The sequence below is a fragment of the Meriones unguiculatus genome, chromosome 8 (assembly GCF_030254825.1).
Source record: "Meriones unguiculatus strain TT.TT164.6M chromosome 8, Bangor_MerUng_6.1, whole genome shotgun sequence".
In the NCBI taxonomy this organism is placed as follows: Eukaryota; Metazoa; Chordata; class Mammalia; order Rodentia; family Muridae; genus Meriones; species Meriones unguiculatus.
Window position 1 is genome coordinate 19,834,822 of NC_083356.1, and position 285,275 is coordinate 20,120,096.

General features: G+C 47.6%; 6 protein-coding genes, 1 long non-coding RNA gene and 1 other non-coding gene across 15 annotated transcripts; 2 read left to right on the plus strand and 6 right to left on the minus strand.

Moving 5' to 3' along the window:
• Positions 1 to 3,186: 3,186 nt before the first annotated feature.
• Positions 3,187 to 28,274, minus strand: Tef (TEF transcription factor, PAR bZIP family member). 4 transcript variants are annotated; one of them, XM_021646522.2, is made up of 4 exons: positions 28,075 to 28,274; positions 14,732 to 15,049; positions 8,767 to 8,987; positions 3,187 to 6,649 (listed from the first exon to the last, which is right to left on the minus strand). In XM_021646522.2, the coding sequence occupies exons 1-4, from the start codon at positions 28,139 to 28,141 to the stop codon at positions 6,434 to 6,436; spliced, it is 822 nt and encodes a 273-aa protein (XP_021502197.1). In that variant the 5' UTR covers positions 28,142 to 28,274; the 3' UTR covers positions 3,187 to 6,433. The 4 variants fall into 4 exon arrangements, with proteins under 4 accessions (XP_021502197.1, XP_021502196.1, XP_060244975.1 ...); XM_021646521.2 differs by lacking the exon at positions 28,075 to 28,274 and adding an exon at positions 18,426 to 18,673; XM_060388992.1 differs by lacking the exon at positions 28,075 to 28,274 and adding an exon at positions 17,940 to 18,317.
• Positions 28,275 to 35,170: 6,896 nt separating this feature from the next.
• Zc3h7b (zinc finger CCCH-type containing 7B) lies at positions 35,171 to 79,709 on the minus strand. Of its 2 annotated transcripts, XM_060388993.1 has the most exons (23): positions 79,485 to 79,708; positions 62,643 to 62,701; positions 61,618 to 61,651; positions 61,304 to 61,501; positions 59,684 to 59,842; positions 58,308 to 58,388; positions 57,481 to 57,537; positions 54,367 to 54,409; positions 53,753 to 53,946; positions 53,137 to 53,458; positions 52,305 to 52,363; positions 51,549 to 51,648; positions 51,036 to 51,197; positions 49,720 to 49,925; positions 48,247 to 48,347; positions 47,129 to 47,310; positions 44,539 to 44,624; positions 39,354 to 39,487; positions 39,092 to 39,197; positions 38,863 to 38,971; positions 38,515 to 38,648; positions 38,245 to 38,408; positions 35,171 to 37,934 (listed from the first exon to the last, which is right to left on the minus strand). In XM_060388993.1, the coding sequence occupies exons 2-23, from the start codon at positions 62,693 to 62,695 to the stop codon at positions 37,667 to 37,669; spliced, it is 2,952 nt and encodes a 983-aa protein (XP_060244976.1). In that variant the 5' UTR covers positions 62,696 to 62,701; positions 79,485 to 79,708; the 3' UTR covers positions 35,171 to 37,666. The 2 variants fall into 2 exon arrangements, with proteins under 2 accessions (XP_060244976.1, XP_060244977.1); XM_060388994.1 differs by lacking the exon at positions 57,481 to 57,537 and having other exon boundaries at positions 79,485 to 79,709.
• An 11,137-nt stretch (positions 79,710 to 90,846) lies between these two features.
• On the plus strand, positions 90,847 to 115,299 carry Rangap1 (Ran GTPase activating protein 1). Of its 2 annotated transcripts, none has more exons than XM_021646532.2 (16): positions 90,847 to 90,985; positions 95,569 to 95,708; positions 100,554 to 100,681; positions 101,871 to 101,930; positions 103,562 to 103,741; positions 105,744 to 105,878; positions 108,195 to 108,353; positions 109,286 to 109,399; positions 109,713 to 109,812; positions 109,891 to 109,975; positions 110,875 to 111,037; positions 111,972 to 112,091; positions 113,190 to 113,292; positions 113,960 to 114,048; positions 114,134 to 114,255; positions 114,446 to 115,299. In XM_021646532.2, the coding sequence occupies exons 2-16, from the start codon at positions 95,597 to 95,599 to the stop codon at positions 114,513 to 114,515; spliced, it is 1,740 nt and encodes a 579-aa protein (XP_021502207.2). In that variant the 5' UTR covers positions 90,847 to 90,985; positions 95,569 to 95,596; the 3' UTR covers positions 114,516 to 115,299. The 2 variants fall into 2 exon arrangements, with proteins under 2 accessions (XP_021502207.2, XP_021502206.2); XM_021646531.2 differs by having other exon boundaries at positions 90,852 to 90,985; positions 95,562 to 95,708.
• Positions 115,300 to 120,070: 4,771 nt separating this feature from the next.
• On the minus strand, positions 120,071 to 123,861 carry LOC132655792 (uncharacterized). 2 transcript variants are annotated; one of them, XR_009593638.1, is made up of 3 exons: positions 123,767 to 123,861; positions 122,126 to 122,346; positions 120,071 to 120,328 (listed from the first exon to the last, which is right to left on the minus strand). It is a non-coding gene; the product is annotated as an uncharacterized LOC132655792 (long non-coding RNA). The 2 variants fall into 2 exon arrangements; XR_009593639.1 differs by lacking the exon at positions 120,071 to 120,328 and adding an exon at positions 121,704 to 122,033.
• Chadl (chondroadherin like) lies at positions 121,556 to 127,967 on the plus strand. Its single transcript, XM_021646527.2, has 6 exons — positions 121,556 to 121,711; positions 122,978 to 123,155; positions 123,692 to 125,392; positions 125,784 to 125,950; positions 127,426 to 127,618; positions 127,717 to 127,967. Exons 1-6 carry the CDS (start codon positions 121,566 to 121,568, stop codon positions 127,729 to 127,731), a joined length of 2,400 nt encoding a protein of 799 aa, XP_021502202.2. The 5' UTR covers positions 121,556 to 121,565; the 3' UTR covers positions 127,732 to 127,967.
• A 4,689-nt stretch (positions 127,968 to 132,656) lies between these two features.
• L3mbtl2 (L3MBTL histone methyl-lysine binding protein 2) lies at positions 132,657 to 153,878 on the minus strand. 2 transcript variants are annotated; one of them, XM_021646526.2, is made up of 17 exons: positions 153,747 to 153,878; positions 151,264 to 151,501; positions 150,144 to 150,277; positions 148,443 to 148,566; positions 147,538 to 147,617; positions 142,625 to 142,742; positions 142,290 to 142,424; positions 141,628 to 141,716; positions 138,967 to 139,198; positions 138,490 to 138,566; positions 138,067 to 138,171; positions 137,119 to 137,266; positions 136,757 to 136,839; positions 136,175 to 136,409; positions 135,662 to 135,727; positions 134,724 to 134,834; positions 132,657 to 134,039 (listed from the first exon to the last, which is right to left on the minus strand). In XM_021646526.2, exons 1-17 carry the CDS (start codon positions 153,768 to 153,770, stop codon positions 133,891 to 133,893), a joined length of 2,148 nt encoding a protein of 715 aa, XP_021502201.1. In that variant the 5' UTR covers positions 153,771 to 153,878; the 3' UTR covers positions 132,657 to 133,890. The 2 variants fall into 2 exon arrangements, with proteins under 2 accessions (XP_021502201.1, XP_021502200.1); XM_021646525.2 differs by having other exon boundaries at positions 132,657 to 134,091.
• Positions 153,879 to 159,705: 5,827 nt separating this feature from the next.
• On the minus strand, positions 159,706 to 227,757 carry Ep300 (E1A binding protein p300). The gene is made up of 31 exons (XM_021646489.2): positions 227,193 to 227,757; positions 213,060 to 213,703; positions 204,827 to 205,003; positions 202,330 to 202,591; positions 201,369 to 201,482; positions 199,959 to 200,204; positions 198,332 to 198,425; positions 197,691 to 197,828; positions 195,160 to 195,277; positions 193,927 to 194,101; positions 191,902 to 191,979; positions 190,838 to 190,947; positions 186,681 to 186,818; positions 184,735 to 185,166; positions 183,975 to 184,154; positions 183,697 to 183,841; positions 181,974 to 182,092; positions 180,183 to 180,422; positions 179,446 to 179,534; positions 177,691 to 177,771; positions 175,270 to 175,326; positions 174,638 to 174,715; positions 172,289 to 172,356; positions 171,395 to 171,545; positions 171,147 to 171,293; positions 170,766 to 170,879; positions 169,433 to 169,598; positions 168,113 to 168,277; positions 165,441 to 165,602; positions 163,200 to 163,481; positions 159,706 to 163,033 (listed from the first exon to the last, which is right to left on the minus strand). The coding sequence occupies exons 1-31, from the start codon at positions 227,284 to 227,286 to the stop codon at positions 160,829 to 160,831; spliced, it is 7,269 nt and encodes a 2,422-aa protein (XP_021502164.2). The 5' UTR covers positions 227,287 to 227,757; the 3' UTR covers positions 159,706 to 160,828.
• Positions 222,064 to 222,170, minus strand: LOC132656185 (U6 spliceosomal RNA). The gene has a single exon (XR_009594108.1). It is a non-coding gene; the product is annotated as a U6 spliceosomal RNA (small nuclear RNA).
• Positions 227,758 to 285,275: the final 57,518 nt, after the last annotated feature.

Below are 285,275 nucleotides of genomic sequence, written 5' to 3' on the forward strand. Positions count from 1 at the left end.
TATGGTTGAAGAGATGGCCCAGTGGTTAGGAGCCTGAGCTGTAAAGAATAAAGTGACAACACACGGTGATCTCTTAAAAAGTTAACACTTCAGCCAGGCAGAGGTAGCGCACACCTTCAGTTCCAGCGCTCTGGGATTTCTGTGAGTTCAAGGCCAGCCTGGTCTACAAATGGAGTCCAGAACAGCCAAGGCTTCACAGAAAAACCGTCTCAAAAACAAAATGATACAAAACAGAACAAACAGGATCTCTCCGTGCTCTTGCAGAGGACCTGAGTGCTGTTCCCCGCAGCCAGGTCAGGCGGCACGCGACCACTTGTAACTGCAGCTGCAAAGGATCCGAAGCCTGTAGGGGCCGCCACGGGTCCCTGCTCTCATCTGTATAAACACTCTCTCTCACACACAGTTAGAAATTATATACTTACATACCCCAACTCTTATTAATCCCAGTACACAGAAGGGTGACGCAGGAGGATTGTGTGTTTCTCAGTGTTTAGTTTGCAGAATGGCTTTTTTGTTGTTGTTTTTCCAGGCAGGGTTTCTCTGTAGCCCTGGCTGTCCTGGAACTCACCCTGTAGACAAGGCTGGCCTTAACTCAGAGATCTGCCTCGTCTGCCTCTGAAGCACGGGATGAAAGGTGTGTACCACCGCCACTGCTGGACAGACTGCAGAGCCATTCTCCGAACTACGGGTACCTCTTTCTTGTTTACAAGCGAAATTACAAATGGTTTCTGGTCCTTCAAACCACAGGGATCCCAAGTATTACCAATGTTGACAGTAAAATCGAGGGAGGGGACAGGCTTTGCTGAGGAAGCAGGAGCTGCTGAAAAGAATGGAGGTGAAAGGGTTTGGAGGGTGTGCTAGAGGAGACTGGAAGGAGACTGTTTTGTTTTCTTTTTTTTTTTGAGATAGGGTTTCTAAAATCTGTAGACCATGTTGGCCATGAGCTCACAGAGATCCAGCTGTCTCCCTAGTGCTGGGATTAAAGGTGTGGGCCACCACTGCCCAACTGGGAAAGGGGACTCACTTCAGGCACTGCTGAGAGTGTCACACCCACCCTGAGTAACTCATGTCCTGGGAGAGAGCTCCTGAGTAACTCAGGTCAGCTTGACGGCAGACCCAGAGGCGACAGAGCAGAGCTAACAATACGCGGTGACAGGGCTGGTACCTTGAGTGTCTGCAGCCTTGCTTACGAAACTTGTCTTTTGCTATAAGCACTATTGCTCCTGCAGAGGACCAGAGTTCACTTCTCGGCATCCATGTGGTGGCTTTCAACTGCCTGTAACTGCAATGTGGGGGTTTGATGCCCTCTTCTGGCTTCTACAGGCACCTGCATGCACACACACACACATACACACACACACACACACACACACACACACACACTCACTCACACGCGCATGTACCTTCTCTTTCCTCTTTTCTCACAAAACCCTAAAGCTTGTCATTTGCTTGTGAAAATCTCAGGAACACAGAAAACTTGGGGAAGGGAAAGCCAGAACATTCTGACTTCTAGTGAGGACTCAACATTTCCTTTTCTGGTGTGTATTTCCCTGAGAGACAAATGTAGCCGTGTACCCACGGAGATCAGAACTGTGTTGCCCAGGCTAGCTTCTAATTTACGATCTTCAAATGCCAGCAGTATAGCCATGTGTCACACCACAAGTGGCTTCCCCCAAAATGTATTTATCCTTTTTGTATGCTCTTGTGTGTGTGCTCATGTATGACCCGGTGCGAGTGCACACAGATCTGAGGACGGCCTTGGTGCCCTACCTCATCTTGAGGCAGCACTCTCTGCTCTGCGTGCACACTCCCCCTCACCTCCCTGTGCACAGAGAGAGCACGTCACCCACTCACCTATCTTCCCTGCTCCTCCTTTCATCTCTATTTACATTTATTTATTTTTGTGTGTCTCTGCAGGTCTGCGGAGAACTTCCAGTATTTGGTTCTCTTTCTGCCATGTGGGTTCTGGTGACAGAACGACCTGCTGAGCCATCCTGTCAGCCTCCATTAATTTTCGGATTTTTATTTTGCTTTTGACATGGCCTTTCTGTCTGTGTTGCCCTGGAACTATGTAGGCCAGGCTGGCCTTGAATTCACAGAGATCCACCTGTGTCTGCCTCCTGAGTGATGGGATTGAAAGCATTAACTTGAAATGTTGTATTGGTGTTATGGTGCATGTGTGAGAATACAGATGGCGCACACCGCAGCATGCGCGTGGGGGGGGGGGGAGACGACACTAGTCAGTTTTCACCTCTCAGCTGCCTGGAGAAGGGTCTCTCATTTCTGCTGGCTTAACTAACCTGCTGGCTTAGCAGAGTGCTATGATTACCCACAAGAGCCACCACACTTGGCTTTGTTATGTTTCAAGTTTTACGACAGCATTTACTTACTTGTGTGTGCATGTGTGCGTGTACGCGTGCGTGTGTAAGGGCAAAACCAGAACAGCTCCCCAGGGGCTGGAGTTACAGATGTTCTAAGCTGAAACAGGTGTTGGGAACCAACCTTGTGCTTTGTTTTTCAAGACAGGGTTTCTCTGTGTAGCCCTGGCTGTCCTAGAACTCACTCTGTAGACCAGGCTGGCCTCAAATTCAGAGATCTCACCACCAAAGTTCTGGGATTAAAGGAGTGTGCCACCACCAACTGGCTTGAATTTGTACTCTCAATCCATCCTTTTTTTTTTTCCTAAAGATTTATTTATTTATTATGTATACGATGTTCTGTTTCAATGTATGCCTGCATACCAGAAGAGGGTACCAGATCTCATTAGAGCTGGTAATGAGCCACCATGTGGGTACTGGGAATTGAACTCAGGACCTTCGGAAGGGTTGCCAGTGCTCTTAATTGCTGAGCCATCTCTCTGACCCCCACATCTTTTTTAAAAAACATAGTTGCTAGCAGGTAATTAAGTTCCTGGCCTTTTTGCTGGTTGTGTCACAGTCTGTTCAAATTCCTGTTCTGATATGTGTCCTCCTTTCTTGAGAAAGAACAACAGGGCAGGCATTACTTTGACTGACAGGTGAAGAAGCTGAGGCACAGAAGACTTAGGCCACTTGGCCAGGGGTAGCTGGCTGGTGTTGACGGAGCTGTTGCCTGCAATTCCAGAGATGAAGCTTTTTGGCTTGGCTCTCAGGCCAACACAGAAAGAGGAAATAAAGGAAGGAATAATATAAAAGACCACTGCCAAACTCTCGTCTCAAAATATTTAATTCTGTTTGAAAAGGATACATTCCCAACTTCCCTCCCTACCACATCACTCTGGCCCACTAGCAGTGGCACACTCGCACAGGCACACACACACATAAGGCCAATGGGCTGCTGTCTGCTTCCACCTCTGCAGCTGGGACAAAGGGGTTTTCTCCTGGCCTCTTTCTCCCAAGAAAGGTAGGGAGAGGGGTCGCTGGAATGCGGCTCCCAGGGAGGATGCAGAGCCCCACACACTCTACCAATCACATGCACTTAGAAAAATAAAACCAAGTGGTGTTCTGGCATCCCAACATCAAAAGACAGCAATCTCTACCTGGAAATCATCTTTGCCTTTTTCTAGAAAAATTTATTGCACTTAATCAACAGATGTTAAAGAAGCTGTGGGTGGGGCTGTGCCCTGGAAGCCAGGAGCCCCACGGCCCCTCTTACACGGAGCATACCTCTTAGGGCCCCTGGAGAGCTTCACATCTTCCCCCAGGCTGGAGGACTGGAGGAGCTGCCTGAGTGGAAAGCAGACCACAGCACCCTCTCACAGGGAGTGTGGACTGGGGGTCAGGTTCACTGCCTAGTGCTGTCCCCAACCAAAGGAGTCAGACCTACAAAGCTCAGCCTCTGGGACGAGGATAAGGTGACTCAGGCAGGTCCTCCGCAGGGTGGTTCTCTCCAAACGTATATAGTTCTTTATCTAGACATCTCTTGAATGTACATTCCTGCAGCATTCTGGCTCATTCATGCGTCTTTCTGAGGTTGCAATGAGGCTGCCACAGCTGAGGACAGCACATTTAGGAAGTGACAGCACGTCTCATCCCAAGGCAAATCAAATCCATGGAAAGCCAAACAGAAGCTGGCTTCTTGAGCCTGTCACTCTTTAGGAGAATTCAAAGATCTGAGTACAGGAGCTTCAGGATTCAACTGTCAGCTCCTAGAAGGGCTCAGGGGACTTTCATGGCAAGACAAACAACAGAGATCAACTCTTTCTGTGCAGCCTTGGGTCCCGAGGCCAACAGAGGAGCCAAGCTTATGTGAACTCTTTTTTCCTCCAAGATGTCAACATCCAGGCATGCTCCTTCTGGTCCCTGCCGCTTTTCATTCAAAAGACTCCTCCAAGAAGGAAGCAGCCACACTGTTTCCAAGTAAGCACTTGAGGAGGAGCCAGACCACTGCCCTTGACTTCTGGAAGGAAAGGAGGGCACCACAAGGCAGAAGGTGGGGCCAAGGGGAGACAGTAAGCCCCACCTCACCCACTGGGGTCAGAACACAGATGGCATCCAAAGATAAGTATCCATTCCTTAAAACTAAAACTTAAAAAACACAAACCTTACATTTTCTAGCCGAAGAAAACGAAGAGCTTTTTAGCTCAAGGCTTGTCCACCAATCACGAAATGAGAACTGCCTCTGGGTGAACAGCCAGCCCAGAGAAAGTACCGGGTGGGTAGGAGGCAGGCAGCCTGGGCAGGACACTGACATGCTGGGTGCAACTGCCCTTTGTGGTTACAACAAGAGTGACAAAGTGTGCACATGGTTCCTATAGAACCACAAAGTCAAAGTCAGGGACCTAGTAAGAGAGAGACCTCCCTTGGCCTCAGGGACCTTTGTCAAGTTCCCCTAAAAGTGGTATGCAGGTCCCAGGAGGAGCAGGGCATCGCCTGGCTGCAGTCCATGGCCAGTAGGCAGTTTGCCCTGGTCTTAACATCATTATGAAAAGTCTTGAAAGATTGGGGCCCCATTTAAACTAAGCCACCATTTAAAATAAAGCCAGTGTTAAGTATGAGAAAGCACCCTCACCACCTCTGTCTCCTTCCGTAGGCTGCCAGCCCTGAGCAAATAAACACACCCTCCTGGAAGGTGCCCTAACTGACCCACGTGAGCAGAGGGTTCCACGATTTCCTCTGTCAATCCTCTGGGCAGAGCAAGAGGACAAGTTTAGCCAAACAGAAGAGAAAGGTGCAGCTGTGACGCAGAGGGAGCCAAAGCTGTAAGAACCACTCCACTCCTGGTCAGACCTATGTGAGCAGCCCTTGACTCCTGAGGGACCGCAGGCCGGTGTAAGTGTCTTCAGCGCCAGCTGTCCCATGAGAACTGTACTGTGACTTCGGCAAGTATAGCTCCTAGGTGGCGCCCTGCTGACACTCATAGGAGGGGTTCTAATCTGCAAAGTGAGAGGCCCTCTTCTGCCTCAGGGAGACTGGATTCTGGCCTGGGGTACACTGGTAAGCCACAGTAAAGAACCCATGGAGCTCCCCAAGAGACAAGCCTCACTCTGCCCACAACAGGAGGCTGCGGAGGTCAGTTCCCTGAACACCATGCAGAAGTGCTATACTGGGGCCAGGAGGGTCAAGAGTCCTAGGTGATGGGGTTCCTTTTTAAACATAAGATCTGAGAAAGGTTACTGGGTGAAAATAACCACAGGCTAGGCTAGTGGAGATCAGGAGCCTCTAGAATGGCCTGGAGATATGAAGGCCTCCCTAGGTGCTGGCAATTAAGAGCCCAGAGACAGCCATCCTGAAATTTTTCTTCCATACCAAGTGGGATGTACAGGGAGCTGATCTCAGGGCTGCTTCAGGCCTGAGAGCCACAAGATAAAAGAGATGTAGGAGCTAAGAATGGTTGGATGCACTTCTACGGCAAGCCCCAAACCCCACCCCAATTCCAGGCTATGCAGAGATCCCACTCCTATGTCCACCACCTGCATACACCAACAGGAGTATTAACGTGTCCAGGCTCCGAGACAGATGGGAATGAATGTTTCTCTTAAAGATTTTTCTGGGGAGGGTGAGGTGCATGACGGACACACCCCAAGTGGAAATGCACCTGCTACCTGAGACGACATTAGGATGACAATAATCATGACTCATTCTGTAGACAGCCCTTGTCAGTCCAGACTAGAGACTGAGGGAAGGCTAGGAAAGCCTGAGCACTCTGTAAAAGAGAAACCTGGACTCCGGAGGTCCCCTTCTGATTCAGCTTGTACATCCAAGAAGAGAAACTTGGGCCGTTTACCCGTCTACGTAGATTTGCTCATGTCCCCATCAGAGGACCCTGGTCCCCTGGGGAAGTCCCCACGTGTGCTGGCCGTGTTATAATGAAGCTGAGACGTGAGTGCTCCTAGAGCAGGTACGCCACCATGTGCCCATGAAGAGTCCTAAGTCTCCACACGAGTGCGGGGTCCAGGAAGCCCCAGGCAGAGGTCTGAGGTACAGGCAGTGCCCTGCGGGGCAAGGGGCACAGGTTACAAGGGCCCGTACTTGGTCTCGTACTTGGACACGATGGTCTTGCACTTGCCCACCTCCTTGCGAAGCTCAGCGACCTCCGTCCGCAGGGCTGTGTTCTCCTTCTCCAGGAAGGCTGCCCGGATAGTGATCTGGTTCTCCTTCAGGCGCCTGGCATCCCGAGAGCGCTTGGCTGCCACGTTGTTCTTCTTACGTCTTGTCCAATACTTTTCGTCCTATGGGAAAGGGCCCTCTGTGGGTGTCTGGTGGTTTCCAAGGGAACCCAATCTCTCCTTCCCACCCCCAATCCTATCCTCTGACACACACAGTTCAGTGCTGTGGTAAGAACTAGAGCCTGCACCCTACAGCAGGAACACTGTGGGACACTACCTGTCTTCAGAGGGGCAGGCTGTATGGAGGAGGCAAGAGCCTACCCTCCTTGCCTCCTTTAGACATAATGGTGGTTAACATCTCTTTCTCTCTTTTGAAACAGGTTCTTTTTCTCTCTCCTTCTAAGACAGGTTTTCTCTGTGTAGCCCTGGCTGTCCTAGAACTCACTCTGCAGACCAGACTGGTCTCGAACTCAGAGATTCACCTGCCTCTGCCTCCCAATTGCTGAGATTAAAGATGTGTGCCACCGCACCATGCTTAGTGTTGGTTAAAAGCCAACGACCTAGATGCGGTTTAGTTCCCTGAAGTGAAACCTAACCTTACAAGGCCATGCAAGGGGGTGGGGAGAAAGGGGAGAGGGAGAGGAGGTGTGTGCCGTCATCAGAGGATAACTTTGGGTGCTGGCCCTAGGTGTCCATCTTGTTTGAGACTGGGTCCCTTTGTTGTTCACTGTTGTGTTTGACAGGATAGGTGGCCCAGAATTCCCAGCAATTCTCTTCCCGCTGCCTCCCTGTTCTTATCGTCTGATGAGAACAGTGGAATTACAGCAGCTCACTGCCTGTCAAGGCATGCTACAGACTTTCACATGGCTTCTTAGGATTTGAACACAGGGCCTCATGCTTTACCCACAAAGCCAGTATTTCTCAACCTGTGGATCATGACCCCTTCTTTGAGAAACAAATGACCATTTCACAGAGGCCTTCTAAGACCATCTGAAAACAGGTATTTACATTATGATTCATCCAGGCACAGTGATGCACACCTGTAATCCCAGCACTCACAGGGGCAGAGGCAGGCAGAGCTCTGTGAGTTTGAGGCCAGTGTGGTCTACAAAGTGACTCTAGGACAGCTAAGGTTACACAGAAAAACCCTGTCTCAAAAAACCAAAAACCCTAAAAAACCAAAAAAGAATCTTATAGTTGGGGTCACCACAACATGAGTATTAGAGGGTCACAGCATTAGGAAGGCTGAGAACTGCTGCTCTATGCCTTCTCCCCAGCCTACAAGGTATCTTTTGTCCTTAAGATTGTTCAACCTAAGTTTCTATGGTCTAGTGACTTTTTTTTTAAAGATTTATTTATTTATACAATATGCTGCCTGCATGCCAGAAGAGAGCACCAGATCTCACTATAGATGGTTGTGAGCCACCATGTGATTGTTGGGAATGGAACTCAGGACCTTTGGAAGAATAGCCAGTGCTCCTGACCTCTGAGTTATCTCTCCAGCCCATCTAGTGACTTCTTTTCCCAATGGCTGCACTAACACAGGGAGATGGAACGGTAGAACACCCAGAAGCCCTGGGAAGAAGGGAACTGTTGGAGTGATCGGGACCAAGCCACACCTGACCATTTCTTCCCATCAAATTGCTGCTGCTGTGGCTCCACATACAGAACTCCTGACTTTTGTTCATTAGTTTGTTTTGTTTTTGTGTTTTGTTTTGTTTTGTTTCTTTGAGACAGGGTTTCTCTGTGTAGCCTTGGCTGTCTGGAACTTGTTCTGTAGATCAGGCTGGCCTCCAACTCACAGAGAACTACCTGCCTCTGTCTCCCAAGTGCTGGGATAAAAGGTGTGTGCCACCACCGCTGGGCTCAGAACTCCTGTCTTTCTAAGTGGTAGTAGGGAGGATTCTCCATATAAAAATCACGTATGAGAAAGCACAGTCCCTACACTGGTTTTATTTCCATCTCTTTCTATTTGGTTTTATGAGACAGTTTCTGTGTAGCCCTGGAACTCACTCTGTAGACTAAGCTGTCCTGAAATTCAGAGATCTGCCTGCATCTGCATCCCAAGTCTGGGATTAAAGGTGTGTAATGCATGCTCAGCTTCTTTCTCTTTGAAATGCTAGAGATGGAGCTCTGGGCCTCATGTGTACATGGCAAGCACTGCACTGCTGAGCTATACCATAGCTGCCCTAGACTCTAACACCACTGCTGTGCCTCTAATAAAGGACACTGGGTGTTACCTTCTGCTCATCAGGGACAAAGACTTTCTTGGCTTTTTTGATCATGGGCTGGGGCTTCAGGTCTTCCTCTGCAAACTTGTGCTTCCGAGGGTTGAAAAGCTCCCCACCTGGCACACTAGAGAGGACCAGGTCAGCAGGGTCAGGATTGAAGTTCACGTCGACCTCCACACAGTTGGGGTCGATGGGACTTGGAGTTTCCCTCTCCTTTTCCAAGGATGATTCTGAAAGACAGAGGCAGAAGATCTAGAAGCACCTCACCGGACAGAGAAAATACATGTCACCCTACCACACAACTTGGAGGCAGCACAGACCACTGCCACTTGGAAGAAAACCACACCACCAGCCCTAAAGGCAGGCAGGCAGGCACTCGTGGTTCATCCCTAAGATGACTCTGCCCTTTCTTGTGTGCTACGGATCAAACCCAGGGCTCCGCACATGCTAAGCATGTGCTCAACCACTGAATCGCCTCCAGCCTGCAAATTCTTCTGTTTAGGAACAGAATATGCCAAAGGAAACAGAGGCCTTCAAAATGGTAAGTAAAACATTAAATCATTATATGCCTCGACTTCCTGTGTCTCAGGTTCTCTGAAAACCAGCTGAGTCTCTCTATGACGACAATGGTGAGGACACAGGCTGAGAGGACAGCGCTGGCTCACAAGGAGCCCCAAGTCAGTGGCTGTGCTCATTCCTTCCGTCTCATAACTCTGGAAGGAGATGAGTGTTAACTCCTACTTTACAGAAAAGGATTCCAAGGTTCAGATAAATGTAATGGGCTTTCCAGATCCCTGAAGGTAAATAACTGAACTGAACTGTGAGTCTTGGTCTGGCGGACTCTGACCCCTAGTTCTTCCTGCTCTGTATGGAGGGCTGCTTTGTAGTAAACATTGCATTAATGTCAATTTTGGAGTTCAAAGGTTGTATGTTGAGATAAGATTTGTGTTAAAACAAAACCAAACCTCTGGCCTACATATTCAATGATACCAATAAGAGTACACTAGATATTCAGCCAATAGATAGTTACTCAATACAAACTATATCCCTGGTACTGCCCTAGCAGACCAGGGCAGAGAAATTAAAACCATGATTTTTAACAAGAGACGATTTTGCCCAGCAGGAGATGTCTGGCTACAACAGGACTCCAGGGTACAACTAGCATAATGTGTGTAGAAGCCTGAAGGCTGCTATATACCTTGTAATACAAAAGAGGTCAAAATTAAAATCAAAGATATCCACCCCACCCACCAATTATCTGCCCTGATATAGGCTTTTCTCTTGAAATGAGAAGTCACTGGAATGCTCATGGCCCAGTGTAGCATGATCGAATTTAGGCTTTTAACTGGATCAGGTTGGGTATGGTGGTATAGGCTACGTAAGACCCTGCGTCATCTTCTTCCCTCCCAAAAAAAAAAAAAAAAAAAAAGTGTGTCTATGTGGTATACATGTTTGTGAATTCTGGAGCTCAGTGTCTTAAGAATACCCACTACTCTTGCAGAAGAGCTGGGTTCAGTTTCTATCATCCACAGGGCAGCTCACGGTTGCCTGTGACTCAAGTTCCAGGGGATCCAACACCCTCCTCTGGCCTCTGTGGGCACGTTATATACATGTGACACATACACAGGCAAACACTCATCCACATAATAAAATCAAGTAAATAATGCTGACATGGTGGCTCACAACCATTAATCCCAGCACCAGAGAGGCAGAGGCAGGTGGATCTCTGTGAGGCCAGCCTGGTCTACACAGTGAATTCCAGGGCAGCCACGGTTACATAGAAAATCCAGTCTCGGAAGCCAGGTGTGGTGGCACTCGACTGTAATCCCAGCACTCTGGGAGGCAGAGGTAGGTGGATCTCTGCGTTCGAGGGCAGCCTGGTCTACAAAGGGAGTCCAAGGCTTTACAGAGAAACCCTGTTTGGAAAAACAAAACAAAAACAAAAACAAAAGAAAAGGCAATCATTCATGTCCAACAGTCTATTCCTAAGTAAGTGCCCAAGACAAATGCAAGTGTCGACCAGGAGAGAGGCACACAAACGTTCACAGCAGCGCTGTTCAGAACTTCAACCAGACTACACAGTGAGCTCCGCTGTCCTTCGGCTGCAGAATGGCTCCACTCTGTGTGCTCAAATGGTATTATTCACCGATGGAAACAAACCTTCCCCACAGTGACAAGACGACCTTCACAAAACGCTGCATAAAGGTCAGACACGAAAGCACACACACTACCGATGCCTTCTCTACAAAATGACTGGAAAACTAAAGGAGTCTGCTTTCATATCTACCTTTCATGGCAATCCATGGTACAGGTCAAGATGCCCAGCTTCCATCCAGTATGTTCTGTGAAACGACTTCAGTTTTTGAGACAGGGTCTCACTATTATGCAGCTCTGGTGTCCTAGAACTTGCTCTGTATACCAGGGGCCTCAAACTTTTGCCTCTCAAGTGCTGGAATTAAAGCTATGTGCCACTATGTCAGCATATTTTGTTAACATAGAAATATCCACACAATCAATTGTGTTATAGAATTCTATAAAGTTAAACACTTAAGAGTAGTAATGCAATGAACTTAAGAGTTATTATTACTGTGTGAGTGAGTATGGTACTGGGAATAAAACCTGGGACTCCCACCTGCAAGTCAAACACTTGCCTACTGCATTGTGTCCTCTGCTCAGCTCTTTTTGCACATTTATTTGTGTGTGTGTGTGTGTGCGCGTGCGCGCGCAAATACCTGTGTGCACACATGCCGCTGTAAAAGAATGGAGGTCAGAGGACACTTTGTGTAAGTCAGTTCCCTCCTACAAGGTCTTCAGGCTTGATGGCAAGTGCCCTTATTGGTGAGCCACTTTGCCAACTCTGTCAATTTTTTATTTTTATTTATTTTGTTAAAGATTTATTTATTACGTATACAGTGTTCCTCCTGCACGTACACCTGCACAATGGATCTCATTATAGATGGTTGTGAGTCACCATGTGGTTGCTGGGAATTGAACTCAGGACCTCTGGAAGAGCAGCCAGTGCTCTTAACCTCTGGGCCACCTCTCCAGCCCCTTTATTAATTTGTTTATTTTTTGAGAGCAGTTCTCTCTATAATATAACTCTATGTGGCTCTCCTGGAAGAAACTATGTAGCCCAGGCTGGCCTAGGACTCATTTTATAAACCAGACTGGATTCAAAGTTGTGGTAATTCTCTCTCTCTGCTTCCTGACTGTTGGGAGCCCACATGATATTTAAAAATAAAACAGAGGACAATTCTATTGCTCAGCTACTAGCAAATGTAACCTCTGGTGAGAGAATCAAATGGGGCACCTTGGAGAAGCCAACCGCCCATGGTCATACGCATTTCATGGGTGCTCACACAGCTCCCTCTCGGAATCCGGGCAGCAGCGAAGTGGGAGGCCTCACCTCCTGAGGGTGCGCCGGGCTGTGCACACGCACACACATGCTACTTCTCAGGCTGGTGCGGCGCCACACGCCTTTACTCCCAGATCTCAGGTGGCAGGGGCAGGCAGATCTGTGATTCACTGTCAATTCCACATGTAAATTATTTAAAAATTTTTAATATGTGATTTACATGTGTGGACATATGTATACGTGTGTGCACGTACATGTCAAAGCCGGAGGTTAATGCAAGGTGTCTCTCTCAATCACTCCACCTTTTCATTTAGCTTAATTCCTCTTATTTATTTGTACGTCTGTGCCTCTATGTGCCTATCACACGGCACGAGCAGAGGTCAGAGGACGATTTACAGAGTTGGCTCTCTCCTACTTCCATGTGGGTCCTGGGGTTCATTTGTTGTTTCCACACATATAGTGCTCCCAAGTTTGATTCCCAGCACCCCCTAGACTTCATGGAAAATCCCTTTTTCTGCCTAGCCACCTTGCCAGTTCACTCTTCCTGGAGGACGCTGGCTTGTCTCGGCAGGCTGGTGGACTGCCAGTATCTGACCCAGCACTGCACGCCCTCATGTGCTGGGGGTCTGCACCGTTCCCAGGATCGATTTACTGACTAAGCCATCTGCCTGTTTTTTCTTTTTTAGGTTTATTTACTTTATGTGTGTGAATGTTTTACTTGCATGCACATATGTTTGCCATGTGCATGACAGTTGGCTCCCTTGGTGTTATGAACGACTGTGAGCTATGATGTGGGTATTGGGAACCAAACTCAGGTCCTCTGCATGAACACTCCATGATCTTAGTGGCTGAGCTATCTCTTCAACCCATTTTCTGTCTTAATTTTTATTTAGTTAATTAAAACTTACTTTGCAGTGCTAAGAAACCCAACTAAGGCTTTTAAAAAACACTTACGTGCATGCATGTTTGTCTGTATACCACATGCATACCTGGTACCCACAGAGGCCCAAATCCCCTGGGACTGGAGTTATAGATGGCTGTGAACCACTATGTGGGTACTGGGAATCAAACTTGCGTCCTCTGGAAGAGCAACTAACACTCCTAATTGCTGAGCCATCTTTCCAGTCTGGAACCCAAGGTTTTCTGCATACAAGCACTCTACCACAGAGCCACATCTCTGGCCTCTCTTTTTCCTTTTTGGTTTTTCAAAACAGGGTTTCTCTGTGTAGCCTCAGCTGCCCTGGACTCAATTTGTAGAACAGGTTGGTCTCAAACTCACAGCAATGTGCCTGCCTCTGCCTCCCAGAGTGCCGGGACTCCATGCCCAGCTTCTTTTTTCATTTTTTGAGATGCGGTCTCACTATGTTATCTAGACTAGCTTTAAACTTGTGATCCTCCTGCCCAGTGTTCTGCATAACAAGGACTACAAGCATATAACACTGCATCTGCTTTTTTTTTAAGATTTATTTATTTATTACATATACAATGTTCTTTCTGCATGTGGGCCTGCACGCCAGAAGAGGGCACCAGATCTCATTAGAGATGGCTGTGAGCCTCCATGTGGTTGGTGGGGATTGAACTCAGGACCTCTGGAAGAGCAGACAGTGCTCTTAACCTCTGAGCCATTTCTCCAGCCCTCACTTTTATTTATTTATTTATTTGTTTATTTAAAGTTGGGGCTGCAGAGATAAGTGGCTAAGACCACGTGCTATAAGCTAGAGAGATGGTTCAGAGATTAAGAGCATGGGCTGCTCTCCCAGGCATCCTGAGTTCAATTCCCAGCACCCATATGACGGCTCACAACCGTGTGATCTGATACTCTCTACTGTCATAGGCATACATGCAAATAGAACATGTCATGTATAAATAAGAAGATCTTAAAAAGAAACACAGCGCGAGAGCTTCATTGTGTGGGTCCCAGGAGACAACTGCCATCATGTCTGAGGCTACAGAAACTTTACATGGCTTCTGAGGACACAGCTTCTCTGGTGGGTTCAAGTTCAGATATGAAAACAAACAAACCCAAAGCACCAACCCCCAAGCCAAAACAGTAAACGATGTCTTTACATGCTGAAGAATTTTTTTTAGAGCAGTGGGAATGTCATTTGTGCTAGTGCCTAAGGAGTCCATGCCTATGCAGACAAGGATGCGGGTTCAAATGCTACTTTAGTACCTACCAGCTGGTGGCTTGGGCAAGTTTCTTTCTTTCTCTGTGCCTCAGTTTCCCATCTACAAAATAGGGATAATAGTACAACTAATCCTGGAAGACTGTTCTGATGACTTTTTGTTAAAGCCTAGCATAGAATAAATCCTAGGTAAATCTTAGCACTTACAGTCAGAATGGCAGGAACAGTGGTGTTTAATACTATTGCCTAAACTTCCCAAGAATCTGTGGCTAAAATAAAAGAACAGCATCAAATGCAGAGTGGAATCAGCTCTTCTGCAGAGCTGCAGCCCGGGAGCGCATTCCACCATCTTGAGCATGTGTGGTACCCTGACAGAGGAAGACGACTGCTGCTGGTGTAACTACTGTGTTATCCCCCGCCTTATAAAGCAGAACTCAGTGGGGAGTGGCCCCCTAGATGAGACGGGGGGGCCTGGCCAAGGGCTGTCACCCACCTGTGCTGGACACGGTTTCCGAGGGCTGAAAGACAGCAGTAGAAGAGGATGGCGGAGATGCTGTGGAAGGGCTGGCAGACTCCTTCCCTTCAAGCTCTGCCACAGGCAGCAGCAGGTTCTGGGCCAGGTGGGTGGGGCTGGCAGGGATGCCATTCTCCAGCAGGAACTCATCCAGGTCCATGTACTCTAGGTGGAAGGACTCGCCATCATAGGGGATGGTCTTGTCCCAGATGGGCGGCATAAGGGAGGCAGACACGGCCATGGTGCTGGCTGCTGCAGACTCGTCTTCCTCCAGCTTTTCCTTCCCCTTTTCCTTATCTGCAAACAAAATCTATAATGAGACATCACGCAAGGGAGTAACACATCCCAGGAGGTGGGCAGTGAGCCTTAGAGAAGACCCATCTTTCACAGAGGCCTGTTTCCATCAACACCCCATAGACACATTTTAAGAGCATGTCCTGTCTTCCCATTGTGACCTGGTGCTTGAGCCAGGTGGGCTGGTCTCTTCTGAGGGCAACAACACATTCTCTTCTGTGTCTGGCCTTTCTGGAATGGCTGCATGCTCAAGAGGCTTGTGGTAGTCCCAGAGTTAATGTAGACTAGGCTGCTGGCAGGCATCTATCGGAGAGGCTATGAGGAAGGAAGTGGTGTTTCTGACCTTTCCTGATATCTTAGTATGGATAAGGCTGAGGTTCCCTAGCCAATATTGGGTTCCCCTGTTCTGTTCCCTCCAGTTATGTTTCTCCATACCAACCCAGGGCTGCTACACACTAGCTATGGGACATGTGACCTAATCCATGTCACTTAATCCGAGCCCTGGTGTGTTTCACTGTCACAAGCCACTTTTGTGAAGAACAGACATATAACATATAAAAATGACTACTACTGAGTATATGGTACACAGTACACAGTCTCTACCGCTGTGAGCTCACTGAGGGCAGGAACTGAGTCAGATTCAGCTCTAGATTTCAGGGACCAACAAAGAGGCTAAGCAGTGGCTATGGGAACCTTTACAGTGCCTGGAGAGTGCAGGATTTTCAGACAGATTGCCTTTGGGTGTATTGCAATGAGATGACCTGGAACTCTTTTCAGAGAAATGTTCATGAGGGAGACAACCTTGAACTCTGGATTTAGAAGTGAAAAAAATTTTGCATGCTTTTCTTGCCCCTACCCCTATGGCCTGCCTTTAGATGTACCGTTTTTGTTTTTGTTTTGTTTTGTTTTTTTCAAGACAGGGTATCTCTGTGTAACCTTGGCTGTTCTGGACTTGTAAACCAGGCTGACCTCGAACTCACAGAGAGTCATCTGCCTCTGTCTCCCAAACACCGGGATTAGAGGTGTACACCACAACACTGGGCAAGAAATCGAAAGTGTTGGGAAAAAAAAAAAAAAAAAAAAAAAGACCAGACCCAGCGAGGTGGAGGTTCTCACGAACACATCTTGCTCATAGCTTCTAATATGATTTAACTTGCATTCCTACAACTGTCTTTTAATTAATTAATTAATTATTTTTAGACCAGGCTTTGATTTAAAAGCAACTGGGAAACAACAACAATCCCAGGCTGTGGGCTGGGTGGGCCAGATGGCTTCCCTGCTCATCTCTCTGACTCCACATTCTGTTCAGAAATGACTGGCCCAGTCAGGTGGGGGTCACTTGGGATCAAAAGAGGTAAGAAAAAGGAGGAGATAAAAAAGCAACCTTGGGCTGGAGAGATGGTGCAGAGGTTAAGAGCACTGGCTGCTCTTCCAGAGGGCCTGGGTTCAATTCCCAGCACCCATGTGCCAGCTCACAGCTATCTTTAATTCCAGTTCCAGAGAATCGGACACCCACATACATACATGTAGGCAAAACATAAAAATAAATGTGTTAGTAAAGCATTATTAAAAAAAAAAAAAAGCAGCCTGGCGGGCGGTGATACACTCCTTTAATCTCAGTACTCAGAAAGGTGGAGGCAGGTAGATTGATGTGAGTTTGAAACCAGCCTGGTCTACAAATAGCCAAGACTACACAGAGAAACTGTGTCTTGAAAACAAACAAACAAATAGCCTCCTTACAGGACAAGCAACAGTGAGTTTCACATTTTGCTTGCCCGAAGCAATTAAAACGATCTTTTCTAGTTTTCTGGGATAGGGTCTTATGAAGCTCAGAGTGACTTGAAATTTGATGTGCATCTGAATATGACCTTGAACTAGGGATCCCCCTGTTGCTACCTCTCCAGGGCTGGGATTACAAGCAGGCACCACTACAATCAGTCAGGCTAATTCAATTCGTGTTTGTAATGTTAAGTTTTAAATTAATTTCAAAAGGTACATGACTGACATGTCCAGCACTTAAGTCACAGGGACGGACCGACATCAGTGATTGTCAGTTTGACAGCATAGAGAGACACCAAACCAAGAGCCAGAGGCCCACCCATGTGACCTTGAGAAAGCATCTACACCTCTCCAAAGTCTCAACTTTCCTCACCTGCAAGGTGGAGATAATACCGCAAACAAGATAAGACTATGTCAGAATGCCTTGTGAGCATGTGCAGATATAAGGCAAAAAGAGTCACCATATGGGTGGACTGCTATTCTCTGGTAAGCCTAAGCAAGAGCCGCCAGATGTGAGCACCAGCATCATCTGGGGCGAAGCTTCATCTTCAAACAAAGGGTTTGTGCACATGAGGTCCTGAGGCAGGAGGAGAGAACCTAGCCTCACCTGAGTGGAAGCTATTTATAACCCGACAGTGACAACTGTAAGCACAGCAGCCCCGGAACACACCCAGGAGAAGAGGAGAAATGGCATTTTAGAAAGGGAAGTGAGTTCCCCAGTACAGGCAATCCGCAAAACGCCTATTCCTTCCCAAACACCCTAATTACACTGAGCTCTTGAAAATCCGACGGTCTCAGGCTTGAAAGCGCACCTCAATGAACCCAAACCCCCACCATAGGTGGCAGTCCTGCTGCTCTTCCAGGCCAAATACCCAGGCCGAGCCTCCTTTCCATACAAGGCTCCGGGGACCCTTGTGGCCTGGGCAACACCTGCTACTGTGGTTCCAAACAGGGGCAGGGCCTCAGTGGCCGCATCCTAAGCCTCATCACAACCCTACTTTACCCATCCTTCATCCCCTCAAAGACGCTACCGAACCTCATTTCAAACCGCCTCCTCCACCTGCACCTCAGCAGTCACCCCGGGACACATTTCCAGTAAAGCACCGCGGTGGACCTGCTCAACGTCCACTCCCAGGGAGGAAGAAGCGTCCTTCTCCAGGATGGGCCGAAGACGCAAAGACCATCTGCTACAGCGATAAGGGCTTCTCAAACTTTGGTGGTGAACTCTGCACCCCCGGGGGTGCGGTGGAGTGCTCCTGGGATCCGCAGACTGGGCGAGGCCCAGGTTCCCGCATTTGAGGCCAGCAGCATCCTAGGGCTCTGGATGCAGGCTGCCTCGCGGGAGCCCCATCTAAGCGCCTGCTTCCTCGCAAAGTTCCATCATCGACCCGTCCTTTCCAGGTCGCCCCCTGACTTTCTCTCTCCGCCAGAGGCCTAGTCCGGCAGGCCCCTCGTCATCTCCGCTCCTGCATAGGCACCCCCCCATCCGCTGGACCGCTTCACCCTGACCTCTGACCGGACCCGCCCCGCCCCCACAAGGCCCCGCCCTTACAGAAACCCCGCCCCCAGATACGCGCGAGCCGGGGGGCCCCCCCCTCACCAAGGCGCGTCTCGCGCGGGGGGTTCTCCATCAGCTTCTTCAGGACCAGAGGGAAGGAGCCCGACAGGCCCCGTTCCCCAGCAGCACGTCCCGGGCCCGGCCCCGCCTGAGGCTCCACAGGCGGCTTCTTCCCGCCGCCCGCGTCGGACATCGTGCCCCGCGCCCGACTCGTGCGCCTCGCCTCCCCCGCCCGCACCCCGAGATGGGCCGGAGCGGCTCGACCCGCCGCAGCCGCTGACACGGGCAGCACTGCGCAGACGCGCTGCCTCACCCCCGCCTCCCTCCGTCCGCACCCCGCCCGCGGCCGGGTTCCGCCTCATTCATTATTCATGAGGCCAGGCTGGCGGTCCCGGAGCGTGGCTCCCGATTGGTGCGTTCCACGTGGGGGCGGGCCCAGCTCCTCGAGCCGGGATTGGCTGCGGAGGCCAAAGGGGCGAGACACGTGCAGAGCCAGGTGAGGAGCTCCGCCTCGCCCGCCGGGAGCATCGTGGCCTTGTGCGGGGCAGCCCGCTTTGTCCTGGTCAGTCGCGTCCTCCCACGCCACCACCTTCGTGGTGGACTAGCCAGTCCGCCGCGGCCCTCTCTGCCTCCTTCCCTCAGAGAAGCCACCCCAGAGGAAGGCGGAGCTGGGCGCCGCGGCCCAACCCCGGGGGTCACGTGGAGCGGCAGCCGAGGGGAACCGCGAGGGGCGGGACAGCGAGGGGAAGACGCGCGGCAGCCAATGAGAGGAGAGGGCGGGGCCGGCGCGCTTGCACGAGGCTCTGCACGTGCGGCTGCGGAGGGGAGGGGCGGGGCGAGGAGGGGCGGGGCCTGGCCTGAGCCTGGCCTGGCCTGGCCTGTTCTGCTGTTTAGCGGACTTTGCCCGGGGTCCGCCGCTGACTGGGACGGGCACCCGCGGAGCCGGGCCAGCGCTCCTCCCACGCTACCCCTGAGGTTAACGGAGGGCAGGCGGCCTCCAGGCTCGGCCGCTCGAGCGGGTGTCAAGTTGCCCACTGATCTGGGGATTGGGAGCTGGCCTCGCTGCGGGATAAACACCAGCATAGGGAGCGCGTTCTTGAGACCTATCCACGAACCCGGGTCGGGACGTACTTCCGTACTATTATCTGCTCAAGCTTGTGACCTTGGGAATATCCAGTTGCTCCATTGGAGCGCATTTCCTCGGTCTCAAAATTCAACATTCCACAGTCCCGGACGCCTCCCAATTCTCTTTCTTTTACAGGATTTCCCTTTTTTTTAAAGCTAAAAAAACAAAACAGAAACTACTAATCTTGCATTTTGTGGGAGACCCATCTCTTAAAAAAAATATCTATGCTTCCTGGGTTCCCTAGGATACCTGTGAGCCCTTGATGGGGTGCACAGACCTTCAAGACAGGACTTTGTATCTCTTTGCAGAACAAGTCATACTCGGCTTCAAGCCCAGACAATACTAGACGCTCTGGGATTAAGCTCCCAGAGGGGCAGGGACTTGGCTTGTTTGTGCTCTGTCCCTCCCATGGCTCCCTGCCTCCGGAGGAGGAGCTGGAGTTTGGCAGAATGGCTGCCTGTGGTTCATGTATTAGGCGCAGGACACCGCAGCAGCTGAAAGCGCATGGAATGAGAACGTTGCTACGACTTGAGGAAAAAGAAATAGAGTAGCTGAGTAGGTCTAAGGGAAGAGACTGAGGACTTTGCATAGTCATAGGGACAGGATGATGGACTGCGGATCCAAAATTCAAGTTTCTGGGATGTTGATCACGAGAATCTGATGCCTCCAACCCATTGTTACATTTCCCTGTGCTGTTCTTCCTATGTCAAATGGGGACAGTGCAGGATTTAGCCTACGGTGTTCCCATGCAAATGCTTTTCCTAATCTAATCAAAACTGATGGATATAAATCCAGCGTGGAAAAGGAAACTGTGCACAGAAAACACATGTGCTGCAGAATTATTAGGAATTCTGAGTATGTCTAGGGTATCTAGGAGAAACTGACCTAGAGGTTTTTAGAAACAAATTTAACAGCAACTCCAAGAAAATGAAGCAACATATGAAACACTAGAAAAGAAAAGCTGGGTGAGTAAGATGGCTCGTGGGGTAAAGATGACTACTGCCAAGTGTGACAACCAGAGTTCAATCCCTGGGTACCATATGATGGCAAGAGGGACTCACAAACGTTGTCTCCAGACCTCGGTGAGCACAATTCTTCTGTACATACACTAAAATGTAACATAATATCTTTAAAAGAAATACAAATCTCCAGCTAGTTTGGTTATGTAGGAACTTGCTAGACTAGATCAAATGTGTATTTTCATAGCTAAATTTTACATTATTGAGAAGGGAAAACAATTCCTCACGTGGTAGAGGAGGGTTAATATGGTGAGAGTGGCAAGTCATCTATCCGTAACAGAGATGGCATGTAGGGAGGAGATTTCCACTCCTGCTCTCATCCTCTCTCCCTCCGCCACTCTTTGGAGCTATGGGTACCCCCAAATGGATGGATGGATCAGCCAACCTAGAGCAGCTCACCTGTTAGGCAAGCAGCTGAAATGCAGGAAGGTAACAGTCTGAGGCTTCAAAAAACTGATGTAGCTTTGATGCTCTTCTCTACTGACACTTGAGGGAGGCGTTTCCCCTGGGTAACCAAAAGGTGGATATTCAGGATCCGAAAGGACCATTGCAGGCACGTTCCCTCTGGTGCTTCCCTGCAAGCTGTGGGGGATTGCAGCAATCAGCACTGTCCTGAAAGCAGGGACATTGCTTTCTCTTCCCTCTCCAGCTGACCTTAGAAGAACCCCAGCTGCCTTTCTCTACTGCTGTCTCTTGTCATTGCTATGGTGATGGCCGTGACCTTGTCTCTGCTCACAGTAGAGGAGTGTTATGGGAAGCAATTTGCTAACTGCCATAGTGTGTGAACCCTATAAAGAAATAGACTCCTGCCAGGTGCGCTGGCCGCACCTGTGATCCCAGCACAGGCGGATCTCTGTGAGTTCAAGCCCAGCCTGGTCTACAAAAGCGAGTCCAGGTCAGCCAAGGCTACACAGAGAAACCCTACCTCAGGAAGGAAAGAAAAAAAAAAAAAAAAGACTCCCTAAGAGAACATGTTAGTACCTGGTTAAACTTTAAAAGTATGTGGCAGCTGGGCGTGGTGGCGCACACCTTTGATCCCAGCACTTGGGAAACAGAGGCAAGTGGATCTCTGTGAGTTCCTGGCCAGCATGGTCTACAGAGTGAGTTCCAGGCCAGCCAGGGCTACATAGTAAGACCCCATCTTTAAAAGAAAGAAAAGGAAAAGTGTGCTATGGTATCACATTATTTTGTATCAATAGATTCTTGAATTTGTGTGTGTTTGAGATAGGTTCTCATAGATAATGAGGTATGGTCCTCCTGCCATCAACTCCTGTGTCTTCCTGCTGCTACCTCCTGCATGCTGGGATTATAGGCATGCACTGCCACCACCAATTTATGGAGTCCAGAAGGTCAAACCCAGGTTTGTGCATGCTAGGCAGACACTCTACTAACTGAGCTACATTCCTAGTCTCTAATGATAGTTTTTTTAAATTAATCATTTAGTGCATGTGTGTGTGTGTGTGTGTGCGTGCGTGCGTGCGTGCGTGCGCGCGAGCACCAGAGGCTAGAGTACAACTTTTGGGGATGGGTTCTCCTTTTACCATGGTTCCAGGGAATAAAACTTAGACTATCAAACCTTGTGGCAAGTGCTTTGTCCCACTGAGCCATCTTATTATAGGTTTTTTGTTGTTGTGTTTTTAATGGGGGTGGATTTGAGACAGAACCTCACTGTGTAGCTCTGCCCTGGCCTGGAATCCACTATTTGTAGACCAGGCTATCCTCAGACTCACAGAGATCCACCGTGCCTGGCCAATGACTCGTTCTCAGTGCAAGGCCTACCTCAGAGCATCTGCAGAGCAGTGACTTCAGGCTTGAGAGCAGACCTGAGGAGACTCTCCTCTGAGCCATGACCTGCTTATAGCACTGTGCAAATGGCTTCTAAGCCTCAGTCATTTTCCTCTAGGAAGCAGATGGAGAATGCTGCCAGTTAGGGGGTTGTGAAGATTAGCTGTGATAAGCACTGGCAGGTACCCATCTACAAGAGTAATTTGTGAGACGGATGGGTGGGCATCCACCAGCCCTTCCCTTCCACTCAGAATGTGTTGGCTTAGGAGTTGTTCTGCTATGAGATTAGGATAGGTTGTAGAGTCTAAACCAGAGCCAGTCTGAGAAGTGTTATTTGCCAGAACAGGAAGAGTTTTAGATTCTGCTCTTTCCAGCTAGAAACCTGCTGACCAACCCAAGTTAGGAAGTCTATTTAGGTGCGGTGTCACACACCTGTAATCCCAGCACTCAGGGAGGCAGAGGCAGGCAGATCTCTGTGAGTTGAGAGGTCAGCCTGGTCTACAAAGCAAGTCCAGGATAGCCAAGGCTACACAGAGAAACCCTGTCTTGAAAAACCAAAAAATGAAAGTCTATAGAAGGAAGCATGTGCCGAGCAAGTGCTTTCCATTAGCCCCACAATGATCTTGACCACTGACCGTCTAGAAGGACTGACAGATGGCACAGGGACCTGAGCTGTGCAAAAGCATGCTGATGGTAAGGTTTCCATCAGGTTCTAGAAAGCCGGGACTTGATGTCCCAATACTAAAGGCTGGCAAGCACAGTGCTTTGTTCAGAGTAGTAATACATACTTGTTAGCTTGTGTTCTTTGCTTGGTATTGGTAAGAACATTAAAACTTTTTAGAGCCAAGTGTTATACATTTAGAGTGTTATTAATATGAAATAAGTCATGTGTTTGATTTACGATGGAATCTGGAAGAGCAAGCACGAGCCATTCTTTTGGCAAGTCCCTGGCACCAGCCTTGCCAGCAGCTCCCTTTTGTAGCCACATACCTGTGGCTGGGAAACTGTGGGTCTGTGCTTTGTACTTTGGTCTTGATGTGCTCTAGGGTAGAAGTGGTGGGTGGAGTCTCTTTGTAAATTCTTGCCTTTCCCTCCAGAACTCTCAAGAGCCTAGTTTCCTATTTGGCTTGTATTTTGCACACACCCCGGGTTTGGATAACAGATGAGCCGCCCCAAGAGAAGCACAACCATGGAGAAAAACCTCTGTCCCCTCCCCCCGCAAGCCGCCTGTGCGGTATTTGAACAGCCACCCCCTGACAGCCTTGTTTCCCTATTGAAGTAAGTCCTGTTGGTGATACAGTAGGGGCAGGCTGTAGGGCCCAGCTACCGAGGTCTTATCCCTGGGATCCCTCCAACCACACTCTATACTCCCTCCACCTTTTCTCACCTTCTGTGGCACCACTGACTTTTTCTTCTGCAGACAAAGGGAGGGTCTTTAAGGTGCTCTCCCCAGAGCCTGAAAGTTTTTCACAGAGTTAGCTTGGCCGCACTTCTAGGTCTTAGCTTAATTGTCACCCCTTGGAAAGGCCAGTTGGACCCACGATTGTTGTCTTTCCTTCCTGGGTTACCAGCTCTAGTTGAGCAAGGACAGTGTTTAGCTCATCCATGCCTGAGCTACAAGCATAGAGAATGCTCACTAAGCTAATAATGAACAACTGGATGACCAAGAAATACTGCATGTTTTCAGAGACCAGGGAATTCTGTGGATAGGCATGAGGCTGGAGGCAGGAGCTGGGTGACCTCATTGACAAGTGTGTGGCCTCCCATCCAGGAGCATCAGTGTTCTAACTGGGAAATGAAAAACCAGGCTCCCTTGCAGTGCTGCTGCACATAGCGGTGGAGGAGTGGGTGGCTCATGCTCTTTCGACTGGCTGAGGGACTCAGGTCGTCCCTTCAGCAGCCTTCCTTGCGGTCCGGCCAGATTCAAAGCCACCTGGAAGGAGTGCCTCCTGACCCTACCATTAGTGTCTGGCACCTGATGAAAATGAGTTTTCATGTTTCTAATGGTGATAGGGTGGAGCAGAGAACAAGGCCCTGGCTTTCTCAGGTAGAAGGGAAGGAAAAAGACCACTCTACCTATTTGCCCTCAAGTGACCAAGCTCTCAGAATTCATTTTTCACTAAAAGAATGGGGAAGATATACCACTTAGCAGGCTGAAATGAGGAGTAGATTACTTAATATGTCCATCTTGTAGGAGGCCCTGTATCATTTCCTCCCTCCAGAGCAAACATCAAGCTTTCTCTGGTTTCCCAGGCCTAGTGAGTGCTCTAGTAAGACCAAGTGTGGGTCAGGCCAGGCTGCATGGAGTCCACCCTAACCCTGTTTTCTTCAGTTCACCAAGAACACTGGAGGAAGCTCCTGCCCCTGTACCCTTGTGTTGTACCCCAGCAAGTACCCCTAAGATTCTGTCTATTGTACGATAGCAGGGTTGTTCTGTTTGGTGCAGGGTTGGTGGCATCATGGCCCAGGAGTTTCACTCAGACTTCCAAGGAAACAGCCCTGTGTATGTGTACAGCCTCATAACATCCAGTTAATTAAAGAGAGGTGAAAGTAAGAAAATGAGGGTCAGATTGCCAGTGAAAGGAGGAAGGCAATGAGGGTGCAATTACAGGTGGAAAGAGCGACCTCCAAAACACATTGCCCTTGTCTGTTCAGAGCAAACAGCATGGCATGTCACAGTTGGAAACATGGTCCATGTGGACAGCTCACTTAGCTCTGGCAAGGAGCCTGTGGCATAGACAGTCTTCGTACTTTTTAAAAGACCAGGCTGCTTTTTGAGAGCAGAATCAAGGATCGTATCCTGATGCTGATTGTAAGCCTTTGCTTCTTCCTACCTAGTTTGACTTTAAAGCATGTCAGGCTCCTGTAAATGGAGGCCTAGGTAAGTGGAGATGACAGAAAGATGGATGGGGTGTCACTGAGCACAGTGAAGCCCTATGGATGAGGGGAGTGGGCAGTCAAAGCCAGGTGCAGTGGTACACTCCTATGATCCCAGCACTCTGGAAGGCAGAGGCTGGCAAATCTCTGAGTTCAAGGCCAGCCTGGTCTATAAATTGAGGCTAGTCTAGCCAAGTCTACCCAGAGAAACCCTGCCTTGAAAAAACAAAACAAAAAAACCCTAAAGGTAACCAGATGATTTAGGGATTCCAGATCTTTCAAGAAGCTGAAGAAGAATAAAGCAGGAGAAGAGTGAGCACTGAAAAGTTGAGAGCAGAGACAGGAAGTGTGATTTTATAGGTTCAGAGACAGAGGCGAGAAACTTGAGTCAGACAGAGACTGGAGGATGGATCGTCCTTTTGCTCATGGATTCCTCCGACTGTAGGGAAGCTGGGAAGCCAAGGGAGTCTCAAGTCTGGTCAGTACTGATCAGGATTCTACCTGCTTGGGGACCAGAGAGAGGCAGAAGTCTGTGCAGGCTGCAGCAGACCCTGGAGCTGCCAGAGCGGCTGCATGTGGATCTTGGGAAGCGTCTTTGAACTAGAAAACAGAGTGGTGGGGAGAGCATTCCTGAGGGCGCACCTGGAATTTCTCATGCTCTGCCTTGCTCTCTTCCGAAATTCCTTCCCACTGGAACTTAGCTACGCCCTGCATGTGACCTGGCTGTGCCGCAGTGTCTGGGCTAGCGGAAGACAAGAGAAAGTGAGGGTTCTGAAGTCTTCCAGGAGAAACCCACCCCTGCACGGAGAATGAAGGGCACAGTACTGCCTGTGCCGACTCCCACAGAGGCCAAAGCACAGTGGTGGGAGATGGGGAGAGACGGCCACAACAGGAACTTGTGGAGTACTTGACACAGAATTGCTGAGTCTTCTGGCTCAGTGTGGCGGGTAGCACTTGTTCAGGCAGACACTGAAGTGGGGTTGGAAGGTCTGGGAGCTTTGGGGAGTAGTGACTGTGGGGAGGGAATAGTAGTATGAGGTGGGGAGCTTTGTGACATATTTGGCCCCTCCACCTCTTTACCTTCAATTTTTTTTTTCCCAGTTAGCCGCAAGCTGCTGTCCTGTGGGATGACGCGTTCTGACTTGCCACGAAGTGCCACATTAAGTGACAGGAGGGGGTCCAAGACTCAGGCCTAACACCTGGCTATCACTGGACTAACTAGTCTTCAGGCAGAACTTACCCGATTTTGGCAAAGCTGTGCCCGAAACCTTGGGCAAGTCCCCTAAATGACTGCCTGGGAGGGGTGGGGAATTTTCAGCTTTTCCAGGGCTGTGCATATCAGCCAAGAGCCCGTGACCAGCAGTTGCTACCACACTTCAAAGGCATGGTTAGTCTCATGCACAGAGCAGTGCCCGGAGTCAAGCCCTTCAAATATGGAGCTGCCCCTGTCTGCAGGGCGGTAGGCATCTTGGCAGCTGGGTGGGGTCATGAGGATGCTGCATCATCTGTCCTCCGTACTTGCAGGAAGGGCTCTGCTCTACATTTTGGAATGTCTTCCCCTCCCAGGTGGCAGAAAGCTGTCTATGGCCTGTTTGCAGAGGGGCCCTAGCTGAGGCTCATCCTTCTGTCCAGGGACTTTTCCAGGGATGTGGGGACATGGGCTCCTCCTGGTCAGCAGCTGGTGTCCTTTGTGCCATTGGCTGCGGGAACGCCTTCTCTGGTGCCTGCCAGGGGGGCATCTTTTAAATGCCTAGACGTTAAAAACCCTAGGCTGTGGTCTAACGGGCCTGGGTCCTAAGATCCATAAGAACCCTCTGCGGACCCTGCCATGAGCATGGGGAAACCCTTTCCCTTAACAGCATTCTCAGAACCAAAGCCTGGTGTCCTGCCTTCCCAGAGTTAACAAAATGAAGCTCATTCCTGCCTGGCCCCAGAGGGTAAAAGGAACCCAGGGGCCATCCTTTGTCTCCAGAGTTTGGAGAGCCCTGCAAGAAGTCCTGTGGGGGTATCAGAGCAATGAGGTGTGTTAGATGCTAGCACAGAATGAGGCAGATGCCTGGAAAGGGCTCCAAGAGAGAACCCCGACCTCCTGTCACCCCTGTCTCCTCTAAAAACAGTGAGCAGGGGCTGGTGGCACAGCTCTGTAGCAAAGCTTGTGCTTAACATTCTAAAGGCATGGGTTTGATCCCCAGTATTGTGGGAAATTTTTTTTTGATAAATGTAGTAAGAACCTGGGGTGAGGCTGAGAGATTTGGCAACATAAACACCAGAGTACCCCAAATAGGTTCCCCCAAATCCCCAAAGCACTTAACTTTCCCAGGAAAGACTTGTAAGGTACCTGGTACTGGCTGCCCAAGCCACCCCTCTCCACATCCTCCGCCACTCACTCTGCTCTTCTGCTTGTCCCTAGCCCTGGGGTTGCCTGTGGTATCCTAGGAACGCGGGGCTTGTGGTTCTGTTACATAACCAGCTTCCATCCCATCCATGAGTTGAGCCCTCCAGCAATGAGCAAGTGGCGGGCAGAAAGCCTCTCCTCCAGACACAGCTGCTGCCCAAATCTACTGGCTCTGTCACTCCTCTGCTCACCCCCAGCGTGCAGCGGGAGGGAGCTTAAGAAGCAATCAGCTTCTGGCTGGATTCCTTCAGGCCCTCTAGTGCTGTCCTTGTCCCACGTGAGCACAGCACCTGTCCTTATCTGTGCGCTGGCTATAGTGCCGAAAGCCAGCAGGCACAGGGGCAGCCCCAGAGCTGTGTGACACCCACATACCTCCTGGGGTCCTCTGCATTGCAGCCCTTCTTCACCAATCCTGCCACTGTCCCTGTGCCTGTTCCCACCCCTTGGGCACTTAGGCACCTTGCCAGTATAGACCACCTGTGTTCCTACCTGCCCTCTTCTCTGGCCAAGGCAAAGAATGCTCCAACAGGGACTTGAGGACCTCAGGCATGTCCATGGCAGGGGCCACTCCGATCTGGTTGCAGCTCGACACAGCCCAGCAGGAGGTGCTTGCTCCGGAGTTTAGAAGCAGCTGGAGAGGCAGGGGCTGCTGGGGAGCCACAGGCTAGGGAGGCAGGCGGGTGTGAGCCTGAGGCAGCCAATGGGCAGCCCTAGCCCCAGCCCGCCTGTCCACCCCCAGCTCGGCCACCTGCCAGCTCCGGCTGCAGCCAGGCCTTCCCTTCCCGCTGCTTGGCAGGGCGGACCTGGCCCTGTGCCAGCTGCAGCACGTGGAGCCACAGCGCCAATCCTCTGACAGAGAACCTGGCCTGTTATCTAACTTTGCAAAGGGAAGTTCTCCCCCAGTCTGGGAACCATAACCAGGGCTGACAGATGAGAACGGTGAGCAGAGCTCCACGCCCACGGCAAGCACAGGCACATACAAGGAGCTGAGGGTTGGGGGAGGCCTAGTGGCCCAGGTTCAGCAGAGAGCAGGGCACACCACGCAGATCAACCCCGGGCTGGGATCAGAAGTGGCAGGGAGAAAGAAGGATGAGAGACTAGACCAGCATCGCAGGCAGCTGAGCGCTGTAGTGGCACCATGCATTCTTACGGGAGCTTTGGAGCCCCAAGGGGTTGCAAACATTTGGATGTACATGTGCTGTGCGCGTGACCTGTGCAAGGCATGTGCGTGTGCATATGGGGTGTGTAACTGGGGTTTTATACTGTCTGGTGAACTTGATGCCTGCTCTCCAAGTCTCTGGTCTCTCAGAAAGGGAAGAAGAGGAAGGTATGTCCACAGGGTAGTTGCCAGGGTGGGCACTCCTGAAAGGGACAAGCCCTGCCAACCTGGCTCCAGGCTTGTCCTGAGTGACCAGCCTTGCTTCTTTGACCATCACCGGCCCTTCCTTTCCCCACAGGTGCACTGTGATCCCAGCACATTGTGTGAGTGAAGTCAAGGATGTCCTCATCCTTCCAAGAGTGATGCCGGAGAGGTCAGATTTAGGCAGAAGTGCCAGGCTGTGATGTCTACAACAAGCCAGAAAGTGATTTTGGGGGCTCAACTCCAAAACTGAACACAGTAACCTCTGCAGTAGCTTCTGCAGTTCCGACACCACCCGGGGGCAGATGCTAAGCCCTTGGTTTTCTGTCCTGTGCCTCATCTCCACAGAGATCCACGGCTGGTTCTCAAATCACATCTTACACAGAGTTGGAAATGCTCCCTGTGCCTCTTCTGGCTTCTGCCTCAAGTCTTTAGCGTACTCTTTTTTTGTGTGTGTGTGTGTGGGGGGGGGGGGTGTTCAAGACAGGGTTTCTCTGTGGAACAGAGCCCTGGCTGTCCTGGACTTGCTTTGTAAACCAGGCTGGCCTCAAACTTACAAAGATCTATCTGCCTCTGCCTCCCTGAGTGCTGGGATTAAAGGTATGCACCACCACGCCCACGTGATTTTTTTTTTTTTTTTTTTTTTTTTTTTTTTTTTTATGGCTAGAGAGTTGGCTCAGCAGTTAAGAGCACTTCTTGTTCTTGCAAAAGATCCAGGTATATTTCCCAGAGCCTACGTGGTGGCGCACAACCATCCTAACTACACTTCCAGGTGATCCAGCTCCCTCTCCTGGTCCCTGCAGGCACCAGGCACAAACATGGCGCACATACATGCATCCAGGCAAACCACTCATACGCGTGGAAAAGTGACTTCTTTACTGCTGCATTCATTTATTCATTTTGCGTGCGTATGAATAGATGCACACACCATGGCATGTGGGTGTGACTGGTGACAGGACACTTTGCAAGTTTGTTTTGTCCTCCTACCTTGTGAGTCCCTGTAGTGAGAGTTTTGGTTTCTTTAAAAACTCAGTTATGTTGGGAATATGTTTTCTTTCAGTCCCAGGTGTGGGAAGTGGGGCTGCTTCTGATTGACTACAGCAGGTGGCTATGATTTGTCTCATGCTCTGGGAAGGGCGTGATTTTGACAGCTAAAGATAGCTTATGTTTGAAATTCTGGGAACTCTGCAGAGGATATAGCAATGCCAGAGCCCCCCCCAAAAAAGGGGGTGGCTACTGCTCTCCTGCTGTTGCTGCTGCTGTTTGCTGGTTGAAGATATTCTGATGAAGAAGATCAAACTTGCCCCATGGAGCTCAATGCCCCTAGTCAGTCGGAAGTAGACTAATGAGATCAACACCAATTTCCCCTCTAGTCTTCTTTCTCCCTTACCTAGGGTTAGGAGGTTGGAAGGGATTGGGGTGGAAAACAGTGGTAGGAAAAAGAACGCAATTAAGAAGCCAAAATCCCGGCTACCAGTTCCAGAAATGGAACTCAGGTTATCATGCTTGGCAGGAGGTGCCTCTACCCCAAGCCAGATCACCAGCCACAGTCTTGAATTTGATCCTCCTTCTGTGGCCTCCCAAGTGATGGGATCAATCACAGATTTGCATCGCCATGCCTGGCTACTTCTAGCTATGATTTTTACATATGTATTTGGTGTGTGTATTTGTACGGGCACACACATGCCATGGTACACATGTGCAGGTCAGAAGACAACTGGGAGTCGGTTGCCTCCTTGCACTGTGCATATCCCAGGGAGCAAACTGAGGCTGGCTGTTTGGCTCCAAGCGCCTTAACCGGCTGAGCCCTCTCGTCTGCCCTACTTTTACTTATGTATAGAAACCTCAGTACAGCGGGGCCCGGTAGTGACACCTGAAATCCCAGCACTCTGGGAGGCAGATGCTGGCGGATCTCCGCCAGCCTAGTCTGTAAATCAAGTCCAGGACAGCCAAGGCTACAACAACAACAAAAAAGCCAAAAAAGCCTCCGTACATGAATCAAAGCTCAAAACCTTGGAAAAGATACACTTTAAATTAATTTCTTTATTTTCATTTATTCGCGTGAAAGTAACTTTTATTCGCCTGGTTCAGTTGTTGTCTCTGACGGTTATTGCTTCCGACTGTTAACCTAGGCCTAGTCCTGGAAGCTTCTAGCCTCCGCGCAGTCTAACCTAGGCCAGAGCAGCCATGTTCTGAATTAAAATTCCTCTCCCTATGTGAATCTGTGCATGTGGCTGCAGAGGCCGGAAGAGGGTGCTGGGTCTACTAGAGCTGGAGTTACAGGCAACCGAGAGCTGCCCCACGTAGCTGCTATGAACTGAACTGGGATCTTCTGCAAGAGTAGTGTATTGTAATTCTCTGGAGGAGAAGAACTGATAGAACAAAATATATCCAGGCCTTACTAGAGTGGCCCACAGGCTGTCACCTGGCTAGCTTAGCAGTCAGTGGCAGTCTCAGGACAGAAAAGCCAAAGATCGGACGGTTGTTCAGTCCTGAGAGATTGGCTGTCTCAGCAGTTTTGGTCTGATGCTGGAATCCTGAAGGATTCCTAGAGACCTGCTGAAATCCAGAAGGAGCAGGTTCTCATACCATTGAAGGGAAGCCCCAGCAGCAGGGTCAGTGAACTTGCCAGCACAAGCAAGGGCAAGCAGGCAAAAAGCCACCAGAAGGTGTGGCCCAGATTTAGGGTGGGCCTTCCCACTTCAGATGATCCAGCCAAGAAAGTCTCTCACAGGTGTGTCCAGCTGCTTGCATTTTAGTCGTTTCTAGACGTAGGCAAGCTGACAGCCCCTTACAGTCCTACCTCAGCACTGTCGTTTCTCTCCCTGAGCCATTTCCCTTGTTCCTTCTCATAATGCATTTAGTTTCTTATTTAACCTTCTAGTGTTTCCTTCTCCAAATGTGTACTTGTAAAATTTCAGTTACATTATTATTATTTTGAACAGCTGTATGTTTCAGTCAGTAGAGGCTATCTGGTAAGCACAAAGGGAGCAGTCCTGCTCTTTTTGCCAGCAGGAGTCCTGGCCAATCCCTTGTGTTCTGTAACTGAGGTGAGAGTGAGGTGAGGGCTTGGGTTCAGGCTTGGGTCTCACGGAGATTGCTGCCAGGGACTGACTCAGGCTGGGCTGGTACAAAACTGGCTTAACACAGAGATAGAGGACAGGCATGGTGGTTGCTGTCTGCCTTTAATCCCAGCACTTAGGAAGCGAGGCCAGCCTGGTCTATGCATCGAGTTCCAAGAAAGTCAGGGTTACATAGAATGACCGTATTCCCCCTGCCCCAAGATAGGGTTTCTCTGTGCTGGCTGTCCTGGAACTTGCTTTATAGACCAGGCTGGCTTCGAACTCACAGAGAGCCGCCTTCCTCTGTTTTGATAGTGCTGCTGGGATTAAAAGGTACGCCACCACATCCCATCAAGAGACCCTGTCTTAAAAAACAAAGAGAGAGAGGAAGATGGATTTGCACTAGCAAGCTTGTACTGCCTCCTTTGCTATGTAAGTAAGCTTCCATCCTTTACAAGTTTTCTGGTCCCAGGCATCCTGAACACAACAGGCAATCGATTAAGACACCATGTTCGTGGCGCCAGACTAGACCTTACAGAGAGTTCAGAGCTAAATGACAGAGCCAGTGAAGCCTTACCCTAGAGAATTACTACGTTGCTCAAAGTCCACGCCAACACCCTCTCCTTGCAAGCAAGGGGTTCAGTTGATGGGATCACCAGTGATCAGGCAGAGTGGCTGGGGATGGCAGCAGTTGGGGAAAAATGGCTGGATGTGTACCTGAAGATAACTTGGAGGGGCTGTGGCAGGGTTAGGATTGTCTGCATGTTCAGTCTATGGACTGAGGGGTCCAAGCCCTCTCTGAGGATGGCCTAGGTCTGTTGGTTTTTAAATGTCCTGACACAACCCCTGTACTTTACCCTTCATTTTTTCACTGATTGTATTTGTTCACAGTTGACTAACAAGATTTTTTTTAATGTGAAAATAGCTCCATCTCTTCGGAGGCAAATAAAAGGAAACCATTGGAGTTCCTTAAGACCTTGGATAGGGCTTTCTTCTCTTGCTTATCTCTTTCTGCATATCCTCTTCTCTCCTCCCCCCTACCCCTGTATGGTGGCAGAGAACTGCTTCCAATAAACTACATTTATATACTTAAAAAAACCCAAAAAAACTTTGGTCTTCTTTTCTCTCCTTGGCCAGCAGCATATATTTAACTTCCAGGTGCCAAACCAATGTCAGAAGGGGCCAATTGTTGGGGTGATCGTTATTATTCAAATGTTCTGAACCAGCAGAGATTTGATTACTGGCCTGACTTTGGTATTATTATTCTTTGGCTGCATCATATTTTGTAAACACTCCCTCCAACAGCTTCTGATGAGTTTAATGACAAGCTGACCGGGCCAGTGGCAAAGACAGGACTTCCAGGCAGAGGTAGGAACTCCGAGAAAGAATCAGGGAAGATTCACCAGCTGAACTTGGAGGAAGAGAGAGGGCACTGGTCTGAGAGACTGAGGAGGGGTAACAACCACGAAGCAGAATGAAAGTTAGTATGTAAGTGGGACAGTTTAAGCTAAGTGCTAGCTGGGAAACCAACCTAAGCTAAGGCCAAGCTTTAATAATAAAGATAAAAGATCTCCATGGCATTACTGGGAGCTGGTGGTCCAAGAAAGTCCTGTTACAGTTGACATCCAAACAGTTATAATAGGAGATACAAATTTCCTGCTCGTTATTCAGGTGCAGTTGCTCAGGCCCTTTTCCTGAGGCCTGGGTGTTTCCCTAGGAGGCTGCACAGGCTCCCCTGGGTGAGGACTATTAGGTATTTTGGCCGAACCCTCAAAGGTCTTCACTGGAGAAGCACAGGCTGCCTCAAGGTCCTTGGCAGGTCCTGAACTGCCCCGAGAAGCAACCAGAGCGTGCAGGAGCTGGGCCTCTGCAGTATCACACAGGCCACAGCCAGAAGACCCGTGTTTCGTCAGGGCCATCCTCACATCTGAGGATAACTGAACATCTGTTTCACTGGAATACAGAATTGCAGAATTGCTTGTGTTTTATATCTTGTTTCTCCAGACAGGGTTTCTCTGTGTAGCCCTAGCTGTCCTGAACTCACTCTGTATATGAGGCTGTCTTGGAACTCAGAGATCTGCCTGTCTCTGCCTCCCGAGTGCTGGGACTAAGTCTCCCTTTTTTCGTGCCATCATTTGTTAGTTTGAGTACCTCCTGAATACCTGGTCCAAACAATTCCTGTCTTCAGGGACTAGAACCTTTGTTCCCAGTCCACTCTATCCTGCATCTTAAAGCCAACTGGCAAGCCAGGCATGGTGGGTACACTTAAACTCTCAGCACTCTGCAGGCACAGACAGGATGATCCATGCAGGTTTGAGTCTAGCCTGGTCTACAAAGCAAAATCTAAGACAGCCAGGGCGATACTGAAAAACTTCCTGTGTGTGTTGGGGGCGGGGGGGAGCAGTGAAGAATTCCAGGCCAGCCAGGGCTCTATAGTGAGACTGTCTGATGAACACTCAGTGTAGACTGAGCACACTTAAGGAAACTTGAAAAACACCCCCATGAGATTGGACAGATGCCCAGTCTTCCTTGAAAATCGAGGAAACTGTGGGGTGTGGTAACAAAGGCTATGACCCCAGCATTCAGGAAAGCAAAGGCAGGGACAAACACTCAAGGCTGGTACTATCCACTACATATTAAGACTATCTTGAAGTGCTTTAAAAAAAAAAGTTGACGAAACTTTCCTGTATAACCTTGGGTCTTCCTTGGCCTCTGGGGATCAGGGTTGCAGTCTGGATCACATTGTAAAGCCTGGCATGACCCCTTACCTCCCTGGACAGGCCGCACCCAAAAAGGGCACAGAATCCAGAGTGGCACATGATGGCAAAAGCAAGAGGCACGGGCAGTCCCACAGGAAGGTCTGTAAGCAGGTAGGCTGGCAAGGGCGGCTCCTACGGCCACTTGTCCAGAGCACAGCTTGTCCTTGCTACTGAGGTGCTGCTGAGCTGGGTCAGCTGGGTCTCCATGTGTACACAGGGACACTGCCCCTCACCCCATGGAATGTCTGCCCCAGGCACAGCCAGCTGCCACCAGCTCTATCCCAGGAGTCCTAGGCAGCCCTTGCCCTTTGAGTTCATGCAGGAGTTAGGGAGGAACGGGTGACACCTGGGGGACAAAAGTCAAAGTGCACACGAATATTTTCCACAACAAAGGCTAAAGGAAGCAAGTTTCTCTCTCATTTTATTTTAAGAAGGACAAAAATTGTTATTAAAACATCTACATTATTATCAAGATACTAGACCTTATGATATTTAATATTAAAGTGTGGTATTCTTAAAGTTTAATACAGACGTTTTTAAAAGACCATTAGATTGATTACTGCCCGGCGGAGAAATGCAGCATCCCTTCCCACTGCCCCATTCATCTAATGTGCCGTCTCGTTCTTGCCTCTTAGGCCCTGCTTCAGCCCTGAGCCTTCCAGCCAGAGGTCCCAGAGGGAATCACATCTGATTAACTATAATCACCATTTAAAGTGTTTCACCGTCTCCCACCCCAGATTCTCCCATCTTCTTTCTCTTCTCTTCTCCAGGTCTAGAAGGTAAGGAAGCCCAGACCTCAGGAACCCCTGGGCAAATGAACAACAAGACAACTGTGGGCTCATCCTTCTCTAGTGGGAACCAAACACTAGTCACTCCCTTCTCCCGAGCACACTGGTACTCCTTTCTAGACATGGGTTTGTGGGGAACTAGCGGGCAGGGCAGGTTGGGCCACCCTGCCCTTTCTGCCCAAATCATCTCTGAGCCATGGCTCCCATCCCAGCTCCCTAGCCAGATGACCCCATAAGCATTCCAAAACTCACAAGGATGTCTGCATTTTTTTTTTTTGCCAAATTCTTTATCTTTAGCCACCATTAGAAGAGATTCCTTGGATACCACACACATATATAATATTATATAGAGCGATATATTTAATACCTGTGTATATATGCATCACAGGGGCGACATATATACACACTAAAAACAAGGCTGGTGACAACAGACTGCAACACCACAGGTCAGGAGAACAGTATCATCAACATTCACAGCCATGGCCCCCACCCTGGATGTGGTCTCACCTCCCCTCCAGCCACACTGCCAGCACCCAAACTCTGCAGTGCTGGCCAGCTGGGGGTGGGGGTAGGGGGCAGGGGGGAGGAAAAGGTGCATGCCATGGTTACTGGGAGAAGGCTTGGCAGTGGCAGCATGAGGAATGGGTTTTGCCCCAGGTGCCTAGCATTATGCCCTGGAGCCCTACCAACCCTGGCTGGAGGAAAACTAGGAGTGTCTGTTCTTTCTGTCTCACTCCTCCATAGCCTTAGTTTCTGGTTCCTTCCGGGGGGCCCCACTTTTGTGCCAATGGTGTGGAGCATTCTGGAATGTCTGGGGGAGCCAGGGAAGGCTGTGTCTACCATGGGAGGTAGGATGAAAGGGTCTACATACTTCAGACAATGAAAGAGGCCTTGGTAGGTGGGAGCACGGGCTGGGAGTCAGCTAGGGTCCTAGGCATCTGGCAGAGCTGGGCATGGCGGTGGGGGCTGGGGGCTGGGATAGATGGTCATAAGAGTATATCTGGGTCTTTTGGAGAGGGCTACCAAGGGCTCCAGGAAAGGGAGGCTGTGGCCCATAGTGGCCTATGGAGCCCAGGTCACCTCCCTGCTCTTATTAGTTGGCCCCTCCTCATGCTTTGTACCTGGTGAAGAACCAGAACTTATGGTGCCCTGTGTCCTGTCGCTTCTCTGTGAAAGCTCTTGGGGATCTAACCTCTGCTGCTTACCCCAACAGCCTCCCCCACAGGGTGCTAACAAAACCAGCTCGTCTTAGCAGCTCTTCCCCGGGTCCTGGGGATGTTGCACGGGACTGAGGAGCTCAGAGGCTCCAGCTGCTAATGGGTGGGGCCTCTTGATCAATGTTTACACCCCAGATCTGCACCAAACAGAGGGCTGGAGACCCTGGGCAAATCACTCCCCCTGCTAGACCTCAGTTTTCATTTCTGCAAAATGGGGTTTGGGCTGCTGTTGACTCCAAGGCTGAGGCACTGTCTACGATCGTGGCTCACAAAGGAAAGGGCTGGTTGTCAGGAGCACCTATACTCCTAGTCTAGCTTCAGTATCATCTGCCTTAGCCCTTGCCCGTTTCACAAAGCAGGAAACTGAGGCCCCCAGTGCTAAGTGACCAGTACGTTGTTCCCAACTTCATCTCGTGACTACTACGGTAAGCTAATCAGGGCCTCCTGCCTCTGCTGTGTCCTGCTCTGCCCCCAGAGAAAGGGAGAAGGGGAAGGTGGAGAGGGAAAAGGACTCTCCTGCTGCAGATACAAGTGGGGACCCCAGGCTCCCCAGCCATGAGCGTTGGATCCCCTTCAGGAGCAGACAGAATTTAAAGCTGTAGGCTGAAGCTGGCCAGGCCCCTCTATCTCCAACCGGGAGAGCTAGAATCAGGGAGGGGCTGCCCCCATTTTGACAGGACAAGGATCCTGGGACCACTTGGGTCTGCAGTACATGACCTGGGTATACACACCTGGGGTTTTGGGGGTGGAAAGGATGGACAGGGACCCAGAGGCCTGGGGGCTGCCTGATAGGGTGGTCCCCTGCCCCAACCAGCCTGCCTTGGCCATTCCATCAGGCTTTCTGTCCCCAACCCACCCCCGACCCCAGGACTTTGCCCACAGCTGAGACCTGGCCCTACTCCCCAGTGGTGGTGGTGGTGGCAGCAGTAGCAGTTGCAGCAATGGGGGCTTCTAGGGTGGCACCAGTGGTGTCCCCATCCTCTTGCAGCAGGAAGTTGTATTTGCCGAAGTCATCATCCCTTGGACACAGAAGCATGTCCTTGCGGGCCTTGGCAAGCTTTTGCTTCAGCACCTCACGCCGGTCCAGCCACTCGCTGAGTTCCTCTTGGCCGTGGGCATAGCGGCACTTGTCCCCGTCTGGGCAGGCCTTGCCCTTCTGGAGCCTGCGGGTGGCAGAAGGCTCACTGCCCAAGCTCTGTGCCTTCCCACCTGGAGCCATTCAACCTCCCTAAAACGTGCCTCCCCCAGAAAGTCAGTGCCAGCCCAGGGAACCTCTGACACGGCGGCGCTCTCTAGGAGCTGATCCCATGTTGTGAAGGAAGGCTAGAGAAAGGCACGAGCCCACCCCTCCATCCTTCCCACCCCAGCACTGAACGCATCTCTAAGACACGCCGTCCTCAGGCCCACCTGCGACCTGCCCTCCCCGCACTCCCTCCCTCCCTCCCCGAGCTCTGGTCCCGCCGCCCTCGGCACCTGTCGCAGAGTCGGAACTCGCCCATGGGGAAGCGGTAGGCCCAGCCGCTGGCGTCACTGTCGGAAGTGAAAACCTTCTCCTTGTGCTTCTCGGACTGGATGTGCTGCTGCCACTGCTTCTTGCTGTTGCTGTTCTTGCCGCACAGCCAGCAGTGGTAGCCCATCTAGGAGCACAGTTCTGTGGGTGCCTGCTTCCGCGCCTCTGCCTGCCCCAGCCCCTCCAGGCCGCCCTCCCAGCCGGCCCTGGCTCAGCATGTGGGCGGGGCTTACCATGATGTCGGCATAGTCTGTGGGCATCTGGATCTGCTTCTCTCCCTCCCGAGAGCTGATGGGTGTCCCTTCTCCCGGCTTCCCTGGGTTGTGTTTCTTCAGCCACATGTCATAGGTCTGCTGCATATCCAGGACTGGGCAGGGGACAGAGTACTGGGTGAGGGGGCTTCCCCATCCATTCTATCCATAATCCCTGCCGGACTTGGGAGGTACAAGCATTTAGCCTCTGCTGCTGTGCAGCCTGGCCGGAGGGGCTGATCACTCACAGGAAGCTGAGTCTGGGGAAGCGCCCCGCAGGTACTCAAGAGGAGTTAGCAGTAAGGGGATGAAGGACAAGTCTCCACTCACTCTTGTTCTCCTTCATGAAGGTCCACATGTCCCTCTCCTCAGGGCTGTGTGCGAAGGAGCAGTTCCCCACATACTGGCATTTGCGGCCATTCTGGGCATGGATGCAAAGCTGTGGGTGGGCAAAAGGAAGCCGGCTGAGACCCACAGGGCTGTGTCACTGTGTCGGGCAGTTCAAAGCCTTTCAGGGCCCACAGCCTCCTATATTCTCCCCTCCCCAACAAGCGCTCACATCATATTGCTGTGGAAAGTTTCGAATGGAGGGAAGAGGCCTCACGGACACCCATTTCCTCTTGGCCTTGGACATCACCAGAAGGACCCGCCTCTCCTTGGTCCAGCTGTAGGGCAGAGATGGGGAGAGTCTGAGAGGAAGCCTCAGGGTTATGAGACTGTCTTTCCTCTCTCAGAGCCCAGGTCTCCCAGGTTGGGCCCCTCCCTTTCAGTGCTCTGGCAATGCCCCATCTTGCCCAAGCATCTGCCCCCTGCCTGCTCACCAATGCCGGGCCTTGGCACTGCAGTACTTGAGGTCCTTGTCTGGTTCCACCACCTGCCCATTCCTCCAGCACTGACCACATACAAACTTCATCTGCAAGTCAAAGGTGCTGGGCCCGTGTGTCCTTGGGGCACCCTAGTGGAAGATGGGGGTGGGGTTGGTGAAGTTGGAGCAACCAGGCCTTAGGCCTCTGGAAGTCCTAGGACCACTAAGTCTTAATTTTCAATACAGAGTTTCTCTGTGTAGCCTTGACCATCCTGGCCTCAAACTCACAGAGATCTACCTGCCTCTGTCTTCCTTTAGAAGCCTGGTTTATGTAATCACTGTATAGACTAGCTTTTCTTTTTAAAGACTTATTTTAAATTTATTATACTTCATTTTTTAGACAGGGTCTCACTATGTTCCCTGGCTATAACTTGCTATAGAGACAAAGCTGGTCCTAAACTCACAGAGATCTATCTGTCAGCCTCTGTTTCTTGAATGTCGGGATTCAAGGCACATGCTACCATCCCAGCCGATTTTATTCTTAAATTAACTCTATATATGTGCACGTGTGTGTGTGTGTGTGTGTGTGTGTGTGTGTGTGTATGTGTGCGAGGCCAGAGGCATTGGTTAGATAGCCCTGGAGCTAAATTACAGGCAGTTGTAGGCTGCTGACATCAGTGCTGGGAACCAAACTCAGGTCCTTTGCAAGAGCAGTATGTGCTCTTAATTTCTATAGCCCCTTAAACTGTGGTCACAACCCATAAGGGTCAGATCATTGAACTCGGGAGCTCTGGGAAACCTGGTGATAGTGAACCCTTTCATAAACCTTCTGAATTCACAACCACCAGAAGTTAATTCAGCAACAAAGAATGCAAGACGTGCCTGGCGGCACTTACCCATGATGCAGCACGCCACCTGACCAAACCCTTAGTTCTAAGTACCTCGTGTGCACACGTCACCCCGAAGACGGAGACACACTGCCTGACCTTGGCTCAGATTCCAGACCGTTGTATGTTATGAACTGAAGTGTTCTTACTGTACGCCCAGACTTCCTGCTCTTTAGAACAATAACGGTCCACAGAAAACAAAGGAGCTAAAGAGACGCTCAGCGGCTGAGAGCACGGTTCTCGGGGCAGACAGGGCTCTCTCAGCACCAGTGGCTGACAGCCATCCCTAACTCGGGATCTGGTCTCTTGACCTCTGTGGCAACAGGCGTTCCCGCGATGTCCATATGTGCACACCTTTGGGAGTTGGTTTGCACCAGGTATACACAGGTGCACAGGGAGGCCAGCGGACACTCGGAACCAAACCTGGGTTGTCTGCAGAAGTGGCCAGTGCTCATTTGCTGTTGTTTCTCGACAGAAGGTTTCTCTGTGTAGCCCTGGCTGCTCTGGAACTCGCTCTATAAACCAGGCTGGCCTGGAATCCTGAGAGCCGCCCGCCTCTACCTCCTTAGCGTTGCCACTCCACCTGGCTCAGCAGGCGCTCCTCACGCCCGAGTCGTTCGAGTTTCCAGCCCTCACCTGTGACTTTTAAGAATTAGTAAGTGAATTTTGGTATGGGGTTAGTATTGAATCTCCAACAAGGTTTAAACATTCTTCTGCCATTTTGTACTCCACAGTTACGCACAGTGGCATTCTAGGCATTGACAACTCTAAACAGAAAATACCGAGAAGTCTTGTCTCTACATCCTGTAGTTTCAATTATTCAGGCAAGACTTTAAGTATTTTTTTTGGGAGGGGGGGGACAGGGTTTCTCTGTGTAGCCTTGGCTATCCTGTACTCCCTTTGTAGACCAGGCTAGCTTCAAAATCAGAGATCTGCCTCCCAAGTGCTGGGATTAAAGGTGTGTGCCACCATGCCCAGCTCAATTTAATTCTTTACTCTCATTTATCTCATTCATATTTTCCATCAATGTAATAAATAAAATGATATGTATACCAAAAAAAATGTTTACAAAAATGTCCTTCATTAGCAAATGTTTGATTTTTAAGTAGATGTGGTAATTGGTAATCCCGTCACTTAGAAAGATGAGGCAGGAGAATTGCCACAAGAGACCAGTATGGGTTACAAGGTAAATCTCAGGGAATCCTGGGCTGAGCAGTGAGAACCTATCTCCAAATAACAAAGAACATTTTTACACGCCCATCTTATATACCTACATATCTGTGCTGCATAAAAACTGCTCCGGTGACAACAAACCAAAAGTGGAGCAAGCGTAGCGGGCCTGTCTAGGGCACAGCAGGCTGTTCTCTCTACCTGGAACGCCTGTCCTCTATTCTTCCTGTAACTTATTCTAAAAAAATGTCTTTCAAAAGTCAGCTCAAGGGCTGGAGAGATGGCTCAGTGCGTAAGAGTGCTTGCTTCGTAAGCATGGAGGCCACAGTTTAGATCCCAGCACCGAGCTAAGATCTAGGTGTGGACCTGCACTGATCGGGGCAGAGACAGGACATTGCTGGAACTAGCCTAGCCAGAAAGTGCAAGCTGTAGAGTCAGCAAGAGATGACACCTCCAAAGGAGAAAAGGCGGAGTGGAGGATTCCTAGTACTTCCTCTGGCCTGCACATACAGGCATGCTCACGCACACGTGTGTGCATATCATACACACCCAGCTCAGGTTGCAGGGACCCTCCTGGAGCTCTCCTGTGACAAAGCCAACCCCCGTGGTTAGAGTACCACTGTCTGAGTAACTAGTTTTGAGGGCCTGGTCTTTAGAGAGCAGTAGTTCAAAGATGGGAAGTTGGCCTTGGGTAGCAGGACAGACAGCCTTGGATTCTAGATCCTCCCCCGGGGCGATGGGCAGCTAGTCTCTGGGGCTCCTTTCCCACGGCTCTTCCGTATCTTTAGCCTTTATTTTGCAGGCAGGAGAGCTGCTCGTCTGTGTCCAGGACAGAGTGGGGAGTGGGAGGTGACCTTGCCTAACTTGTTCTAGTTGTCTTCCTCCACCTCTGTTCCTAGCCTCCCCATCTGCCCGTGGGCTGTGGGTGTGGGACTGCCTGTCGGGGGGCTCGTGGCTTCTCCAGGCCAGCAGGTGCATGTGTCTCCTGCTAGCGCCCCGACAACTGTGACCAGCACTGCCCAGTCCAGAGAGCATTCCCGTCTAATGAACAGAATCAGCTCAGTGCTTCTAGGGATGGTAAGCCATAGGAGCTGGAACCAAGCAGTGTCTGCCCTAGCAGCCCCTGACTTCACAGATGTCCTGATTTTACTCTCTAGGTGGTAAGCACGCAGGAGCTCCATGCTTGGGCCAGTTGAGCTGGACACAGGTGTCCTGCGCCTGAATCAGGCCTGGTGGGCAGGGGAGGGATGAAGCACTGTCAGCCAGAAAGGCATACATACATCTTGGCCCTCGGTGTCCCTGGAAGGACCATGGGTCAGGAGAGTCATGTGGGAAGATAGAGGAAGCCAGGACTCAGTGCTCTCTTTAGAACCTTTGCTACTCACAAGGGTCCACCTGACCCGCTTACAGTGTCCCCGCTGCTTCCTGGCCAGAAGCAAAAGGAATCAGAGGGAAGCAGGGAGACAGTAAGAGAAAGAAAACCAGGCAGCCGAGTATAGCGCTGCGTGTCTGTAATCCCCACACGAGATGCTGAGGCAAGTGGGTTCTGAGTTCAAGACCCATCTCAAAGAAATAAAAACGAGAGGGGTGAAGGAAGGAGGGAGAGACAAAGGAGAAGAGGACAACACTAGAAAGGGAAGGCCCAGGGAGCAAGTAGCACTAATGGCTTCCTTCCCTTAGCTTCGATCCACCTCCAAACCCCACACCATCCTGGCCCTGTAAGGAGTTCAGAAGCCCAGCTTTCCTTTAAGTTGGCAATAGGCAATAGGCTGACCTGGGACACAGGGTCATTCCTCACTGGTGTGCTGCAGAGACCTCACCTCACTGTCTTCTCATCATCTACAGTTACAGTGATCTTGAAGCCCAAGGTGCTGTGACCCCCAGGGGGATGCAGGTCTAACACACAGCAGAGACTCAGCATGCTGACTAGGGCCAGCTCCTGTAAGCCTCACACCCGTGGTGGGAATGGTGGGCAGGGCTTTATGATGAACCAAGGGAGACTGGATGGTAGGAATGGTGTAGGTGGGGCACACACTCGGTACCACGCCAGGGACCTGGGATTTCCCCTGGGGCAGTTTCAAGTGAAGGCCCCGATGTTGTGGCTCACGCAGTCAGACCACAGTGAAGGACAGGAGAGAGGTGACAGTACCATCAGGGGGTACCACAAAGGGTGGGGCGGCAGGTGAAATAGTTTCTCACATAGCCCACGCTAGCTTCCAACTCCCTAAGTAGCTGAGGCTGACCTTCAATTCCTAACTCCCCTGCCTCACCTTCCAAGTGCTGGGATGGGAGGCATGTGCCATCATGCCCCACTGATCCAGAAGGCCTTACCAATTACAGCGGAGCCCCCTCAGTCAAGCTGTCAGTCACATGGGATAACCCGAGGTGACATTCCTCCTGATGTGTAAGTTGAGCCCGTGGCTTTGCCTCTGCAGCAGGAGGAAACAGGCACCCCCACCCCACAGGGAGGGATTGTGTACAAAAACAGAGGCTTCAGAAATGTCAGTCACACAGGCAACGGCTGATGAAGGAGCAATTCTCAATGAAAAGGGACGAAAACCACACGCCCATGACCAGTGAATCTGAATGGTAGTACTATGTGGGTACTGTGGCTATATGAAAGTGCCCTCACTGCAAACACATTCTAATTATTGTTTTTTGTGCATGGGTGTTTTGCCTGCATGTGCGTCCGTGCACCGTGTGTGAGTTCAGTGCCCACAGAGGCCAGAAGACGGTCCTAGATTCCCTGGGACTAGAGTTGGGAACACTGTGGGCCGCCATGTGGGTGCTGGTAATCAAACATGGGTCCCTTGGAAGAGCAGCCAGTGCTCTTGACTGCTGAGCCGTCTCTCAGCCCCAGGCTGTCCTTTTAAGTGGCCAGAGGTGAAACCAGTCTGCAGCTCACTCGAAGATGGTTCAAAACATAACCCCCCCAAAAAAAACCCTGCATATTTATGTATAAATGTATACCTGCACATAGAAAAAAGACACATGCACACACACTCTTACTGTTAACAAAGCAAGTAGAAAAATGTGAACTCCAGGAATACAGGAAAGCGTGCAACTTGTCGGATCATATGTCACCGTAAAAGGAAATGGACACCTGTGGTGATCACCTGTCCCCCAAGCCAATCTGGGCCTTACCAAGCTGCTGCTAGCCTTCCCTGCATGGGCTTCCATCTGTTGCCAGTATTTCTTGGATTCCTGAACGATGTCTTCATGGGTCATGCCTGAGGAGGGGGTAGAAAACATGGAGCTTGGCAAAGGCTGAGACACAGCACCCGTGGGATGAGCTGAGGTGTCCCACCAGGCCAGCCCTGGCCACAGTTAAGACTTGGTACCAGGAATGCACTTATCCTCTCCAGGCCTGTTTGTCGTTCTGTAACACAGCAAGAAAGCTCCATGACTCCCAAGCCAGCGTCCCATTTCTCCTTGGGGACTCAAGCAGAATCCTGCTGGGCATCCCCAAGGGTAAATGTCCCAGCATGATGGCCCCAAAGCACCAATCAGATCCTTTCTTCCTTCCAGGTCCTGCTCATCATGTATTCTGGAAGCTTCCCCTCCCCCCTGCAGCTCTTTTCTTTCTAGAGCCCCAACAGTCAGCTGTCTGGATGTTCTATGGCTGTTGTTCTGCTGTGGCTACTCTCCATTCATTGCTTCCCCAGGCCACATAACTTCCTTAATATCAGATTCTTTTAAAAAAAAAAATGTATTTATTATGTATACAATGTTCTGTCTGCATGTACACTTGCATGCCAGAAGAGGGCACCAGATCTCATTATAGATGGTTGTGAGCCAGCATGTGGTTGCTGGGAATTGAACTCAGGCCCTTTGGAAGAGCAGTCAGTGCTCTTAACCTCTGAGCTGTCTCTCCAGCCCCCAATATCATTCTTGAGGATGATCCCCAAATAGAGGTCCAGAGCCCACATCTCCCTTTGGACTTATAGCCTGCCACATCTGGGCGCCCACTCAACATTTCTATTTGAAGCTCAAGAGACAGTTTGAAACCCACATTCCACACAGAATGCTGATATTAGCCCCTCAAACATGCTTATGTCATGGTCTTCTTGGTACATGGAAGCTTATTCTAACTTGGCACCCTGACTTCAGCACTGGCCTCGCAATAACCTTTGGTTTGATACCCTACATCTGGTCTCTCAAATCTTGCTGGTTCCACCATCAAAGCACACCCGAATGGGACCACCTCTGCCACCTCTCCTACCCCCACTGGTGTGAGCTACAGCCCTCTGGTGACACTCTGCTGCCCTCCGTCCTGTTTCCCACCCAGCAGCCATCACGGCTTGGAAACTGCTGGTCAGACTCTGAAACTGCATTTCAGCTAAAACTCCTCCTGGCGTTGCACAGCAGGGTTAGGATAACGCCAGCTGTGGCCACACATCATAGAAACGGGCCTCTGTTCTGAGATGCACAGTATTTTAAGAGGCTGGAGACAGAAGGATGCTGCTGCTGCCAGCATCACAGGGCAAGCTTTTAAAAACTGCGTTCTTACTGTGTTTATTTATTTCATGTGTATGTGGCACGGGTGGGTGTGTGGTGATTGAAGGACACCCTCAGGAGTTGGTTTTCTCTTTCTACCATGTGGGGCTTGGGGACTGCACTCAGGTCAGACCTGGTGGCAAGTACCGGCTACAGGGTCAGCATTTTATTTTAATTTAATTTAAACTAGGAATACACTCTAACGATGAAGGTGCAGTGTAGCAAATCCACAGCAAGCAACGGCGCTGTCCATTCATTATAACTCACTGCACGTTTCAACAACTACATTGTATTGTTGGACCACTGTTCTTTGGCCACGATTGACTAAAACATCACTGTTGCAGCAAGTGACTGTATTTCTATTTAAGGGCAAGAGACTCACACACTGGGATGCCTGAAGACTCTATCCCACCTCCATTACTGATTTAAACCCAGGAAGAATCTTCTGCTTCAAATCTTTCGCTGCCTGGGGCATTCTCTGCCCTTCTCTAGACAGGCCAGTTCTCACCTAACTGGAAATGTTCTCCTGGGCCCCTCTCCATTGCTCTGCTTCCACAGTGATGCACAACTGAAGTTAAAATACCGTTGACTCTAAGTGGACGCTGACTGTCATACGGCATATTACGAAAGCACCAAATAATGCTGATAAGATCCCAATGGGCGATGAAGAAGAATGTGCATCCCTGGTCAGATGGAACCTAGGATTTACCTCTTGCTTGCACACTGCCTGTCTTTCTCCACTAAGTCCTCGAGAGTGAAGGCCTTGATTAGTTCAAGGCTGGATGCCTTGATCCAGAGAGGGTGCTCAGTAAAGCAGTTACATGGATGAATGTGTGAACATCTGTCCATCCACTTCCTGGACGAACAAAAGGAGGCTCAGGGAAAGATGCCTTATTGGCCATTACCCACAAGTGTATGTAGAGTTGCTGGGGCAAGGTGAGGGCTCAGGGCCTGAGTCTACCAGGCTGAGCCTGACTCCTTCTTGCTTTCCCATCCATATCTTGGTGTATTCCCTAGGCAAGGTCGAGACAGGGAGAGACCCAGATTCTCTAGCAGCACCCTGTGAGAAGAGTTCTGTCTCCTCTGTGATGAACATGGTTACTAACTCCTCCAGAAAGCTCCCATGATCCACCTGCTGCAGAACTCACCTGAGGCCCTGTTTGTTGGCCATGAGGCCCTGGCCTGTTCATCCCCAGCCAATCCCAAGCCCACTTCACTTGTTCTGCCTGCTCCTCACCTGAGTACTGCTGCAGCAGCCAGACCTTGAGCTCAATGAAACTATGGGCGAAGTGGCAGCTGTCCTCTCGCAGGCAGCCATAGCGCACCTCATGGCGGCACACATCAAACTGGAAGTGCTCCTGGAACTGACGGATCTTGGAGTACTTGAGAGAGGTGGAGCGGACAATGTGCACCAGGCACCTGGAGGGAGACGGGACGTGCGTGACGCTCAGAGTCCCCACGCCGCCTGTCCTCCATCTCTCCCGCACGGGGCTACCTTTCCAGTGCCAAGCAGGTCTCCTGGACACCTCCTGTCCTGTTAGCCCATCTCAGAATGTGGCTGGCCTAAGAGGTACGAGGACCCTACACTCAAGACTTTTAGACCCAGCTCTGTTTTACTTGTGCCAAATCACAGACCTCTGGGGCCAGCTCAGTTTGCAACCATTCTCAAGGACAGGCATCAGACCCCACCTATCGCCAGGTCGGAAAAAGGGCGTGCCCATGAGTAGAAGGGGGTCTCCTCCAGCATCGTGCTCCGGGGCTGGTCTCATATGCAGGGGGATGGTAATGAAGCACTTTCTCTGGGAGGGGAAGCTCAGTGGCCTTCAGTGAACCCCAGTAAGATGGGAACATCGCTGCTCTCAGACAGGAGGAAACGCAAGGCCGCAGTGGCTGGTGCTCCAACCGACAACCAGCCGTAGCCAGGCTGGGGTATGGACCCAGGGCTGCCTAACTCCCGGGCCTGAATCCATCACTAACGATGGGGCAGGACAAACAAAGGCAATGGTGTCCTCCTGACCCAGTGCCTCCCAATCCTTGTTTGACACTGAAACCATGACAACAGAAGGTACTGTTTGGACTCAACAAACAGCAGGCCCCATCTGCCTGCTGACCATGCTGTTCCCAGGCGTCGGCTTTCTTTTCTACACAAGGGAAGCAGTAACTCCCTCTCTAGAGGGCTGCTGAGACCATCAAGTACCCAAGACAATGATTGGAAGGCAGTAAGTTCCTATCCTTTCTAGGTGGATGTCTCAGTGTTCTCTGTCCCTCTTTGGTCTAGGCCTTTCCTCATCTGACATGCTGCCCTCGAGGAACCTCTCCATCCTTGTGTCGCCCACTGCCCAGCGCAGGACTCACTTGTTGTTGTAGAAGCTGTGCTTGGCAGCCAGGTTGGAGCAGACAGACGGAGAGTCCTTGGTGCCTTTGCTGATGATCCGGGGCTTACTGTCGAAGCAGATCTGTCCGGGGAGGGAATGGGCTGGGACCTTCACAAGGCCACCTGGGGAGGGGATGGGCTAGAACCCCACATGGCCACCCAGGGAAAGACAGCTGGTCCCCGTAACCATAACCCCTGCCTTAGTAAGGGCGAGCGTGGAAGAGACCCAGGTCATCAGGCCACAGATGACCCTGGGCCTCAGCTCTCATGTCTTCATCTCTCTGACCACAAAACTCCAGTGCTTGGGGCAGGAGTTAATCCATGTCCCTAAGCCTCAGTCTCCCCAACTTTAAACTGTAGATAATTAAGCTACTTCATCTCACAGATTCAATATGCAGGTCTAAGAGCTAAGAGTGAGTTGAAGAGCTCTTGCCTCATGGCCGTGAGCTATGATTGCCAAGCCAACTCCTTCCTAAGGGAAGCCAGCACGCATTCATCTGCTCTAAAGGTAGCAGATTAGGGTGGGCTGGGCCCCAACCCCAGCCCTGCCCACCAAGCCTTTTCTCCTCAGACAGGAACGTGACACTTTTCCCACCTTCAACAAGCTAAAGAGCCAAATGTCCTCTCAAGACTGGGAAAGGCTGGTGACCACGGCAATGCACACCTTTAATCCCAAGTGCTTGGAAGCAGAGACAGATGGAGCTCTCTGCGTTCAATGCCAACCTAGTCTACAGAGCAAATTCCAGGCCAGCCAGGATGAAACAGTGAGACCCTCCCTGTCTCAACACCCCCTCAAACAAACAAACAAACCTCAACACTGGCAAAGCTCAGTTTAGCTGCTCGGGATCACAGCTAGCCTGAGAAAAAAGAAGAAACTTGGACAGACACTGTGGGATGGCACAGCTGGGTCACAGGCAGGAATCGGAGCAGGGACAGCCAGGCTGCAACAGCAAGTGTGAGGGGGCTGGCCATGGCCACCTTGCTCTAGACAGCTGAGCTGGGCTAAGTTCACCATACTCACAATACAGAATTTGGGGACAACCTGGACAAGATTCTAGGTCTGCCTGGGCCCAGGAAGCATGGTCCTAAAGCGCACCCGTGGCGACTGGTACTGGGAGGTGGGCCTGGGCTCTGGGGCTTGGAGCTCAGGCTGATGCGAGGCTCTACTTCTCAACCCCCAGACCACCAGTAAATGAGGACAGTCTCTGTGTGCTGCAGTCACCCACAAAGTATGGATAAAGATCCAAATCCTGGCACATCACAGGTTTCCAGGGAAGAACACGATTACTGTTTCCTCCTGGCCTCAGTTAGGCCTAACTTTCTGACAGTCTTCAGATTACTGATTCTCTGGCCATACCTCACCACACCCACAGCTCCCATGATGGCCACTGAAGGGCAGCCCCAGTGTGTCTGGGACCACGGGGGACTGGTAAAATGGCTGAGCAGGAGGGTACCTCACAGAGGAAGGTGAAGATGCCCTGGTGCTCCTTGAGGAGCTTGGCAATGGTCAGGCTGCCACGCTTGACACCCCCTAGAGGGTCAAAGAGCAGGTCGCGGTTGAGGGTGCCCTTCCGCTCCTCTGTCCACACGTCGATCTCCTCCTGATGGTAGGCGAAGGTGCAGTTATCCCCGTACTTACAGTCTTGCTTGTTAATCATGTCTGCAAAGAGCAACAGGACACACGTTCTGCCCGGTGGGGGAGGCAGCCCACAGCACCCCGAGATCTCACTGTGGGCAGCAGGGCTCGCATCCAGCAGGACAGAGCGCTGGCAGCTGCTGACCTCCCAGAGGGATGCTCTTCCAAATGCCGGGCCCAGCACGGAAGGCTCAACACCTTCCAGCGCCCGCCCCACCTAGCAGTCCCTCTCTTGGTCCCCTGTGTCCATGCAGGTCAAGCAAGGCCAAACGGTCAAAGGCCTTTGTAGACTATACACGTCTGCAGAAGGAGGAGCAGTTTTTAGGATTATTCACCAGGGAAGTGAGTAACTGCATGATTAGGATCAGGAATGTGGGCCATAGATCTGGAGATGCAGGCTACATCCTCAGCTGTAGAGGGGTAGGGAAGTGGCAGAGGGAAGGGCTTCCAAGACCGGGGCCATCAGGCTCAAAGGGCGGAGTGTGTGATGGAGTGGGGGAGAGACTGCTTAAGGACCGTGAGGGTGGGGACGTGGATGTGGGCACGCACTGGGCTCCATCTCACCAGCTATGGGCTCCAGGGAGGAGACTGCTGGTCTGGAAGGCCAGTGTGGGTGGTTGCTGTGAGAGGGCAAAGGCAGAGCCTGGGGTGGACACTGACGGTTGGTGTTGAATGCAAAAGGGTTGTATACAGATGTTTGGGGGGGAAGTGCAAAAAAGAGCTGAAGTACAGATGTGCTGTAAGCTCATGACTGTTCAGGGAGTCTGAAGAAAACCATCGGATTCTGTTTGGTACTGACCAAATTTCTGAGCCAGAGTGAGAGCAAGGAAAACAACGTAATCATTAAAAACAACTGATATCTGCAAGCCTTTCCTATGAACTTTCCACGGACCCTTCCCATCCCTTGGGATCCTGCAGGGCATGAACCTGGCTGTCTATAGACTGTGGGGCTCTCACATGTGAAGGTACAGGCCACCACATGGCTCCAGTTCCTTGGGATATCCTGAATGACCTCTGTCTTTGGACAAGGTCAAGAGAGGAGATGCTTGGGCTCCTGTGGGGCTCAGGCTTTATCTGAGCCCTCTCATCTCTCCTCTGATCCCTCTGCTGCAGGCCCCACTATGGTCCACCCACCTTTGCACAGGTAGTAGGAGCCCACAAAACTGGTTTTGGTGGGCCGGGGCCGGATGCGCTTCCAGGTCTGGTCCTCAGAGCTCCGGAGTCGGCCGAGGAGGACATCCCTTTTGCACTTGTGTTCGAGGCCCTCGCGGTAGGTATAGTCACCAGCCCTGGGGCCTGCAGACAGGGTACACAGCGATGCAACTCTGGGAAAACCCACATGCCCTCATCGGGGTCTCTGCAGCTCTCACTGTACCTCCCCTGGTATGTGCTTGCTGGGGAAAGAGAGGACCTGGAAATCCCTCCAAGGAAACCAACGCATGACTGCCCTGACAGGCCTGGGCCTAACGGTTAGTCTGTCCATCTCAGTGTCTCTAGAATTGTGGGCCCACCCCTTCCTTTTGTGCAGGGGAGGGCCTTGTCTTCCTCCATCAATCTCCCACTGACACACAGGAATGTGGCATCCACATTCCTGAGATTCCCAGACCCTCCAGGGCGGACGGATGCCGCATGTATCTATGTGAGTACCTGTTTTGGGGTAGCATAGCTGGCAGGCCTGCTTGAACTCGTGGGTGGCAGCCAGAGGGTTCTTGATGAGCAAGGCGGTGTTGGGCATGGAGGGTTCCGGCTGTAATGGGGGAATGTTGGTCATCTCGGGGCCTGAGGGGTACCTGGGACCCCCAGGGCCGCACATGCAGTGGGAATAGGTATCGTTTTTGACACCCTCCTCCAATCTATCCTACCAGGATCAGAACAGTAGCCTAGGACCCTCTTCTATATCTTCTGAGGCCTTGTATTGTGGTACAAGAGCCCAGAACACCAGGACCGGCCTCGGAAGCCCCTGGGCTAATGGGGGACAATGAGTAGAAGCCATCACGGCATCCCAGACATCAACAGACAGGACAAAAGACCTGGGAGAGCCAGTGATTTTCCAGGGCCCACACAGTTAGCATCTAAGCTGAAGTCGGTGTGTATGCTGTTCACTCATGGTTTGGTGCGCTCTTGAACCCAGAGTAGGCTGAGCCTGGAGACCAGAGGCACGACATTGCTTATGGCTGCTGAGCCTTGTTCTAAGACAAGACAGAAGGAGTGCCCTATGTATGCTCTCCAGCATAAGGCTGGAGGAAGGGCCAGGGAATCGCCTGGGGCTGGTCCATTCCAAGGGTGCTCTTCTTGAAGGATGCAACAGTTCACCAACACAGAGAGCTCATCCTACCCCCACGTGGGGCTCATAACCCCGGGACAAATAAGGTCTGGTCTGGGAGCCCCACTTAAGGTACTCACTGAGGGGGCTGGCTTCTGAGTGCTGCTTGGGGGACGGTGGTCCTGTGAGCTGGTTTCTTCTAAGAAAGAACACAGAAGAGTCACGTACCATGGCCCAGAGGGCAGGAGGGGCCTTTACGGGATGCCCCTGTAATTTCTACCTCAGAGAAGCTCCATGGCTCTACCCTCCTCTTTTCATGGCTACAACTCTGGAGCAAAGAGGCTCCACCCTTGCTCATGCCTTCGGAGTCTTCCTGTTGTCCATGAGAGAAATTCCAGACTTGTAGCTTGGCTCACAGTAAGACCATGGCTCACCCACATTCCCCTGGAAACCCCTGCTCTGGCTATCCTAACAGCCAGACCCTGGTCCTCCACCATATGGATCCTCTATCTCCAAGCCATCAGGTCTTTCAGAAGGAAATCCTGGCTCCTCTCCCTCTGACATCCCACCCGTCCCTCAGTCTTGAGTGTCCTAGACTATCTCTGACCTCTAAAAGCCAACTCCATCAATGCCTGGTTGGTTTCCTACAACCCTGGCTCCCAGCCCAGAGGAGGGCAAAGGGAGCTCATGACCTTGCACCCCAAACTTGCATCAGGGTCACCTCCATGGGACCAGGATCTGGAGGGCTGCGCAGAACACCAGACGATGTCACTAACAGGCCCTACTGTGTGGTCTAGACACCCAGGCCACGGCTCAGGCTCCAGCAGTACCGCACACAGCAGAGATAAGACACTACCTTCTGTCCTGGACTATGATGGGGACAAGGGCTTGTGCTACGGAGGTGCAGTGCATCGGAGACAGAGCAGCACTGTTGAGGGAGTAGAGGGAGAAAAGTTCCCACCAAGGCCTCACCTAAGAAGGAGTCAGGCTTGTCCAGGGAGCCTCGGGTTGACCCAAAACTGTCAAGAGTATCCAGCCGAGCCTCAGAGTACGGTAACAGATCCAGGGGGTCCAGCGTGGGCCCTGGAGGGTCAAGGGCGTCCAGCACAGAAGCAGCCAGCTTCCTGGAGGGGTCCATGACAAGGCCAAAGGAGGCAGGAGGCAGTGGGCTGGACACGGGGATGGAGCCACCCACCACAGGTGGCAACAGTGGGGTCCCACCAGGGAACACAGGGATCAGCTGAGGCAACTCACTAGGCATACCACTGCCAGGCAGGCCACCCTGGACCAGAGACTGCAAAGTGGGGACAGAGCCAGGGGTCAGAAGAGAACACGACCATCCAGCCCTGTGTGAGTGTGGCACTCCAGTTTTAACTCCATGGCCTTAAAGGCTCCTGAAAGGAACCTTGGCTCTGCGTAATCCCTCCTGGGATCTGTTCTAAAGACTCCGGCAAGACCCTCCCAAGGCCCTCTAGCTTCCCAACTATGATGTGAACATGGGGCCCTGCCCTTCCCCTCTTCAGGGGACTGTGGGATTCTAAATAAGAGGCTTAGAGGGACAGAACAACAAGTCAGCAGCATGGCTCACCAGAGAGTCCAGGAGGGTGTCCAGTTCTGGACCAAACACATCCCCATCTGAGAAGTCATCCAGGCCCTCAGTGCCGGGGAGCGTCCTGCTGCTGCCGTCCAGGGGGCCCAGGAGGTCCAGAACATGAGGGAACAGGGGCATTGTGGGAGTGGAGGGGAGCAGAGCCGGGGAGCCTCGTAGGTCCACGTAGCAGTCTGTGGAGGGGGTGGGCTCAGTAGCTGAAAGGGCCCTGTGTGGTGGGAGTGTTGCCTAGCCACTAAGCCAACACCTTCCCTCTTCCCCTGTTCCACAGCGACCTGCTTTTTTTATTCCCTGTCCCGGCAGGGCTCAGAGGTAGTCAAGGAAGCAAGGCGGTCTGGAACTGGGGGTCCCTGAGTCACCTGGCTCTGGGGTGAGCAGTGCCTTCTTCAGGCACCTGTTACATATACCTGGAAGCCCACGGACAGAGGAAAGGACGCGAGGACTCTGAAATGTGCTCAACAGGGCAGGTATGGATGGAGGACAGGGACGAGCTGAGGAACATTTCACCCGCTTCTCAAGCGAGCGACAGTGTACTTCCTGTCCTGCCTCAGGGAAGCCCCTCAGGTGTCCCACTCTAACAGCTGCCACAGTACCTGTTTCGATGTCATCGATTGATCCCAATCCGTTAGAGGTTCCCTGTAGAGAGGAAGGTCGGGTGAGAGGGCAGGATGGACCGGGCTCAGGGCCCAGTGCATTTCCACGTGGCTAAGCCAGGGCCGCTCACCGAGGAAAGAACACCTGTCACGCATGGAGGCTGGTTTTTCAGCCAGGGCCTGGGCAGCTGTGGGCTGGGAGAGGCGTGACATAAACCAGCCAAGAAGGTGTACTTCGGGGGAGCATGGTCCCAGGGAAGACGCACCTCTGCGTCTTGGTTTCCTCACCCGCAGAAGGGTAGAGTCCTATTCATACCATGAAGTAAGGGTTTTGGGTTATTTTGGTTTTGCTTTTGAGACAGGGTCTTAAGAATAGCCCTGGCTGTCCTGCAATTCACTATGTAGACGGCTGGCCTTGAACTCAAGAGGTCTACCTGCCTCTGCCTCCCAATTGCTGGGATTAGAGGCTGTGACAAGGATTTTTACCAAGCCGTCTACATCACAGATGGTTTTTTTATACCCTCCCCCAGGCTCAGCCCTCAGCCTCACAGGACACTTCCCTCTCTCCAAGGAGAACGGTGGGGTCCATCCCCACTGCAGAGACGGAACAGAATTCACAGGTCAGGCAGCAACCTGGCCTGTAGTCAGACATTCCCTAGACCACAGGCCCAGTTCCAACTCAGAGGGTTCTGCAGAGTCTGAACTTTGCAGCTGCATGAGCTGAGGTCAGGTTGTTCTGGGAGAGCACTGTCCGGGTTCAGGGAAAGGCTGGAGCTTGCTCTCTGGTCTGGCCAATCTGTCAGCCTATCTGGACTTGTTTCCTTGTTTGTAAAGTAAGGACACACTGTCACACTGCCTGGAACTATTACGGAGACAAATCACCTCAGAAGAGTGCCTGGCACGCTCTGTTCTCATGTGTGTAACGTGTGCTGCCAGGAGGTTGGCTCGCAATGTCACTTCCCCAGCCTTCCTTCTTGGTACCCAGTGAACTCCTCTGCCTTGTTTCAGCTGTAAGGGACACAAGTCATTCCTCTACCCTGAATGCACTCCCTCTTTTTCCTGATGTTCCTGTGGTGGAAAAGGCCCAGACACTCACCATTAGCCACCCCCCCGCCCCTCAGAGGTCAGCAGTAGCAACAATTGCAGCACAATCCATCCAGACCTGCCTCACCTACCTTGCTTAGCCAGCATTCTGTGAGATGCTCCACAGCCCAAATACTGGTCAAGGCTGTCATTGCTGGGTCAGACTAGGACTGTCCGACTGAGGCCTGCCCTGGCCCTGTCTGTTCTGCCCTTTCCTTGGGACCAGGTACTTTTCCAGCCCCGCTCATGAGCCTGTCCACACCTGTCCCTCAGATAAGTTGCAAAGACCGAGGCCACCGTGCTGATCACGGAGCTGCTTTTCTCCGTGTAACACAGAAAGGAGGTAGTGGCACACGCCTTTAATCCCAGAACGTGGAAGGCAGAGGCAGCTGAATCTAGGTCAGCCCCGTCTACAGAGTGAGTTCCAGGATAGCCAGAGCTACACAGAGAAACCCTGCCTGGAAAAACAAAACGGTGAGGGGAAGACAAAGGAGGCCCCCAGAGGAGGCCCCACGAAAGCGTCTAAGGACAGCAGTGATGTACGATGAGTGAGGACTGCCCAGCCCTCCTGCTGCCCACACTTGCCACGCTACTCTTTCTCTGCCCTTTCGAACAGAACCTAATAACATCCTCTTAGCAATAAAAGGCCTAAGAAAGCCAAAGCCCTGAGGGAAAGGTTGGCCACCTCAGGCGCTCTCAGGATCTGAGCCCCAACACAAGCAGCTGCCAAGCACATACTCAACTGAACCCTGAGGAGGAACTATAGCAGTGGTCTAATGAATGTCTCTTCCTCTCCTGACTACAGGCCCCAGCTCAGGTTGCTCCCTGGCCTGCTTGTGAATCCTGTTCCCTTTTATTGGAAGGACCCTGCTGTTTGAGGTTGCAGTTCTCCCAGTCCAGACAACCATTCTGAGCTCAGCATTAAAGTGCAGGACTCCCTCTCCCCAGCAGGGCCTGCTGCTCTCTGCCTGACCTCATCTGAAAAGTGTCTTTAGAGAGATGCCCCTAAACACATCTGCTTTATGGCCTTTGACACAGTGCCCTGCTAGCTCTCCTCTCCAGGCACCTATAGGATAATAAGGTATTGTTTTCCCATTCATACGATGCTGTTTAATGTAAATCAAGCATCCTTGAAGTGCCTAGTTCTAACCAATTATGCACACCTACCCTTGGAGCCCCCTGCCCGCTACCCAAGGGGTATATAACCTTTGTTCTCTGGAATTAAAGTTGAACTAGCTCCCTGCACTGGTTCCCGGAGTGTGTGATCTCCACACAGTGCTCACCAGCCATTCCAGCCTTGTGCTTCATCTCCTGCCCCTCCTGACTTCATGGGCTAGTGGGAGACAGCCCCAGAGGCAGGAGGAGAACCTTACCCTTTCTAACTAGCTTAAGCTATACCCCCTCCCCAGACATGAAAACGCTTCCCAAAGAGGCTGCCTTGGGCTCCTGCTCCATCAGCTCACAGCTTCCTTCGTCTTGCCCACTAAGCTCAAGAGGACTTTGTCCTGTAAACTCTGAGAACTGCTTTCGAGAACAGCCTAGGCCACTCAGTTCTAGGCGCTAACACACATGGAGTGACCAACTGGCCAGAAAAAAAGACTCCTGTGCTGGAAGCCTTTGGGGAATGCAGCAACTAAATCTCACGTGTGATTGTCACCTACACTATACTGCCTATCCTATAGATTCAACAGGACGCCAGGGGCTCGGCCTACCACACCACCTGGTGCTTGCCTCTACCTTCTCAGATGTTTCCTGGACTGAGGCAGGCTTGGCCTTGTCGTCTCCACTCTGCTTGGGCTTCTCACAGACCTCCATAATGGATGGACCTCTGTGGATGTGGTTAGGTGTACCAGTAAGGAGGCAACGTTTGGCAAAAGGCGTGATAAGGGGCCTTGTGCCACGCATGGTAATATTTGTGGTTCACTGCCTGGCATCACCCTGACAGGTGAATCCAAAGCTCTTGAGAATGGATGAAGAGAGACAGGTTGGTATGAAGTTGGAGAACATCTGGGGTCCTGGGCCCCATCCTACCTGATCTATCACGCCAGCCAGGGTGCCATTACTAAGCAGAGAAAACGTTTCCAATTCCTGCCAGAGATTGGGGAGATGTGGACAGAGATTAAAACTGTGGAAAGAGGCAAGGCATCCCACTAGCCAGAACAGCAAGAAACCCTGACGCCTGACTCTGGGGTCATCAGTGCTACCTACCTAGGGCTTCCTACCCCCAAGACTACCGTCGCCACTTGCCCTGGCTCGCAGGGTTACAGTGGGTTTTTTGTTTGTTTTTGTTTTTTGTCTTCCAATGGTGACCTGGGCAGAGGATCTAACCGTACACATTCCTGTGACGTGCCAGGCACCATGCTCTCATTTTGGTCCTCCGGTGAGCCTGCTGAGGTGACGTAATTATCTGTCTTCCAGATGCAGAAACTAGTGAAAACATGCACTAACCCGGTCAAGGTCAGGCCAGAGAAACTTAAGCCATGCGTTCTGCTGCATGCAGCTTCCAGACACACAGCAGGTGATGATATGTGAGTGTGAACGAGCCCAGCAGATACTAATATTCACACAGGCACCATGAAGGGGGCGTCTGAGAACACAAAACTTTAGGGCACCAGGGTCAACTTGGGTCATCTTCAAAGTGGGCATCGGAGGGGCGTGTCTTAACAGCTAGGAGCATTCGCTGGTCCCTCCTTTTCCCCAAGGTCCTGCAACTCATTCCAGGGCTTTCAGCCAACAGGGAGGAAGGTCACCTGCTGTCATCCCCTCTGTCCTTACCAGGCTCTGGCTACCTTGCTCAGGGTCCCGACAGTGCCTAGGCCCGTCCCTTCACCCCTCTTCTTTATCCCAGATCCACTCACCTGGGGTCTCTTATATGCCTTCCGAACCCGAAGCCCGAGCTTCTGAGCCAGCTCCTGACCCAGCTGAGTGACATTTTCATCCTAGAGAAGGCAGGACACAGGCTTAGATACCCCTGGTGGGTAAGGTTGCCCGGGGGCACAGAGCTGTGCTCCTGGACATCTGTGTGGCCCTGGGAGGCGACACTGGCTTTCGAAGTCACATGCTGTGTACAGCAGGAATGATTTGTTTTTGTCTTTTTTTCTATCTTATCTCTAAGACTCCCTTTGTTGCTCTGGCTGGCCTTGAGTTCCTGGGATTATGGGTACACCCTACTGTACCAGGCTGTTTCTAATTTTTATTTATTTCTAGTGATGCTGGGGCTCAAACTATGTTGTTTTCCGTTTTAATACCAACAAGGTCTCTGTGTAGCCCTGGCTGTCTTAGAACTCTCTTTGTAGACCAGGCTGGCCTCCGGCTCACAGAGATCCGCCTGCCTCTGCCTCCTGAGTGCTAGGATTAAAGACCTTTGCTACCACGACTGACTAACACTTTCTCTTTATTAACCTCTTTTCTTTACAGTGTTGGGGAAGAAGCCCAGGGGCCTGCACATCCTAAGAAGCCACACCCCCACGGGCCACACCCCCAGCCCTTAACTATTTTACTTCTGGAACCCAGCGAGTGCTGGCGTCAGTGAGCACAGCCACTCCTTGACTGCTCACTGTCACCTCTGTCCCTCCTCAGAGGGAGCCATGCTGTTGGTCTGGTGTTTTCCTCCAGATCTTTCTAGAAAGGTCAGCGTTGTAAAGAAGAGGACAGGAGTCCCCGCACAGCCCCTAGCCCAGAGATAAAGCAGGAAGGACCTTTCATGGATGTGAGCTGATGTGTGAAAAGGGAAGCACTTTGTTCAAGGCCACACTGCTGGGGGAGGCAGGATGGTGTCAGACCTAAACCCGGGGCTGTTTCGGTTAGCCACCAGAGGGCTGTGACTCCTGATGTGTGCCTATGAGGGTGGCATACAGTAAATGCTTATAAAGTGAACAGAGGCAGTGGAGGGCCTATGGCAGTTTTAGTGAGGAAACGTCTGTGGTGGTGGGAACCACATAGGCAAGTCAAGCAAGCTCTCCGGTGGTCATTTCCCACTGTCTTTTCCCCACCCTGTGAAAGCCCTAACACCGACACCTCCACATGTGTCTCTGCATCTTGAAGATGAGGCTGAGAACACCAACCTCCCAGCACAGGGCTGCTCAAGGGTGACGCGCGTCACATACCTACGGCGCAGTTTTAGCAACGCCAGCTGGCAAACTGTGACCACATCAGCATCCCCAACCTCCTACGGTGGAGGAGGAAGCAGGGACCACGGGAGGGCCAGTCCGGATGTGTGGGAGACAGGACTCACGTGGGGAAGCGCGAGGGAGCACCGGCTGCTGCATTCATAGGCCTCTTTGTGGCGCCCCAGCTCGTTGAGGGCACGCGCCTTGCGGAACAGTGCCCGGATACTCTCGCCATCCAGGCCCAACGCCTTCTCGCTGTCCTCCAGCGCCTTCTCATACAGGCCCTACAGGAGACAATCAGACAATCGGGTCAGGACCTCTGACCTTTGGAGTGGAAAGCAGCCTTACTTCCCTGCGGAGGAACAGCATGGGCTCGGGCTCAGGGACCCGGCTGAAGAGCTCCTGGCCAGCTCAGGGAGAGAGGGCGTGACTGACTCTGATGGTGTGTGGTGGTGTGAACATGACTCCCACAGACTCATGTGTGTGAATGCCTGGCCCATGGCTGTGGCACTATTAGGAGGTGTGGCTTTGTTGGAGGAAGTGTGTCACTGTGGCTGAGGGCTCTGAGGTCTCATACATGCTCAAGCTATGCCCAGTCTGACACACAGTCTCCATCTGCTGCCTCTGGATGCAATACTGTCTGCTGCACGCAGCCACGCTTCCCACCATGATGATAACGGACTGAACCTCTGAAGCTGTCAGCCGGCTCCAGTTCAATGTTTTCCTTTATAGGAGTTGCCTTGGTCACGGTGCCTCATCACAGCAGTAAAACCTCGACTAACGCAGAGCCGCACAGCGTAGGGATGATGGGTGGTGGCGGGTACTGGGAGGACGCTAGGGGCGTGTTCTGTAGCAGGGGGTCTACTCGGTGACAGATCTGCCGGCTTGTCTGCCCTTGGCTCGGGACATCATGAGCTGGGAGCGTCAGGAACACCTCACGGAGAGAGGGTCACCCTGAAATTCTAGCTCAGTTCATCTGAGGTGGGGCTCAGATGAACTAGAACTCTCTTTGTGGCTAGTATGTTTTTCTGACGCTGTGGCTATGAATGTTCGTAGGAACGTACGCCCAGCTGGGTTCATGGAGGAGCCAGAGGCCTCCATCTTGTTTTCTGAGACACAGACTTCTCACTGGACCTGGCTTCACCGATTGGATAAATGCCTAGACAATGAGCTCCAACGGATGTTATATATACGGGGAAGGGTGTGAGGGGGTGAATGTGTGTGTATGTGTGTGCGTAGGTGTGAGTGTGTCCATATGAATACGTATGTTTGTGGATATATGAGTGTGTCTGTAAATGTGTGTGCATTACGAATGTATGTGCATGTGTGAGGGTGTGTGTACTCTGAGAATCAAACATCAAACTCAGCTCCCTTGTGCTTGCAAAGCAATAAGGCAAGCACTTTACTGAGCTGCCTCCACAGATTCCAGGCGCCGGCGTGGTGCACAGATACAAATGCGGGGAAAACACCCATGCAAGTAAAATAGAAGTTAGTATGAAAAAACTCAAACCAGGCACAGCGATGCAGGCCTTTAATCCGAGCACTGAGGAGGTGGAGGCAAGTGTAGGTAGCCCTGTGAGTTGTAGGCTAACCTGGTCTACAGAGAGCTCCAGGATAGCCGGGGCTACAGAAGGAGACACTGTCTTTTGAAACTGGAGAGCGGGACATAGGAAGGCTGTGGAGGAGGCAAGCCCAGGTGAGGGCGCACAGGGGCACGGTGAGCGCAGGGGAGGGCCCAGGCTCACCATGGTGAAGTAGCAGGCTGCCCTGTTGACATACAGCTTGCACAGCAGCTCCCGGGGCAGGGCCACCTGGTCGGAGGCGGCGTAGTCGGCCACGTTCAGCCCTTCCATGTACTGCACCAGAGCCTGCTTGTAGTCTTTTTCCCGGAACAGGTCATTGCCCTCGGCAAACAGGTTCTGCACAAGCTTGAGCAGGAAGGCCTGTGCAGGGCAGGCATGAGGAGGCTAAGCAGGTCCCCATCCGGCTGGGCTCAGGCACAGCCCTCTACCCTGAGGCAGCAGCCCTCCCCTGCATCCACCATCAGGGTGGCACTCACCTCATACTCTTCTTGCTTTAGGGGTAGGGTTGACCTGGCAGGAAAAGAGAGACACAGGACTGGGTGAGCCCATGGCCTGTGGGGGCCCAGGGCTAGCACTTCAGGCCTGGGGTGGTACAGGAGGAGGCTTCTCCCACTGAGACCTCGGTCAGCTGTGGCTGAGGCAAGAGTGAGAGGACTGCATGAAGGTCACCCAGTTCTGATGGGAGGACTGCGTTTTCCCCCAGGCTCTCCCAGAGGCAGAGGCTGAGCAAGATCTGCCCAGCAGCAGTTGTCCTCTACCTATGAGCTCAGCCCTCTCCCAAGGAAAGCAAAACCCCAGGCAGTGGAGGTTGGCTGGGTTTAGGAAGGGCCCAGGCCTGGGAAAGGCCAAGAGCAGAACAGTCAGACTCTGGCCAAGACAAAGCAGAGGGTGACTTGAATGGGGACAGGACTGCCTCTAGGAAACTGATACCTACTCCGGAACAGCGACCTCGTCAAACCAAATCTATACCGTAGGCGCATGGGTCGAGTCACGGAGGATCCACCTCAGGTGCCCTCAGTCTAGGAGGCTTTGCCCTCCTCCTGAGCTAACCCAAATATCACTGAGCCAGTGCCAGGCTCACTGACAGCAGCCAAGCCCTCAGCTAGACACCAACAAGTCACTCAGGGTCAATGGCTACACATCCTATCCTCTCCTGTGGCTAAAACCACAGCTCCTGTGAAAGACAGCATTGGCTCAGGAGAGCCTGCATGTCTGTCAGGCTGGAAGAAGGGCGGGGCTTGTCTCCTGGTCCCTCAGGGAGAGCATAACCGATGCTCGCTGGGGCAGAAGATGCAGAGGGTAATGGCAGGATGATCCGCTGGATAACCCAGGGACAGGCAGGCTCAGGCAGTACAGGCACATGTACTTGAGGCGTTCACGGCCTCTGCCTTGTCAGCCCCTTTCCCAGCTCATCGCAGCTCTCCGCGTCCCAGTGCACAGGGAGCAGGGCTCAGCCTGGAGGGAGACGAAAGCAGGACCCACCTGCCCACTGCCCACTTACTGAATGAACTGCAGCCCCTTCTCGATGTCGGCCTTCCGTTTCTGCCTCTCCATCAGTGTCTGCAGGGCAAGCACAGTCCATCAATCAGAGAGCATGTGTGTGCCGGGTGGGAGAGTTTGGGGTTGATGCGCAGCTGCTATCCCCACCGACCCTGCAGCTGTCAGAAGGCCTCTTTCTCTCCCACCCATCGCATGAAGGTTCGAAGGAGTCTTTAGAGTAACCATCTCAGGGATCATGCTTGCAGAACCACTGGACTCATTTGTGTGGTGAACCTGAAGGGCCAGGGTTATGTGGGGCCACCTGCCCTTCACCACACAATGGCCTGGGCATCGGTAGTTCCTGGGACATCTCAAGTTCAAAGGAAAAACCTTGTTTTGCTACTAAACTTGGTCATCTGCCCTACCAGGGACCAGAAACATAGGAGTACCAGGGAGAAGGAACATGGCCAAATGCAAACAATAGCCAATGACTGGACAGATGAGGGGCACCTGCCACAGGTCCTGCATTTAGTGTCCTTAGGCTCCTTTCACTCAGCAGCAAGAGGTGGGAGCCCACATACCCCCACCCACACCAGGGGAACCTCAGCTGGGGTCATAAGCTGGCAGGCCGCTGAGCCTACACTTGAACCCATGGTGTGCTTTCTTTCACTTCCACCAGCGGCCCCTTTGGGTCACTAATGGGCCCCGGTGGTGGCTGCCTAGGAAGAGTGCCAAACAGATGGCTGTGGGTGTCCCTGGCCTGCGCCTGGGTCAGGGCGTGGAGCTCGGCCCAGGAAGGCCCTCGGGAGTCTGTCTGCTTCCCTCTTTCTCCACAGCAAACCTGCAGGAGCTACATCTTTATCAGACAGTGAGGTGGGTGTGGGGCTGTCTAAGCTGAGGGGGACACAATGGGCACCCCGGGGAGCCCTCCATATGCAGAGAAACCAATGTGTGTATTCAAGGGCACTGACGCGTGCCCACCACCAATCAGGCCTCAAGGGACTGTGGAGAAGGCTCCTGGTCTGAGGCCAGTATTCACATTTGCTATGACTCTGGGCCTCAGTGTTCCATGGGGAGGATGGGCTGACGGCAGATCGCGTCACACCAGCTATCATGACGGCGACAGGGGGGTGACGGGTGCACAGTGCCTGCCACAGATGGCAGTCCAAACATCACAGGAACATGCATGATCCCACACTGCTCCTCCCTCTGGCGAGACACCGTACATGCGCTGCTTGGGGCAGACCCCTGGCTGTAATCCAGTGCCGAGGTGGGAAGCCAGCCATGACAGTTCCGGCTTCTCACTCAGTCTCTGTCCTCAGCTTGTCTGCCTGCAGAACGAGCCCCGAGTTCCTGCACACGACTCTGCCCCCTTGTCACGCCACCCTGCACCCGCGCTCACGGTTCCCTATACTTCCTGGGCTCACAGCAAAGGCTTTCCTCATGCACCAGTCTCTTTCCGTCTAGTTGGCCAGGAGCTGGGTCAGAGCCAGGCTCGTCCTGGAAGTACAGTTCAGTGGGGCACACAAGGCGATGCCAGTTACCATTCAGCGGAACCTGTGAGTTCAGGCCACCCACAAGCACCACATGGCATGGCCACATCTGCTGAGACCCCAGTGTTCGGACCTTGTCTAGCAATTCCATGGGTGTTGTGGCACTCACCTATAATCCCAGCGTTGGAAGCAGAGGCAGGAGGATCAGGAGTTCAAGGCCAGACTCAACTACTACAGAGTTTGTTCATCTGGGTCTAGGCTGGACTACGATTAGAGATCTTGTCTCATTAAACACACAAAACCACCAGCAGCAACAACCACCACAACAAAACAAGCATGGGGTTGAGGGCTGGAGCGATGGCTCAGCGCTTGAGGGCGCTGGCTGCTCTTCCAGAGGAGCCAGCTTCAAGCTCAGAAAGGTCCACCTGTGTCTGCCTCGCCAAGTGCTGGGATGACAGGCACGCACCACCAGGCCTAAACTGTGCTAGCCTCTTGAAGATCTCAGCGGGCCTGTACACGGCACAGAGTAAGTTAATGAATAAATGAATGAACATCAACTCGTTCAACCCAGCTATTTCACAGGTAAGAATGAGTAAATACCAAGTAAGTAAAAGAAAACCTACACCAAAAGAAATTAACACTCACATGCTGGGCATGGTAGCAAATGCCTGTAATCCCAGCGCTCCGGGAGGCAGAGGCAGGCAGATCTCTGTGAGTTCGAGGCCAGCCTGGTCTAAAGGGAGTTCAGGAGAGCCAAGGCTACACAGAGAAACCCTGTCTTGAAACACCAAAAAAAAGAAAGAAAGAAACAAACAAACAAACACTCACAACAGTGTTTCACACCTGCTGAGTGGTTACAATATGGCTGTCATGACCACCCCACTTTTACTTCCTTAAAGCTCCACAACAGCTTTAGAAAAATGGACACTGTTGACAGTCCCCATTTTGCAGAGGAAGTTGGGGGTACAGAAAACTAGCTGCCTCACCCACAGTGACAGAGTTGGTATATATGGATTTCCAACCCCAGCAGCCTGGCCCTAGAGCCTACCCGCATCACCTCTGCTGTCAAGCGAGCAGACCTGGCCATCCAGCCTCATGCTCAAGCCTTCCCTGCCTCACAGTAACTGCTGCTGCTTCTGATTACCTCAGGCACAGGCCCTGATGCCCCTCCCCCGGCCTTGACTGCAGTTAAAGCAAGAGTTGACTACACACTCAACTCCCTAACACAGAGTTTTTTTGTTGTTGTTTTGTTTTTTTTTTTTTTTTATTTTACTCGCCTCTTCCTGGACTCCAGGCTGTATCTGCAGCATCCTCCCACCTCTAGGATCCTTTCTGATGTCTCTGCTGTGGGCTCTTCTTTGCCCAGGCCTCAAGACCAGCGTTCCTGATTTCCCGTGGAAGGGACAGTGCTCCTGTTCTTTATGCCGTCCCCAGATGAGCTCCTGCATTTCATGATCTCATGAGTCACACTGGTGACTCACGACTCCACCTCCTGCCAAGTGTACCCCCCTCCTCAGCATTTCAGATTTTCACCTTCTGGGTAGTGGCGCCTGAATGTCCACTGCCAGGCTGGCCATGGCCTCCAGGTTTTTCCTAATCTTGGGGCCTCTAACCAAAACCCCGCTACCCATACCCAGAAAATTCCTATTCCTCTTTTAAGACCCCATGCCTGTGAGCTGGAGAGATGGCTCAGCGGTTAAGAGCACACTAACTGCTCTCCCAGAGGACCCAGGTTCAATTCCCAGCGCCCACAAGACATCTCTCAACTGTCTGTTACTCTGAGAGCTGATACCCTGACACAGACATACATGCAGGCTAAACACCAATGCACATAAAAAAAAAAAAAATGAGTAAGTTATTTTAAAGAATGTGGGGCGAGAGAGATGTCTCAGCAGATATGAGCACTGGCCGCTCTGCCAATGGACCAGTTTCAGTTCCCAGCACCCATGCGGTGGTTCCTCTGGCCACGTGGTGCACAGATCTACATACAGGCAAAGCACTCCTACACACAAAATAAAACCAGTATTTAAAAAGGCCTACTTCTTTCTGGTCAAGGCCGGCCTCGTCTACAGAGCAAGTTCCAGGACAGCCAAGGCTCCCCAGCAAAACCCTTTCTGAAAAAATAAACTACTTCTCTGTCCAAAAAGTCTTCTCTGATGCCCATCCCGGCTGAACACTGAACACATTCCTCCCACTGAGCACATTCCATACTGGACACAGTGTTGTTCCCTCCCCTCACCCTCTGCCTCAGCCAGAGCTCTGACCGTCATCTGGTCGCAGTTAGCCCCCAGTTCCTGCCACCTCTAACCTCCTAAGCATCTCTTGATGTGTGGAGAGACTCTCCACAGCTTCTCTCTCCAACTACAGGTCTCTCACAGACTGTCATCACGTCTTAACCACGAAACCCCTGAGGCTGGGGAGATGGCTCAGTGGTTGGAGCACTGGCTGCTCACCCAGAGGACCTGGATTTAATTTCCAGTAGCCACACGGCAGCTCACAACTATCTATAACTCCTGTTCCAGGGGATCCAACACTCCCACACATACACACAGACAAAACACCAATGTACATAAAATAAAATAAATAAAAACAACAAATGAACAAGCCAGGTGCAGTGACACAGGCCTATAGTCCCAGCACTCACGGAAGCAGAGGCAGGCTGATTTCTGTGAGTTCAAGGCCACTTTGCAGTCCACAAAATGAGTCCAGGACAGCCAAAGCTATACAAAGAAACCCTGTCTCAAACCCCACCCCCCCAAAAAAATAAAATAAAATAAAACAAAAAAGAACACAAACCAATCCAAACAAAAACAATGAACCCCTATAATTTGTCCCTACTCTAGGGACCAGAGCCATCTAATACCTACAGAAATATCATTCTCTTTCTCAAAACCTCTCAAAAGTGTGTACGCGTGTTGTACACACACACACGTACACACACACACACACAAAGTCTAAAAAAAAAACCACAGTGAAACCTGAATAAGCTGTCTAGTCTGGTAATGTACCAAGGCTGGTTCTCTGGTTTTAATAATATACATCAGCTACACAAGATGCCACTGTGAGGGGAAGCTGGGCGAAGGGGATTCTTGGTATAATTTTTGCAACTTCTTGTGAATAAAACGTTAAGACAAACAAACCTTCCTGTGACACCACGACCAAGAGGACAAAGTCCACATTGTTTTGCTGGGTACGCCTGGCCTCCCCTGATCCCGTGGCAAAGCCCAGAAGGTCACGCACCAGCAACGATGGACCATCAGGTTGCCTCCTCCATACCCAACACTTCTTTAAAGCTCAACGGTGATGTCTCCCCTGCCAGGAAGCTTTCTCCCCACTCCACCCAAGCTCGGGGCTCTATGCCCGTGAGGGCCTCCATGCTTGTGCTAGCTGATTGCAGTTATGTGCATGTCCCTAACTCCCCAGGTATCGCTCCTGAAGGCAGAGGCTGTGTGTAATTCATCCTTGAGAGCCCGAGAAACAGTACTTAGGAATGGATGGTCAGGAGGGGACTAGAGTGAGGAGGCTTTCCCAGCACAGGAAGCCTGAAACCTTAGCCTCTGATACTCTGAGAGAAGAGGCAATTACCCAGATGAGAAAACGGAGGCACAGCGAAGCGGCCGGCCAGGCTCCCATTGTGAGAAAGGACAGAGCCCCGGCAGTCGGCCCTGGGGCCCCCCTCAACACGGCCCTCCCCACACCCTGACTTCACCCTTCGCGCATGGCCTCAGGTTTAACTAGAGCCAGAATGCAGGCCGGCTACATACCGTGTCCTCGCCACCCGAGCTTCCGTCAAGCCTGAGGAGACTTGGCTTCCCCAGTCAGAGCAGGAAAGGTTTCACTGCACCATCCTCAACCCTGGCCAGCAACCTGGGTCGGCACTCTCTCTTCCCCAGAGCCCGTCAAGTATGCCTGCCCATCCTGGGCTCCCTGTTCTACCGACACCGGGGAGGGTCATGCTTCATTTCCACAGATCATCTGCAACCTGTTAACTCTGAGCCGACAGGGGCCATGAAGGGAGATGAGGAAAGGCCCTCCTGAGAGCTAGCACTCCCTCCAACGCTGAACAGGCGCACACTGCAGTCCTGTCCCACACCGCGGCATGCCCTTCTTATCGCGCCTCAAAGACTGCAGATTAGTAAAGAGCTCCTGCTTATCGCAGCTTCGGAATTACAGTAGCTACACCTTGTTGAATGAACTAATGAAGATGTCCAGGGCTGGGCAGAGAGCTTGGTCAGTAGAGTGCTTTCCTTATACGCACAAGAACCCGAGTCTGATCCTCAGAACCATGAAAAAAAGAGTTGGGCCTACTGGCACATGCTTATAATCCCAATGGTGGGCAAGCAGGGACGGGCAGATTCCCTGTGAGCTCCAGACCGAGACCTTATCTCAGAGAACAAATGGAGAGAAGAAATGGCTCAGGGGCTAAGGGCACTCGCCTCTCTGGGAGAGGACCCTGAGTCAGCTCCCCCAACCCGAGTGGCAGCTCACAATGATCCGTAACTGTTTCTGGGGGATCCGACACCCTTTTCTGGCCTCTGTGGTCACCAGGCACGTGCACGGTACGTAAATATACATACATGCAGGCAAACACTCATACACGTAAGATAAAAATAAATCTTAAAAAAAAAGGAAAAGAAAAGGAGATGGCTCCCAAGGAATGTCACCTGAGGTTTTCCCTGACCTCCACATGTACACAGGAACTCTATACATGCACATCAACACACATGTACAAACACACACTACCCACGTGCATCCATCCATCCATCAACACAAACATACGCAAGTCCACCGGGAGGACAGAACCGTTTCTCCTTGCAATCCCATCTATTTAACTCGGTGCATTTCCATACAGCGATCCGAGAAGGGACTGAAACAAAGGGCTCTGTCCTAAAGAACCACTTGTGTCCACTATCATATCAAAAGTATGATTTATCACCCCATTGTTCACAGAACAGTGAGGCTTAGACTGGACAGGGCAGGCCCAAGGCCACACTATCGCTGAGGAAGGCTAACCGCTGGGCCTACCAGAAGAGTTGGTTAAGAGGGGAGTGTGAAATAAATTGCCCACTGGCCTCGGCAACCTGCAGTTTGCTTTCTTTGAAATTGGCCATCTTTTTTTATTTTTTATTTTTTTGAGACGGGATCTCTCTGTGCAGTCCTAGCTGTCCTGGTGCTCACTATGTAGACCAGGCTGGCCTCAAACTCCCAGAGATCTGCCTCCCAAGTGCTGGGATTTATGGAGTGTGCCACCATGCCTGACAACTCATTATTTTTTGAATCCTTGTTTTTATTATTTTTAAGTGTATGTGTCGGCACATGGGTATGTGCAGGTGAGTTCAGCTGCCTGACGAGGCCAAAGGCTGCACATCTCCTGGTGCTGGAGTTACAGATGGCTATGAACCCCTCGACTGACCTTGGTGTTAAAAACCAAACTTGGGTCTTCTGGAAAATCATCAGTGCTCTCCAGCCCCTGACAACTTAATCCCAGCACACAGGAGGCAGAGGCAGGAGGATCTCTGTGAGTTTGAAGCCACCCTGGTCCACAGAGTGAGTTCCAGGACAGCCAAGGCTACACAGAAAAACTTGTCTTAAAAAACCAAATAAACAAAAAATGCATAGGACGAGGAAGGCAGAGCTAAGAGTGAGGCACAGAAGGAGAGAGGACAAGTGTCACCCAGCAGAAGCCAGAGAACAAACAGCAATGGGCCTGAGCTAGGAGCAAGCTGAGCAGGTTGAAGGAAAACATGGGTCAAGGGGCAAATAAGGTGCAGGGAGCAGGCTGTGGCTTGATCAGAGAGCTACAAATCCTCTGTGATTGGATAAATGAGGCTGGGCTGTGCCTGTATCCAGAAAGTTCTAGAAGGCTTCCAGCAGGAGTGACAGGGTCTCACTTAAGTCTCAAGAAGCTCCCTTTGGCTGCTGCATGTAAAATGACAAGGATTCGAGAAGACAAGAAGGCTTACTACAATAGTCCAGGCTGGGTGGAGGCAGAGAATGGAGAGGACTCAGGAACATCCTGGATGTTACAAAGGACGCTTGACATTACCTCACACTAGATGGTCTTTACAGCTGTCTAAATCGATCCCTGGACCTCCACACCAAACAGGTAGGGGTGTGTGTGTGTGTGTGTGAGAGAGAGACAGAGAGAGAGAGAGAGAATGTTACTGGACCACAGAAACAGAGACAGCGTTTTCTAAATCCGTCCCTGGACTTTTATAACACATGGGGGGGGGGGTGTTTGCAAATGTTACTGGACCACAGAAAGGAAGACAGAGGCCAAGAACGGTGGTATACTTGTGTGCGTGCTGGCAGTGTGTCTGCTGCTAGGGCTGGGAATGAAAAGCAGGATTCTGAGTGTTCCCCCCTGCTCTGTGTCCCTCCGCCTGTGTAGGGGCAGAGCATCATAGGAAGGAACAAGAGAACAGCTGCTCCAGGGCAATCTCTGAAACCCCCAGGAGGGGTGGTCACAGCCTGGACCGTCACTGTGGGGCTCACGGGCAGGGAATGGCTCCTGCCCGATACTGGCGCCTCAGAAACTCAGGCTGGCTGGAGGATGCAGCTGTTGGCCTCAGAGAACGGGACACCCTGATCTCTTTCAGAGCCACAGTTCAGGCACAAGAGGCTCAGGAGGTAAAGAAAACGTCTCCATTTTCTCCCGAGTATCAGGCACACGTCTTCTTTTGACAGGCTGCCAGGAAATTATTGACTGTAGCACAAGCATGATACTGCGAGTGATAGGATATCACACCCTATTGTAAATAAATTAATAAATGACTAAAGAAAGGCTGGGGATAGAAAATGTTACCGTCCAGACAGACAGGAGATGAACTGGGCTGGGCAGGTGAGGTGGCTCATACTGCAATGGGGAAGACGAGCAAGAGGGGTACAAAGAATGTGAGGCCAATCTGGGCTACTTGGTGAGTCTAGGCTAGCCTGGGCTATAGTATGTACTCCTGCCTTAAAAAAACAAAAACCAAAACGAAAAAGGGGGCTGAGTGATGGTGGCACATGCCTTTAATCCCAGCACTGGGGAGGCAAAGGCAGACAAGGTCTTTGTGAGTTCAAGGCTGGAAAAAAACTGGACTGGGAATTGGGGATACAGCTCAGTGTGATACATATACCTGCAACCTCAGCTCTTGACTGGCTGCCAAAAAGCCCCGGGGATCCTTTTATCCGAAGGGCTGGGATTACAAGGGTGCATCCCTGAACCCAGCTTTTTAGATGTGCGTGTGTGCGCGTGCAAATGTGTGCGCACGCACTTGTCTTTCACTCTCTGCTTCTTTGAGGCAGGGTCTCTCTCTAAACCCGAGGCTCACGCTTTCGTGGCTAAGCTGGAAGCCACTGAGCACCAGTGACTCTCCTGTGCGCACCCTCCTCAGACCTGGGGTTACAGGAGTTTGTAAGGACGACACTTGTTACATGAATGCCGGGATCCAAACTCATCATCACTGCCTAAGTGTTTTGGGTTTTTTTGTTGTTGTTGTTTTGTTTTGTTTTTCGAGACTGGGTTTCTCTGTGCAGCCTTGGCTGTCCTGGACTCCCTTTGCAGACCGGCCTCATGGGTCCAGCTGCAACAAGTGTTCTTAATTCCTGCTCTCTGTCCAACCGCTGAACCCAGCTGTTTTAATGTGGGTGCAGGGGATCAAACTCAGAACCTCTGGCCTGTGTAGCAAGCACTCTACCGGTCATCTCCTCAGCACCTGAGACGGAGGGAGGCATGGGAAGTAGGAGTTTAAGTCTGACCTCAGCCACACAGTGAGTCTGGTTTACACAAGACCCTACAAAACCCCTTGGAGTCCCACACGCTTGCCTCTGACTCCATCTGTACGACAGCTACATGGCTGTGGAAAGTGTTCCTGGCCTCTCTGAGCCTCAGGCTAATCATCTGCAAAATGCGGCTGATAATAGTAATAACTGTTTTGCTTCAGGGAGTGATTAGCTGGATCTGATATACAGGACACAGAAGGTGCCAAGCAGCATGTAAATATGTGGTAGCTGCTGTCCTTATTTCCACCTCGACTTCTGATATGAGGCTCAGGAACTGTTCCTGAAGAAGTCACCTGGGTGGTTCTGAAGAAAGGATGGTTTCTGGAGGCAGGAATGCTGTACGCCTTCCCCAAGGGGGCTCTCAGCCTGCTGAGGAGGCTGTGCTAAGGGGCACCTGCAGAGACCAGCATGATGCCTGCACAGAAGCAAACCCACAGAATGGGAGAGAGTTCCGGGGCTGGGGCTGGGGCTACCAGAGCGGGGGGCAGGGGGATATGAACCTGTTTGCTGTTGACCATTAAGGAGATGAAGGAAGCTGGCTTCTGTGCTGGTTCTGGAGTTGACATTGCAGTCACTTCGGCCATGCAGTCTCCAGCGGCGCGCTGCAGCCAGCTCCCCACCTTCTGTGCTCTCAGGTCTGCCCTGCTGGCCCCACCAGCCCCTCCACTCACCCTTTACGGTCCCTTCTGTAGACACACTCAGTGGGCTTTCCAGCCTTTCCAAAAACAGAGCCTTCTAACCTCTGCGTCTGACCTCTCTTCTGTTATCAGTAAAATGGGAGTAACAAGGCAATACCTATAGGATGATTTGGGGATTCAATAAACTGATCATCTGGGTTTGGCCACAGGGGAATTACTGGGTGGTTTTTGCTAAATTAGTAAAAGTTTTTCAAGTTCCCTCTAGCTTCTTCTTTTTTTTTTTTTTAAGGCTTATTTTACTTGGGGGCTGGAGAGATAGCTAATTGTTGAAAAACGCTGGCTGCTCTTCCAGAGGCCCTGAGTTTGGTTCCCAGTACCCACATGGCAGCTCACGACCACCTGCAATTCCAGTTCCTGGGGATCCAGTGCCCCCACACAGACATGCGTGCAGACAAAACACCAACACATATTAAAAATAAGTAACTAAATCTTTAAAAGACCAATTTTAAGACGGGCATGATGGTGCACACCTTTAATCCCAGCACTCAGGAAGGCAGACGCAGGCAAATCACTATGAGCTCAAGGCCATCCTGGCCTTCAAAGTGAGTCCAGGACAGCCAAGGCTACACGGAGAAATCCAGTCGGGGGGGGGGGGTAATTTTATTTCTAAGTGTGTGTGTGTGTGTGTGTGTGTGTGTGTGTGTGTGTGAAGGCTGTGTATATGAGTGCACGTCCCTGAAGAGGGCACTGGATCCTGGGGCTGGAGTTACAGGGTGGAGTTGCAAGCCACTTGACATGAGTGGTGCAATCTGAACTCAGGTCCTTTGGGAGAGTAATACATGCTCTTGATCACCTAGCCACCTCTCCCCTCCACTTAAAAAAACAAACAAGCAAACCCCCAAAAAACAAACAACAAAGAGAGTCTTCCTCTGTAGACCAGGGTGAAATCTTCCCGCTTCTGCCTCCAAAATGCTGGGATTGAAAATATATGCTACTATACCTGGTACCCTCTCTCTCTCTCTAGCTTTTTAAGACACGGTCTCTCCGTATAGCCCTGGCTGTCCTGGAACTCCCTCTGTAGAGCAGGCTGGCCTCAAATCACAGAGATCTACCTGTCTCTGCCTCCTGAGTGCTGGGACTAAAGGCGTGCGCCACCACCGCCCAGCTGCTTTTTCTTCATTTTTTTAAAGTTTTATTTTAAATTATATGTACGTGTGTTTGTATGTGGGTATGTGCACCTGGGCACTGGTGTCCAAGAAGGCCAGAAGAGGACATTGATCCCCTGGAACTGGAGTTACGATGCGGTTGTGAGGCACCCAACAGGGGTGCTAGGATCCTCTAGAGGGGCCGCATACCAGCTGAGGCATCTCTCAAGCCCTGACCCTCAGCTCTTTCACTGAGCTCTCTTGGATTATTATCAAACCCCATCAGACCTTAGGACTCCTCAGAACGTGCTGGTGCACGCCTGCAATCCCAACACTCGAGGTAGGGGCGGACGGCCACTGCATAACGGATGCCAACTTGGTTGCTACAGCCAGTTCCCAGGCTACTCTGTGAGACCCCCTCCCCCGTCTCAAAATTCACAATGTGAGTAATAATAATTGTAATAAAATTTAAATTTAAAAGAAAAACAAATGCTCTCGGGGCTCATTTCCAGAAACGGAAACTCAAGTACAGAAAGTCAAAGGGCAGGCAGCAACAGAGCCAGACTTGAGCTGAAACGCCCAGCTGCCCCCCACTCTGTGGCTGTCCCAGGTGATTCATTCCTCTGGCTTTACCTGTCCCTGCCTCTGTCCTCGCTCTCCGCTTGGAATGGCCTCTGTTCTGGCCTCTCTGATCCCATCTTTCAAGCATTCGCCTAGAAATTCCTCAAGAAAGACCTTCCACCCCAGGCAACATAAGCCTGCCTCCTCCACACTGGGGTGTAATTCAATTTGACAACATAATGGCTGAATGTGGCCTCCCAGCACGTCCGCCCTGGCTGGAGGCAGAAGCAGAAGCGGAATGGAAGCCAGTTCCTGTCCCTGGCTCAGGTTAATGATCCATATCTGCCCTGTGCCCAAGCTCTACCCAGGGTGTTCATGGAGGCCCCCAGCTGCCCCTAAGGAGTGGAATTACTTAATTCTGCAGTCAGGACTATGCTCTCTCTACAGCCATTCTGCTTTTTCTCTGGGGTGTGGGCACTCAGATACCCCAGTCCAGCTTTGGGCTTGCGGTGCCTGCTAATCTCTCCTAGCGAACCCTTATGGCTTTGGCATTTGACAACTTCAACTTCCCTGACCTTTGCTCCAGTCTCCTAACAGTGGAGATGAAGTGGGCAGGTGCACACTCAAGGGTCAGAAAGGCTCAGGTCCAGATACAGGAAGGCGACTTTGGGGGAGGCGACCACATGAACCTTGAGTCCTCCAGTATCTTCTCCAGTAAAATGGAGCCACGGGTGCCCGCCCTTCACAAAATATAATTAGACAAAATGGAAGTAAAAAATAATAATTTTTAGAACTGGGCGGTGGTGGCCTTTCATGCATGCCTTTAATCCCAGAACTTGGGAGTTTGAGGCCAGCCTGGTTTACTGAGTAAGTGTCAGGACAGTCAGGGACACAAAGAGAAACTGTCAAAACAAAACAACAAAACAAAAGCAAGAAAACAAGAAAGAAAAAAGTATGTGTATGTGTATATGTATAGTGCTTTTTGGTTAGTTTATAACCAAAGGCATTTCACAGATGTGGTGTCATCTGTCCTTCCTAGAAATTTTATCAGGCAGACCTTTTCTTTTCTCCCTCTCCCCTTCCCCTCTCTTAACAGGGTAATAGACCAGGCTTGGTCTTTAACTCACAGAGATCCGACCGCCCATGCGTGCCTCTGCCCCCCAAGTGCTGGAATCATAGGCATGCACCACCCAGCCTGGCGTGGGGGGCATTTTTTAATACTTCTTTTCCAGGTAAAGAATGTAAGGCTTAATGTGTGTCTTGCTAGAAATGTACACAGCAGAGCTAGGCCTTTGGAATAGTTTTCTGTCTCTGGATGTTCACCCTGTCCCAGAGTCCTGTGTGACCTAACAAGTTAAAAGGTCCTCTGGTAAGCTACTGTGAGGCAGGTCTTGGACCGAGCTCCTTATTATGGTCTGGCTGGAAACAGGAAGGTAAATTCAGTAAGAAAGCATGGGCTTACAGAGGTGGTCCGACGGCTAGGAGTCCAGCCCATACATGAGGGTCAGGTTCAGGAAGAGACCCTGCCTTTTCTGGAGTCTGTGCTTGCACACAGGTGCAGGCATCCACACACGTGTTCGTGTATGGACACACGCCATTAGCCTTTTGAAAATGAAACTGAGCTCGGTGCAGTGGCGTACACCTGGAATCCCACCACTCAGAGATGCAGAGGCAGGTGGATCTCTTTGAGTTTGAAGCCAGCCTGGTCTACAAACAAGTCTAGGACAGCCAGGGCTACACAGAGAAGCCCTGTTTCAAAAAAAAAAAAAAAAAAAAGAAAGAAAGAAAAGAAAAGAAACTGAGAACTTATGAAGAAAGAAAAGAGCTCACTGGTCTGTGCAGGACAGAAGGCAAGGTGGCCGTGGAAATGTGTAGGAGAGTTTCCTGTAGGAGGTGGAGCTTAGGATGAAAGAGCAGGATGCTTGCCCAAGGCAGAGGACAAGGAAGACTATCTTGGGTTAACTTCTATTACTGACTGACATTTTAATATTTTAAAAATTATCATCATTAGGTATATTTTTGGTTTGTTTTTTTGTTTTTGTTTTTGTTTTTTCGAGGCAGAAGGTTTCTCTGTAACAACCTTGGCTGTTCTGGAACTAATTCTGTAGACCAGGCTGGCCGTCAGCTCACAGAGACTCTCCTGCCTCTGCCTCCCCAGTGCTGGGATTAAAGTCGTACATCATGCCTGGCTAAGATTTTATTTTTTAAATCATGTGTGTGCACGTGAGTGCAAGTGCAGGTGGCGGCAGAAAGGGTGTCATATCCCCTGGAGCTGGAGTTACAGGCAGTTGTGAGCTGCTTGACAGAGGTACTGGGAACTGAACTCCTCTGCAAGAGCAGTTAGCCGCTGAGCCACCTTGCCAGCCACCACCACCCCTCCTTTTTTCCTTTAAAACAAGGTCTCCAGTCAGGCATGCTAGGCAGGCCTCTGAGTTTGAGGCCAGCCTGGTCTACAAAGTGAGTTTCAGAACAGCCAGAGCTATCCAGAAAAATGTAGAGGAATTGTAATTCAGAACATGGCTGTCCTGGCAAGAGATCACATCCAAAGATGTTCTAGGTCTGTGTGATCCAGCTGGAATACAAACATGCTTTAATCCAGGAGACAGAGGCAAGCAGATCTGAGTTCAAGGCCAACCTGATAGAGAGCAAGTTTCAGGTAAAGAAAAGCTAAGCTTAGATCCAGGACTGCTGGCACACACCTTTAATCCCAACGAAGGTAAGGTTGCTTTGTAAAAGGAAGCACTCATGTTTGAAAGTGATATTTAATTGATGGCAGAAAAAGTAACAAATCAGAGAAAGACTTGACAGAATAGGATATGCCCAACTCTCAGGAGAAGAGGGAGGAAAGGGAAGCTGCTTAAGGGAGCAACACAGAGAAGGAGAGAGAGGGGGCAGTTTTACCTGGACAGTAATAGGGAAACGGGTTGCAGACAAAGAACACAGGTGAACATGGAATGAGCAGAGAAGGAGCCAGAAGATTAGCAAAGGTTGTTTGGAGTTAGTTTGAGGTCAAGCAGAGCAATTCAGAGACTTAGAGAAGCCAGACTGAATAGGTCAACTTGGAGAGGTGTTTGAGCCAGAACAGCAGAGTTGAACCAGCTGGCCCAGAGCTCAGTAAGAACAACAAGGGGTGAGCTTATTCAGCTGTACGTGTCAGAGACTGAAAACATTCTAGGCCTAGATAAGATTGTATGAAGGCTAGAAGCATCCAGGAATAGACCTAGGTTAACTGACGGAGGCAATAATCCTCTGAGACAACTGAAATAAGCGAATAATAGCTATGCAGGTATTGTCATTTTAAGAGTCTCAAACCCACTATATTTGTACTGGGTTTGAGAAGATTGTGCTGTCCCATACCTAAGAATCAAGAGACAAGCTCATAAAATTGAACTCAGCATCCAAAAAAATTCAACAAGTAGCTAAGCTTGGTGGTACATGCCTGTAAATCCCAGCACTCAGGGAGGCAGAGGCAGGTGGATAACTGAGTTAGAGGCCAGCCTGGTCCACAAAGAGAGTCTAAAACAGCCAAAGCTACACAGAGAAACCCTGTCTAAAAACAACAACAAAAGAACAAACAAAAATTCAACAAGCCACACTGCTACATTCTGAACTGTCCTACCTAAACTGGTTATAGCTCACAGTAACCATTAAACAGACATTATGGAACCACAAATCCACTCTCTCACCCTCAGGGCTCCCTCCCAGAATCGGAGATTTGGAGTCTGGTAACTAGTTAGGAATCCTTGCTCTCTTGTGTAAATTTCCAGCATGATACCCAATTCTCTACACCTTCAAGTTCCTCATCTGGAAAACACGGATGGAAAATGTCTACGGTAACGGCCATGAAGGGCAGATGAGCCCATGTATGTCCAGCTCAGGATGGATGGACACACATACACACACACACACACTCCCCCTTCAAGAACCTGCTTCACCCAGCTTTGGGTCTGTCTTGGGAGTAGAGGAAAAGATTCTGCTGGAATTTCATGTCCAACATAGTTGCTATAATTATCGCATTTGTGTAAAAATTCAAGGCTCTGCATTCCACTATTTTCATCAAATTGGATGAACTGCTGGCACTAGGGAAAATGGCAAGAAGTTGGGGGGGGGGGGCGAGGACCTCAGTCCTGACTAACAACCTGGAAAAAAATGAAATCCCCCACGCTGTGGGCCCCCAGTCCCCGGACTTGAAGCCCAGACCCCTCCAGGTCCGTTCCCCCATCAATGTCCTGTTGGCACCTCAGCCATCCTGTTCTGTCAAGAATGAACTCTTTCTACACGATTCCTTCCCACTCCTGGGGCGTGTTGGGTGGAGGGGGGGGCTTTTGTCTTTGGGAAGGGCCCCAACCCAGGAACTTAACCAACACCTGAACCTGAGGGTCCTCTAAGCAGGAAAGAAAGAGTTGAGTCGCAGAGGGGAGCGTCCGTCCGCTGAGGGCCCTGGTGGGGGTCGGCTCTGCTTCTCCAGGGACCCCAGCCCTGCCAGGGCACCCCTCAATCGCCAGAGTCCCGGCACCCAGCAGCCCCCGTGCATCCCCCGCCTGGTTACTGCCCACCCGTGGCGGATGCCACGACCGGAAATGCCCTTCTGCTCAGCAGACCCAGACCGCGCCCCCCTTTCCTGCCGCCCCCTCCCCCAGGGCTGGGCCCGCAGGCCCCGGATCCCCGGACTCGCGTGGCCGCCGTAACCGACTCGGGCAACCCATCAGCCGGCCATTGTCCCTGGCCTTCGCCGCGGCCCCTCCACCTCTAGGCACTGCAGATCCAAAGCGAATACAAAAGGAGAGGGGGGATCCCCTACTGTCAGACTCGGACCACCCCCTTGCAGCGGGATCCGCAAAGCATCCGTGCAGCCCCGAAGCTCTAGACCCCGGGGGGAGACTGCTCCCCCCCACCGCCACCACGGAAGAAAACCCCAAGACATCCCCTGGGGGGCTGCACTGCAGATTCGATCTCCCAGGTGGCAGGTGCCCCGGCACACAATAACTTTGAAACTTTGGGGCAGGGGTACGGGGATCTGCAGAGAGGTCCCCCCACCAAAAAAAAGCAGTTCACGGTAAACGGGGAGCTATTGCATTATTCCTGCAAAGCCGCCTTTCCAGGTGGCCTGGCCCCGGCTTCCCGCGCCGCCTCCGCGCACGGCCCTGCCCCGGCCCCTGCCCGAGCGCCCCGGCCCCGCGCGCCCCAACCTCGCGCGCCGCTGGGGACGCGGTTGGCCGGGCCTCTGCCCCGCGGGGCTCGGCCGCGCCAAAGCACTCACCTCGGCCGGGCTGCGCTCCCCGCGGGCCTGCGCCGAGCCCGATAAATGGTATGCTATGACTAGAGGTATGATTACGTTATTATTATTAGTAATAATAAGAGTAAATGCTATTTAATTACGGGCGGCCGCATCCTGCTCCCGGCGCCGCCGCCCGGGCAGCTCGGTCCATGTGGCTCCGGAGCGCTTCACTTTCATTTCCAGCCCCCTCGGCCGGCCGCTCGCGGCAGCGCCCGCTGGAAGCTCCGTCTCCTTGCAGCTCTCCCTCCTCGGGTCCTAGAGAGCGCAGCTCCTCCTCGCCCCAGTCGCGCCCGGGGTGGGCGGCGCGGGCTGCGCACCTTGAGGGGGGTGGGGAGGGAGGAGGGAGTCTGGAAGCCCCCCTTCCCGGTGGACGGTTTATGCCTGGAATTCACCTTGATTTTCTTTTAAAAGTGCCCTTCCTTTTCTGGGCTTTTCTTCTGGCGGTTGTGCATTTCTGGGCGGATGCTGGACCAACCTCTGTTTTCCCCTCACCACCAACACCACCACCTCCAAACCCAGCAAAAAGCCACGCTTGGCTTTCCAGGTATTTTGCTGAAGGAAGACATCTTCAAGCCCCTGCTCGGGTTGTGCCCTTTTCGTTAAGAAGGACTGAATCAGGATCTCATTTGGCTGGCGTTGGTAGGAAGTTAAAAAAAAAAAAAATCAATGACTCTTGTTTAAGAAGGCCTGGCTGATTTTATTCAAGGAAGGGCCATCATGGTGGGTTTAGGGACCACTGCAGAGGGCTTTTGCAGTGATGCAGAGACACTGGGCTCAGCCCTGAATTCAGCATAACATGAACTGGCAAGGAGCAGGGCAGGGTCAGCGGCCAGGAAGGTAAGGATAAAATGTGAGCAAGCCCCACCCAACAGGCTTCTTTTCAAGTGTTTTTAAAGTCGGGTTTTTTGTTTGTTTGTTTTTGGGTTTTTTTTGTGTGTGTGCTGGTGTTTTGGCTGTTGGTATGTGTGTGCATGGTGGCCAAAGGAGGGCATCAGAGCTCCTGAAACTGGAGTCTCAGATGGTTGTGAGCCGTTGTCTGGGTACTGGGAACTTAACATGGGTCCTCTAGAAGAGCAGCTGGTGCCTTTAATGGCTAAGCCATCCTCTCTTAAAGATGGGTCATGTGCTGCTACATCACTTTGGGGGAATAAGTAGAGGAAGAGGATCCCAGGTTGATATTGATGCTGTGCAAAGGCGGGAGGTAGGGGCTTGGGGTTGAACAAACTTAGCAGGATTCTTGCTAAAATTTGGACAATTAGGTCAGGCTTGTCAGAGAACAATTTGAGGCAGAGGCAGGCCAGATCTCTGTGAGTTCGAGGCCAGTCTGTTCTAAACAGCAAGCTGCAGGACAGCCAGGACTACAGAGAGAAACACTATCTCAAAAATAATGATAATGAATAAAATTTAAAAGTAAAATTCAGAGAATCTAGAAATAAATACACAAGCCTAAAAGTCTAGGCCTATTTGAAAAGCTCAGGGGAGCCTTGGTAGAATTCTATCATAGAAAGCCTCTTTGTTGGGGGTCTTTCTAGAAGGGGCTTAAGGTTGCTAAGAGGACCGAGATAAAAGAGAGGCTAACCAAACAGATGATTTGTAAGCAGTCACGGTATAGCCTCAGAAATGGTTATAGACAGGCAGGATCCAGATCTATTGATTCCAAATAGTGTTTGCCCTACACAATAGGCACCGCCCTCTTGATTCCTGGAACCCGATCCCAGGAAGCAGTGTCCCGCTCTCCTCTTCATTTTGTGCACGTGTGTGTATGTGTATTTAATTTATGGCAGATCAGCTGTGAGCCTGGCAGGCTTCATCTCTACAAATGTTATCTCTTTGACAAACACTTGTGCCAGACATACCCTTGGGAGTTAGGGCTATAACAGGGAGACGAATTTTAAACAGTTAAATATGCTATAGCAGGTGCCTAGAAAGAACAAGAATCTAGGGCTCTGTTGGCTTATTCACAAAAAGAATCCTGGAAAACGGGTTTTAGCATGCCCATTTCACAGGTGGGTAACTGACGCTCAGAGATTAAGCTGTCCAAGGGGCAGCTTTGACTCCAGAGTCTCTGTGTCGTACATGACCTCTGGAAGTTTCTAGTAACTCTTTTTTTCAGGGCACGTTGGAAAGGGAACAAATGCTCATATGTTTCTCTCTCTCTCTCCCTCCTTCTTTTTACCTTGTTGTTGCTGCTGTTACTGTTTTTTGAGACAGGGTTTCACTGTGTAGCCCTGGATGTCCTGAAACTCACTCTGTAGACTAGGCTAACCTCACAGAGATCGGCCTGCCTCTGCCTCCTCGTGCTGGGACTAAAGGTGTGTTACCAGGCCCTGCCTGCTTCTGCCCTTGCAAAAGTTCTTCAGCTCTTTCCAGGATGTGGCTGCCTCCTTCCTCTTCACTACCCTGAGATTAGCAAGCACAAAACCAGGCCCTGGGATGATGAGAGGGGACAATCTCAGAAGCAGAAGCAGAATGCAGTGGCTCTCAGATGTCACTGGTGTTTATGTGGAAACAAGCCTTGGGTGACTTGGGATGGACTCAAGATGATGGGCTCAGGGTGGAGACAGCCTGAGCATGGCGACTTAAGTGTGGGCATGTTGGGCGAGGGCTTCTGGGTAATATGGTGAGAATCCGTAGGCTAACACTAGGAATACTTAAGATTCCTTGCTTTGGCATTTGTTGACTGTCTGACACACACCCCCCTAAAGCAAACCAAGCAATCTTAGAGTATCGGTTACCTCCTATCTCAAATCAAGAGTAAAACAAACAAACCATTGAGCCAGCTAGGCATTGGGGCATACACCTGTTATGGAGGCAGGAAGCAGGAGAATCAGACATTTAAGGCCAGCCTCAGCTAGCCCAAATTCTAGAAGACTGAACGATACCGGTGCCCAAACCTCATGTGCTCTCTGCCGAAGTGTCCCTGGCAGCTTACCACATCAGGCATCGCTGTTAGTAGCGTTCATTTCGGGGGTCAGGCTACTGAAGGCAGCTGGATTATTACACCCCGCCTCAGATGAATTAGCTGGCGAGAGGCCCGAAGATTCTGCCATCCCGAGCTGCTGGTGAAATGCAGATATCCTTCCAAGAGGAATGTCTGCTAATTAAGGGAGATTTGGCAGGATGCTGGCGTCTAAGGTTTTCAATATGGCATCAGTTTGTTAAGCTGGACTGTCAGAGATGTCCCAGCCAGAGGTGAGGTGCTTTGTTGGAGATGAGTACCAAGAATCTCATACCAGTAGACTGTTTTTGGAGGAGTCCTAATATTCAGCTGTGAGCTCCTGTGTCCTCACAGCAAAGCTGAAAGAGCATTAACAGCCCCTACCTATTTATCCTGAGCAAAGGTATGCTTTTTTTTTATTAAGTCTCTTTTTTAAATTTATTTATCTAATATGCATTGGTGGTGGTGGTGGTGGTGTGTGATCCCCTGGAACAGGAGTTACAGTCAGTTATGAGTTGTCATGTGGGTGCTGGGATTGAATCCTGATCCTTTGGAAGAATGGCCAGTCCTCTTAACTGCTGAGCCCTCTCTCCAGCCCCAATATAGTAAGTTTCTTACCATCTTAAAAGCCCTAAAAAGGTAGGGGTCATTTTTTATCTACTTTCAGGTGAAGAACAGACCCAAGCAGTTAGCGACTAGGTCAAGGTCACACATCTAAGGAAGAGACAGGGGCATGATTCAGTCTCAGACTTGCTGGCTATCCCACAAGCCATAACCACTGTTCCTCAGGGGGAACATCTCAATTCTGGATCTGTCATTCGTTACCCCCAAGGACTTGTCACGTGGGTGAGCCACTGGAGAAGGGAATCCGGGGCACATGCTCTGGACCTTGAGGAATTGATAAGGATATCATGTATGTATCCTTTCAGTGTGAACCTTCCGCACCAGGCGTAGACTGTTATCTCCAAGGAGAGCCTGAGCACGTGGCAACCTCAGTTGTCGAAGTCACGTTTGGGTTCATCTTCTCATTCCAGAAACATTCGTTGCGTTCATTGCCCAGTCCCAAGTTTTCACAGCTCTCGCACAGTGCCAGGTCTGTGACAAGATTTTAACTTGGTAACGCTCAGGGAAGGACCCAGGATGCATTCATAGCTCTAGTCTTAAGTTCCTTCTTCCTCATCTGTAAATTGGGTTCGTGGCAGAGCGAATGTGTCCCCACTAGAGGCATGTATTGAAACCCTCAATCCTCAGTGTAATGCTTGTATGATGTGAGACCTTCTGGTGATAGTCAGACCACGTGGGTGGGGTTCACGTGACTAGGACTAGTGCCCTTGTAAGAAGAGACACCAGAGAGGGTTGCAGGTGAAGGTACGTCAAAGGGCGGCCATCTGTAAACCAGGAAGAGGGCTGTCTGTATGCAGCCTGACTGTGCTGGGATCCTGGACTCCAGACGTTCCAGACCTGACTAAACGCTCTGTGTCACTAAAGTCCCCCGGCCTGTGGTACTTGTTAATACAACCTGGGGTAACACGGAGGAAATCGCAAGATGATGCACAGTCACACACTGACTGGCAATGGGAACGAGCTTTGAAAAATACATCAGTAGGTGATTTTTATCACTGTGCAAACACTGTAGAGTATACTTGCACAAACCTGGATGAGACCCTACCTGGGCTACATGCTTGCTGTCATATATGTTGTTCTTTGTTATTGGAAACCTCATTGTGGTGATTGTTCTTATCCTATAGGTTTTGTGATGATTATTTTATTTTATTTTTGAGACAGGGTCACACTTATATAACCCTGGCTAGCCTTGAACTCAGAGATCTGGTTGCCCCTACCCCTAAGGGCTGCAAATTAAAGCACATACCTCCACCCCTGGCCTGATTACTTTCATTATTTGTATATTTTATTGCTGTTTCCAAACAAAACACAGTAACGCACACACTACCACTGAACTAAATTCTCAGTCCCCCTGATGGTGGATTTTACGTGTAACGCGAGGGTGTCTAGACTACAAATAATGCCAACCGTTATTCCAGGCATCTCAGTGAGGACGTTTAGCATTTAAATTGGCAAGCGGAGTAAAATAGACCACCCTGTGTAAGGGAGGGGGGCCTCAGCCAGTCAGTGGGAGGAGCGCATCCTCTGCCTTCAGGCTGGGACAGTAGGTTTCGCTTTGTGCCTTCGGCCTCCATTTGAAACATTACTTCTTCCCTGAGCTAACCCTCCAGACTGGAAATAATATCATCAACTTTCTTGAGTCTCCAATTTGGTAAATACAAATCTTAGGACTTGTCACAGGGTTGGGCACAGAGCTTAAAGTAGAACCCTTGGAGGGCCCTGGGCTTGCTCCCGATCAGACCATGGAGGACAGCGTGGGGACTGTCAGTCGCCACTCTCCTGTGTAAACAAGTCTATCCATCCAGCCATTCAATTAGTTCTGTTTCACTGGAGAACCCTGAAGCTGGGTCACTGGATAAGTAAATCATGCAAAGCTTTGATATCTATCTATCCATCTATCTATCTATCTATCTAACATTTATGGGTGTCCTGGACTCACTTTGTAGAACAAGCTGGCCTCGAACTCACGGAGATCTGCCTGCCTCTGTCTCCTTGAGTGCTGGGATTGTGCGTCGCCATGCCCAGCTGCATCTGTGTAAATGTTAATTTAAAAATAAGAGGATGGGGGTGGGGGAGGCTGGGGAGATGGCTCAGCAGTTAAGAACGCTGACTGCTCTTCCAGAGGACCCAGGTTCAATTCCCAGCACATCAAATTAAAATTAGAATAAAACAATAAGAGAATGGAGGCATAGTGGCCCCAGCACTAGAGAGGCAGAGACAGGCAGATCACTGTTTAGTGAATGTGATAGTATTTGAATCCTTAGTACCCTATTGGTGGTGGCACTGTGCTTCCTGGGGAGGTGTTGGGGGTGTGGTCTTGCTGAAGAAAATACATCATTGGGGCTGGGGCTGGTGGCACATGCCTTTATTAATTAATTTATTTATTTCTCAGTGTAGCATTGGCTGTCCTAGACTTGCTTTGTAGACCAGGCTGGCCTGGAACTCACAGGGGTCCACCTGCCTCTGCCTCCCAGTGCTGGGATCACAGGTGTGCACCACCACGCCCAGCAACTTTTGGTGTCTTTAAAAACTCAGTTAGGTTATTGTAAACATGTTTTTGTTTTAATCCCAGGTGTGGGATATGGGGGTCTGAGAGGGGCCCTTTGCCAGCTGCAGATAGGAGGACACTGAGAGGGAGTAAGTGCCAGAGCCCAGAGAGTGCTCAGGCTCCATGGAAGAAGAAGGAAGAAGGCTGCTGCTCCTCCTCCCAGCTGCTCCGGGTTGCTGTGGTTGCAGTTTGATGAGAAGAAGCTTGAGATATCCTGAAACAAAGATTGGACTTGCCCCAAGCAACCAGCCTAAACAGCAGGAAGCAGCAAAAGAGAACTATGGTCCCTCTCCCTACTAACCTTCTTTCTCCCCTACCTGGTGTTGGAAGGGATTGGAGTGGAGAAGGGAGGTAGGGGCAAAAGAATCCAAAATAAAATAGGGTTCAAGACCAGCGCTGCACCTACCTCTCAAACTACAAGCCCAAATAAACTCTTTTTCTTTAAGTTTCTTTGGTCATGGTGTTTTATCACCATGACAGAAAAGTCGTTACTACAGGGGTTGGTACCAGAGAGTGGGCTATCGCTCTGGAGAACCTGGCCGGATTGCTTCCTGAATGAGCGTGGAAGACTTTGGAACGCTGGACTAGAGAAATGGTTGAATGTTGTAAGCAGAGCTTTAGTGGTGTGCGGTAGTAGAACCTGGAGGTCTAGTGTCGAGAACAATGTGGACTGTGGGGGGCAGGCTCAGAGCTTTCAGAAAAAATTACTAGCTAGCAATGGGACTGGAGGCCATTCCTGTGTTTTGGCTGCTTTTTGCCATTGACCTGAGAATTTGCTTTAAAAGGATGGATTCATTCTTTGGGCCGAGACGATTTCAAGACTGTTATACGGGTCTACAGTGAAAAAGAATAAACTCAGCAGAAAGAACACAAAATTCACAATTGAAGAAGAAAAAGCACCACTAAATAGGACGTTGCAGCCAAGGCTGGTGCTGAAAGACATGAGATCAGCACTGTTAATGGAGAGGCTGGCTGCTCTAAAATGGACTAAATGGAAGGGTGCCCTCAGGGGTACCTCACCCTGCTAAGTTTCCAGTTTGTGAAAGGAAAAGACCTGAAGGTTTTTTGATCCTAGAAAGCAACTGCAAACAAAAGCTGCTGCTAATGTAGTTCAAGGGGTTCATTCCAGGCTGTTGGCGGATCTTGGCAGTGACGCCCACATGGTACTGCCTTCAGACACAGGAAGGATACAAAAAAAAAGGTGTTATAGATCTTCCTCTGTGGTTTCAGAGAGCCACCAAAGCCAAGCAGCATGTGACAGAGGAGTTCCTGACCCTGAGAAGGCAGGAAGTCCCCGAAGGCCATTGAATGAAGCTGTGAAAGTGAAGCCTGGGTTGCCTTGGAGACCCCAAGATGTTGCAGAGGCTAGAGCCATGGGATATCTGTCAAGAAGACATGCACACAGGAAGTAGAACTAGCTGAGAGAGAGAGAGAGAGAGAAAGAGAGTTATGTTGCAAGTGTCAAAGCTAAAAGGACAGAGTTATCTAAAACCTTCAGAACTGAGGTTTCAGATATCAGGGCTGGAGAGATGGCTCAGCAGTTAAGAGCACTTGCTGCTCTTGCAGAGGACCCTGGTTCAATTCCTAGCAACCACTCCATCGTTGACTCCAGTTCCAGGGGATCTGTAAAACCTGGACCCTGTTGGCACCAGGCATGCACATGGTATGCATACAAACATTCAGGCAAAATACTTGTACATATAAAATATAAATAAATAAATAAGAAAATTATTAAAAAAAAAAAAAAAGCCCTAAACATCAAGAATGGAGCTATAAGTTTGGGCCTTGCGCTGCTGGTTTTCAGTCTTGCTTTGGTCCAGTAATTCCTTTCCTGCCTTTTGAAATGGTGATGTAAACCAAGTGGTAGTGTTGGGGTATGCACGCCTTTAATTCCTGCACCCTTATCCTTCTGGAACCATAAACCCAAAAGAACTGGTTCTTCTGTAAGTTGCCTTGCGCATTTTTTTTTTTTTAAAATCATAGCAACAGAAAGGTAACTAATACAGGGAGACCTTATCTCAAATAAATGAATTACTATATCAGGCATGATGGGGCACGTCTGTAATTCCAATACTTGAGGATGGGGGGCAGGAGGTTTAGGAGTTCAAAGCTGTGGTGGTTTGAATGGGTAAGCCCCCCCCATAGACTGATGTGTTTGAATGCTTGGCCCATAGGGAGTGTCACTATTAGGTGTGGCCTTGTAGGAGGAAGTGTGTCACTGTGGGGGCTGAGGTCTCCTATGCCCAAGCTCCGCCCAGAGTGGTACACAGTCTCCTGCTTCCTTAGATCAAAATGTAGAACTCTCAGCACCCTGTCTGCCTGCACTCTGCAATGCTTCCTACCATAATGATAAAGGACTCAACCTCTGAAACTGTAAGCCCAGCTCAATTAAGTACTTTCTTTTATAGGAGTTGCCTTGGTCATAGTGTCTCTTCACAGCAAAACAAAACAAAACAAAACAAAAAACCTGCTAACACAGAAAGCATCCTTGAATTGAATTCAGATTCTCAAGTGTGACAGTGATACTAAAAAACAAAAAACAGAAACGAAAAAAAACCCCCAACACTGAAGAAGGCCATCAAGATGGGTCACCAGAAAAGGTCCCTACTGCCATGCCTGTGGCACTTCCACACACACAAATAAACAAGTGTAAAATGGTTTTCCTCATTTGAGGTAGTGGGGGATGGTGGAGAGAAGGCTCAGAGATTCAGAGCACTGGATGCTCCTCCAGAGGATCTGGGTTCAATTTCTAGCACCCATATGGTGGTCTACAACTGTCTGTAGCCTCCAGGGGCACTGGCACCCTCTCTGGTCTCCACAGGTACAAGGTACACAAAGAGAGCATAGATGTACGTGCAAGCAAAGCACTAATATACATAAAACAATTCAATTAAAAATTCTTGAAGGGGCTGAATATATTGCCCAGCAGTTAAGGGAAATTGCTGCTCCTCCGGAGAGAGGAGAGACCAGGGTTCAATTCCCAGCACCCACATGGCAGCTCACAGCAATCTGTAACTCTAGCTCCAGAGGATCTGACACCTCTAGGTGCACTACACAAACACGGTGCACAGACATACCAGCAGCCAAAACACCCACACACATCAAATAACCTTTTTAAAAGAGGATCATGAGCCTCAAGCATAAGGTCAACTAGTGACAGACAACAACAAGCAAATAAATAAAATGCAGGCATTAACCGTGGTTTCAGTTGTTCTCAATGTATTATTATGATCATCCCTGCACTTGGGAACCTGAGTCAAGAGGTCATAAGTTCTAGGCCAGCTTGGGTTATTTGGTAAGTCTGACCCTATCCAAAAGTAAATAAATAAATGCAAAAGTTACATAAAACAAAACAAAACAAAACAAAAAACCCCTCATACAGGGCTGGAGAGACAGCTCTGAGGTCAAGAGCAGGCACTGCTCCTAGAGAGGCCCTGAAGCATTGATATCAAACATATTATTTACATAATGGTAAGAAAGGTGGCCTGGCAGTGGTGGTACACACCTTTAATCCCAGTACCGGGGGTAAGGAGGATCGCAGGCAGGTGTACCTCTGAGTTCAAAACCAGCCTGATCTACAAGTGCTTTCCAGAAGAGCCAGGGCTACAAAGGGAAACCTTGCCTCCAAAACCCAAAACCAACCGAACAAAATTTACTAGTTTTTTAAAAAAGGTATATAGATGTTTTTGCCTGTAAGTATGTTTGTGTACCACATATGTGCAATGCATACAGAGGCCAGAAGGTGGCTTTGGATCCCTTGGAACTGTAGTTACCATCTACTCTGAGACACCATGTCGGTGCTGGGAATTGAACCTGAGTCTTCCGGATGGGCATCTGGAGTGATTATCTGCTGAATCATCTCTCCAGCCCTACCCCCAACCCCACCACACACACACATTTTTTTGTTTATATTCTTTGAGAGTAAGTTGCAGACATCATGCTCCTTTATCTCTAATCACTTCAGCAGTTTTCTTCAAGAAGACTGTCTTACTCTGAAAATATAGAGGAAAATACAGTTCCCTCCAATCTCTCGTTCAAAAGTTAGCACAGGCTACTGATGGGGTTCCGTTCAGAGTTTTTTCCCGACACACCCAACATACAGTTACTTATTCGTAGCAATGGTTAGGTGTCCTCTTAGGACTTGTGCCATGATGAGGGTAAAAAGACTGCTACTGTTATTTTCTTTCCCATCATACCTACCCCACAGTACCATCAAAAGAATAAACTTAATGTCTGATACTAGCATTTAGTATACAGGCAAGTTTTGCTAATCATTTTAGTATTGTCCTTTATAGCAAACCTCTGTTGTCCAGTGAAAGATGAAATCAAGGCCCAGGTATTTCATGTGGCAAATATGGCTTTTTCATATTTATGTATTTATTTTTCAGTGCTAGAAATGAACCCAGAGCCTTGTGCATACACTTACCACTGAGCTATGCCCACAGAGCAACCACCTTCTCTGTACTGAAGTCAGTAACATTCTTCAATCTGCATGGCACACAACATTTTGGAACAATACAAACCAATTATTCTAGAAGATGGACTTGGTTTTATTTCTTTTTCTTTTTTTTTCATGATTTTGTTAATTTTATATAAAGAATGCGCGGCGATGCTGTGTCTTCGATATGCCACCATATGAGGCTATGAAGATGGGTGTTTGTTCTGTTATTGATGTTAATATGAACCACTTGGCTAAGGCGATGCCTGCAGGTTATCCCTCCTACAAAAATGACCGTTTTCCAATTTTTAAAATTATCGATGAATTCTTGGAGTTTCCTTTTAATTTCGTGGGAATTAAAAGAAAAAAAAAAGAGAGAGAGAGATCCATGCCTTTGACAGCAGCGACTTTATCAATAAAGTTGCATAAATGAGAGCGCAAAGCTCTACGTGAGGGTGAGGCTGCTTTGCCGCATGGTCTACCGGAATTTGTAGTCTGCGGGCGCTCCCAACACCAGAAGCCCGAGAGGGCGGGCGAAGAAGAGGGTAGCAAACTCTGAGCGTGGTGCTTCATGGGAGTTGTAGTTCGTGATGTGCGTCCAGTCAGGCCCGCGAGGGAGGACAGGACTTCCCTTCCCAGTAGGCTCCGCGCGCGGGCCCGGCAAAACCCTGCTCCGGCTTGAACAAATCAAATCGAAGGAAAGAAACTGCCGGCTTTCAAAAATCCTCCTCCGCCGCCATAATCGCTGGGGATCGTGGAGCAGGTGGTGTGCACAAGCTACAAGAGCAATCGCTGCAGCAAGGACAGGCTAGCGGACCGGTTCCTGGGACCGTACGGAGGCGCGGCGACCGGATCGGTTCTCACGCGGGCTCTCTTTCAAGCAGTCACCGACGCGCGCGTTCCGTGGTCCCACGCGGCGGCGCCGCCTGAAAGCGGTGAGTCGGGGCCCTCACGCTGTTCCTGTCACCTGCCTGGGCCACCAGGGCCTGGGTGGGGCGAAGCGATCGCTTCTTGCCTATGGTGGCCGGGGCGTTGGGGGTGGGGCGCTGGGCGGCGCTGTTCCTTTCACATTTGGGGAAACTGAGGCCTAGAATGGACACTAGCCCCAGCTGCCTCCCTCGGCGCTGCTGCCCGCGGTGGCGTCTCATGTTGGCATCCATCTCACCTGGAGGCGGTGCGAGGCCGCCTGGCATTCCGGGTGGGGCCCCGCTGTCCATCGCCGCCTCCCCTTGTCAGCCCACGTCCGCGCGGGAAGCCTGGCATGAGTCACTGCTGACGCCTTGCGGGGTCGATAGATGGATGTGCACCTGAGGACGTCTCCCACGCGGCCGCCCAGGAGCAGAGGGCGTTTGTGTATTGATTGATTGTGTGTGCTCCCTCGCAGGCCATCTGTTGACCTTGGATAGAGCAATTCCATCCCTCTGTGCTTTGGTTAGTCCTTCTTTAAAGTGAGCGGGGGAGGGCCTGTGTGTCTGTGTGTCCTCAGTCCCGTGGACTGAGAATGTGCCTCCTTTCCACCTGGAGCCCTACCACCCCCACCACATTGTCCCATCTTAGAACTGTAAGAGGCGGCTGAGTTCCAGATAGATTTTTTTTAGTCATCTTCGTGTTGTCATTCTTTCAGCCCCTCAATATGAGACCTTAATATCAGGACACTGTTCCTGTCAGAACAGCTTCATGCACTTTTATCTGCTAGAAACCCTACAGGAACCTTCCTGGTCCCTCATACTGATACACAGTGTTTCAAATATTCTTTGTGTCTTGGGTCTCTTGTTAACTATCTTTTCTTCTCTAACAGTTCCATTTTTTTTCATCTCTCTGCTCTAGCCATAGTCCCAGTTCCTCCTCTTCTCCCACAAACCTTTGCATATTCTATTCCCTTCATAAGAATGCTCTTCCATTCGTCTCCCCCCGCCCCATGGCTCAATCTGTGATATCTTTAGTTTCTTTACAGATGACACCTTTAGTCATTCTACAATAAACTGCACCCCCCCAAAAAAAAAAAAAAAGAAATCCAACAAAAACACAAACCACCTTCTTCCTTGCCTTTCCTGGTTGATTTGTGTGGCTTTGTATTATCCAGACTAGGTCTCATGTAGTCCAGGCTGGCCTCAACTCTCTTAGTAGCTGAGAGTAGCCTTCAACTCTTGATCCTCCTGCTTCACTTCCCAAATATTAGAGCATAGGTGTGCCCCACCACCGGCCTTTTTTATTATTTTACTTTTTTGTGGTGATAGAGATTGAAACCAGGTCCTCACAAATACTAGGCAAGAGTTCTACCACAGAACTGCCCCTTCCACAAACTTTTTCATTAACATGTAAAATATAGAATATAAGAATATAGAATATTTTGTTGAATATAAGCTTCAAGGGGTATGTGATTTACTGCAGCTCACCTGGCATTCAGAACAGAATCCAATACACAGTGTTTTCTCAATGTTTCTCCACATTGTCCTGAGTAGTAATTTATGCTTATTGATAAACTAATTAGGGTAGTTGTGTAAATTAAGGAAAAGTGATGGGAGGCTGCCTGAGCCCAGAGGGAAGCCTGGTATGGGACAGGGGTTTTAGGGGCTTTTAGTTAATACCTCCTAGATTTTTGCAGAGGAATCAGGCTCTGACCTTCTGACCTTTAGTAGGGTCACTATCTGCAGATGGCCTGGCATTCAGAAGGTGCTCAAAGAATGACTTGACAGTTCCCTGGGTTTTAGTCAGTGTTCTGTTGCTGTACAGAGGCACCATGACCAAGGCCTCTATTATAAAAGAAAGTATTTAAGGGGGGGGGCTTGCTTATAGTTTCTCGGGTTTATTTGTTATTGTGTCAGGAAGCATGGTGGCATGCATGGCACTGGAGCAGTGGCAGAGAGCTACAACCCAATCTGAAAACAGAGAGAGAGAATTCAAACATACGAGCCTCTGGGGGCCATTCTTATTCAAACCACTGCATTCTCTTTGGGATCATGGGATTATCCATTCTCTCTTCTCTGTAGTAATGCTGGGCATACAGCTTCCTGCATGCTAGACAGTTCCTCTTAGCTATACCCCAGCCCAACTATTCCAATCTGTTAAGCTTCCAGCTGTGGGTAACTTTGTCTCCAGTGGTAAGATTATTAAATACGTATTTGGCTACAGACCTGCTTTCTGCCATAGAAAGCTCCTGTTCTCCTAAGCAGTGATGGCATACACCTTTAATCTCAGCACTTGGTCGGCAGAGGCAGGAAGATCTTTGTGGGTTTGTGAGTTCCTGGACAGCCTGGTCTACAGAGTGAGTTCCAGGACAGCCACAGCCAAAACAGAAGCCCTGTCTGGAAAAACAAAAAGAAAAGAAAGAAAACTCCTAGTGCCGACTGCTGGCGCACAATCCCTTAGGTGGCACTGGGATAGGTGGAGGTAGTCATTAGAACAGATTTATCAGCACCTGCGATTTCACCAATCATGCTTATGTAACAGTCTATAAATCTCCAAGAGGACAGGGCTTGGAAGGCTTCCAGGTGTCTGAACACAGGAGATTCTTGGGAGGATGGTGGGACTTCTTGTGCATGGATGCTCTGGCTTCTTTTCTCATTCTTTTTCTATGCATTCTTTATCTGGCTGCTCATTTGTGTTCTTTAAAAAAAAAAAAACCTTTGTTTGCTGGCATGGTGGTGCACACCTTTAACCCCAGCCCTGGGGAGGCAGACGCAGGCAGGTATCTTGACTTTGAGGCCTTCTTGGTCTATGGGTTGAGTTCAAACCAGCCAGAGATGCACATTGAGACCCTCTCTCTAAAGAAATGTAAATGAATGAATGAATAAGTCATGTGTTGAGGGGGGAGGTCTGAGGTACCATTCCCCCAGACCTCACACACCCACCTTTTATAATCAACCAGTAGATACGTGTTTTCTGTAAGTTCTGCAAGCTGTTCTAGCAAATTGACCCCAAGGGAAGGGTCATGGCAACCCTAGTTCACAGCCAGTAGACGAGAAGCACAGGTAAACACTGAGGTTCATGACAGCATCATGTGTAGCGCAGCCTTGTAGACTGAGCTTTCATCTCTTGGGATCTGAGCGTGCTGGGAGTGAATCAGAGGACAGCCCGCAGCTAGCGCCCTGGGTGGCTGCTTGTTTGATGTGTTCAGTCTTAGAAATGTGTCATGAAGCAGAATGGGGAGGCTGAGTTTGTTTTCCACACACTGACCTATTGTGATGGCAGCCCTTGTGATGTAGATACCTCTGGTCTCCTAGGAACCTCAGGGGCTACTGTGGCATGCACAGTCTCCTGGCCAGGGCAGAAACCAGACATGCAGTGGCCTTAGCCTTGTGTGCCATCACAAAGTCATGCCAGCATGGGCAGTGGGACATTCCCTGGAATGGATGACCTGGATCCCATAGCTATCTATGTCCTGTTTGAGGAATGGGATCCTGAGACACAGTGCTGCCAAGATGATCAGGCAGGTGTGTGATTCCCGAAGCAGTTGTTGCTTTCAGGTTTGACTGCCCTACACTGGGTGTCTTTGCTGGGGCAGTTTGGAGAGGGGCTTTGGGAGTCGATCTCTCTTCTGCCTTTCCAGACTTATTTTTCTAATGCTGTATTCATTTCTCTTGGTGGCTTAGCTTGTGGATTCTCCGTGGCAGGAAGTGGGCTTTTATACCCCCTCTGACTAGAGATTTCAAGGGACCTCCCTTTACACTTTGGGGTTATGCTTGGGATCATACCTAGGGTCTTAAGTTTCCCAGAAGAATCCTTTTCACAACGTTGTAGGTGTTTTGTTTTGTGAGACAGGGTTGAACATGTCGTCCGGGGTGTCCTGGAACTCGCTATGTAGACCAGGCTGGCATCAAACTCAAAGAAAGCGACCTGCCTTTGCCTCCTGTGTGCTGGCATGAAAGGCATCCACCACTCTGCCCAGCTTGGTTTTGGGGTTTTGAAGTGTTGGGTACGTTGCCTGCATATACGTGCAACATTTATCTACAGCGCCCACAGAGGCCCTAGGTAGAGGCCCTAGCTACAGTACAGATCTAGGAACTGAACTCCAGTTCTCTGGAAGAGCAGCCTCTTAACCATTGAGCCGCCTCTCTTGACCCTTTAAAAAATGCTAAAAATTTAAATTCACAGTAGTGTGTGTGTGTGTGTGTTTAATATGTATGTGTGAGTGTGAGTATATGCATGTGAATTCAGGTCCCCTTAGAGGTCAGAGGTGTCTGATCTGGAGCTGAACTTAACAGGTGGTTGTGAACTGCCCAGTGTGAGTGATGGGAATCAAATATGAGTTCTCTTTAAGAGAAGCAAGTACTCAAAACTGATGATCCATCTCTCCAGTCCTCCCAAGACTGTTTTTTGTTTGTTTGTTTGGTTTTTTGGTTTTGTTTCAAGAAAGGGTTGTGTAGCCATGGTTGTCCTGGACTTGCTTTGTAAACCAGGCTGGCCTCGAACTCACAGAGATCCTCTGCCTCCCCGAGTGCTGGGATTACAGGCACAAACCGCCGCTGTGCCTGGCTCCAAGATTCTTTTTTAACGTAGTTTCATCATCAGTTTACAGATCTCCAGGAGAGCCCACCATTGTAGTCATGGCCTCTGAAGACATTGCCAAACTGGCAGAGACCCTGGCCAAAACCCAGGTGGCTGGAGGACAGCTGAGTTTTAAGGGCAAGAGTCTCAAACTGAACACTGCAGAAGATGGTGAGTTCCTGGGCTGGCCGGGGGTGAGGGTGGCAGGTGGAGACCTCAGGCTTTCTGAGCCTCTTCATCTTTATTGTTATCATTTGTTCTGGCAGCCCTGTGAGCTGAAGTCAGCGCCATGGGTCCATTATAACAGTGAGGCTTGTGGCTGGCATTTGGGTTCTTCTTTCTTCCACCCTTCTCCATCTCTTTCTTTTTTTTTTTTCAACTTTTTTAACCCCCAACACTAGATAAGAGGATAGAGAGGATAGATAAGAGAGAAAAAGAGGATAGAGAGGAACAAAAAGAGATCCTCGAATAAAATCAGAGGTTGGAAAGGAGGCTATGTTACTGTTAGGCTACTTCCTGCTGATTGGGATGTCTGGTTCCTTGGGGGAAGTTTGATCTTTGATGTCAGGATATCTGGTTTCTTCTTGTTTCTACTTTGCACACAACTACTTAATAAACCACCAACCAACAACCCCCACTGCCTCTGCAGGTCCTAGCATTTATATATCCTCTGAAAAGTCCCTGCAATTCCAAATGTCATACAATTGCAAAAACTAACTGCAGCTGGCCAAACCATGTCCCCAACAGAGCAAATTACAGTTAGCTGCTGCAGAGCAGCCTCATATCCCCACACCTGGGGTTAAAACGAAAACATATTTGCAAGTGATCATATTTCCTGCAGTTGAAGCACTGGCATTTTAATACCAGAGACCTCTAGCTACGGCCTGACCTATGGTATTAGCATGGTACACATTAGAACTGAAAATTGGTTGTATTCCTTATCCATTCGTCCATGGGCGATGACTGAGCCTTTAATGCTCTAATAACTTTTTTTACATTTGGTATTCCTATTTTCATATGCCAAGGTCTCTATCAACACCTGCCTTGCATCAGAGTCTGATGAGGCTTTGTTCACAGCTGAGACTAGTCTTTGTAAAAAATCGGTGAAGCTTTCCTCAGAGTCTTGTATAATCTTTGTAGACAAGGTGAACCCTTTCCCAGCTTCTCAACTTTGTCTAAGCTCTTAGCTGCCGAGTGACCTGGTTCTGTAGTAGTGTCATCAAATTGAACCTGTTCTTGTATACCAGAGTACTGCTCTTCACCAAGCAAATGACCTTTTACTATATTCATTCTCCTCTATTTTGATCAATATTCATGGCTTCCTCTCTCCACCACATTAACCATTGTAATTACAGACAAGCCTCTACTAATTATTCTATTTTGAGTAGCCCAGTTATTTAGAATTTGTTTCACATAAGGCAAGTGCATCCCATATGAAATCATGGTCTCTTTAAAATGCTTTAGATCTATCTATCATTTCTATAGGACACCATTCTATCTCGTCATCACCTTGTTCCACACCATTAGCAGGCATGTGCTGTCTGACTAAACTGGGAGAGCTGATGATGGTGATCTATAAGCCTGGCTTACCTCTCCTCTCACTCTGGGTAGGTTAGTTTGAGATTAACCCTTTCCCTCAAAACAGGATTTTTCATCAAACTGTCCTCCCACCATGTCAGCTTTTCTCTGACCTGACTGCCTTCCAGCACAGTCTTTCCCTCTCTCTTGCTCTCCTCAGTCACAGGGACTGAGACCTTTTGTTCTCCCTTTTCCGGTGCTCCTCAATTCCCAAGTGCTTCCACTTCCACCCACAGTTTTTCCAGTTGCCCTACCAATTCTGCAACCCTTTCAGAAAAACCTCTTTTGTTTTCCCATTTCAGCCATTCTTTTGCCTCTCCAATTTTTCCAGCTGTTCAGCTATTCTCCCGATCTTTTAAAAAACAAAATTTCTGGGAGCAAAGCAGGGGATATCTCAGCTGTAATAGCCTCAAAAAATTTTTGCTGGTGTCTTGAAACAAACTATCCATTCCTTCCACACAAACTATCCATTCCTCCCGCCCCCCTGTTGTTTTCTCTGAGGCATTTGAAATCAACTTTCCCACTCTGCCCAGCCCTACATCTGGGTGCTGCTTGTAATTGGTACTAGCTAATTTGTGGGTTCTTCTTTCTTCCACCCTTCTCCATCCCTTTTCTTTTACCCTTTAACCCCCTAACACTAGATATGTGAGAAAAGGGAAAGGAAAGAGATAGGAAGAATGTCAGGGGCCAGAAGGGGCGACTTTCTCATTAGGATACTTCCTGCTGATTAGGGGCGTCAGGTTCACTGGGTCAGTTAGATTATTGCTGTGGGGATATCTGATTTCTCCTTGTTTCTTTGCAAATGACGACTTAAACTGTGAGCAACAACAGGTAACCAGCCATTGGTGTATAGCCCAAACTAGCCTCACACTTTTCCATCTAGCTCAACCTCTGACTACAGGCTGGGTTCTTCCCACAGCTACTTTTATCCTCACTGGCCCAGGGCAACTGCCTTCTGTATGGCAGAGGCCTTGAGGAAGCTGCGTTTAAAAGTGTTGGGCCCTCATGGGAAGTTCCAGTCCTTGCAACCAGGCATCCTTGGGAGAGGGAATGGGGTTCCTGTCTGCCCATTCAGGACCAACCTGAAGCCTTTGCTGCCTAGAAATAAAAGTATCTGTCTTCAGACCTTGTGAGGCCACTTGGGGTTCTGGCTTAACCAGAGAAACTGGTTTGGATTTGCCAGATTGTCTCCTACACCAGCTAACTACTCCCCTCCCCCAGGGAACTCTTTGAACCTTGGGGTGATCAGGATGTCCTTCCCAAACAGCTTCACAGTACTTTGAAATTACAGATTCCTCGGTGGATACCCAACCCCTCAACTTCATCTGCTTTGTTTATTTTGGTTCCTTATTTGTTGTATTGGGTTTTTGTTTTATTTTGTTTTGAGACAGGGTCTCAGTATATAGATGAGGCTAGTTGAATTCATAAAGATCCTCCTGCCTCTCTGCTTCCTGAGTGTTGAGATTAAAGGCACACAACTCTACCTGACTTGTTTTGGTTTTGTTGGTGTTTTGTTTTGTTTTTCAAGGCAGGGTTTCTTTCCATCACCGTAGCGATTTGGGGACTAACTCTGTAGAGCAGGCTCAAACTGGCTGTGTAGCAGAGAATGGCCTTGAACTACTGATCTTCCTGCCTCTGCACTCCCATGTGCTGGTATTTGTGTTATCATCACTGAGAAGTGGGTAGAAATGAGACCAAGCAATTCATTCAAGGTCACTGATTTCACAAATACCAAGATTAATGAGGTCCAGCTGAATTCCCTGCTCCCAAGCTTCTGAATAGACACTGAGCTTAATTCAGTAAATACAAATTTCATAACACATTGCTTGTTGGGCCAGAGAGATTTATGGCTCCGTGGCTTAAGGCACTTTCTGGTTGGCCTGATGACCTGAGTTCAATCACTGGAACCCATGTGGTAGTCAGGAACTGACCCTTGCAAGTTCTAACTACAGTTTATGTGCACCCCCACACGCACGGTAAGTGTATGGCTTTTTCCCTTTCAAAGGCTTTATTCCCACTTCACCAACTTGAAAACTGACTGAGGTCAAGGTGCCCCCTTAGGGACACTGTCACCACTGGTGGAGGAAGGGTGGAAACTCGGGCTCTGAGCTGAGGCTGCAGCTCTGATTTAGTGCTTGTAGACAAGCCCTGGATTTGATGGCCAGCACTGCAGAAAGCAGACAAAGTTTGTCCTTGAAATTCAGGTGCCTAATCTCCCCACATCGCCAGCATTATAGTAGGTCACTAGGAACGCCCAGCTTACCCCAACCTGTGAGGAGCTCCTGACTTTGAGTGGGAATGACGTGCTTGGGAGGCAGAACGTGAGCATCTCTGAGAGATTTGAACGAAAGGTGAAACAGGACTTCCCTTGGGACCGTCAGCTCCCTAAATAATGACACGGGGAGACCTTTTATATTGGTTTAACAAGCCTTAGCTCTATAACTAGAATTCATCTGTTCTATCTTAGTTATGCTAGTCTGGCTACCTCTTACTTTCCATCTCAGTCTCGCCGTGGCCTTCTCTGTAACTCTCCCGTAGTGAATGCCTCCTTCTCTTAGTGACTTCTTTTTCTCTCATCCTCCCTCTGGGACCCTCAGACTGGGAACGAAGTCCTGCCTGCTCTCTCCTCCGCCCAGTCATTGCCTCACAAGCTTCTTTATTAAGCAATCAGAGATAATTGGGGAACAATTACATGTAACACTGATACAGGAAGTTCTTCAATAATCATGACAGTGCCAATGGGGGACTATACCCAGATCTCAGGCACAGAGATCAGCATCTGAAAACAGTGCACAAAAGCATCACTCCAGCAAAAGAAGGACCTGAGAAGTGAAGGCCACTTTGTTTGTCTACCTTTAATTAGTTTTTAACTTTTTTTTTTTTTTTAATTTGCTGAGACAGAGTCTCTCTCTGTAATTTTGGCTGTTCTGGAATTTGCTCTGTAGACCAGGATGGCCTCAAACTCACAGAAATTCTCTGGACCCTGCCTCCTGAGTGTTGGGATTAAATGTGTATTCCCCCCAGGCCTGGCCCTGCCCTTCTTGCTTTTAAGGCTTGTGTGTTTCCTCGAGCAGACAGCCATCTGGAAAGTCCAGTCTCTTGACATTAGAGGGTCTGCCTTTTTGGAGGAAGACTTGACAAAAGGCAAAGTGATCACCCCAGCCATTGTCCTCAGGGCAGCTGGAGAGGAGGCGCTTGCCTCATAATGTCACTCGTGTTAACTGATTAACAAGACCACAGTGAGTAGGCCTGTGCTTGCTTGAACATGGAATTGTCTGCACAGCTCTGTTCCTAAGAAGGCTGTGGCCTCTCTAGTTCTCCCGTCTTTGGAGTGGCATGGGTCCCAGCCCTCAGAGTAAATGAATTACAGGTGCTTCCTGAGTTACCCTGCTGCTAGTTCACGGCAGCCGAAGCCTGAGGTGTCTTCTCTTCACACAGCTAAGGATGTGATCAAGGAGATCGAGGACTTTGATGGCCTGGAGGCACTACGATTGGAAGGCAACACGGTGGGCGTGGAAGCCGCCAGAGTCATCGCCAAGGCCTTGGAGAAGAAGTCAGAGCTGAAGGTGAGAGCACAGGCCAAGGAGCTTTGTCCTCTCATGTTGCTACACCAGTTACCTGGTTCCTGAAATGCGGCCATCTTGAGGTAACCTAGGAGAACAGGAGTCTTAATTGGAGGTGGCACCCTTGAGAGACAAACTCGGGGAGTCTTTCGCTCGCAGTGCAAGTCTCATTCCACCAAGCAGCATGAAAATTAGCCAGCACTGCCAACAGGGGCCATTGTAACACACCCACTCACAGCAGCCAGAACTAGGGATGCGGCTTCTGCAGACACATTCTAAACGCTCCTGCTTTTGTGACATTCATCTGATGGTGTTGAGTAGGCTGGATTTTTATGTATTTTAGGAAACAGTTTGTTTTAGGTGTGTGGATATTTTGCCTTACATGTATGTGTGTGTGTGCAGTGTATATGTGCCTGCTACTTGGCAGAGGCCAGAAGAGGACATGGGGTCTCCTAGAGATGAAGCCTTAGGTGATTGTGAGCTGCCATATGGGTGCTGAGAATTAAACCAGGATCCTCTAGAAGAGCAGCCAGTGCTCCTAAACGCCGAGCCATCTCTCCAGCTCCTGAACTAGCTTTTAAAGTAATTGAAGGCACGGCACGCACCATTTCTCTCAATAGCGTGTAATACAAAATAAAATAGTTAAGTGTCGATTTTTAGCTGCACTATTGCCACTTAAAGGCTCTAAGCCTGGCCCCTTGTTCTCCGTTTGGTGGGCATGGAGGTGCAAATCTGAAATCCCGAGACTTGGGAGCTTGGGTAAAGATTAGGAGTTTAAGGCCAACCTCAGTTACATAGTTTGAGGCTGGCTTAGGCCACATGAGACTCTTGTATAGAAAACAACAAAAATAGCAAGCAGTAGAGATGGGTAGGACCCACAAGCCCCAGATGGAGGTGGTCAGAGGGGTTGGAAAGAGGTGCTTCTCCACGTTCAGGCCTCTTTTTACTTCTGTGTTCTTCTGTCACCCAGAATTGTCATGTTTTCACCAAAGGGTTGGACAGGTCAGAGAGAATTCCCTTCCCTTCCATGTCCCTCTAGCTGTGGCCAGAATATATCTAATTGCCTGCTGAGAAAACAAACTAGTAGTCTCCTTGGTGCCCAAGCTCTCAGGCTGGTGTGAGGCTTCCCGTGAGGCTGCTCCTGGGTTCTCTCCGGAGTTCTCCAGCTAACTCTTCCCTTCTTCCTGCACAGCGATGCCACTGGAGTGACATGTTCACCGGAAGGCTTCGGTCCGAGATTCCACCAGCTCTGGTAAGGGCCAGGCTGTGCTTTCCTGCGGGCACAGACACCCCCTCACAGCAGTTTTCTCCAGAGAGTTCAACCCCACAGGTCAAAACCAGGCTAGCCCAACACCTGCCTTGTGTCTGACAGGTGCTAGGTAGGTGAGACATGAAGGAGACCGCAGGACCCAAGCCTTGGATGGGAGGAGGTGCAGCTAGGGGCAAGCATTCCCAAGGTCCCAGTTCCCACACTGTGTCTCCCCTTGCTGTGACCACCCTCTCCTGGTGCCTTAGGGACCTTCCTCATGATCCAGGCTGTGTACAATCTTATGTGGCCGTTCCACCTTTCTATGTCATTCTTTTGCTGTGATGCTCAGTAGTGGCTCCAGTTCCCAGCCTTTGAGCCGTAGAGAGAGGGAGAGAGAGAATTAGTTGGGTCTTAGCGCGGGCTGGCAGTTGGGCTGCTCTAGGTCTCTGCCTAGGACAGGGCATCAGAAAGAATGAATTTTGGGTGGTAACTGTCATGCCTCCTCAGGCCTTCAGTACAAAGCACACAGTGGATTTCAGGAAAGCTCCTCACCACCCTCCCTCCCAAAGAAGCACAGCAGGGGGTTCGGGACTCTCAAATAGGCTAGCTACGCGGAACCAGCTCCTGAGAGATGGTGGAGTTATTCCCGCCCTGGAAGGATAAGCAGGGGTCAGTGTGGGCTGAGTGAACTATCAGGGTGGAACGGAGAGTCGAGCAGCTTTCTTGTGGTTTTTCCTGATCAGAAAGTAGGAACCTGGGACAGTACTGGTCCAGGGAAAAGTAGACACAGTGCACAGCTGTGGCCACCAGAGGGCAGAGGGCAGCTGGGGCCAGACCTTCAGCTGGCGGGACAGCCATCGTCTCTGGAAGGATAACAGGAAACTTTGTGCATGGTATGGGCAAAGGCAAAGTGTCCTCTTTAATTCCTGCCATTGTGGGCTGCTTGCCCACTCGGATGGCTGCGCCTCTTTCCCCATCCTGTCTCAGGCAAAACTACCTCTGGTCATTTCTCCTGGAAGAGCTGGGAGTGTCCTTTGCTCAACCCTCCTATTTTCAGCAGCATTCTGCTCAGATAGTCCTGAAACTTGAGGTGTTGATGAGGCATTCCTGCATATCCAGGAGCCATCTTTCTGCAACTCTGCTCTGCTGTCTGGAATCCTTCTGTGTTGACCGGCTGGCGCTCATCCTCAGGGAGCTCAGTGCCACCTCCGATGGAGAGCCTTCCCAGATCTTCTCCCCCCAAGCCCCACTCACTCTCATTCCAGTGTGGGAACATAGTCAGGAAAATCTGTGTCAAAGCTGGTGTCTGGGCCAGCAGGGCGGCTCAGTGGGTGCTTGCTGTGCACACCTCAGTTCAAGCTGCGTTCAGGCAGTAAGTGCCCTGGTGGAGAGAGAGAGAGCTCACCCCAGGTTGTTGTCTGCCTCTCTGCTTGCCTTGTAGTACTCATGTGCCTATACTCAAACACAATAATAATAAGGTAAAAATGGTGACGATGACGGCACTGTATAATTTTTAAGCCAGTGTCTGTGCCCCATTCCTCCCAACTTGCGTATGGTCTGTGGACAGGGCTATGCCTGGCACAGCAGTGGCACCTGGAGGTGACCGGGAGGGTGACTGACTTCTCTCTGTCCAGATCTCCCTAGGGGAAGGACTTATCACTGCTGGAGCACAGCTGGTGGAACTGGACCTCAGTGACAACGCATTTGGGCCTGATGGGGTGCGGGGCTTCGAGGCCCTCCTCAAGAGCCCAGCCTGCTTCACCCTGCACGAACTCAAGCTTAACAACTGTGGCATGGGCATCGGTGGTGGCAAGGTGGGTTGGCAGGCCCAGTGGTCTCTGCGGCATCTGCATCGGGCCTGTGTTCATCACCGTCAGGGGCTGTCGTCTGTCCCCTCAGAGGAGAAAAGCAATGCCTCAAAGACAGCCTGCAGCCCGGGAGGAAAGGAGTCCAGAGGGTCGGGTTGCCGAGCAACCGTTCCACGTTCTTGAGTTGCCTTGGCAACACAGGCAGTGCTGCTGCGTAACCTGCTCTGACCTGCTTGCTGTGCAGAAGGCAGGCCTGGGACGTCCCTGTACCAAACCTCTTGCTGCTCAGAACAGCGGGACAGCCCCGGTCATAACTGACCTTAGTTCCTGGACAGGGCTGCACCTCAGGTCCACCCTATGGCTGCTGGCATGCAGAGAGGGAGACTGGCCCTCCTGTTTCCCTCTTTTTCCGAGCCTCTTTCAGACCCCGAGATGGGACACGGCACACTAACAGGGATGGGGGTGTTTGTGAAGCCTCGTCTATGTACTCTGCTGGCCCTACCTCCATTTTCCTGTACGAGTGAACGAAGGTTTGGAGGGGGGAGTAGAGTTGGAGCCGTCACCACGGTTCCATTCTTTTTTCTTTCTTTCTTCCTCCCCTTGTGGCAGGAGAATTAAACACATCTTTGCAAGGGCTCTCCCGTGTGCTATGTCTCCCCCTCGCAGGCTCCATTCAGATTAGAAGAAACTAGAGTGAGTCTTGAACCGTCCCAGGCTAAGGAGACAGGGACCGCCTGTAGAGGTTGCGATATGATATAAAGGGACAGTGGGCAGGGTCCAGGGCTTCCCCGGGTGCCCCCTTCTAACACCCTTTCACTTATAGGGACCTTTTTTTGTATTTGTGTTTTTGGCTTTACAAGATGGGTTTCTCTATGTAGCCCTGGCTATCCTGGTTTCTCTAGGTAGCCTAGGCTGGTCTTGAACTCACAGAGCCCTGCTGCCTCTGCTTCCCGAGTGCTGGGATACAAGGTGCCTGACTGTTTTGTCTGAGAGACAGGTCATGTTGTAGCACAGTCTTGCCTCAGACTCAGTATCTAGCTGATCAAGACTTTGAACTTCAATCCTTCTACCTCTACCTCCTAAGTGCTGGGATTGCAGGCATGCCACACAATGCCAAGCTACCTCTATAACCAGAAGACAGTTTATATCTTCTGTTTGGCATACCTACATGGCCTACACCATCCATTGTGCACTTGGGGCTGTTCTTTAAGTAAAATAAAAGTTACGTAGGTACAAGTACTGTCAGATGGTGCAGGTGCGCCGCGGTCTAGCAAGAGGCCTCCTCGGGTGTCGAGTGTGGGGGAAAAGCTCAAGGCTTCGCATTCTGGTTCGGAGTCTGCTGATTTAGTGACCATGAGAAAGTGTCTAAGCTGGTTGCTGTGGTACATTGCTTATCTAATTACTCTAAAGATTGAGGCAGGATGATCACCAGCCTGGACATCAGGCTAAGACTGGAGGTGCTTAGAAGGCTGGGTTACAGCAGTGTGAGTTCAAGGCCAGCCTCAGCTACATAATGAGAGCCTGTCTCAGGGCAAGATTCCGGCCTCTTACAGCTTAGTTTCTTCATCTGAAAGGTTGAAATCACAACAGTTTTAACCCAGCAGAACCCTTCGATAATTGGGAATCCACACCACACTTGGCTTAAAATCCAGCTGCTCCATTTGCCTCCACTTGCCTTAGACCCCTGCAAGTAATAACCCCAGTAGATACACAAACACCAGAAAGTATAAAAAGTTTTGTATAAGCCAGGCACAGTGGCACACACCTTTAATCCCAGGTGGGGCCTATAAGTTCGAGGGCAGTCTGGGCGAGGTCCAGGACAGGGCTGCACAGAGGAACCCTGTCTGGGGAAGTGGGGAGGAGTTCTGCATAAACTGTGAAGTGCCGTGACCATTATGCTTTAGCAGTGTCCCTGATCCACCACTGGAGGAGGTGTTGGCTGGAGAAGGAGGCAGGTGGAATGAGGACCTGTCTTAAATTCTGCACACACCCGTGCCTTTCCCTACAGATTCTAGCTGCAGCTCTGACTGAGAGTCACCGCAAGTCCAGTGCCCAGGGAAAGCCACTAGCCCTGAAGGTCTTTGTAGCTGGCAGAAACCGCCTGGAGAATGATGGGGCCACTGCCTTGGCAGAAGCTTTTGGGGTAAGTCCTTTCTTTTTACCCTGCTATGCCAGACACAGAATGGGGTGGGTCCTAGCCAGTTGGTGGGATTCAGTGTCTTAGTTTTGTTGGGTTGAGACAGGGTGTGTCTCTGTAGCCGTGGCTGGCCTGGAACTCTATGTAGACCAGGCTGGCTTCATACCTGCCTCTATCTCTATCTCTCGAGTGCTGGGATTAAAGGTGTGTGTCATCATACCTGGCTTATTTTCTTTTTTTTTTCTTTTTTTTTTTTTTTTAGAGAAAGGGTTTCTCTGTGTAGCCCTGGCTGTCCTACAACTTGCTTTGTAGACTGGGCTGGCCTTGAACTCGGGATTCTGCCTGCCTCTGCTTCCCAAGTGCTGGGGTTAAAGGTGTGTGCCACCACTGCCTGGCTGCTTGTTTATTGTAGGTGTGTATAAGTGCCCATGCCACTTGTGGGTCAGAGGTGGCTTGGTGCAGTTGGTTCTCTCCTTCCACTTGACGTGAGTTCCAGAGACTGGACTTGGGTCTTCAGGCTCACAGAGCAAGTTCTGTGCCCGCTGCAGCACTCTTTGCCAGCTTTGTCCCGTTCCCTTTCCTGTCCCCATGTTCTAGGATACTGTAGGTGTGGGTGCTATTCTACCTGTGAGGGCCGAGACCGCCCTCGCCAGGAGTGGAGACGACGGTTTCTGTTCCCAACAAAATTTCACCAGCAGTAACCAAACCACCACAGCAGCAGCCCTGTGGTCTGGCCCAGGAGCTGCCCGTAAGGACTCTCACCCACCCTTGGTGGGATGGTCCTTACAGAGAGTTCTCCAGGCTGTCTTCAGTTAGACCCCTCCTGTGGCCTGCAGCCCTCAGTCCTCTGATCTGCTTAGAATCAGGTTCTTGTTCCCTCCCTGGTTTCCCACCCCAGGTCTGTAGGTGTTCTCTCAATATAGATGGAAAAACTGTTAACGAAATGTTATCTTCGGACTGTGGGGCTTAGGGGTACTTAGCATGGGTAGTTTCAAACCTATACACTTTGGTTTGGTTTGGTTTTTCTTATGTTTGTGTGCGCGCGCGTGTGTCAGAGAACAAATTCAGGTAGCGTCCTTAGTTATAAAGTCCACCTCCTTTGGGGCAGCATCTCATTTGGCTGAAGCTCAGGAATTAAGCTAGAGTGGCTGACCAGTGAGCCCCTGGGGTCCTCCTGGCTCTGCCTCTCCAGTGCTGGGATTACAGGTGCTTAACACCACACCCGCATCTTCATGTGGCTCCTATTGTTGGAACTCAGGTCCTTATTTTCAAGGCAAGCACTTGACTGCGCCCACTGTTTAGGTTTGGTGAGTGCTGGGTCTTAAACCCAGGCCTCATACTTTTCAGTCAGTGCCGAGCTGTCTCTGCGTGAAGTTCTCTACTCTGTCTGCGGCCGGGGCCTGTCCTTGAAAGTTTGAGGGTAATGAGGTCCAGCCCTAGTGCAGGAACGACTGTGGCGCTGAGGCGCAGGCTTCCTGGCTAGGAGGAGAGATCCAGAAAGCCTTCCCAGGCGTGAAGGCGGCTAGTTTCTGTCAGAATGACTCGGCCTAGAGGAATTACATGGGAAGAGAGGTGGGTGTGCACACGCCTGTTTTCAGGTGCCCCCTGAGGCCAGAGGCATTAGATCACCCTGGCATTTGAGTAAAAGGCAGTTGTGAGCTGCCCAGCATGGACGCTAGGAACTGACGTCATTTCCTGTACAAAAGCAGTGTGTGTTCTTAATCACTGAGCAGTTTCTCCAGCCCTTGAGGGTCTTTATTTTTATTTTGTGTGTAGGGGTTTCACCTGTGTGAGTGAGTCTGCGTGCGCCCCTGGTGCTCAGTGAGGCCGGAATGTGGATGCTGGGAACCAGCCCCAGGGAAGAGTTCTAATGAAGAGCTAACTAGATCAGGCTGGCCCTAGGTTGGAGTCTCTGAGACAAATAAAAATATCAACAAATGGGGAAATAGGAGTACTCAAAGCAGAGAGGATAAGGAGTCAAGGCCTAGAAAGGATGTGGCATGGAAGTGAGACTGTAGCTGGATAAAAGGTCCTCAGAAAGCAAGGGTGAGTGATGGTGCACATCCAGAGATGGCCGCCGCCTGCCGGTCAAAGCCAGGATGTCCGCCACCCCTGCTACCACCACTGCAAAGGACCGCAGACTAAGAAACCTCCATGCTGGCTGCAGGTCTTCTACTTCAGAGCCGGGTGAACCTGGCCAGTCTTTGGCATTCTGACCCCTCGTCTCATGCTGGTGGCAGTCCCTTTCTGTGTCTGTCGGACTACCCACTGCATGTCACTGTAGCACCAGGCCACACTGCTCAACTCTCTTCTGCCCCATAGGTCATCGGGACGCTGGAAGAGGTCCATATGCCACAGAATGGAATTAATCACCCTGGTGTCACTGCCCTGGCCCAGGCATTCGCCATCAACCCCCTGCTGCGAACCATCAACCTAAATGACAACACTTTCACTGAGAAGGGTGCGGTTGCCATGGCTGAGGTGAGGGATTGTCCATGTGGGCTCAGGAGGCTTGCTGGCAAGCGTCGCCCTGCCCCTACCATTCCACCCTTCCATCTTGAATACCATATGGCCCAACAGAGCAGGGTTCTGCGTCACAAGGTCCCTGCTGCCTGCTGCTGAGTGATCTCTGGGTCCTCAGTAGCTGGTGCTGGTCAAGGCAGAGGCTGCTGTGGCTCTGTTTCCTCATTGGTGCATTCAGTGCTTGCATATTGAGCCCTTTGTCCACGCCCAGTTTGTCCCAGGGGGAGGTTAAGCTGAATAGCAGGGTCTCTGCTTCAGGAGAAACTTGTACAAGGAGGGTAGGAGACAGCTGACCAGTTTGAACAGGCTCTGAGTACTGTACTGTGATAGCCCAGAGCTCTGGCCTCAAGGTGAGGGCCCATGGAAAGTGAGCTGTGTCACAAATGCAGCCAATGGACCTTAGACTCGAGGCTGGCTTCTATGGTAGCTTGCTTTTTTTTTTTTTTGGTTAAGGATAAAAGACTAGTCAGCTCTGACAAGTGGGGATAGGTGTTTCAGACACAGTGATCAATAGAATGTGAGAAGTCTACAGATTAATGAGGGTGCCGTCCTGAGTTGGTCCTTATTTAAATGACTGAGGTTCAAGGGATGTTGGAGGGAATAACGAAGGGAAAAGAAGGATTTGAGACCCTGTAGTATTGCCAGCTTTCTGAGTCTACCTGTAAATGAGAGGGAGCTGGGGAAGGTTTTATGCCCTGATGTGATGGGATATGATTAGATTAGATTCCTGCTTTAGGCAGGAATCTGTAACAGGAGAAGTAGTTTGGTTGAAGCTTATCCAGGGCCTCAGAGGCCGGTGGGCAGTGATCACAAGAACTGATGAGGTGGTAAGGTCAGGCCAATGTATAAAAATGATAGCGTCACCTTACATGCTTGCTTCCTCCTCTCAGACCCTGAAGACCTTGAGGCAAGTGGAAGCGATCAATTTTGGAGACTGTTTAGTGCGCTCTAAGGGGGCCATTGCCATCGCAGATGCTGTTCGTGGGGGCCTGCCCAAGCTGAAGGTACTACCCCGCCCTCTTCCTTTGAGAGTCTAGACTGTCCCATGATGAGGGGTCCTGCCTGTGGTGGTGGGGTATGGCTCACAGGGGATCTGGTGGGAAGGAGGGTGGGCCTGGGCCAGGTCTCAGCCTTCTCACTTTGATATAAATGTGTCAAGTACTTAGCATTGGGTTCATGACATTGTTTTCTCCCCTTTCTCCTATGCCAAAGCCCAAGCCTGCTCATGGGGAAGCTGAGGAGAGCAGAGCTTGTCTCCTGGTCCAGGTTTGGGTCCAGGTTTGGCATGACTCTCTACCCTCCCCTCTTGCTTTTTAGGAACTAAACCTTTCATTTTGTGAGATCAGAAGAGATGCTGCCCTGGTTGTTGCTGAGGCTGTGGCTGACAAAACTGAGCTGGAGAAGCTGGACCTCAATGGTAGGCTGCAGATTAGCCTTGGCCCTGACCAGTTGGCCCTGCACTGTCCTCCCTGACTTTCCCTTCCTTCCTGGACAGGCAACGCCCTGGGAGAAGAGGGCTGTGAGCAGCTTCAGGAGGTGCTGGACAGCTTCAATATGGCCAAGGTGCTGGCATCCCTCAGGTAGGGAACTCTGGGAAGGTGGTGCCAGAGGCCAGGGTCAGGCCTGTTCTCTTAGTTCCACTTGGTTTATCTCCACTATCTGCCAGTGCGGTAGCTGGCACCTTGTGCTAGGTGTTGGAGAGAAGAATGGAGAGCTTTTGTGTGTTCAGCAAAGGACCACCCTTAGGAACTGCGTGTGGGGAGGCCCCTTGCAGGGCTACTGTTCCCTCTACCTTTTTTTTTTTTCTTTTCCTGAGTCAGGGTTTTAATATATGACCTAGCTAGCCTGGAACTCATAGAGATCCCCCTGTCTCTGCCTTCCAATTGCTGGGATTAAAGGCCTATGGCCATCCCTCCTAGCAGGTCTTTGGCAGAAGTGGCAAATGGAGGATGGTGTGGGAGGTGCAGGAACCTGACAGGGCCAGCTCTCAGTTGCTAATAGGAATGGAAGATGTTCAGGCAGGAGGGAGATGTTGAGGTGGGCAGCAGTGGGAAGTTATTTTTGCACCATCCCCCTGCCTCAGTCATCCCTAGGGAGGCTTCTTCACATGCTGACACTTGTGTATATGTTCTCAGGGCAACTAGAGTGACATCAGCCTTCCACACTCAAGCTTTCTGTGGTCACATGGGATGTAGATTGCAGTGCCCCAGGCATCCCAGCCTGGGCAGATCCTGACAGGCTCCTCTATCCGTTTCCATGGGAGACTTGAGGCTCCTTCAGGACAGAGACCATTTCTGATTCTTCTGTGTCGGTAGCATGGTTAGCATCCCGGGAACTAAAAACAAATAACAGGCTCCCTGGTGACCCTTGTGTGCCATCCTGTGAGCAGAGCTCCTTGGCCTGGCCAGAGTCCATAAGCTCAGAGTTGGGCCTCTGAGTCAGCATGGGTGGCCAGGCTTTAGCTGGCCTCTCTCTGTAGTGATGATGAGGGAGAGGATGATGAAGAGGAAGATGAGGAGGAAGGAGAAGAGGATGATGAGGATGAAGAGGAAGAGGAAGATGAGGAGGAAGAGACACAGCAGCGAGGGCCAGGAGAGGAGTCAGCTACACCCTCACGGAAGATTCTGGACCCTAACAGTGGGGTGAGTTTGTTGTCATTTGCTGGGATCAGAGTCCTGATCCCCTGAAAGCCTGATGGGGACCAAAAGCTGGCATCTACTTGAGTCCAGTAGCAACCCAGGCCACATGGGTAGGATGGTTCTCAGAAAATCATTCCAGGCCAGACTTTTGAGTGTTTTTCCGGATTGTGAATGTACTCGTATGCTTGTTTATTCCAGTTAGAAATAAGTCACACACAGCACTATAAAAACATTTTTTTAAAATAAAACTAGCAAAAATTAAGCATAGTTGAACATGCTCATGCCTGTAACTCCAGGTCTTAGAAGAATGATGCAGGATGATTGCCAAAAAGTTGAGGCCACCCTGGGCTGGCATGGCTAACCCGTCACCAAAAAGCAAGCTCTGTTCTCCTCCCCAGCGGTTTGGTTACCTTGGTGGCTCCTTGGGGTGGGCTAGAGCTGTGACTAGGGTAGGCATGGGTTGCTTGCCTGACCCTGCTGGCCGCTTGTTCGTCTGCATCTCACAGGTTCTGAACTGCAGCTCCCAAAGAGTCTGGAGAGAACCATCAGACTGCCCACACACCTATAGAGCAGGGCTGCTTTTCTGAGCTCTGGGAGCAGCTGACTGAGAAAGGGCCTGTCAGGGTTAGGTTTCCCTGGCACTTGGTGCTTACTGGTAGCCAGCACTGACCCAGGCACCTGTCTTGTTTATGTGGCAAAGCTCTCCACTTGCACTAAGGCGCTATCGTGCCCTTAGCCCAAAGGCTTCAGGAACACCTGGGGCTGGCACCCAGAGAATCCGTCCTCTTGGGGACCTTGACGACTGGGTGAGAGCAAATTCTGGACCTAGGCTGTAAACTGGCTGGAGTAAGGACGTTACTCGAGTAGGACTGGGCAAAGCCAGGTGCAGGGATCTGGGGTGTGGAATCTACAGTCCCCTGTGTCACCTGTTTCTCAGGAGCCAGCTCCCGTGCTGTCCTCCCCGCCTCCTACAGACCTCTCCACCTTCCTATCATTCCCCTCCCCAGAGAAGCTGCTGCGTCTTGGTCCCAAGGTCTCCGTGCTGATAGTCCAGCAGGTAAGAGCACTGCCAGCCTCCCACTCCTTACTTCAAGTTAGAATCATGAGCTGTAGTGTATCTGTCATGAAGGTCGCTGCTGTGTCCCAGCAAGAACTGAGTAAGAGAATGAGTTTTTTGTGCATGCCCACAATGCACATTCCATGGGCTTCTTCCTGTCTAGCTGTTTCTAGAGCAAATGCCCTTTCTGGGTCACCTGTGTAGCTCCAATGCCAACCAGTCTCATGTGATACCTCATTCGGGGAGATCAGCCTTAACATTGTACTGGGGTATGGTTTCTGTTAACCTGGCAATCTGTGATGGAGGCCAAATAAATTCTCTTAGTTGTAAAAGAGCACTACATTTTTGCCAGGCATAGTTACACATAGCTTTAAATTCAGCCTTGGGAGGCAGAGGCAGGTGGGTTTCTTTAAGACCAAGGCCAGCCTGGCCTATATATAAAGATTTCCAAGCCAGCTAAGGGGTATATGAGACCCTGTCTCAGCAAGGTAAAAGTCTGTGGTGGTCAGAGAACAACTTTCAGAAGTTGGGTCCCCTACCCAGGACCAGCTTAGCTCTTGGCTTGGTGTCAGGTCCCTGTGTCTGCGGAGTTGTCCTGTAGGTTTACTCTTGTTCTAGACCTGAGAAAACTGGAGATCAGTTGACAGCAGCCAAAAAATTTGATCTGTGATCTGTTATTTTCATGATAAATGAGATTATATAGCATAAACATCTTTATTTCATGCTATTCTGCATTTTCTTTCTGAGTGGAGTTCTAAAGAGCTACCAGTGAGTGGCTCTAACACTTGAAACTGAGCCACTGTTTTTGGAAGTTGGCTTTTTCATTTCTTTGTTGTTAATGAAAGAGAAACCAGCCTTCCTGTGTGCAAATTTTGGATCCCTCTGATTTCTAGTGTTAGATGAAGATGCTGGCCATTGCCCTGGGAATAATAGTATTTAACCCATTTTCTCACTTGCTGCTCATACCTTTTGTGGGCCAGGTTTTCACCAGACTCTGGGGAGTAATCTGGGACAAGCAAGGGCCTTTTGCGGCTACTTTCCACAAAGTCAGAGCCGCAGGCCTCTGGCCTCAAACCAGCTACTATCTCTTGTCCTCAGACTGATACCTCTGACCCTGAGAAGGTTGTTTCAGCCTTCCTGAAGGTAGCATCTGTGTTCAGGGACGAAGCCTCAGTGAAGACAGCTGTGCTGGATACCATAGGTAATGTGAGCCGGGTCGACCTGCATGCTTTCCTTGGTCCCGAGTCTGGGGAGCTCCCCACCGTCATATGGTTGAATATAGAAGAACTTTAGCCAAGTAGGGTCAGGGCCCTGCCAGTCTTGAAAAGCCAGACAGTCAAAAATCCTCACAGCCCCATGAGCCATATCGTCACCGTACCTTCTCTGACCTTCATTCATGAAAGGAAGGCCCAGGGACAGGCTACTAATGACAGGAGACAAGGAGCAGAGACACATGTGCGTCTTTGTAGGCTGTGCTGCTCTGGGCTGGGAACTGTGCCACGGGGAGGGTGGCTGAAGCAAAAGCATTTCTGCAGCCACTCTCCAGAACTGTCAACATTTATGGACGCTAGAGGCCTCAATTCTTTTGCAGGGCTGTCAGGTCTCCTTTTCTCACCTACTATCCATAGCTTCCCTAATGGTTTTCACCACTGTGGGCCCTTGTGCAAGGTGGACGAAATGGGCATCTTATAAGGGGCCAGGGGAGGTAGCATTCCAGCACAGTCCCTCCAGCCCCAGTCAGCTGTGCCTGTGATCCCTCCCATGTCTTCCTCCTGACAGGGCAGAAGTCAGGGGCTCTGGATACCCTTGACGTACGCCGAAACCTCTCCTGCTGCCTGCATCCTGCCACTCCATTTTTGCTTTTCTAGATGCCCTCATGAAGAAGGCCTTCAGCTCCTCATCTTTCAATTCTAACACCTTCCTCACCAGGCTGCTCATCCACATGGGTCTGCTCAAGGTGAGGCACCCTGCACCCCAGCAGGTCACGGAAGTGGGAGGCAGGGCTCACGGCTAACCTTGGAGCTCACCCACCTTTATTGCAGAGTGAAGACAAGATCAAGGCCATCCCTAGCCTGCATGGCCCCCTGATGGTGCTGAACCACGTGGTGCAGCAGGACTATTTCCCCAAGGCCCTTGCACCCCTACTGTTGGCATTTGTGACCAAGTGAGTGTTGCCTGCTTCGTCTTTGTTGACCGGGTCGGGGCCCGCCAGTCCCGAGAGCCCCTGTCCAGCCCCCGTGCAAAGGCCAGAGTTGCTAACATTGTCCTAGCAGTTGGGAGACAGACCTTTCTGGACATGGAGCTCCTGGGACCCTGAGATGTCCATGGCACTCATTGAGCTGTCTTCTCCACAGGCCCAATGGAGCCCTGGAATCCTGCTCCTTTGCCCGCCACAGTCTGCTGCAGACGCTGTACAATGTCTAGATTTAAAACCAGCTTCTTGTCCCTCACCCTGTACCAGTGACTAGGGGCCTTGGATGGACTGAGCTCAGCCAACGTCTCCATTAGAAAGGACTTTGGCCAGAGGCAGGGGAGGGTCTTTGTCTCACGTGTCATATTGGTCCCTTGATACTGTGTTGGTATGTGTGTAGGTATGTACTTCCTGTCTGGATTACAGATAATCATCTCTACCTGCTGGACTAACCCAGTCCACTGTGGGGTATTGATGCCCAGGGGGAGGGGCTAAAAGCTGCTGTTATTAAATTATGCCAACTTAGCCATAGGCGCTGTTGGCCGACCTGCCTACCCCGCCTTTCTGTCCCACCAAAGCCTAGGGAGTTACTATGTGCTGTCCTGCTGTCTCCATCGTGCCTAAGGAACAGAGACTGTCAGAGATGCGCGGTCATCAGAAAGTGAAACTGGCCTCAACCATGTGGCCCAGAGGAAGAGCCAAGGGCCAACCTCAAAATAGTCCAGGAGTGGGGATTGCCTGGGGTGCCCTGGCTCTTGTACCCAGTGTAAGCAGCTTGGCTGGCCCAGACCTGTTCTTCATCCTGGGGAGGGAAGGGCAGGTAGGTCATCCCCTAACGCCTAAACTACATGTTGGGGCTGTTTTCTGAGACAAGGAAGTAGTGGGGGATTGAGCTGGGTAGGAGATGCCCTGTGACTTTCCATAGTGGCTGCATGGCCACCTCCTGCTTTCCTTTGTGTTGTGTGTCTGGGCTGTGCCTGGGAGCTTCACAAATAAAAGTCACCTGTGGTAGCTGCAGAGACCCAGAAGCTTCTTGCATCAAAAGTGGGGACATCTCAAGCTGGGTGTGGGGGCACAGGTCTTTAATCCCAGCACTCAGGGAGGTGGAGGCAGGTGGATCTCTGTGAGCATGAGGCCAGCCTGGTCTACAAAGTGAGTTCCAGAACAGCCAAGGCTACACAGAGAAACCCTGTCTCAAAAACACCAGGGACATTTCAGGACTCTGGTTCAGGGTTTAAGATGACCTGCTCTGGCTGGTGTAAGGCCGGGCCTCTCTATGCTGTTCATGGATCCAGTTCTACAAGCCTGTGCTTGAGCAGCTCTCAGTCTAGCCTTGAGACTTGGCAAAATGGCCCAGTGTGTGGACAGTGGGCCGTGAGGGAGGAGACCTTTAAGTACTGAGGATTCTAGAACACAGTCTTGAGGTTCAGATGGAAGCTAGCAGGTGCCATGTGACAGAGGGGCCTGCTTACTTTCCAGTAGGTGACATGAGGCTGGTTCTCCTAAGTAATGTGTACACAAGGCTGTGTACCTCAGACAAGAGCTCATCTTACCTCCAGGCAGGCCACCAGTGCCCGCCTCTGCACTGCGGTGTGCTCGGCTGCAGCCTTGTGCCCGGCGATGGAGAGACTACTTAGCAGCTGAGCGCACTGCTGCTCCGGCATGTCCCGACACCCACACAGTGGCATACAGTTTTCCAGAGCTCCCATTCCAGGGAGTTGAATCCCCTGGCCCTGGAGTTACAGCTATTGTAAGTGGCCCGGTGGGTGCTGGGAGCTGAACTGCGATTCTCTGCAAGAGCAGCAAGCATTCCTAACTACTGAATCTGCACTTGCCATTTGTGTTCTTAAACAGCAGGACACAGTGCCATGCTGATGCCATCTTCTGACATACGGGGTAATATGCCGATAAAATGCTCATAAAATAAAATTTAAAAAATTCTTAAACAATTTTTAAAATTTTTATTTTATGTGCATTAGTGGTTTTGCCTGCTAATGTGTATGTGAGGGTCTGGATCTGGAGTTTCAAGACAGTTGTGCGCTGTCATGTGGTGCTGGAAATTAAAACCCAGGTCCAATCAGTGCACTTAACCTCTGAGCCATCTCTCCAACCCCCAAAATAAAATGAAAAAAAATTTTTTTAAGTTATTTTATGTGCATTGGTATTTTTGCCTGTGTGTGTGTGTATGTCTGAGTGCCAGGTCCCCTAGATCAGGAAGTTACAGGCATTTGAGCTGCCATGAGGGTAAATCTCTTTGAAAAAGAAATGGGGGCTGGAGAGATGGTTCAGTGGTTAAGAGCACTGTCTGCTCTTCTAAAGGACCCAGATTCGGTTTCCAGCACCCACATGGCGGCTCACAACTGTCTGTAACTCCAGTTCCAGGGGATCTGACACGTTCACACTAATGCACATAATATTTAAAAATTAAATAAATTAGTAAAAAAAGAAAAAGCCAGGTGTGGTAGCGCATGCCTTTCATCTCAGCACTCAGGAGGCATAGGTAAATGGATCTCTCTGAGTTCAAGGCCAGCCAGGTCTACAAAGCCAATTCCAGGACAGCCAAGGCTACACAGGGAAACCCTGTCTTAAAACACCCCCTTCCACTCCCACCCCGAAAAATCCCCACATCAGTGATTTATACACACATAAAACTAAGGGGTTGGTGAGGTGGGTTAGCAGTTACACACTGATCTCCATCCTGAATTCAATCCCTGAGGCCCACACGGTGGGAAGACAAAGCCTGTCCCTGCATTACCCTCTACGCAGAAGCTGGGGTGTGTGTTACATACACACCCAATGACTTGTTTTCTTGTTCTCAATTAAAAGATGAGCCAGGCGGCATTAGTACAGAGGCAGAAAAAAGAGAAGAGACAAAAGCCCAAAGGGGAACAAGCATGTCATTTACTTGCCTGACGTGCCTGAAGCCTGCGCATCAAACAGGCATATTGCCACATGCTTATAGTCGAGCATTTTAGCACACAGGCGGAAGCAAGAGGATCAGAACTTTAAGGCTTCTCACAGTTGCATATTGAGTTGCAAGCCTGGGCTACATACGACCCTATCTCAGAAAGCTCCAACAAAAATAAGAGCTGAAAGGAGCATACAGCACAGCCAAAGGCTTTTTCACTGAGATGCAGAAAGACTGAAAATGTGAAGCCAGGGTTGGAATGATGGCTCAGTGGCTAAGAGTTCTTGCTCTTCTTGCAAAGGACTTGGTTCATTTCTCAGTGCCTACAGGGCAGTTCATAACCATCTAACTCCGGTCCTAGGGGATCTGGTGCCCTCTTTGACCTCTACAGGAACCAAGCACACAGATGGTACACAGATACACATGTAGGCAAAACATTCATACACATAAAACTAATAAAAGTACCTAAGTCTATAAGAAGAAAAATTGACACCAAGCTACATAGTGAGACTTTGTCTTAAAAACACATAGAAGGCAGGGGCATCAAGATTACCTGAGTTCAAGGCCACTCCGAGCTCCGGGACAGCCAAGGCTACATTTGAAGTTCATCTCAAGAGAAAACGAGGACTGGAAGATGGTTCAGGGGTTAAGTGTGTACTGTTTTTGCAGAGGTCCCGAGTTCTGTTCCCAGCACCCACACTGGGTGTAACCACTCAAAACTGCCTGTAACTCCAGCTCCAGAGGCTCTAATGCCTCTTGCCTCTGAGGGAGTCAGCATTCATGTGTATATACCATACATGCACACATAATTTCAAGTGAAAAGGTAATAGGCTGCATAGTAAGAACATGGAGGAGGGCCCTGGAGAGATGGCTCAGAGGTTGAGAGCACTGGCTGCTCTTCCAAAGGATTCATGTTCAAATCCCAGCACCCACATGGTAGCTCAAAACCGTAACTCCAGTTTTAGGTGATCTGACATTTCTACACCAACACATAAAATTAAGAAAACACTTGGGAGGCAGGGCCAGGTGATCAACAAGCTCTAGGCCAGCCTGGTCTGTAGGGTGTGCCAGGCCAGTGCTACACAGAGAAACCCTGTCTTTAAAACCATAATGAAGGGCCAGAGAGGGCTGGAGGATGGCTCAGAGGTTAAGAGCACTGGCTGTTCTTTCAAAGGTCCCTAGGTCAGTTCCCAGCGCCTACATGGTGGCTCACAAACATCTATAATGAGATCTGGTGCCCTCTTCTGGCACCAGGCACATATGCAGGCAGGACACTGTCTACATAATATTTTTTAAGATTTTTTTAGGTGCAAGTGTTCTGAGACCCTGTATGTCTGTGTGAGGATGCTGGAATTAGACAGTTGTGAGCTGCCATGTGGGTGCTGGGAATTGAACCTGGGTCCTTTGGAAGAACAACCAGTGCTCTTAACTGCTGAGCCATCTCTCCAACCCCAAATAAATCTTAAAAAAAAAAAAAAAAGGTTCTAGAGATTGATGGGGTGGGTGGGGCGGGACAGGCTCCTCAGGATCTGGGGAAGGCTGTGTGATCTTGGCCACACAGGTAAGTGTAAAGGTCACTAGCCAAGTGTGCTTAACATTCCAGGTTCCCCTAGTGCTAATCTGTGAGCCTGAAATTTCTGTGATTCCTACAGCTCAAACACTGAAAAACCACCATGAAGTCATGATGTGGGACTAGAGAGACGCCTTGTCGGTTAAGAATACATACTGCTCTTGCAAGGGTCTCACGATAACCTGTAATTCCAGCTCCGGGAGAGTCGACACACTCTCTGACTCCCATGGGTTCCCGAGTGCACACGTAAAACATCCTTAAAAATGTGATTTATCTCAGCTGGGTCTACAAAGCGAGTCCAGGACAGCCAAGGCTACACACAGAAACGTGTCGGGGCGGGGGGGGGGGGGCGGCAGGGTCATATGCGTGGAGAGAAGACACCATCTGCCCTTCCAGAGGTCCTGAGTTGAATTTTCAGCAACGACATGGTGGCTCACAACCATCTATAATGTGATCGGATGCCCCCTGCTGGCATGCAGTGTATATGCAGATAGAGTGCTCATCTACATAAAAAAATAAATCAATCTTAAAAAAGGAGATAGAATGGCATAACCCTTTAATGCCAGCAGTTGGGGATAAAAGGAAGAGGATCAATTAGGGTCATCCTTAGCTACTTTTGTTTTTTGTCTTGGTTACACAGAAAAACAGAATGATGGCTTATCCTGGACTCACTTGGTAGACAAGGGTGACCTAGAACTCACAATGATCCACCTGCCTTTAAAGGTGTGCACCACCACGCCTGGCGAGCTATAGTGTATTTAGGGCTATCCTAGATTGTGTGAGACATTCTCAAAACACAACCGACCAGGGCCTCACTGAGCTGGATCCTAGCGCCCACATGGGGAAAGACCTGCCTTCTGGCAAGCTCTCCTTTGACCTTCACACTCACTGTAGCACTTGCATCCATATATAAACTCACTCTAAAACTACAATTAAGGTGCTAGAGAGTTGGCTCAGAAGTTAAGGTCGCTGGCTGTTCTTCCAAAGGTCCTGAGTTCAATTCCCAGCAACCACATGGTGGCTCACAGCCATCTACAGTGAGATCTGGTGCCCTCTTCTGGCATGCAAGTACACATGCAGACAGAATACTGCATAAATAATAAAACCTCCAACTAGGCTGCTCTTGTAGAGGACCTGGGTTTGATTCCCAGCACCCATGTAAGCGGTTCATAACCACCCGAGAGTACACATCTAGGGAATCCACCCTCTTCTGGCCACCTTTGTACATTGCACATATGTGGTACACAGACATACATGCAGGCGAGCAAAACACCCATAAACAAAAAATTAAACAGATCTAGGAAGCCAGGCAGTGGTGGTTGCACACCTTTAATTCCAGCCGTCGGGAAACAACTCTGAGTTCGAGGCCAGCCTGGTCTACACAGCAAGTCCCAGGACAGCCAGGTCTACAGAGAAACCTTGTCTCGGCATAACCAACCTAAGTGTGTAAGCCAAACGATGGTGACGGCACACACCTGTTATCCCAGCGCTTTTGGAACTGGAGCCAGAAGACAAGAGCAGTCTCCGGTGCATAGCAGCTTCGCATCCAGCCAGGATTACGCAATACCCTGTGCCAAAAAGCCAAGCAAAACAAAAGTGAGAACTACACCATCAGAAACATGCGTCCGAGAGATCCTAGGCTACCTGAGTGTTTGCTGTTATCCAAATGTGCATGTGCTGTCGATGCAGGATGTCGTTTGTGGGTTGGTTTGTGTGTTTTTAGTGTTCTACTCTGCAGCTTTGGCTGACCTTGAACTCAGAACTCCTGCCTTTCTTGGGATTGAAGGCGTACCACCATGCCCAACCTTGGAGTTTTGAAATGTACACATGCCAGAGAGGGTATTTTATTGGACCTTTGTTTGGTTTTAGTTTTTCAAGACAGGGTTTCTCTGTGTAGCCTTGGCTGTCCTGGAGCTCACTTTGTAAAACAGACTGGCCTTGAATTTACAGAGACCCGCCCGCCTCTGCCTCCTCGAGTGGCTGGGATTGAAGGCCTGCGCCACTGCGTCCAGCCTGCTGACTCCATTTTAACGGAAAAAAAGGCAGAGGAGCAGTAAAAATATCTAAGGCGGGCCTGGACCGGTCATGGGCCATCTTGTAGAGGACCTGGGTTCAGTTCCCAACAAACATGGTGTTTGACATGTCCACTTTCGGGGGATCTGGCGCCCTCTTCTGGCTTTGGTGGGCACCAGGCACGCTCCAGGGCACACACACGCAGGCTAAGCACTCGAGTGTCAAGTAAAAAACGTAAACTATGTCCCATGAACCAGCAAGTCTGCCGCTCCTCTGTTGCCGAGACAGAGTCTGGCTTGCAGTGCAGTTCTGGTTCAGCCTCCTGAGCGCTGGGGTGACCGGTGTACACCACCAACTGGTTCATGCGTTAGGTCTGTTTATAAAATGGAATAACAAGTAACAGCTTAAAAAACAGGGCTCTAGGCACCAATTTGGATACTCCTCAATCTGATGTTAAAGTGAAAAGGAAAGAAAGCCGCAAGATACTGCGTGTGCAGCTTCAGTGAGTGAGCATATAAGCTCGAGCAGAAAGGAAGGAGTCCGGGGTTCCCGAGCGCCTGGGTTCCAGGCTCCTGAACTCCTGCAGCACCCCGTGCACCGGGTTCTTCCTAGGGTCCCTCAGACACCCCTCCCCCCCCCGCCGCCACCCACCCCCGCCATCCGCGCGTCCACGGACTCGGGCCTGGGCCGTGTTGCCCAGCCTGTGCTGGCCAGGCAGCCTGTAACTGCAGCCGCTGCTCCCACCCCCTGCCCACAGCCTGGGGAAGCCCCAGCTCAGCTGGGCTGCCGACAATGCTCCCCATTCAGCTCGGGGACGGCTTGCCAAGCCCATGGGCACGGTGGGGGGGGTGCGGCCGGTGTCCAGGCGGGGACTGTCCCTGGTCTTTCCCTTGTGCGGGCCTCCAGACAGGACTGGCAGCTCCAGTCGGCATGGAGGGGTGAGTTTGGGGGCCCTCGGGGTGCACAGACGAACTAGGTAGCCATAGACGACCCCTTTCTGTGCCTCTGAGAAGGGGGCTGCAGATCTTCCTGTACGGGATCTTCCTGTACCTGAGGGTCTCCAGAGGTGGGCCCTAAAGAAGGGAGGATGCAGTTGCCCCATGCTCCCCTGCGCTGTAGTCCTTTGGAGCCTTACGAAGAGAAATCCATGGCAGCCCTCTATGCCTTGGACCTTTGTCTCTTCAGGAATCAGCCTAATTGGCTCACTTCCTACCCTGCCTCCCAAGCCAGAGTCTGGAGAAAGCCAAGGCGCTGAGAAAACTAAAAGGAGATAAAGCCAGATAGTGACAATCCTGGGAGCAATCATGGGGAGGTGCAGGGGTGGCCATCAGGGAAGCCCTCTGGGAGTTTACCTGCGACTCAAGCATGCAGCAGGAGCCGAGTCAATTAGCTGTTGCTGGTCCTGTGCAGCGGGGCCGGGGGCACTTGAAGTGTGTGTGACAGAGAACTTGTACATTCCTCTGGAGGCGCGAGGAATGGGAACTTTCCACTAAAGGAGATACCTGGACAGCAGGAAGGTTTCCATTGGGAGTATCAGGGTCCACTCTGTAGTCTGGAAAATTCCCTTTGGCTGCTGGGGGGAAGCACAGGGGAGACCAGGAAAGCCACGGGTGACACCCCCCCACACACACACACGAAGAGATGGGAAGTGGCTGTAGTTGTAAGGTGGAGGGATGGAAAGGTGGGTGGGAGCATCAGTAAATGAATGAATAAGTGAGATACATTTTGCCCAGTGCAGTCCAAAATCCGGGTCAGTCAGGCTGTGTATGTACTCAGGCAACAAGAGGACAAAAGATAAAGTAAGCACAGAGACCTAAGCTGTGTGCCTACCGTGACAGCGTGTCTCTGACCAGAAGACTCACTCAGGGATCTCAGGCCCTTCAAAACCTGAACATCCCAATCTTGAGCCTGGGCCAGGTTGGGCCTTCCCTCCTGCTGCCAAACGGTCTTAAAACCAGAGCCACAGGGCAGAGGTGGGACTTAGTGGGCGGATTTTCTGCATCTTACTTTCCCCCTCAGTAAACCAGGGCTGGTAACAGAAGGTGTATCCCCAACCCCCCCCCCCCCATGAGGAAAGGGGGCCAAGCCAAGTGCCCAGAGAATGAAGGCCTGGAGGACTTCTGAGGCAGTTGTCCTATAACGGGGTTCCGTGCCCGCAAGTGTTGGGACCCCCATGGCCGGCAGCTCTCCCTCTTCTCTCCCAGGCCCCAGGTCACCACCCGGATCTTCATGCTGCTGCTGCTGCCTCTGCTGTCACCCCCGGGTCCAGCTTGGCTCGTCGCTGCCCGGCGGTGCCCACAGAGCTGTGTCTGTGACAACGCCAGGCGGCACACTACCTGCCGGCAGCAGAACCTCACCGAGGTGCCAAGCACCATTCCCGAGGTCAGAAGAGGGGGGACATGGCATGGGGTGGCAGTGTGGCAAGAGGGGAAAGGTGGCAGGAGCCAAGGTGCGTGCACACGGGCGGTTCTGCCACCGTCGGGGTTATCAAGTTCCCGCTCCTGGAGCCTGGGTGTCCAGGTCCAAAACAGGAAGACAAATAAGCAGTAAGAGCCAAGTCCGAAGGCACACACAGCACTCAGGAGGCAGAGGCGGGCAGATCTCCGAGTTCTAGGCCAGCCAGAACCTTGTCTCAAACCCCAAACCAAACAAACCAAGAACAACAAGATAATTTAAGGATTCTCTTTCGTGTAACTGAGGCATCTAGATGACCTACAAACACTGCGTTGGTGGCAGCTCCTGGGGTGAACTGGGGATGTGCTAACTCCCTAGGGAGTTAGGAATTAATGTGATAGAAAGCCAAGAGCGGTGACAAGCACGAAAAAGGCACAGTGAGGGCTGCTCGGTGGCTGGGGAGAATCGGAGAGGCCAAGGCTAGGCCTCGAAGCTCACCCTCCTTTTGCCGCTCCTGTCCGCAGCTGACCCAGAGGTTGGACCTCCAGGGTAACATGCTGAAGGTCATCCCTCCAGCCGCCTTCCAGGACCTGCCTTACCTCACGCACCTGGACCTGCAGCACTGTCAAGTGGAGGTGGTGGCCGAGGGGGCCTTCCGCGGCCTGGGCCGCCTGCTGTTCCTCAGCCTGGCTTCCAACCGCCTGAGCTCGCTGCCCCAGGAGGCACTGGACGGGCTGCACTCGCTGAGACGGCTGGAGCTGGAGGGGAACATGCTGGAGGAGCTGCGGCCGGGGACGTTCGGCGCTCTGGGCTCGCTGACCACGCTCAACCTGGCCCACAACGCCTTGGTCTACCTGCCCGCCATGGCCTTCCAGGGGCTGCTGCAGGCTCGCTGGCTGCAACTGTCCCACAACGCCCTCAGCGTGCTGGCCCCCGAGGCCCTGGCCGGCCTGCCCGCGCTGCGCCGCCTCAGCCTGCACCACAACGAGCTGCAGGCCCTGCCCGGGGCCGCCCTGTCCCAGGCCCGCAGCCTGGCGCGTCTGGAGCTGGGCCACAACCCGCTCACCTACGCGGGCGAGGAGGACGGCCTGACGCTGCCCGGCCTGCGGGAGCTGGCCCTGGACCACGGCTCCCTGCAGGCCCTGGGCCCCCGGGCCTTCGCCCACTGCCCGCGCCTGCACACCCTCGACCTCCGCGGGAACCAACTCAGCACCCTGCCCCCGCTGCAGGGCCCGGGCCAGCTGCGCCAGCTGCGGCTGCACGGCAACCCGCTGTGGTGCGCCTGCCGCGCGCGGCCCCTGCTGGAGTGGCTGGCGCGCGCTCGGGTGCGCTCGGACGGCGCGTGCCGGGGCCCGCGGCGGCTGCGGGGCGAGGCCCTGGACGCGCTGCGGCCTTCGGACCTGCGCTGCCCGGGGGCCGCGGCGGGGGCGGACGAGGAGGACGAGGAGGAGCGGCCGGCCGCCCCCCGCGCCCCGCCCCGGGCCCCGGGCGGAGAGGCCCCGGGGGCCGCGCCCTGCCCTCCCGCCTGCCGGTGCGTCGCCGAGACGCGCCACAGCGCCTGCGACGGCCGCGGCCTGCAGGCCGTGCCCCGGGCCTTCCCCAACGACACGCAGCTCCTGGACCTGAGGCGCAACCACTTCCCCTCCGTGCCCCGCGCGGCCTTCCCGGGCCTGCACCGGCTGCTGTCGCTGCACCTGCAGCACTGCGGCGTCGCCGAGCTGGAGCCCGGCGCCTTGGCGGGCCTGGACCAACTGGTCTACCTGTACCTCTCCCACAACCAGCTGTCGGGCCTGAGCGCCGCGGCCCTCGAAGGGGCCCCCCGCCTCAGCTATCTCTACCTGGAGCACAACCGCTTCCTCAGGGTCCCGGGGGCCGCTCTGCGTGCCCTACCCAGCCTCTTCTCTCTCCACCTCCAGGACAACGCGGTGGAGCGCCTGGAGGCCGGGGATCTGGCGGGAGCGCGGGCTTTGCGCAGCCTTTATCTGAGCGGCAATCAAGTCGCCCAGGTTTCACCTGGGGCGCTGGGTGCGGCTCGGGAGCTGGAGAAGCTGCACCTTGACAGGAACCAGCTGCGGGAGGTGCCCACCGGCGCTTTGGAGGGGCTGCCGGCGCTCAAGGAGCTGCAGCTCTCGGGCAACCCGTTCAGGGCTCTGCAAGATGGAGCCTTTCAGCCTGTGGGGCGGTCGCTGCAGCACCTCTTCCTGAACAGCAGCGGCCTGGAGCAGGTGGGCGCTGGGGGAGGCGCAGGCGGGAAGCCCAAGTCCACGGGAGTGCATTCCTTCGGCAAGCATTTGAGGCAGGGCATGAGACACCAAGATAAACCAGACATTCCCCTCATCCCTTAGGGAGTTCAGGCGCAGCTAGAGGCCTGTCAGGGGCATGGCAAAACTTGAGTCTGAGCTGCTCAGAGTCCCCAAGAGGCTTGGCCATTATAAGGGTGGGGTCCAGACCCCCCTGGACATTGTGTGAGTTAATAGATCAACCTGGGTCCTAACCTCAGTACTGCCCCTCCAACGTGGACCACCTTGGGCCTTCCATCTCTCTGATGGAGGGAGGATAGACCCGGGGCAGCCCACCCGGTAGGGGTTCACAAAAGGGCTTGGCACTTCCTTGCAGATTTCTCCCAGGGCCTTCTCAGGCCTGGGGACAGGCCTCCGGAACCTGTACCTGCAGAATAACCAGCTTCAGTCCCTGCCGGCACCTCTGGGGCTCACTGGGCTGGAGCTCATTGACCTCAGCGGCAATCCCTTCCACTGCGACTGCCAGCTGCTTCCGCTGCACAGGTAGGCGTACCAGCTGCTGCCAAGCCCACCTAGAAGGACGGTGGCAGCGTGCCCCACTAGGCAGCTTAGGGTAGCTGTGAGGATCTGCAGACAAGGACCAACGCACACTTGCCAGCTCATTACCACCTGAATGGTGGATGGTGTCTGATGGCGTCTCTGTTGCCGTGATAAACACCATAACCAAAAAGCAACGTGGGGCCCTGGACACAGTGTCACAGCCCTTGATCCCAGCCCTTGAGAAGCAGGATCGCGCAGACCTCTGTGAGATGGACGCCGCCAGTCTGGTTTATGTAGACCAGGCCAGCCACGGCTAACATCTATCCCAAAACACACACAAACAGCTTGGGGTGGTGGTTAGCTTATAGGTTATAGTTCAAGAAAAGCCAGGGCAGGACCTCAAGGCAGGGACTGCACTGAGGCAGAGATGAGGGAGGAACAAATGCTGCTTATTGGCTTGCTTGGCTTGCTTTCCTATACAACCCAGGACCACCTACTTGGGCTGGCACGGCCTGCAGTGAACTGGACCCTCCCACATCCATTATGAATCAAGAGAATGCCCCACAGGCCAAACTGGTGGAGGCAGTTCCCAATAGAGGTTCCTTCTTCCCACATGAACCCAGTTTGAGTCAAGCTGACGAAACCAAGTGGCACAGGTGGACTAAGTCTTGACTCTTTCATGAGGTCGGGATGTTGTTTCCCTTGCTGAGTGCGCTGCACCTAAGAAAGGCACCATGCACAGACAAGAAGCTGGGTGGGGTGACCATGCCTGTCATCCCAGCACTTGGGAAGTGGAGGCAGGACTCAGGAGTTTGAGCTCAGTTTGAGCCTCACAAAACAAAAACAGCCAAACAAAGGCTGGAGAGGTAGCTCAGTCGGTAGAGGCTTGTCTAGTGTGCGTGAAGCCCCAGATTCCGTTTCCAGGGCTTTAAAATATCAGGTGAGGTGGAATCCAGCACTTGGGACATACATACAGGTGTGATGGCACATGTCCATAACCCAGCACTCAGAGAGACAGAAGCAGGAGGACCTCTGTGAGTTCAAGGCCAGCCTGGTCTACAAACTGAGTCCAGGACAGCCAAGGCCATACAGAAAAACCCTGGAGTCAAACAAGCCTAAACTCTAGTCAGTGTAGGCTCTGGAGTTTTATCCCATGAGCCCCGTAGCCTCATCTGTGAAAGGGCTGAGAGCAATCCAATCCACGTCATCATGGCTGCTGGAGAATTGAGTGGACTTAGCAGATATGACGATGGTGGGGTTTGGTACATGGTCAGCACTGTCGCCATTTTTATCCCCCTTTTATGCAGAAGGGATCAGAGATTTAAAGTGACTCAGAGGTGAGCCACCTGGCCAGAACTCCATAGGCTGTTCCTCCTTCCTATTCTGCCTCCAGGTTCCTTACCACTCCTCACGCTCCTCAGGAAATCCCTCACCCACGTTTGCCCGGAGCCCGCTCCATATCTCCCTTTCCTCTTCAGGTGGCTCACTGGGCTGAACCTGCGGGTGGGGGCCACCTGTGCCACCCCTCCCAGTGTCCGTGGCCAGAAGGTGAAGGCTGCAGCTACTGTCTTTGAAGCCTGCCCAGGCTGGACCTCCAGGAAGGCCAAGAAAACCTCCAGGGTCAGTGCCAGAAGAACCCCCATCCACAGAAGACCTCGAGGAGCAGACGAGGTTGGCCCTTAGGCTGGAGGTTTGGGATGCAAAGCTGCTGGGAAGCCAAGCCCTGACTTTTTTTTTTTTCCTTCTTTCTTTAATTTTTATTGAGACAGGGTTTCTCTGTGTAGCCTTGGCTGTCCTGGACTCCCTTTGCAGACCAGGCTGGCCTTGAACTCACGGAGATCCGACTGGACTGCCTCTGCTTCCTAAGTGCTGGGATTACAGACGTGCGCCACCGTGCCCTGACTCTTCTTGGTCCTGACCTGTGACCCCTGAGCTGGACAATGACCCATGATCTCATTGCATGATGTAGTAATGTCCCTTCTCCTCATGTCTTAAGAAAGTGACCTCATGTTTTCCTGGACGCCATAGCTTATTTATCCCACTCCTGTTTTTCCTGCGGCTCTGTTGACCCCACCCTCTGCCCTCCTGACCTCGTAGGCCTGGCTCTTCTAGGGGAGCAGAATGGAAGTTGAGGTAAATTGGCTCTGCCATCTACCACCTCCCCTTCACAGGTTGACGCCATTCCAGTTCTGCCTTTCTCCTTAGGGTACCAAGGTACCCTCGTGCGCCAGCCTGGGCTGCAGGGGGATAAAGTTTAGCTCAGGCAGGTGGGCTGTGCAGGAGAAACAGCCTTCTCCAAGGGGGTTTTCACTGAAACAGGTCTCTTTATTAGAGGTGAATAAGTACTATATAAACCTTGGGGAGACAGGCACGGTGGCATCGCCTGTAGTCTCAGCACTCAGGGGGCAGAGGCAGGCAGATCTCTGTGACTTTGAGGCCAGCCCGGCCTATAAATCGTGTCTAGAACGGCCAAGGCTGCACAGAGAACCCAGAAACCCTGTCTCAAAAAACAGAGTGGGTAGGGATTTTCGGTGTGACTGTACATCCTCGTCTGGGGCCGAGGTGCTAGGAATAATTCGTGTGCGTGAAGAGGAATTCCAGGTGCTGGACCCGTCCTTATAAGGAGTTTGAATACTTGAGGCGATCAAATGTTGTTTCTGTTAGCTCCGGGGGTTGCCATTCGTGTGCATGAAGAGGAATTCCAGGTGCCGGACACATCCTTGTAAGGAGAGGTTTAACCTAAAACCAGGCCACCAGGCTATGTGACTACCTCAAGGATGGCAGAGGTGGGGGTCGAAAGGATACGTGCCCTGGGTGGAGCAGGCCCAGAGCATGGAGGAAGCAGTCCCTACTCCTGCCGGTCTCAGGAGGAGATTTTTGGGGGTTTGGACGCATCTTAACCTCACTCTTGCTCACTCGATGTGACCCAGCTTGAAATCTCAGCTGTGGCAGAGAGTCCTGATGTATCAAGCTGAGCAGGCTGCAGGTTGCTGCTACAGGGTGAGACCCTTTATGAGGCCCTGACGAGGGCAAGGCCAAGTGTGGAGTCCACGGGGAGGAGACTGTGTCATAGGGGGAAGCGAGCATGGGGAAAGCTGGGAAGGTGAGGAGGAGGCTGTGCCCGGCCCATCTCTGGGTTTGAAGGCTTGAGGCGATCAAACGGTGCTTCTGTTAGCTCCGGTGGATGCCATGAGATTGGACCACAAACAGAGAAACAATAGGAATGTGCCTGGCTTTTGGGGTTTTGAGGCTGGACTTTGATTTCCAACTGGAGCCTGGGAGTAGATGGATCCTACCTTGCTGCTTTGGCCAGCGGTGGCCTGTGACATTTCCCCGTCCCAGGATGCCTCTTTCAATGTGCTACTCTCCATCTCTTCATACCTTCCCTCCATTTTCACACACCTCCCGTTTTGTAAAGATAGCAGCTCCACATCCGGTGACCTTTAAACTTATTACCTCTCTGAAGATCCTAATTCCGAGAGGTCACATTCTGAGTTATTGGGAGTTCAGTTATCTTCTAGGGAAATACAATTGAAACCACAAAACTGTCCCTTGTGGAGGAGCAGTCCTGTGGAGGCAGGTTTCGCTTGAGGAAGGAACACCTGGTGAGGGGCTTGGAGCTCCCATCTAGCTCAGGGGGTAAAGCACTTACACACAAGCACGAAGTCCTGAGCTTCAATTCCCAGAGACCCCATAAAAGCCAGGCACACAGCACGAAACATCTGCAATCCCAGCATTCCTACAGGAAGACAGGAAAGTCCTGGCAGTTCACGGGCCAGCCAGCCTGGGCTCACAGGGAACAGCAAACGGCAGAGATGGCGGGGTGGGCTGGCTGGCGGCCCAGAACCTGAGGGTGAGTCCCATTACCCATGGAAGGTGGTTTGCGAATGCTTGTAACCTGAGCTCCAGGGGGGCCTAACCCCTCTGGCTTCCATCAGCATTCACACAAGAGTTGGGGGGAGGGGGGTGAGAGGCAGACACGGCGCCTGAGGCTGTTCTCTGATTCCCACACATGAATGTTCACACACATGGATGCAGGCATGTGCACGCACAAAGAAAGGCAAGATCTCGAGCTTCAGGATACAAATCCTCCCTCAAAGCCAGACTTGGAGCTAACCCTAGCAATAGTAGCAAAATTACACAATTGATGCTCCTTGGCGTGCTCCAGGCTTGTGCTAGTCAGGTTACACCAAAGTAGCTAGAAACCAGGCGGTAGCACTAGAAATGGATGAAAGGGAGGGAGATGGTGACAAGCGATAGTAATCCTAGTACCTTCCAGGAGCACAAATCCAAGGTCAGCCTGGGCTACTCAGGATTATCTCCATAAAACTAAAACGGATCAAACGGCCTAAGAAGTGCCCACAGTCCTCTTGAAACCACCATACCCCTCTTATTGACAGTTTTTACACATATTTGTGCCTGTGCGGGCACATGTGTCATGGTATGCACAAGGTCTGAACCCAAGGAAGTCATTTTCTGCACCTACTTTGTGGGTTCCAGGGATCAACCTCAGGTCCTCAGCTTTGTGGCAAGTGTCTTTGTCGGCTAAACTGTCCTGCAGCCCATACCACACCCCTTCCAAGGGCAGGCTAGCTGGAGGTGGACTCTTCAGAGCTCGTGTGAACTGTCCACACCCTCCCTGGGGGGGTGGTGGAAAAGGATGGTGCCCCGGGTATGCTTGCCAGTGCCAGTGCCGGGGAGAAGGCTGGCACGATTGCTGTGCTCTCGTACTCTGCATGAACCCATCGAGCTTGGCGTGTGGCACATGAAAAGCACACTAGGGAATGTCCCAGTAACAGTGATAACTTTGTGGACCACCTCAGGCTCACTCCCATTGCTGTCCCTTAAATATACATTTAAGGGACCAGTATATTTAAGGGACCAGTTTATATCACGGGCCTGCCTTTTTCCCATGAAGCCAAGATACACCTCACAAGGGCACCCACAGAAATGAATTAGCTGCCTCAAATGTGTAAGCTGGCGCCTAGCGGAGCAGGCCCCCCTCTCCAGAAAGGTTAAGAAGCAGAGGGTAACCTGAAGTGTTGAGATCTGGCCCAGACGGTCACTGCAAAGCCTCCAGTGAAGGACAGGGAGTGTGTAGAAGGTACATTAGGATGATGCTAGCCAGCAACTCAACCCAAGGGCATGCTGAGGCAAAAGTCCACATTCTAATAGGGCCCAAAGTGGCAGCTCAGCACTTAGGAGCACTGACTTCTAGAGGATACAGGTTTGGTTCTTAGAACCCAGAGAACTCTTATCATGAGACCTAGTCCCACAACTCTGGGAACTGAGGCACAGTTGAGTTCAAGGCCAGCCTGAGGTACAGCGTGAGATCTGACCCGTTAGCAACGATACTGCAGGTTATGTGCCTTTTTTCATTTCACTAGCACTAATGATCCAGATTTGTGCCACGTTGGAACTGGGGATGGGTGAGCTCCAAAAACCACCAATGATAATACAGCTGGTTGTTATGGAGCCAGAGCAGTCTTTTCTGCTTTTCACTTTTTGTGGTAACTCTTGTAGTAAATTAAAAAAAAAAAAAATCAGAGTACTTATTATTAGCCCTATTATTATCATGCATGGCAGTATTATCTAACCTGCTCTCACAAATAAGACACCTGTTAGATTTGTAATTGCCTTATTTACCTTGGGCCAGGCAGATATTTCACTCACACTGTCTCAATAACCTCACCACCCATCTCCCAGCCCCCTTCCAATGCCACACACCGTAATCCCCTCAACTGGTCTTTCATTCATAACCCTATGCTACTTGCTTAAATTCTTCATCTGAGATCTCTGGAGTCCTTCCTCCCAGGCCACGTGGTTTCTTTTCAAGATTTATTTCTTATGTATACAATGTTCTGTCTGCATGTACACCTGCACGCCAGAAAGGGGCACCAGATCACATTATAGATGGTTGTGAGCCTCCATGTGGTTGCTGGGAATTGAACTCAGGACCTCTGGAAGAGGTCTTGACCAGTGCTCTTAACCACTGAGCCATCTCTCCAGCCCCTGCCCCTCCTGGCTAATCCATCCTGGTGTCTTCCTTCTTCCTGTCCCTGGGTTTCCTGTGACCCTCTCTGTCCTCTAAAGACTGGGCACCTTAGCCACACCTACCCCACTCTGCCCTGTCCAGGTATAGGCTGTTCAACCTAAATATGTCTTCGGCAGGTTTACAAAACAAAGATAGGTGTGACCAGATCTTAAGGGTCAGAACAGCCTCCAACAGTCTTCACACTTAATGCTGGACTGGTATGTCAGAATATACTCTGTGAGTCTGACTTCGGCAAGGGACTTGTCTCCACACAGGTGTGGTGGCAAACATCTGTAACCCAGCACCCGGGGCATACATACAGGTGAGGTGACCCATGTCTGTAACCCAGCACTCGGGAGGTGGGAGATCACAAGTTGAAGTCAGCCTAGGGCGGATGAGACCCTTTTAGTTGTTTTACTAGGACAACAAGAATCTGCCTAAGCTCTAGTCAGTCTAGGCTCTGAAGTTTTACCAAATGCGCCCCATAGCCTCCCTTTGCTCATCTGTGAACCAGACAGGGTGTCCTGGGAGGCCAGGCCAGGGCTGGAATGAAGGCCAAACATCCAGCTCTTTTGTCACGGGACCTCATGTTCAAGACACCTATAGGCACACTTGGGCCATCATCCTCCCAACACCCACTCCTGGGGCCTGAGGCCCACTCACTAATACCTCATCTTTTTTTTTCTTGAAAGATTTTATTTTTAATTACATGTTGTATACATTTGTACCCACAGAACAGGCACAGGCTCCCTCTGGAGCTCAAGGTACAGGTGGCTATGAGTGGGTGCCAGGAACTGAACCTGCCTTTTGCTGTGGTCTTCCATCTATTCCCAAACCTATTTACCCTGAGGAAATGAGGCCAACATGGTCATCTTTCAGGGCCTAGGTTCTGCACAGGGTGGGCTGTCTAGCAGATGAGGCAGGACCAAGTTCTCTCTGAACCTGCCCAGTCTGTGGTGAATGGTCCACTCAGACCTCTCCTCAGGGATGACCCAGCCTGGTCCAGAGCAAAACGCTTCAGCGTATTTTCAGATGATGGAGCAGACTGCCCAGGGAAAGCCCAGAAGGGGGCAGCACTAGGCAGCACAGCTGCAGCCACTCATGACAGGGCCACTGGCCTCCCTGCTGCTGTCCACACCAGCAAAACACAACAGCCACGTGCAGGAGCCCCACTGGTTCCCAGGATGTTCCTGGATGACCAGTTTCAGAAGCATCTAACTGGGGTCAGGGGCACACCTGGAAACCCAGCACTAGGGAAAGAGGCAGGTGGACCTCTGAGCCTGAGGCTCAAGCCCAAAACAGGACGACAATAGACTGTCTCAAAAAAAAAAAAAAAAAAAAGTGTCTTAAGTGGGAAATACAAAAGCTCAAACTTGACATAAAGATGTAAGCTGAGCAGTTCTATGACCCAGGCAGGGGGATGGAAGTGTTAGGTCCAACCCAAGCAAGGCTTTAGGAACACAGAATGCATGAGCCAAACTATTGTCCGATCCTGTGCCCAGCAGCAGGTAGCCTGGCCCAAATGTCTTCCCAACTGTTTGTTCTAGGAAGGGAAGTTGGTGTTCCTCCAACCATGAGGTCAAGGCCACTCACAAGACACCCTGGTCACTTCACAGTCACTTGCCACAGTGGGACCCTAGGGCACTAGGTAGGACAAGGCGCCCCCAGGAGACACGAGGCCCTCAGTTTGGCTGAGGCAGAGGAGGCTCCGTTCACCAGAACGTCGGGCTGTCCACTCACAGCTGCTCTGTAACTTTACTTCCACCACTTGTCTGGGTAGACACATGCGATCAGTCTAGTTTTCCAGTGCACTGAGGGTGCAATGAGTGTGTCAGCTTAGAACTCAAGCCGAGCAGCCAGCAGGCCTGGCCAGAGGGCAGAAGTGGGCCTGGAAGACCAGGCTGTCCATTCACTGCACAGCAGTAGAGCTGGGCCTCCTCTCTGCTCCATGACAAGGCTTAGCTTCAGCTAGGGTCCAGGCTGACGCCAGGGAAGTCTCAGCTGTCCTTCTCCTTCTTGATGCTCTCAATAGGGAAGGACAGCTGTGGGCTGGGTGACCTGCTGGGCGATGGAATGTCCTGGTGCTCCTCCTTCACACACACAGCAATAACTGGGGAGAGGGAGGGAGTGTGAGACAGTGTGGCTGCCTGGGGGTGCGATGAGAGGTTCATAAGGAAGTTGGGTTCCTTCAGAGAGGGCCTTTGGGGATAGCGGGGAGCCTACATGGCCAGCTTCATCCTCCCGCCACCCTCCCAGAAGCAGCAACAGAGAAGGCCCAAGACTGCAGGCATAGCCAGTGAGATGGCTCAACAGATAACAGCACGTGCAGCCAAGGCAACAACTGAGGTTCATCTCTGGGATCCTACGGTGGGAGAGAACCAGCTCCTGCCACTTGTCCTCTGATGGTTCCATGTGTGCTATGGCACACTCCAACCCCCCACTCCACCCTGAGGAACATCCTAGCTTGGAAGACTACGCCAGAAACCTGGCACCTGCCAACCTGCATCCACCTTAGTGAGCATGGGTTGGAGGCATGAGAGGAGGAGGAAGCCAGGACGCCTGGTTGGACAGACTGCTTAGTTCAGAGTGTGTGGGGTACGAAGGAGGCTTTCCAGTCCAATGGTTCAAAATTGGTGCCTGGAAAATCCCCTTCAAACATCACTATTCTTTTGTGTCCAGGTGGAGGAGCAAAGAGTCCACCTCTAAGAATGGAGCAGCCTGGCCCTGACAACCCAGTCTTACTGTCATCAGAAGCCGGCTCCGAGACCCCCAGGGCCTGCAGGTTCTCCTCCAGAAACGGTTTCTTGGAGCCCTGTCTGAGGGGCCGAGCCTTGGCTGATGGGATCCTTTTCCCTATGAATAAAAACAAAACAAAGCTACTGTTAGTGCTAGCACCACAGGGTACAGTGGCCCTGGACTCCAGGTCTCAATACCCCTCATTGGCCAGCTGCCTGAGGTCAAAGCAATTGTAGCTGCTACTTTTCTTTCTTTTGTTTCCAGCCAAGGTTTCCCTGTGTAGCCCTGGCTGTCCTGGAGCTCGCTCTGTAGTCCAGGCTGGCCTCGAACTCAGAGATCTGCCTGCCTTTGCCTCCTGAGTGCTGGGATTAAATTTTTAATTGTCACATGGCACATTCAGGCCCCCACTTTGAGCAACACAGTCTCAACACAAATGTCACTCCTGCCCAGAGCGCTAGTTCCTGCTGTGGTTTTATCTCACTGCAAAAAACAAAACAAAACAAAACCCAGCACATCCTCTTCTTCCCCGGGGACCGTGCTGTAGAACTGCCTTCTACACCACACACTCGAGAATGGCTTTGTCACCTGCCCTTCCAGGCCCACCTCTTGTAGCCCCGTGAGCAGAAGTTCCAGAAGGGCTTGAGGGAGGAGCAGCCTTGGGAGCCAGGGTTCCTGTGTCTGCCTTTTCCTCAGAACCCAGCAGCTATAGGTTGCTTTGGGCAAGCAGCAGCAGGGATGGGACCTGACCCCTTTTCTTTTTTTTCTCTCTCTCTCTCACTCAAACGTCAGCCTATTTCCTCAGTGCATACTACATTCCTATTTGTGGTCTGAATTCCCCAAAGCACAGGGTCCCCAGGGGCAAGTTCCAGGAAGAGGGACCTCAGAGACCTATGTACGAGTGGTACCCCAGAAGCCAATGCTTGGTGTTTTGGGGCTTCACTTACTTTTCTTCCCAAACTGTTTCTTTTTCTTCTTTGAAGACTCTTTGCCCTTCTGAGGTGTGTTTGGTTCTAGTGTTTGAAAGAACAAGAGATGAGAAGAGAGTTCTGGACGGGCATAGGGCACTTCCTAAAAGACCCTTGGCCCTCATATATGGAGTACTCCAAGGAGAAAAGCCAGAGTTGGACGGGACACTGAAATCAGGATGGGAGAGGGGCTGGAAACAGCTTTCCCATCCACCCGTCACCAGGCCTACTCGAGGGGTCTGGGTGCGCAAGGGCCCAGGCATAGGAGTGGGCAAGATGAAGAGCGTGCTCCGCAGGGCACGGGGAGAGGGAGACAAAGAGGTGAGGAGTGGAGCAAGGCTCAGCACACTCTGCTTAGGGCAACCTGGAGACGCCTCGGTCTCACGCCAGAGGACAATGCTGGGCACGGGAGGAGCGTTTGGCAGGAAGGAAAAAGGCAGGTGGAGAACATTCAAGGGCTCTCACTCCCGTCTTCACCCCCCAACGCCTGACCTGTGGACACAGGCGGCTGGAGCTGGTAGCCGGTGAGCTCACACCAGCCGACGGGGTAGATGTCCGGGGACTCGCAGTCCACCCACTGGTCATACTCGCTGTCCCAGCCATCGAAGTGGATGCTAAGGAGCCGATGCACCACTCGCTTCACGGTGGCCACACAGATGAGCCGGGGCTCCATCAGGTCCACAGCCTCCAGCTTCATGCCCACCTTGAAGCCATGGTTGGGGCAGTCCTGGTTGGGGGAAGAAGGCAGTTGCCCCGCTGGCCAGTGCTAGGCTGTAGCAGCTCGCCCAGGTAGGCAAGGAGCTGCTGGCAGAACTGGGGGTACAGAGAGGGGCGACTGGAGAGCACTTCAGACGGCGACCCCACTGCTCTCAGGTGCCAACCCCTCTACGGGGAAGGGACTAGTCCACACTGGCCCAGCGCGTATCCATGCCGCAGAGTGTTCTAGAAGCCGCTGACCCCAGCAGAAAAGACTTGAAGAAAGGGTTGAAATTGCCACCACTGCTGTCAGTGGGCAGAGCGAGCTCCTGGCTGCCCCCCCCCGACCACCTGACTCCAATGCTGGAGTCCCCTCACCATGTTGAAGAGTCTTGCTGGAGCTGCTTTCGACTTGGTCCTCTCCAAGTAGGTCTCCCAGTCGAAAGGCTGTGTCTCATACCCTGGGGGCAGGACGTTGAGATGGAGAGAAGAAGGGAGAAGCAGTAGTAAGTGGTCAAGGGCAGAGCTGCTGGAGCCACCGAGGCTGGCTGAGACCAGCCCAGTCTGCTGCCCTTCTCCAGAATGACACCTCCAGGTCAGTCCTGTCACTCAGGTCATGTGCTGCCCTCAGACACAGGAGTTCTGTACACAGCCCAGGCAGTGCAAGGGCAGTGGTGGCTATGGATGCCCATCCTCTCTCTCATGCCAAGGTGCCACAGGGGTCTAGGCTGTGGCCTTACCTTTTGGGGGCGTGAGCTCAATGTCATTCTTTTGGCAGAAGGTGGCTGGGAAGATGGCATGGGAGGAGGCATGGTAGCAGAACCAATCTGAGCCGTCTGTGGAGGGGCCCCCATCCACACAGATCATCAGGTAGCCATCCAAGAGAACCTACAGGAAGGGCCGGCACGATGGCTCAGAGGGTAAAAACACTGCTGTCTGGCATGACCTATGTTTGATCCCTAGAACCTACACAGTTGAAGGACAGACCAACTACCACAAATTGTCCTCTGACTCCCATGCACATAAATTAATGTAATTAAAAACAAAACAGCCCTAGGGGAGGGTAGAGAGAAATACATAGCGTTGTATCATTAAGTGGAGACCCTCCCGAGTATGGCGGTTATGACCTTATGACAGGACATGAGGCAGGTGGATCCAACTGGAGGGTTGAATTCTGCCTTCCACCAAAACAGCCCAAGATGTCTGGCAGAATACCCAGTTCTCAGGAGTGTGCACCTGAGGGATAATGTACCCTCTCCAACCTATGCGAGCCAGGACTGCACCTGCCTTGCTGCCTCCGAGCTCTCGGTAAATGGGAAGCATGTGGCCGGGCAGAGAACAGCCTACATGGACAGTGTCTTAGGCTGCAGCAAGGACGGCTATTAGGAGCAAGGAGCTGGGCTGAGGCTTTGGGCATGCAAAACAGATGCAAGTGGCAGGAAGGCCTATACAAAGGGGCAGTATGGAGCCTGCACCTGACACAGGATGAGTCTTAGATATTTAGTTACAAGTCCTAACATGAAGGTAGGTTCTGAGTAAAAAGCAGTGATGGTCTCTGTCTACCACAAACAAGTACAAAACAAGCAGCCAGTGTCAAAGACCCAAGAGCCTGGCAGTGGGAGCAAAGCTCCTGCCAGCTGGCCCTCAAGACAGCGTTGCTGGAGGCAGGAAGAGTGGCCTAGGCTCACCTTGCAGATGGTTGCTACACAGATATTGCCAAGATTCAGAGGGTCAATGGCCTCTAGTTTCATTCCTTCCTCGAACCAGCCACCTTCCGTGTAGACAGCTCGGACCTTAAGGAAGGAGGCAATTGGGGAGTCAGGGGAAGGTACAGGAATCCTTTGGACACTTCGGGCCCGGGATGGACACAGGGCAGGGGACAGCCCTATGGGTGTGGCAGCACGCACCTATAATCCCACAACTTAGGAGGGAGGCTTCGACAAGCCAACCTGGGCTACAGTGAGACCCTGCCTCAATCTACTCCCCTAAAAAGGTTCTCAAGTATGTTAAGGACTGTGGAACAATCTGTTACAAAGAGTGAGGGACAGGCCCAGAGAGAAGCCAACGGAGGGTTCTGGCAAGAGTTAAAGTGCCCGAAGGCTGCACCTCACCTTCTTGAAGAGGTAAGGAACAGCATCACAGTAGATCTTCCGGAAGGTCGGGTGATTGGACATGTCGCATCGTCTCTCTTGGGGAGATGACAGAGAAGGGAGCTGAAGGCAGCCACTGTTATCACATGCTTCCCCCAGAAGTACGGGAACCTGGTTCTCAGGACACCTGGTTCTCAGCTGTGCCCCAGCTGTTTTCCAGATGGCAAACAGAAGCCCCCTGGAGCGGTCGTGTGGACGACCCAACACATGGGTCCTTCATTCTGGCACTGCGCCAGCAGCAGCGGAGCTCCACCTTGATTTTGCTGTTCACAGCCTGAGCCGAGTGACCCGCGTCACTGGCCTCTCTGCCCCTCAGTGCTGTCACTGCAGGGCAGCAACACTGGTCCACCTCACCACACTACCGTGAGGCACAACCAAGGTCCTACTGATCTTTAGGGGGCTGGGCCTGGCGTCACACCAGCCAGGGGCCCTACTGACCTGACATCTTGATGCCATGGCCGACCCGCCGTGACCAACCCACGGGGTGGATCAGGGGACTCCACATGTGGCACCAGAAGTCGTCATCGTTGTCGCCGTCCTCATAAAGGAGCCGGAGGCGACCCCCAATCACCGTGTCCACCACAGCCATGCGGGTCCGAGACACCTGGGTCTTATCCACGACCTCCAGGCGCATGCCCTGCCGAAAGGGGTACTTCATGCTCTCCACCATCTGCGGGAACGTGAGGAGGCGTGCTTCAGTTACTCAGCCCTCACATTCTTGCCCTCAGCAATCGCCCGGTGTGGTGGCCCACACCTTTAATCCCAGCACTCAGGAGGCAGAGGCAGGAGGAGCTCTGAGTTCGAGGCCAACCTGGTCTACAAAGTGAGTCCAGGACAGCCAGGGCTACACAGAGAAACTGGAAAAAAAAAAAAAAAAGGCAAACCACACAACACCGGCTCTTCTGAGGACTCAGATTTTGTTCCCAGCGCCGATACGGCAGCTCACAACCTTCTTAACTCCAGCGGTCACCATCAGACGACGCTTCAAGGTTTCTCTGAGGCAGTGACCTCCACAGGCTTCCAGCGAGCCTGTCTAGAGCCCTCTACTGTCTCCCCAAATCTCATTCTCTCTAGTCATCTTGCTCCATCCAGGGGCTAGTAGTCTTGTTCTACCTGTTGCCCCCCACCCAAGTGCAAAGCGGTTGGAGCGGGGAGCGGTCAGCACAGGCTCACAGAGTTGTCCATGTGGAAGACGCCCACATTTTTGTAAGTGTGAGGAAAAGGGAGGCCTCCTTGCTGCCCCTGTGGGCCACACAACGCTGCCTGAGCAAGTTGGCAACTGTCCCAATAACTAAATCTGCCAACAAGACACATCTGCCAGCAAAGTTGAGCTTTGCTGACTATGGAGTATTAGGAGAAGCTCACGGAGGAGGCAAACATCAAGGAACCCAGTGAGTTAAAAGGAAAAATAACCTCTACTGTGAAAAAGAAAAAATGCTTACTTGAGGTGCACTGAACCAAAAGGCCAGTTCTCCAGGAGACCTGCCAGGCACAGCTTTCTATCCGCACCCAGTGCCTTGCCTGTGATGGCCTGATTTCCACTCCATCTTTATGTTTCAAAGTTGGCTTCTGTACCATCCAAGGCCCACCCATGCAGCTACAATCCAAAAGCCCTTGTCTCTGAGGAGCCGGTTTGCTACCTGCATCCCTGAGAATGTCTCCAGGCAGCAAGTGCCCACACTCCCTGCATCCTACCAGGAAACCCACCCCAACCTCATTTATTTTTTTATTTTTGAGACATGGTATCTCTGTGTAGCCCTGACTGTCCTGGACTCACTCTGTAGACCAGGCTGGCCTCAAACTCAGAGCTCTGCCTGCCTCTGCCTCCCGATTGCACAAGTGCTGGGATTCAAGGCGTGTGCCACCCCCCTCATAAGGATACCTACCCTGAATGCCTCAAGGTGGCACCGGCACTTATCTGGGAGGTGAGGCCCACCAAGGTGGGACACAGTGCTCTGTGGAGCCCAGGATCAACCCCTTTGAATGTACACATGCTTTGGTCAATATAAGATCCACTTGCCAAGGCCTCTCAAGTGCTGGGGTTAAAGGCATGTGACACCACAACCAATCCGTACTGCTATCTTTTACCAACACATAATAACATCTCTTTTCATGAATACTCTGTGTTTGCAAGTTTTCTGTCAACTCAAGACAAGCTAGACAGAGTCATTTAGGAAGAGGGAAACTCAACTGGGAAAGTGCCCCACCAGACAGGCAAGCTTATGGTGCTTTTTTTTTTTTTTTTTTTTTTTTAAATATTTATGATTGATGTGGGAGGGACCAGGCCACTGTGGGCAGTGCCACCCCTGAGCTGGTATTCTGGATTCTATAAGAAAATAAGCTGAAGTCACGCTGTGGTGGCATGACTTTAATCCCAGCACTCAGGAAGGCAGAGGCAGATCTCTGTGAATGCAAGGCCAGCCTGGTCTACAAAGTGAGTTCCAGACAGCCAAGGCTACAAAGAGAAGCCCTGCCTCGACAAAACCAAAAAAAAAGAAAGAAAGAAAAAGAGAAAAGAAAGAAGACTGAGCAAATCATGAGTGAGGCTAGTACGTAGTTCCATGGCCTCTGCTTCAATTCCTGCCTCTAGGTTCCTTCCCTGAGTTCCTGCCCTCACTTCCTTGGATGATGGACCATGATGTGGAGGTGGAAGCAAAACCAACCCTTTCCTCACCGAGCCGATTCGTGGTCCTGGGCCTTATCATAGCGACAGAAACCTAAGATAGTCTTGAAAATGCTAGAAGCAAGGGCAAGAACCTGGCAGATTTTAAAATCCAAAAGATCAAGAAAGCACCCTGATCAAGGTGGTGGATGAGGGTCTTGCAGGGAGGCAGGTGGCCACCCAGGGAGGCAGGACTGGGCTGAAGACTGACAAACAAAAGGCCAGAGAGTACTGCGACGGGGGACTGGAAGCATGGTTCATAGTGCTAGTCTATGCAAAGCCCTCGGTCCTACCCCCCAGGACCACAAAAGCAAAACAAAGCACCTGAAACGAATCACATGAAGGATGCAGAAAAACAGGAGAGGGATGGCAAGAAGGGGAAAGAGGAGAGAAAGGATGGGAGAGAAGGGAAAAATGAGCAGGGAACCCAGCCAGACCTTGATGTGGAAATCTGCAGGAAGCGTCCTGGAGCCCACCAGCCGCTTCATGAGGTAGCTTTTCCAGTCCGTAAACTTGACGTGGATGGCTGCAGAGACAGCGGCAGATGCTGGTAACACGGCTGACAGCACCTCACCAACCCAGGGACCAGCTGGAGGGACTATTAAATCCTGCCACTTCAAGACAGCGACAACTTCATCTTACAAAATCAGCCTCTAGGTGCTCAGAGAGAGAGCTCAGTGGTTTAAAGCACTGGCTGCTCTTCCAGAGGACATGGGTTCAATTCCCAGCACCCACTTGGTGATTCACCAGCATCTCTAACCCCAGTTCCAGAGGACCCGACATCTCTTCTGACTTTCTCAGGCTCCTGCACACATGGTAAACAGACATTCACTCAGGCACACACATACACAGAAAATAAAGCAAATATATTTATACACACACACACACACACACACACACACACACACACACACACTCACACACAACAGAAACAACAAACAGGCTCTATAAATCCAAACTGCCCGGGGACTTCTAGGCTGGATAGGGGAAGGAACAAGAAGGCAAGTACATTTTGTTCTTGGGATAAATGTACGGCAGGAGGTTCCACTTCTACTCAGAGCCCTACGGGGACTGGCGTGGGAGCTCCCTCGATACTCACTCCGCGGAGGCACCAGGATTTTGCTGTTGATGGCACACCAACCAATAGGGTGGACGTCCACTGTCCCCAGGTTGCACCAGAAGTCATGACTGGAGTCATTTTCAAAGCCTTCATACCGAAGCAGCACGCGGTACCCTGAAAGGAAGGACAAGGGCACCTGGGAGGAGATGGAGACGGTGCATCCGCAGGCTCTCCTCCTCCTCTACCCCAGTCAGATTCCCTACTTCCTATTTCAGTAATTCTTTCCAGGCACGTGGGGTCCCTGATACACTACCCGCTGACTGGATATGCCGCCTGGCAAACAAATTGTCTGCCCTGGCCAGAGGAACACCCACCAGCTGCCTGGATGACAGAGGCGATCCAATACACCCGGCTAGGGAGCACAGCATCGCCGTTGAGGACTTCCACCTTCATCCCCTTCAGGACGTCTTCCCACTGGTCATAGAGGGGCACCTGTATGGTGAGGAGATCACTGAAGGGGCTCAGAGGAGCCGGCTGCCTCAGGCCTGAGCCATCTTGACCTCTACACCTTAACGTCATGCACCGTGCAGAAAATTAGGAATAAAGGGGTAAACAAGGTGTGTTTACTGTCCCAAAACACAGAATGGCAGGGTGCCATCAGACAGACATGGGTGGAGGCCTACAGACCTGGATTCTCATCAATGCAGGGCCAGCTCTATCCGTGTGGCACCTCGGTGCACCTGGATACCTGTCACCCTGCCGGCTGCACAGCAGTGTCTCAGCAGAGAGATCAGCTCCTTAATGTCATGTGACCTGGGCTCACACATGCACATTCTACCCAGTGTCTTCCAACTGTGCGATTTCTGGCTACCTTCCCAATGCCTAATCCTTGATTTGCTGCCAATGGGAACTTGATCCTCCTTTGGGAGAGGCATCTTCTTTCACTATCAGACCTGGGCTAAGCCAGCAACAATCCATCTCCGTAGGCAGACAGGCTCACATATACTTGGGAAAGCATGCAGTGGCCCAGGCACACTTGGCAGCTCTTTACTATAAGTTTTGGTTTCTTTAAAACCTCAGTTATGGGTACATTTACACAATGGAATACTACTCAGCAATTAAAAACAAGGAAATTATGAAACTGACAGGCAAATGGTGGGATCTAGAAGAGATTATCCTGAGGTTTCGCAGAAGCAAAAAGACACACACGGTATATACTCACTTATAAGTAGATATTTGACATATAATATAGGTTAAACCTACTAAATCTACACACCTAAAGAAGCTAAGCAAGAAGGAGGACCCTAGGTAAGATGATCAACCCTCACTCAGAAAGACAAACAGGATGGACACTGGAAGAAGGAGAAAACAGGGAACAGGACAGGAGCCCACCACAGAGGGACTCTGAAAGACCTACCCAGCAGTGGATCAAAGCAGATGCTAAGATTCCTAACCAAACTTAGGGCAGAGTGCAGGGAATCTTTAAAAAAAAAAGGGGGGAAGGGCGGAGGGAGATAGTAAGACCTGGAGGGGGCAGGAGCTCCACAAGGAGAGCAACAGTATTAAAAAATCTGGGCACAGGGGTCTTTTCTGAGACTGATACTCCAACCAAGGACCATTCATGGATATAATCTAGAACCCCTGCTCAGATGTAGCCCATGGCAGCTCAGTATTCAAGTGGGTTCCCTAGTAAGGGGAACAGGGACTGTCTCTGACATGAACTCAGTGGCCAGCTCTTTGATCACCTCCCCCTGAGAGGGGAGCAGCCTTGCCAGGCCACAGAGCAAGACAATGCAGCCAGCCCTGATGAGACCTGATAGGCTAGGGTCAGATGTAAGGGGAGGAGGACCTCCCCTATCAGTGGACTTGGAGAGGGGAATGGGAGGAGGTAAGGGAGGGAGGATGTGATTAGGAGGGAATGAGGGAGGGGGCTACATCAGGGATACAGAGTGAATAAACTGTAATTAATATAAAAAATAAAAATTAAAAAACCCAAGTTATGTTATATAAATGTTTTTGTTTTAATCCCAAGTGTGGAATTTTAGTTTGGGCTTTAGTTTGTCCACAGCTGATAACTACCTCCAATGGGGCATGGCCTTTGCCAGATGTTAATGGCCTGCCTTGTGCAGCATGGAGAGGGGCATGGTCTAGGACTCTGAGAGGTATAAACAGGAGAGCCCAGAGAAAGAAAGTGTGGCGAGTGGCAGTTTGGAAAGACCAGAGACACTTCATGGCACAATGGCTTGGAGGGAAGAAATGAAGGAAATTACTTGCTGCTTTTGCTGTATAAATTGGTATAGCCCTAAACAAAACAAAACAAAACAAAACCATCATGGATATTAAACAGCTGGGAGAAGTAAAGGGGTCTGCGCCCCTCTCCCCACTAACCTCTACTACCTAAGGTAGGACCTAGCATTTACATGTAATTGTGCAGGGCAATCCAGGAAGGCAAGGCGACTGGCCTCAGGTCAAAAGACAGCCTCAAGAGTCCTTCTCTTGGGCTTTACGAAATGGGATTGAAAGGCAAACAAACGAACGAACAAACGAACGAACGAACGAACGGGCTTAATGGCTCATACCTGTGAGCCAGCACAACTGCTCTCAGGCCAGCCTGAGCTATATTGTGAGACCCTGTCTTAAATTTAAAAAGAGATGACTCAGAGGTTAAGAGCACTGGCTGCTCTTTCAGAGGTCCTGAGTTTAAGTCACAGCAACCACACAGTGGCTCATAACCATCTATGAGCTCTGGTGCCCTCTTCTGGCATGCAGGGATACCTGCAGACAGAACACTGTATACAAAATATATAAATAAATAAATCTTAAAAAAAAAAAAAGAAGAGAGACAAAATTAGACCTGTTGTAGGTGTTACTCTAGCTAGCAGGAGGTACAGCTGAGTTAAGCTAGCACTGTTAAGTTCCTGACATCAAGCTCATCCAAACATCTAAACAGGGCCCCAACCCTTCCTTCTTCAGGAAGAACTGGAGGGTGGTAGAAAGGTCCTTAGATGCAGCTGGAGAGATGGCTCAGTGGTTAAGAACACTGTCTGCTCTTCCACAGGTCCTAAATTCAATCCCCAGCAACCAGATGGTGGCTCGTGACCATCTATAATAAGATCTGATGCCCTCTTCTGGTGAGCAGGTGTACCTGCAGATAGAGCACTTATATACATAAAATAAATAAATAAATCTTAAAAAAAAAAAAAAAGGATTGGCTGGAAAAAGAAAGAAAGATCCTTAGAAGAGGCCCAAGGGGGCAGCTTGGTGGTATAAAGTGGCAGGAAAAAAAGGCCGTGAGAGTCAATTTGCAGAAGGCTGGGCATGGTGGCACATACTTGTGATTCCAGCACTTGGGGAGTAAGTGGGGGCGGGGGGGCTTACACAGGATGACTAAAAGTTAAAGGCTATCTGCAGCTATATAGCAATGTAGAGGCCAGCCTGTGATACATGAAACCCTGTCTTAATAACAACAAGAACAGGTCAGGTGTGATGGGTGCACACCTTTAATCTCAGCACTTGTGAGGCAGAGGCGGGCAGATCTTTGTGAGTTCCATAGAGAATCCCTGTCTCCAAATACCAAAATTTAAAACAAACAAGAAAACAAAACCCAACCAACCACCTGTTCCCTCCCCCATCCACCCAACCCCCCAAAAACAATACCAGGGCCGGAGAAATGGCTCAGTGATTACGAGCCCTCTATGCCCTTCAGAGGACCAGGGTTTGGTTCCCAGCACTACAGGGCAGTTTAAAACTGTCCACAGTACTCCACTTCTGGAGGATCTGATGCCTTCTGGGTTTTTTTTTTCCAGATAGCTCTGTAGACCTTGAACTCAGAGATCCACCTGCTCCTGCCTCAGAGTGCTGGGATCAAAGGTGTGCGCCCCACTGCCCAGCCCTGATGCCCTCTTCTGCCCCCTACATGCACTAGGCACACGTGTGATGCACATATGTACATACAAGCAAAACACCAATGTACGTAAGATAAAAATAAATCAATCTAAAAAATAAAAATAAAAACAAACCAAAGAACCAAACAAATGCCACAAACAAAACAAAAACAATTTGTTTTTGTTTTTTTGAGACAGGATTTCTCTGTGTAGCCCTGACTGTTCTGGAACTCACTCTGTAGACCAGGCTGCTCTCAAATTCAGATATCCTCCTGCCCCTGCCTTCCCAGTGCTGGGATTAAAGGTGTGCACCACTACCACCCTGATATCAAAAGCAATTTTAAGCACTTAGGGAGACAGAGGCAGATCTCTATGAGTTCAAGGCCAGCCTAGTTTACAAAGCAAGTTCAAGACAGCCAAGGCTACACAGAGAAACCCTGACTCGAAAACAACCAAACAAAAATTTTAATGGGGTAAAGAAAACATCAAAAATGAAAAAAAAAAAAAAAAAAAAAGAACACCCTCTGAACTCAGACCAAAGAAAAATTCTATTTTTAATTAATAAATAGAAAATAAACCTCAGAACAGGGACTGTCTCTGACATGAACTGGTTGGCCTGCTCTTTAATTTCCTCCCCCTGAGGGGGAAGCAGCATTACCAGGCCACAGAAGAAGACAATGCAGCCACTCCTGATGAGACCTAATTGACTGGGATCAGAAGGAAGGAAAAGAAGTCCTCCCCTATCAGTGGACTTGGGGAGGGGCATGCATGCAGAGGGTGGAGGAAGGAAGGGATTGAGATGGGAGGAGGGAGGGAACCATGGGGGGGGATACAAAGTAAGTAAAGTGTAATTAATAAAGAAAAAAAATTAAGAAAAAAGAAAAAAAAAAAAAGAAAATAAACCTCAGAAAGCAGAAGCAGTTGTATAAGGTGCAAGATGCTCTTATTTTTACATTTTTTTGGTTTTTGAAACAGGGTCTTAATATTTAGCTCTGGACACTATGTAGACCAGGCTAGCCAAAAAATTTACTTGTCTCTGCTTCTCAAGTGTTGAAATTAAATGCATTTTTATATATGTATAATATAACACACACACACACACACACAAATATCTGCATCTGTGTCTACACCCCAGAAAGCATAGCATCCCATGGGAATATAGGTATAGATGGTTGTGAGCCACCATGTGGTTGCTGGGAATTGAACTCAGGACCTTTGGAAGAGCAGCCAGTGCTCTTAACTACTAAACAATCTCTCCAGCCCTCCAGAACAAAGGGAGATTTCTGGGGAATGGCCACTGTTCTCAAGGATTCTGTCCAGGCGGGAGCAACTCAACTGAGGTGTGTGGGGAGCAATGAGGCAGGCAGCCTGGGGTGTCCCTCCTCCATTGCCGGGGCACTCACGTGTTTAAAGCAGCTGACAGGAGCAGCCTTGTAACTGTGATCCTTCAGGAACTTCCCCCAGTCAAACCCTAAGACCAGAGCTGTGGAGCACAAAGGAAGACTTGAGGCAGGGTATCTACAGCAACCATGTTACAAGAACCCGGAGGCAGGACTGGAGAGACGGCTCAGCGGTTAAGGGCACTGGCTGCTCTTCCAGAGCTCCTGAGTTCAAGTCCCAGCAACCACATGGAGGCTCACAACCACCTGTAATGGAATCTAATTTCCTCTTCTGCTGTGCGTGAAAACCGAGCACTCAAATACATAAAACAAAACAAAAAAAAAAAAGAAAAAAGAACCTGGAGGCCCCACAGGGTTCTAGAAACAAGTCCCTTTATCATCACGAATGGCCATCAGGGCTGTGAAGCAGAGGGGCATCCAAAGAGAAACTTCTGTCCCTTCTTGCTGCACAGAAAGGGAAATTCAGATGTAGGCTTACATTTCTCCTCCTGTACCCAGTCACTGGCCACACCTCATCGGCATGGGTAGGAAAAGGAGCAGACCGCCCACCTGGCTGCGAAACGCAGTTTTGCCCTCATTGGGGCTCTGTGTAACGTGCTCAGCAATCACTATGCTTGAATAACTGAGACCCCTTCCACCTGCTCCACACATCCTGGACTTCCCCTGCACCAGGGAGAGAGAAGTCATGGAGACAGATACAAAGAGAAACAAAGCAGCTAACTTCTCCTTTCTTGGTGATGAAGGACCCAGGCAGCTGCAGGGCCTAAGGTCATTTCCACAAATGCCAGCAGGTGGACACAGTTTACCATAGGCCTGGATCCCCAACTTTCCAGCAGGCTACCTTTTCTGGTCCATACTCTTAGGCAAGGCCATCCCCACCCTGGTCCCCCATCCCAGAATTGTCTCACCATCTTGTCCTGTTGGTGTCCCATCTGCTAGCTGTCCTGTGCCCTGGGAGTGGAGGAAGGCTCCAATCTTGGCGGACCAGGCTGCCTTGTGCAGGACTTTGGCTTTCTTGGTGGGTGGCTTTCCCTGGAAGGCAAGAAGGGAATTACGCAGGTTGGCGGCTGTGAACCTGAATCTATTTCTATTTGGCCTTGTTTTTTTTTGTTTTTTGTTTTGTTTTTTTTTTGAGATACAGTGACCTGGAATTTGCACCTGTTGTGTTCTGCCTCCTGAGTGCTGGGATTCCAGACATGTGCTACCGTAACCAAGAGAGAAAGCAGAGCTTGGTTGGGCCCTGCCGGCTACCTAACCCCTTTTGGGCCTGAGTTTCTTCTGTGAAACTAAGGGTGAGTGAGAACACTCAGGAGACAGTTACAGAAGGACGGGGCCAGTAGAGCTACCAATGAGGGAGAGAGTGTCACTCAGGCCTTTGACTCCTCTCTAACATTGTCACTGAAGTCCTCTCTATGCTCCCAGCCCCACGGAGAGCTACAGCTGAGTGGCTGCAGAGGGGCCCGATACTCTCTCACCAAACCCACAGGCAATATTTTGTACCTGGAGAGAACATTCTGGACAGCTTTTACCAGGCGACTCGGGAAAAGCTCACTTACAATTAATCACTTAATTAAGATAATGAAGCACCCAACGACGAAGGCCAGGAGCCCAATCACCACACCAGCTAAGCAGAGGCACACCTGCGGAAGGTCTTAACGAAGTGGTTCTCAACCTGTGGGTCATGACCCCTTGGGGTTGAATGTCCCTTTCACTGAGGTCACATATCAGGTAGCCTGCATATCGGATACTTACATTACAATTCATAAAAGTAACAAGATTACAGTTACGTAGTAAAAATGAAAATAATTTTATAGCCAGGAGATGGTGGCACATGCCTTTAACCCCAGCTCTCAGGAGGCAGAAGCAGATGGATCTCTGAGTTCCAGGCCAGCCTGGTCTACAGAGCAAGTACCAGGACAGCCAGGGCTACACAGAGAAACCCCGTCACAAAACAAAACAACAACAATAATTCTACCATTGGGGGTCACCACAGCATGAGGAACCGTATTGACGGAGTCAGGTATTGCAGTGTTAAAAGTGTTTGAGCCTTTTAAAATAGGAATCGCTGAATGTGGGGAAGGCACCCTTTAACCCCAGCAATGGGAGGCAGAAGTAGGCAGACTTTGTGATTCTGAGACCAGCCTGGCCAGCCAGAGCTAAATACTGAGACCCTGTCTCAAAAAGAAAATAAGGGCTCTGGTAAGGCGGCTCGCTGGTTAAGAGCACTGGCCAGGCCACTCTTTCCAGAGAACCCAGGTTCAGTTCCTAGCACCCACACGGTGGCTCACAACTGCTTCCAACTCTAGTCCCAGGGGACCTGACACCCTCTTTAGTCTTCTCAAGACACTGTAGGTATGTGGGCATAGACATACAATCAGACAAGACACTCATACATATAAAATTAAATCTCAACAAATAAGTAAAATAATAAATAAATAATTAAATGGGGATCACTTCCTGAGGCAGGGCCTCATGCACCTCAGATGACCTCTAGGAATGGATCCCCCTAAAAAAAAAAAAAAAAGCTGCCTAAGCCATTTGCTTCCAGTCACAGGATGGTTCCACCTCAGCATCCAGGCCCCAAGAAGGGTGCAGGCAGCTGCTCTCACCTGGAGTCTGGCCAGGATGCTGGCCTTCTTGGAGTTGGAGGAGTAGCTCCTGGAACATGAGACGCTGCAGAACCTCTTGGTCTTTGAGAAGAAAGCTTCTCTCGTGCCCACGATACCACACATCTCACAGACCGCTGGGAAGAGAGCTCGGCATGTGACTCCCTGACATAATCACTGTAAGTCAAACCAAACCCCGGGCTCCTCAAACCCAAGTGCCGAGCCAAGCATGTCAGCGTTAGGCGCTAAGGCTGACGGGGTGTGAGGAGGACAGTGTATGGAGTTCTCTTCCAAGACCAAGTTCCATGTGCTGCTCTTAAACTTGTCTGCTCAGCTGACCCTTAGCCACCAGCCTCTCCTGCAGCTTCGACTACAAGTGTGTGACCCTCCATCAGCTGACACGTGCTTGTCCCTTGGCTCTGAATCAAGGGCCAAGGCTAAGGGACTGGAGAGCCACGCGAACAACTGCAGGATCTGGTAGACAAGCTTTAGAGAGAGGAAGGTGACAAGAGGAAAGGTGCTGAAGTCACTCAGGGCTTGTGGGCCCTTGCTCTCACAAGGAGCATGTGGACAAGCTGTGTTCGCCTGGCCTCATGCTGGCTCACTTGAGGCGCTGCCTGTAAGCAGTGCCGTGGCGGGAGATTGCCACGCCCTGGGCCCCAGTGACACACTGCATCTGTGCTTTACCAGCTTCCCAGGTAACTAATCTGCAGCCAGGGTCACCAACCAGGCCCTGGGGCCAGCTCCTCCCCAGATGATTCCTGCTAATCCCGCCATTCTCAGATGAGATAGGGAGGTCACTTTAACCTGAATGCTCCCTTACAACTTGCCAACCTGCAGCCCACAAGCTATCTGTTGCCCTTTTGTGCCAAAGTACTCACACCACTTCTCACCTCACACTCAGAAGTGGGGGCTGCTCAGCCTACCCACACTAATGTAATGCCATCTAACAGGGGCTGAATAAACACAAGAGGTGGAGGAGAATTACGCTTTGAAACTAGACTGCAGGAGAGGAAATGGCCCTTGAGGACAGTCCCTTAGAGCTTCCCACACCGCCTGTGTCCGTCCCCTGTTCTTCCCCAACTTCCGGACTCCTCCATCTTCAGGGACAGTGTAAAGGCACCTGGCTCAGAACCACTTCCTTCCAAGGAGCGGGCATTCCCGGGGCTGAGCAAAGGCAGAGGTGAGGTGGGTAGCTCTCCTGCTTCCCTCTCTTCATTTTCTGTCTCACTTGACTCTCCTAGATAGGAGCTGCTCTCACTGCCCGCACTGCTGTTGTAACTCCGGAAGCTGTCGTAGCCCCCAAAGAGTTCCAAGTCATCATCCTCCTCTTCTTCCATTGGCTCTGAAGATGGCGCCTCCTGTGGAAGAATGACACGTGCTTGCTTCAGGAAGAGAGTTTGCAAACCTGCTAATCCACCCAATGTGATCGTGGGATTTGAACGCTGGTTCTCTAAATAGGTAGTAGGAGCTCTTAGCTGAGCCAGGCAGTGGTGACACACAGCATGATCCCCAGCACTCGGGAGGCAGAGGCATTGGGAGGATCTGTGAGTTCTAGGTCAGCCTGGTCTAAAGAGTGAGTTCCAGAACAGCCAGGGCTATACAGAGAAACCCTGTCTCGAAAACAACAAACAAACAAAAGAGCTCTTCACCACTGAGACATCTCCTCAGCACCTGACAAGATGTTTTCTCAGGGTGGATGAGATTGAATACAGATGGGGTTACTTCTGCATAAACAAGCCTGTCATAAGTTAAAATATAAGCTGCGATGCTGGAGAGATGGCTCAGTGGTTAAGACCTCTGGTTGCTTTTCTAGAGGACCCAGGTTAGATTCCCAGTACCACAAGCTGGCTTACATTCACTTGCAACTCCCCGACCCAGGGACTCCTCTGATGCTCTCTTCTGACCTCCTGGGCATCATGCACACGCATGATGCAGACATACACAGCAGGCAAAATGTTTATATGATTGTTTTGGTTTTGTTTATATCATTTTTTGAATTAAAATGCTAGGGGCTAGAAAGATGGCTTAGTGGTTAAGAGCACTGGCTGCTCTCCCAGAGGACCTGGGTTCAATTCCCAGCATCCACATGTCAGCTCACAACGGCCTGTAACTCCAGTTCCAGGGGATCTGACACCCTCACACCAATGCACATGAAATAAAATTAAATAAATTATTTTAAAAATTAATAACGGGGCTGGGGAGATGGCTCAGAGGTTAAGAGCACTGGCTGCTCTTCCAGAGGCCCTGAGTTCAATTCCCAGCAACCACATGGTGGCTCACAACCATCTGGTGTCCTCTACTGGCCTGCAGGCACACATAATAAATGAATAAATCTTAAAAATAAGATGCTGGGTGTTACAGGCACAAGCCTTTAATCCCAGCACTCCAGGAGGCAGAGGCAGGCGGATCTCTGTGCCTTCAAGGCCAGCCTGGTCTACAAAGCTATTTCCACCACCACCCAGCTAGTTGACCCTCTCTTTAAAGAGAGAGAGAGAGAGAGAGAGAGAGAGAGAGAGAGAGAAGCAATGGACCTGGATAGCCCCAGAAAAACCGGATGGTAGCTTGGGTACAGAGCAAAATTCCTAAGAGGGGGGTGGGAGGATCCTGAGAAAAACCAAGACCCAGACTATCCAAGGAGGCTTTGGGTCAGACGACACCCAGAGAGTAACCGTACAGTGTATGTACCACAGCTGTGAGTTCAGCCCTGATCGAAATCAGCTACTGATCTCAGGGCCAATCGACCTAACCTCTGTGGGACTCAACCCATGACAGGGAAGGGTTGGCTCACAGGACGTGAGGTGCAGACGTCACATAAAAACCTACGGAGGGAAGCGAGACAGAGATAAGGAAAATGAGGCTTTGGGCCAGGGTTCAAATACCATCTCCAGGCTTCCTAGCTGTATGATCCACAGCAAGCCAACTACCATTGCCTCAGTTTCCATAAAATAGGGACAATGCCACTATTTAATAGTTTCGGAAGAGGGGATGATAAAAAGCAAAACACTCAGAACAGTGCTCAATAAACGCTGGCAATCATTACTGCTTGAAAAAGGAAAGAGACTCCAAATGCAAGGCGCGGTGGGTCACCAGCTACGGTACCACGGAAAAGGCAAAACTCTCCACGGTCTGGAAACTGACACACGTGGAGCCAACCTCTTGCAGTTTCCAGCTGTGTCATTCCAACAGGCTGTTTGGACCCGTCCCTAAAGAAGATGGCCTTGAGTATTCTGGAAGACCAGCACGGGAACGCTCCAGGAGTGAAGTAATAATCACCTCTGACCTCCCTTTACTTCCCGCGTGGAAGCGACAGGCCGCACAACCCTAAAGCTCAGGACCACGAAACCAAGAAGACAAGGAAGTGGAGCCACAGTTCAGGGACCAGTTTCTCTGCCCCTGTTTAGGAAGGCGTTTCCACCCCTCCTCCATCCCATCCATCCCAAGACCAAAAGGGACCCCGGAGGCCTCCGACCCGGACTAAGCTCCCTACCTCAGTTTACCAATCCTGCAACCTTCCGCCTCCAAGGCGTCGCTAAAATGGTGCGTCCGCCGAGTGAGGGGTTCGGGGCTCCCTTCCCCGGAAGGGCTGAACGCTTTCCCTCTTACCTCGGTGCCCAGCGGTTTCTCCATGATAACAAACTCGATTTCCTCAACCGTCACTAGGTGCAGGAAGCCATATTGCCCTCCCCGCTCTCCGAGAGCGTGCTCATTGGCCACCGCGCCTGGGCTGCGGACCAATCACACCGCAGGAGAGAGAAAAAGCCGGTTCCGCGCTCGCCCGCGCCCCGCCCCCGCTAAGGAGGGGTGGGGAGCCCGGGCGGTTATGGGAGTTGTAGTTTTCTGGGGGGTGCACGAGAAGGGGCGTTGCCTTAGTGACGGGGACATCTCCTGGAGGGTGCTTCTCACGCTGTCCTCTGTAAGGCAATTTTCAACCCTCCGGAGCACCTAGGATGGACGCGCCCGGGTACCCAGGTAGGAAGTAAAGATGCCCTTGCGCTGGGATGCCTCGCAGAAATGCCCCGTCCCTCTTTCAACTCGGGCAGAAACTGGGCTTCCCTTCATATTCCTAGATCTTGAGCCACCCCCTGGAGTGTGCTTCCTCTACCAGGACCACGCCTTAAAGAAAACTGAGTATCCCCCGAAGTCTGTCCTCTGTCCGCAGTGCCTCAGTTAGTGGTAGGAACCCACAAACCTCTTCCCGCTCCGTGCTGCTGTATCACGAGTGCAGTCAGTGGTCCCGTCATGTTCACCAACTCCTCTGAGGGTTCCTGAGACCTGGGGGGTTGTGTATTGTCCCGTGTGTGGCTGAGCACGCCACTGACACTCATTTTCTGCGGTTTCAACAGTTGCTGAGTTTTTGCAAACAGCATTGGGTTTTAGTGAGGCTTTCCTTTGGGGGCGGCAGAGGGCAGTGAGGTATGAGCAGAGACTCATTGCGTAGCCCTGGTTGGCCTGGGAGTTTGTCCAGTTTTGAGACAGTGTCTCTCACTGAGACTAGAGTTCACCAGTTGATGAGACCGTGTGGCCAGCAAGTCCCAGGGACTGTCTGTCTCTATCTCCCCAGCACTGTGGTGAAAGTACACAGCTTTTAAGGGAGTGCAGAAGATCTATCACACGTTTTCAAGTTTACATGGAAAGGGTTTTATTGACTGAACTATCATCCCACCCCTGAATCTTCACCTTTAATCCACACAATTTATTTATTTATTTATTTATTTATTTATTTATTTATTTTCTGGTGCTGGGGAGATAATACAGGACCTCAGACAAGCAAGGCGAGAGTTCAAACTGTGAGTTACAGTCTAAACCCTACGGAAGTGATGCGGTCATTCTCTTGTCTCAAAGTCCTAGCAACCGTGCTGGAGAGATGGCTCATCAGTTAAGAGCACTGAAAAAAAAAAAAAAAAAGAGCACTGGCTGCTCTCGAAGAGGAACCAGGTTTCCTTCTCAGCATCCATGTTGGGCTGATCAAAAACACCTGGGACTCCAGCTCTAGGGAATCCAAACCCGCTGGACTCTGCAGGCACCCATGCTCATGTCTCTCTCTCTCTCTCTCTCTCTCTCTCTCTCTCTCTCACACACACACACCCTATACACTTAATAAAAAACAAAACAAAAGAACAATCCTCCTAGGGCTCATCAGTTAAGAGCGCTGTTCTTGCAGAGAATCAGAGTTCGATTCCCATCATTCATATGTCTCCCCAGTTGCACAGCCTTCTGGAACAGACATACATGCAGACAAAACATCCACACATAAAATAATAATAAATTCGGAAGTCAAAGCAAAACCAAAACCCCTTCTGGCTTCACTTTGGATTTCAAATAAATTCTTTTAAGATTGGGAGACTTGGTCTGTGATCCTGTTCCAGCCTTCACAGCTTTGCTGGGTGCATCTCTTCTGTTGTTCGGCACTGAGCTTGAGGTGACTTGCAAAGTGAGAACCAGGGATACAAACTGGACAGCATATAATGTCCACAAAGCAAATTCCTTCTTCTTTAAAAGGTCACTATCATCACTATCAGCCGGGTGCAGTGGCACATGCCTTTGATCCCAGAACTCAGACCTTGGGAGGCAGAGGCAAGCAGATCTCTGGCTTCGAGGCCAGCCTGGTCTACAAACTGAGTCCAAGACAGCCAGGGCTCTGTTAAGCAGAGAAACCCTGTCTGGAAAAAACAGCAGGGCATAGGGCCATCCACCTGTAATCCTAGCACTGGGGAGGCAGAGGCAGGAGGATGAGGGGCCCGAGTTTATCCTGCTGTGTTGTGTGTTTCAGCCTACCTTACATAAGACCGTTCAAAGCTAAAGACCACTCTCTGGCTGCTTAGTGCAGAACAAACTGAAGGCAGGTCAAGAGAAACAGCAGGAAGGCCAGTTAGGAACTTCCTGCAGTAACTCAGATGAAAGATGATGGCCGCTCAGATCAGGGTGGAGGCAGAGAGTGTGAGAATAGTATCGGGTGGGTGGTAAGAGGGAGGGATCTAGAATAAAAAAAAAAAATTTTTTTTTTTGAGCCAGGAATTCATGTGTCTCAGGCTGTCTTTGAGTTCACCATGTCAATGGGAGTACAGGCAGGTGAGGCAAGCCTTGCACTGTGAGCCCTCATCTCAAAAACAAAACTTCAGGAGGAATGCATGCGTTTGGGTGGGAAACAGGGAACTGTGAGTTCTGCTGCGCCTCAAGACAACAAAAAGACATCACAATTAGAACATGAACTCAGGTGGCACAGCAAGGTGTTGTAACTATTGCCTATAACGTCAGCACTCGGGAGGGCTGTCTGAGTTTGAGGTCAGCCTGGGCTACAGAGTGATTTCCAGGCCGTTCTGAGCTACAGTGTAAGACCTTAAAAAAAAAAAAAAAAAAAGAGAGAAAAAAGAAAAAGGAAAGGTGGTAGGGATGTGAGCCTGGAGAGCTGGTTCGGTGGCTAAGAGGAACTACTGCTCTTCCAGAGAACCCAAGTTCCGTTTTCGTATCAGACAGCTCCCATCTACCTGTAACTCCATCTTCACAGGCTCTAGTACTCTTGTCTGGCCATTGCAGGCACAGGTAACACTTTCACACACACACACACACACACACACACACACACACACACACAGACACACACACACACAAATAAAAAGATGGGGGGCTGGAGAGATGGCTCAGAGGTTAAGAGCACTGGCTGTTCTTCCAAACCTCCTGAGTTCAATTCCCAGCACCCACATGGAGGCTCACAACCATCTATAATGAGATCTGGTGCCCCCTTCTGGTGTACATGCAGGCACACATGCAGGCAGAATACTCTATAAATAATAAATAAATCAATATTAAAAAAAAAAAAGATGGTGCTGGAGAGATGGCTGCTCTTCCAAAGGTCCTGAGTTCAATTTCCAGCAACCACATGGTGGCTCATAACCATTTATAATGAGTCTGGTGCCCTCTGCTGGCATGTAGGCATAGATGCAGGCATAATACTGAATAAAAAAAAAGATGGATACGGTGATGTTTGTCTTTAGCCCCAACACTGGGAAGGCAGGAGGACCACTATGAATTCTAGCCTGGTTTACATAACAAGTTCCAGACCAGGAAGGCTACAAAGTCTCATAATAACATTAACAATAACATAATAATAATAATACCCCCCCCCTTTTTTTAAAGAAGGTAAAATAGAAAGGGCTGGAAAGATGGTTAAAATCACTTTCAGAACAAGCCTGACCACTGAGTTTGACTCCTGTAACCTGAAAGTTGTACTCCGACCACCCTGTGTGCAGTGTGGCATGTATGTGCCTGAATGCACCCGCACACACTTCCACAGTAAGCAGCAAACACGGAGCTGGAATGTGGCTCAGCTGGTGGTGCTTACCCAGCCTGTAACCCCTGACCTGGAGGACGGATAGGTTCAAGGCCAGCCTGGGCTACGTGAGACACTGTCTAAAACAACAACAAAAGCACGCTTAGTCTGAGACACCTAAGATACAGCAGAGCAAACCTAAGAAGACAGCCGGCACCAGAGAACCCAGACCTGGAGGTGGAAGTCCTGTAGCTTGGGACATTTTCCCATCAAGTCTGAAAGGGTCAGAAGAGCCCTCGTCCTGTTTTTATTATCTTTCTAGCCTTAATGTATGAAAACAGAAGTCCAAACTTCCCAGTTTTATGGTTGGAAAGGTAGAGCTGGGTCCCCTGTGATAGGAGCCCTTACCTAACTTTAAATGAATTAGGAAAAATATGCTTATTTGTGTATTTTATATGCATGATTACCCTATTTGCATATATGGCTGACAGAAGGCGGCATTAGATCTCATTATAGATGGTTGTGAGCCACCACGTGGATGCTGGGAATTGCACTCAGGACCTCTGAAGAGCAGCCAGTGCTCTTAACCGCTGAGCCATCCCTCCAGCCCTGTACAAAACTTTGTTGAGTGGAGGTTGGGGATGACCTCTGCAATGCAGTTCTCTCTGCCACCTTATGGGACTGGAGATTGAATTCAGGTTATTCAGCCTCTTTACGGAGCCATCTTGTTGGCTGCATACTTTTTTTCAGACAAGGCCTCTATGTAGCCGAGGCTGGCCATTATTCTTGTGTCCCTAGACTTCCTTCCTTTTGTTCCCACTCCTCTCTTTGGTTGAGACAGGGTTTCACTGTGTGTGCCAGGCCAGCTTCTAACTCAAGAGACATATCTGCCTCTCTCCCAAGTGCTGGACACCATCATGCTCTGCTTTTGTTTTTTTCAAGACACGTTTCTCAGTGTAGTGTTGGCTATCCTGGAGCTTACTCTAGACCAGGCTGGCCTCTGCCTTCCAAATGCTGGGAATAAAGGCATGTGCCACCACTGCCTGACTCTGCCTTCTTGATAGGGTCTCACAAGAGACTGTCTCACAAGAGACGGACAGTGATAGTGGGGACAAACCCTTGGCCTTAGCCTCCGAGAAAGCACCCTACCAACTCCTCTGTGACCCTAGTCCTGTCCAGCGACTCCCACCACCACCACCAGAGGGAGCCAACATGAGCGCACAGGCAGCTCCTAAAGGGCCTAGAAGCATGTTCTTATTCTTGGTTAGACCTGCCCCACAAAGTTGTCTGCTGGGTGACTTGATCTAAGTCAAGGTTGTCCCCGGTGAATACCAGCGTGTTCAGACCCATCTGAAGATAATGCTTTTCTACTTCAAGACTGCAAAGTTGTATGAAGAACTAATCTGAGTCATGAGTAGTGTCACATGTCTGCAATCCACGTACTCAAAATGAAGGAGCAGGATTGCTACAAAGTTGGGACTACATGAGAGCCTGCAACAAAACTAAACAACAAAAAACCCCTCTCAAATCAGCCATGGGCCAGAGAACTGCACGAATGACTTGTCAGGGAAGGACCCTGGCTAACTTGTTCTGACTTGCACATGTCATGCAGACACAACAAAGTAAATGCAGGAATTTTTAAAAGGCCCTTCTTTACAGGAAAAGTCCTGAAGCAAAGGTCTCTATGTTGCTTGTGCTTATCTGTGAACTACACCAGGCAGGCCTCAAAATCAAGAGATCTGCCTATCTCTGCCTCTCAAGTGTGGAGATTTAAGGATTTGTATCCCACCAAAGGCTAGCAACTTTTTTTGAGAGGTAGCCCAAGATGCTTTTCCTGTGTGGCTTCCGCATCTGGTAGCTAATAGCACTTTCACTTTGACATTTGGCTGATAGAGATCACACTTAACACCTGAACTTTGGAAAAATTCATCAAAATGTAGTAATCTGTTTTCCATGTAAAAGTCAGAAGGCACACCAATACTTCCCTTTTCCTCTTGCCCTAAACAGCAGGCTTGCTAAGGAGATTTTCTTTTGCAATTGTGTCGAGATTGAATAAACTGGGTCCTCTGTACCTTAGCTGTCCTTCATTTTGCCACACAGCTACGACTTTTAGCTTTCTCTTCCTGTCTCTACCTTCTGATTCTGGGACTGCAGCTTTACGCCCACCATGGCATTTATGTCTGGCTGGGGACTGGCGAGTGAACTTGTCAGGCAAGCACTCTGTCAGCCTCATCTCCAAGTCTAACCTGGCGTTCTGTGAGACAAAGAGGCCTAAAGAAATGAAACAAAGCCCAGTTGTCTGTCTCACACAGTTTATTTAACAATAGGTAATAAGAAATCAAATTTAACAGTCTATACAGTGATCCAAAGTTCATATTTATAAGTAATCAACCTTAATTGCATGATTTACAACAATTGAGGGTTTTTGCTTTCTATTTTCAAGTTTTACAGAAAGTGTATGTGTGTGTGGGGGCAGAGTAAGGAAGAAAGCAAGCGAAGAAACCTCAGACATCTGCATGTTAAAATCACCCCACTGGAGTCATTTCTTACCCTCTTTTTAAATTTTTTTTCCTTTGTTAGCTGTAAAAATAACAAAAAAAATTCTCTCAAGAAACAGAAACCACAATATTATAATACATCAATTTGGCAGCTGCCCCTGTATATTTTGAAAAAGTCATTTTTTTCTCTACATGTACAAATTATCTTAATACTTTTAAGTTTTACACTCAGACTTACGGAATAGAAAATTTTCTGGAGCACAAAAGTTGACTTGTAGGGGTGGAAAGAGGAAGTTTTTTTTTCTTTTAAATGTTTTTAAAAGAATGAACATCTTTGCACCCAGAGAAAAAAATTGGTATTTTAATATATTTATATATATTTATATATATATAATGTAATTTTATGTAACATTAACCCCTTTTGTCCTCTGGTTTTAGAAATGTTCTTTAATTCTTCCATAAAGTGAGGAAAATAGGGAAAAATGTCAACCATCTGCACCAGTAAATAATAACTATTAATATTACATATTTTCATTAATTTAAAAAAAATAATAAAACCTATTGGAGGTGCAAGGCAGGAGCATATGGTTGGCTTCAGACCTCAGTCGCCTCCCAGTGCACACTTGAACCACACACACAAGGGGAAAAAGAGGGCTGGGGTAACCAGCCATAACAAAAATATATTCTTTGTATGTAATCTATTTATCCCTCAGGTTCATCTGGCATGTTTGCTTTAAACCACAAACTGCTACTGCACAGTTCTTAAATGTTCCAAGGAAAATTGTCTTTTAGGCTAAGAAAGATTCAAAAAATTTTTCAGTACAAAAAGTCTTGTTAAGAGAAAATATTTTTTTTTCTTTTTCTTTTTTCCTTTTTTTTTTCTTTTTTTCTTTTTGCTCCCAAAATACTACAAGGTGTCTCTAGTGTATGTCTAGTGTACTCTGTGAGAGGTTTGAATTCAAGTCTGCACTATCGGTGCTCAGTCCGAGGTCCGTGGTGCTTGCACCGTGGAGGTTTGCCATGCCTGGATTGCTAGCAAGCTGGGAAAGCATTGAATTCTGGTCTGGGCTGGCAAAATGCCCTTGTTCCATGGGGTTGGCAGCCTGGGCAGCTACCAGTCCAGGATGTGGGGAACTGGTCTGTGGAGAAACATGGTGTGGAGAAGGCTGAGGCTGCATTCTTGGAGATGGACTGGAATGGGGAGGCTGAGACTGTGGTCGCGGAGAAGGGACAGGCTGGGGAGAACGCACTTGATTGGATAGAGAATTAGGGATTGGCTGACCTTGTAGGTGTGGGGACTGTGCCTGATTTGGGAGCATATGCTGTTGTGGACTCATAGGGTTAGGCTGAGCAGGAGAGCCCATCTGTTGCTGAAGAAGTCGCTGCTGATAAGCCTGAAGACTGGCTCCTGCTTCAGCCCCCAAAGCCTGGGGAAGCTGGCCCATCTGTCCCATATTTCCTTGCTGCATCTGTTGCATGTGATGCTGCATCCGCTGTTGCTGCTGCTGCTGCTGCTGTTGCTGCTGCTGGGGTGGGTAGCCAATTCCTTGGGGCTGCTGGAACTGGTTGTGGTTGGCCATTCCAGGGCCAATTCCTGGCCCTGCTCCCTGCTGCTGCATCATCTGACGTCTTAAGATGTCTCGGAACTGTGAAGGCATGGCGTTGTGATTTATGTTCATTTGCTGAGCTTGGGGACTCATTCCTCCCATGGGCGGCTGAAGCTGCTGCTGGGGCTGCTGCTGGGGCAAGCCAGCTCTCTGAACACCTGCCTGCATAGGATTCATGTTCTGCAAGGCTGGGTTGGAGTGGACACCTTGCTGACCAGGCATGGTAGGTGGCTGTAACCCTGGCTGTCCCTGCGGCATGCCAGGCTGTCCTGGGAGAGGTTGTGGATTAGAGTTGGCATACTTGGCAGCCCGCTGCTTGATGAATGCAGCCAACAGCTGGGGGTTGGCGTGAAGGATACTAAGCACCTGTTGCTGCTGTAAGGGAGAACTGGGAGACCTGAGAGTCCGCAAAAGGTTTTGTAAGGCTTGTTGAGACACAGTGCCTGGCTTGAGAGGGCTCACACCTACTTGGCCCAATCCTGGTTGTGGAGCCATGTTCAAGGGCTGACCATGCTGAGCCACGGACATCATGGCTGGCCTTGGCATCCCTGACTGCATCTGTTGGGGCTGAGGCATTCCTCCTTGGGCCCAAGGTGGCTGTTGTTGCATTCCTGTGGGACCCATTCCTGGTTCCAAATGCCCACCAGGACCTCTGGCCATGGGAGGTGGGTTCATGCCCATAGGGGCCATGGGTGCCATCTGGGGCATCTGGTGCTGGATGGGCCTTTGGAAAATCTGTACATGGGCCATCTGGCGCTGTGTCTCTGCTGCCCTCTGAATCTGCATTGCCATTTCTACTGCTGCAGGTGGAGGCCCTGGAAGTGGGGGCTGAGCAGTCTGAGGTGGGGTTGGTGGGGTCACTTGGCCTGCTGCCTTACCCTGGGACACAGGGCCAGTAGTTTGAGTCCTGGGTAAATAGGGTGTCATGTTGTTGGGAGGAGTGGGTTGAGGCTGAGCGGTGGGTTGGGGCTGGGGTGTCTGTGGGGTGGCTGGCTGTTGGCCAGTTGGGGTGGTGGGCGTAGCAGGAGTTGGAGACGGCAGGCCCTGCTGCTGCCCTGCCACACCAGTCCGTTGCATGCTGGCCATCCTCCTGCGGAGCATCTGAGCCTGTTGGAGCCGGTGCTGCAGCTGTTGCTGCCGGAGCTTTTGCTTTATGTTGAGGCAGAATGGCACCGGACACTTGTTTTCCTGGCAGTGCTTAGCATGGTAGCAGCAGAGGGCAATAAGCTGTTTGCAGATGGGGCATCCACCGTTAGTTTTCCGTTTGCAGCCTTTGGTGTGCTGCACAACCCTCTTCATCTTCTGGCAGGAAGGCAGGGAGCAGTTGGCATTGCGGCACTGGCAGGCATGCACCAGAGACTGGATGCAGCGCTGGATGCTTAGGCGACGAGAGTCTCCCGGGCTCTGTGTGGCTGCAGCTTGCTGGTTGTTGCTCTCATCATCCAAGCCAAGGCCTAATTTCTCCATTTTGTGGTCATGGTTTTTAGTGTTATAACATGTGATACACAGGTCATAATCCTGGAGAGGAATGAACACAAAATGGGTCAACTCTGCAAAACTTTAACAATTCAAAAAGCATTTTATATATTTTGGTGGCTAGAAAAGCAGGTATTTGTAACACATCTACATCACAGTTCAGACACTGAGGCCCACTGGGGCCTGTTCTGCCCTTCCCACAACCTACCTCACACACAGTGCAATGCCAGCGTGTCTCCACGTGGTGCTTGCACTCATTGCAGGTGTAGACAAAGCGATCTTGACTCTGTGTATGCAGCTCCACCAGCATGCACATGGTAGACCACTGGGCTCTTCGGAGCGAAGAGAATTCCAGGTGCTTATCCCTTGCAAGGGTAAGGAATGCATCTCTACCATCCATCAGGTCACAAGGGATGAGAGGGTCAGGATCAACAATGGGAGGCAGGGAGTTGGGAGCAGGACAAGCGATGAGGCGGATTACAAAGAAGACCTGCCAACAGACAAGCTCATTGTGACTCTCCAACTATAATGCCAGTACAACAGAAAGGCACCAGAGGACACAGCAGGATGAGTTAGCTGACAATCCTTCTCCATCCTTGTTTGAGACTCAGGGCAGCTATAGTGGCTCACAGCACTTGGGGACAAAGATAAGGAGGATCTGAGTTTGAGGCCAACCTGGCCAACAGTTCTAGCATATCCCACCTCAAAAAACAAACAAACAAAATCCAACCAACCAAACCAAAACTCTGAAACTCTTATTTCCTGTCAGTAGAACTCCAAAAAAAGAACAGTCTAGGGCTAGGTGTGGTGACACAGACTTTGTAATGCACCTGTGCAGTCTGACAATCTAGCTCCTAAGATCAGACAAAGTCATGGAATATATCCACAATTTTAGGTCAAATTAGGGGATGGAGAGATGGCTCAGGACTTAAGATCCATAGGACCAGGATTTGCAGTCCCAGGAACCATACGCAGCTCACATCTGTTCCTTCTGGACTCAATCAACACTGGATGTGCATGTGGTGCACTTACATATATACCTGTAGGTAAAACACACACACACACACACACACACACACACACACACACACACACACACACCCCAGTGTGTGGAGAGATTGCTCAGTGGTTGGGAAGGCTCTTCCAGAAGACCCCGATTCAATTCCCAGCCCCACCAAGGCATCTTACACCTGTCTGTAACTTAAGGTCCAGTGGCTCCAACTCACTAATACAGACATACATGTAAGACAAACATAAAATGTATATAAAAATAAAAAATTAATTATTAACTCGAATAATTTACCATTAGCCTTTCAAGCAGTACTCTCCCCTCAAATTGGGCAAGGCTATTAGAAATGTATTCTGATATTCGTATCCAATAGAGTTCAGGACCTTCCTTACTAGTGGCATAGCTGAAGGGACAGTATTAGCTTTGATCATATCAATCTGTTAGTAGACAGAGGAAGGAGCATATAAAAGAAAATGGGTGTGATGGCTCATGCCTTTAATCCCAGCACCTGGGAAGCAGAGACAGGTGGATCTCGGTGAGTTTGAGGCGAGACTGGTCAACAAAGTGAGTCTCAGGACAGCCAGGGCTGTTTGTATAAATAAAATAAAAAGAAATTGGTATGCTTACATCTGAGAAGACAGTTGAACTGTGATAAGAAAAAATACATGGGCTGGTAGCCTGACAATAGTAATGTGGATGAGGAGGGCAGGATCAGGAGCTCAAGACTGTCCCTCAGCTACATAGTTGGAGGCCAAACTGAGCTACACAGGACGAACTCAAAAACAACAGATTATTCCTTTCTTACCAGCATGTGGTGCTTCAGACATACATGCAAGCACCCATACATGTAAAATTAAAATAATAAAGCATGTGAGGAACACTGTAATTCAATTTTAATTTAGAAGAGGGTTTAAATATGGGACTATGAGTATAAATGTTTTCTCTCAGTCAGTTTCCTGAGTCATTTACTTAAAGCCTAATTGACTCAGTATCTTCATTCATGTTTTTCCCCTAAGTACCATTATAAACTGGAATGACACTGGGACTCTACATAACAAGAAAAAACGTTGGCAGATTGCCATCAACCCCAGAACTAGGAAGATAGATGCAGGTTGATCTCAGTGAATTCAAGGCCATACACAGCTAGACAGTAAGACTTTGTCTTAAAAAAGTCACCAAACCAAGAAAATTAATCAAAAGGACTAGACAAACTATGTTTACATTTTAAGACACAATGCAACACCATGTAAATTCTTAACAGCCACATAGTTAAAACATTTTCTGTCTTGGGTTAACCTAACTCCATACAGATAATCTTTTCATCCCAGTCACCCCTCAAAACCATTTCTTTCTTCCCCATTTCTAAGAAACTGGAGTTTTCAACACACCACCAGGTTGGGTGGGCAGTTTAGACATCCACACCCCTGAGCTGACTCTCACCTCTTTATGCTTCTCCATGGTGGCATACAGTTTCTGAGATAGGTCATTGGACACATTGGGCATACCAGGCTTCTTCTTATTGCCCCTACTCAAGCTGCTCTTATTTTTGCTGGTTTTCTTGTTATTTTTCTTCTTAGCATTTTTACTATCTCCTTTTGTTACCTATAAGGCAGTACAAAAGAGAAATGAAAATGTTAGCTTGTTAAGACAGACCTGAAAATAAGACTGAAGGTCAATGACTCTCTTTTTTGATAGCTGCTTATCACCCACACTTTTTAATGTTTTTTTTTTTAAACCCGCAAGAAACTATTCTTTCATATGTGTGTGTGCAGCTCTATGTATGCCACTGGTGTGCAGGTGCTCAGAGGCTCTTTGACTCTAAAACTGGACAGACAGTATGGGGCCCCTGCTGTAAGTACAGGAAACAGAACGGACCTGGGTTCCTCTGGAAAAAACAGCAAGTGCTCAATACTTACCCATTGCCTCCTGATAAAGACCCCAAGCTTCATTAAGGAAATGAAAACTTAAAAAACTTTTATATCTAGAAACGCCCCAATTTGTGGGACAGTGGTGGCACACGAATTAAAATCCAGCTCTCAGGAGGCAGAGATAGGTGGATCTCTGAGTTTGAGGACAGCCTGCTTTATAGATTCCAGGACAGCCAGCGCTACAGAGGAACCTTATCTTGGGGGGAGGGGAGAAGGAAGGGGGAGGGGAAAGGAAGGGATCGAGGGAGGGAGGAAGGGAGGGAGGGACAGAGGGAAGGAAGGAAAAAAGAGAAGAGAGAGAGAGAGAGAGAGAGAGAGAGAGAGAGAGAGAGGAGAGAAGAGAGAAAGAAAAACAGCGCCAGTTTGGAGAAGCTGTTGACTTGTGTGTCCAGATTTGGGACAGGACTGAAGAATGAATGGTGCTATGGTTGGCAAATAAGGCAAGGAATAGGGAAACCAGCAAGCCAACTTTGGTTTTCTCTTCTACTTACAACCTATTCAGTCATAAATTTAACCAAAGATGAAGCATTTTGGGAGCAAGTGAGACTATGCATGAGATTTTAAGTGGACACTTGCCTTCAAAGCTTTTGCTTTTTTTTTGGAGTTGGAGGCTAAACTTAATGTAGAGGCCTCGCGTGAGCACACACCATGGCACACACTTGCGAAGGCCAGAGGACAACTTATGGGAGCCAGCTCTCTGCTTCAACTGTGGGTCCATGGAGTGAACTCAGGGTTTGGTGGCTGAGTGTCTTTACCCAGAGAGCCATCTGTCCAAGCTCTTTATTGATTTTTGGACAAGGTTTCACTATGTACAAGTCTGGCCTTGGAACTCAAAATATATCTGCCTGCCTCTGCCTCCCGAGTGCTGAAATAAAAAGGCGTATGTCACCTTGCCTATGCAGTGGGATTTATTCCTGTGTCTGGCCCTGTGACCTTCAGTGTTGGTTGTCTCTTGGACTTCTGGGAGAACTAAAAGAGGTAACAGAGGCTGAGAGAGAAAAGTAGGGACAGAGAAGAAAAAAAACTGAAAGGAAACTGAGTAGGACTGGACTGGAGCGAGGTCAGAGACAAGTAGGACAGGAACTGGGTTAGAGAAGAAATGTGGTAACAGTTGAGCTAGGACAAGAATCCACTCAAAAGAGCAAAGAGAGAGAGAGAAAATCCAAAACAACCAAAGTTACTTTTGGGGGCCAACATGAAACAAATATCCTAAAGGCAAGCATCTTTAGTATACAAAAAGAACTAACTGGATTCTCCCACATATTTTAAAAGGAACGTCAATTCCTGAAGTACCGATATTTTATACTGATAAAAATGAGTTGGGAATGGCTGGTTATAGTCAGAAGAAATACGCAAAGTAATTCAAAGCCCATATGCTTCAGTTCAAAAATCAGAGTTGTATTATTAGATTTTCCTGAACCTTTTAATATAATTACTAACTCTCAATATGCAGAAAAGAGTTGTTTTGCATAGAGAAACTACTAAAGTTACTCCTGATAATTCAGAATTAACATTATTTAACTCACAGAGCTCTACACGCCTCTGTCTCCCCGAGGGCTGGGATTACAGGCATGTGCCAGCATGCCCGGCATCTTACGTATATCTTACATTTAAGTTGCTTTAAAAGCATGGAAAGACTATGGGATACAGTCTCTCAATGGCAGAGAACCTGCTTGGTGGCAGCAGGTATGATCCCTAGCACTTCTGGAAAAATATAGCAGAGAATAAGTCCACAAAGCCTATAGCAGTTATAATTTGGCCTATTCGATACTTATTTTTGTACAGTTTTCCAGGAGTTTATATTATTCATGGTCCAGAACACTATTTAGAATCAAAGTAACTCTTAGTCCTGAGATAGGGTTTGCCAGCTATGCAGCCAAGGTTGTCCTTGAATTAAGTGGCCCTAAACGCTCAGATTAAGATATATGCATTAGAGATGGGCCCGTGGCACAGGCCTGTAATCCCAGCAGTCAGGGAGGTGGAGGCAGGTGGATCTCTGTGAGTTCAAGGCCAGCCTGGTCTACAAAGTGAGTCTAGGACAGCCAAGGCCACACAGAGAAACCCTGTATCCACAAAAGCATTACACCTAGGAATTTAAATGGCTTTTATGCTGAGTTGAAAGTGTAAACTCCTTTCTGTATTATCGAACAGACATCAGACACTGCATAGAGAGAAAGCCCTTACGTCAGTACTCTCATTGCTGGTGTTCTCTTCCCGTTTTCTCTCTTCCTCTTCCTGTTCAAGTTCCTTGATGCTTTCTTCCAGAACGTTGGGCCAGAAATCACCTTCAAAGTAGGGTAACTCTTTTGCACTTGTTAATCGATCTTCAGTAGCTTGTTTTAAAATATCCTGCAAAAAAAATTTCAAGTAAATACAGGTAGAAAAATTTAAGCTTTCCCTTTTTTATAAATAAATAAATAAATAAATAAACAATAAATAAAGGCTTTAATCCTACGGCAAAAATGAAAATGTCCTCTAGAGCACATGTGCAAGAAAAACATTCAGAAATGTTTAATTTTTAACAACGCATTTCCTTCTTTCTTTTAAATAGGGTCTCACAAAGTATGTACACCCTTGGTTGCCCTGGAGCTCACTATGTAGAGCAGGCAGGTGGGCTTCAGAACTCAGAAAGATCCATCTGCTTCAGTTTCCGGAGTGCAGGAATTAAAAGCATGTTATCATCAGCATGCCCGCTTGTTTTCTTCCAAGACAAGGTCTATCTATGTAGCATAGGATGGCATGCAATTCTCTACATAGATGTGTCTGGCCTCAAACTCAGTGATCTACCTGCGTCTGCCTACCCAGTGCTGATAAAGGCATGTACTACCATGCCTTACCCATGATAGATTTAACTTTGTTTTAAGGCAGGGTTTTTCTGTGTAACAGAGCCCTGACTGTCCTAGAACTCTCTTTGTAGATCAGGATGGCTTTGAACCCACAGAGATTTGCCTAACTCTGCCTCCCAAGTGCTGGGCGTAAAGGCATCACCATGACCAACTCAATTTAACTATTAAAATTTATATTTATTTATTTTATATGTCTGAGCATTTAGCCTGTATGTACACATGTGAACCATGTGTGTGCATGGTGAGCACAGAGCTGATCAAAGGGAGTCACATCATCTGGAATGAGTGACATGGAGGGATGTGAGCCACCATGTGGGGTCTGGGAATCGAATCTGCTGCATCTTCTGAAAGAGCAACAACTGCTCTAACTGCTGATCCGTCTCCCCAGACCCCCATGACAGTCTGAAAACTCTGAAGCCTACTGTCTCCTTTTCCAAAGTGAGAGAGATTATAGGCAATACTAGCAGACCTTACTCATCTGTACGTCACCTAACACCCAAGCCTTCCATACTTTGAAATTTTTTTGTATTAAAAAATAAACTTTAAGGAATTAGCATAATTATAGCGATTTACACATTATAAGGCAGAACAAAACTTGTCAAAGAGAAAACAAAAAATAAAAAAAGGAAGACTGGTACACTTCCATGTTCCAACTGACCTTGTAGTCATGAACAATCCGTTCTGACACAGCCTTGTCAAGCATCTTTTTGTACCATTCTTGTAGGCGCTTGGGCTTTGGAATCTTTTGATCAGGTGGGTGGCAATGGAAGATATAGTCATCCCCTTCACTTGGTGGACATGCCCAAATATGCCCTGTTGTGTATCTAAAAAAAAAAGAGAAGGACAGACATCATGATATCATTATATCTGAAAGAGCAACAACTGCTCTAACTGCTGATCCGTCTCCCCAGACCAAATAGTCCTCTTAGAGTAGCCAAAGCCCTGTGCACACATCGCTGCACACAGTGCTCCACTGTAAACTACAAGGTAAAACAACATGGACAAACACTTACTCCCAAAACCCATCTACATTCTTAGGCCCCCTAAGCACTAATAGTTCTGTTATCACCTATTTGTTTTGAAAGGCCATGGAGGAGTACTGTGAATTTCATTTATAGAGATCGGCATCACTTAGCTCTTGATCCCCAAACCCCTAACCTGTACTTCAAGAATAAAAGACAGGCTGGAGAGATGGCTCAGTGGATAAGAGCACTGGCTGCTCTTCCAGAGATCCTGAGTTCATTCCCAGCAATGACATGGTGGTTCTTAACCACCTGTAACGGAATCTGATTCCATCTTCTGGTATGTAGGAAAGCACGGCACTCATATACATGATTAAATAAATAAATCTTAAAAAAATAAGAATAAAAGACAACTATATTGCAAAGGAATAAGAACCCATCCTAATAAATTAAATGCAAGGTGAACTGCTAGGAGTAAGTCAAGTGGCATGTACTCTCCAGGATTGATGTACTTCCAGGAATACCTTCAGAGCTTAATAAATGTAATCTCCAACCCCAGGCCTCCCACATACCGGGATTGTCAAGCACACACCACCACATTCAGGATCAAGAAAAAAATTTTGATTTTCAAATGAGTAATATCAACAACTTTTAATTCAAACTGTAAACACAATGGCTTAAACAAAACAGAGCTAAACAATTAATGAAGTAGGAAGCTCATGGTGACATCAGCTTCATTATCATAGAGGATGTAACAAAGTCCTGGCTTCACTCTAGCATGAAAAACTTAAAAAGATTGTAATCATAAAGCCAAGCATGATGGCAGGCACCTTTAATCCCAGCACTCAGGACAGAGTGGCAGGTGGATCTCTGTGAGTTCAAGGCCAGCCTGTTCTACAAAGTGAGTCTCAGGATAGCCAAGGCAGTTACACAGAGAAACCCTCTTCACACACACACACACACACACACACACACACACACACACACACAACCACACTCTCTCTCTCTCACACATTCTAATATGCTTACCCTAATTTCTTGACATATTCTAAATATCCAATTAGAATTTCATGATAGACTGCAGTCCGCAAGCATTTAGGACGAAAGAAATGAACACTGTCGAGGTAAGATATGTATACTCTCCTATATCAAAAAAAGAAAAAAATATGTTCCATCACAAATTATTATTAACATGGATTTCCTGTGCTCTGTGCAAACTGTTATTTGTAAACTATGAAAGGAAATTCATAGACTGTAACTATGTGGGGACCCGAGTTGGCCTTGGCTTCCATCATGCTATATTCATTATCACATTTCTGCCTAGTGTGCTTTTATACTAGTTATAATATGAAAATATTTCCCTTGCCATTCCCTCTCCCCCAATGAGAAGCTTGTCACAGCAAGTCCTACCTCTGGTTGGGTGGGGGACAGTCAGAGCCATACTCTTGAACATGCATGCCAAAGAAACACAAGTCAACACCATCAATTTCTTCAAAAGCAAACAGGGCCTTGGTTCGGTATGGAAAAGATTCTGCCATCTCTCCACTATCTACAAACCTACACAATTCAGATAGAAAGGAAACCACATATCATTCAGGTTGAAATCAACAATAACTGAGTAAGCACAATTGTGGATCTATTACGAGATTACAAGATACCTTGCTTTCATGCCTGGTTTCACCTCTACAGTTTTGTCAGAAGCGTGAACAACCCTAACAGTGACTTCTCCTGATTCAGGGTGATTTTGTCGCCTCAGAAAGTCATTCACTCGATTCTCCAGAAAGGTACCAAGTCTGGTAGATGGCAACCCTAGGAAAATAAAAGTAAAAAGTTACCAAGGTATGGTCCTATGCTAAGTTATCATGGTTCCAATTTTTACTGTCAACCTCTAAAGTTCAGCTAACCGGATAGATTTGTTTTTCAATATTGTAAAGTAACTCTGATATCCTATGAGGCATCACAAAGGATTGGGTAAAGCAAGAAGGCTCCTTAAATTAATTTTGCAAAAGAGGAAACACTCCTGTGACAACAATTCAAGTCAGTCACTTTTACATCTGCCTCACATTATGCATGTGCCAGAAAGGGAGAAATATGGGGGAGGAATGTATTGACAAGTCCTTTTTTTTTTAAACGATTTTTAAAAAATATAATTCAATGTGCACTATGCTACAGAATTATTTCATTTTAGCTGAATTTTCTTTTTCTTTTTTGAGATAGGGTCTCACTACATAGATGAGGCTGGCCTCAAACTCAGAGATCCATCTGGCCCCGGAATATGAGAATTAGAGGTGTAACCACAACGCTTGTTATAAACAGTTAAAATTGATTGATTTTGGCTTAATTTCTCTAGGACATGTGTTTGTGTGTCTGTGTACACACATACCTGCACATTATATACATATATATTTTTTCAAGACAGGGCAGGCTGGCCTTGAACTCAAGAGACCTGCCTACCTCTTCCTCCTGAATGCTGAAATTAAACGTGTGCACCACCACCACCCGCCTACATATAATTTTTTAAACCAAGGTTTATGTCTAAGCATGATACTTACTTTTAGCAGAAAACTTATTTTCTTTCCTAGTTCGTGCAGTTTTCTTCAAACAGCCATCACAGACAAACCTAAAATGTAAACCAGGACTTTGCTTATATAGCATAAACATTTAAGTACCATGTAACAAAATCTTTTTTCATTCAAATCCAGTTAAAACTAAAAAAAAAAAATACCTGGCACGAGTTCCTACATACATAACAGAGTTAATATAAGCAGTGTACACGTTGCATTTAGAAGGCAGGCTTGGGAGTTCTAGCTGAGAGAGACAGAGAACAACTGTAATCCCAACTAGGTGCTAATGGAAGACAGAAAGATCAGAAGCTCCTGGCTGGCCTGGGTTACAGTGAGACTGTCTAAAAACACATACCAACAAAAAAGGAGCTTTCTGTGTTTACATGCTTTGTAATCCCAGAATGTGAGAAGAAGGGCTGTCAAGGCTATTCTTCATTATAAAGCAAGTCTGAGAACAGATGAAAGTTACCTCTCATTAAGCATACACAGACACAGAGATAGACAGACAGACACACAAACACACATCAAAATACACACACAGATTTCTGTAAACATACACTAGGCAAGTTCTCTACCCCTGAACTGTGTCCCTAGTTATTATACCCAGGCTGGCCTTCAACTCTCAATCTTCCTGGGTCAGCCTCTGAAGTAGGAGTCCTGAAGTTATATTCTACAATAAAAAAATTTCTGACTTAAAAAAACAAAGCAAGGGGCTGGAGAGATGGCTCAGAGGATAAGAACACTGGTTGTTCTTTCTAAGGTCCTGAGTTCAATTCCCAGTAACCACACGGTGGCAAATAACTATCTATAATGATATCTGGTGCTCTCTTCTGGTATGTAGGCACATAGGCAGGCAGAATGCTGCATAAAAATAGACAAGAGCAACAAAGACCAAAAGCAAGCTTAGTGTCTTTAATTGTTCCAGGATAGCCAAGGCTACAAAGAAACCCCGTTTTGATGAAAAGAAAAAAAAAATTTATAATCCCAATACTGAGTTCAATGGTCAACAAAAGGAACCCTGTCTCTAAGATTTTATTTACATGAATCTCTGGGTATGCGCCATTTATTTGTGTATCTTTAATCTTTATGGAGACCAGAAGAGGGCATTGGATTCCTTGGAACAAAAGTTGTAAGTAGGGGGCTGGAGAGATGGCTCAGAGTTTGAGAGCTCAATTCCCACAACCACATGGTGGCTCACAACCATCTGAAACCATAGCTGGTGCCCTCTTCTGACACGCATGCATGCAGGTAGTACATGTTATGATAATAAAAAGTTGTAAGTAGTAGTAATCTGCTAGCCTGTGGGCTGAGAACTGAACTTACAGAGTATCTGCAAGAGATCTACTCCAGCCTCAATGATTGTCTTTAAAAAGAAAAACAAAAATAAACTTTTATTATGTATAACATGTTCTGCCTGCATATATGCCTGCAGGCCAGAAGAGGGCACCAGATCTCATTATAGGTGGTTGTGAGCCACCACGTGGTTGCTGGGAATTGAACTTAAGACCTCTGGAAGAGCAGCCAGTGCTCTTAATCTCTGAGCCATTGTCTTTAACCAGCTGACTGATCTTAAATTCTGAATTGTAAGAATTCTCTTCCAGAGAAACGGGAGTTCAATTCCCAGTCCCCACATGGCAGCTCACAACTGTATGCAACTCCAGTTCCAGGGAGTCCAATACCCTCAAACATATACGCAGGCAAAACACCAATGCACATGGAAAAAAAAAAAAAGATTGTAATTATCAACAAACATTTTCAATTCTGGTATATTTATATTTAGAACAGTTAACACTGGCTTTAATAATAGTACAACATTTCCTTCCTTTCTTTTTTGGAGGTTTTCATTGTGTGGTCCAGATTTAAGATTCTTTAATGCATACAGGTATCTGACTACCAAAGGCTGGAATTATAGGTGAGAGCCACCACACCTGTCCAGCTATTTTACAGGTGTTTTGGTTATCTTAACACTTAAATGGTGAGTGCTTTATTCAGTGTGCTAACTCCTCAGCTGCTCTTTATAGTTTTAAAATGGGTTTGTACTGATCCTTTTCCAATCCCAATGGCAGTGTTAGGATAGAACCCAGAGCCAAACTTATGGCAGGCTTGTGCTGTTCCAGTAAGTGAGATTCCTGATCCCAAAGAATGATGCTTTGTTCAGGTATGGTAATGCACACCTTTTATCCCGGCACCCAGGAAGCAGCAACAGCCTGGTCTATGTAGCATGTTTTTGTCCAGCCAGAGCTACACAGTGAGATCCTAACAAAACCAGTAACTTTGAATACTTAATACAGTCATGAAGAGAAAACAAAACACTTCTGCCAATGTCCTAAGCCTCACCCAGTTGGCCAGATGATCTCATGGTGAAGGACACAGATCTGGTGCATCTTTCTTCCACATTCTGTGCACTCAACAAACCTGGAAATAAAAAATATAAATATAAATTCTAAGACAGACCTTGAAACAACACCAACCAAAAATGTTCAGTAGCTCCTGTAAATTTTGACAATTCAAAAGATCTTTCGTGCCCAAAGAGTTAAAAAATTTGCTTAGCTGAGTGTTTTTTGTGTTTGGCATTAATGTTATAGGGAAAGCAAACTTCAGCAGTTACTAAACCAATGAACCAAAATTTTAATCTAGAAAGGCAACAAGAGATGGCAACTACTGAAAACCTAGAGTCACCCTACTATTTTCAGAGCAAACAGAGGGAACCTGTACTTTTCAGTGCCCTGGGCTCAGCAAGCAGACAGGTAGTATAAGAGATTTTAAGTATGCACTGGAAGTAATCTGATGCTCGATAGGAAACATTAAAATAAACTAACTGTAAAGGTGATAGCCTGAGCCCCTGAATTTTTCTTACATTCCTAATAGCTATTAACATTTATGATATGCAAATATCAGCCAGAGAATATTAAGTTGTCTTGGAAAAATTTAGGCCCAGATTATACTAACAATTCATGGAAAATACTTACAGTTCAGGATCCAGCGTATCATTTTTTCTCTTGGAAAATTGTTCTTTATTTATTGTACTAAAAAAAGAAAATGGACATAAATGAGAAAATAAAACCCCAAAATAATGACTACTAAAATATATAGCAATGTGAATGCTGTTTGAACAAAATTCATTTTTTTTCCTCTTAAGACTGGATTTCCCTGTGTGTATCCCTGGCTATCCTAGAACTTGCATTGTAGACCAGGCTAGCCTTGAACTCAGAGACCTGCTTGTCTCTGCCTCCCCAAAATTCATTTTCTGTAAGTATTTCTTGGGTCATAGCAAATTCAGTTGTATATACGGAAATGTTCTCCAATATTGCATATTTAACAGACATACAACCCCTCTGGAAACAGAGCATCTTATATAGCTATTGCTAGCCTTGAGCTCACCTGCCTCTACAGTCCTAGTGCAGGGATTAACGAATATGCTAATATGTACAATTCTTTCCCTTTTAAATTCTGGTTCGATACAGTGTAGTGTATATACTTTTTATAATCTGCTGTTTCCACACTGTGAACATGGCGTTCACTCAGAAGGCAGAGCAGGTGAGTTTGAGGCCAGCAAGCTCTACATAGTGAGTTCCAAGACAGCCAGAGGTACACAGTTGAGATTCTGTCTTGAAACAAACAAACAAACAAACACAAAAGAATAGTTTTATTTGGAATGCTGAGGACAGAGAATAGCCTGGAATTTGAGGCTAGTGTAGAATACAAGGTAAAATCCTATCCCAACAAAACTCCAGAAACAACAAAGAAACCGACTAGATGACAGGTAGCTGTGGTGCTGTGCATATCTAATTCAGAAACAGGAGGATCTCAAATTAAAGACCAACATGGGTTACATAGTGAGATCCTACAGGGGTGGTGATAAAACAAAACAAAACAAAAAAAAAAAAAAAAACATACAGCAAAAAGGCTACTTTTTCAGTATCTGAGGGAAGTTTGGGTTTAGAAACATGGTCGAATCTGTATTTTGTTGTTTTGGAAACAGTGTTTCTCTGTGTGGCCTTGGCTGTTCTGTACTTGCTTTGTAACCCAGGCTGGCCTTGAAACCACACAGATCCACTTCCCAAGTGCTAGGATTACAGGCGTGTACCAGCATCAATTTCTGCATTTTTAGGCAATGGTGAGAACAGATGCTAAGTGCATGCCTTAGGTTCCTGCAGTTATCTCAGACTAAATTTGAAGGATACATTTGTTTTCATTTCATACTACTTATTTTTCATAGCTTCCCATATTGTCCAGCACTGTCCCCCCCATAAAGAACAGTATCCAAATTAAAAGCGTATCTTACTTTCTAACCTTAGATCCTTACTGATTTAAGGTCTAGAATACCTGACAGGCCACAGCAGGAAAGTCCCTCCCTAGAGTGGACTTCTCTGGTTTTTCTAGGCTCCCAGCATCTATTCTGCTACATAAGTACCCAGCGCCTACCACATGGTATTTCAACAGAAATTAAAGGGAGTGTTGTTGTACAACATAAACTAGAAAATTTATCCAACTTGTCTCAGATACTTGTTTCACTAATACTATAAATCTATTTATCTTTAGTAAATATGAAGACATGGAAATTTGAAAATTTCACTCAAAAGTTCTTTGTTGTTTTTTAAGTTAAAATATACTATCTAATTCTATGTTAAAGAGACTAGGGCTAGAGAGATGGCTCAGTGGTTAAGAGCACTATCTGCTCTTCTAGAGATCATGTTCAATTCCCAGCAACCACATGGTAGTTCACAATCATCTATAATGAGATCTGGTGCCGCCTTCTGGTGTGCCGGTGTACATGCAGATAGAGCAAATAAAATCTTAAAAAAGAAACAATTTACAAACAAGCAAACAAACAAACAAAAAAACCCTAAACCTGGCAGTTTAGGCTGTATATTGAAAATTATCTTGGCATTTGCCAAACACTAAAAATGTATGAAACTACAAAGCTCCAGGAGGGCTCACTTAACTGTTTAGTAAACTCTACTAACTGAATGGTCTCCTAACCTACAAGAGAAGGTGTATGGGCATTATGAGTACAACTTCCTTCAAAGCCAATAGAGTTATGAAAAGCTTTTGCACAACTTTTCAATGTTAAGAAGACAGGCTCAACAAGTACTTATTATTAAGATGAATGTCCAATGCTCAGATAGCTCAGAAATATCTAATAGCATTCGGTTATGCTAACAGAATCTAGACTAACCAGTTGAGGAGCCAATAGCTATAGACAAGTATAGGTACCTCTATGTGAGAATACAACTGAGAATCAATGTCTAATTTACCTTAAAATCAGTTGTATTTCAATAGTGGGATACAATGTTGGACAGACACAGTATAAGATCACGTAGAAATGCTTGAGAATAATCACCTGAGAATGGAGAAGTAGAACAGCACACTCAAAATGATATACTTACGTTTGAGGTTGGGAAGGGTCATCCCCCAAAGAAACGCTCTCCCCTTGGATTTCATTGAAACACTTCTCACAGAAATGATACCTGTCGGCAAGAAGGCCATACTGGGGTGAACTGTTCCGTTCACACAACACAGCCCAAGCCAAGCAACGAAGCCACCAATCACAGCAGGCCAAGGAGGGGAACGGGAGCAGAGAGCAGGTCATCAACGGCGACAAGGACATTCAATGATGCAGATTTATGGGCCCCACAGTTTGGGTTTGTTTTGTTTTTTGTTTTTGTATTTATTTATTTTTTTGCAATCAAAGCCAAGTGCAGACAACGACAAGCATGAGGGAGAAAAAAAAAACAAAACAAACGAAGAAATGAGGGATTGCAAGACAACAAAAAACAAAAGCAAGACAGGACAACACAAAGCAGAAAGCCAAGGCAAAGCACATATTAGCATTAAATATCTCAATGGGATCACAAGTAGCAAATGATTACAGCAAATAAAAAAAGACCTTTCATCTAGATCCACACTGCTTGATTTTACTACCCAGTGGTACTGCACACAGATTTTTTTTTGGGGGGGGGGGAGTGGATTTTTTGAGAGAGGGTTTCTCTGTGTAGCCCTGACCATTCTAAAATTTGCTCTGTACACCAGTGTGACCTCTTAACTCTGAGATCCACCTGCCTCTGCCTCTCCACTGCTGGGATAAAGGTGTGAGGTACCACTGCCAGGCAAAATGCTATCTTTTTAAAGGTTAATCTGTTGACATAAAAGAGCATAGTAATTTTATATGCCAGTTTTTTGGGTTTTTTTTTTTGTGTCATTTTGTTTTTTACTAGATTGGACCCCTCCTAGGTTTCAAGGAGTAAATAAAACAAGCCTAGATTCTATACCTGGAAATTAGCATTAGAAACTAACGTTACAGTAAATAAAAAATTAGAATTCTAATGGCTGGAAACCAGAGCTCACATGTTCAATCAAACAGAACACCATAGTGTTGGCAGCATTAAAGAAGCACAGGGCAGTCACTGCTCCCCCTTACTGTTCTGTTGCAGAGGTCCAAGAACACTAACTAGATGAGCCCTAATGCAGGCCGATTACTACCAACAGACTGAGTACTCATGATCCAGAGATTAGTGTATATACAACTTATGTGATTATAGCCTCTGGGCAAGAGAAGAGTAAGGCAGAGAACCCTGTATACCCAAGTCTCTGAAGACTTGGGTATATGTATTTTCTTCTCACATTTTCTTTCTTTCTTTCTTTCTTTTTCAGACTGGGTCTCATGCAATCTAGGCTGACCTCAAATTTACTTCTGTAGCCAACTAAGGACAACTCGGAAGTGATCACAGAATCTCTACCTCTCAAGTGTTTGGATTATAATCATGAACCACTGTGCCCCATTTATGAGGTGCTAAGTTCAAACCCAGGCTTCATGCATTCTAGGCAAGGACTCTACTAATTACTAATTAGCTACTCCTCCCTCCAGGAGATTTCTTTATTCTTATTCTGCCTGACACAAAGTAAGTATTTTGGAAACCTTTTTATACTAAATCCAAGGTGAGAAAAGGTCACAAAACTTGTAAAGCTACTGTTTCTTTTACTAGAAAATAGTGTAACTTTGCAAACAAAAGCAAAGAATTAATGTTTTCAAGCAGGTAACATATGAACCACAGTGTATGTATGCGTGCACCAGAACATCTGGATTGCATGCACTTTCTACAGTAAGGACACATGTACCATGGTCCACACGTGGTTGAGCTTACCTGTTCTGGTAACTGTAATAAGTGGCATCACGTGGGATTGTGCATAACTGTTTGCCATAGCAACACAGTGTCTGTGGAGAGAACTCCAACTGCAAAAGAAAGTATTTGTTTAAGAGCACAAGGGCCTAAAGTACAAGGCAGAACAGTCACAAGAACAAATCAGAAACAAGCCAGCTCTCACCAGTAAATCACAATTAGCCACTTTAGTTTACAAAAACTACGACAACTTTACTACTCAATTTCAACAGGCTGAACAAACATATCTGTCCAACACTATTTCCATATACCTATATGCAACATGGGATGTAACACTGAGAACTGTTATGTACATGAAAAAGCATCATATGTGGAGCAAGCTGCACCCTTGGGGAACAAACTAAATAAAGCTCCTACTCCATGAGCTCAGCCTGATGACTCAATATACTAGATATGGCCAGCTTTACAAACAAGAGAGCAAGCAAATAAATAAATAAATTGTTTAAGTCTTCACAGAAAGCACAATCTAAATACATTGCTGTGTGTGCAATAAATGAACACCTTAGGAGGAAGGGCCTATTGAGGTCAGGCAGCACATTGGTAAAGTGATTCAATCATCTGTTTTGACCTCCATTAACATGGAAAAAAAAGAGAAGAGACGTTGAGACTCTGTCCAAGTCAGAAACAGGGTACTTTTAAGCCAAGAAAACACTAGATTCTACATATCTTAGGAATTAAAGGCAGCTCCAGAAGCTACTCACCTTTCTGCCGCAACAATATCCAAGGCTTTGCATGACAGGGTCAATTTCTTGCTCAAATACCTCAGATAGTTTGGAGCAATATTTGTAAACCCTTGATGTTTTACGGTTATATAACCAAGCATTGTTGAACATGAGCCAAATATCATCTATATATTGCCAGGGCTCTTGGTACTGTCCAGTATCTAACTTCCTCTTGATTGTAGAAAGATCCATGGGGCTCTTTACAATATCAAAGTAATCCTAAAAGTATAAGCAACACCACATCACATACTCATGAGCAGGGTATTTAGGGAAGACGGAGTATCTTCCTATTATCATCATTAACATCTTGACATGTCTACTTCCCAAAATTTGACTTAAGTCTGTCACTTCTTTAAAATATTAATATATACATATATGAAGAGGCTTTGCAGACTGAGAGTCTCCAAACAATAGGTCCAGATAATTTGTCACATACATACAACAGAACCAAATATCTTTAAATTTTGAGCACTAAAGAGGCATACAAATCATAGAATATCAGTGTTCTAAGGTAACAAAAAACATATGGAAAAAAAAATCCTGAATAAACTGTACCCCAGAAGAGCACTCCCAATACCAAACTTCCAAACTTTTCAACACTAACTTTGGGAAGGACATTGTGACAAATGCCTCTAATCCCAGCATGCAGGGAGGCAGGGGCAGTTAGAAGACTATGAATCTGAAGCCATCTGGTCTACATAGTCAGTTTCAGGCCAACTAGGGATAGATACACAGTGAGAGCACCCAACCTCACCCCAACCCCACGCCAGTATCCAAACAAAACAACAAAAAATCTTAAGGTTTGAAGTGGGGGGGGAGGGGAGGGAAGAAACACTGACTGATGATGGCTCAACAGTTAAAAGTATTTGCTGCTCTTATACAGGACCTGGGCTCAGCTTTCAGCGGTCAGAACTAGGTAACTCACAACACTAACTCCAGTTCTATGGGGATTTAACACTCTTTTGGCCTCCAGGAACCAGGTACCCACGTAATGTATATTCAACAGGCAAAAAATCATACACACAAAATATAAATCTTTAAAACTAAGGGACTTGTCTTTCTGTCCTGATCTACAGCTGTTCACGTGATAATAAACTGTTAACCCCAGAGCTGCAACTCTAAGTACACACAAGAGAAACAAATCTATAGCCACATAGAAATTTATCCACATTCCTGCAAGGTCAGTGCTAGAAGGCCGATGCAAAACTTAAAAGTTCAAGGGTCACTTGGAATGTAAAGTAAGATACTCTGAAAAATCAAAACAAAAGGGCAAAGCAGTTCTTATGTAAGACATTCACAGCACACGTTCTCAATAGCCAAAAACTGGGAATAACCAAATGTCTGCCAACTAAACATACACAAAACGCAGTAGCATCAAGATAACTGAGTATTAAATGATTAAAAGCACTGAATGAAAGAATAACATGGATGAATCTCAAAAAGTTATGTTAGTGCCTGAGGTGTGGGTCAGTGCAAAGCATTTCCTAAGTTTTCATTCCACACTGATTGTGACTCTCAACACCAGAATAGAAAAACTAAAATAGAAGAATCCAGAGCAATTAGGCAGCCCTAACTTTCGGAAAGTAAGAGTGCTGATTTTAATGGATATAGGGTTTATTTGGGGGAGGATATGAGAATGAATTAAAGCCATAGTGATAGTTGTGTAACAGTGAAAACACTAAAAATTTGCTCTGCTTCTCTAACATATAAATCATGTCCATAAAGCTGTTTCTCAGTTTAAAAGAAAATACAGAAATACCAAATACTTACAGGGATTCCTAGAAGCTGTGGGTCTACAGGCTGACGAAAGGGAAGGGATTCTGGGTCCTGCCGGTAAAGTGCCTCCAATGTTGGCATCAGAGCCTGGCGTAATTCTTCCGGTTTGAAAACTTAAGAAAGAAAAAAAAAAGTCCAAAAAAATCAGTTATTGGCTGAGCAAAAGGATGCTAAAAATATGTCCAAGTTAATGAATGTTCCTACAGCACCTGAAGAATCATAGAACACAAAAAGTTCTTGTCATTAGACTAAGAACTTTCTAATTTTTTTTAGCTCAGTTACTTTTCCAGCTACAGATTTACCGAGAACTTGGCAAAATAGAAAATAGATAGATAGATAGGCAGGCAGGCAGGCAGGCAGGCAGACAGACAGACAGACAGACAGACAGACAGATAAATCAAAGGCGCCTCAAAACACAGAAGAGACTTCATTAAGTAACAGTCCCAAAGATGTCTGTAGAAAGAGAGGTTCTGTCAAGCAAAACTAGAAATGTCATCCTCTTTGAGCTGGTGTGGTAGAAAATGGCTGCATTTCTAACACTGGGCACGATAAAACAGGAACATCGTTTTATCAGGCCGGGATATAAAGATTAAGGACAGTCTAAGTTACCTAGCAAGTCCCTACTAAGAAATAAGACTACAGGGCAGAGAGGAACCATACAATGAAATCCACTAACCAACCACCAAGGAATAAAAAAGAAAATGAAAGAGAAGAAAAGACTTTTTATGACACCAGTTTTGAACAATGGGGAGACAAGACCTGGCTTCTTCAACCTAAATTAATCAAAGGCACTGAGAAGAGTTTTTCATTAAAATGGGTAATACTTTATTACCAAGAGCAAAGACATGTTCAGCATTTAGATGATACATATTAGACTTAACCCTTGATTTGTGTAATTCAAATGGAATGCAAGCTACAAAGAATTTAAGAAACATGGCCAATGATTAAAAAAAAAATTGAGTTATATTTTTATCTGTGAGCATTTGTGTGCCTGTGTACATATGCTAAGACATCTGTGGAGATCAAAAAACAATTTGTAGGAGCTAGCACTCTTTCCAGCCAGGAGCCAGGAGTGTGTATGTGTCTGTAGAGTATGTATGGAGTCTGTATGTGTCTCTATGTCCGTAGATCAAGGGTTATTGTTAGATGGGTTTTTATTCAGGTCAATAACCTTGTTTTTGTTTTTCACATTTAAAAAATATTTTGTGTTTTTATGTTTGTTTGAATTTATATGCTAGAGCCTGAGGAGGACAGAAGAGGGTGTTTGGTCCCTGGAACTGGAGATAGAGGTAGTAAGCGAACATGTGGATGCTGAAAATTGAATCTGGATCCTCTGAAAAAGCAGATAAGGACTCTGAAACTCTCTCCACCCTATATCCTACCACGTATCAAAACAGTATCTTACTAGGAACTAAACTCACTAGACACCAAGCTATAGGAATCCCCACTTCTTTACTTTCCCATTGTCAGATTACAAGTGTGACACAAAGCCCAGCTGAGACAAGATCTCACTGTCTATCTCAGCCTTGCTTGAAATTTGCTATGTAGTGAACAAGGCTGTCCTTGAACTCAGATTCATGTCTCTGCCTCCCATGCACTGGGATTAAAGATGTACACACACCTGGCATATCCACACAAGTGCTAGAAACAACTCCCATCTTCACTATTTGTGAGCCAAGCATTTTGCCAATAAATGGTCTCCCTAGCCTTTACTTACTCTTCTTCTTTGACTGTCCAGGAGCTGGGGAAGACTGTGTAGCCGAAGTATTCGGCTGGTCTTCCTCCTCTTTTATTTCAGGTTTTAACTCAGTGCCTCTCTCTTCCGTTTCTGTAGGTTCCACTTTACCATCGTCACCTTTACCCTAGAAGACAAGGCAGGAATTTTTCAAACACACACCTGGAAATAAGAACATTACCATCACCTTATTTACTCTTCTTTACTATGGACACATACAAATCTCCTTTAATAACAGAACCTAACTGCTCTATTCTTACCTCCTGAGCATCATCAGGTTGAGCGTCTGCTGGTTCCGGTTGATCCACCTCCATCTTAACCTCCATTTTCACTTCCTGTGAAGGTTGCTTCTCAGGAATAGTCTGAGAATTCACTTCCGTGCTACTAGTAGATGGAGGGTTTGATACCTGGCCCTCAATGCTTACAGTTGGCTGAGAAAGCTAGAAAGAAAAAGGGAAAAATACAAAAAGCATGTCAATTTTATGCAATCAGAATTTATATTTAAACTACATGGAAGTAGCCACTGAATTTGGGAGCAATGTCACTGGATCCATTACTATGTTTCGTCTTCCTCAGCTCATTTTAGGAATGGGGGATACAGGACTAACCAATGTTGGCTAGTTGGCTTTACGTGAAACAGCTACCAAGGTTTTGTTGCTGTTATGTAAGTTCCAAAGATGACTATTTCAGAGACGCTGACAGTATTAAAAGTAAGATTAGGGCCAGGCAATGGTAGTGCACACCTTTAATCCCAGCAGATGGATGACGATATCACTGTCTACCCTTAAGAGTGTTCAGGCCTTAGAATATAGAAAGAAGCAAAAACTGGGCAGCAAAACTAAACAAAATCTTCCTTTTAGCCTTTCTATGCTAGCTAGTACTATGGGATAGAAAACAGAAAATAAACAATTCTAACTATGTACAAAAGAACAAGGGATGAAACAGAAGTGAAAGGAATGGTAAAGAAACACCACTGGAGCTTAACTTGCCCTATGGACACTCTAACACACATCTACTTACCGGAGTCGAAGGCTGAGGAGGCAGCAATGGTGCTGTGGGGGTAGGAACAGAGGCTGCAGTGTTCTGCTGTGAGCGAGGCTGTTGCTGGGACTGGTCAGCAGAAGGGGCAGCAGGAAGTGAAGGCTGAACTTGAGGAGGAAGATGTGTTGGTGGTGTAGGTGTCTGTCTAGATGGGGGATGCAGAGCTTGGGGTGGTGGTCCAGGTGGTATGGCAGGAGGTGTAGGAACAGGTGGTGGAATTGCTGTTGCTGGTGGTTGCTGAGTCCCTATGCTTGGGGGAGTATGATGAGGAGTAGGAGTACGACTGGGAACAGGAGAAGGTGAGTTCTGATGGGCTTGTTGAGGCAGAGTGGGACAGTGAATATGGCTCCCTTGAGACCCTGGAGGCATTATTGGAGAATTCACTGGGCAGGAAGAACTGGACATTTGTGCCTGTTAAAATGAAAAATATACAGTATTTACAAATACATATTATTTACTACACATAGTTCTATAAACAAAGAATAGCAAACTTTTTTCGTTCTAAGACAAGGTCTCACTATGCAGACCTGGCTAGCCTTGAACCAACAGAGATACATGCACATGTGTCTGTCTCCAGAGCAAGGATTAAAGGTGTGCATGCCTGAATACCATCAGTTTTCAAAAAGGAAAGAATGGACCATTCGAAATCATAAAGGGTTATTACTATTTAAGTGTAAGTGTTGAGTACCTGCATGTATACATTCCTACTATATATACGTTTCGAAAATCGGTCACTAAAGAGAATCAGATCCATTGGAAGTGGAGTTATAGGCAGCTGGAAGATACCTGATGCAAAACTGGAAACAGAACCAGTATTCTGAAAGAGCAGCAAGTGCTCTTAGCCTCAAAGCCATCTCTCAAACCCTAAAATGTTATTTTTAAGTATGTTTTCCTTGGCCAATCATGGTAGTGCAGGCTTTTAATCCCAGCTACTTGAGAGGAAGTAGGATAGTGAATTAAGACTAGCCTAGACCACACGGAAAGAATTCAAGGTAATCCTGAGCTACTATACTAAGATTCTGGCAACTGGTAGAACACTTTCAGTACATATGCAGATGCTGGATTTGACCCCTAATAATTAAAAAAAAAATGTTTATTTCTTCCATTAAAAAGACTGAGTGCCAGGTGGTGGTGGCACACACCTTTAATACCAGCAGTTGGGAGGTAGGGGAAGGCATATCTCTGTGAGTTTGAGGCCAACAAAGTCTACAGAGCAAGTCCAGGACAGGACTACACAGAGAGCCCTTATCTCAAACAAACAAACAAATAAATAAATCAAGAGTTTGAAATGACCAACATAATATCACAATACCACTGCCTCTTGCTCAAGTGCAAAACAGGGTGTGATAAGGCAAACCCAGAATCCTAGCTAAGCTAGGAGGCTAAGCCAGAGTATCTGACATTCAAGGCTTACAGTGAAGACTAGGCCAACTTGAACTACCAGAGACCCAGTCTCAAAACTCCAAATAATTTTTGTGTTTGTTTGTTTGTTTGTTTGAGACAGGGTTTCTCTGTGTAGCCTTGTCTTCCCTGGACTCGCTTTGTAGACCAAGCTGCCCTTGAACTCACAGAAATCCACCTGCCTCTGTCTCCCCAAGTGCTGGGATTACAGGTGTGCACTACCATGCCCAACTCCAGGTAAATATTTTTAAAAAGAAAAGAGAGTTTGTTTTTGAGTTAAAGGCCAGGCTTAAACACTAAAACCTGTCTCACTATTTTGACCACAGTTAAGAGGGCACACTTGTTATGACAACTAGCATCAGCACTTCGTGTCTACCACTCCAATCTAGGACCTTGCATACACTCTCCAGGGCAGAAGGAGAGAAGGGACCATATACTGCTATCCTGTATGTGAGCCCCATGGCCTGAGTACCTAAACCTGCACACACGCACACTTACGAGTAATCTAAACAGTAAAAACATACTTGAGACACTGGTGCTTGACCGCTGGATGGAGGCAAGGGCATGTTTGTTACATTCATTCCTTGGGATGGAAACTGAGTCTGGGAGAGGAACTGGTTCTGGCTGGAAGTCTGCTGCATTCGAGGTCCATAGCCCATAGGCTGCAAACACAAAAAACAAAACAAAAAATCCCACTAAACCATACAGCACCAATTGCTTCATTACAATTATTCTATTACTGTAATTAGCAATCACTCTTACTCTGCTATTTAGGTTTTGGAATAGAGAGAAAGAAAAGACAGTTCAGGGAGGAGAAACATGAGTAATAAGTAAAAGAACAAACCACTTAAAGAACCAAGAACAATAGACTCGTAACTACCAACATGTATCATTAAGAAACAAGAGGGTGAAGGAACAAAGGACATTTTCTTGGCAAACAGCTACCTAGAACAAGAAAGAAGCAAACTGAGTCCTCTCTTCACACTGGAGAGTAAATTAGTAACTGCATGGGCTGTTTGCTTCAACAACACAAACCTAAGATTCCTAAAAGGCTGGAAACAAAAATCAAATGACTACTGGCTAATGTGGTATTCATGATCTGCAAACATGCTAAGACTGTTAAACTTCACCTCTAAAACTGTTCTACACGAATCCAGACTGTCCTTTAACAAAAGGAAACATGGAGAACTAAGAAACATAATGTAAAAAATTTACTTTTCCCAGCACGCAGTGAGGCAGAGGCAGGCAGATCTCTGTGAGTTCGAGGCTAGCTGGGTCTACAAAGCAAGTCCAAGACAGTAAAGGCTACACAGAGAAACCATATTTCAAAAAAACAAAACAAAAAACCCCCAAAACAAAAAACACCCCATTTTTGTCAACTAAAATGGACAGGGCTCATGGTTAAATGTGGCAGATTTATGAGATCTAACACTAATGCTGAAGAACTCCAAAGACTCAAGAAACTGAGGCATACATGCACTCTCAAAGACAAGAAAAGCAGGATGAAGGACTACAAAGGGCTAGTTAGTGATAAAAGAAATTGCAGCCAGGTGGGAGGTGGGGGGAAGGGAGGGCAACAAGACACTTGAGACCCTAAGAAGCAATTGCTCCCTCATCACCTTTGCAAAATTTTTTGGCAGTTTTCTGCTTGGGTGAACAAGGACCTGTTGCAGAGTATAAGAGCTCCTTAAGACTGAAATGCCAAAATGGGAAAGTAGTTGCTTCTGTCAGCTTTTTAGTATCTATTGGTTTTTAAAATACATTTTATACTTACATATATACATACATTTGTCTTTATGATTGTATTCCACATATATAGCTGGCTTAAGAGGCCAAAACAACGTATCAGACCCCAGAGCCGAGTTACAGGCAAATGTGGGCTGCCCAGCATGGGTCCAGGCAAACGAACATAGGTATTGGGGAAAATCCAGAACATAATCTTAACTGCTGATCCATCTCTCCAGTATCATTTCTAGGGGCTCACTAGGTAGTCCAGGTTAGACTAGAAACAGCCAATCCTCAGAATACCAAAGGGCTAGGATTATTGTTTTATACTGCCACACAAGGTTAGCATTGCAATTAAATAACCAAAACAAACAAAACCCCAAACAACTATGAGAGTAGTTTTGGATGTAAAAAGTGTTCAACAAATTAAGTAAGATACCATGGTATTCATCAGAATTCTTAACTATACAGTAAGCTATGATACATGTGTATACACTTTGGAAAGTTGCTGACCCCAACTAAACTTAGACAAATTTTGTATTATTTAACCATCACTTCACTGGCCACAGGTTTTGCATTTACTGCAACTTAACCAATTTCCTGACCTGTAGATTCATGATTTCACTACATCTACTTTCAAAATTGTATCAACTGTGTGTGTGTTTGGGTACATGTGCCACAGTAAAAATGGGAAGCCAAAGGACGATGTATAGGAACCGGCTCTCTTTTTACCAGATGGGTATAGGAGAGTAAATGTGTTCATAAGGTTTGGGACAAGTGTTGTTATTGACTGAGCTATCTACCTAGCCAAGTTATTTTTTGTTTGTATTTGTGACAGGGTTTCTGTGTGTAGTCTTAGCTGTCCTGGACTTACTTTGTAGACCAGGCTGTCCTGGAACTCACAGAGATCTTACCTGCCTTTGAGATTACAGCCACCACAACTGGCTGGGCAAGTAATTTTTTAAATTGCATTTATGTATTTATGTATTTATGTATTTCTGTGCCACAATGAGCATTGCAGAGGGAGTTAGTTCTCTTTGCTCCCTGAGGGGCTAGGGAAAGAATTCGGGCTGTCTGGCAGCAAGAACATGTATCAACTAGGCTTTCAGATCACATACTTAAAAAAAAAAAAAATTATACACCACACTTTATTTTATGCACATTGGTGTTTTGACTGCATGTATGTCTCTGTGAGAGTGTCAGATTCCCTAGAATAGGAGTTACTGCCATGTGGGTGCTGGGAATTGAACCTGGTTCCTCTAGAAGAGCAGCCAGTGCTCTTAACCACTGAATCATTTGTCCAGCCTCATATATTGTAGTTCCAACAGAATTTTAATTTAAGTTAAATCCATGTAACTGCAGGATTAATTCCACAGACGCAATCTCCCTTTTTGTTTTTGAAATCTGGAGTGTATGTATGTGTGCATGTACATGGACACTGGGTAGGTGCTGTGGAAATATGAATGAGACAGGATTGGCCCTTAAACATTTCATCTCCAGCCAGTGGAGCTACCTGGGAGGGATTAGGAGATCCTTCAGCCAAGTACAGCCTTGCTGGACACAGTATGTCAGTACTTGTGAGTTTGTAGCTTTATGATCCCCTTTCAGTTGGACCACTCTGCTCCTTTTGTGTGGCTGAAAAGAAATTAATCTCTCAGATTCCTGCTTCTGTTGCCACACTCTGTATGCCATTATAAATGTCTATTACTGAGAATCTCAAGCCCAAATAAACCAATCCGTTAGGTTGGGTTTTTTTTCACAGTATTTTATCATAACACACATAGGAATGTACTTTCTACTTTCTCTACGTTTTAGAACTAATCTATTTTAGTGCATTCTTTCCATCTGTGTGTGTGTGTGTGTGTGTGTGTATACACATTCATGCCGTGTGCTCATGGAAGTCAGACAAGAGGCCCTAGAACTGTAGTTACGGATAATTGTGAACCACTACAACTGAACCTGAATGCTATCCAAGAGCAACAAGTGCTCTTATTAGCTGAGAGAATGCCTCAGCCCCTCCACTTTATGTTAGAGACAGGGTATCATACTGAACTAGGATGGCTAGCTAGTAAGCTGTAGGAAATCTCAAACTGTAACACTGGGGTTTTAAGCCACCACACCCTGGCTTTTATGGGCTCAGTTCCTTATGCTTTCACACCATTTCCCCAGCCCCTCTATATGATTTTAGGCAAAAGATACAAAAATGAATTGTGTTGTATATTAATAATTTCTGCACTTCCACTTCTTTGAGATTTTGTTTTCAGCTGGGCCTGATAGCAAACACCTGTAAACCTAGCACTCTGGAAGTCAGTAGACAGGTGGATTTCTGTGTCTGTGTCAGGCTGGTCCACATAAAGAGTTCTAGGATAGTTAGGGCTACATAGTGAAATCCTAGTTCAGAAACAAAACGAGCTGAGCGTGGTGGCACACCAGTATTCTGTATTCCAGTATTCTGAGAGGCAGAAGTAGGCAGACTGCTGTGAGCTTCAGGCCAGCATTGTCTAGGACAGCCAAGGCTACACAGAAAAACCCTGTCTTGAAAACAAAACAAAACAAAAAAACCACCTACCCACCCCCCCAAAAAAAATTACTGAATGTCTCCTCATTTCTAAACTATATACTGCTTAACTGGGACTAGGGATGTTTTCTGCTGCTAAGGCAACAACCAAATCTTACACATGCGGTAACTGTGCCATATTAAAGACCAACAAAGCTGTACTATTAGGAAACAATCTCAAATTGTCAAGATATCTCAGATAAAAAGACACTTGTAACCAAGCTTGACAAGCTTGACTTTGATCCCTGGAACACACATGGAAGGACAGAGGTAATTTGGATGTGCACGCAGATACAAACACTTTGGTCATAGAATAAAAGGTGTATTGCTTAAACAGGTATAAATATTAGGACTAGTTTTTCAAGTATTTTTTTAAGGTAGTATACAGACAACACTAACCGGATTGAGCGCCCCAGACTGAGACAACTGTCCATGGTGCTGAAGAGGAGAGGGCTGCCGTGGTCCGATGGGGGGCTGGGGCATATTCATCTGTCCAAACTGATTCAAACCTGTGAATACATGCAGAATTTTATCTCAGTAGTTTTCTGAATTTAAGGACAAGAAGTAAGTTTTTAAATGTTATATGTTTATAGATGGTGGTGAGCTAGCATGTGGTTGCTGGGAATTGAACTCAGGACCTCTGGAAGAGCAGGCAGTGCTCTTAACCTCTGAGCCATCTCTCCATTCCCCAAGATGTAAGTTTTAAATGTGATTCTGCTCATTTTTTTGGGAACAACAAAGTAACACTTAAACTCTGAATCAATTTGTTTCAGTCATACCAGCTGAGCAAGGGCATTATTTGTTCGCTCTATCTACTATCTATCCATCCATCCATCTAGATTTTTCAAAACAGAGTATAAAAGAAGCCCTGGCTGTCCTGGAATTGCAACATGCAAAACTGTTTATGATTTTAAATTTTTGAAAGAGTCTCACTTTGTAGTGTAGCTCACTCTGCCAGCTTTTCTAGCTCAGATAACTTTTCCTTCTGTATTCTTGCCCAGGCTAGCCTGAACTCAGCCTTGAATTCATACCTGGCCTCTTGTCCCTGCCTCCCAGATACTCACATCAAACCTGTAAACTGGTAATAGTATTCTTATTTCTGCTATTTTTTGACCCAGGGTTTCACAATGTAGTTCTCCCTAGTCTAGACTTCACTCTGTAAGTAAGGCAGGCTTTGAACTCACAAGAGAGCCACCACCTGTAAGCACCTCCATGTCTAGCATGTCTAGGTGGTTCTAAACAGATGCTTATTTACTGTGATCTACTCCTGGGCCTGTCAGTCAACTTGCTTCCTCATTTTCCCTTCCTTGATGGATTTCTAATACAAGAGATTTTCAAATTTCCAAAGCAGATAATTATGGAACTCGCTGCTGAATTAAAATAGGAATTAAGACAGCAAGAGTCATTTTGTTCTACATCAGGGGCTCTACAAATTAACCATGTATTTTTTTCCTAAAATTTACCAGGTTGAGGAGTTATCCGAGGCATCATCTGGTTTGGCACACTGCCACGGATCATAGCTGGATCAGGTAGCGGACCATCTGGAGTTGAAGATAGAAATAGTTAAGTATTATTTTGTTTCTTAAAAATAACAAAATCCCATCAAGTATTATTAATAACTAAAAATCTCAAAGAACAAAGGTTTTAACTGGACAATAATCTGAAGAAACAGCATACATATTATACTAGACCATTCATTTTGTGCATCTTAAAGGAGATTAAAATATGGAACTGTTATCTTTTTAGGTTATCATCTATTTAAACACTTTCAACAAGGTCTACTGAGTAGTGTTGCTGGGCCAGCAAAGCAGCTCTGTGAATAAAGGCACTTGATTCTGAACCTAGCAACCTGAGTCTGATGCCCAGGATGTACAGAGTAGAGGTAGAGTGTCTCGTGCACATTGTCCTCCACTCTCTGTAATAAAAATCATTTCTATTCTTTTGGGTAAGGGTAGACTGAAATTTCTAACCTAGCACAGAGAAAGCTAAAAGGGTTGCTATGAGTTCAAGTCTACTGTGGGATAGTGTGAGAACCTGTCTCGAAACAAAAAGCGAGCAGCTACCTGCAGAGCTCCCATTATACAGACATGCCAGCTTTTCTAACTTAGAAGTTTTCCTTCTGTATCCTCCCCAGAATACTTAAAGCCTAAATTAGCATGCTTTCCCAGGGCACTTTGGACTTCCACATTCATTTGCTGAAGCTCTTTCCCTGCCCTTCAGCCATGCCTTTGCTTGCTGACCTCCCATGCAAAAGGCATGGCTTTCCTTCTTCCTCTGCCACCCTCCAGGCCGCAACTGAGATGTACGCTTGCATGCCCTGTTGTTTTTCCTCAACACAACAAATACTGATATTCCCTACTGTTATCTTTATCACACAACTGACACAGCCTGTGCTATTTACTCTTCAAAACGATTTGTTCTTTTTCTGAACATTACTACTTATAGTCTATCCATCAAGTAGTAAATTAAGCAATCCCTAACAGTCAGATATATGATTACTTCACAGATCAAGAAGTGTTAAATCAGAAATGGAAGCTGTTTATGTTATAAAATGATGCTTTTGAATATGCAGTATTATGTCATTTTAAACATGAATCTGTTTATATTGAAGTATATGGCCAGGTTTGGTGGTGCAAACTTTTTAGTCCCAGCACTTGAGAGGCAGAGGCAAGCAGAACTCTATAAGCTCAAAGCCAGAATGGTCTACACAGTAAGACCCCCATGGAGTAGTCTGAATGAAAACAGCCCCTTCTAAACTCGTATTTAAATGTTTTGGCCTCCAGTGAGTGGAGCTATTTGCAAAGACGAAGGAAGTGTAGCTTTGTTTGAGTAGGCGATCTTGAGTCTCTAAAGTTGGGCTCTGAGGTTTCAAAAGTAAAACCATGTCTCCCACCTCTACTTTCTCTGCCTGTGGATCGAAATGTAAAGCTCTCAACTACCGCTCTAGTAGTAAAAAAAAAAATGCTTTCTTTTAACAGGTGTCTTGGTCATGGTGTCTCTTTCATATCGCACTAAGGCACCCTGTCTCAAAAAACTTTAAAAAAGCCACTAATAACAAAAACAGTACTTAACTATCTATTGAGCCCTGATTTTAGTTCATATACCAAAATTTCCTGGGTACCTATCAAATACAATACAATGGATGCTGGAGAAAGCCAGTGAAAACATGTAAGCTGTCATTTTCTATTTGAAAGGCTCTCTTGGGCAGTAAAAATAATTGTAGAGTGTCAAGTTATGCTAATTATTATACCCTGAAAGGTTACATTTGTCCACTAGTTTTTAAAAGTGGGTATATTATTCTTCATATGAAGAATAACTAAGCTGGGTGTGGTCACACACATCTTTATCCTAGCAGTCAGGGGGCAGAGGCAGGATGAGGGCAGCCTGGTCTAAAAAGAGTCTAGAACAGCCACAGCTATACAGAGAAACCCTGTCTCAAAAAACCAAAAAGGAAAAAAAACAAAGAAAATATAACAAAAAGCACTTACTGGTAGTCAATCCTGGTTGTTGCTGCCCCATGTTAGGCCCAGTATTCATAGAAACTGGAACCATGCCAGGAGCACTTGGTAGCATGTTTTGTTTCTGTAGTCTAGTCCTCCGTTTCTCTTCTAGTTCTTTCTGGATCTTATAGATCTTCTCAGCTAGGAGGTGGTAGTATTCCGCCTTGAGTATTTTTTAAATAAAAAAAAAAAAAAGGAGAAAGCAGAAATTGATTAACAGAAAAAATATCTAAGATCAAATATTGGTTTCATTCGAAGAGTGGTCAATAACTAAAGCTGCCTATAGAAAGAAAGGCAGGCAGATCTCTGAGTTGGAGGTTGGCCTATTCTACAGAGCAAGTTGTAGGACAGTCAAGGCAACACAAAGAAACCCTGTTTTGAAAAAACTAAAAACCAAAAACAAACAAAAACAAAAGTAGGCCCTAATGTATCTGAAGTCAATAATAAATGAGCTTATGGTAGCAATGACATGTGACTAGTAATTTCACTATGAATTTACAAAATAAACTTCTAGAAATCTATTTATAAAATTCAAAACTGGCAATTTATAGGGTCCAGAAAGAATAGCCTACATTGTAGTACCAATTTTAAAACGTTCAATTTGAAGCAGAGAAAATGCTACTTGAGATAAAACATCCAGGAACTGATTCACAACATTCTATGGAAGAGAACGAAGAATTACTGACACAGCTAGTTCCAGAACAGCCAGGGTAGACGAGGAGGGAAAGGAGAAAAGGTGAGGGAAAGAATGAGAGTTAAAAAAAAAAAAAAAAAAAAAAAAGTTAAGATAACTGATATACACTTAAAGACATTGCTTTGTCAGCCAAGCTTAGCAGTACATGAAATGCTAGCACCCGGGAGAGAGACAGGAGGATCAAGAGTTCAAAGTCAGCTTCTATTACAGTTTGAGAGCAGTGAATTTCACTTGGAACCTTGTCTCAAACAAATAAAATGAACTGCTTTTTGTATTCTGTCTGTTCAGAATTAGGAAGAAGGATCAGTAAAGCTAGAGAATACTGCTAGAAACACCAGCAATGTTTGTCATTTTAAAGAAGTGGCCTCTCAAACTCATATGATCTGCATGCCTATGCCTCCAGAGTACTGGTATTAAAATTATGTGCCACCAAGACAATTTAAAATACAACAGACCCACTAAAAAACAAACAAACAAACAAACAAACAAACAAAACAAAACAAAAAAAAAAACCCCTCCATGCTCACTCTATTGTTTGCAGATTCATACATGTCCCCTTCTACTTTCCGAGCATATGCAACAAGATTTTCCATCCGTCGGTCTTTTAAAGCAGCAGGATCCGGAGTAGGAAATATGGCTTGAACACTGGAACATAAAACAGCACCACTGTAATAACATGTCAGCTTTACATACACTCACAAAGCCGAGCACAGTGGCACACACTTGTAATCCCAACAGTCTAGGAGGCAAAGGCAGGCAGATCACTGTGAATTCAAGGTTAGCATTGTCTATAGAATAGAGTAATTTCAATGACAGCCAGGGATACACAGGGAAACCCTGTCTCCAAAAAAAAAAAAAAAAACACCCCCACAAAAAGTAAAAAGTCACTTTTTAAAAAAGTTGTTAGTTTCAATGGGGCTCATCTTTATTTTATTTATTTTTACCTGCACGTATGGTTGTACACCATGGGTGTGCACTGCCCACAGAGGCCAAAAGAACAGAAAATGATCAAGGATACTAGGACTGAAATTACAGACTATTTTGACCTGCCATGTAGGTGTGCTGGGTTAAGTTTTTTGAAACAGGGTATAGCTCTGGCTGTCCTAGACTAACTTTGTAGACCACACTCTCGTCAAACTCGGAGATCCAGCTGCCTCTTCCACCCAAGTGCGGGGATTAAAGGCATGTACCACCATGCCTGGACCCCAGCCAGTGCTCTTAAATAAGCTATTTCTCCAGAGCCCCAAGTAGTGTAGTTTTCAACAATTACCAACAGAATCATGTATGCCTATTTTTATTCTTCTCTAGTGTTGTAACAATTTTGAACATGCTTTCTTCTTCTCGAAGACAGCATTCTTCTGTATATCCCTGGCTGTCTTAGAACTCCAGGCTGGCATCAAATTCAGCGATCAGACTGCCTGCTTGGATTAAAGGCATAGGCCACTAAAACCATGGAATGTTTTTGTAAAGATTGATAGATTACAATTACTAAGCAAAACTTTTGTTAGTGATGGTCAAAGGGTTTCTGTAATCATGAAGAGTGACATCATAAAAATACCTTCTAGACAGCTGGACAGACTGCTTAGTCATTAAGACTTTCAGTTCCAGTTGTCAGGCAGCTATGGTGGCTCAAACACCCTCTTGCACTCACACCCAGGCAGCATAAACTCACATAAAAACATACATATGAGTAAAATTAACTACTCTCTGGTCTTTGTGATTCTACTAAAAAGTTATATGGTGACACATAAACAAAGAAAACCTGATTTTTCCTCCAGTATCATGAGCCTTTAGATACTCCTCCTGAATTTATTTGGCTTATTAAAACAAAACCCAGTAACTACTCAAAAATTTTAAGAACTTGTAAAGGAAGAGCAAGAGACTGTAATTTTGCTACCATACATGTTTCACACTGTAAAGTTGGGTCTGGTGACCACCACCTTTACTCTCAGTACTCAGCAGGTAGAGAAAGGAAGATCTCTAAGTTCAAGGCCAGCCTGTTATACATATCCAGTTCCAGATAGCTAAGACTACAAAGAGACACTATTTCACATGACAGAGAAACAGGTGCCCACTGTAGTAATTCCCTGTAAAGTATGTGGCCACGGTATTTTTTAGAAGACTTATTCCAGTTTCAAGATGTGTGTGAGAACTTGCACATACTTATACACACATGCAGGAGCCTTGCATCCCTTCAAGTCTGATCCCCTTTCCTCCATACTAACTACCACACCTAGTTGATATGGGAATTGAGATCAAACCACAGCTTTATGAGCCTAGGCAAGTACGATATGAAATGAGCAACACTGCCGGACCCAAAATATCAACAATTTTTATTCAACTTATTTTTCATGTATGCAGGACAAAGGATTGGTGAGAAGGCCAGAGTACACCTTCAAGAGTCAGTTTTCTCCTTTCCACTGTGTGAGTCCAGGGATGGACTCAACAACAGAGCCTTTACCCACTGAGCCATCTCATGAACCACAGACAAACAATTTTAAGTAACTTTAAAAATAATTTGAGGCATGATAAATTATATGTTAATGATGATTATTAACATTATATGTTAATAATGTTATTGTAAAATAACATTAAGAAACCAGAAAATAAAACAGATTTAAGAAGCCAGGCATGGTAGCATATGCATACAACACCACCTAATACCTGGGAGAAGAAAAAGAGGATCAGGAATTCAAAGTTAACCTGTGTGTAATGATACTCTCTTCTGACTTCCCTCCCCCAAACCCAAAACAAAAAGAATGACCTGAAAAGTAGATTAACAACAAGAGCCTAGCTACACAGAAGTAGTAATATGGCTTTGGACGTTAACATTCCCAGCATTTGGGAGGCACTGCTGACAGGGTAATTTTCTGGTTTGCTGACACAGAGATTCTCTGTGTAGCTTTTGCCTGTCCTGGAACCTGCCTGTAGATCAGGCTGGCCTCGAACTCAGAGATCCACCTGCTTCAGCCTCCAAGTGCTGGAATTAAAGAGGTGTGCTGCCACCACCACCCAGCTGACAAAAACTCTTATAAATAACACATGTCATCTTACTTACAGTTTATGAACAAGGTGGTTTCGAAGATCCTGAGTAATATCTTCATGCCACTGTTTCCGAATTCCAGTACTAGATGGCTGAGCTGCTGTTGGCAAAGGACCCAGGGAGGACACGCTGGCATTTTCACTCATCATTGGGCTTTTAAAATGAGAGATAAAATAGCTTTAGTGAAGAAGTACTGGAGAAAGACAACTTAATTAGAGCTAACAGTAATTACTACCATGTGTATGAGACTATGTGCTGTTTGTGTGAGCATATTTCAGTAAAGAATACTTTATGAATGATAAAAATTAATTCTTGTATTTACAAAGCCAAGACTGTCAACAGACTGTGTTGCCATGTAGACACACCTTCCCTCTAAGGCCCTTAAGCAATAACTTAAATAGCATTAAAAGAAACATTCTTTGAAAACTTCATACACATGCACAATATATTCTAATGCTATCCGTCTTTTAAGAATGGGATGGAGCAGCAATACAGAAACTCCCTACTACTTTTAGTGACACAAATGTCAAGTAAGGCTACACATGGACATCCTGCCTAATCCCTTGCCTAAAAGCTACCAGCAAATCAAAAAAAAAAAAAAAACTAAAACACTCAAGGTAATTAAGTATTTGAAGGAACCCAGGGAACAAACTTACTTTTGAGAATTTATGGCTGAATGCAACATGGAGTCAGAAAGAAGATTCGGTGTCTGAACCCCAACACCTCCATTTACTCCCATAGGACTAGCACCTGGGCAAAACATAGCAAAGAAATAAATAAAATAGGCATCATACAATAAGTACCATAAACCAAGTGAAGAAAAACGACAAATTAGAAAAAAAACTAGCATATATTATTAGCGATGCAATTAACAATACATAAAGACTAACCCATGACATTACCTTACAAACAAGTAAGAAAAGAAGCACAGAAGCTGGAAAGAACACTTATTGGTAAAGTGTTGCTACACAGGCACAGCACTAGAGTCCAAATCTCATGCACATACATAAACATGGATGTGGCAGTGCTCCAATATCACCAAGTGCCAAAAGGGGTGGTCTCCAGACCTTACTGGTCAGCCTTATTGGTCAGGCAATGAGTGAGCTCCAGCCTAATAAAGATACAGGCTCAAAAAAATAAGGCAGCGAGTTAAAAAGGAAGACACAGACCTTGTCTCAAAAAGGGTGCTCTTGGGAACAGCTAGATGTTGTATCACATTTTTAATCACAGCACTCAGAAAGCAGAGGTAAGGGCCAGACATACTGGCACATGCCTTTAATCTCAGCTAAGGCAGGTAATCTGTCAGTTTGTCAAGGTCAGCCTGGTCTATAAAGTGAATCTAGGACAGCCAGAGCTCTGTTACACAAAGAAAGCCTATCTTTAAAAAAAAAAAGGGGGGGGGGGAGGATAGAGAGATGGATCAGCGGTTAAGAGCACTATTTGCTCTTCCAGAGGTCCCGAGTTCAATCCAAGCAACCACATGGTGGTTCACAACCATCTATACTGGGATCTGATGCCCTCTTCTGATATGTAGGAGACAGAGCAGTGAAAGAAAAAAAAGAAAAAGAGAAAGAAATCTGAGAGAGAGAGAGAGAATATGAAAGAAAAGGCAAGCAGATCTCTGAAAATCAGAAGTAAACCTGTTCTACCTCAGAGGGTTTCAAAATAATCAGAGCTAACCAGTGAGACCCGGTCTCAAAAAGAGGAAGAAGAGGAATAAATAAGAAGAGAAGAAAGAGGAAGAAGAAGAAGAAGAAAAAGAGCTGGAAGATGGCTCAGAGATAAACAGCACTTGCTGTTCTTGAAGAGGACCTGGGTTCAGTTCCCAACCCCTACATGACAGTTCACAGCTATATAAAATTCCAATCCCAAGAATCCAATAACTTCTTCTAATCTTCTCAGGCTTTCCATGTGGTACATATACAGTGAAGCAGAAACATACAAATCCAGATAAATATTAAAAACGAAAAATATGACTGGTGAGCTCTGTAAGTAAAGTGCCTGCCATGCTAACATGAGGTCCCTCTGTGTTCAGACCCGCAGCACCTATGATGTGTACTTGTAATCTCAGTACATTTAAAAATATTTCAATTTCAAAAAATCATTTAGTAAAAAACAAAACAGAGGGAGCCAGGAGAGGTAGGAAAGCAGGGATACAGAGAGAGGGAAGGAAGGGGGGGGGAGAGGAAGAAGCATGTCTACCTACAAGCAGATTAATCTTGATTCAGACATGCTATTCACACATTTAACTAGGATCACCTCTAGACTAAAAGATGCACTTACTCATGTTGTTCATGGGCCGCATGCCTTGGGGAGACTGTCCAGACTGCTGACTTTGTTGATTCTTTGCTTGCACCTGGGCTTGTGGTGTAATCTGGTTTACTTGGTATGGTAGTCCAAGAGCAGCATAGGCTCGCTCTATAGAGCTGGGGTCAATCTGACTAACAGTACTTAGGCTAGGGGTAGACTGCTGACCCACTCCTAGAGAGCTAGGGTTTCCAAGCCCAACCGGCGCTCCAGTCAAAATTGCTAGAGAAGACAAAAGACACAGTATTAAATAAAATATTACAGTTGGTTTAAAAAAAAAAAAAAGTAAAAATACTTAATGATTTTATAAAGTTTTATTTACTGAAGTGTCTGAGTAGTATAGCTCATGTCTCCAATTAGTTTTTAAAATAATTTTCTAGTCACATGCTTCATATGTACTTCCAAATCTCTCTCTTTCTCCCGCTGTCTCTTTCAAGACATGGCTTCCTTGTGGAGCCCTGGCTGTCCTGGAGCTTGCTTTGTAGATCACACTGGCCTCAAACTCAAAGAGCCGCCTGCCTCTGCCTCCAAAGTGCTGGGACTGAGGGTGTGCATCACCAAGCCCGCTTCCAAATGTATCTCAACACTTAATACTTCATATTTCGTGGAAGAAAGACACTGAAGCTGCACTTTTAAAATGTACTATTTTTACCTATTACTTTCCTATAGGAACAATCTTATCTTCATCTGATAATTTTATAAAATCACACATACATGCACGCACCCATCACACCTTACTTGGAACACTGAGGTAGGCAATGTCCCTGAGTTTGAGGCCAGCCTGGTCTACAAAGCAAGGTCCAGAACAGACAAGAATGTTACACAGAATATCCCCATTTTATCTATCTATCTATCCATCTATCTATCTACCTGCCTACCTATCTATCTACCTATCGCGGCAGGGTTTCTCTATGTAGCCTGGCTGTCCTGGTCTTACTTTGTAGACTAGGCTGGCCTCAACCTCACAGAGATCTGCCTGGCTCTGCCTCCCGGGTGCTGGGATTACAGGAATGTATCACTGCACTCAACTTAGAATATCCCTATCTTGAAAACAAAAGAGGCCAAAATAACAAACAATGCCCCAATTCAACATTTTTTTCATTTGATCTACTTGGTTGCAAGTGTGTAAAAGCAAACCATTCAATGACAAAACAATGATACTTCAATTTTGGAAAATAATAATAATAATGATAATAATATTAATAATTAATAATAATAAGGTGTACATTATAATCAAAGTATTCAAGAGGCCGAGGCAAAAAATAGCAAAATCAAACAATCAACAGAAGTCTCACCCTAGCAAGCAGACTCTATATAGCCTGTCAAGAGGTACGAGTGTGCTTCTCAAGATACCCGGATATAAATCACCAAGATTTAATCACTTACACTGTTGATTTCGCTTATCCCCAGCATTTTTGAGAGGAAGACAGACAGGACAATCATGCCTTGTACAATTCTTCCAGTGTGAAATGATTTGTCGAGAAGATGCACAATGTGCCACTGAAATAAAACAAAAAATAATTTTTTTAAAAAAAACAGGAATAACAGCCAACTTAACAGTTTTAATAATATATGTGGTACCTCTTTTAAGTAAAGATACTCCAAGCTATTGTGCAGAACACAGGGCAGAACAGTGATGCCACACATAAAAGTATTCAATGGGGTAAAAAGTGTATGGGGTTGAGTATTTGCCCACATGGATATGACTACGCCTTTAAAAGTACTACCTGAGCAGTGCTGTGCCGGAACAAATCAATAAACAAATATCACAAAGTATAAGACTTTAAAACTTCCTCTCCTACCATATTCTACTCAGTTGTGGTTATATAGCAGCTGTCTTTACAATTTCCCAAAGAAAAGACCATCAAGATTATTTTGCCAAAGTAGATAAATTGTATTTTGTCCAGATAGCTTTTTTTTTTTTTAAGGTATTACGACAAGCAAATGGGTAATGTTTAAGTTGGGAAGATAGTTCAGTCAGTCAAGGGCTTGCTGTGCCCTAGTACCCACAAAATGTCAATCGAGTTAATCCCGATACTTGGTAGCTGGTGACGATAAACCCCCAGAACAAGCTAGCAGTGACCTCTGGCAAATTTAGAGATAGGAAGCACTCAGTAAGAGTGTTCATCTACCATGTACAAGGATCAGGGTTCACTGTACACGGACACAAACAAGCCAATGTACATCACGATGATGTATTTTATGGGTCTCAAATGCAGCAGAGTATCAAGCTGCTTTGTTTATAAAGAGGGGAAAGCAAATTTATGTATTTTGATATCAGAATATGTCTACGTCCATAATGTCACCAACATACTCAGATAAAGACATCACCCTAAAACCTACTCACCTTGACAGGACTTGCCTGACTGGCAATGTGTCATGTGGTTTAGAACATTTTTCATGGTGCGACAGTGGGGAAGATTGCACTGCCTCACTTCGCCATTAGCTTGCTCGCGGCGCTGGCACTTGTGAGCATGTAAAAGGAGAACAAGCTGCTGCTGGATAAGCTTGCGCTTCTCTGGATCAGCTGTATGTGCTCCAGAACCCATCCCTGCTGCAACTGGAGTCACAAGGCCTGACTGCTGGACCGATGGGCTAGGCTGTTGGCCCTGAAAGATATAACAAAGACACATTTAACAGTGTCATAGTGTGTGCAATCTTTTAATAGGGACTACGTATTTTCAAATTAAACCATTATTGGTGATCTACTATATGCCAAACTTCATTTTTTTATTTGGATGGAAAGAATTCCATAGATACATGATAGCTTCTATTATCAGAAAGCTTAACACAGTAAGAAAACAAATTATAACACGTCTCAGAAATAGTCAAAGTATTAGACACAGAGACCTAAACCAAAATGAGCTGGTAAACTTCACATTCTCAATATTGGAGGCTGAGACGGTAAGATCCAGAATTCAAGGCCAGTCTTCTACATAGCAAGTTTGAAGGAGCCTGTTATCAGATGCTGACTCAAAAAACATACAGGGGCTGGAGAGGTGCCTCAGTGGTTAAAAGCACTTGCTTCCTTTGCCGGAGATTTGAATTCTGTTCATAGATTACATATCCAGAGCTCACAAACTCCTGTAACTCTAATGGATCTAACAAACTCTTCTAGCCAACTTGGGACACCAGCATGCATACAACACGCACAGAGACACAATTAAGTAGAAATCTTAAACCAGAAAACCAAGTGTTCAAATTAAAGGCATGTGCCAGCATGTCCAGAAAAAAAAGTAAGTTTGAGGGCTGCAGAAATGGCTCAGAGGCTAACAATACTGGCTATTCTTCCAGATGTCCTGAGTTCAATTCCCAGCAACCACATAGGAGCTCAGAACCATCTACAGTGAGATCTGGTACCCTCTTCTGGTGTGCAGATACACATGCAGGCAGAATTCTATATAAATGATAAACAAATCTTCAAAAAACAAGAGGAAAAAAATCAGGTCTTTTTGTTTTTGTTTTTCCAAAACAAGTTTTCTCTGTATCGCCTTGACTGTCCTGGACTCACTTTATAAACCAGGCTGGCCTCAAACTCAGAGATCTGCCTGCCTCTGTCTAGGAGTGCTGGGATTACAGGTGTGTGACAACATGCCTGGCTAAAAAATGGTTTTTATACCTCCAGCTAAATAAATAACTTTTCCCAGCAAAAGTTATTCCTTAGGATAGCGAGGAAATGTTTCATTATCTTTGTAATATTTAAAACTTAACAGGATTTCAGAAACACAGACAATAAACACAACACAAAATACAAAACATGTAAAAGAAAGATAAAATTACTCTAGGCCAAATTTCAAAAGGCAAAAACGAACTATTTAGTAATCTTAAATTCTTAACTAGAAACTGTTTGAAGCAAATCATATCCACCTGTGTTGTGTCTGTGTCTAGAGCCACCATACCTTTCTTACTGAAAAGTCCCCTTTCTTATTGACAAGTTCTCACCTTAGCTCTGGCTGGCCTTGAACTTGCTATGCAGACATGGCTGACCTGAACTTACAGAGAGCTGCCTTACTGGAAACCTTTAAACAGATGAAAACTTTTAAACAGATGAAAACCTTTAAACAGATGAAAACCTTTAAACAGATGAAAACAGGTAGTGCTTACTGAAGTTTAACAGCAGTAAAATGTGTACTGGGTTCCATCCCAAAGAGAAAAAAATTTTTTGAGAAAAATTACTTTGTTATACTAATGCAAATAAAATTTATATAGTCCTTGTGAGTAGAGGTCTTTGTGTTGTCTTTTCAAGAGCAGAAAGGTTCTGCTTTCCTTCAGTCATGCTCATCAGTCAGGCCTGCTGAAGGACAGGCTCCTGAGACTTCACTGGAGCACACTCTCATTTTGGATTATTCTTCCTACTGATCAATAGGCACATGAAATAAAATCCCATATGAAATTTTACAAAGTGAAATTCCAATCTAAGGCACAAGGAACCCCCTCACATGATTCACCCATCACGTATCTTAAGGCTCTGAGTATATATAATAACAATCAGCCTAATGCTCACAAAATGGCTCAACAAGTAATGCTAATGACCTAAGTACAACTCAAGACTCACACTAGAAGAAAACCAGCTTCTGCAAACTGACTTCTCACACCCACATGTTCATCATGTGCACATACACCTAACCTATACATACATACATACATACATACATAAATGTTACAAATAACAAAGAGTTAGGCAGAAGTGGAACATGCAACTTAATCCCAGAGCAGGAGTAAACAGATCTCTGTGAGTTCAAGGCCAGCCTGGTTTATTGAGCTAGTTCCAGGACAGCCAGGGCTATATAAATAAACCCTGTCTCCAAAAACCAAAATGAAAGGAAAAGAAAAAAAATACTCACCATGTTGGGCATTCCCCCACCAGAAACTGCCTTTTTGTCCATTGCAAATGGAGATAAGCTATTTGGTAGTACAGTCTTTGTCTGAATTTGGAGACCAAGGCCACTCGCTCCAATCTGCTGTCCAGAATTCTGCGTGTATGGTGAACCATAAGGACTAGGATTGCTCATCATTCCCATCTATGTAAAAATCAGAAAACAAAATTTCACTCTCCATATTACTCAGACATTATCATACCCATACTTCATGTTCTATATTTAGAAAACCATCTTAAATAAAATCCTTTGATTAAATTAGAAACTATACTGAAGGGCCCAGCAAAACAGCTCGGCAGGTAAAGGTGCTCACTGCAAAATCCTACCAACCTGACTTTGATCCCCTGCATTCCCAAAGGTAAAAGGGGAGAACTGACTCCACAGGGATCTCCTCTAAGCTCTCTGCCTGTGCCACGGCAGATGTGCCCTTAACAATACACACACACAATAAATAAAACCCAAATCTAGAAACTAAGACACATGAATTAAAGTAAGTATGCTTTTAAAAGCACATTTCACAGTTAAAGGTTTAAAAAAAACAAACAACAAAACCTGAGCAACAGGTAGAGATTCTGGAGTCAGAATTTTCAATGTCACACTCAGCTGTAAAGAACCGGGCTACTTTTTGCTCTTCTCAGTTTCTCTAGAGCCATTCTATTACACAATGAAGAACTTAAGCAGTTTATGTGTGCACATCCATGCACTTACCACAGTGCATGCACATGCAGAAGTTAGAAGACTACTTGATGCAGTCAGGGGCTCCAGGCTTGTCAATTGTTTTTACCTACCAAAACATCTCATAGGCAAGCCTTTAACTAAGCTTGGATCTTGCTGATTAGGCCTTCACCTCTCCACTGATGAGATTAAAAGTCTATACCACCAGAGCCATTTTTTAAAACAGGTACTGGGGACTAAAAAGCCCCTGTGCTTGTGTGGCAGCATTCTTCCAAACAATCTTTCTCAAAAAACCCCCTCCCAACTATATTTTCAGACCAGGCTTGGTTCTGTGAAGCCTATAACTCCAGCACTTCGGAAGAAACAGAATTACCAATTCCATGCCAGCCACATTCCCACTATTATATGACTACCTGATATTAACTTGTAAAGGAAATAAGTATTAAGATCACAAAAATGCAAAATTTTTTTCTTCTTTAAGTAGTATTACTTACACACATAATTTTTTATTATTTGTACAGTATTCTGCCTGCACACCAGGAGTGGGCACCAGATCTATATCTCACTATAGATGGTTGTGAGCCACCAGGGGGTTGCTGGGAATTGATCTCAGAACCTTTGAAAGAACCACCAATGCTCTTAATCTCTGAGCCATCTCTCCAGGGCCCCTCCCCTTTTTATGAGACAGGGCTTATCTCTGGCTCTCCTAGAACTCACTTTGTAGACCAAGCTGTCCTCAAACTCAAGAGGTCCGCCTGCCTCTGGCTCCTGAGTATTGGGATTAAAAGCGTGCACCAGGGTCCAGCTACCACTTAAACTCTTTCTCTTGAGACATAATTTCCCTATGCAGACGAGACTGTTGTATTCCTGCCTCCGCCCCTACAGGGCTGGATCATAAACACATACCACCACACTTGTATTTATTTTATGTGTGTGAGTATTCTGCCAGCATGTATGTCTGTGTACCACTTACATGCAGAGCCTTCCAAAGCCAGGAGAGGGCATCAGATCCCCACTACATAGGTGCTGTTTTTTGTTCCTGGGTCTTCTAGAAGGGGAGAGCCAGTGCTCCTAAATACTGAAAAGCACTCACTTCTCCAGCCCTTGATTTATTTATATTTAAAGTACTAATATTTATTCTAAAATAATTGTAATATTTATGCCTATGCTGATTTGCAGTTGTGTGCGTGTATATATATATATGTATATAAAATTCATTTATAATTGCTTCCTTAATTAAAAAATTCATAGGATGAAAGCCATTTTACCACAGAACTCTGAATGACACCATAAAAGACCAAGAAGTAACAAATGTTTATAAAAGTTTATAAAAGGAAATAAAATGCAGAAATTTCTAAGCTGCCTTGGTATCTGTAATTATAATGTCTTTATTCACATATCTCTCAATACAATCTGGTGTTTTCCCTCAGAATTCCACCTTTACATCATTAGACTGTTTCTTGAAGCCTTTTCTTTCTTCCCCATCAAACAGAGTAAGATGGAACTATATTTGTGTCTGCTACACTGTTTTTTTATCTCACTTCCTTCTATAACTGATGGTTTCAGATCTCCAATTACCCACTGGCCTAACCTGTCAAGACCTAGAAAGGATCAGTGCTGTACTCCCAGACTGAAACACTCCATCCTGCAGGGAGCTCCTTACATAGGAAGCCAGTAATTCCAATAGCTTCAGGAAGTTCCTGAAAACTGACTAGATTCACTAGGTTCCTCCCTGCCAGCGTAAGCACAAGGCTGAGAGTCCCCCTCAGAGGGAAGATGTGCAGAAAAGACTCTCAGAGGAGAAAAGCTGCAAAGACTCTGAGGCCAGACCAGCTGCCCAAAAGCAACAGAAACCAGCTGCCAGGAAGAGGTTTCAGGCACCTGGACTTTTCCCAGCTGTTAGGCTGCCTTCAGGAGGTGCAGTGTGCTCCAAGTTCCCAGCTTTGTGAGCTGTTCACCCATGCTGGGGTGGGCTTTGGTGATATAGATGTCTTTTAAGTCATTTCTTCTCCTGTCAGTGACCCTTCACACTTATAAGAAACCCCTATAAAGGTCATTGGTTTACCAAATCAGATTTTGGTGGTATTTACACTTTAGCCTGAGATTCCCTATCTGGAGTAAGTAGCTGTGTGTGTTGTGTCTCCCCAGGATAAGTTGTGTCAAACAACAACCAGGAAATGACAAGCAAAAGACATCTCTTATACACAAAAGCCTTCTAGGCATCATTCTTCCTTTGCTAAAAAAATAGCATTGCATATATTAAATACCTATTTATACTTAAATTCCTTCAGAAAATTAGGAATGTAATAAAATACATATAAAAACGTTATAAATGAAAATAAGGGGTCGAAGAGATGATTCAGGTAGTTAAGAGCACTTATTCTTGCAAATGGCCCATATTCCAGGAACCTGCATAGTAACTCACAAACTTCTATTAATTCCAGTTCCAGGGGATCATCTTCTGGCATTTGGTGGCACTAAACAAACATGTACATGATACACAAACACTCATACAAATAGTTATAAAAAACAACAAACGTAACAAACAAACAAGCAAGCAAAAAGCACTCTACCAGGCAAGCTCAAGCTCAGAATATTAACATTCAGGAGGCTGTGACAAGAGAACTGATTTTGACAGCTCTGTAGTTTGAGACCAACCTGGAACAAAACAGAAACAATGCCAGACTTGGTGGCACATCAGTATGCCATACATATTTAGGTCCTCCAGCAGGCCAAAGGCATCAGATCCCCTGAAGCTATATTCAGAGGCTTGGAAACCAGCCATCATAGGTGCCGGAAATCAAATTTAGGTCCTCTGAAAGATCAGTACAAGTTCTTAACTGTTGCGTGAAAATCTCTCTACAACACTAATTCTCAATATAAAACTTTAAAAATCAAGAACTCTTAATGTTGGAAACACAGATCTCAGTTAATATAGTTCTTGCCTGGCATGCATTAAGACCTGGGTTTGGTTCCCCTACACCCCATAAACCAAGTGTTACACAGTATATGGCTGTAATCCCAGCATTCAGGAAATGGTGGCAGAAAGATGAGTATCACACAGGAAGTTGGAGGCCAGCCTGGGATATTGAGACCCTATCTTAAGTAACAAGAATTCTTCTAATATTACATACAAAAAATTATCATGGCGTGATGCCAGGAGTAAACTCCAAAAATTATGTTATCACTCCTGTTTTGGGTAATGGCATTTATTCCTAAAACCAAACACTCACTTTAAACAATTAAACTCAGAAGTTTTTTTAGGGAGTGCTGGTGATCAATCCTGGGGTCTTGCTCATACAAGTATACATTCTACACTGAACTCTGAACTACATCCTAAATGTGGCAAGATTCACCCCACAACCACCCTCCTGTTCTTTTGAGACAGGGTCTCACTGTGTGGCTCTGGCTGTTCTGGAACTATGTAGACCAGGGTGGCCTTTAATTCAGAGACCCATCTACGTGGCTCTTCCTCCCAACTGCTGGTATCAAAGGTGTGAGCCACCGTGCTCAGCTTAAGATCCATTTCTTGCCTGGTGATCACACATGCCTTTAATCCAAACACTCAGAGGCAAATGGATTTCTGTAAGTTTGAGGTAACTCCAGGGCAGCCAGTGCTATACAGGGAAACCTATCTCAAAAAAAAAACAAAAAAACAAAAAACCTTTATGTGAAATTTCCTATCAAAACTTAAGCTCTACGAGGGCAGGAATTTATGCTTTATTCATTGGCATTTATCCAATTCCTTAATCAATGAGGATATAATCTGTGAAAGGACACACTAGAAAGATGTCTCAGTGAACTAGAGGATTTACGTTTGGTTCTTCAGGAGGCTCACAACTGCCTATAATCCCAGCTACATGGGGAAAATCCAATGCTTCTGACCTGAAGCCTCCATGTGCACTGCACATACCTATTTGCAGACATACACATTTAAAACAGCCACAATGTTTTTGTTGTTGTTTTGTTTATTTTGAGACATGGTTTTTCTGTATAGACCTGGCTGTCCTATACGGTCTGGCACCTAATTCAGAGATAAGCCTGCCCCTGTCTCCCAGAGTGCCTGGATTACAGGCATGCACCACCACCACCTGGCAATAACAACTTTTAACACACCAACTTAGGTTCCTCCCAATGAACCTCTCTGCTTTATAAAAAATTTATTTAATTTTATGTGCATTGGTGCTTAGCCTACATACATGTCTCTGGGTGTCAGATCTTGCCATTACAGACAGTTGTGAAATGCCATATGGGTGCTGGGAATTGAACCCAGGTCTCTGTAAGAGCAGTTAGTGCTCTTAACAGTTGAGCCATCTCTCCGGCCTCCTCTTTCTGCTTAACACTTGCCTGACATAATTAGATAAGTTCCATATATCTCCATGTTGACTGCTGCTCCATTCGTAATAGGTAGGAAACAGAAGCAGCCTAGATGTCCACCAACTAAAGAATGGCTAAAAAAATTTATACATACACAATGAAACGCAGCTGTAAAGAAAAATGAAATTTGAAGGAAAATAGATGGAACTGGAAAATACAAAGCATAAGTTAACCCAAGCCTAGAAAGAGAAATTCCACAAAATATCTATTATGGATCTTAGCTTCAAACTTTTAGATTTGTATGTTTAACTTGAGAGCATCTTCAGAGGTCAGGGCACTAAGAGAGACCATGGCAATGTCTACGTGGTTGAGGGCAGGTGGGGTAGGAGGGAGAAGAAAGCATTTGCTATATAAACCTGAAGACACAGGTGTTTAATCCACATAACCCTTATTAAGACTGAAGAAACCACCACCAGAAAGTTCTCTTCTTTCCCCACTGAGGAACACAAATATCCACAAATAAATCACATATAACAATAAAAAAATGAAAAAAGCTGGGTGCAGTGGGACACCCCTTTAATCCCAGCACTCAGGGAGGCAGAAATGGGGGGCTTTGGGGGAAGGAGAATGATCTCTGTAAGTTCGAGGCCAGCCGGGTCTACAAAGTGAGTCCAGGACAGCCAAGGCTACATAGAATTGTTTAGGTCTAGAAACATGGCTCAGTGAGTACACACGATTGAAATGCAAGCCTGATATCCTCTGACCTCCACATTAAGTGTGCCCACCTTTACACGATCATTAAAAATACAGTTGTTAAGTGTGAGCCAAAAAGTCTGCTTTTGTTTTTTGTTTTTTTTTTGAACTCACTGATATCCACCTGCCTCTGCCTTGTAAGTGCTAAGGGATTAAAGGTGTACTACCACCTTGCAAAGAAAAAAAAATATTTAAACAGAAGTATTCTGCGCAAATCAGTACTGCTGCTCGCATAGGTTACTACTAAATGAAAGTCTCAGTGTGGGATATCACACCTGAGATACTCCACACACAGAGATACTCCACAAGCCACCAAAACAGACCATTGCTATTACCATTGCCACCTGAACTAGACAGAACACTATTGGTGAAAACCTCAGACCCAGGTTACAGAACATGGAGGAATCAAGCTGGAATGCAGCTAGAAGTTTCCTTCCTGCTGACTAGCTTTCATAGTTCAGAAAGGTATAATATAGCAAACTGCTAGGAAAGAAAGTCATCAATGACCTTATGCACCTTGCAAGCCACAACACAAAGCTTCTAAGTGAGGGGTCCCCAATGATGCAATAGTATCCTTACTATTATGAGGGTAAACCATGGGTTTCTAATTGGATTTCAGACCTGGTCCACAGGAGGAAATTTATGCCTCATCCTGTAGAAGCCCAGAGCTATTTGCTAACATCATATCTGAATATAATATCAAATCACCTTCTTAGTAATTTTGTTTATACCTACACACTAATGCTTTTGTGAGCCTTGGTCCTGGATCAGAGAAGCTTCTTTCTGTATTGGACAGTGGTTAATGCAGAGCTGCATAAAACAAAACTGGTCAAGGTGCTTGGAACAAGTGACTGTTGAGTGTTTAATTGACAAATGGGATAATTATATCAAACCCAGGCTCAAGGAACAGAGAGGGCTGCTGTAAAATGCCAGACACAATATGACTGCTACTATAATGAACTCACAACAAAACTTGAATAAAATCTGCACAAGAGTAAGATGATTCAGGGGTAAAGGAGCTTCTGTGCATGCAAGTTTGGTAAGAGTTCACCTAGAATCCACGTAAAGGTGAAAAGGAGAAAACAAAATTTCAAAAGTTGTTGGGATCCTCATATACCTGCTGGAGCCTCCAATGCATACTCACATTTTTTTTAAAAAAAAAGGGTGAAGGAGGTAAAGAAAAGCCTGTACAGCATGGAGCCAGTTAACATCTCATCATAGACAGGGGAAAAGTTCATTACTAGCAGTTAATGGTTGCTAGGCAAAACTTAATTTTCTTCAGCGGTATTAGCACAGAACAGCTGCCTATGCTCCAGTAATATCCTATGCTCACACAAGCAATCCTAACTAACTCAGTGTCACAAACAATAATAAAGACACAAAAAGCTGGCTACAGTGAACCATGCTCTTAATTCCAGTATTACTACTGAGAGAGGCAGATCTATGACTTCGAGAACCGTCTGGTTTACATACTGAATTCCAAGCCAGTCAAGGATATTTAGCATGACATTGTCTCAAAACAACAAAAATCTCAAACAAGGTCCAACATCTATCTGGTTATCAAACCACCTATAACGCTAGTTAAATTTTCATTGGTTTCATTTTTACATGCTCAATATCATAATATCATCAACTATGAACGTTTAACATGAAAGAATCCTACCCTCACCCTTCCCGTTTCCCCAATCCCAGACTGAGGTGGTGAAAAGAATGAAAAGAATTAAGATGGGGTACAGCAGCTAATTAAACCATGCACGAAATGTTACGGGAGGCAGAGGAAGGAGAACCACTCTAAGACTCAAGTCGGCCTCAACCACAAGCAGGTTCTACGCCAGCCACATCCATAGCAAAACTTTGCTTTTTTTTTTTTAAAGATGTTTTTATTTGTGGGTGTGTGTATGTGCCTGATGGGTTGTTGTGCACAATGTGTATGTGTGCGTGTGCCTGCACAAGCCAGAGAGAGTTGGACCCCCTGGAGCTGGAGTTACAGGAAGTTGTGGGCCACTTGCTGTGGGTGCTAGGAACTGAACTCTGGTGCTCTGCAAGAACAGCCCAAGATCTAGACTCAATAAACACAAACATGCGTACTCACACAGTCATCTGAGAAGCAGAACAAATGAACTCTCTATTTAAACAGTGTTAATACCTAGGATCCGAAAATTGTACTTTTTTAAGGAGGCTACAAGAATAATGTGGATTCTAAAATGAGATGAAAATATTCCAAAAGTTAAGAGGTCAGAAAGATTTGAGAATTCACAAGCAACCATTTGGAAAAAATCATGAAGGTACAGATACCAGTCAAGCATAAAAATATTTTCTATAAATTTAGTAAAGGAGCTCATGATTTGTACCAACATATTAGATCGTTGGCATACACACAAATAACCTCAAGCTCTTCCTACATCACTAAAACAGCCCGAAGGCTATTCTGTAAACAAACAAAAACAAGACCCACCTTAAGAGGCTGGGGGCCTCTCAGTCCTGTTTGTCCTCCCATCTGAGGTGAGGCCTGCTGTAGTGGCTCAGTCAATAAATTGCCAGCATTGCCCATCCCTGGATTTGGGTACTGCATATTCGGCCGTCCCCGACCTGCTCCAATTGAACCATTCATGACTTGATTGGGCATTATCCCTTGTCCGTTGCCTGCAGCCAACATTCCAGGATTCATGCCAGCACTCACCCCTGTGTTCATTCCCATGGCAGGCTGATTCACCGGACTGTTCATCACACCTGTTGTGGACTGCGTAGGACCCTGGTTTGGTCCACTGTTGCCCATCCCCATGTTGGGAGAAGTCAAGCCTGTCTGTGCCATTGGGCTTTTAACCATGCTATTTATCAAACCTAATCCAGGGCTGTTCTGTTGGGCCTGGCTGGCCATAACTTGGCCTGGGCCACCAACCCCCATATTGAGGTTAGGGGAACTACCAGACCGTAGCAATTCTGACAGCTGTTTATGTTTAGAGGCTGCATCTTGTACTATGCCCATGCCAAGGCTTGTCTGAAGCTGACTAATATCGCCACCATTGGTTAGTCCCAGTTCCGTAGAGTTGATTAATTCATCTGGTAAGTCATGTTCCAGGTCAAACAGCGAACCAAAATCTAAAAACAAATAGAAAAGATAAAGTTTAAGTTTGACACAACCAAAATCAGAAGCTCTCAAGACAGTCTGGTTCTTGGTAAGCATAAATTAATCTATCTACAACTCTCCATAGAAAACTACATATTAGCTTTTGGATGGCAGCTTTTCATAAACTAAAATAGTTATGCATTTTTTTAAGGGCTAATTTTGGTTACCCAAACAGGTTATAAGACTTAAGAACTGTGCCTAAAATAAGACCAAGGGGGGAAAGAGGGCTACTAAATGAGTTGCTGAAAACTTAGTATTTAATAATCATCAAGGGGCTGAAGAGATGGCTCAGCGGTTAAGAGCACTGGCTGCTCTTCCAGAAGACCAGGATTCAATTCCCAGCACCCACATGGCAGCTCACAACTGTCTCTAATTCCTGTTCCTGAGAATCAGGAATGTGTGACCTCCTCACACATTCAGGCAAATCACCAATATACATAAAAATAAATTTATAAAAATGAAAAATCATAAAAAGGTATGCTGGACCAGAGAGATGGCTCACTAGATAATGGCTCCTGCAGCCAAGCCTGGTTCATGACCCAGAACCACATTAATAAAAGAGAACCGAGTCCTGTAAGCTGTTCTTTGACCTTCACACCCACACGTGTGACCCACACAGACATGTACACACACACACACACACACAAATTAATGTAAAAACTTTGTTTTCTAATTGTTACTTGTAAGTGTTTATGTGTGTGCCCTTGGAGATCAGAAGAGCCTCAGATTCTCTGGAGACAGAATTACAAGTGGTTGTGAGCAGTCTAACTTAGGTGCTGGGAACTGAACTTTGTCTTGTTGAAGGGCAGGAGGATGCTGTTAGCCACTGAGCCTTCTTTTCAGACCTTTAAAAAAATTTTTTTTAGAAAGATAAAACTAAATTTAACATGATGGCTCATGCCTATAATCCTAGCATTCAGGAGGCTGAGGAAGGAAGAACACTGCAAACTCAGGCTTGCTTGGCTACAGAGTGATTTTCATGCCTCCCTGAAAGTAAAACCTGATTCTCAAAACAAAAACTTCAAATTGATGAAATAACTGGGCAACTCCAGAATTCCTTATAAGTAAATACTGTACTATATAGACAACCAATACAAGTTTGGATGCAGTAGAAAAGAATCAACAGGTGAAGGGGCTGTCTAACCACTGTTTATCACTTCTCAGATCACAAGTATAGGCTTCACTAGTGGAGCAAATTTCCTTACATATAATGTGTATCCTACACAAGTTTGCCTTAACAAAAATCTAGCCAGAAATGGGCATAAAACAATGCTTCTGTGTACCCTTAACATACAATAGCCACTCTAGCTCAGACAAGAATTATAGTACATATTATACATTTTGGACTTAATATTGGCATGTTACCATGTTAGATCAGCAAATGCTTTGTTGTGTGGCAAGGGGAGAATGTCTTGAATTGGCTTTTACACGTGCAGACAAACAAGCCAGTATGACTTCTACCCAAAGTTAAATACAGCACACTCCTATAATTCCAGTACCTGGGAAATGGAGGCCAGACAAGGAGTTCAAGGTCATTCTAGACTACAAGAGACACTATCTCAAAAACCATTACCATTTTGCTGACCCCTGAATTGTAATGACCTGTTTTAACCCTTAAGTGTTTAAATTCCCAAAAAGCCAGGCATGGTGGCACATTAATCCCAGCGCTCAGGGAGGCAGAGACAGGCACGCAGGTTGCTGTAAATATGAGGCTAGCCTGGTCTACAAAGTGAGTCCAAGACAGCTAAGACTACAAGAGAAAAACCTGTCTCAAAAAAAAAAAAGAAAAAGAAAAAGAAAAAGGTTTTGAAGAGCTTTTAAATGGAAAAAAAAAAACAATGGAAACTGGGTGTGGCGGTACACACATATAATCCACAGAAAAATCTAGGGAGGAAGATCAAGGGTTCAAAGCCAACCTTTCTACATGAGATCCTATCTCAAAATAAAACAAACTAGTGTTGTGGGCTAGAAGGAGGACTCAGCAGTTAAGAGTATGCAGAACTCTTAAAGAGAACTAGAGTTCAATTTTGAGTACCCAAACTGGGTGGCTCACAAATGGCCTCCTGAGGTATCCACACTCTCAAGGATATCCATACCATTCATACAAATACACAATATTTTTAAAAATTTTATGACAAGCCAGGAGGTGGTGGCTCGTGCCTTTAATCCCAGCACTCAGGAGGCAGAAGCAGGTGGATCTCTGTGAGGTCAGCCTGGTCTACAAAGTGAATTCCAAGACAGCCAAAATTACAGAAAAACTCTGTCTTGGGGAATTTTTTTTTCTTTTTAACAAAATACAGGACTGGAGAGATGGCTCAATGGTTAAAAGCACTGACTGCTCTTCCAGAGGACCCAGGGTTCAAATCCCAGCACCCTCACAGCAGCTTACAACTACCTGTAACTCCAAGATTCAGCACCCTCACACAGATATACATGCAGGCAAACACCAATGCATATAAAATGAAAAAACTATTTTAAAAAGTATACTATTAGGTATTTAACATTGAACATACTTGAATCTACATAATCAAAAATTAGTCCAGGCTAGAGAAATGGCTCAATGAATACAAATGCTTGCTGTACAAGCTAGGATCACCAAAACCTGTAATCACAGTGGGAGAGACTAACAAGACCAAGCTACCAAAAAGCTCAGATCCAGTTCCCAGTCAGGCTCACTTAAAAACCTGTCTTCAACATAAAAAAGCAGAATGTGATTAAGGAGGACACCCCAAATGAACCCCAGACTTCCACATACACACATCTGCACGTATACTCACATGGATGCTAATATGCACATACCACACACACAAAGTGATACGGGTCTGAAAGATCACGTTTATGACCCACTTTATTTATTTATTTATTTATTTATTTATGTCTTGTCATGTGTCATTTAGGCATGGTTTCATATATCCCATGCTAGTCTGGAATGCTCTATGTAGCTGAGAATGATCTTGAGCTTCTGGTTCTCCTGCCTCCATCTCAAAAGTACTGGGATTAGAGTTGTAATCCTGATCCAGTACACCTGATTATATTTGGTGCTCTAGACTGAACTCAGGGAACTGAGCTCCATAGCTCTAGCCCTGGAGTCTAGATTTTGTTTGTTTTGACTTTTAAACAATCTGACCAGCCCTTCTACCAGAAAAACGTAATAAGCCAAGTAAGAGCTGGAGAGCCTGCTCAGTGTACAAAATGTAGTGCAAAACAAGCAAGCCACCCAATTCAGGTGGCTTAGACCCATGTGTAACTCCAGTTCCAGGAAACCTGACATTCTCTGCTGATCTCCAAGAGCAGTACATTCGTTTGTACAAACCCAAAAACAAAAACACAAATAATTAGAACAAAAAAAAATTTTTAAACTACAAATAGTTGGGAATATAAATTTTGAATGAATGTGATCTAAAGCTACCATTCAAAGAATTGACTAATATACGAATACTTTTTTCACTGCTTCATTGTTGTTTACATAATTGAGATTTTAAATATATCTCTTTTTTACTTTCACTGGTATATCCAAGGAAATTATCAGCATACTGAACATAGTGAATGAACATGTACTGAACATGTCATGAATTATGGAGAAAAATCAAACATTGTTTAAAAAAAAAAAAAGCAGGTCCAGTCTACCAAGATGGCCAGCTGGTAAAGGCAACTCCTGCCAACCTTGATCCTCCATTCCCACATAGTATGGTAACAAGAAAGGCCACACAGACAAGTTGTTCAGTGTTGTGGCACAAATAACATAAAAGAAAGAGAAACTTGAAAAAGGGGGCTGAAAATACAACTTAATTGTTAGAGTGCTTATTTAACACATGATGTTTGGGTTCTCTCCCAGGTCCCAAACAAAACTAGGCTTGAGGTGGAGCACTAGAGAGATGGCTCAACAGCTGAGAGTACATATTGCTCTTGCAGAATTCAAGTTTAGGTCTCCTACTCAAGTGTAGGTGCCACAGGCCTTTAATTCCAGCTCTCAAGAGGAAAAAGCAGATGGATCTCTGTGTGTTCAAGGTCAGCCAAGAAAGACAAACCCTCTCTCAAATAGATAGATGGATGGATGGATGGATGGATGGATGGTAGGTAGATGGATAGATAAGCTGAAGGGGCTAGGGAGATGGCTCAAAGGTTAAAAGCAGTGGTTGTTCTTACAGAGAAAGAGATTCAATTTCCAGCACCAACATGGTGGCTCACAATCATCTATAACCTAAGTACACTCAGGGTACAGACATACATGCAGTTAAAATACCCATACACAGGAGCTGGAGAGATGGCTCAGCAATTAAGAGCACTGGCTGCTCTTTCAGAAGGCCCAGGTTCAATTCCCAGCCCCTACATGACAGCTCACAAATGTCCAGAACCTGTCACCCAGACATACATTTAGGCAAAATACCAATGTGCATAAGATTAGCTATAGATAGATAGACAGACAGATAGCATAGATAGATTGATAAGTAGATTAGATAGATAGATAGAGAAAGCTGGTTGGTTGGCACATGCCTGTAGACCCAGCACTCAAGAGGCAGAGGCAGGCGGATCTCTGTGAGTTCAAGGCCAGCCTGGTCTACAAAGTGAGTCCAGGACAGCCAAGGCTACAGAGAAACCCTGTCTTGGAAAAAAAGAAAAACAAAAACCAAAACAACAACAAAAAAAAACACTAAAATGACATCCATACACACAAAAGAAAAATAAATGAAACTGCAAATAAGCAGTGTCTTCAGATTTAGGACTAGCCTGGCCTACAAAGGGAGTTCCAGATCAGGCAGAGCTACAAAGTTAAGACTTTGCAAATGGTAATAGTAGTAACAGAGCTCAAAAAACTGCAGTGACAGCTCAAAGGGTAAAAGCACTTACTGCTCCTGCAGAAGACTCAGGTTCTGTTCAAAGAACCCACATGACACACAGGTGGTACACACACTTGTATGCAAACACTCATACACATGAAAAATAAATAAACATCAGCTGAAATGGCTAGAAACAGAGCTCAGTGGTTAAAAGCACTTACTGCTCTTTCAAAAGACTTGCACTCAGTTCCCAGCACTAAAGCTGGCAGTTCACAACTACCTGTAACTCCAGCTCCAGTGGATTCTACTCTTTAAGCACCACAGACGCGCCCACACACACATAAAGGAAAATGCTTGGTTTTGTTTTTTTTTAATCAACTAAATGATATATTCACATTAAACCTAAACCTTGTGTTAACACTGTACACTTCTTGATTTTCAATAAACCTCAGTTTATTCAAAAGCAATACCTGCAAGAAAAATATAAACAGGAAAAAAATGTCTTTTTTTTTTTTTGCTCTTGAGACAGAGTTTTTCTGAATAGCCTTGGCTGTCCTCAAACTCTCAAACTCAAAGATCTACCTGCCTCTACCTCCTGAGTGCTGGAATTAAACATGTGCACCACCATTACCCAGCTATTTTTTTTTTAAATCTCCTAGAGTTGCCAGAAAGATAGGTAAATGAACTGACCAACTGAATCCAGATCCTAGAATAATATAAAGGTAAGGTAAACAACTCCACAAAGTTCTACTCTAACCCACACATCAAATGCATACTCAATAAAAAAATAATCACCAGTTAAAAGAAAGAAAGGAACAAACAACAAAATAAAAGAAAGTCTCTACCCAGGCAGGGATGACACAGTCTAATCTGCTGGCACTCAGGGAGGTCTGCATTCTAGGCCAGCTTGGTCTACAAAGTTAGGACAGCCACTCTGCTCTCAGGTTCTCTGCCTGCAACGAGGCTGTGTACACTGCCATCAGAACAGTCTTTCACCAACACTTTCCTACTCCTACACATTCTGTTTTGATAACCAAAGAACTGCAAATTCCTTAGACTGTGTTATCCTCTCTTCCATCTGTCTCCATGAAAACACCCCAACCACACAGCATAGGTTCTAGTCACATCACTTGTATTTACTTTATGTGAAATACTCTTCCTCCTGTCTAAGAAAAGCTAAGTACTTTCATCAGCCCTAACAACTTTTTTTAAAATACACACTTTGCTACATGAATTTCTCCAGCAACAATCAAGACCCATGTCTGAAATAACCCTATCACCTTCCTTTCTTTTTTCTTTGCAGAGGGTTTCAAGACAGGGTTTCTTGAGTCCTGGAACTCAATCTGTAGACCAGGCTGGCCTATAACTCACAGAAATCCACCTACCTCTGTCTCCTAAATACTGAGATTAAAGGCATTTGCACCACTGCCTGGCCCCTATCAGCTACCTTTAAAGATTCCAGAGCACTATTTGGAAAAAAACACCTGTGTGTTTGTATTTGCACCACCTCACCAGATCCTACACTCAGGAGCAGATAGATACCACCTTGGTTCATCTTTGTATCCCAATGCCTAACCCTTGGTAAATACTCAGGAACTGCTAGCTACAAATGAAGATAGCGCCTTACTCAATTCAGAAGAAACTTAAAAATATCCAAGTTTTAACTCACTCTCCCAGCATATTCATTCATTCACTCACACACAAATACATATGCACACTTCCTATAATCTCTTAGTAAACTACCTACCCATCTTCCACAACTTGAAACTTGGGAATAAGCTTAGATTTTTATCACCTAGTTACTTATACTGGAATCAATACCAACTTAAGTCTCAGCTACCTAACTTCCAAACCTTCCCACTTTTTTCCATCTTCTGTGATCAAGACCACCCTTACTAGAGCAAGCATCCTTTAAATCTCACTTCTCTTACTTCCTCTTCGCAAGTCTTCCCTCACTTTAGTACGTAAGTATAACTTTGCATCCATTCAAAGAGCTAACATGTAAATTTTAAACTTCTATAAGCATTGTTAGTCGCACATGGTTAACCCCTTGTTCATCTCTAACTTCTTGCTGTCCCTCCAGACGGGTGGTATTTACAGGTTCTTGGAATGATCACAGTCTAGCCTCATGTAGTCCCCTATTCCAGTCAAGGGATACTCTTATTAGCTTTATCGAGTATCTACTTTAAGACTCCTAGACAGTAAACAAATTCTTCAAAGATAGCCACCTGTGTCTATAAAGGTGGACCATCATTGTAATCCCAGCACTCAAGGAGGATAAGGCAAAAGGAAGGAAATACCAGTTCATTATCAGTAGGAATGGGGAGCCGGCTCCATCAGTAAAATGCTAGCCACTCGAGCATAAAGTCCTAAATTTGAGGCCCCAGTACCCATGTAAAAGCTAAGCAGTGACATGTAATCCCAACCCTGGGGAGAAGTTGAGAGAGAAGCCCCGAACCTTGTTGCCCAGACTATCTTCACCAGTAAGTTTCAGATTAAGAAAGTCCCCAACTCAAAAATAAGGTCAGGTGTGATTATGGAAGACAGCCAAAAATCACCAGCTTGTCCACACACACCACCAACACATAAACATATATGTATACACACAAAAATAGTATCACACTGTGACCAAGGTTTCTGGTTCTACATGTAAATGCAGTTCTTAATCCTTAAGCTTGGTATTAATGGCTCAGACCTGTGATCCTGACACAGTAGAAGCAGGCATGATTGTTACAGTTTGAAGTCAGCCTGAGTTATAGTATAAGACTGTCATGTATGTATGTATGTATGTATTTCTTGGTGTGATAGAAGAAAACAAAGAAGCACTACATTTTTCTTCCTCTTTATAAGAATCCTTTTGGCCTTTTTAATCCCAGCATTCAGGAGGCAGAGGCAACTGGATCTCTGAGTTTGAGGCCTGCCTGGTCTACAGAGTTCCAGGAAAGCAAGAGCTATACAAAGAGACACCCTGTTAAAAAAAACAAACACGAAAGCATCTTTTTTGCCATTCATGGTGATTCTACCGGAGGACACAGGGCAGGCAGAAGCATCTCAAAAGATTTCAAGGAGAAAGCGGGCACTCTGGGAGACAGAGGCAGGAGGATCTCTGAGTTCAAGGACAGCCTGGTCTACAAAGCCCAGAACAGGATTACACAGAGAACTCAGTCTGAGCTACTGGGCTATACAGTGAATTCCAGGCCATCTTGTAGCGCAGTAAGTCTTTGTCACAAAACAACAAAAGCAGTGCCTGAAAAGATGGCTCAGCAATGAAGAGCACTTGTTGCTCCTGCTATGGTTGGTTCAATTCCCAACACGCACATGGTGTCATATAGCTGTCTTTTTTTTTTTTTTTTAGCACAGGCCCTCACTCTAGTCCAGGCTGTCCTGAAATCTGTAATTTCTTGCTTCCAGGTCATTTGTTGTTATTTTGGTTTCTTCATTTTTATTTACTACATTATAGCCCAGGCTGGACTCAAACTCTCAATCCTCCTTGCCATGGCCTTCATTGCAGAAATTATAGGTGTGCACAAATGACCGCGCCCAACTCAAAACTTAATTAAAAAAAAAAAGTTTCAAATTTTTGTATCATCCTTGCACAGAGGCCATGCTAATCTTCTCTGTATTACTCCAATTTTAGAATATGTGTTACCAAAGCCAGCACAAAAGTTTTAATTTGTCTTAATCTTTGGTAGAAGTTGTTTCACTCACCCATTAATTTCACTAATGTTTCTTATACTCAAAATAATTTCAAATCAGGTATAATGTAGCATGCCTCTAGTCCTAGCTACTAAAGAGGCTGAAATGAAAGGTTGGTTAAATCCTAGAGTTTTCAGACCACCTACATAAAAGAGCAAGACCCTATCTCAAAAGGAAAGAAAAGGAAGGAAGGAAGGAACAAAGGAACAAAGGAGAGAAGGAACTAAAAACCACAAAACAATTATTTCCTATTTTCCATTAATTAATGGCAGACTGACCTCTGAATTGTTTCTGTAAATTCACGAAAATTTGTTTTATACTTCCACTTAGGAGGTAACATTCTTCCTACACTTCTTACCTTTCTTTAACCATTTAATATGTCTACAAACACCACTGTGTATTGATTTTCAAGTGCTTTAATTTATTTTCAAGTTGAATAGACTACAGGAGGTAGAAAATAAAATTCCAAAGGGCAAAGGCAGAAACCCTCTTCTCCCTCCCTTCCTCCCTCATCAATTCACTGGGCATGCTAACACACTCTCTACTTATGCAACAGAACACAAGCTCCTGCTAGGAAAAGGCACCCATACTGTAACACACAGGACTTCCAACTTAAAATGTCACTTTATCTCACTGTCAACCAATCTTCTTGAGATCCTATCACTGATTTTACAAGGCCTTGAAGAATTTTAAAGTACCAGACAATGTGTTCTGCTATTTCACCACCGTCAGCAATGCATCACCAAACCAAGGGGTTGTTCAACCTATTTGATTCAGAAGCAACTAATATACAGTTTACAACTAAAAAAACAAAATTAAAATATAATGCTAAGTAGGATGATAAGTCACTTACTTATACAAAGTTAACTTGAGAAAAACTGAATTTTAAAAAATGTGTGGCTTGCCCCTATAATCCCAGCACTAGGGAGGCAGAGGGGAAAAAATATCAAGACAATCATTCTTACCAGTTCTCTAGTGCTTATACTAACCTAGTGGTCAAAAGTCAAGTTTACTTTATACAGTATGTCCTTAGTGTCTTTGAAATTGGGGAGGAGGACTGGTTTGGGGCACAAACCCAAGACAATCCACTTACCACAGTAGGGCTACAGAAGAAACCTTAGCCCTACTTAATTGTGATAGGTCCTAAAACTGTTACCATCTTGACATAGCCTGTTCTTAAGTGCTCTTAAGTGATTTCCAAGCAGTGACAAAATGTTCACTGAGCAATGAAAGAAAAAGAACACTGTCATCATTGCTGTCACTTAGGGTCAGTTCAACAAGTATTAAAAAAAAAAACAAAAAAAAAAAAAACACTTACCTAGAGACCTAATAGGTTAGGGACAGAGAGAAGGAGAGGACTCCCCCATCAGTGGACTGGGGGAGGGGTATAGGAGGAGGAAGAGGGGACAAGGGAGGGACTACAGCTGGGATACAAAATGAATAAATTGTAATTAATTAACAAAATTAACTTAAAAGCTCACCTATTAACTTCTGTTACCAATTTTAGGGAGGGAGGGAGGGAGGGAGGAAGGGAGGGAGGATGGTGGCACACGCCTTTAATCCCAGCAATGGAGAGGCAAAGGCAGGTGAGTTCGAAGCCAGCCTAGTCTAAAAAGCAAGGCCAGGACAGCCAGGGTTTGTTACACAAGAGAAATCCTACTTCCAAAAAATTAAAAAAAAGTGGGTTAAATACTTATCTGTTTTGAAGTACCTCAGAGCTTACCACCTCACAGATTTAGTTTTCTTATAAAGAAAACACATTCAAACACTTGACAGGTATATTTATACTACACACTAATTTACTTTAAGTTTGTGGAGTCCAGCTGGAGAAATAGCTCAGCAATAAAAAGCTGTGGATGCTCTTCCAGAGAACCCAGGCTCAATTCCCAGCACCCATATGACAGCTCACACTGCTCTGCAACTCCAGTTCCAGGAGACCCAATACCTCACAGACTCGTACACAGGAAAAAAAAAAAAAAAAGGTTGAGCTGGGCTGTGTTGCCGCACACCTTTGGTCAGAAGCAGTCCTGGTCTACAGACTGAGTTCTAGGACAGCCAGGGCTTCAGAGAAACCCTGTCTTGGACAAAGGGAAAAAAGGGTTGTAGAATCTAGAATTTTGACTAGCTCTAGATAAAATAAAAATCAGGCACAACTACTTTCACATTTGTTAAATAGCCAACTGACTTCTTAAAAATCAAAATACAAGCCAGGTGGTGGTAATGCAGGCCTTTAGTCCAGCACTGGGGAGGCGGATCTTTTATTTTGAAGCCAGCCTAAGTCTATAAGAGTTCCAGGACAGCCAGGAATACAAGGAGAAACCCTGTTTCAGAAAACAGATAGATAAATAAATACTGACAATGCAGATTTTAAATGTAAAATGCTTCCTTATAAGTTACCTAAAAACATGTATTACTATCATATCTGTTTCTGGATGCAAAGAACTACCCTCCATGGTAAGTCAAGAAGAGACAGCACTTTCTTTACACTCATTCCCCCACCCCTGCAAAAAAAACAAAACAAAAATGCTAGGCTGGTACAATTTAAATTGTATAGCAGCTGGGACTAGTGGCACACACCTTTAGTCCCACCAGTGGGAAGATGAAGGCAGTCAGATCTCTCTAAATTCCAAACCAGCCAGGGCTTTGGAATGACACCCTGTTATCAAATTTAAAACTAAATAAACAATAAAACAAAACAAGCAAACAAAAAAAACCAAGCCTCGAGAACTCTTGAGGCACAGGCAGAAGGTTCTCAGTGAGTTTTGAGGCCAGTCTGGTAACATTCAGAATTCCAGAGCAGTCAAGAGCTACATAGAAAGACCGTGTCTCCAAAAAAAAAAAAAAAAAAAAGATTTACTAAAAATATATACATATATATTTTACCCTCACTACAACTTTTAAAGTTACTGTTATTAACATAAATTAATATAAACCTTAGTACTAAGAATAAATCAATCTCAGTGTTGAATTTTTTTCCCATTTAAAGCTCTAGTAATTGGTGCTTGGGAGGCAGATGCTGGTGGATCTCTAAGTTCCAGGTTAGCCAGTCTACAGGTCTAAACAAAGACATAGACACACACACACACACCAATTACTCCAGTAATTGTATTCAAAACATTCAAAGCAAATTTTGCTTTTTAACGAGTTAAGTTAGCCAAAGCTATACAAGTTAGGAAAGTATATAGATCAAACTCTAGAGAATACAGTAGACCACCTGTACAGAAATGTTTGAACAGAATTTCAAGACTAAGGCACTGAAAATCAAGACCTATCAAAATAATTCATTTTAAGATTCATTTCCATACTTTGTTTCCTGTCCCTGGCTAGGTCAAACGCGCTAACTTGTGAGCACATTATGGAACTACGTTTATTATGGGGCAATGTCTAAAGCCGAGTGGTAGTGCGCCCCTTTAAAGCCAGCACTGGGGAGGCAGAGGCAGGCAGATCTCTGAGTTCCAGGCCAGCCTGGTCTACACTGTGAGTTCCAGGACAGCCAAGGGCTACACCAAGAAATCCTGTCTCAAAAAAAACAGGAGAAATGAAAGTCTATGCATATCAATTTTGAAGTCATAATTTTTTTTACTTCCCTAAGGAAAAAAACATGAAAGCTGGTTACGTGTAACTAAAGTTAGTGCCTTGCAGAACACTTCAAAATTCATCCTTCCCAACTGTTGCAGGTTAACAAAACTCATGATTCATAATACAAGTGCTAAATGCAAAATAAAGCAGTTGTTCTATCTTCTTTTCATAGTCTAATATAAATCCTACTCAGAAACACGGTGAACAAGTTCCCTACAAACTTGCAGAGCACCTTCAACTGCACTGTACCCTCTAACTGGCAGATGGAGGGGAGGCGCTCTGAGCCTGTTCTCTAAGGTAGAGACGCTTGTGGTAAGCGGGAACATCTTTGTGGACTGTCAGATGACCGGCCATCACTGGTCTCAATTATCCTGGACTCTCAAACAAGTCAGATGGCAAAAAAGAACCAGGTTGGTAACCTTCAGAATAACACCAAACTAACAGGAAGCAGAAAAAAAGAACGGGATGATGGAAAGTCTCCCTGCATGTCTCCTAACAAAGGGGCTGACTGCAGGAAAGAACTCCTTGATCTTGTAAACTGAAACTGCAAAAAAGGTCCAAAAAGTAAAACAAAACATACACAAGCACAAAACCTACTATACATTTCTAAACATGTGCAATTATTTTAGTTGGAAGTTCCTGACAGGGACGCTTTCAACTCATTTCTAAGTAGTTAATTCAAGAAAAAGCTTCATCTTTTCTCTTTCCTCCGAGTAAGGAAAGTGTCAACAAACTGCGAAAAAAATGCCTCAGGTCACCTCACCTGAAGACCCAGTTTGAGACACTTTGATTCCACACTGACTCTTAAGGAAAAGATGAGAAGGGGCCTAAGAACAGTATTTTGTTAAACTTCACGTTACGGTTAAAACCTTGGATCGCACACACCAAGATTTTTTTTCTTCCATCCCCATTCCTCAACAGAAAATCTGCTACACAGGAGCAAAAACCTTTTTAAAGTGGGAAAGCAGAGGAAAAAGAATTCAGTGCAGCAGGAGAGAAAGATTTGAAATCCCTCATTCACCAGTAACCAAAAAAAAAAAATATATATATATATATATATATTATATATATAAAGTACATAAAAGCCCTTACACACGATGGTACCGGCATTTCTCAAATTAAATTGCATGGTGCCAACAATAAAGGTCCATGCAGCACCCACTTCCGAGCTCTTAATTCCAGAACACACAACGATGTGACATGACATAGTGTTGCAATGAATGTATCAGAAGGCGAAGAAAATGGTTGGGCTACTGGACGTCTCCGACCAGACCATTCAGGCACCTTCAAGACTAAAAACACCAGCCGGGGAAAAGGGGAAGAAACACGCAGAAACACCGAGGGATAAAGGTGCAACGAACAGGACGGACCAAGGGAGACGTGGAGAGCCGGGAGCCCCGAGACTAACCTGTGCCGTCGCTGGCCGACGCGGAGAGGGCCGGAGACGAGAGTTTAGGCCGCTTGGCTGAAGGCGGCCCCGGTTCCACCACATTCTCGGCCATTTTTAATTCTTTCGGAGATGCGGCCGAGGAAAACAGAGAATCCCGGGGAAAGCTCCTCTTCGGCCCCGGGTCCCCGCCCCGCTCCCACGGGTGGGCTCCGGAGCTCGGCCGCCACCCGGGGGGGGGTGGGGGAAGTTCCTTTTTCTCTTCGCCCGGTCTGCGGCGGCCGGAGAGGGATGCGGACTCGACAGAAATGGTAGGGGCAAGTGCGAGGGGCCGGGCCTGAGCCGGGCCGGGAAGAGGGCACGTCCGCCGCAACGAAGCCTCGGGAACTCGCGGCTCTACAGACGCAGTCCCCAGCCCGCTACGGCGGGCGCCCGCCCGGCCGAGGTCTCCCGGAGCTGCGCCGCCGCCATCAGCCTCTTCCTCCTCGGCGCTATCCTCCTCCTTCTCATCGCCACAAGGAGGCGGGGGCGAAAAAGGGGGAGAGGAGGAGGCGACCAGAGACACTCACCTCCTCCCGGTGCCCCCTCCCGGGCCTGCGCCCCCACCCTGCGAGCCCTCCTCCTCCTCCTCCTCCTCCTACTCCTCCTCCTCCTGCCGCTGCGCTCCGCGCCGCCGCCGCCGCCGCCGCCGCACCAGCCCCTAATGGCCGCGCCGAGCTCCGCCGAGCCGAGAGCCAGAGTGGCGCCGCCGCCGCCTCACATCGCGCGGCCGACAGCGGAGGCGAGGCGACGACGGAGAGCGCGGAGCTTCCCCCCGGCCCAGGGGGGCCGGGCCGAGCAGGGCAGCCCGCCCGCCCGCCCGCAGGCCCGCGCCGAGCCCACCGACGCGGCCTCTCCGCGCGCCGCGCTCCCCGCCTCCGCCCGCAGAGCCGCGGAGGGAGACTAGCCCGGCCGCCTCGCCGGCCCTCGCCCCCCACCCCCGGCTGCCGGTGCCGGGCGCTCCCGCCCCCCCGGGGCTCGGCTCGGGGCCGCCGCGGACGGCGGGCGAAGGCGCCGCGGGGCCCGGGCTTATGTAATGTCCTCCCCCCCCTCAGGCGTCGACGCCGGTCCCGGCCGCCGTGGGGGTGTGTGCGGGCGGGAAGGGGGCTGGGGGTCGCCTCAGCCCGTGCGCCCCGGGCCCCCTGCCACTGTCTCGGCCGCGGCCGCTGCTCTCCGGCCCGGTCCCCTCCGCACTCCCTGCTCCCGCAGTTCGAACTCAGCCGGGCGTCCCGCTTGCCCCACTCTCGCCCGGTCCCTCTCGCTCGCTCGCTCGCTCTCTCCTCTCTCTCTCTCTCTCCCTCTCCCCCCCAGCCTAGCACACAAACAAGATGGCGGCTGTTGTTTCTTGCCTCTGCCGAATCCTCCTTACAGGATAGCGGTAGCGGCGGCGGCCGGAAATGAGCCAAAGATCGGGGGAGGGGGGGCAAGCAGGGATGGGGCCGGGGGCTCGGGGGCGGGGCGGGGGCGGGGCTTCGGCCTAGCAGCTCACACAATGGGGGAAGCAGCGCCGGGGGCGGTGCCGGCTCTAATTATGGGATCCGCCCAAGGGCCCAACGCGGTAGGCGCTTCCGCAAACTCCCCCGGCGTCACTCGGTGGCTCCCTTTAAAGGGGAGGTCCTGAAGAGGTTGGGGGGGGTCCGGGGTGGACCTAGAACGTATTTTCAGTCGGTGGACACTTAGGTGCCTGGGCTGGGTCTTTGCGCAAAAGGCGGTGGGAGCTCCAGCGCTCCTCGGCGAAGGCCGGCAGAGGCACGGTCCGATCGCCCGGTTTCGCCCTCTCGGGTTGATGGTCCTGGAAACCCTGTTAAATCCGCAAAGCACCTGCGGTTTCGGGATAGACACACATTGCATCCCCTCCCCGTTCCGAAAGGAACGGTTCATATCCCAAAGTCAGAAATGCGAGTCCTTTTACATTTCTCTGTGAAATGTCTGGTGCAAAAGGGAAAATTTGGACTGCGGAAATAATTGTCGAGTAGAAAAAACTGGGGTGGGGGGAAACCACAGGGAGGCGATTCAGGGCTAGACTCCCGCATGCTTTTTTTTACCCATCTCGTGTCTACACACCCTTACCAGGTACCACTCTCAGAAAAGAAGCCTTGAGAACTATTTTTCTGAACCTGCCTGAAACTTCCAAGGTCCTTTGGGGATGTTTCCACCCATCTCTAACAGATGAGCTTAATATAAGACCACGTTATGAAGTGCCTTAAATATAACGTAAATATGGAAGACAAGAAATGTTGAGTGCTAAAAATACTGCAACGCTAGAAAAAAGTGAGGAAATGTGCCTATGAAGTGTAGGGGGGCACCACAACTTAGCCCCAGAAAGCAGGGAGCATGCTTTCAGGTTCCTGGGATTCCAGGGTTTTCCTGTGTTTAGCATCCTGAAATCAAATGGGGTGGGGAAGGTAGCAAGGTTCCAGGTGACACTGAATCTTCAAGCCATTACCGATTGGATAGTGGGCTTGCCTACTATTCCTGAGACCTCAAGTTCAGGCGACAGGACTTCCGGGAAACACATTTTTCTCAGATTTGTCTTTTTTTAATTACGTTTATCTTGTGCATCTGCCTCTGTTGTTGTGTGTAAACGGGTGACGATACTTGCCCATGGCCCACATGTGGAATCCAGAGGACAAACCTGGAGAAGTCACTTCTCTCCTTCAGTACAGTATGGGCTCCAAGGTTCCAACCCAAAGCTACGGCTTAGCAGTTTGGGTCTACACCGACTGAACTGTCTCATCAGGCCCTATTTTCTGTATTTCCAATCTTAACCTGTTTTGCTAGTGGCTGGACTTCCTTAGTTTTTGCCACTTAAGAGAATAGCTTAAGAAACTAAATTAGCTGGGAGGTGGTGGCACAGACTTTTTAATCCAGGCCTTGCACAGAGAAACTCTTTCTCAAAGAAGAGAAAGAAAAACTAGAAGCTGGTGAGGTGAAGACCAGATTTCCTTCCCAGGAGCCATGTGCTAGAAAGGGCAGCCTCCGAAGAATAAGAGACATCTAGAACTGACTGATGGATCCTATGAAGCAACTCTGGAAGGGCAGTGGCAGACACACCTTTAATCCCATCACTTGGGAGGTAGAGGCAGGTAGATCTCTCTTAAGTTTGAGGCCAGCCTAGTCTAGAGTTCCAGGATGACCAAAAAACCAAAACAACTAACTCCAGTTGCCTACCTAATTGATTTTGTCTTGTGATCTGGAAACCTAGTTAAAGCAAACTAGTCGGGAAGAAAAATGCAGTACCTGGGAATTGAAGCCATGGTTTGGAGTAACTAGGCAAGGGCTCTCTACTGCTGAGCTACAGTCCAACCCACAGAGTGTTTTTGATTTTCACTTTGAGGCAAGGTCTCATTAAAATGCCCAGGCTAGCTTTGAACATGCAGTCCTCCTGTTTCAACCCCCTGAGTGCTATAATGATGACAGGGTTACGCCACCACACACGGCTCAGGAAGTAACTCCTGAAAACTGTCACAGGATAGGGCTAGAGATGTGGCTCAGCTGGCAGAGTGCTCTCCTAGCATGTGTGAGACCCTAGGTTCAAATCTCCCAAATCTCTGGCACCATGACTAGGCATGCTTTATCCCAGCACTTAGAGAATGGGGGCTCGGAGGTAGAGGGGAAGGCAGGACAAGATCAGGACCTTAAAAGTAACTTTAAAAACATCAAAAGTGGGATCATGCCTTTAATTCCAGTACTTGGGAGGAGGTGACAGCAGGGAGATCTCTTATTAGTTTGAGGCCTGCCTGCTCTACAGGAATCTCTGCCTGATTTCAAGGACAGCATGGGCTACATAGAACCTATCTCCAAATAAAAAGAATAAAATAAAAGGTGGGATTTTAGGGGCTGGAGAGACACCTCTTCCAGCAGACCCAGATTTTATTCCCAGCATTGACATGGCCAATTTATAACCAGGCATTGCCCACATAGCATACATTTAGACAAAACATTCATAGGTCTTCTTCAAAGTAGGGAGAGGCAGGTAGATCTCAGTGAGTTCAAGGCCAGCCTGGTCTACAAAGTGAGTCAAGGACAGCCAAAGCTATACAGAGAAACCCTGTCTCAAAAAAAAAGAAAAAAAAAAAAAGTGATAGCCAAGCCTGGTGGCACATGCCTTTAATCCCAGAACTCTGAAGGTGAAGGCAGGCAGAGATCTGGGAGCTCAGGGCCAGCCTGGTCTATACAGAATTTCAGGAAAGTCAAGGCTACATAGAGACACCCAAAGAAAAGACTATGACCATTGTCTTGGGGCTATAGCTTAATGGTAGAGCAGTTGTCTGATAGGCGTGAATCTTGGCAACTATCCTCAGCTCTTCAAGAAGAGAAAAACACTTAGGCAATAGAAGTGGTCTATTAGGAATTGGGGGACGCAGGAGACAATAGAGACTAGCAGGTAAGAGTTGGGACAATGAAGCCAGAAAGTGCTGGGCTTCAAGTCCTGCTGTATCCTTTAGAAACTATGTGACTCAGGCAAATTAACCATCTATGGGGTGAGTTTCATAATCAGGCCTGCTCTATTCTGTGGCTGGGCAGTAGAGCATGGAGAGAGCATGGAGTTAGTTTGCCTTAGGGTGTATCCCCATCACAGGAAGAGGAAGGATGGTAAAGCCACATACAATGCCTGGTGCATAGTGACCATCCAATACACCGTTACCATTTTGCATCATCCTATGGGGGAGAATCTCAAGTTTGAGACCAGCCTGTCTGATAGAGACTCAAAAACGATGAATAATAAATTATTAACGAAAAGGAAAGAATTGAATATAACTCGAAAGAGTTATCAGGAGCCTAGGGAGATGGCCCAGTTAGAAAAGTGTTTGCCTCACAAACATGAGGCCCAAGCTTTGATCCCCAGCACCCGCATTAAAATACATTTTTCAAAAACTGGTAGCAAGGGGCTGGAGAGATGGCTCAGTGGTTAAGAGTACTGGCTGCCCTTCCAGAGGTCCTGAGTTCAACTCCCGGCAAACACATGGAGGCTCCTGATCCTCTTCTGGCATGCAGGTGAGCATGCAGATAGAGCACCCATACACATAAAATAAATAAATCTTTTTTTTTTTTTTAATTAGCATGTAATTCCAGCAGAGGCAAGTGGATCTGAGTTCAAGGCCAGCCTGGTCTGCAAAGCTGTCCAGCACAGCCAAGGCTACATGGTCTGGAAAAACAACTAAAATAGGCAGCTGGAGAGATGGTTCAGCAGCTAATCTCTACTAGAGGTCCTGAGTTCAATTCTCAGCACACAGGTGAAGATGCACATAGAACAATCATACATTAAATAATTTAAAAAAAACTAAAATAAAATAAATAAATGGAAATTAAAAAGTGGTAGCACACACCTGTAACCCTAATACTGAAGAAGACAAAGACAACAAGGGGAATCCTGGAGTTTTCTAGCCAGCTGACTGGCCGCACCGGTGAGCTCCAACTTCAATGAGACCCTCAAAACATAAAGTGGCACACAGAGAGAAACCCTGTCTTGAAAAACCAAACAAACAAACAAAATCGATGGAGAGGTACAGAGGAAGACATCCAGCACTGAACTCCAGCCTCTATATGAATGCACACACATGACCATAGACATGCTCATGCATACATGACATGATCTACCAGACGTGTAAGAACTAGAATGACAGCTTGGACAAATTTAATGCCGAAACCTCATGAACAAAGCCCTTTCCCAGGTGCCCTGACGACTGCCGGAGAATCAAACCCCCGAGAGCGGATGTAAGAACAAGAGTGATTGCATTGGCCTAGTGTGGGCCCATCACTTACACTTGGCTAAGATTTCTTTTTTTTTTTAAGATTGGTTTTCCTTAGTGTGTGAGTGCTCTATCAGCATGTACACCTGCATGGCAGAAAAGATCACCAGATCCCATTATAGATGGTTGTGAGGTTTCTCTGTAGTTCAAGGCTAGCCTTGAACTCACAAAGATCTGCCCATCTCTGCCTCCTGAGTGCTGGGATTAGCTTTACTTCCACAATCTTTTTTTTTTTTTAAGATTTATTTATTTATGTATATGAGTGCTCTGTCTCCATGTACCCCTGCACGCCAAAAGAGAGCACCAGATCTCACCATAGATGGTTATGAGCCACCTTGTGGGTGCTGGGAATTGAACTCAGGGCCTCTGGAAAAGCAGAGAGTGTTCTTAACCACTGAGCCATCTCTCCAGCCATACTTCCGCAATCTTGATGAAACATATCTGGATTAGTCAAGTTCCCGGCAGCACTAGATAGAACAGTTCTGGCTGGGCTTATAGAGAGGAATTGTAGAGAGTTCTTATTAGACACAGAATTTCACTTTGGGAAAATAAGAAAATTCTGGAGTGGAGATGATGCCAAAACATGTAAATGCACTAAACTATGAACTTAAATGATTAAAATAGAAGCTTATTATGGTAGCACATACCTGTAATTCCCAGCACTGAGGAGGCAGAGGCAAAGGATTCAAAGTTTAAAAGCTCAAAGCCAGCATAGGAAAAATACCCTGCTCTATCTTTTTGGTTCGTTTCGTTGTCAAGACAGGGTTTCTTGGTGTAACCTTGACTGTCTTAGACTCTCTTTGTAGACCAGACTGGCCTCAAACTCACAGAGATCCACCTGCCTCTGTTCCCCAAGTGCTGAAATTACAACCATGCACAGGCTTAAAAATAGTTTTCTTTTCTCAGAGTAGCGGTGGTACATGCCTTTAATGGCAGAGGCCAGTGGGTCTCTGTAAGTTCACATGGTGAGCCAAGGCTGGTGAGAGAAACCCTGTCTCAGCTCGACAGTGGTGGTACATGCATTTAATCCCAGAACTTGGGAGGCAGAAGCAGGCAGATCTCTGAGTTTGAGGCCAGCCTGGTGGTCTTCAAGTTCAAGGACAGCCAAGGCTACACAGAGAAACCCTGCCTTGAAAAACCACATTTAAGCCAGGCACAGTGGTACATGGCTGTAATGCCAGCACTCTGGGAGGCAAAGGACAACAGCAGCATAACAGGGTAGATGGACTTACCAGTGAGACATGAAATAAGTCAAAAAGACAAACCCAAAGCTGGGTGGGACAGTGCACACCTTTAATCTCAGGGCTCAGGTGGCAGAGGAAGTCAGGTCTCTGACTTCCTGGGCCAACCTGGTCTACAGAGTTAGTTCTAGGACAGCCAGGGCTACACAGAGGAACCCTGTCTCCAAAAAACCAAAAAAATCAAAAAGTCCCCTTTCCGTGAACCAGAGCCTTGTCTCCCAGTTCATTTTTGATCCAGTAAAGCTGACAACCTAAGATTAACCACTACAGATAACAAGTAGGACTTACGTGTTTATTTTGAAGTAGGGTGTCATAATATAGCCATAGCTGGTCTGGAGCCACAGAAATCTGCCTGCCTCTCCCTCCTGAGGGTTCGGGGACAGCAGGACAGCCAGGACTACAAAGAGAAACCCTGTCTCAAACAAACCCAGCACTCAGGGAAGCAGAGGCAGGTAGATCTCTGTGAGTTCAAGACCAGCCTAGGTCAAGCATGTCCAGGACAGCCAAGTCTTGTTACACAGAAGAAAGAAAGAATGAAAGAAAGAAAGAGAGAGAGAGAGAGAGAGAGAGAGAGAGAAAGAAAGAAAGAAAGAAAGAAAGAAAGAAAGGGAGAAAGGGAAGAACACGTTGTACTATATATAAGCACACACAAATACACAATACCCCTTCTGTAAAACTAGAGGGCTAAGCAAGTGGCTCAGCAGTTAAGAGCACTAGCCGCTCTGCCAAAGGGCCTGCGTTTGATTTCCAGCACCTACACAACCCCTCACAACCCTCTGTAACTCCAGTTCTAAGCAATTTGAAACTTTTAGGCCTCCGGCCTCTGAGGATGTCAGGCACACAAGTGGCGGTGCCCAAACACAAAGCCAAAACACTCCTAAACACAACACTTTTAGGAATAGTGGCACACCCCTTTAATCCCAACACTTGGGAGGCAGAGGCAGGCAGATCTCTGCGAGTTCCAGACCAACCTGGTCTACACAGAGAGTTCCAGGACATTCCCAGCTATCTAGTGAAACCCTGAATGGAAAAAATAAAATAAAATAAAATAAAATAAAATAAAATAAAATAAAATAAAATAAAATAAAATAAAATAAAATAAAAAGCCAAAAAGTGAATCCAGACCCACTGGCACAATGGATGAAGTGCCTGCTACAGATGTACCAGGAGCTGAGTTTGGACCCACAGTACCCACAAGAAAACCCAGATGTGGTGGCCCATCCCTGCAAACCCTGTGCTGGGAAGTAGAGAAGGGAGGATGCCCAGAGCTTGCTGGCCAGCAAGTGTAGCCAGGTGATGAACTCTATGTCCAGCGAGACCCTGTCTCAGAGAAACAGGATGTACAGCCAGGCAGTGGTAGCACACACTTTTAATCCCAGCACTCCCGCAGAGGCAGGAGAATCTCTGCGTTCTACAGCCTGATCTACTCAGTGAGTTCCAGGACAGCCAGAACTGCACATAGAACCCTGTCTCAAAAAAAAAAAAAAAACAGAAAAATAAAAAAGATTGAAAGAGAAAGACAAAGCCGGGCTTGGTGGCACACGACTGTAATCCCAGGATTCTGCGAGACAGAGGCAGGCAGGGGGATCTCTGTGAATTTCAGAAAAGACGGTCTACACAAAGAAACCCTGTCTCAAGAAAGAAAAAAAATAAAAATAGTGAAAGACAGCCAACTCTATCTGTTAATACATAGGGTTTCTCTGTGTACTTCGGCTGTTCTTGCCTTGCTTTGTAGATCAGGCTGGCCTCAAACTCAAAGAGATCTGCCTGCCTCTGCCTCACACGTATCCCACAAACAGGCACTGTCTTAGTTGGGGCCTCTATTGCTGTGATGAACCATGATCAAAAGCAACTTGGGGTGGAAAGGATTTACCTCATCTTTCAGCTTATAGTTCATCATCCAGAGAAGTCAAGGCAGGAATCTGCAGGCAGGAGTTGATACAGAGGCCAGGGAGGGATGCTGCTGACTGGCCTGCTCCTCCTATCTTGCTCCTCCAATCTTGCTCAGCCTGCTTTCTCATATCACCCAGGAGTGGGACGGCCCACCTCGAGCTGGGCCCTCCCACATCAATCATCAATCAAGAAAATATGCTAAAGGCTTGCCTCCAGGCCAATATGGTAGGGGTATTTTCTCCTCAACTCAGGTTCCCTCTTCCCAAATGACTCCAGGTTGCATCAAACTGACATAAAACGAGCCAGCACAAGCACATGTGCTGTTTTTGTATGTACTCATAACTCCAGGTGCACACAAAGGCCAGGGGCATCAGATCTTCCAGAGCTGGAGTTAGAGCAGTTATGAGCCGCCAGATGTGGCTGCTGGGAAAGGTACACACACTGATACACACACATATTCAACACACAGCACCTACATGATATGCTCCCTGTATTGCAAACACATCCTAATCAAATCAAATCAAAATAGGCAAAACCAGAATTGTTCCTTTGTACCCAAAAACGGAGCTCCAAGGGATGGTAAGAAGAAACATATGCAAATGAGATCTCTTTTTGATGCCTTGCTGCCCCTCAGCTCAGGCCATGCATGGTAACTATGGCTGCATTGTGTGGACCTATCAGACGGAGATGCTACCCAAAAGATCTCAAAATAGCTCTGCTCTGCTTGCTGTGGCGGCTCGCCTCTGCTCCAATCAGCAATAGCTCGCTCTTCACTATTGTTGCTATGTGACAAACTATTGGCTCTCAGCCTTAATCCCAGCCTCCAGAGAGGGAGGGAGGGCAGAGGGTGTTTGAAAGAGGATCTTGCCCAGAATCTGTGTAACAGGGATTCCTCGGCAGGAGATACAACCTAAGGCATCTATTGTACAGCCTCAGGAGGAGGGAGGACGCTGGGGAATGTGGCCTTGAAGATAAAAAACATCAAACCAAGCCCAAGTGGTGGTTCAAGTGTGTAATCCCAGCTCTCAGGGAGGCAGAGGTAGATGGAGCTCTGTGAGTTTGAAGCCAGCCTGGACAACAAAGTCCAGGATAGCCAAAGATACACAGAGAAACCCTGTCTCAAAAAAAAAAAAAAAAAAATAGATATACAAATCAAACAATCCAGTTATCCAGTTGGTGGTAGCGCACACCTTTTAATTCCAGCAGAGGCAGGCAGAAATCTGTGAATTTGATGTCGAGCCTAGTCTGTAGATAGAGTTCCAGGACAGCCAGGGCTAAACAAAGAAAGCTGGTCTCGAAAAATAATCAAACAAACAAAATAACAAAAAAAAAAATCAATCAATCAGGGGCTGGAGAGATGGCTCAGAGGTTAAGAGCACTGGCTGTTCTTCCAAAGGTCCTGAGTTCAATTTCCAGCAACCACATGGTGGCTCACAACCATCTATAATGATATCTGGTGCAGGCAGAATACTATATATATATATATATGTGTGTGTGTGTGTGTGTGTGTGTGTGTGTGTGTGTGTGTGTAATAAATAAATAAATAAAATCTTTAAAAAAAAAATCAATCAAACAAACAAACAAAAACCCAGCTCAATTCACTGGACATTTGTGAACTTTAATTTGGGCTCAGATTCAAAAGTCACACGTTCTCCATCTTCCTCTGCTGGGCTTTTAGAGAGAGACAAACTCACAAATGAGCCACACCACATGAGTGACATTTGGGGTACAACATGGGCTCTCAGGATGAGCCCTCAGAGGGGCTCAACTTTGGACATGGTGAAAGGGTTACAGGAGATCCATATAGAATTCCGCCACGGGACAGACAGTCCGGTAGTGACATCAGAGACCATGACAACGCCCTGTAGCAAACAAGAAGACAGTGTGACGCCTGGCCTGCAAGATTCTGATATTCCTCCTGTAAAGAGGGCCAAGGAACTAAGTCTGAAAGGGGTTAGAGGTGTTGTCTCGGTAGAAAGGGAAAACACCCTAAATCAGGCATTAAACTGCAGGCTCATAAACCTAGAACCTAGGAGGATCAAGGGTTGAAGGTCAGGGCTGGAGAGGTGGCTCAGAGGTTAAGAGCATTGGCTGCTCTTCCAGAGGTCCTGAGTTCAATTCCCAGCACCCACATGGTGGCTCACAACCATCTATAATGAGATCTGTTGCCCTCTTCTGGTGTGCAAGTATATATGCAGACAGAATATAAATATAAACAATAAATAAATAAATCTTAAAAAAAAAAAGAGTTTAAGGTCATTATCAGGGATATAGTGAGTTCAAGGCCACTTTGGGCTAAGTGAGACCCTGACTTAAAAAAATCAGCTGGTTTGATTCCAGCACTTGGGAGGCAGAAGCAGGTGTAACTTTGTTGAGTTCAGAGCCAGCCGGGTCTACAGAGTGAATTTCCAGACAGGTTAGGGCTACACAGAAAAACAAAATATTAAATTAGAGTGAGGTGTGTTGGTACACAACTTTAATCCTAGCATCTGGGGATGCAGACAGATCTCTGTGACCTGGGAGAGTTCCAGGACAGCCAGGGCTATGCAGAGAGATGCTGTCTTAAAAAAAAAAAAATTTTTTTTAATTAGTGGCTAAAGAGATGTCTTAGGGGTTAAGAGCACTTGCTGCTTGGGAGCACTTCTCTCTTGCAGAGAACTCAAGCTTGGTTTCTAGGAGCCACAAGAGGCACCTGTAACTTCAGTTCCCGAAGAACCCGATGCCTCCGGTCATGCCCACACACCAGCACACACATAATTTAAAATAAAAATAGTTTTAGGTTCAATTTAATTTAAAACTGGAAAAAACGTAAGTGAGAGTAATCAGATAACTCCTTGAATCCGTGTGGAGAAAGGGAGTATGCTTGACACAAAGGTCAGGATCTGAATCGCGGCTATTGGTGCTGTGGCTCATTAGGGAGCTAAATAAATGGCCTAAGCATCACCAGGGGCATGCAGGGCAGCAAGGCTGCATGGATCCCTTCTTCCAACCCGACACACATCCCAGACCATGTGACCTCAGGTACAAGTGCAGGTGACACGAGAGGAGCCTCTCTTTGTCCCCCTTACCCCAAGGCTCACTGCAGGTTAAGCCTTTAAACCACTTTCTTGACTCATCTCAGCATAAGTCAAAATAAGAACAATTCGAAAGTATTGTGTGATGGTATACATCTAAACCCCAACACCCAGGAGGGCAAGGAAGGAAGATTAGTCCCAGGCAAGCCTGGGATACACAGTGAGTCAGTTCTAGATCAGCCTGGGCTACTGAGCAAGATTCTATATCAGAGGAAAGAAAGAAAGAAAGAAAGAAAGAAAGAGAGAGAGAGAGAGAGAGAGAGAGAGAGAGAGAGAGAGAGAGAGAGGGAGGGGGGAGGAAGGAAGGAAGTGGAAGGAAGGAAGGAAGGAAGGGGAAGGAAGGAGGGAGGAAGGGAAGGAAGGAAGGAAGGAGGGAGGGAGGGAAGGAAGGAAGGAAGGGGAAGGAAGGAAGGGAAAGAAAGAAAGACAGAAAGAAAGAAAGAAAGAAAGAAAGAAAGAAAGAAAGAAAGAAAGAAAGAAAAAGAAAGGAAAGGTTTAGAGATGGATCAAATCTTAAGACCTTAGTCCAATTCGTGTGACCCAGATGGTAGGAGAAAACTGACTCCTACAAGCTGTCTTCTGACTTCCACAAATGCACACCCACCATCCACACACATAGAACCATAAAAATGAAAAGAAATAAATGATGTAACTTAACATTTATAAAGAGAAAGCAATTTTAAATAATGTATAGGTCAACATTCTCATTTTTTTTTTATCATTCTCATTTCTGTTTGTTTGTTTTGTTTTGTTTTTTTCCAGACAGGGTTTCTCTGTGTAGTTCTGGCTATCCTGGACTCACTCTGTAGACCAGGCTGTCCTGGAACTCAAGAGATCTGCCTCCTGAGTACTAGGATTACAGGCATGTGCCACTACTGCCTGGCTCCACTGATTTTTTTTAACTTATTATTTTTTAGGTGTGTGCGCGCCTGTTTTTGTACGTACTCATAACTAGAGGCGCACGTGAAGGCCAGGGGCATCCATTGTCCTGGAGCTGGAGTTACAGCAGTTACGAGCTGCCAGATGTGGCCGCTGGGAAAGGAACACCAGCCCTTTGATCCATCTGATCCATGATCCATCTCTCAGTCCAGGCCCCCTCACCCACTCTTGTTCAGAAGCCAGGGTCTCATGATGTACCTTTGGTTGGCCCGAAACTCACTGTGTAGACCGGGGGTGGCCTCTGCCTCCCGAGTGAGTGCTGAGATTAAAGGCTTGGCTATGCCATCCACTATTGAAGCCACCTCTGTTCACTTGCGCTTTGTCCCAGCTCTGCTTTCTGTGATGACCAGATGGGTTTGGCATATACTGCACACCCCTAATTTCAACATTTGTGAGGCTGAGGTTGGAGGTTTGGTGCAAGTTTGAGGATCAGCCCACACCACATAGAGCTCCAGGTTAGCCTGGGATACAAAATAGACTCCTATGGGGGCTTAGAGCTCAGTTGGTAGAGTGCTCGCCCAGCAAGCACAAAGAGAGGGCTTGCGTGCCCAGCGCTACATTAACCTCCCCTGCCTACCCGATTCCAGTCCACCCTGAAATTTTATGAGAGCCCGGCTCAAAAACAAAATAAAAACAAACAAACAAACAAAAGAACGCTACACAGGTAGCTGAAGAGATGGCTTAGCAATTAAGACTTGAGTTTCCCAGAGCCCATATTAGGCAGTGGACAAAATTACAGCCCTCTTCTGCAAACCCCCACCCCACCCCCACACATGTGGCAATGACTACACAGAGAGAGATAAGATAGACTCATATACTTAGAAATAAAATAAATTAAAAACAACAACAACAAATGGCTAGGTAGTGATGGCACACTCCTTTAATCCCTGTACTCAGGAGGCAGAGGCAGGCAGATCTCTGTGAGTTCAAGACCAGTCTACAGTTCGTGCTCAGCCAGGGCTACATACAGAGAAACCCTGTCTGGAACAAAAGACAAAAAAATTAAAATAAATAAATAAAAGAAAAAAGGGGAGGAGGACTACCTAGCTGGAAACGAGGAAGAGATCCTGCCTCAAACTAAGTAGAAGGGAGGACAGCTACCTGAGGCTAAGTCCAGCAGGTATGGGTACTCCCACACCAGTGCCGTACACACTTATGCGGACATGCCCAGGCATGCACAACGAGCCAGTTGAGTCCTTCCTTACACCGCTGGGAGAAGCTGAGCAGGCTGAGAGCAAAGAATAGCCTTAGCATGCACAGTGCCCCAGTCTAAGGTTCGAGCTCCAGGACCAAAACGAGTAAACAAAATGTTTTCCTGCTCTTGTTGTATTAGAGACCATATAACTTTGAACACAGATTTATGTGACTTAAGGATTTAAACCATGAGGGGCAGAATAGCTCAGCTGCAGGATACAAACACCTTCTCTTTTTTTTTTTTTTTAGATAATACCAAAGTTCTGAGTATTTATGAATATAAACCACAGAAAATGGTCCATGAGTTACTGTTATCAAGTTTCTTTCTTCGCTTTCTTCTTTCTCTCTTTTATCCTTTCTTCTTTCTTTCTTTCGTTTTGTCTTTGTGACAGAGGGTCTCTATTATGTAGCTCTGGCTCCCCCGGAACTCATTTGTAGACTGAGAGATCTAGCTGTCCACCTGCCTCTTTCTCAGGAGGGCTGGGATTAAAGGCGTGTGCCGTTACATCGGAGCAGAGTTGTCAAATCCCTTCATTTTAACCACCCTGAAGAGAGTGGACTAGTTCCTTGTTGTGATTTTGGTTTGTGTTGTTATTTGCTTCTCTGCGTGTTTGTGTATGTCTGTGTCTGTGTTTAACAAAAGTTCTCTTGCATCCCTGACTGAAATATGTAGCCTTGACTATCCTGGAATTCATTTGGTAGATCAGGCTGGCTACCCTCACAGAGATCCACCTTTGTGTGCCACCAATGCCCAGCCAGGAAGCTGAGGAAAAAGGAAGAATTGAACAAAATGGGCCCATCAAAAATATTCTCTGGAGAACTGCCTTCCTCTAGCTACGCGCCTTTCATGAGCTCCCAATCTGAAACATCTAATTATGAGTTCTCTAAACCTGACATTGGGAAAACAAGTCTTTAACAAATGAGTTTCTTACGCAAACAGCATGAAAGGACAGGTTCTGGGTTCATCGAAGGGATCTTGTTCTTGGAGTGGAGCTACACACCTTTAATCCAAGCATCTGGGAGGCAGAGGCAGGCAGATCTCTGAATTCAAGGCCAAATGGCATATAGTGAGTTCCAGAGAAGCAGGGCCAGCAAGGACTGCATGGCAATTTAAGTGCTCAGTGACCAGGGACTGGTTAAACACAGATTAATATTGGTTTGTTTGTTTGTTTCTGTGTTGTTTTTTTTTGTTTTGTTTTGTTTTGTTTTTTTTGACAAGGTCTCACCATTGTAACCCTGGCTGGCCTGGAATTTGTTATGTAGACCAGGCTGGATTTGAACCTACAGAGATACACATAACTGTTTCCTTAGTGCTGTGACTAAAGCCATGCATCACACCCAGCTGAGTTTAGTGTTCTTTTCAAAGGAGTACTATGGAGGTGGTTTTCGATCTTTCCTTTAAAATTATTTGTAGCCAGGACGTGGTTGCTTACACCTTGAATCCCAACACTTGGAAGGGAGAGAGGCAGGTGGTTTTCTGAGTTCAAGACCTTTCTGGTTTATAGGAGTTAGGGCTACACAGAAATACCCTGTCATGAAAAAGAAATAAAAACAAACAAATAAAACAACATAAAAAAAAACAAAAATTATTTGTTAAAAATTACAAAGTGTTATTGTTTTTACATGTCTGGATGTGAAACAGCACATACTACAATATGCTTATGGAAGTCAGAAGACAACTTTTAAGAGTTGGTAGCCAGGGGCTGGAGAGATGGCTCACTGGTTAAGAGCACTGTCTGCTCCTCCAAAGGACCTAGGTTCAACTCCCAGCACCCACATGGCAATGCATAGCTGTCTGTAACTCCAGTTCAAGGTAGTCTGACACCCTCAAACCAGTGCACATAAAATAAAATAAAATAAAATTAATTATTAAAAAAAAAAAAAAGAGTTGGTAGCCAGACATGGCGGCATACACCTGTAATCCCAGCACTCAGGGAGGCGGCAGCAGTCACATCCCTGTGAGTTCAAGGCCAGCCTGGTCTACAAGTTAAGTCCAAGACAGCCAAGTCTACATAGAGAAACCCTGTTTCAGAAAACAAAAATAAATAAATAAAAATTTTAAAAGAGTTGGTTTTAACTGGGCATGATGGTGCACACCTTTAATCCCAGCACTCAGGAGGCAGAGACAGGAGGATTGAGTCTGAGGCCAGCCTGGTCTACAAAGTGAGTCCAGGACAACCAAGGCTATACAGAGAAACCCTGTCTTGGAAAAATCAATAAATAGGTAGATAAATAGAGCCGAGCGTGGTGGCACACAGCTGTAATCCCAGAACTCAGAGAGGCAGAGGCAAGTGGATCTCTGTGAGTTCAAGGCCAGCCTGGCCTACAAGGTCTATAAGTCTAGTACAGCCAGGGCTACACAAAGAAACCCTGTCTGGAAGAAAACAATAAACCAACCAACCAACCAACAAACAAACAAATAAAAGCAATTCTAGGACAAAGGACAGCCAGGGTGGTAGGGCAGTTATACAGAGAAACCCTCTCTTGGAGGAGGGGGAAAGACTTGTTTCTCCATACCAGGCTTGGTGGTATAGAACAGAGAGGACTACACAGACAAAACAAAAGAGAGTTGATTCTCTCCCGCTACAGGAATACAGGAATGGGACTTGAACTCAAGTCATCAGGCTTCCATGGCAAGTGCTTTCATTTGCTGAGCCATCTCACAGCCTCTTAAAACTGTGTTTTAAGCTGGGCACGGTCATGGTGGCGTCCATCTGTAATCCTGGCACTTGGGGGCTGAATTAGGAGGCTCTTCAGTTCAAAACAAGCTACATGGCTTATGTCAAACAAGGGCCTGGAGAGATGGCTCAGCGTTTAAAAGCACTGGCTCCCTTCCAGAGGATGCAGGTTCCATTCCCAGCACCTACAGGGGTGTCTGTAACTGTAGTTCCCGGGGATCTGATGCTTCTTCGGGCCTCCTTGAACACCACACATGCATGTGGTGCACAGATGTACAAGCAAAACATCCAGACACATTAAGAAAAAATCTGTCAGGTGGAGGAGACAACAGGTGGCACATGGCTTTCCTCCCAGCGCTCAGTAGGCAGAGACAGGTGGGTCTCTGCGAGTTCAACGCCAGCCAGCTCTACAGATCTAGCTCCAGGACAGCTACACAAAGAAACCCTGTCTTTAAAAGCAAACAAACAACAACAACAAATAAGTTTGTTATTGTTTTGGCGGTGGTGGTGGTGGTGTATGTGTGCGAGTGTGTTGTTAAAATTCCTTCCTTCCCAGAGGGAGACATGAGCAATAAAGCAACTCTCTTCTCCTAAGGTCCCAGTGACAAACAGAAGTTCATTCTGGAAACTCAGTGAGTTTATCGGGCTTTCTTACACAGAGGTTATTTACAGGGACGTGGGTGCCCCTCCCCCAACGGGCTGTTCCTTGAAAAGCCTTTACCTAGCAGGGATGAGGGCTTTTTCTTAACCCAATACATAACATTGCTTTGTCTTCCCTGGACCATATGCTCTCACCCTTCTGATGCCAAGTTCACTGAAGGCAGAGTTGCAAATAACTAAATAACTAAAATAGGAAGGATCTGTATACTCAGGTGAGGCTCTCTCCTGCCCTCCCGTCCCTCCACTGGGGCTGTAAACAGTCAACAACAAATTTGGCTGGAAAGAATATTTCACAAGGAGGTGAAGTTGAACTCTCCAAGAAAGTCGTCGCTTGGCTTGAAAAATAGTCACTAACAGTGAGTGTGTTTGTCTGTGTGTGTGTCCATGTGTGCAAGCACGTTTGCTTATCCTTGCAAATGAGAAAAGCCAGGGATCTACATCAGGCGTCTTCCTCCATCTTATTTTATGAGAGAGGGATTCTCACTGGCCTGGAACTCACTGATTGGCCAGATTGGTTGGCTAGCAAGCTCCAAGGCCCACCTGTCCCCAAACCCCAGCACAACGGTTACTTACAAATTAGTTATCTAAGAAAAGGAATGTCTCCCAAGATGTATGGTTAAGAGGGAGAACTGGACTGGTAAACAGCTCGGTGGTAGAGTACTTGGTCAGGATGTTCAAGGCCTTGGGTTCAATCCCCAGCACTACAGAAAGGTAAAATAGGCGGATAGAAAAAGAATACTGGGGTTGGAGAGATGGCTCAGCAGTTAAGCACACTGGCTGCACTTATACAGAGGAGTCAGGTTCTGTGGCCAGCACCCACGCAGCAGCTCACAGCCATCTTTACGGCCAGTGCCTGGCAGTCCAACACCCTCTTCTGACTTCCTGAGGTACCAGGTACAGGTGTGGTACAGAGCCATACACAGAGGCGAACACTCACTCATACACGGACAACAAAATAAATGAATAACTGTATTCATTTAACAAAATAACTGTATTAAATTCTTTTGTTTTCTTTCTTTCTTTTTTTGGTTGTTTGAGACAAGATATCTCTCTATGTAGTCTTGGCTGTCCTGAACTTGCACTGTAGACAGGATGGCCTTGAACTCAGAGATCATCCGGTCTCTGCTTCCCCAGTGCTGGGTTTAAAGGGGTGCACAACCCCTGCCCAGCTGAATTCTTCTTAAAGGCCAGGTCAGTGCTCAGGTCTGAAGGTACAGCGCTGAGCCAAACAGAAAACAAACGTGTATGTAGGGAGACGTACACTGGACACATGATAAGCGCTAGGACAGGACACACAGTGACACAGGTGGCAGGGGCATCCAGGGGTCCTCTGGGTAGGCAGGAGGCCTCAGATTCACTTGGAGTGGTCTCGGAGGCAAACTGGGACAAAAAAGAGAATCAACCCGTGGAAGTGGTTAAAGGAAGAGAAGCCCCAGTGCAGGAAACAACATCTTTGGAGGGAACAGAGCAAAAACCATTTGAGGAACCGAAAGAAATTCTGTGCAGCCGGAAGTAGACATGAGCCAAGCTTAGAAGAAGCCATGCAAGAAGCCAGGTATAATGTGGAGAAGGGACCTAGAGGGACAAGAGCAGCTGGGTACGGTGCTGTGTGTCTGTCATCCCAGCCAGGGGGAGGAAGAGTGTCGTTTGAAAGGAGTCTGTGAGTTCTAGGCCAGTTTGTGCTACAGAGTGAGACTCTGTCTCAAGAAAAAAAAGATCAGTTAGGAAGCGGAGGTATAGGTGGCAGGCAGAGTGGGGTGACGCTGCAGCGAACACTAATTCCAGCACTTGGGAGGGAAAGACAGGTGGATCGCTGGGTTCAAGGCCAGCCTGATCTACAGAGCAAGTTCGGGGCAGCCAAGGCTACGGGGAGAAATCCTGTCTGGAAAACAAACAAAAACAAAGGAGGAGGAGGAGCCACAGGAGGAGCAGAAAGAGGGGGAGGGGAAAAGGATGGAGGAGGGGGGAGGGGAAGAAGGAAGAGGAGGAAGAAAAAAGAGAAAAGGAAGAAGAAAAGTTTTATCATAAAAAACAGTGAAGATATTCGCACCAAGTCTGATGACATGAGTTCAGTCTCTGAATCTACATGGTGGAGGAGAATAGACTTCTCATTGTGCTGATTTCTACATGCTCGTTCTGGCGTGGCTGCTCTCTCCCTAATAACAAATAAATAAATAAATGTTTAAAAAGTGGGTTTTTTGTTTGCTGTTACAGGGTTTCTCTACGTAGTCCTGGCTGTCCTGGAACTTGTTCTGTAGACCACCATTTATAATGTGATCTGATGCCGTCTTCCGCCATGCAGGTGTACATGGAGATAAAGCACTAAGATACATAAAAATTTAAAAAGAAATCTTAAAAAAAAAATTAAAATACAAAGGGGGTCAGTAGTGGCCCACACTTTTAATCCCAGTGCTCAGGAGGCAGAGGCAGGCAGATCTAAGTTTGAGGCCAGCCTGCTCTACAGAGTCAGTGCCAGGACAGCCAAGGCTACACAGAGAAATTCTGTCTCCAACAAAACAAAAGAAAACAGCAATTCCTAGGCATGATTATACATTTTATTTTTTTTTATACTCAGTACTGGAAGGCAGAGGAAGGTGGATCTCTGTGAGTTTGAGACCAGCCTGTTCTACAAAGTGAGTTCTAGACTAGCCAGGGGCTATACAGTGAAGCCCTTTTCCTACATAAATAAAAAGCCCCTGCAAAAGTGACCACAGGGCCGCCAGGCGTGGTGGCACACACCTTTAATCCCAGCACTGAGAAAGGCAGAGGTGAGAGTTTGAGGCCAGCCTGGTCTACAAAATGAGTCCAAGACAGCCAAAGCTACACAGAGAGACCCTGTCTCAAAACAAGCAAACAAAAATTGACCACAGGCTGCCGGCTGCCTACATCCTGGTCTTTGGCAGTACAAAGGATGCTACAAAAAAAAAAAAAAAAAGATGTGATCCGAGGGTTCTCCTGGCTGTTCCAAACTCTGGCATTTTCCTCTGCTTCTTTTGTTTCTTCCCGCTCCCCTAGCAATGTGATGCCTTGGAAGTTCCTGGAAGCTGCACAAAATTCAGGAACTTTGGCTACACTGTCAGCCAGCTGAGCTCTGCCATGTGTGCTAGACAGCCCCTCCAGCTTCAAGAAGAGACTGGAACGTGGTGCTCCCAAGTAGGGGCGATGGTGCTCTCATGTGATTGATGCTCTCACTTCGAGCGTCACCAAGGAGCTAGTAAGGGTCTCTCAGATGTTTGTGGATGCCAGGGGATCAGACAGTAGACAGTGAGGCCACCAGAAGCAGCATCATTTGGGCTGCTGCCTGCTCAGGGCATCATGGTACAGCTTTCTACTCTGCTCAGGAACTGGGGTCCAGACATGGGAGACTTCAGCTCTGTCCAGGCCCGCAGCCACATATTTGTACCTGAAATGACTCCGTAGTAACAAGAGCTTTTTCTGTTGTTGTTGTTTTTGGTTTTTTTGTTTTTTGTTTTTTGTTTTTTTTCAAGACAGGGTTTCTCTGTGTAGCTGTGGCTGGTTGTCCTGGACTCACTTTTTAGAGTTTAGGCTGGCCTCAAACTCACAGCCTGCCTCTGCCTACCTGAGCACTGGGATTAAAGGTTGTGCACCACCACGCCCAGCATTACAAGAGCTTTTGGCTTGAATCTGTAGGTAACTTTTCTTCCACCTCAGCAACCACTGCACAATAAACATTACAGACGGAAAAAAAAAAAGTAAGCATAAAAACAAAACACATACACACAGAAGGAAATTCCTTACCCTCCTTTGTTATGTTTTATAACACATTTGATTAACTCAGGCAGGGTCTCACTCACGGATCTACCTGCCTCTATCTTCCCACTGCTGGGATTAAAGGTGTGTGCCACCAAGCCTGGCTTGCTTGCTTACCTGTTGTTTTTCCATAGGGTTTCTCTATGGAATCCTGGCTGTCCTAAACCTGGCTGTGTAGACAGGCTGGCCTCAAACTCACAGGAATCCTTCCATCTGTGCCTTCCAAGTGCTGGGATTAAAGGTGTATAGCAGCGAGTATTTATTTATTTAACCTGTCTCGAAAAGCAAAACAAAATAACAGGAAGAAAGAAAGAAAACCTTATTTAAAGCCATTTGTCTACCAAGTTTGGTCTCCTAACCCATTGCCTCATGTGTCTTAGGGGAGGTCCAGAAATCAAATCTGAGTAACACAGGAGTTGATGATCTTATGTAGTTTTCTTGTATTTATATGTGTGATATGTGTCATATGCAAGCTCATAAGCGTGGGCATACATGTGTTCTGAATCATGTAGTGGCCCAAAACTGACATCAGGTGTCTTCTTTGAATATCCATTGAAGTCTTTGCGCTGAGTCCGGAGCATGAGGAGGCAGCTACCCAGCTTAGGCAGCGCGCTCTGGGGATCCCATCTCCACCTCTGGAGTACTAGGACTACAAACAGCCTTGCCTTGGCATTTTCATCGGTTCTGGGGATCCAAACTCTGGTTCTCATGATTTCAGGGCAAGTGCTGTTCCTGATGAGCCATCCTCCCACTTAGATGTGATTTATTAAGAGAAAATCCAGCCAGGCAGTACAGTGGCGCACACCTGTAATCCCAGCACTCGGGCAGGCAGAGGCAGGTGGATCTCTGTGAGTCTGAGGCCAGCCTGGTCTACAGCCTGGTCTCCTGAGTCCAGGACAGCCAGGGTTACACAGAGATACCCTGGAGTAGGGGGGTGGGAGGGGTGTAAAGGGAAAGAGAGAAAATTCAAGAAAGGAAAAATGTTCGAAAAGGGAAATGAACATTTGAATATGGAAAGTTCTTGCCAGATGTTCAAGTGATTAAGTACCATAAACCAATCCTGGGTGCAAGGGAGGAGGAGAGAGGAGGAGTGTTCTGAGTTGAAAACTGTGACTTAAACAGCATTAGCATATCAACTGGGCCTGAAGCCAAAGAAAGAAACCAAACTTGGAGGAAAGTGGAGCCAAGAGAGTTTTGGGTTTGTTTGTTTTGTTTCTTTTCGAGACAGGGTTTCCTTTTGTTTTCTTTGGTGACAGGGTTTCTCTGTGTAGCCTTGGCTGTCCTGGAACTCACTCTGTAGACCAGGCTCACCTGGAACTCACAGAGACGTACCTGCCTCTGCCTCCTGAGTGCCAGGGATAACGGCTTGTGCCACCATGACCTGGCCTTGGGATGGTTTTTCTAAGCAAATGGCTTTTAGAATGAACCGGTGTTCCTAGGAGATCTGACTCTAGTAGCAACCTGCAGCTTGGGTTGGAAAACCAGATGAGGAGAAACCCCAGCTCTTGAGTACAGCTTTGAATTTCTTTAACCCCAGCGCTCCAGAGGCCGAGGGCAGGTGGTTCTCTGGATCTCTATAAATTGGAGGCCAATCTGGTCTCTGTGTATGTGTGTGTGGGGGGGGGTGTTCCAAGTCAGCCAGGACCACATAGTGAGACCTAGTCATTAAAAAGGAAGGAAGGGAGAACTTAGGGAGTGGAGAAGAAGGAAGGAGAAAGGAAAGGACACCAATGCTTGCTTTCTGGTCTGCCAGGGATCACCAAACATTATATGCCAGGGTCTACCTTGCTAACTAACCTTCATCCTCAGTGTGAGTGGAATGATTCATGATTCACACACCTTTGGATGTGTCTGTGATGTAAGGTCCAGAGAGGACAACCTAAGAAGGGGAGGACTCACCCGGAAGGAGAGCAGCACCACATCCTGGTGGTGCAGATGGAGCAATCATCTTCCTTCCCGCCTCCCTTTCCTCTCTCCCTCTCTCCCTTGGCCTCCCCCTCTCCCCCCTTCTCCTTCCCCTCCTCTCCCCTCATGGTCTTTTCTCCTCTGCTCCCCCCTCCTCCCCACCGCCCAGGACGGAGATTATGTGGCCTGCTCAGCTTTACAACACCCTCCCCAAAACAATGATTGAAACCAGGAGGCAAAGTAAGTCTTTGTTTCTTGGAGTCCCTTGACTTCCAGGCAGCTCAACACAGCTCTGAAGTGACACAATCAAAACCCAGGGAGCACGGAGACAAACCAGATCCTACACTTGCTCTCATGGGATTCAGGAGCCAGGATTAGAGAGCACCTAGTGAGTGAACCAGTGCTGTAGCATGGGGCCTGGCAGGATTTCTCAGTGGGTAAAGAAATAGACTTTCTTTTTTTTGTCAACTGGACCCCAGCTAGAGCAATCTAGGAGAGGGAATGTCAGCTGAGAAAATGCCTCCCCGGGCAAGCCCATGGAGCATTTTTTTTTTCTTGATTAATTATTGACGTGGGAGCATCCAGCCCACGGTACGGGGAGCCTGGGTTGTATACGAAAACAAACTAGCTTGGTGTGGTAGGCTTATGTTTTTAATCCCAGCACTCCAGAGGCAAAGGCAGGTGGATCTCTGTGAGTTAAAGGCCAACCTGGTCGACACAGAGACTTACCAGACAGCCAAAGCTGTCCAGAGAAAACCTATCTTGTCTCGGAACAACCTAAGGAAGAAAAGAAAAGAAAAAAGAAAGAAAGAGCAAATCAGGAGGATCAAGCCATTAAGCAGACCTCCATGCTCTCTGTTTCAGTCCCAGCCTCCAGGTCCTGCTCTGAGTTTCTGCCCTGACTTCCCTTCATGAAGAACTGCAAGGTGAAGTAAACTCTTTCCTCCCCAGAGTGTTCTCGGCCATGGTCTTTTCCTAACTAAGATCCCCTGCAAGCCGGAAACTCTGAGTTCAATGCCCAGAAATGACTTCAAGGTAAAAGGACAGAACTGAGTTGGGGGTGGTGGGGCACACCTGTGATACTAGCAGAGGAACGAGGATCTCTGTGAGTTCAAGACCAGCCTGGGTCTACAAAGCAGGTCCAGGACAGCCAAGGCTACACAGAGAAACCCTGTCTAAAAAAAAGAAAGAGGAGAAGTGATTACAGAGTTGCTCCCTGCTCTCCACACATACGTCATGGTATAGATGCCATCCCTCCACGGCCTACATACATGATCACAATGAAACAGGAAAGAAAGTAGGTTGGGTACAGGGTACTTGGGAAACAGGGCATTGGGAGGGGTCTAAGGAACTAGCAGGGTAGTTCCCTTCACGGAGGGACAATTAGTGCCAGAGAACATTGCCAGAGCATTGGAAGCAGCGGGGCAGCACGGGGAAATGTGGAAATGCCAAGCTCAGGAATTATCAGAGTTCGGCAGGAGGCCGTGGGTACTCGTGTGGAGGAAGAAAATAGAGCCGGACCTGATAACACAGGCTTAACCTCAGGGCTTGCAAGACAGAAGAAGGGCAGTATCTGTGAGGCTAGCCTAGGCTACTTGGTGAGACCCTGTCTTAAAAAAAAATTAAAAAGTTACAGTTAAACATACCCAGCATTTAGGGCATTTCTGGGTTCTGGGGAACTGGGGAGCCCAGCTGCCAGTCCTCAAGCTGGCAGAGCAAATACTTCAACCATTGAACCTTCTCTCCAGCTTCTTCCCTTCTGTAGTTTTGAGACAGGGTCTCAATAAGTAACCCAGGAGAGCTGGGAGGTGTGACACGTGCCTTTACTCCCAGCACTTGGGAGGCAGAGGCAGGTGGATCTCTATGAGTCTGAGGCCAGCCTGGTCTACAGAGTTCCAGGAGGACAGTCAGGGCTACACAGAGAAACCCCACCTGTAAGAACAAAACAAAACAACAAAAACAAAACATTTCAAGAGAGCCTGCAAGGCATGTGGATCCTGCCTCAGCTTCCCAGTTGCCGCAGTTACAGACCTGAGCACCACACCTAGATTTCAAACTCCTGATTCCGAGGGTCAAGAATAGGCCCGTGCCACCACGCCCACACCACCTGTGCTCTTAGACAGTCATGGCGTGAATCTGGCCACCTAGAGCAGGTACATTTCTATTTCAGGTCCTTAAACTGCTGTCTCCAGGGAGAAATAACAGCGCGTAAGGATCTAGGAACGGAGTCAGAGCAAGCAGAGACCTGGGAAAGGAAAAGTGAAACCCGTTCTCAGTAACATCAGCTAACCTTTGATTCCTGCGTATGTGGAAGCAGTTCCAGGAAACAGACATTGTGAGGACCTGGGCTACCTGACCCTAGCCGGGAATTCCGGGAATTCTAGCTCCTGGGGAGGCAGAGGCTGTGCACCTCCCGTGCCTGGGTTTATTGTTTTTTTAAAGGACGTCTTTACGTAGCTTGCTCGCCCTTTCAACTCATGATCCTCATTTCTCAGCCTCTCAAGAACTTAGACTATATGGGTTTTGCCACTGATGGAAAAGAAGGTTCTCCATGTTGCAACAGGAAATGAAGGTAACCTGATTGGAAAACTCTCTCAGTGGACTGGGCTGGTCTTGAATTCACAGAGATCCACCTGACTCAGCCTCCCTGAGCGCTGGGATCAAAGGTGTGCGCCACCACTGGCTGGCTTCATTTAGAAACTGTATCCTAGTCCATTGGTAGGAGCTTGATCTCACAACCTTTCTTTCCCAAATAGCTAATCAATGTGAAGGGGAGGATTGTGATAGTCGATGTGTTAGGCAAAGAGGCACCGTGAAAGATAGGAGAGGTTTATAGAATATCGGTTATTGGCAGGCTAGCTACCTTTCATACAAAAGAAACTTTTCACAATACACACACACTACATATACATATGTGTGTGTGTATGCACATACATATGTATATATATATGTATACATGCATGCATATACATCTATGTTTGTATATATTTGAGACAGAGTGTCTCTGTGTAGCCCTGCTGTCCTAGAAGTCCCTATGTAGTCAAGTAGACAGTGGCTTTGAATTCACAGAGATCTTGTTCATCTCTGTTTCCCCGGTACCAGAATAAAGGGGTGTACCACCGTGCCCAGTTTCCCACCACTGTGCTTGACAGTAAGGGCTATAGTGAGAGACCCTGTCTCAAAACAAACAAACAAACAAGAAAACAAAATTATTTTCCACAATGTTCAGGCCCCAGTATATACCTTCAATATCTTTGCCTTTGTATTCACTGATACATTAACATAGAAAAGTCTATTCAGGATTCAGGTGATCAATACCAATATATTCCTGACATATGTTGGAATAATGGCTCCCAAAAGATTACTATGTCCTGAGGGGTACATATCTGTAATCCTATCCCTTGGGATGCCATGCAGAAGCAGTGTTAGTTCAAACCAGCCTAGATTACATCACCAGCTCAAACCCTCAAAAAAAAAAAAAATCAATGCCCTAATCCATAAACTATATTAATATATTATACTAACATATATATTAATATATATACAATTGTGTAGACTTAGATTTTTCATCAAACTTACTTTATTTAGTGTTCTTAAACACTCTTCCCTCCCTTCTAACACCTCGACCTCAGATAGGAGATTAGTAGGGAAAGGGGCTCTAGACCTCTATTATCTACTTCCTGCTGATTAGGGTCAATGGATCTTTCCAAACTCACTTTTCAGGATACTAGCAGTCCAGTCCAAAGGCCCACACTAAGCACCAACAGGATTCAGAAGATCAGGACAAGTCAGCAAAAGCCACAAAACTCAGTTGGATTGCCCTGAGAAGTTCTCTGGAATGTCTTTTTCTGTGAAGTCAAGTGTTGAAGCATGAAGATCAGTGCAGCGATGTCCATTGAAAAGCAATGCCCCACTGTGTGCAGGCCTCTATATATCTCCTCTCCTCAGGGTCCACCATGGATGTTCTCAGCTGGCCAAGTCACACCCCTTACACGTGAGAGTTCACGGCAAAACATCATGTGCCAGTCTCTAGCAAAACAGCTTACAGCAAAACATCACAGGACAAAACTGAGTCTTCATGGAAACCAACAGCTTCCACTTCACAACTATATTACTGTATAACATATGTAATTGTGTTAATATGTAATATATAACTGTGCTAATAATTAATATAGTATATTAATATATCTCTATAGTATATATTAATATACAGTCATTAAAACTGTATTAATACATAATATAGCAACTGCATTAATATATTAATATATTAATTATATATCCATATAATTTTTTAATATATTTATATAATATAAATATAAATATATTTATATTTAAATATATTTATTTAAATAAATATATTTATATATTTCTATAATATATTTATTTGAATAAATATATTTATATAATATATTTATATAATATATTTATTTAAATAAATATATTTATGTAATATATTTATATATAATTATATATATAAATATATAAATACTTATATATATAAATATATAATTATAAATATAAATAAATATAATTATCTACTATGTAAATATATTTATATATTTATTCAAATAAATATATTTATATATATTTATATAATTATATGGATATATAATTAATATATTAATATATTGATGCACTAATATATTATTTATATAATCAATATATTAATGCTTGATATATTATATATTGATAGTTATATATTGATACAGTTACTTATGGCTATATGTTACATATTAATATAGTTATGTATAAATAAAGTTATATAGTATATGTTGACATGGACTATATATTGACATATAAATATATATAGTATTAACATATATACTATATAACTATATATATGAAATAACTGTATTAATATATATAAATATAAATATAGGGTTTTGTAAATGTAATTAAGGGTGTCAAAGTGAGATTATCCTGATATAATGACAAGGTCTACAAGAGGGAAAGAAGACAGCAGTTTGAAGCCAGGCATCATGATACACTCCAGTCATTCTTTTTTTTTCCCCCCCAAGACAGGGCTTCTTTGTGTAGCCGTGGCTTTCCTGGACTTGCTTTTGTAGAGGAGGCTAGCCCTGAACTCAGAGAGATCTGCCTGCCTCTGCCTCCTGGTATTAAAGTCCTGGTATTAAAGACATGTGTCATTCCTTTGGGAAGCTAAGGAAAACCCAGCCCAAGTTTAAGGTCAGGGTGAGCCACTTCAGAGTGTTATAGATCAGTCTCAGGTCTACAATTAAATTGTCTCAAAGAAAAATAATCCTGATAGAGTTGGGAGATAGCTGAAGAGGAATTTTAATTCAGAACATGGCTGCTCAGCAAGAGGTCACACCTAAAGACCTTCTAGGTATGTGTGATCTGGCTGAAATACAGACACACCTTTAATCCAGAAGACAGAGGCAAGCAAATCTGAGTTCAAGGCCAGCCTGGTATAGAGCAAGTTTCAGGGAAAGAAAAGCTTAGGTCCAGGCATGGTGGTACATGCCTTTAATCCTAGTACTCAGGAGACAGAGCCATGCCGATCTCTTGAGTTCCAAGTTTGAGAGGCAGTGAAGTGGAGTTGAGTTTTTAGCAGTTCAGTTTGTGTAATTCAGAGGCAGTTTTGACCAGGAGAGTTTTACAGAGACAGGCTGAAGACATGGGTAAAGAACACAAGCCAGAACACAAGAAGGAGCCAGAAGATTAGAACATATTGACAAAGTTAGTATGAGGCCAAGATGAGCAATTTAGTCAGAAGCTGGGAGAAGCCAGTTTGAATCAGCCAGCTAGGAGTAGAGTTTGAGCCAGAACAGCTGAGTTGAACCAGCCAGCCAGAGTTCAGAATGAACTAGAATGGGTGAGTTTATTCAGCAGTAAGTCTCAGAGGCTGAAAGCATTCTAGGTTTAGATTAGATTGTATGAGGCTAGAAGCTTCCAGGACTAGGCCTAGGTTAGCCGACAGAGTCCCCAAGCCTCCAAGAGGACAGTTACCTCAGAAGAATAAACGTTATGTTATCAGATAGCCTGCTGTAACGTGCTTGCTATGTAAACATAAGGACCTCAGCTCAGCTCTCCAGCACCCACATAAAAGCCAGGTGAGGCAGCATGTACCTGTTATCCCAACACTGGGGGTACAAAGGCAGATTCTGGGGCTCACTGGGCAGTCAGCGTAACTGAAAGGTCTAGATCCATAGTTCTTAACCTTACTGATACTAAGACACTTCAGTACAGTATTGAATGCCGTGGTGACCCCAACCATAAAATTATTTTCATTGCTACTTCATAATGGTGCTTTTGATAATGTTATGAATTGTAATGTAAACACACATGTTTCGGGTGTTCTCAGGGACCCCTGTGAAAAGGTCACTCGAACCCTACAGGAGTTAGGACCCACAGTTTGAGAACCATGGCTCCAGATTCAGTGAGAGATGCTCTCTCAGCAAACAGAGAGCAACCCAAGAAACCTGAAGTCCACCTCTGACCTCCACATGAGCATGCACAGGTAAGCAATACCTTCTACACACACACACACACACACACACACACACACACACACAAGCAAAAAATAAAAAAGAGCTGGGCATGAAGGCACACGCCTGTAATCGAGGCGGAAGACTGAGGATCAGGAGTTCATGGTCATCTTTGGTTAGAGAATGACTTGGAGGCTGTGTTGGGCTGCATAAAGCCCTGTCTCAACACCAACCAATAAAAACTAGAGGTGGAGGCTCATACCTGAATTCCTAGCACTGAATTTCATGTCAGAGAAGAACTGCATAGTTAGACAGCATCAAAAGTCTAAATATGGAGGCTAGCAATCAAGAGCACTGGCTGTTCTTTCAGAAGACCCAGCTTTGATTTTTTTTTTTTTTTTTTTTTTTTTAGCACTCACACAGCAATGGACAACCATCTGTAACTCTAGTTCCACAGGATGGGATGCCTTCTTCTGGTGTGCAAAAACAACAGGTATGTATGTAAATGGTACATGGCCATCCGTGCAGGCAAATGCTCATATACATGAAAACAAAATCTAAACAGGGCCAGCACAGGAGCACACACCTTTGATTTCAGCACCTGAGAGGCAGAGGCAAGCGCGTCTCTGTGAATTCAAAGCCAGCCTGGTTTACATAGGGAGTTCCAGGCAAGTCAGGACTATACAGTGAGACCCTGCTTCAAAAAGCAGACAAGCCGGGTAGTAGTGGCGTACACCTTCAGTGTCAGGACTTGGGAGGCAGAGGCAGGTGTTCTCTGAGTTCCAGGGCAGCCTGGTCTATAGAGTGAGTTCCCAGACAGCTGGGCTACACAGCAAAACCCTGTCTTGAGGAAAAAAAACAACCAACCAACCAACCAACCAACAACCAAAACTGAGCAGGAACTGGAAGGATGGCTAATTGGTTGAGAGCATTTGCTACTTTTTCAGCATGGCCGTGTTTGGCTCCCCGGTTAGCTCACAACTGCCTGTAACTCCAGCTCCAAGTGACAAGGTGGACTTCTGTAGATTTCCACAGGCACCACACCAACCCACTACCCAAAAGATGAAATAAATCTTAAAAACAACAACAACAACAGATAATAATAAGTGTTAGAGATATGGGGAAGACGGGTTTCCCTTCAGTGAATGGTAGAAATAGAAAATGTCTATATATTTTATGGTATATTTCTATGGAAAAGAGTTTAGCAGTTCTACCCAAAAAATTATGATGGTTATGCAATATATATATATATATATATATATTTTTTTTTTTAAAAGGAAGGCTGAAGCAGGACAAAACCAAAGCTGAGCCTGGTTGCACAGGTTTGTAATCAAGCTGCTGGACATGCTGAGGCAAGGGGCTGACGAGCTCGTGCCCTTTCCAGGCTACAGAGGGCTGTCGCTGAGTTCAAGCGGGAGCGGTGGCACACGCCTATTATCTCGGCTCATGGCAGGTGGGTGGGCAAAGGCAGGGGCAGGAAACGTTCAGGGTCACCCTGGTTTATATACTGCGTTTCGTTTCGTGCCAGCCTTGATTATACAAAATCCTGTCTCAAAACGAGTGAGGAGAGAGAAGGGGGAGGGAAGAAGAGAGACGAGAAGGAGGCATTGGTAAAGAACACATGCTGGATAATCTCACTCGTGTAGAATGTCCAGAATAGACTAACGCATACAGGCAGAAGGCGGATTAATGGGTGTAAGGGTATGTGGAAATTGGCTGTCACAGGGAGTGAGTGAAGAAAATGTTTATATTTTCCCCTTCTTTGTTTTTTTTCCCCCCACCCCCACTCCAAACAGGGTTTCTCTGTGTAGCCATGGCTGCCCTGGACTCACTCTGCAGACCAGGCTGGCCTCAAGTTCACAGAGATCCACCTGCCTCGTATGCCACCACTGCCCAGCTAGAAAAGAATGTTTTTAAGTTGACCTTGGTCAGGCCAGGCGGTGGTGCAGGCCTTTAATCCCAGCACTCGGGAGGCAGAGGCAGGTAGATCTCTATGAGTCTGAGGCCAGCCTGGTCCACAGAGTGAGTCCAGGACAGCCAGGGCTACACAGAGAAACCCTGTCTAGAAAACAAACAAAGAAAGAAACAAAATAATAATAAATTACATTGTATTTAAAAAAAAAAAAAAGTTGACTGAGGTCAGCATAGGTGCTACATGGTGAGTTCAAGGCCAACCTTTACTGCAGGTGTGAGACCCTGTATAGTCGTGGTGAAGTTCACAAAAGTCTATGGCCCTGCTGAAAACCACATATTGACTGGATGGATTCCATGGTGGGAAGTGTCTCCAAAAGGTGGAAGGGATGGTTGAGGCATCCCTTGGAGAACAGACTGCCGCAGGAGAAATAGGTTGGGAGCTATTGGGCCACAGACAGGAATGAGCACTGCAAGGACATCACATCGACAGGTCCACAAGTTCAGGATGGAGCCCTGGGGCTCTTCCATGCTGGAGAGGGACACAGGGAGGGCTTCCGGAAAGAAGCCCAGCAGGGTCAGTGGACAATCCTAGACACTGTGGACAAGAGGCTGGCAAAGGTCCGGTGGGTGAAGAGGCTTGCTACCAAACCCGACAACCTGAGTTCAGTCCCCAGGCCCCATCAGGTGACGTCAGCGACTTTCTCTGACATTCACGCATGTACAACAGCACATGTAGGACAGCCCGTGTTTGCCCCAGGCCCTGCAAATTACATATATGCTTTTAAGGCACACAAGCTGGAACGGGGAAGAACAGGTCACAGGTGCCAAGGGAACTAAGTGAGCTGAGGCTAGCAGGATGACACAGGGTCTATCTCAGGCTGGCCGGCACCTTTAACAAACAAACAAAGAACAGTGAGCCCAGCTGAAATCTCCCCCATAACAGAGGCTGGGGGCTGCAGAGATGGCTCAGAGGTTACGCTGCCTGTTCTTCCAAAGGTCTTGAGTTCAATTCCCAGCAACCACAGGGTGGCTCATAACCATCACATAATGAGATCTGGTGTCCCCTTCTGGCATGCAGGCATATATGCAGGCAGAACACTACATAAATAATAAACAAATCTTTAAACAAAAAAGAGAGAGAATAGGTTAAGTTAAAGGACACAGAAAAAGAAAAATTTCTGGTGTCATCTACTCCAGGGACATTCTCAGCTCTGCTGCTGCTGGCCTCATTGACTTTGGGATGGCCCTTCACTGACTCATCAGCTCCTCAACAGGACTGGTCTTGATGGCCCTGTAAGCTTTAAGGGGAGAGCAGTCTTGTAGTACATGCAAGCTGCCTAGAGCAGGCAAAAGGCATTGTTTAAAAGGCTCTGGTTCCTTAGACAGATAACTAGCTGCGTTACTTGGTCATCTTGTAAAACTTCTCTGCACTTCTATTTAAAGGAATGTTAGTACAGGCTAGCCCAACTCTCCCACAGGCTTATGAGCAAAGCTGCCAGTAAGCCATTTAGATAGGGTCTGGAGCACAGAGGCTCCCACAGTTAGATATTCCTCGGTTAGGAAATGTACCTCAGTTGGCAGAGTGCTTGCCCATCGTACACAAAGCCCAAGGTTCGATCCTCAGCACCCCATAACAACTAAGTGTGTAACACATGTCTGCAATCCTAGCACTTGGGGAGTGGAGATAAGAGGACCAGAGGACCAGAGGAACAAGGTCATCATTTATATAGTTGAATTTGAGGCCAGCCTGCACCATCTGAGACCTAGTTTGAAAAAAAAAAAAAAAAAAAAAAGAGTTGGATGGTCCGTTCCTGTCTGTCTCAGCTCTTATTCAGATGCATGTCTGCTTTTCTCTTCTTAAATAACAAGTAGGTAAAGCCACAGGGGAAGGGGGGAGGGAGCAGGGCTTTCTTGTTTGGAGACAGGGTCTCCTAGGCTGGCCTCCAACTCAGTATGTTGGCCTCCAACTCTCTTTGGTTTGTTTGATTGTTTTTTAATTTAATTTTCTCAAATCCAAGTCTTTAGGTAGTTGAGGATGGCCTTGAACTCCTGATCTTCCTGCCTCTACCTTCCCAGGGCTGGGATTTCAGGCTCCGTTTAGGGAACAACTTTACAAACCTCATATTTGAGCCAGTTCGGACCACATCTTCTGAACAACTCAGGTGATTATAGCCTGGCGACACTGGAGTGGGAATGGACAGGGAATTCAGACAGCAGAGCGTTAGGTCTTCACGTGGGGGGAGGGGCACTTGGGAACAGCGGGCGTTCACTAAATTTCTTCTTAAGATGGCACCGGCTGGTCGGGTGTGGTGGTGCACACCTTTCGTCCCAGCACTCAGGAGGCAGAGGAAGGCAGATGGGCCAGTCTGGTGTCTGGTGTACAAACTGAGTTCCTTCCGGGACCGCCAGGGCTAAACAGAGAAACCTTCTGGGGTGACAGGGTGAGGGTGGGGGTACGGTAGAGGCAACGTGATTGCCCCTGTCACCCGGAGCCGGAACAACTGCGCAGGAGCCCTTCCTTGTCTAGTCCCCTACATTGGACCTGCAGAACCTTGAGAAGCTGTGACCCAAGGCCAAGAGCTCGGTCATAAATCACCGGTGGCATCAGCGGCTCAGCTCAGCGTGATCTGCACCACTCCCTGGGGTGGGGGCGGGGAAGAAGCAGAGGCTCCAGGCCATTATTACCCTTCGCATCCCCAAGCCAGGAGTAGCTTTCCTTTTGGCTTTGGATCTTTCCCGCCCAAAGCGTTTTCTTCCACACCCAGGGGTCTGTCGCTGACACAAAGAGCAACATCGTGTTAAGGTTACGCTAGAAGATGGCTTGGGGGAGGGGGTTCTGTGATAAAGTCACTCCTTGATACAGGGTGGGGTCAGGTCCATCTGGCTAGTGCCCTCCTGAGAAAGCTAGTGTGCACCGGAAGCAACTCACAGAGCCCACTAATGTTCAAAACACATGCTCCGAGCTGGGAGCCCAGAGCCCAGGACAGCATGCCGGCCAACCACTTCCATCAGTCCTCAGCCACCAGGGAAACTGGATCCAGGGTGACTAGTAAATTCAGCCCCAGGGTGTGTTCCCTGCAGGGCACCAGGAGGCTGAATTTTTCTTTTATCTGATGAGAGTGAGTTCCAGGCCATTTGTTTTGCTCCTGTTTGATTCACAGAGGAAGGGTGAATCAGTAATGGCAGCTTTGTTCATGTATTTATTTGTTTGTTTGTTTGTTTTTCTATTTAATAGAGAAAATAGGCAGAGGAAAGAAAATTATTTATAGTATCAATGATTGCTTTTTTTTTCTTTTTCTTTTTCCTACCAGTGGATTCATAAAGACAAATGAAACAGGAGAGAGTGGAAAACAAAGGTATAGGTCCACACTCAGGCTGTGTGTGCCTGTGATTCCAGCTCTTGGGAAGAGGAAGCAGGAGGATCAGGAGTTCATAGTCATCTTTGGCCATGGAGCGAGTTGAGGCCAGCCTGAACAAAAAGAAAAGCACATATTTGAGGTCTAGTGTTAAAACACTTTGCAGACTGGATTTTGGTTTATTGTGTAGGCTGGCCCCAACTCAAATGCTCCTTCTTCCACTTCCTCCCTAGTGCTATAGAAGTATAGGCTTTACATTTTTGTTTCCATCAAGTTGGGCTGGAGAGATGGTTCAGAGGTTAAGAGCACGGGCTGTTCTTCCAGAAGACCTGAGTTCAATTCCCAGCACCTACTATGGCAGCTCACAATTGTCTGTAACTCCAGTTCCAGGGGATCTGATACCTTTACAGACACACATGCAGGCACAACACCAGTGCACATAAAATAAGAAGAAGTTATTTAAAAAATTAAAAGTTGTACTCCATCCTTATTAATTCATACTGTGCATATCTGTACATGTATGTACATGTATGTCTCCAGGCAGGCGTGCCACAGTGGAGGCACATGTGGAGGTGGAAAGGTGGAAAGAAGGCCCAGTGGTTAAGAGCACTGGCTGCTCTTCCAGAGGAAGTGGGCTACTAGTCCGACACTTACGTGGAACTATCTGTGATTCCAATCTATACCCTCTCCCAGCCTCTGAAGGGACGGGGCACACCTGTGCTGCATAGACTACAGGCAGGCAGAACACTCAAACACACAAAACTAAACAATTAAAAGTGTCTTAATTAAAACATAAGAGATTTTCATAGGTTTACTTTTTGTGTGCTAGTGTTTTGCCCATAGGTATGTCTGTGTGCTATGTAAGTTCCTGGTGCTCATGGAGGCCACAAGAGAGCATGGGAGCTCCTGAAAATGGAGTTACCAATGCTCTGAACTAAACTAGGTCGTCCGGAAGAGCCAAAAATACTCCTTTGTTATGGTTTGGTTTGGTTTGGGTTTGGTTTGTTTCAGACAGGGTTTCTCTGTGTAGCCTTCCCTATCCTGGACTTGGCTTTGTAGACCAGGCTGGTCTTGAACTCACAGAGATCCTCCTGCCTCTGCCCCCCAAGTGCTGAGATTAAAGGTGTGCACCACCATGCCCAGCTTGTCTTTTTGGTTTTCAAGATAAGGTTTCTCTGTGTAGCCTTGGCTATCTTGGACTGCTTTGTAGACTAGGCTGTCATCGACCTCATAGAGATCTGCCTGCCTCTGCCTCCCCAAGTGCTGGGGTCACAGGCGGGCGCCATCCTGCCTAGAGTGCAGTAAGTACTCTTAAATGAAGAACCATCTCCACAGTCCCTATTAAAAAAAAAAAAGCCTATAAAACCAAACTACGGGGCTGGAGAGATGGCTCAGTAACTAAGAGCACTGGCTGCTCTTCCAAAAGACCTAGGTTCAGTTCCCAGTACCCACATAGCTGTAATTCCAGGACTCTGACATCATTATACATACGTACATGCAGACAAAATGCCAATGCACATTAAATTTAAAAATAATAAGTCCAAAATGTATATGTACTCACGTACAAAGTGAGATTTTGATACTTGCACACTTTGTGTATCCTTCCTACTTTCCACCCTTCTGGGTTGTTATTTATTTATTTATTTATTATTTATTTATTTAAAGTCAGCAGAGAGGAGGGAACCTCTGTTGAAAAATGCCTTTATAAGACTGGGCTATAGGCAAGGCTGTAGGGAATTTTGTTAATTAGTGATTGCTAGAGGAGGGCCCAGTTTATTGTGGGTGATGCCATCCCCAGGCTGGTGGTTCTGGGTTCTAGAAGAAAGCAGGCTGAGAGAGTCATGGGGAGCAAGCCGGCAAGCAGCACCCCTCCATGGCCTTCAAGTTCCTGCTCTGTTCACATCCCTGTCCTGACTTCCTTCAGTGATGTACCACAATGGGGAGTGTAAGCCACAGAAACCTTTCCCTCCCCAGCTTGCTTTTGGTCATGATGGTTCCTGATAGCAATAGCAACTAAGACAGAATACTACTGTGCCCAGCTTTTATTAAAAACAGCATCTCACCTAGCCCAGGCTAGCCTTGAACTCTCTGTATATCACCAAAGATGACCCAGAGATATTAATTTTCCTGCCTTTACCTAAGTACTGTGGGATAATGGGCCTGAATCATCACTCTCGAGTTTGGGGATTTCATTATGATTATATTATATTATATTATATTTTATTTTATTTTATTATTTTATTTTGTATGTGATATGTGTACAGCACAACCTGTAGGGGTCAACTCTCTACTTCCACCACTCAGACCTCAGGGACTGAATTTAGATTGCCTGCACTGGAGGCTGCTGTGCCATCTAGCTGGCCTCTTGTTTTTGTGAGTCTTGTGATATTGCCCTGACTGGCCTAGAAATCACTATATACATGAAGTCGGCCTACATCTTGGGATGATCCTGCTTCAGTGTCCAGCTCTGGAGTACAGGCAGACTCTGCCATAACAGGCTGGCTGTCTTTGTGCTTTGGAGGCAGGGTTTCACGTATCTCAGGCTGGCCTTGACTTCACTAAGTATCCAGGGATGACCTTAAGTCCTCCATGTTACTGCCTCTACCTCCCAAGGGCTGGGCTCGTATGACTTACTTACATTTTTTTTTCTTTTTTTTTTTTTTTTTTTTTTTTGACAGTGTTTCCCTTTGTAGCTTTGGCTGTCCTAGAACTTACTCACACACTCTGTATTAAAACTCACAGTGATCTGCCTGCCTCTGCCTCCCAAGTGCTGGGATTAAAGGCTAAGCCCTCAAGTTTTTAAATAAAATATAAATGGGGGAGGCAGTGGGGCTGGAGAGACGGCTCAGTGGTTGAGAACACTGGCTGCTCCTCCAAAGGACCCAGGTTCAATTCTCAGCATCCACATGGTAGCTACCAACTGTCTGGAGCTCGGGTTCCAGCGGATTCAGCACCCTCACACAGACACACACGCAGGCAGAACACCAGTGCATATAAAATAAAAATAAACAAATCATTAAACATGACCTAAGTAGGGGCTGAAAAGATGGGTCAGTGGTTATAAGCACTTACTACTTTATCAAAAGTCCGCAGTTCAGATACTAGCACCTGAATTAGGTACATGTATGTTTGTGAGTTACATACATGTAGACAAACCACACAAGAAATGACTACATCTGTTTTAAAATTTTTAATTAGCATTGTGGTACATGCCTTAATCCCATCACTCAGGCAGGTGGATCTCTAGGCAGGTGGAGTTCAAGGCCATCCTGGTCTACAGAGTGAGTTCCAGGACAGTTAGGACTACACAGAGGAACCCTGTCTTGAAAAACAAAACAAGCCAGCCATGGCGGCACACGCCTGCAATCCCAGCACAGAGGCAAAGGCAGGAGTGTCTGTGTGTGTGTATGTATAATGTGTATAAATGTGTTTTATACATATACATGTATGTTCTGAACAATTAATTAAAAACAGTGCTTATCATCTCTTACCTCCTGAGTAACCCTTATTGTGTGGAATAATCATAGGGCAGGCTGGAATCTTCAGTTCTGTTCTCTCACATAGCATCCTAAGGAGTAGCAATTCACGTTGCAACATTTTCTTTCCAAGTCTCATCTGCAGGGGCTGCTTAGCATTCTGCTGAGGTAGAAAAAAATGGTGTCATGTAATTAGCAGTTCTGTAATCGGTAGCTTTCATCTACTTTTATTGCTGTTATATTTTGATTTAAAAAAAACTTCACTTTTTGTGCATGTATGTAGTACTGTGATTTGAACCTCATGCCTTAGCTGGGGTGTGGTAGTGCATGCCTTTAATCCCAGCACTTGGGAGGCAGAAGCAGGTGGAGCTCTGTGAGTTTGAGGCCAGCCTGGTCTACAAGGCAAGTCTGGGCTTTGGCTACAAAGCAATATAAGGAAGGCTACCCAGAGAAACCCTGTCTCAAAATGCCAAAACAAACAAACAAAAAAAGGTGTGTGTGTGGGGCAGGGCTACATACAGAAACCCTGTCTTGTAAAAACAAACAAACAAACAAAAATGAACCTGATGCCTTGCCCATGCTGGACAAATGCTTCATCCCCAACACTATTTGCTTTTTCCTTTGCCCAGGCTAGCCTTGAACCTCCATTCTCTTGCGCCTGCCTCCACAGGAGGGGACGTAGACATATTCCTGCAGTCTTCTCTTTCATAATTACTTTGTCGTTAATTGTTTTGATTCGTTTTATTTATTTTTGTTGTTGTTTTGTTTTAAGAAAGGATCTTTAATGCCTGATGCTCCTGCCCCTACCTCTGAACTAGGACTACAGGTGTGTGTAAACCACTGTGCCCAATAGACGATGGCTTGATGCCATGTTCCTTTAACTCCAGTGCTTGGGAGGCAGAGGAAGGCAGATCTCTGTGAGTTCTAGGCCAGTTTGGTACAAATAATCCAGCTTCAGGCCAGCCAGGTAACACATTTCCACAGTAACACATTTTCTCAAAAATAAATAAAGAGATAAACAAACACTTACATGGACATTATGAGTTGCTTTGTTCCTTAATTTCGAAGAAATGTCCTTGGAAGATTCATAACTGTCCAGTCATTGTAATCAAAAGGCTTGCTTTGTGACACGTGGCATAAGCCCCCGAAGAGAACATGTGTTACACACATGTGTGTCATAATAGACCACTCTTGAAAAAGCCCTAAAGGCCAGTGAGCAAACATGTCACACTAGATAAGGCTTATGACAACCCAAAGCAGTGACTCTGCGTAAGTGACTTTATTGAGCTTACTTATAGCAGTACGGGTGGCCCTGAAACAGCCACAAAGTCCCACTACGGCACGGATGACACAAACTCTCCAGGGCTACTCTTTGGTCTGCATTCTACCCTCGATATATTCCAGCACCTTCTTTTTAGAAAAAAAATGACATTCATTGATGCGCATGTGTGCATGTATGTATGTGTGAGTGCTTTGGGGCCCGCACAAGTGAGGTCGGAAGACAGCCTTTGGGAGTCAGCTCTCTCCTTCCTCCATGCAGATGTTGGGGATCAAATCTGGGTTATCGGCCTTGGTGGCAAGCTTGCTTGCCGAGCCGTTTCTCCCAAATTTCTCTGGCACCTTCTGAGATCACGGGCAGCTGGGATAGAACTCCACAGAGCTGGCCAGCCTGCGCGGGAGGGACCAGCTGGAGCCCTAGGTGAGGGTCTCCCACTTCCTACGGTGAAGAGACACCAAGCATCTCTTGTGGTCCCCTCAGGCCACCACAAGCGCCCGGACTGAGATGGTAAGGGCTGGGCTGTGCCCTGACGGCATTCCAGTCACCTGCCCTGGCTGCCTTCCCTTTTGTCCATGATTTAGAATTACGGATGGAGAGCGGTATTGGATCACTGGAGTTACTGAGTTTCATTTGGGGCTGGGGATGTAGCTCAGTGGCAGGACTGGCTACCTATAACCTTTTTCAGTCCCCAGACGCCTCACAGAGCCCAAAACAAAAGGTTAGCATCGCTAGGCAAATAAGCACTTCTTAACGGAACTTACCTCTCAGAGTCAATAGAAGAAGCCAGTGCAAAGGCCGAGAACACAGCAGCTACAGAGGCAAAGTACGTGTCAGACGTGAGGACTGGGGTCTCAGGCCCAGCCTACTTACAATCTTAGCATGCAAATGCCAGAGAAGTGGGACAGGGGCAAGCTGACTAGCTGAACTGGTGAGCTCCTGGTTCAAGACTACCCCATTACTAAGAGGCTGCCATCAATTACCCTATCAACCTGGTGTCATCATGTCCTCTGTGTGTGTGTTTGTGTTGTCTTTTTAAAAACAATTTATTATTATTTTTTCTTATATATACTTTGGTGTTCTGCCTACATGTATGTCTGGGGAGGGTGTCGGATACCCCGGAACTGGAATTACAGACAGTTGTCAACACTAATCATGCATGCAAACACACACATACCTGCAAATACGCATACAAACACAAATATGTGTGCAGGGAGGAGCAAGGGCGAGGAGGGAGAGAATAAAAGTGCCGTTGAGAGTGGTGAGCCAGGGCTGTATTCCTGGGACTTAGAAGGCAGAGGAGGAGGATTGTCTAAGAGCATCCTGTCTGCCTGGCCAGCTTCAGGCTAGCTAGCGCTGTCCATAGTGAGGTGTATAGTGCACAGCCCAGGTATCCCAGCACTTGAGAGGCTAAGAAAGGAGAATCATGGGTCCAGAGCCAGCTTAGGTTACATGACAAGACCCTCATCCCAGAAACAAAACCAGAAACCTTCCCGGAGACTTACTGTGGTATCCTGTTTCAATATTGTTTGAACAGAAAATGCTCAAACATCCCAGCGTCTCGGGACTACTCAACAGAGTCAATACCTCATCACCACGCCTCTTACGTTTCTCTCCCTGTTGCCTTGATAAAATACTCTGACAAAAGCAGGCGAAGGGAGAGGGGGCTCGTTTCATCTCTCGGTTCGGGATGCAAGTCCAGCGAAGGCAGGGAAGATAAGGCAGCAGGCCCTTGAAGCAGATGGTCATGTTTTTGTTTTTGTTTGGTTTTGCGGCTGGTCATGTTGCACCACCAATCAGAGGAGAGCAACGCACGTTCCTGCTCACTCCCCCCGTTCCGTTTATGTGGTCCACAATGCCCCGGCCAGGTTATTGTCCCGCCCGCCCGCAGTCAAGATGGGCCCTCCCTCATTAATTAATCTACTCAAGGTAACCCCACAGGCACACCCAGAGGCCCACCTCCCCGTCAATTCTAGATCCTGTCAAGTTGTCAACACTAATCATCACTTTTTACCTAGCTACTGCCATGACAACAGAGCCCCTTTTACCAATATGCCTGGACTTCCCTGAGGACTGATATGCGGCCATCAATTGCCAGGTCAACTTGCAGTCACCTCCTCTCTGTCTTACTGTTTGGAGTCCAATAAGGTGGCCTTAAAGTTTGCCATATGTGGTCTTCTTCCTCTTCTTTGTTTTTTCCAAGACAGGATTTCATTGTGTAGCATGGCTCTCCTGGAACTCACACTGTAGAGCAAGCTGACCTCAGGCTCAGAGATTCACTTGCTTCTGCTTCCCAGGTGCTGGGATTAAAGGTATGCACCAACAGCGCGCAGGGAACCAAATACTTTCTTCACCAGACTGAAGGAAAAGGAGCATGCAGAGAAAACTTCAGACTGTTGAGGCAGAGGAATCAGGAACCAGACTGGGCCCTGGGAGAGCTGCTGGTGTGCAAAAGTGCGTGCAGCAACCTGGGGGGAAGGTGAGGCTCCGTGAGCACTGTAATTTCAAACTGTCCACTGACAAAAGGAACATCCACTGTGTGACATCATAGAGACTCCTCCCCTAAATGCACAGATGAAATCCGTCACAGGATTGGGTGAGCATGAACCCGCTCTTAGGCGGTGGGAGCACCTGAGCTGGGCTCAGCAGGCTGTATCTCGGACAAGTACACCTTAAGAGCCAGTGAACTCTCTGGCCGTTCAGTGCATGCAGGTTGGGCTTCTGTGGTAGTTTGACTGGAAATGTCCCCCCAAAGGCTCTGGCATTTGGGAACTTGGTCCCCAGCTGGTGGCACCGTTTGGGAGACACACTTCAGAGGGGGTCTTATGGGAGAGAATATGTCATGGGGGGTTGGCTTTGAGATTTGGGGTAGTTTGAAGAATGCCCTCCAACCCCCTCAGGCTTATGTATTTGAATACCTGGTCTTCAGTTAGTGGAAGTGTTTGGGAAGGATTAGGAGATGTGGCCTTGCTGGAGGTGTGTCCCTTGGGGTAGACTTTGAGGTTTCAAATACCCGTGCCATTCCGTTATGGCTCTCTGCCTCCTGCTTGTGGGTTAAGATATAAGCTCTTAACTATTGCTTTAGTGTCATGCATGCCTGACTGCCGACTGCCCTCAACCGTGAGGGTCATAGATCTACCTGCTGAAACCGTTAACCCAAAATAAATGACTCTGAGAAGCCATTGCACGGAATTGTCAAAGACTGGATGTGTTAGAGATGGTGCCAGAGGTGTGACATCTCTGCCAAGAAGAGCTGCATCCAGAAAGTGGGACTAGCCCAGGAGAGAAAAGTGTGCTGCGTTCTGCAAAGAGTGAAAGGCAGAGCCATCTAAGCCCTTTGACAGCAGGCAGGAAGCTACAAGATTTGCAGTGTGCCCTGATGTATTTCAGTCTTGCTTTGGTCCGGTTTTTCCTCCCTGTGCACCCCCTCTCCTCCCTTGTGGAAAGGTAATGTAAATTCTGTGTATGTTGGAAGGGTTTAAGCTGCACTTTTATTTTACAGGGCCTTACAACTAAGAGACTGGAGTCTCAGAAGAGCCTTTGGACTCTCTTTTTTTAACGTGCACCAGTGTTTTTTTCCGTGTATATATCTGTGCAAAGTGTCTGATCTTGGAATTATAGACAGTTGTGAGCTGCCATGTGGATGCTGAAATTTGAGCCTGGAGTTCTTTGGAAGAGCAGTCAGTGCTTTTTACTGCTGACCTGTCTCTCCAGCCCCAAGCCTTTGGACTTTTGTTTTTTCTTCGAGATAGGGTTTCTCTGTGTATAGCTTTGGCTGTTCTGGAACTGTGTAGACAAGGCTGGCTTGAACTCAGAGAGCTGCCTGCCTCTGCCTCCTCTGGAGTGCTGGGATTAAAGGGTGTATACCACGACTGCCTGGCAAATTATAATTTTTAAATTACATATATATATATTGTTTAAATTATATTTAATTTCATTTTGTTTGTTTTTGAAACAGGGTTTCTTTGTGTATCCATGACTGTCTGGAACTCATTCTCTAACCCAGCCTGTCCTTGAACTCAGAGATCCACCTACCTCTGCCTCCCAAGTACTGGGATTAAAGGCACCTGCCACCACTGACCAGCCTTTGGACTTTTAAACTAGGTCAAGACTAAAAGATTATAAAGGCCTTTGAAGTTGGAATAAATGTATTTTGCATTGTGACACCATGACACAGCCAGAAGCCTGTAGGAGGCTAGAATGGAAAGCGATGCTTTAAACAAGAATGGCCCCCATAGGCTCCTACATTTGAAAACCCGCCTCTCCGCCATTGCGGAAACTGTTCAGGAAGGACCAGCAGGCGTGGCTTTGCTGGAGGGGGACGTCTCACTAGGGAAGCGCTTTGTGGTTTCAAAAGCCCGTGCCATTCCCAGTTAGCACTCTGCCTTGTGCTGGGCTCTGCTGTGGTCAATAAAGATGAGTGTTGGCCTATATATTATGATTAGCCCTATGATCATCACAGCAGTCAGCTAACCCGCTACCACAAACAATAAGACACACACACACACACGTTAGATGTTATAATTGCTTTATTCACTTACACCATCTCGATAACCTCACCATCCATCTCCCAGCCCCGATCAATGCCATACACCTTCATCCTCCTCACCTGGTCTACCTTCCATACATAACCCTATGGTACTTGCTTATATTCTTCATCTGGGCCTTTTCACACCATTATTGGAGTCTTTTTCCCCCATCCCACGTGGTTGTTTTGTTTTGTTTTGTTTCTCCACACTAACCCATCCTGGCATCCTCCTTCCTCCTCTCTTCCTGTCCATCTGCTTCTCTGCTCCTCCCATTGCAGAAGCTCGGGAACCTTAGGCATGCCTACCCATTTTGCCCTGTCCAGGGATAGGCCATTTAATCAACCAATCAGGTATATCTTAGGCAGGTTAATAAGGATAGGTGTAACCAGATTTTGGGGGGCAGTATCAGACCAACCTACAATAGTGCTTGCTTTTAAACTCTTTTATTTGGGGTTCCTTAAAACTTCTCCCTTCTAATCCCGGTTAGTGGAGAAAAGGGGTGTAGATCCCTTTACTTCTTCTGGCTGTTTAGGGTCGATGGGTTCTTTGGGGGCTATACCAATCTCTGTCAACAGCCAACACAGCGGTTTCCTCCAAGCCACCGTTCAAACCTTTCTCTCTGTCAGCTGGCCAGCTGCCACACTATCTGTCTCCGGTGTCTCCAAACTGCCATTCACCACAAGCTACACTCTCTCTCTGGGCTCTCATATGTATATCCTAGACCGTGCCCCTCTTGGAGCAGCACAGGCAGGCTGTTACCAGCTGGCAAGTTCCATGCTCTGCAGGAGGCAATTATCTGCTGTGGACGAAAAAGCCTGAACTAAAATCCCACTTGAGATTAAAACGAAAACGTATTTACATAACGTAACTGAGTTTTAAAAGTAAACAAAACCTCCATTACATGCTTGCATATCCTTTAAGGTGTGAACTTTCAACGGCATGGTGGCACACATCTGTAATTCCCAGCCCTCAGGGAGGCAGAGACAGGCAGATCTCTGCAAGTTCGAGGCCAGCCTGGTTTACAAATTGAGTCCAGGACAGCCAAGGCTACACAGAGAAACCTTGTCTCAGAAAAAATAATATTAAAAGGTGAGTTTTCCGCTATTCCTGCAATGCCATGCCTGCCTATCTGCTGCCCTGGGTCATGGCGTTTATCACAAATAGGAAAGTAACTATGAGGCGGTTTCAAACCCACTTGCCCTTCCTAGTTCTCTCCCCGCTGGTTTGAGAGCTGATCCCCGCTGCCAACATGAACTCTTAAAACCTCTAGGACTGTAAATCCAAATAACAGATGAACCTTTTTCTATAAACTGCCTTGCTGTGGTGTTTCCTCACCACAGCGTACGACTTTTCCTTTTCTAATTTTGTGCTTACGTGTCAACCCTGCAGAGACCAGGTAGATCCAGGTATCCGCCTTCACTGCCCTTTACCTCATCTTTTGAGGCGGAGTCTCTCAGTGGACCTGGAACTTGATGGTTAGGCAAGGCTGCCTCGGCCTCTGCCGGCACTGCCATTCTAGGTGGGTGCTGGGCTCCCAGCTCATGCTTGCGCTGAGGGGACCTTAGCTACGAGCCCTCCCCTAAGCCCTTTTTTGTTGTTCTGGTTTTTTTTTTTGTTTTGTTTTGTTTAGTTTTTTTGATACAGGGTCTCAGGTAGCTCAGGCTGCCTCCACGTCATGAATGTTGAGATCACAGACGTGTAATACAATATGAAACTTGCCTTTACATTTTCTATATAGTGTACCATGGCTAATCTGCTCCAGGCAGAACATCCTGTCTCAAAAAAAAAAAAAAATCACTGCAGATTTGGGGATAGCCTGGTCTACATAGTAAGCTCCTGTCTCAAAATAAGCAAGCAAATGAATAGTTATTATGTTATACTCTTACAATCAATAAAGGAAACTTGCACTTGGTCACTTGTTCTGTCCTCTCCCTCCTTTTCTGCAAGGAGCGAGTCCTGAGTGAACACAGATTGTTGATGTGGACATGTCAAGGGCTCTGGTGCTTCTGCCCCATGGGCCTGGCAAAGCCTTTTCCAGGGGAGACTTAGAGGGACAGTAAAGCCTTCTTCTGGTCTGAGTGTGAATGCTGACAGTGTGCAGAGGAAGTGTCCCCCGTGGCTTTCTTCCCCTCCTCCACGTTAATGTCCTGAAGACAGTTCCCCTACAGACTGCTCCTACAAAGATTAGGTAAACCTGCCTACTTGCGTAGCTTTTGCACAGGCCTCTAAGTGAGGACTGTGACCCCACATGGTGTCATGTAACTCATTTTGGGTGAAAGATATATAGCCAGAAAGGTGTCTGGACCCACAACCCCCCCCAAAGTAATTCAAACTGATACTCAGAATGAATCTGGGGTGTCTGGCAGTATTAGCCCAGAACATGCAACTCCTCCTGAACACAAAATGTTCATGCTTTGTACTGCACACACTTTTGGTCCCAGCAGAGGCAGGTGGATCTCTGAATTCAAGTCCAGCCTCATTCACGTAGTGAATTTCAGGACAGTCAGGGCTACACAGTGAGACCCCCATCCTGAAAAACAAAACAAAACAAAGCAAAGCAAAACAAACAGAATGTTGAACTGCCTCGGATTTGAGACTAGGGTATGCTATGAATCCTGGGTATTGTGACAGCACAGGCCCACATGGCACTGAGACTTCATTTTAGCATAAGGAGGCCCCATCTCTGGCCTACACAGCTTCAGGAGTCTAGCCAAGTGCAGACAAAATCCTGCAGGTCGGCTGCCCTGAGCAGGGGGTCGATTAAACTTTGCCACAGAAGCGAATGCACACTCAGCCCTGGCTCTTGGAGATCGCTGGCATCCTGAGATAGCCTGCTGCCAGACCCAGGGCTTTGCTCTACTAGATAAACCCCTAAAGAGGCGCAGGTTTCGATTTTCCCTCTGTTGTGGTTCTGAGGTTTTGTCGCTAACAAATTTGGTTACCAAGCAACCATCCACCTAGGCTGTATCAGTGATAACGAGGGGAGGGCTCTATTTGGTATAAACACCACTGAATCTTTTTTCTTAAAAAGAAAAAAAAGCTAGAGGTGGTGGTGCATGCCTTTAATGCCAATACTTGGGAGGCAGAGACAGGCAGATCTATGGTTTCAAGGTCAGCCTGCTCTACAGAGAAACCTCATCTCGAACAGCATCCTAAATTCTATTGCTTTTGATGCTGTCTTAGGTTTTTGTTTTGTTTGGTTTGGTTTTTTTTGAGACAGCGTTTCTCTGTGTGGCCTTAGCTGTCCTGGACTCACTTTGTAGACCAGGCTGGCAGCACAGAGATCCACCTGCCTCTGCTTCCCTGAATGTCTTGGGGCTTTTATTTTTACCATGGTGCACGTGGACCATGCTACTGGAGGAACTGGCTTGGGATTATCAAGGTGGAGCATGTTCAAATCCCGGACATCTCAAACTTGAGGTCTAAAATCTCACCCTGGGACCGGCAGGAGTGGGGCTGTTTCCATGCCTGCCTCTGAGCACGCAGCACGGAGACCCTCAACCCTCAAGTCAGTCAGGTAGCAGGCACCTTGATGCAAACAGAGCATTCCCAGCGTGCCAGTCCCAACCAATGGAAGGTGTTCACCCCAAAACCCTATATCCAAGGTTTATATAGTACCTGGAACACACACACACCCTGAACTTGGGCAGTTTCGCTAATAAAGGACCACCATCTGTTTCACTGGCTGTTTTCTTACCGAGCTGTAACATTTGGGAAAGAAGAGCTCCCCTTTTCCCCAAAGAATCCATCTCCGGACTCTCAGACTTGCCTGTCCGTCAGGCTTTTGTCTTGACCACTGCAGCCGGCCACTGCAGCCACCACGGCCACCGAAGCCACCTCACAGCTGCCTCCACCACTCGTCCACGGGAGCCAATGACCCCAGCTTCCATGCTGCTTGCTGTGGTGTTCATCTGTTGCTGAGGCAGCCGCCCTTTTCTGCTCTCTGCTGGGATTACAGGATGGGCCACCACCACCCTGCTCACAGCCCAGTCGTATGGAGGCTTTTTCAACTGAGGCTCTCTCTTCTTTGATGACGCTAGCTGTGTCAAGACGACATCAATCTAGGCAGGATAGATGTCCTCTTTTGGCCTCGATGGCCATTATGTACCCATGGTGAATAGATATACGTATATACACATACACGCAGGCAAACACTAATGCTGTCTATCTTTTTGATATTATTATTAATTTTGGCTTTTTGAGACAGGGTTTCTCTGTGCACACTTGGCCCTCCTGGAACTTGCTTTGTAGACCAGGCTGGGCCTCAAATTCACATTGATTCGCCTGCCTTTGGATGGGATTAAAGACACGTGCCACCACCATTCTAGCTGCACGTTTTTTGTCTTTTTGTAAGGTGAAGGTATGGTTTATACCTAAAGGTCAGTGACAAACTCCTTGTCCAGAACATGAGAAGTCCTAAATTCAATCACAAAGACAAAGATGGCCACACAGTTGCTGAGGAGACGTGGACTTTCTCAGTTCTATTATTCCTCCATCCTATCAGACAAGAACAGACACCAGAGGGAACACGCAGAGGAGGAAGCAGGGTAGCTGTGGTGGTTTGAATGAAATGAGATGTCCCCCATTAGTCTCATGCACTCGAATGTCTTGTCCCCAGTGGGTGGCTATCTGGGGAGGCTTAGGAGGTGTGGCTTTGATAGAGGAAGTGTGTCCCTGGGAGCAGGCATTGAGAATGTAAAGAATCAAACCATTTCAAGTTAGCTCTCTCTGCTTTGTCACTGCAGTCCAAAACAGGAGCCATCCATTTCCTGTTCTGGCTGACACGCCTTGGCGCCTCCGTCATGGACTCTAAGCCTGTGGAACCGTAAGCCCAAACAAACCCTTTCTTCTATAAAATGCCTTGGTCCCGGGTTTTATCACAGCCACAGACAAGCAGCTAATACAGGGGACAATCTCTTAGAGCTTGTGGGAGGAACTCTACTTGCTGATGCCATCACCCGAGAAGCACTCCCGGGCAGACACCAGACACAGCTGCTCTGTCTGTAGGGTAGGTAGATGGTTGGTGGCCGTCTACAGCAGGCACTTAGGTGGCACAGCTCCCTTTCTTTCACCTCTTGGGTTCTGAGCTCCTTTTCTCCCTCCTTACCTCACTGTCAAGGTGTTTTCCTTCTGGGTGTGTCTGTAGGGGCGCATGCCTGCAATCCTAGCCCTCAGGATGTCAAGGCAGGAGCACTGCCAAGAGCCAGGGCTACATAACAGACTGCTTCACAGAAGCCACACACACACAGATTAATAAATAAAATCTAAAAGCTGCAAAACAAACATCACTATTAACTTGCCCCTGAGATGGCTAATTCTTCACACTAACTTGATGAGGTTATGGGAAACCTTGAGCAATGACCAAGCGTGCTTTATGGGCGGGTCTGTCAGGGTGCTCCTGGAGGGAACTGGCATAGGAGGGGGCTGAAAGGGCCACCCTCTGTGTGGACGACATTGTCCAGTCAGCTGGAGACAAAGACCAGTAGCCTCCTCCCTCTCTTGGAAAGGGGCACAACCCCCTTCTTGCCTTTGGACATCAGAACCCGAAAACTCTCACTTCAGGTCACCAGAGTTTAAACCTGTACCTCCTCTCTGGGGCTTTTAGGCCTTCAGCTTTAGAATGGGCATTAATCGGCCTGGCCCCCTGTCACTCCCCCACCCCCTCACACCCCAACCCCTGGTTCAGTCTGAGGCTTTTGGACTGTGAGAGAAACACACAATTGAGTGTGTAGGGTTCAGGCAGCTTTTCACAAGCCATCTAGGCCAGCAGGGTGTGGTGGCACACATCTTTGATCTTAGCACTTGGGAGACAGAGGCCGGTGGATCACTGTGTGAGTTGGAGGCCAGCCTGGTCTACAAATCGAATCCAGGGCAGCCAGGGCTACACAGAAAAAGCTTGTCTCAAAGCAAACAAACAAGAAGACTTCTAGACCTCCATAATCCATTCCCCCTAAAAAATTCTATCTTATAGGCCGCAGGCATGACCCAGCAGTAAAGCTTTTTCCTAGCATGCTCAAGACCCTGGAGGCAGGCCCCAGCATCAAAGGAGAAAGAAAGGGGGAAAAAATCCAAATCCAACTAAACCTAGATAGAACCCTTATCTAAATCAGCCATATTTAGATTTCCCCGAGTTCTAGTTCTTGGGGTAACCTGAATAATCAATTCCTGGCATGCTCACAGGCTGGAGGAGGAGCCTGATATCAAATATAGACCCAGAAGCTGGCACAGAAAGGAGGCAAGCTTACAGACACTGCAACTGGCAAGACTGGAGACTGCCTTCAACCTTGCTGATCCAGTGGCTGGAGCTGGGAAGACGTCTATGTTTTCCTCTCTTTGAAGTAGCATGTTAGAACACCCAGGGGTCAGGGAAACTCAAGAAACCTGATGGCTCCCGCTTTATAAAACTCTGCTTTTTTTTTTTTTTTTTTTTTTTTCAACACTGAAAAATCAAAGGCCTGACATAGTGGTTCACATGGGTATTTTCCAGCACAGATGAGGCCGAGGCAGGGGGATTGCCATGAGTTTGAAGTCAGTGTGTACACTGGTACTGGGTTACAATCTGAGACCCTGCCTCAAAGAAACACGAAATGAAAAAAAAAAAAAAAAAAAAACAGGTGTGGTAAGTCAGACTGAGGCAGGAGGACAGCCGCAAGTTATATAGTGAGGCCCTGTCACCCAAAAAGTCAAAGCCCAAACCAAGATGAAAGCAATAAATGGCCAAAGTGAAACATGGAATTTCCACTCACTTGCTTCCCCTGCACAAAAATGTGCGTGTGTGCCCGTACTGTTCTCACACACTAGCAGGCACACTCCCTCTTCTGGAGCTTGTAACCTAGCAACCCAGCATCCACTGGGGCAACAACCCCTCACCACTCCATTCATGCCTCCAGCAGACACTGACTGAGCTGCTCCCACGCTTGGGATAAACAGGCACTCAAAAATAGAATTGTTGGATGAATGAACGTGAAGGTACTGGGATGAATGAGACCCCAAAGGAAGGCAGTGCAGACAGGCACAAAAGAACTTAAGCCAAGGCACAATAGACGCATGTATCCATATGTAAATTGAAAAGCGGAAGTCAATCTTTTTGGGAAAACCAGTCAGGCAAAAGAGAGGGAATTAGTTCAGGAAGGTCGTGAAAGAACATCAAGAGTTTTGCTAGCACAAGAAGAAACAGGATACAGCCAGGCATGGTGGTGCTCTCTATAATCCCTGTGTTCAGGAGGCTGAAGCAGGAAGGGAGTCAGTTCAAAGCCAGCCTGGACTACACAGCGATTTTTATTTTTTTAATTTTGTTTTGTTTTGAGACAGGGTTTCTTTGTGCAGCTCTGGCTGTCCTAGAACTTACTCTGTAGTTCAGGCTGGCTTCAAACTCAGAGATCTGCCTGCAAGCCGGGTGTGGTGGCGCATGCCTTTAATCACAGTGCTGGGGAGACAGGGGCAGGTGGATCTCTGTGAGTTTGAGGCCAGCCTGGGCTACAAAGCTAGGACAGCTAGGACTATACAAAAGAAACCCTGTCTGGAAAAAACAAACAAAACAAAAAACCCAAACAAACAACAACAACAAAAAACAGAGATCCATCTGCCTCTGCCTTCTGAGTACTGAGATTAAAGGCACGAACCACCATGACCCAGCTCCTACCTGGCATTTTTCAAAAACATTATCCTGGGGGCTGGAGAGGTGGCTGAGTGTCCTCTTCTAGAGGACCCAAGTTCATGTTCTAGCAGCCATGTCCAGAAGCTCCCAACTGCTGGTTACCCCAGCTCCAGGGGATCCTATACCTCTGGCCTCTGCTAGCACCTTTACGCAAAGCCCACCCCCCAAAACAAACACACACACAACTAAAAATAAAATCCTAAAAGGAATTATTGTATGTAGGCAGGGTAGGCTTACATGTCTACCACAGTGGACTCGGGGCAAAGAACAACTTTGTGGGATCAGTTTTCTGTGGGTCCTGGAGATTGATCCCCAAGCTTGCATGGCAAATGCCTTTACCTGCTGAGTGATCTCAGGGGCACTGTATGGCAGTGTTGGTGCTGGTCCAAACCACACAGGGATACTCTCTCAGAAAGCACAGGGTGGTGGTGACACACACCTTCGATCTCAGCACCGGGAGGCAGATCTTTGTGCGCTCACAGCCACTGTGCTCTACAGAACAGGTTTTCCAGAACAGCAAGGAATACACAGAGAAACCCTGTCCAGGGGGTTCGAGTGGGGAGGTGTGGAATGGGAGGGAGAAGGAAATAAAGGAGGAAGAGAACCAGAAGAAGAAGAATTAGATGCCAAAGCAGGTGCTGCCGCCATCCTGGGCCTGTTAAAACCCAGGAGCTGGAAGCAGGAGGATCACGAGTTCAAGGCCAGTTTAGGTTACAGGAAACCTTGTCGTAGAAGGAGCCAGGTGGGTGTGGTGGCTGTTGTGAAACACTACGTCTGGGAACATGAACAAGCATCTACTCACCCCAGATAGGAAACCAACACTGGAATAAAGTGATGCCACTACAGTGCAGCTTGGCGAGTTTTGTTTTCTTGGAGGGGTTACTTACGGGACTAGCCATGACTCACACCCAACCCCTCATCGGCACAGGTGACAGCTCGTGAAAGTCGGAGTGCATTGGACAACTCTACAGCTTGGAGGGTGTTCTTTCCCAGTGGCTCAGTCATTTCTAGGCCAGCGGTTCCTAACGCTGCATGCAACCCTTTAACACAGTTCCTCATGTCGTGGTGACCCCAACTGTAGCTACTATTTTTTTATCATCTATTGTATTGCGTTCTTATAGATACCACCCTTCACCACCCCAATTCTTTCCAGCACCCCCATTACCAGGTAAGAAGACAGAAAGTTAGAGGGGGAAAAGTGGCCGTAGGTCTCTACTTCCTGCTGATCAGGATGGCCAGGTTCCTGGGGGCAGGTCCAATCTTTTTCGTGAGAATATCCAGCAAACCAGCAATCCAGAAATCACAAACACAGCAGCAGGCCCCAGCAGCAGAGTCGGGAGAGGAAGCAGCAGCAGGGAAGGCAACAGCCACCCCGGCTGGCCCTCTCCTGGGCACTCCACCTGCAGCTGGCACAAATCACGCCCCTGCCAGAGCATGAGACACATTATAGTCAGCTGTTATCGACAATCTGAAGCAGCCCATATCCCACACCTGGGATTAAAGCAAAAACAATCAGGTAACATTACTGGGTTTTTTAAGAAACCAAAATTGCCACTAATTGTCACTACACCCAACCGTAAAATTATTTCGTTGCTACTTCGTAAGTGTAATTTTGCTACTGTTATGAACTGTAAATATCTGTGAATAGGTGGCTCAGCAGCCCCCGAAGGAGTTTCTACCCACATGTGAGAACCCCGCTGCTGTAGACATTTCAGCTACTCTCTCCAATTTCAGGGTTTCTCTGTGCAGCCCTGTCTGTCCAGGCTTCACTTTGTAGACCAGGCTGGCCAGCTCAGAGATCTGCCTGCCTCTGCCTCCGAGTGCTGGGATCACAGCACAGGCGTGTGTCACCCACCACTCTGGCTCTCTCTCCATTTCTTTCTTTCACACTGCTCAGTCTGTGCCTCTTGGAAGCAGCTCAGCAGCCTTTACTGCTTATAAACTCTTAGGGGGCCAAGGTTCTAGTGTCAGTTTCAGGGACTTCCTGACTCTTTTAAGTTGTTTTCTTCCTTTTTTGAAGGAAAGTGGGAAAGTGTAGGTCTTTAATCCTGGAAGCCAGGAGTCAGAGACACATGGATCTGAGGTCAAGGCCATCTTGGTCTACATAGTGAGTTCCAAGCCAGCCAGAACTGAGACAGGGTCTCGAAAAGAAGAAGAAGAAAAGAGCTGCCAGGCAAAGGTTGAGGATGGAGCTGTGTAAAATACCTGAGTGGGAAGATGAATGGAGAAGAGGGTAGAGGCAGAGATTTATTTTTCTTATATATTTAAGATATCGTTTATGGCCGGGCGTCGTGGCACACTCCTATAATCTCAGCGCTTTCAGGGCCCAGGATCAAATATCCCCTCAAAGACTCCTAAATTCAGCCCTGTACTGGTGGTAGTGGGGTTGCTGTCGGAAGAGACAGTGCACGCCTTTAATCCCAGCACTATAGAGAGAAAGTTTGAGGGGCTGGAGAAACTGGTCAGTGCTGATGAGGGCACGCTGCTCTTGCAGAGGACTTGAGTCTGCTTCTCACCACCCACATTAGGCGGCTCCCACCTGCCTGAAGTTCCAGCTCCAGCGAGTGCCTGCACTGCTAGGCACAAACCTACATGCACGCACATAATTAAAAATAAAGTCTTGGTATGGTGGTGCACATCTTTAATCCCAGCCCTTGGAATTCAGAGACAGGCAGATCTCTGAGCTGGAGGCTAGCCTGATCTACAAAGGGAGTTTCAGGACAGCTAGAGCTACAAAGAGAATCCCATCTTGAAATTACACGCCCCCCCAAAAAAAAAAAAAGACTCCAGATGTCACTTTTCAGCCCTCTTGAATGGCCTCTGAAAGGCTAAGCAAAGCAGGAGTACTTGCCTGGGCGGTGTGGGAGGAGGAAGTCACAGGGCTGAGGTATACCAGCATGTTCAAGTGGGTTTATTCTGTAAGTCAAGAGAGCTTGCCAGCTGGCCACACCCTCGGGAAAGCGCTCTACAGCAGCAGCACAGAATGCCCCAGTACAGGTTAACATTGTTGAGAAATTGAATAGAGGCCAGAGTGCATCTACAAGATGCAACACTGGGCTGTATTTCAGCTAGAGTGTCCCTAGGATATCTGAGGCCCTGGGTTCAACCTCTGGCACCAGGAGTAAAGGCAAGGAAGGTGTGGGGTAAACGTTGCCTCACGTCTGGAATCCCCAGTGCCTGTCGATAAGAATGCAGAAGCACAGGGCAGGGGGTCATACATTCATCCCCCGAGGCAAGACATACACAGCCACTGTAAGGAGAAGCAGATTAGGATGGCCATTAGGCCATCCTTACACAGATCTGTGTGACAGCCTCAGCTGATGGCTGCTGTCAGCCTTGATGGGAGAAGGCCGCCTCCTAGGCAGATATGAGCCAGTTCTTCCACCCAAAGCCCATCGAAGGAAGGGAAGGCTGGGTTCTCTTCAAGAAGGGCCTGCAATGCCACACCAGGAAAGGCCACACCAGGAAAGGCAAGAGAAACGGCTCAACTTCTCCAAAGGGACTATTTGTCCTAAACTAAATTTCTCCTTTACTGTTATCCCGTTGCTGTCCCTGGACTGGCTTTGTAGACCATGCTGGCCTGGAACTCTCAGACTTGCCTGCCTCTGCCTCCCTGAGTGCTGGGATTACAGGCGTGCACCACCTCACCCAACTAAATTTCTGGCTCTCCCAAGGCTGGGTGTCGGATGCCAGTCTGAATTGATATCAGTACAAGGCGAGCCAAACACCGCTACAGTCCCCTCAGGGGATGAACAAGTAGAAACTGGTGAGGACAGAGCACAGAGTTGAGGGTCTCTGACAATCTCTCAAACCTCTGATTAAGTGATCGGGATAGAACAGCTGGGCATAGTGGCAAATGCCTGTGACCTCAGGACTCACAGTCTAAAGGCAGGAGGACCACAATGAGTTTAAGACCTTCTATCAAAACAAAACACCCCACACACATACCAAACAAACAATAAACCAAATATCTTAAGCTGTTTGAGCCTGAGGTATGGCTTGTGGGGGAGGGGGTAGGAGTGAGGGGGTGTCCAGGGTTCCATACCTAGTGCTACACAAGAGAAGGAAGAGGAAGAGAAGTAGAGGAGGAAGAGGAAGTGGGGAAACATCAACCATGAACCCAGGGGAAACAGGAGCGACCAGTAGGCTGGTATATAACTCAGGTCATGAAGGCACAGGGCACACTGCCATAATTTAACCAAATAGTTCCCCTTGTCACAGCTGCTATGGCGGTCGAGCGTCTTTTGCGCAACAGAGCACAGCCTCTGCTGCTTGGTATGTGGCTTTTATCTAGCTAGCAGGAAGGCGACTTGATGCAATTTACCTTCATCTGGGATGGATGGCAGGCCACATTCTCATCCATATCTCAAGACTAGCTTTCTTGCTTTGTATCATAATGTAACCCACGGTCAGCCCCGGTGGCTCATGCCTCTCACCACAGCACTGGGGAGGGATTAGAGGCAGAGACGAAGGTGTTAGCATAAAGGCAATTCAGCTGGCCTGCCTTCAGGGTCAACTGCTTACGTCATCACCTGCCAAGGCCTCCTGGTGCGCCAGGTGTGGGGGAGTTATATGGACTTCTCACCCCAGTTCTGTCTCTGTCTCTTACTTTGCATCACCAGCCCCTCCCTCAAGCTGGTGCAGAAGGGAATAAATAGACTAACCCAGGACTCAGAGTGTCTGTCTGTCTCTCTCTCTCTCTCTCTCTCTCTCTCTCCCTCCCTCCCTCTCTCCCTCTTTCTCTCCTTCTCTGTCCCATCTCTGTAGTCCTTGGCATGGGCTGGCCTTGGTGCCACCCGCCACCACCACACCATTCTTACAGATCATAATAGGTGAATCTCAGGGAGCTAGACCATAGCCTGCTCTACAGAGTAAGTTCCGGGTAACCAGGGCTCCATGGTGAGAGCCTGTCTCCGAAAAACAAAGCAGTGCCATAAAACAATACAGCCCATGGATCGGGGTGCAATTTTGTCGTAGCAAGCACAGTGTGCACAAGGAAGTCTGACCTCCAGCAAAATAACAAGTAAAACTATAGGCCAAAGAGTCTGGATTAGACATTGGTTTTACCCTAAAGCACATTCCCTTGAAGCTGCTGACCGAAGAAAGCTGGACTCCATGCTGATGGAAAGCCTCAGCAGATAAAGACCCCTGCGGATAGAGGCACCCGGCCATCTGAGTTCAGCCAGGTGTCAGTTCAGTACCTGCCACCCAGACACTGCGAAGGGAACTGACTCCTGAATGTTGGCCTCTGACTTCCACAGGTGAGCCGTGGCATGGGTCCACCTACCCACACAGTCTAGCACGTGCTTACACACACGTAGTAAATAAAATGCAGCCGGGCAGTGGCGGCACAGGACTTTAATCCCAGCACTCAGGAGGATCTCTGGGAGTTCTAGGCCATCCTGGTCTAAGAGTGAGTTCCAGGACAACCGAGGTTACACAGAGAAACCCTGTCTTGAAGAACCAACCAACCAACCAACCAAAATAATAAGTAAATAAAATTTAGAGGCATACCACCTACAGCCCCGTGCCAGGACCAGGTCTGTGATGTTCATAGGAATCACTAATAGTCATAAATACGCTTGTCCACTCTTCTTCTGTCTAGTTTGTTCATCCTCTGCTGTGATTTAAGCAGGATAGGGTTCTTTACATGGCCGAGTTACTCAAACTTCATTTTCTTTTCTTCTTTTACTTTTTGGTTTTTCAAGACAGGGCTTCTCTGTGTGGCCCTGGCAATCCTGGAATTTGCCTTGTAGACCAGCCTGGCTTTTAACTCACAGAGATCCCCCTGCCTCTGCCATTAAAGGTGTGGGCCACCAAAGCCCGCCTCATTTCTGAAGTTTGGGTGCACAATGGTCCTACTTTGTTGAGGTTGCTTTCATTTCCCACTATTTTCTTTTTCAAGACAGGGTTTCTCTGTGTGTAGCCTTGGCTGTCCTGGAATCACTCTGTAGACCAGGCTGGCCGTGAACTCACAGAGATCTGCCTGCCTTTGCCTTCTGAATGCTGGGATCAAAGACATGTGCCATCACACCTGGCTCACTCCCACTATTTTTTTTGTTTTATGTCTCTGCCTCCTGAGTGCTGGGATTATAGCCTTGTGCCAGCACACCCATTTTATGTGATGCTAAGGATTGAACCCAGGGCTGCATGCATGCTAGGTAAGCCTTCTACAAGATGAGCTACATTCCTCAGCCCTGTGCTCAGTTCCTCCCCATTCATTGTCGGACATGAATGTTCTAGAAGGTGCTACACAGAACCTTCTGCATTCCTGCAGTTTTCTACCCCGTTTGTTGTATA

Coding starts and splice junctions, on each gene's coding strand:
- Chadl (XM_021646527.2), top strand. CDS start 121,566: ATGCTCCCCATTCAGCTCGGGGACGGCTTGCCAAGCCCATGGGCACGG. Junction 123,156..123,691: donor TGCCAAGCACCATTCCCGAG/GTCAGAAGAGGG, acceptor TCCTGTCCGCAG/CTGACCCAGAGGTTGGACCT. Junction 125,951..127,425: donor CAGCTGCTTCCGCTGCACAG/GTAGGCGTACCA, acceptor TTTCCTCTTCAG/GTGGCTCACTGGGCTGAACC.
- Zc3h7b (XM_060388993.1), bottom strand. CDS start 62,695: ATGGAGAGGCAGAAACGGAAGGCCGACATCGAGAAGGGGCTGCAGTTC. Junction 51,649..52,304: donor CTCAGAAGCCAGCCCCCTCA/GTGAGTACCTTA, acceptor CCCCCATTACAG/CCGGAACCCTCCATGCCCAA. Junction 38,972..39,091: donor ACTTTCCACAGCAATATGAT/GTGAGCGCTTGT, acceptor GCCCACCCACAG/CTTTGCATCCATGCCCAGAA.
- L3mbtl2 (XM_021646526.2), bottom strand. CDS start 153,770: ATGGAGAAACCGCTGGGCACCGAG. Junction 142,743..147,537: donor CTGTCAGCTGCTTTAAACAC/GTGAGTGCCCCG, acceptor CTCACCATACAG/GTGCCCCTCTATGACCAGTG. Junction 139,199..141,627: donor CTGCAGATTTCCACATCAAG/GTCTGGCTGGGT, acceptor ACGTTCCCGCAG/ATGGTGGAGAGCATGAAGTA.
- Ep300 (XM_021646489.2), bottom strand. CDS start 227,286: ATGGCCGAGAATGTGGTGGAACCGGGGCCGCCTTCAGCCAAGCGGCCT. Junction 191,980..193,926: donor ACAACCAGGATTGACTACCA/GTAAGTGCTTTT, acceptor CTTCAACTCCAG/ATGGTCCGCTACCTGATCCA. Junction 171,546..172,288: donor AAATAAGTTTTCTGCTAAAA/GTAAGTATCATG, acceptor TTATTTTCCTAG/GGTTGCCATCTACCAGACTT.
- Tef (XM_021646521.2), bottom strand. CDS start 18,576: ATGTCCGACGCGGGCGGCGGGAAGAAGCCGCCTGTGGAGCCTCAGGCG. Junction 15,050..18,425: donor CCCGCGCGAGACGCGCCTTG/GTGAGGGGGGGG, acceptor TTTTGTTTGCAG/ATAAGGAAAAGGGGAAGGAA. Junction 8,988..14,731: donor GGAAACCGTGTCCAGCACAG/GTGGGTGACAGC, acceptor TCTGTCTTTCAG/AATCATCCTTGGAAAAGGAG.
- Rangap1 (XM_021646532.2), top strand. CDS start 95,597: ATGGCCTCTGAAGACATTGCCAAACTGGCAGAGACCCTGGCCAAAACC. Junction 95,709..100,553: donor ACTGAACACTGCAGAAGATG/GTGAGTTCCTGG, acceptor CTCTTCACACAG/CTAAGGATGTGATCAAGGAG. Junction 109,976..110,874: donor AAGGTGCTGGCATCCCTCAG/GTAGGGAACTCT, acceptor CTCTCTCTGTAG/TGATGATGAGGGAGAGGATG.